The 288,358-nt window shown below is 34.8% G+C and overlaps 23 protein-coding genes and 1 long non-coding RNA gene across 38 annotated transcripts; 12 read left to right on the top strand and 12 right to left on the bottom strand.

The window, feature by feature from the left end:
• Positions 1-85,079: 85,079 nt before the first annotated feature.
• On the bottom strand, positions 85,080-86,898 carry LOC105215074 (juvenile hormone acid O-methyltransferase). The gene is made up of 3 exons (XM_011188824.3): positions 86,453-86,898; positions 86,099-86,382; positions 85,080-86,038 (listed from the first exon to the last, which is right to left on the bottom strand). The coding sequence occupies exons 1-3, from the start codon at positions 86,821-86,823 to the stop codon at positions 85,800-85,802; spliced, it is 894 nt and encodes a 297-aa protein (XP_011187126.1). The 5' UTR covers positions 86,824-86,898; the 3' UTR covers positions 85,080-85,799.
• Positions 86,899-116,145: 29,247 nt separating this feature from the next.
• LOC105215073 (protein disulfide-isomerase A6 homolog) lies at positions 116,146-118,630 on the top strand. Its single transcript, XM_011188823.3, has 3 exons — positions 116,146-116,456; positions 116,559-117,220; positions 117,372-118,630. The coding sequence occupies exons 1-3, from the start codon at positions 116,441-116,443 to the stop codon at positions 118,011-118,013; spliced, it is 1,320 nt and encodes a 439-aa protein (XP_011187125.1). The 5' UTR covers positions 116,146-116,440; the 3' UTR covers positions 118,014-118,630.
• Positions 118,631-119,952: 1,322 nt separating this feature from the next.
• LOC105215072 (fibrinogen-like protein A) lies at positions 119,953-121,257 on the top strand. The gene is made up of 3 exons (XM_011188822.3): positions 119,953-120,227; positions 120,294-120,824; positions 120,889-121,257. Exons 1-3 carry the CDS (start codon positions 119,953-119,955, stop codon positions 121,040-121,042), a joined length of 960 nt encoding a protein of 319 aa, XP_011187124.1. The 3' UTR covers positions 121,043-121,257.
• Positions 120,432-123,843, bottom strand: LOC105215071 (uncharacterized). The gene is made up of 2 exons (XM_011188820.3): positions 123,640-123,843; positions 120,432-123,575 (listed from the first exon to the last, which is right to left on the bottom strand). The coding sequence occupies exons 1-2, from the start codon at positions 123,677-123,679 to the stop codon at positions 123,229-123,231; spliced, it is 387 nt and encodes a 128-aa protein (XP_011187122.1). The 5' UTR covers positions 123,680-123,843; the 3' UTR covers positions 120,432-123,228.
• An 8,758-nt stretch (positions 123,844-132,601) lies between these two features.
• On the bottom strand, positions 132,602-133,655 carry LOC105215070 (nuclear protein 1). The gene has a single exon (XM_011188819.3). The coding sequence runs from the start codon at positions 133,398-133,400 to the stop codon at positions 133,194-133,196; it is 207 nt and encodes a 68-aa protein (XP_011187121.1). The 5' UTR covers positions 133,401-133,655; the 3' UTR covers positions 132,602-133,193.
• Positions 133,656-137,600: 3,945 nt separating this feature from the next.
• Positions 137,601-139,461, bottom strand: LOC105215069 (zinc finger and BTB domain-containing protein 24). The gene is made up of 2 exons (XM_011188818.3): positions 138,736-139,461; positions 137,601-138,676 (listed from the first exon to the last, which is right to left on the bottom strand). The coding sequence occupies exons 1-2, from the start codon at positions 139,324-139,326 to the stop codon at positions 137,681-137,683; spliced, it is 1,587 nt and encodes a 528-aa protein (XP_011187120.1). The 5' UTR covers positions 139,327-139,461; the 3' UTR covers positions 137,601-137,680.
• A 3,238-nt stretch (positions 139,462-142,699) lies between these two features.
• Positions 142,700-149,501, top strand: LOC105215067 (PI-PLC X domain-containing protein 1). Of its 8 annotated transcripts, none has more exons than XM_029042164.2 (4): positions 142,700-142,857; positions 146,745-148,199; positions 148,286-148,559; positions 149,004-149,501. In XM_029042164.2, the coding sequence occupies exons 2-4, from the start codon at positions 147,140-147,142 to the stop codon at positions 149,242-149,244; spliced, it is 1,575 nt and encodes a 524-aa protein (XP_028897997.1). In that variant the 5' UTR covers positions 142,700-142,857; positions 146,745-147,139; the 3' UTR covers positions 149,245-149,501. The 8 variants fall into 8 exon arrangements, with proteins under 8 accessions (XP_028897997.1, XP_011187119.1, XP_028897994.1 ...); XM_011188817.3 differs by having other exon boundaries at positions 142,702-142,916; XM_029042161.2 differs by having other exon boundaries at positions 142,702-142,916; positions 146,711-148,199.
• A 1,771-nt stretch (positions 149,502-151,272) lies between these two features.
• On the bottom strand, positions 151,273-186,196 carry LOC105215064 (protein peste). The gene is made up of 7 exons (XM_011188814.3): positions 185,598-186,196; positions 155,532-155,817; positions 153,537-153,842; positions 153,253-153,468; positions 152,883-153,186; positions 152,544-152,820; positions 151,273-152,479 (listed from the first exon to the last, which is right to left on the bottom strand). Exons 2-7 carry the CDS (start codon positions 155,673-155,675, stop codon positions 152,020-152,022), a joined length of 1,707 nt encoding a protein of 568 aa, XP_011187116.1. The 5' UTR covers positions 155,676-155,817; positions 185,598-186,196; the 3' UTR covers positions 151,273-152,019.
• Positions 186,197-192,735: 6,539 nt separating this feature from the next.
• Positions 192,736-193,763, top strand: LOC105215065 (WASH complex subunit 3). Its single transcript, XM_011188815.3, has 3 exons — positions 192,736-193,160; positions 193,215-193,519; positions 193,578-193,763. Exons 1-3 carry the CDS (start codon positions 192,954-192,956, stop codon positions 193,615-193,617), a joined length of 552 nt encoding a protein of 183 aa, XP_011187117.1. The 5' UTR covers positions 192,736-192,953; the 3' UTR covers positions 193,618-193,763.
• Positions 193,759-194,909, bottom strand: LOC105215066 (60S ribosomal protein L44). Its single transcript, XM_011188816.3, has 3 exons — positions 194,787-194,909; positions 194,353-194,526; positions 193,759-194,082 (listed from the first exon to the last, which is right to left on the bottom strand). Exons 1-3 carry the CDS (start codon positions 194,787-194,789, stop codon positions 193,945-193,947), a joined length of 315 nt encoding a protein of 104 aa, XP_011187118.1. The 5' UTR covers positions 194,790-194,909; the 3' UTR covers positions 193,759-193,944.
• A 1,543-nt stretch (positions 194,910-196,452) lies between these two features.
• On the bottom strand, positions 196,453-212,317 carry LOC105215063 (uncharacterized). 2 transcript variants are annotated; one of them, XR_008470262.1, is made up of 3 exons: positions 212,180-212,317; positions 211,876-212,105; positions 196,453-198,129 (listed from the first exon to the last, which is right to left on the bottom strand). It is a non-coding gene; the product is annotated as an uncharacterized LOC105215063 (long non-coding RNA). The 2 variants fall into 2 exon arrangements; XR_851869.3 differs by lacking the exon at positions 196,453-198,129 and adding an exon at positions 206,073-208,761.
• Positions 212,318-212,327: 10 nt separating this feature from the next.
• Positions 212,328-220,183, top strand: LOC105215062 (bacchus). The gene is made up of 3 exons (XM_054226682.1): positions 212,328-213,387; positions 219,529-219,691; positions 219,831-220,183. Exons 1-3 carry the CDS (start codon positions 213,157-213,159, stop codon positions 219,878-219,880), a joined length of 444 nt encoding a protein of 147 aa, XP_054082657.1. The 5' UTR covers positions 212,328-213,156; the 3' UTR covers positions 219,881-220,183.
• A 3,990-nt stretch (positions 220,184-224,173) lies between these two features.
• Positions 224,174-225,922, bottom strand: LOC105215061 (uncharacterized). Its single transcript, XM_011188810.3, has 3 exons — positions 225,696-225,922; positions 225,445-225,622; positions 224,174-225,388 (listed from the first exon to the last, which is right to left on the bottom strand). Coding segments are annotated over exons 1-3 (1,068 nt in total). The 5' UTR covers positions 225,698-225,922; the 3' UTR covers positions 224,174-224,500.
• A 389-nt stretch (positions 225,923-226,311) lies between these two features.
• Positions 226,312-226,834, top strand: LOC105215058 (SNAPIN protein homolog). Its single transcript, XM_011188806.3, has one exon. It carries the CDS (start codon positions 226,413-226,415, stop codon positions 226,821-226,823), a length of 411 nt encoding a protein of 136 aa, XP_011187108.1. The 5' UTR covers positions 226,312-226,412; the 3' UTR covers positions 226,824-226,834.
• LOC105215059 (methyltransferase N6AMT1) lies at positions 226,834-227,525 on the top strand. The gene has a single exon (XM_011188807.3). It carries the CDS (start codon positions 226,834-226,836, stop codon positions 227,470-227,472), a length of 639 nt encoding a protein of 212 aa, XP_011187109.3. The 3' UTR covers positions 227,473-227,525.
• A 32-nt stretch (positions 227,526-227,557) lies between these two features.
• LOC105215060 (transcription initiation factor TFIID subunit 10) lies at positions 227,558-228,245 on the bottom strand. The gene is made up of 2 exons (XM_011188808.3): positions 227,815-228,245; positions 227,558-227,751 (listed from the first exon to the last, which is right to left on the bottom strand). Exons 1-2 carry the CDS (start codon positions 228,133-228,135, stop codon positions 227,644-227,646), a joined length of 429 nt encoding a protein of 142 aa, XP_011187110.1. The 5' UTR covers positions 228,136-228,245; the 3' UTR covers positions 227,558-227,643.
• Positions 228,246-228,683: 438 nt separating this feature from the next.
• Positions 228,684-229,493, top strand: LOC105215055 (transcription initiation factor TFIID subunit 10b). 4 transcript variants are annotated; one of them, XM_011188803.2, is made up of 3 exons: positions 228,684-228,822; positions 228,954-229,228; positions 229,299-229,493. In XM_011188803.2, exons 1-3 carry the CDS (start codon positions 228,795-228,797, stop codon positions 229,404-229,406), a joined length of 411 nt encoding a protein of 136 aa, XP_011187105.1. In that variant the 5' UTR covers positions 228,684-228,794; the 3' UTR covers positions 229,407-229,493. The 4 variants fall into 4 exon arrangements, with proteins under 4 accessions (XP_011187105.1, XP_011187104.1, XP_011187106.1 ...); XM_011188802.3 differs by having other exon boundaries at positions 228,711-228,837; XM_011188804.2 differs by having other exon boundaries at positions 228,760-228,813.
• LOC105215056 (gamma-secretase subunit Aph-1) lies at positions 229,421-230,650 on the bottom strand. The gene is made up of 2 exons (XM_011188805.3): positions 230,033-230,650; positions 229,421-229,972 (listed from the first exon to the last, which is right to left on the bottom strand). Exons 1-2 carry the CDS (start codon positions 230,426-230,428, stop codon positions 229,649-229,651), a joined length of 720 nt encoding a protein of 239 aa, XP_011187107.1. The 5' UTR covers positions 230,429-230,650; the 3' UTR covers positions 229,421-229,648.
• LOC105215054 (sorting nexin-20) lies at positions 230,515-233,033 on the top strand. Its single transcript, XM_029042171.2, has 6 exons — positions 230,515-230,553; positions 230,656-230,802; positions 231,095-231,157; positions 231,395-231,551; positions 231,611-232,307; positions 232,368-233,033. Exons 1-6 carry the CDS (start codon positions 230,515-230,517, stop codon positions 232,501-232,503), a joined length of 1,239 nt encoding a protein of 412 aa, XP_028898004.1. The 3' UTR covers positions 232,504-233,033.
• A 169-nt stretch (positions 233,034-233,202) lies between these two features.
• On the top strand, positions 233,203-233,978 carry LOC105215053 (probable DNA replication complex GINS protein PSF2). Its single transcript, XM_011188798.3, has 2 exons — positions 233,203-233,553; positions 233,614-233,978. Exons 1-2 carry the CDS (start codon positions 233,309-233,311, stop codon positions 233,960-233,962), a joined length of 594 nt encoding a protein of 197 aa, XP_011187100.1. The 5' UTR covers positions 233,203-233,308; the 3' UTR covers positions 233,963-233,978.
• A 94-nt stretch (positions 233,979-234,072) lies between these two features.
• On the top strand, positions 234,073-246,250 carry LOC105215051 (vacuolar protein sorting-associated protein 53 homolog). 2 transcript variants are annotated; one of them, XR_851868.3, is made up of 8 exons: positions 234,073-234,303; positions 234,466-234,972; positions 235,040-235,247; positions 235,313-235,871; positions 236,105-236,277; positions 237,393-237,648; positions 237,707-238,713; positions 246,113-246,250. XR_851868.3 is itself a non-coding variant. In XM_011188794.3 (7 exons), the coding sequence occupies exons 1-7, from the start codon at positions 234,196-234,198 to the stop codon at positions 238,656-238,658; spliced, it is 2,763 nt and encodes a 920-aa protein (XP_011187096.2). In that variant the 5' UTR covers positions 234,073-234,195; the 3' UTR covers positions 238,659-238,853. The 2 variants fall into 2 exon arrangements, 1 of the variants encoding a protein (XP_011187096.2); XM_011188794.3 differs by lacking the exon at positions 246,113-246,250 and having other exon boundaries at positions 237,707-238,853.
• Positions 241,626-245,796, bottom strand: LOC105215052 (transportin-3). Of its 2 annotated transcripts, none has more exons than XM_011188795.3 (6): positions 245,430-245,796; positions 244,260-245,348; positions 244,030-244,196; positions 243,150-243,970; positions 242,528-243,077; positions 241,626-242,459 (listed from the first exon to the last, which is right to left on the bottom strand). In XM_011188795.3, the coding sequence occupies exons 1-6, from the start codon at positions 245,544-245,546 to the stop codon at positions 242,396-242,398; spliced, it is 2,808 nt and encodes a 935-aa protein (XP_011187097.1). In that variant the 5' UTR covers positions 245,547-245,796; the 3' UTR covers positions 241,626-242,395. The 2 variants fall into 2 exon arrangements, with proteins under 2 accessions (XP_011187097.1, XP_011187098.1); XM_011188796.3 differs by having other exon boundaries at positions 241,626-242,456; positions 245,430-245,795.
• A 125-nt stretch (positions 246,251-246,375) lies between the features above and the next one.
• LOC105215049 (tubulin-specific chaperone D) lies at positions 246,376-250,627 on the top strand. The gene is made up of 7 exons (XM_011188793.2): positions 246,376-246,536; positions 246,608-248,559; positions 248,615-249,043; positions 249,118-249,240; positions 249,310-249,653; positions 249,707-249,866; positions 249,931-250,627. The coding sequence occupies exons 1-7, from the start codon at positions 246,376-246,378 to the stop codon at positions 250,410-250,412; spliced, it is 3,651 nt and encodes a 1,216-aa protein (XP_011187095.1). The 3' UTR covers positions 250,413-250,627.
• A 4,431-nt stretch (positions 250,628-255,058) lies between these two features.
• Positions 255,059-277,288, bottom strand: LOC105215048 (TNF receptor-associated factor 4). Of its 2 annotated transcripts, none has more exons than XM_011188792.3 (3): positions 276,540-277,288; positions 257,367-257,471; positions 255,059-256,564 (listed from the first exon to the last, which is right to left on the bottom strand). In XM_011188792.3, the coding sequence occupies exons 1-3, from the start codon at positions 276,864-276,866 to the stop codon at positions 255,473-255,475; spliced, it is 1,524 nt and encodes a 507-aa protein (XP_011187094.1). In that variant the 5' UTR covers positions 276,867-277,288; the 3' UTR covers positions 255,059-255,472. The 2 variants fall into 2 exon arrangements, with proteins under 2 accessions (XP_011187094.1, XP_054084125.1); XM_054228150.1 differs by lacking the exon at positions 276,540-277,288 and adding an exon at positions 257,742-258,112.
• Positions 277,289-288,358: the final 11,070 nt, after the last annotated feature.

The raw sequence follows: 288,358 nt of genomic DNA, 5'->3' as shown, positions 1-288,358 counted from the left end.
AAAATGAAGGAATCAGATGAAATTCAAAACTGGGTTATATGGAAAGTAGTCGTGGTTGTTAACCGATTTCGCCAATCAGGGTCATCAGGGTGTGAAGAAAATATTATATGATAATTTTATATACTAGAAAAATAGTTAACTATTTCCTATAGAGACAGCTGTAAAACCTTCTCTCAATGTAAAAAATGTGGACATTTACTTTTAGTATATGTACTTTGTCAAATCAATTCCCAAGGTCTAGATGGAAAGTGAAACCATCATATTGAGACAAACTTTTGATGACTGAATCTTATCACGAAACGAGCTTGTCAATTGGTCATCCTACAACCAATATTCATCGCGCTATAAGTCGGCTAAGTTGGAATAATTGGTGCAGAATCCGACGGGAGTCTCCAGGAAGTACAGACGGGTGGAAATGTGCCGGATATCCTATGTAAAAGTCATAAAATGTAAATTTTATTCAGAATATTGATGATTTTATACTTTTTTCAGTGTTTCGGTTAAAATACAATAATTTTTCTATATCCCTCTAAAAGACATTATCGTTCGTTTCTTCGTAACAAGAATGCATCCGGACCATTATCAAATTCAACAACAATCACTTTTATCTGTGAATGTGATTTCTCTTCCACCTCCTCACACATATTAATACCCACACCAGAAGGTGGTAATGACTCCTGAGCCAAACAATGTATTGCTTTCCACGACTTCACAATCCTTATCACAACTCAATGCAGAACCATCAAATGGTCATTGGCATATCAACATTGGATTGAATGGAATACAAATTTCTGATTGACAACTACAAAGCAATAGAACAGAACATATACACACATATCTATATGTCCATAACTAAAGGCAACATAATACCCCTAAATGAAGTAGCATGGCCTCCTGAAATTCCAAAATGCTGCTGCACTCCAGTAACTGTTTATTTTAATTACTGAAATTGCATTCGAGTGCGTTCAAATGCTATTTTTGTAACTCACTCTCTCTCTCTCTCTCCCTTTCAGTTTAACACAATTGCAATATAACTGCATATGGTCACACTCACATACGCCCACAAAAATATTGTGAAAGTGAATAACCATATGGACCTGCCTAAATATCCTGGTTAACTTGTGGTTGCATGTAATGCACGCCCCCACCTACACAAATCTGATATTTGGGGCCAGGGGTGTTCAGCAATCTGGTCAGTTGAATAGTCACAGTCACAACTTTGGCATGTCCATCAGCAATCACTCATTGCTTTGCATTTGCCCTCAACAATGTGCAGAGAGAGAGAGAGCAACTGACAAGCTGATTTTCATATCACAGTTGATTCAGCTGAATTTGTGTTAAGTGTCATCATTTGCGGTAAATGGTTATGTCACTACGCCATAGCAATAACAACAACTAGATTGGACATGTGTTTATAACAAACATTGCGTTACACATTGGCAAATGAAATGATAATATTGAAATCAAATGGAGATACTTGACTGGCAGGCAGTGGATGTGCTGTATAGGAAGAACGTTATACATAGATAGATATGTGCAACGTAAGTTTAAGTTAAAATCAAAGTTAAAAGTTTGAGTTACCGTTTATGCTTAACTCTGAGTTATGTTAAGTTAAGTCAAGTCAAAGTTATGTTAAGTTAAGTAAAGTTACTTTAAGTTAAGTTAAGTTAGATTAAGTTTAAGTTATGTTAAGTTAAGTTACCTTAAGTTAAGTTCAGTTAAGCTAAGTTAAGTTAAGTTACTTAAAGTGAAGTTAATTTTAAGTTACATTAAGTTGAATTTAAGTTAATTTAAGCAAAGTCGAGATTGTCTTACTAAATTAAGTTTAGTTAGGTTAAGTTCAGTTTAAGTTAATTTTAAGTTACGTTAAGTTAAGTTTAAGTTAAATTATGATAAGTTTAATTTACGTTAAGTTGAATTTAAGTTAAATTAAGTTAATTTTAAGTTACCTTAAGTTACGTTTAAGTTAAATTATGATAAGTTTAATTTACGTTAAGTTGAGTTTAAGTAAGGTTAAGTAGGAATTTAAGTCAAATTGAGTTAAGTTAAAGTTAAGTTAAGCAAAATAGAGATAATCTTACTGAATTAAATTACGTTAGGTTAAGTTGAGTTTAAGTTAAGTCAGGTTAAGTTGAGCTGCTTATATTAAATCAGGATAATTTTAAGTTACGTTAAGTTGAAAAGCAGTTTAGTTTAAAAAAAGATTCCGTATGAAATTAAATTAAGTTTAAGTTACTTTAAGTTGAGTTTAAGTCGTAATAAGTTATGTTTAAGTTACGTTAAGTTGAATTTACGTCAAATTGAGTTAATTTTAAGTTAAGCAAAATAGAGATAGTCTTATTAAATTAATTACGTTAAGTTAAGTTGAGTTTAAGTTAAATTATGATAATTTTAAGTTACATTAAGTTGAGTTTCAGTTAGGTTTAGTAAAATAAAGATTTCGTATTAAAATACGTTAAGTTTAAGTTACGTTAAGTTAAGTTTAAGACAAATTAAATTAAGTTTAAGTTAAGTTTAAGACAAATTAAGTTAAGTTTAAGTTACGCTAAGTTGAATTAAAGTTAAGCTCAATAAATATTATAAAAAATTAAGCTACGTTAAGTTTAAGTTACGTAAAGTTTGAGTTTAAGTTACATTAAGTTTAAGTTATGTTAAGTTAAAAAATATCCTCGTATTTTTTCTCACACCTTAAAGTATTACAATTTCCCTTTACGCCACCACAAAATTACGCCTTTTAATTTTAATGTGACATTTACCGTGATATTTGATTTCATTTGTAAATAGATTGTTCAATTACAAACACAACAACAACAACAGAAACAGAAACAAGGCCTATATGATTGCAATTGATAGTACTGCATGTGTTTTTGTTGTTTGGCTAGGAATTTTTGTTGCCGCCACATAATGTTTCTGATGCTGCCGGTGAGCAGTTAACGTTCCACACGCCCTTAATTAAATTCACTTTAACTACTCACAGTGCAATTAATGCGTGCATACATACATACACAGTCATACATAATAAGAGAGTGTTTATTTATGAATCAGCACAACCAATGCGAGCTATCACGCACTCACACCCACACATGCACACTTAACATAAAAGTGTATGTACATATCGCTGCACTGTTGGTTGCGCTTTTCATTGTGTCCTCTTAATGTTTGTGTAATTGCGTATCTCTGCTTATTTATGATTTAATTAAATGCGTTGCAATGGCAAACAGCATAAAGCACACACACACAGCTGCCTGCTTCTGGCATTGCTGCAAGGACACTAGCGAGGACACCAAATTAGCTCATTACAACACACACACGCATGCAAAATGCATTCATCTATGCGGGGGAGAAAAAACCTTGTGGAGGGGCATTGCTGTGCATAGATGGATGTGGTCACATAAAGTCATGTGTGTTTGCATGGCCTTAACTGGCTTCCTTTAATGTCCCCCCACCAACACACACACTTGCCACAAATGTTGCTGCAAATGTTTTTCCATGCATTCAATTGCCAATTGCCATGACTAAAGTGTGTTTATTTTGATTTTATGTACGTTGAGTACTCAATTGAAAGCATTAATTTCGCCCAAGTCATTACCATTCGGTCATAAAATCACATTAAAGTGTGGTAATGAGCAATTTAATTAGTTGCTTAAAAATTGCGAAAGTGAACTGGTCGATTTATTAAAATAAAAAAATTAATATCGAGAACTAAATTATAACCATATTCAGGCTTTATTCGACAGGCTTCATATTTCCCTTCAATTTATCTTCTTCAGTGCGCTAGTGGCCGGTAGAACTATGAACTGTCTTCGGTAGTCCCTAAAATAACAGATATTGTTGCCGAGTTCACAACTCCCGAAGCGATAAAAACCCTGGTTCTTTCCTTCCGGTGACGTAAACACGATTGTTTCAGGAACCCTTTTTTACTTCTGATCACTTCTTCAAGACTTCCAAGCACACAATAGTTATATAATCGAACCAATCGAACTAGGGTTTAATTATAGAACTATTGCTCCAATAAAGTTGATCGAGATATATCTAGAAGCAACAACTACTAATACTCGAACCAATTTCACTTGTACTTCATTCTTTCAGAATTGATTTGCGGATGGTTTTCTAATCAAGTCCTTAAAAGGGATTTTGTTCGAAGTTCAGTATCGACCTCTAGGTAAATTTCAACTACACATACTTAGTCGACCATTAGACGATATTTGATTCTCGATTTTTATACCCTCGCAACAAAGTTGCTAGAGAGTATTATAGTTTGTTCACATAACGGTTGTTTGTAACACACAAAACTAAACGAGTTATATATAGGGTTATATATATCAAAGTGATCAGGGTGAAGAGTGGAGTTCAAATCCGAATGTCTGTCGGTCCGTCCGTCCGTCCGTCTGTGCAAGCTGTAACTTGAGTAAAAATTAAGATATTTTGATGAAACTTGGCATACTTATTTCTTGGCACCATAGGAAGGTTGCTTTCGAAAATGCGCAAAATCGAACCACTGCTACGCCCACAAAATGGCGAAAACCGAAAACACATAAAGTGCCATAACTAAAGTTATGAAAATAAAATTTGGTATGAAGGATCACACTATGAAGGGTCATATTTGGATGTAATTTTTTTGGGGAGGTGGGCGTGACAATGCCCCCAAATAGGTTTTTTGTACATATCTCGGAGCTATATAAACCAAATTTTCTGCAGCCGTGAAATGATGCAGCAGCCCTAAAATGAAAGAAATCGGGTAATAACCACGCCCACCTCCCATACAAAGGTTAGGTTGAAAATTACTAAAAGTGGGTTAACTCACTAACGAAAAACGTCAGAAACACTAAATTTCACATAAGAAATGGCAGATGAAAGCTGCACTCAGATTTCTTTCCAAAATGGAAAATGGGCGTGGCGTCGCCCACTAATGGGTCAAAAACCATATCTCAGGAACTACTCGACCGATTTCAATGAAACTTGGTTTGTAATAGTTTCCTTACATCCCAATGATATATTGTGAAAATAGGCCAAATCGCTTTACAATCACGCCTACTTCCTATATACCAGAACTTTGAAGACGATCTGAATCGTTTACATTACAATATATAAAGTAAGCACTAGTGAAGATATCGGTGCAGAACTTTGCACAAATACTACGTTTATAGTGTGGCAGCCCCATTCTAAGAATCGCCGAAATCGGACGACCTCGGTGGTTCTAACCTAATATTAGGGTTTCCAACTTTGAATAGATTTTATACAATATATATGACGAATATGTGGGTCAAATTGTGTATTAAATAATATAAATAAAGTTAAATAAATAAATTGCGAGAGTATAAAATGTTCGGTTACACCCGAACTTAGCCCTTCCTTACTTGTTTAGATAATATTTCTTTCGTGCCATTCTTAAACGCTTAGATTCAATTCAATTAAATTATTTCTATCGCTCCAAAAAATTTCAAATTAAAGGTGGATACTCTGAAATAAATTTTAAGTTTATCAACAGACCATCACCAAACACACAACTATGTACAACAAAGGTTGACCCTGACTACTGTTATTAAACATTCAACTCTTATAAACTCTTAGTATAAGCAGCTATACCCTTACACCACATCCGCTAAGAGTCGAAGTGCTCTAGCTTTTGTACGCTAAACCGGAAATTAAGTTAAAACCACAAAAGCGTCCACGCGTATTTCCAATCGCTGACCACTACACTCACTTTCTACTTTTCCCGTATATCCCTCAGCAAGGCGTGCTATCGAATAAAGAGATACAAAAGGTTTGCGTGCTCCTCGCCATTTCCTTTTGCGCCTGACGTTCGGTACTTCTATTAAAACATAATTGAATTCTTCTGCTTGACGTATTTCGCCGATTGATCAATCAATTTGCCACTGTTGTAACAACAGCAACAAAGCTAATCGTCCACCTATCTCTATTTACGGATCTTTAACAGCAATGTCTATGAGAATTTATGTATTCACATATGTATGTATATGCACGCGCGTTTTTCAAACTCCTGAACCTCCGACAATGTGATGAAATAGGGTGGAGATAAATTAGGAACAACTGTTTTGTTTGAAGAATTTTACTCAATGGCATGACGTAAGATTGTTCAAATTTTGTAAAGGTTACAAGGGAGCACAAAATAGCAATAGATGGTAACCATTGCCAGAAACCAATACTGTTCATATCATAGCATAACTACTAGATTAACGATGTGGGATAAACTCGATAACTATTTTGGAAAATCGATCAAATATATAAATTTTTTCTGTAAAATGTATTATAATTTCTCCAAAACTCGAGCACAATGCACAATATTATTATTTAATTAATGAACATTACTCAATACCAATCAGTTAAGAGTATGGATCAACGGCTGGACCGAATACAAGAAATAATTTGAAGCGATCTCACAATAGATCTTGCCGAAAATACTTCGTTCGATGCTTTCGACTGTCTTCCCACCTACTATATAGTAACATGTTAACATCTTTACAAATTATATCTGCTATACTTGTAACTAAAAAAAAACAACTGTTGTGAAAGATTTTGACGAATTTTAAATCTCAACGTGGTAACACAAACCCGATTATTAATGATTCCAGACTCTTATCTAATCTGTGATTACTTTAAAATCTTATCGTCTTAAAGAATTTAGTTCTCATGTAGACTATGACAATATATAGGGTAACTTTAAAGTATTAATTACAATTATACGGATAATTCAATCCGATATATCCTACGTCTGACTTCATCGAACACAAGTTAATCTCTTTATTCACAACAAAATGAGTATATGGTTTTAAGTCGAACCAATCATAAGAACAACGTGCTCTACTCTTTAGTAATCATTAAAAAGCCCATGAGAGACTCAATCCGGTGTCGATGGAGCCTAAGTGGACTCTTTGTGTCCTACTTAGCTACTCAGTCATGCATTTTATAGAGTTAAGTCTTTCTCAAGTTGAGAGTAGCGGCTCAAAGTTTTAGAACAGATATAGATATACAAATACTGATTGCAATGCTCTTCATTTCAACTTTTGACAGCCGATTTTGAATTTATTTCTGGGAGATAATTATAGAAAAGTTCTAAGTCTGACCTCCTTAGCATTTTAAAAATTAATCATAAAGTTTAAAATTCGATTTAATTTTCTCTCCAAACTTCTGTTACTGATAAGTAACTTCCATCAAAATCCTTTTCCTTGCTTAGATGTCCTATAGATGACATTTGAAAATATCCTTCCATTAGTAGTAAGTTGTCTTACAGGCAATCACATCATTGAGTCTTAGACAGTATTCCAAGTAACATGCAACTGATCTAATAGCAATCTACAAAATCTAACAAGGTACTCTCTTCTCCTAAAGCGAAGGATTTGCTTCCAGGAAATATATGCAAAATTTCAAATCCACGTGCTCTACATAGGAAAATTTTGTTATTTGACTCCTCCAAATTTATCCATATATGAAATCAAGTATATTTAAAAGCTTTTGTTGGCACACAAAGAGAATTTCATATGCCACATATGGCATATTAGCATGACTTCGCTTTATTTCAGGCATTACGCACATAATAATAAAACACATAAATTTCATGATATTTTATTAAAATTAGTTAAATGAGCATAAGCGTTCGAGAGCGGGTGTGTATGCATTTGAAGCTGCAAAGCTCCGTGTAATTGCGACTCGTCGTTGTGCTCTCATATGCGTTCAAAGAATTTATTAAAAATTCAAGTGTTGCCATTTCGCTGACAACGACAAAATGTAATGAGATACACGCACTTCGGCATAAGGACACGTTAAATACCTTTCTCTCAGAATCTGTGTGTGCAATACAGTCAGCAACAATAGCAGACAGAGACCCAAACAATGGCAGTCACTCAAAAAGGCAAAGGAAAGCAAAGGCAACCTGAGCGCAACAACAACAATGTAAATGATTTTTGCATAATTTATTCGATGATTATTACAAACGATGCCAATGTGAAGAATTCGCTAGTCGCTCGGCGGCGGCTGCTTTTTGCTTTCACAAATGAATGTTGAACACATTGTTCGGCTGCTTTGTGGTTGTTAGCATTTAGTGTTGTTGTTGTGATCCTTTTACGAAATTATGTTGTTACACGGCAAGGCAGGTATGTGATGGGCTATAACAGGATGTCTATGTTAGTATGTGTGAGTCAAAGAAGCTCAGGCTCTTCTTTTATTACAATAACACGCGGCGCGGCGGTGTTGTGGTGTGGGGGGAAAGAATGTCTCCGAGGCCAAACAGCAACAGCTTCAAATGTGAATTGTGAAAATTACTTGGATTTAATTTTGTTTTTTGTCGTACCACTTATTTAACGCTAGATTTTTGTGGCAGCTGCTCACGCATACGCAAAATTATTATGGCGGCACAGCGGGCGAAGTACATACGAAGGATATTTTTATACCCATGTTCAGTAAGCAGAGTGGGTAGAATATATTTCTATTATTTCTAAAGATTATTGATGACAGCACACAGTGGAAATACAGTAACGGGCTCAATAAGGCATTATTATAACTATCGAATTTTTCATCAATACTTTCCTAAGAGGTTATTTAGAAAAAATATAATTTGAGAATTGCGATTTTACAATTTTAAACACTAAAATTGGTTGCTATCCTCCTCCATTATGTATGGAACTCCAGACGCTTAACCCAATTTTCGACGCTTTTTAAGCATAAATCGGCCGATACTGATGTAATTTCACGTTCGATATTCGTAAGAAGTAGACTAATCGTCGCTGCCTTGTTGGCATAGACCATAAACTTGACGTAGCCCCACAGGAAATAGTCCAACGGCGTCAAATAGCACGACCGAGACGGCCAAAGGACTGGGCCATTTCGTAAGATAACACGTTCACCAAACATGGCTTTCAATAAATCGATTGTGACATTCGCTGTGGGCTTGTGGTATCGTCCTGTTGGAATCACATATTGTACAAGTCCATATCATCCAGTTCGGGCCAAAAATATTCGGTTATGATTGAACGGTAGCGATTCCCATTCACAGTAACGTGTCGGTCTTGTTCATCACGAAAGAAGTACGACCCAATGATGCAGTCGGCCCATAAACCGCACCTAACCGTAATTTTTTCGGGATGCAATGGTGACTCATGGAGTACGTGTAGATTGCTGCCTGACCAATAACGCAGATTTTGCTTATTGACGAAGCCATTCAGCCAGAAATGAGCCTCATTGCTGAAGATGATTTTTCGGATCCGGATCATTCTCAAGTTGTTGCTCAGCCCAATTCCCGAACATACGAAGATTCTGGTGGTCAAACGGCTTCAGTTCTTGCGTCAATTTGATCATGTAAGAATGTTGTCCAAGATCTTTTCGCAAAAATCGCCACACCGACGTCACAGAGATGCCCAACGCTTGAGAACGACGTGTGAGAGACGGCTTTGGGTCTTCCTCAATTGATGCGCTAGCGGCAGCAATATTCTCAACACTACGGGCACTTCTTTGTCTCACTGGCACGAAAACATTTTGTACTGTGACTGTGGATTCAAATTTTTCTACTATACGCTCAATTGTTGATCTGACAGAACGATTACGACGATCATAAATAGGACGTAGCACCTTTAGAGTTGAGGCCACTGACTCGGAATTTCGGTAGTAAATTTTAATAATCTCGACTCGTTGTTGGATCGTATATCTTTCCAAGATGCAATGGCAAATCTTACTGAAGAGGAAAGAGAAGTCAAAAGAGCGGGAAAAATATGACAGCAAACCCCCATGGGTAGCGCCCTATTGAAAAACCCTTTATATGTCCTATAAACATAACTATAAATGAATTGGAAAAAGACCACGCCTACTTTTAAAATAACTTTATTTTGAAATCAAAGGTATCCCTTCATATTGAAATAAATAGTTCCTTCAATATAAAAGGTAATTTGAAAAGAATTCCATACAAATATTTCTCCAAATGCGTCAATGCATGAATATAAGGTATTCCGTTCCTTACGAATTCCAACCTCCCTTACTTGTAGTTGGTCCTTGTCTATCAACTACTTACAAGTGCTTTCCACCTTTCTTTGTTGCATTTGTGATTGCTCATTTACATATGTACACTTGCAGCACACACATTCACCTGCGTCCTTCGATTGTCTCGTCACATTGTTGTTAGGCCTTTGCACTCATCTATGCTTAGCATTGTGAGCATTCCTATTCTCTAGCGATTTGAGATTTCCAGAAGTAAACTGTCACCAAGCGCAGATGCTTGTAATAGTAATCACCTTGTATATACTTCGGTTGTACCCAATAGTAGATAGAAGCAGTAATAAATGAATACCTTACTAAGTCTTAATTGGAAAGAACTACCCCCTTGACATATTACACACACATCTGTGTATCCTGTAAGATATTTTCAAAGGAACACCGATTTATTCGAGAAATCAGTGACGAATTTAAAAGAGATAGTTTTAGGGTAGGGTTTCCGGACCCGTACGGAAAGCAATATCAGAAAATATCCTTCCATCTCACCTTAACCTTTAAGCTATCTAGTGTTCTTTCCATTTCTTCATTAACACCCAAATTCACTGCTGGGTACTCTCACTTACCCACAATAACATCTTTCCCATGTGAGTAGCGCCGTACTTAAAGTCAGTAAGACGACGTTCGTTCATTCATTCCTTCTGTTTTTGTTTTCATTAAGCCATTCAAACAGTCTCAGTCGCACTCAGTCAGTCACTCATTCGTTGGCTCATTGCGCACTTTATGCCACTTTGCATTATTACATAACTGAGTAGCTTAGCTAAGCTGCGCTTTGCTCAACTCAAATCTACACGATTTCATTTTAATCACATTTCCAAGGCACTTGTGGTCCTTATAGCCGCCCGTGTTCGTGATGGTACGCGTCGTCGCCTTGTCATCTTATATTTTACGATTATTACGTTGTACTTCTTGCACTTATTGTACTTTTGTTATATTATATTTTGTACTTATGTGTATGATTCTAGTGAGCACTTGTGTGCTTATTATTGTTGTTAATTTTGTTGTTGTTGACTTGTCATGTCACGATGCAGACGTAATCAAAAAGGTAATCAACATAAAGTTACACTTGTCACAATCATAAATGTGTTAAGTGTTTTAGGTGTAATCATGTGGGGGGTGCAGTTCCATAACCGGTATATCCCTGTATGTTATGGTTCATCTCTTAAGTGATATAACATCTGATGTTTTCAGAGTGATTTGTTCGTTTTAAGAATGATCTGAATTACTTTGTCTTTCAAATATCTCTCTAAGCCAACTATCCATAACTAACTCGAAGAATTTTCTGCTGTATTTCCCGTCAAAAAAGCTCCGATGACACTCTTTGAATATTAAAGCATTTTTCACAGAATTCCAAGGTCTTCTCTTTATATTTTTTGATCGATCTAAAGCTATCCTAAAATCCCCGAAGCTCTTTCGTATATATATTTAAAGTTTTATGTTAACCCCTTTGGGCATGACAAATGCGTTAAGGAACTCTAGAAGCTTTAAGCTTTACTGTCTTAGTCTTATCTCTTTACCACAATTTTACTTTGAGTTTATTGACTTTCTGCTCACCCTCTACTCTCTCTTCCCTCCTCTTCCTACATCTCTTATTTTAATTCTTCTTCCTGTCATCCTCTCTTCAGAGTTTCTTCTATCTCCCCTTCTTTGTGGTTTCATTCCATATAATTTTATTTTCAGTTTTTTCACTTTCTCCCTTCATCTTGCTCTCTCTCTCCCTCTTTTCCATCCTCCTTTCTGTCCGCTTCTTCTTGTTTTAATTTCCCTCGCTCTCTTTAATAGTTATTTAAACGTAATAATCATCTCGCGAGAGTAAGGTAAATAAGAAGTATGTATAAATTAAGGATCTTCTCTGATTTTTACTTCGAACTTCTGGATTTTACAAGAACATCAATTCAATAAAGCTTGTCGCCAGCATATCTCTCCCTCTGGTCGGAATTCTCGAAAATAGACGGTGAAGCAGAATTAATTCGGGTAGTCATAAAGCCTTTCAAGATTAATAGCCGTTCTTACGAGTGTCGGTTCTACATAACTGAAGCGAACCAAGCTTCATATTTGGCCAAGGACAGTTACACTCCTCAGTATTATTTGAGAAATACAAGAACAACAACCACATAAATCGGAAGCTGAGACAATTAATCGGAAGCTGAGGCAATTAATCGGAAGCTAAGACAATTGGAATTTGACCCGGCTATCACTAGACCAAAAGCAAATAGCTTCTAAAAAGTCAAGATTCGGGATACTTGGATAACCATACTTTGTGAGAATAAGTGGATATCCAAACAAAATCAGCGGAATTCTACCTGTGAAAGAGTGTCTATCCCAAGTAAATGTCTGAATACATAGGACTTTACACATTCAAGGATCTCCAAGCGATTAATGAATATATGAAAGGAAAAACAACCAAATATTAAACCCAATTATACAGCAAATTATATTTTTGAAAAAATTAATATTCTTAGCAAAGGAAATTTAAAGAAAAAAATCCTTAAATCAACCACTAAAATTTAAATTCACTGTATCAATGACTTTCAACTCCACAACACAAGACTGTCAACCAATAAACCGCACTATAATAAATCATCACTTTTCCACCTCAAAAATGTCAAAGGCAAGTCAAACAGCTGTGACCATAAAATCAACCTAAAAAGTCATTATATTTATTTTTTCCAACATATTTATATGAGAGTCTCTAAAATATTTTCTTTCCGCAAATGAAAAAAAAGAGAAAATAAACAAAATTTTTCACGCTTACAACGGAAAGAAATGCAAATACAAATACCCAAACACCAATACACACACACATTTTATGAATGCGAAAGTTTAATGTTTGTGAGAAATGAAAAAGCGTGCACTTGCGCCTAATAGTATGCAAAATATGACGCCGCGCCCACTGCACGCATTGTCTGCGGCCGCACGTACTCTCTCCCGCCGCTCATCAAATGTAATTTGAATCCATTTGTCTAACTTGTCTGCGCGTCCTTTGGCGGGGCAACTTGTTTCTTCCACAAAAAATACGTGAAAACCGAAAACAAAAAACTAAAAAAACCCCAAAACAAATGCTAAGTACCACATTTTGTAGCGGAAATCATAAATTGGCTGTTTTGTATGTCATTTATTATCATTATTTGTTCGAAATGACGTAAGAAAGAGGCGGCGGCATAAAAAATTGGGAATTTAAAGTGAAAAAGGAGTTTCATGTACAACGGTAAATAAAAATAATAACCAAAATGCGAAGAAAAAATAAATAAAGTGTACTTCGAGAAAGCTGTGTGTGGTAGATTAAAAGAGAGGAAAGGAAATATTGCGGTTAAATTAAAGCGAAAAAAGTACTAATTTCCTGCTAAATATAAAAAAAGTTCTTTTGGATATTTAAGAAACAACGAAGATCTAAAGAAAACTAATCAGAAATTCAAGGCCTTAGGAAAGAATATAGGGTAAATTTATCTTCTTATTCAGAAACTGAAAATTTTTACTTTATTGTGAAGGGGTTTTCAATAATACCATTATGTATGGAACTCGAGTTCTTTTGCATGGCCACCACGGGCATGCTTACCGAAGTCCAGACGCTGAACCCAACTTTCGACGGGTTCCAAACATAAATTGGGCGATACTGTTGCAATTTCACTTTCGATATTCGTACGAAGTTCAGCAATCGTCGGAGGTTTGTTGGCACAGACTATAGACTTGACGTAACCCCACAGGAAATAGTCCAATGGACTGGGCCATTTCGTGAGATAACATGTTCACAAAATTTCGTTTTGAAGAAATCGATTACGACATTCTCTGTGTGGCTTGTGGTGGAACCACTTGTCAAATATCTCCCTTCCGCTTTTTTGCTCTTTATTCAAAGCTTTGTAAAAAGTGCAATAGTGATCGGATTTAGTTCAAATATGCGCCGTTTCGTTCGATAATATGTTTCCATCTAGACAGCAACTTCATAATATCTCCTTGTATAAACCCCCCTCCTTATTTGCGAAAAACTCGGACAGCCACTTTTCACAATCCTCTTTTGAGTTAAACTTTACACCACCAAAGGCAAAGGCCTTGGACTGGAACAGCTGGCAATCAATTGGCGCTATGTCCAGGCTATATGGTGGATGCGATAAAACATCCCATCCGAGCTTCCGTAGCTTCTGACGAGTCATCAACGAAGTGTGTGGTTTGGCGTTGTCCTGGTTGAACCCTACACCCTTCCTGTTGGCCAATTCTGGACGCTTCTGGTCAATCGTCTGCTTCAAGTGGTCCAGTTGTTCGCAGTAGATGGTAGAATTAAACGTCTGGTCATATGGGAGCAGCTCATAGTGGATGATTCCCTTCCAATACCACCAAACACACAGCAAAACCTTCCTGGCCGTCAATCCCGGCTTGGCCACTGTTTGGGACGATTCACCGGTCTTCGATCACAACCGTTTTCGCTTGATATTGTCGTATGTGATCTATTTTTCGTCCCCAGTCACCATCCGCTTCAAAAATGAGTCGAGTTCGTTCCGTTTCAGCAGCATATCGCAGGCGTTGATTCGGTCCAGAAGGTTTTTTTCCCGTCAAATCATGCGGCACCCAAACATCAAGCTTTTTTGTGTATCCAGCCTTCAGCAGATGGTTCCAAATGGTTTGGTGACTAACTCCCATCTCCTGAGCGATGTCACGAGATGCCACATGCCGGTCTTACTCGATGTTTTCCATGATTTTATCGGTATTCGTCGTCACAGGTTTACCGCCGGCTGGCTTATCCATGGTGTCGTTTTCACCCGCTCTGAATCGTCGAAACCATTTCTCCGCAGTTCAAAATGATAGAGTACCATCCCCCAAAACAACATTAATCTCACGGAACGTTTCTCTAGCGGATTTTGCGAAGGAAAACTTTAAAACAGCGCGAATTTCGGAGTTAGTGAACTCCATGGTGACACGTCTATAACTGTTGAACGCAATATCCAAACTAATCATGCATAGCGTCGTTTTGTAGGTTATGTCAAGACCTTTCAAAGATATTTAGTATTGCCAGATACGAGCTCTGTAGAGCTTTATACATAGCCGCGAAATTCAGAAGACAAAAAAGCGGATATTTGACAACAACGGATGTTTAAGTCGATGACTTTAAGGAAATATTCTGCCTTGAATTTTGATGAGTAATAGCATCTTCAGAGGAATAAAGAAGAACTACTTCTTAAAAAAAGATACAGACATATTAACTTTTTCTTTAGTACGTAGAATATAACGACAAAAGGAGAGTTCCTAGAACCATTCATTTGCTAGATTACAAACATAGTAATTTTGAAATTCTTCATTAAAAGTCTCCTTATTCCCCTCAGCCGAAAAATATTTTAAAAATCTGCCACTTAAAGCTAGCTACAAATCAATGGATTACAATTACAATTTTTTTGTTGTTTGTGCGCGGAAAAAACAATAAGCAACCGAACATTTTATGCGCCCCGCCACCGGCCAAACACAGACGGTCATTTGCTTACGCGGCAGTGAAAGTGAAAAGATTTCTACGCTGGCGGCTGCACAGCGTGCATAGCAGAGGCAAATCAAAGGAAAACTCGCATTTTCACAACCACCCACCCATCGGCAGTTTAGTGGGTGTGACGCAACAGCATATAACTCCCCCACAAGCGGCGGCTTAGCGGGAGATTTTCGGCAACAACATTTGGTAATATTCTCATTTTACGCTACTTATGTCCGTTATGCGAGCATGAATTTTATTACGCAAGCAAAACGCCTGCAACGACTACATACAACAAAAACAATAAGCGATTAATAAGCTACATTTAGGCGGCGGCCCACTAGCTGGGGCGCAAAATAAAAAGCAACGGAAAAAATATATTAAGACACATTATTTTTATACGCGTCTAGGGATTTTTTTTCAGTTGTTCTTATGCATTTCGTTTCTTTTATTAGCTCGATATATATTTTTTATTTAGATATATATTTCTATATATAATATTTAGGTATGAGTTTATTGATTTCATTCATTTAGTGGAGGCGTTCGCTATATTTACACTAGTCATATTTTTATTTTCTCCCCAGTGATTATTTTGGGTGAAGAAGGTGTAGATATCACAGCGATTTCATACCGTTAGCACGCATGCAGTCGTGCAGATTTTTATCCATCTCTTTTCCACGTTAAATTTTGTTTTTTTATTGACTCTCTTCGACCGATTGGTGACGCTATTGATACAGCAGCTTAGCCGCTTATCTTGGGTACTTTTCATATGCTAGCGAATTGTGGGATTAATCCGGGAATACTCGTGCGCTTCATACCAGAGCTCTTCGTTCTCTAATAATTGCATCACTGTCGAAAGTAAGCCAAATCAAAGCAACTCTTAAATATGTGATATTGAAGCTACAGCCTTTGGGATTAATATTACGCAGCAAGCGCATGCTTTGCTATTTTTTAAGAAATCCCAAATGCCAACAGATTCGCTTTTGATTATTATTAGATTATTTGCGATATTCTGTACATAAATGTACGTTTTCTTGGAAGATACTGGCATTGTTAAGCATACTAATAGAGAGGAAGGACAGCACGTGTACTAAGTTCATGTTAGCATTTCGATTGCCCCGAACCCTACTACAATTGTCTATATCTATTCAACTGAAAGTGGAACTGGATGATATTTCGCGAAAGTGAATATCACTTCCTGGATATTCTATGGATTACCGGCCGAACTATTCAAATACGGCGGCGAAGAACTGATAAGGTGCTTTCATCAGCTGATTCGAATATGGTCGGACGAAATAACGAATAAAAAACGATTGGAATCTAGGTGTACTCTGCCCAATCCACAAAAATGTAGACCCCATAATCTGAGCCAATTACCGCAGGATAAGCCTTCTCAACATCAGTTATAAGGTTCTATCAAGCGTACTGTGTAAAAGACTAAAACCCACCGTCCACAAATTGATTATCAATGTAGCTTTAGACCTGGAAAATCTATAACTGACAAGACTTCACTATGCGCCAAATCTTGGAAAAGAGGATAGACACACCATCTTTTTGTCGACTTTAAAGCTGCTTTCCACAGCACGGAAAGGAATTGCCTCTGACGGTGAGCAACGGCCTCGCTTGCCACGTAATATTGTTCGAATGGACGAAAGTGCTCCAGTTCTAAAAATGTTCGAAGCAGTACCCGCTGGAGGAAGTTGAGAAAGAGGAAGACCTCCACTCCGCTGGTAGGACCAGGTGGAGAAGGACCTGGATTCCCTTGGCAATACCAATTGGCGCCAAACTGCCAAAAGGAGGAATGAGTGGCACGCTGTTGTGGACTCGGCTACGGCTCGATGCCTACGCCAGTCAAGATGAAGAACGGTATCACTTTTTAGAATAGGTTAACATTGGTTCAAAGGCTGACCCTCGGGACAGGTGTCGCGATGGATCCTACTTGGACTGCTGAAGGTGCCGGTCCATTGTGATGTCAAAAGACTCCTAAATATGGATCGCAAAGAAGACGTTTTCGCACTCCCAAAGCGCTATGATAGTTTGCGTCCGGCAGGATTCCTAGACTCATCGTATGTATGCCAATTCCAGTGAGTACTCCCACTGCGGCAAGGCGAATCTTTTTAAGGTTTTAGTTGCTAACCAGCGTTTCCCACGTTTCCACTTACTAAGATGTAAAGATCGTAGCCATCTTTGACCTCTGCCAAAATTTAAACAAACCACGGCTAAAGTTCTGGACCTTGGCCAAAATGTCAATAAACCCCGGCAAAAAATCATCAGACCTCGACCAAATTTAAACAAACTCTGAAAAAAGTCATTTACTTTGACCAAAATATAAACAAACTCTGGCGAAACAAACTCCGACGCAAACGGCTCCGAAATTGCAATGAGCCTTGCAGAGTAGAATGACAATATCGAACTTGGCTAGGAAAATTTTGAATTTGGCATGATCTGGCATCTCGACTGAAAAGAAAATACTTCGAATATCGGTCATAACAAAACAGTAAAGATGATGGAACAAGGTCTGCAATGCATCATTATGGATTCGATTACTTCTAACGGTAAGGCTTCCACATATATGTATAACTAAAAGTAAATCTCATAAAGCAGCAGGATAAAGCAGTAATAATGTTCAAATCTCCCACATATTATTTAACAAAGAATCATGCTTCAAAATCATAACCTCAAAAAACAAATGTATTGTGAAATCTATTGTACAATCTCAACTAAGCCAAGCAATAAAATTAAAAATCGCTTTAATATCTCCCTACTGACAAATTTACCAGCAATTTCTTATCTCAGCATAATTCGGCTGGAAAACGGAAACACTGCCTAAAACGGAAATATGGAAAATTTTATTAACTGCAAAATCTTATTTGCATGTTTATTTTACATAATTTTCCAAAAGCACTTGCGTTAAGCCATTAACCTCACAACAGAGCCCACTCAATGTGACAATCACTCCTACCACCGGAGCAAGGGGAACTACAGCGTCTTCGCTGTCATTTCGAATTCGCAAATAATTTCTGGCCGCTTTTCCACTTGTTAACCTCTGTGAGGGCTGCCAAGGCTGCGAGGGGATGATCAAAATTCGATTTGCGCGAAATGTTAATGCAACTGTCAATGCCAACACAAGTGAGAGAGCGCGAAAAGAAAAAACAACAACAATGGAAGTGCAAATAAAAATCAAGCCGTATGTAAATAAAAAAGCATAACAAAAATTAAAACAACACCCAAACGAAATAAAACGAAAACAAATTTCACGCTTCAACTCAGGAAGCTGCAACAAAAACAACAACAAAAAATTGGAATACGACAAATTTGCATACGTTAAAATGAAAATGGGAAATAACTGCGACACGGTGACATTAAATGCGCCGCTACAATTGCTAAGTGCCACTTGCCACATGCCACATTGTGCGATGTAGCAGGCAGGAAACGTCTTATAGCCGCAACGATTCGTCATATTTCGACGCGTGACAATAAAAAAAGCTATGGAAACAATGGGAAACGAAAAAACAATAGCAATAAATATGTAAGGTGGCACAAAATATTGATGCGACCCAAAGAATTGAGATATTTTGAGTTTTGAGATTTCCGGAATTAATTTTTGACAATTTATTAAAAGGAAAAGACGCCCGAAAGTCCAATGGACAATAGTATAATCTTCCATTGTTCCGGAACAATACCCGATAATGACTTCTGAAGGACAACCGACTTAAATTTTTGGGTCCAACGATCTCTTGACTAGTATTCAAGTACAAAATTTATTTGTAATCGATGAAATGGGTTTACCTAATCTAAATAAGAAATCATTCCTTCTGTATCTAATCGGACCCTTATAATTTTAAAGACATTTACAGTTACTTAAAGTATTTAAAATTGCTTATGGTCTGTTAGAGACATTTCTTACCAGTTATCAAGTGCCTCCGAAAGGAAGGAAGATTGGAAGTTCGACACTGGCTGTCGAAGAACGACTTAACTTTCGATATTTTATAAGGTTTACTCGTTCGGATAGGATAGAATCTATGACCTTCGGGCTGCAACTGCTACTTCGACGATTTCTTTTAGAAAAGTTGTCACTGCAATAAGATTGCCCATAAACGGACCTAATCCTGCCGTGAAGATTTGCGAACAAAACTCCAATACCTCTATGATCCACATCTTGTGTGGGTATAAAAATATTGAACCGAATCGTGACTTTAGTTTAAGAAAAATCAACAACAGAGAGCACGTCATTTGCCATTTGGCATTTTCCGATATCGACAGCTCATCCACCAGCATTCATCCGGAAGCGATTATATCGCCAAATCCGCCCTGTCGCAGCGGCTTTGCGGTTTGCTCGGCCCGGCAATACCGTCTAAGTTGTGACGCATTAAATTGTGCTTGCCTAATCAATACGCCATCGCTGACTCGGAATGACTGACACTTTCAAATCAACCACCCCTCATCACCACGCTCCACTTTTGTTTAAATTGTAAATTCATATTTTTACTCATTTCATATTCAAATTTTCCGTTTTCCTCCACTTAATGGCACAACAATAGCAACAATAGTTGTTGTGGTGTAGCGAATTTGTATTTGTTTTCCTTCGATTATTTTTCGACTTTTGCATTTTTACGAGCTAAAGCCCCGGCCCACTTTCACTTGCCGACTTTCGCCGCACAGCATCTGTTTCATTTGCATGCGTCCCCCTCGTCGTTCCACTGTATAGAGCAGCCTTGGCTTGCTTTATGTCCTGTAAGTGGATCTCGGTCTCATTTTTGTTGCTGGTTTAATTTTACGCTGATTGGTTTTATCCTGTTATTGTTGCTGTTATTTGGCTTGTGTTGTCGATACTTCATGCCTGTGCAAATACGCGTCGAGTGCGATAAGCCAATGTGCAACTTAAAATTTTAAATAAATACCAGTAAAGTGGAAAAAGAAAGACAATAGCTACTTAATGCAAGGCAACGTTGGTGGGATGAGGGTGAGAAATGTAAAAAATAAATATTAAACGAGGCGTATAAATCGATCAGAATAGGCCAGATTGTCAACTATTTGTTGAAATTTTTATACAAAGGAGACAGACCGGATATTAAATAGATCAATATACTCTTCATTTATTGATAAACCTCAGAGATCAGTTTACAACCGAAATCGCTTTTTGTGAATATTTATAATTCATAATATCTGTAAGAAGTCCAGTTCTCCACTACAAAGATCTTGACAGTCAAGCTTCAGAAGGTGACCTTTTTTTTTTTTAAATCATGTTTTAGAAGTGTCTGCTGTTGTGCTTGGAAGAATTCTTGCAGTTTCCTTTAGTTCTAATCTTCTTTATATATTTCCATGTCTTAAGTGCGCTGTATATGTATTCTAGCCTTCAAATTAAATTTTTATTATCCAATACCTTGAGGAATACCTCATAAACAGAGGTTCTATTCGAGAGGCCGTCAGATATGGAATGTTTACCCTGCCTTTCATCAAGATTATGAGAGAATTAAGTTCGTTGGAAAGGTTATAAAGACACACAAAACAAACATTTTGTCACGACCTGGGGATCTTACTCTGGGTGCTATATGTTTTTGGAGTCGCTGAATTCGAATACGACGTCCACTTATCTGGCGGACAGCGTTTTTTTTAATTCAACGGTATTCGGTGGTTTTCAGCGTCGCTGATTACAAATCCGCGGTTGGTTTTTCAAAATTCAAATTGGCGGATCCAATATGGCGGACTGTTTTTTGAAAAATGCATCGGAATCTCTTCAATCTCGTTATTCAGGTGTCGCTGATTACGAACCCAGTGTCGGTTTTTCAAAATTCAAAATGATGGATGATGGTAATAACTAAAATACTTTTTTTTGTGTGGCTCTATTATCAACTTTATCACTACTTATGGAGATAACACCGTTTACTAATGAAATAAAAAGGTTTGATGCTGAGTGTACCCCAACCGGAAATGCAATACATAAAATATTATCCTAGTAATATTCACTAGAGGGCGTCGAAGGACGTTGTGTGGTAATGGAGCGCGTTCTATAAGATCAAGAGATGAGTGGAGGACGGTGTTTAAGAACGGTAATTCATAGTTAAACCAAATATTTCACAAGTCTCAACGCAATAACTGTTGGAATTGTTACCTACCAATCAGGGATAAAGATAGACCACAAATCATAGAGAGCTTGTACGGTGATGGGTTTGTCATGGGATCAGAAGCAATTGTGGCTTCAAATCCTGCACCGATCTTAAGTTGGGTAAGAAATTATATGAATGAAATTCACAAATACCAAAGACCGACATAGCCAAAGCTTCCGGTAGATTCCTCAAAGCTATTAATTCAGCTACACATCGGCTAGAGCTTTCGTATTTCTCAAAGGGTTTAATAAGATAGTCTTACTATTGATACAACTAACTAATGATTTACACTATAATTCAGCTTCCCTTTCTCTAATTCCCGCTGTGCCACTTTCATATGGAAACATGCAACCATGTTACTTTTGCCTTCACTTATTCCGAAATAATCCGTTCAAATCAATTTTCAACTCATTTTGCAACCTCCTTTATTCTGCTAAATTTCACCGCTTAATTGCTTTTCTACTATTTAAGCTCACACATTAAGCAAATCTCAACAAACTCGATCGTACGCTAGACATGTTTGTATGTAATAGAATTTTGAAATAAAAAAATATATTTAAACTCGTGCTCAATTATGCTGCTAAATCGGCAGAAAAATCATATCCGCTCGACAAATATAGAATACACACACACACGCAGCACAAAGCACTTATAACGGCTCATCAAAGCATCAATGTAATCATCATCATCATTGCCATCAAGTGCTGCTGCAACAACTCGAGAGTAACTCGTTTGCGTAGATACCAGCCAAAAATCGACTAGTGAATATAAAAATTTTAAGCCTCAAATTGAAATCTCGGAAATTAATCATTTAGCGCACGCAATTAATCCAACTCAAATGACTGCCAACATATCGACGGTGACGTGTGTAGCCTGGCGTGCTTACACAGTTAGCTAGTTGAGTAGTATATGTATGCGAATGTGTTTGGTTTTGCCTGGCAGGCAAAAGCGTATCCTTGCAATAAATTAGCACATCGTGTTAATTTGCAATTCCGATTTCAATTTCACAATTTTACTAATGTACGGGATGTAGATTTGTGTGTAGTACAGGGTCGTTCATATGATGGTTTATACTAAAAACATGAATAATGCGGTACTAATTCATTCGAATGAGGATGTTATCTCTTAATTTATCGACTGTGGAATATACCATGATCCGAGCCACAGTAACACATCCTTTGGACCCAGTTTTCCACGGCTTCGGAAACGGTTACTGGCTCTGTCTCGAAAATTTCTTGTTGTATTTTCACTTTGAAGATATCAACAGCTCAAAAGCTCATTATTCCTTCCCAAACTGATCAGTTCCGAGAACGGTACACAGACAACTTAGCGCACAAATATTCGACTGTGAAACTTACTCAGAAGTCTCGAAGAACAACTCCCAAAAAGTGGACATCATCGGACTCGAGTTCTTTAGTTTCCGCCAACAAGGAATGGTCAATGATCCTTTTTGTAGCTTACATAGTACTCCAAAAATGAGATTCCTGAATCATTTCAAGTAAAAATACTCCAGTACCTGACTAAAATACAGACCCTAGTTATAGTAGTTTGGGTGGCAAATAACCAGCGAGATGAAAATTCCAAATATAAGTAAGTAACTTTCTTCATTCCGGACCACCTTGTCCAATTACACACTAGTAACGCCACACAGCAGGCGACCTAATGAATCCTCTGATCAGTAGCGGCGACGCAAGGCAATATGAAATGGACTTATGGACTGTCGACCACAAAAATACCGGTAACCGCAATTGCAATCCACACACGACGTGACGGCGTAAAGCTCCCACTCAATCATTTCCACGCCTATTCAACACTACGCTCACACTCAATTTTGGCAGTCACTCAAATAGCAATTGATGCCACTGAGCGAGCGATTTGGTCTGCAGCATTTGCATTGCATAAGCTTATGTACAAAATATTGACTTAGATGGTTCTGGGCTCAAATGGCTGGCTGCCTCCATGATATAAAACTCCAACCCCAACCGCTAAACGAATGGCAGCAGCAGCCAGCTGTCTGTCTGTCGTACTCGTTAAATGTCTGCCTTGTTCATTCAATTGTGTGTCCATCCATTTGTCCAATCATTCAACCGGAAGGTATTCCGGATGACACACATACGACTGGTCATCAATCGGTAGCGGAGATATGTTGGCTATCGAAGGGGTGAGACTGTGGGAAGTTGACTTCCGTTGCAGAGGGGCGAGGCACGAGCTGAGCGCTGTGTGTTTATATGTACGTTTCGAAATAGCTGGCGGGTCAGCCACATGTGGCGGCAATAAAACACCCGCATGGACACTTCCGTGACACATGCAAATTTTCCGACACTCACACACAAGCTCTCACGAAAATATATATACAACCACACTTCCACAACCACAAATTGTCTCACACAGCACAGATTTTTCTTTTTTCTCTCCAACTCGTTCGCATCACTCCTCCACTCCTCGACGCGCAATCCCCAACCACTAAATGTCGCTGTTATGCGATACTCCCTCATATCGCTTACATCGCCCCCGGGGACTTAATTCATCTGCCTTAATTTGGCAATTTCTCGCAATGCGGAACCGACATTCGGATTTGATCAATTAATTTGGATAACACCGGTCATTTATCACCGGCGAGGAGCGTCGGCATAGCGTGCTGCGTATATGATGTTGTTCGTTTGGCGTGACCCGAAAGGGTTCGCGCTTGTCCGCGTCGACACGCGCTCGCAGGTGTAGCTTCTGCCGTGACACGTTTGCAGTGTAAAGGGTTCACTCGTTGTTATGATTTGTTTGGATTTCATGGCGGCGCTTAATCATACTCATTTATGTGGGTTAAATTTAGTAAATTTTTCCATCAAAGGGGTTAGTTAGAATTATTTGCGGGATTTTTCAGTGCAATTGATTCATATATGGCTTATTTAAAGTGAATTACATAAAATGATGGTGATGCAGTTTAATATTCAGCATCTTGTATTTTAAAGAAAATCTACATTAAAGTTTCCTTGGCAACAGAGCTCTTTTTCCAATGGTAAGTACTAAAGGAAAAGTATTTATCCTACCATATGGAAAGCCTTGGTAGGAAACCATTTATAGAGGAAACCATTCATAGAGGAAACCCAAAGTAAATCGTAAGAGGTCAGGAGACTCTTCGCTCTCAGCAAGGTCAATCTTTCCCTAGTCTTAGGGGTTCCAACTGACTATGATGAAGTAGAATCTTCCCAACATTTCCTTTTGGAATGCCCCTCCTTTGCGAGATCTAGGTAAAAGTTCCTCGGATTTCACTTTTTTGGGCATCTACATGAATTAGTGGACATAGGAGTAAAAAACCTCTGCAGATTTGTGGTGGGTTCTAAGCGCTTTGTAGATTCTTAAATTGAAGTGAAGGGTTTGAATTTTCTGGCATAACAAAGGACTGTTCTTAATAATCTAAGTGTGCTTCCTTTTTAAGGGAACAGCCTTCGTATATAACCTAAGCTAATAGAGGAGTTCTCTAAACAAAAAGAAGGTTAGGGTAATATTTTATTTTCATAATAAACAATGACTATGATACTCTTCGAAAACTAGACCACAGAAAGGTTTCTAGTTCACAAAAAGAGATAAGAATGAAAGCATAAACAACGCAGTATATCTTTGACTTGACTCAGGATGTGCAGGCGGTCGCGGGAACAAGTTATCCTTCAACAATCAAAAAAAACTTAAAAAGCTCTTCTAAAATTCTCAGAAGCCTTAGTGGCTTCTCTTAAGATAATCGAGAAGTATTCTAGAAAATATTTAAGGTATAAAAAGCCGGAAATGGGAAGTGCGGGATACAAAAATAGCTCAGCAAATCAGCTCAATCAAACAGACAACTAATCTACTCACTTTAATTCAACCGAGTTCAAATACAAAGTATGCAAGCTGCTGCAGTACCGAAGGTAGATATCCTCTACTGAATTGGAAATATCAGAAAGGTCCTTAGATTGGTCCCTAAGCAAAATAAAGCTCAAATTACGCTGAAGGCCAATTGTCTTCTAACCTCACTTTTTGCTAATTCGATTTCAATGAAGCTTTATGATAATCTCTGGTTATAAAACAACATATTCTAATAAAGGATCTAGATTAGTTTTAGGATATTATAATAGAAAACAAATATCCAATTGCCCTGTAGACACATACATACACATGTTACCCTTTCATAAGAGGGAAAAAAATACACCTCCCCACAAAACCACAACAAAGCGATCAAAACTTTAAAAACGAACCAAAAAAAAAAGCGACAACAAATACTTTGCCAAATAATACCAATTGAGGATAAGGCAGTGAAAACAGCAAAGTTTATGCTTAAAAGCCCGTATAAACACCACACAAATGTTATCCGCCTGGGAAAGTGTCAAAGCCACTTAACACCTTCACACCGAGCAGTCAACCTCACACACACCACACATAAATCCTCTTAACTCGACAATAATTCAAACAAAAACTGCCGAAACCGGAAAAAAAACGTAGGGCAATTGAAAAGCACAAACGCTTCCAACAACACTAACAACAAACACATTGTGTGAACGTTTCTTCTGCAAAATTTAACAAAAACAACAGAAAACCAGCGGCAGCCCAAGGAGTGGAAGGACATTTGTGCAAAAAGAAAAGTGAAAAAAATCGTATGAGCTGTGGATGAGGAAAAGGGAGGAAGTGCGACACAAATGTGAGCAATAACAGCAAACTAAATACAATAAAAACAACCACAATTTAAGGACCTTTTTACTCGACACAGCAGCAGCAACACTATCAACAGCAGTCTCACACGCATATATGAGTTTTTCGAATCCACCCACCAACCATCTTCACCCACTATACAGAACACAAGGCCACCCCACTCAATGCTGCTGTAGGCAAGTGCCCGGTTCCATGTCTAACCGGGTGCCGCACAAGTGCTTAAAGGATATTCAACAAGTATTGCGACAACCAAAATGGGATTTCAATTTCATTCCAAGCAGAAGAATAACAGTGTAAAAACCGAGAAAAAAAACGTGGCATAATCTACCCCTTAAATGGGTGAAAGAAACCTGCTGTTCTGGGATAACAAGAAGGAATTGTGTGAGAAAATTGCAAGAAAAACAAATGCGAAAAATTACCAACATCAAAAAGCTAAATGCTTGTCACAGCATCAACAACAACTATAGTAACAACAACAACAAATATAGTATCAAAAGCAACAACAACATCACCAATGTTATAAAAACAATAAGAACAACAATTGTTACCCACAACACTCCTTGGCATTTAAAGGACAAACAACAAACAACGAATCGGAAGTCCTAACGGAAGTTGGCATTTGTAGCGGTATATTGGCTTGTTAGTTAAAGGCGGGAGTTGTGCCTTTTTGTTGTCGCTTTGGTTGTGCAAAAATTTTGCGGTTCTTTTGTCTTTTAGTTGGCGTGTAAACATGCAACCCTGTGCAGCAGAGCAGTTGGCATTTAAATTGTCACCCTCAAGTGTATATGCCGTTGCTGTTGACAGGTGAAGGAGTTGTAAGGTGTAAGAAACAATTGAACAGATTGTTGGACTCTTTTTGTTTCAGCATCTCTAGGTAGTGAAGACATTGATGTTTTTGTGGAAGAAATCTGCATATTGTATGGAATGTGATTAGTTATATGAAAGGTTAGAAGTCAATGTAGATTCACATTCTCAACAAGTGTCAATCCCATAGATCCAACTGTTACACTGAGCTCAGCTGAATAGACGAATTTTGAGTTCTTTAGCTGAGTTGACTTTTAGAACCTTCAGCGAATTTAGGTTAGCCTCATTCGAGACTTTCCAAAATATTAATTTTAGATTCAGGAACATGAGAAGAAGTCCTGGTAAAAACTTTTCTTCATGAAAGAAGGAAGTCCTAATAAAAACTCCGAACTACATTATTATTTCTTAAACAAAATCAGAACGTCCTCACCAGGTTCATTAATTGAAATACAGTACATCAATAATATATTTATTTCCTCTCGATGTTATCACATAGAACGTGCACTATCAACTATAATCTCAGGACTTTCACTGAACCCTTTAGGGTACTTGATAAGTGTTTTCAAAGTTAAAAAAAGACGTGTATCTCAAAAGAATCCACTGAAAAATATTTCAAAGCCGAACAGTTATTTTGGTAAAGAATCCCAAAAACCATCAGAAACCCCTCGACATAAATCGAGTTTATGATTCGTTTAGGTTAGGTAAGATTAATATGATCGATTCTACACAGAATGAGCGGAAAAGATACACGAAATCAAACGAGTCGGAGTTAAGGAATCTGCAATGCTCTATACGGCCGTTTAAAAAGACCGAGAGCTATTTATGAAGTCCATCAGTTGGTTGCCTGCGAGAATTTCCAAAATGTTTTAATCCTTAAATGCTCACAACCAGATTTTATACAACAGTCCTAGTGAGGAACAGGCGGTCGGTGGACCTAGCTTGATTTAGCCTTCAACAAAGATCTTCAAAATGCTGGAAAGTCTGTTATAGTAATCGATTGAGAGTTAAAAGTAGTTCCGCTCACTGCCATTTCCAATGTTCCCAAACAACTTCGTACCGTTTCTAGAATAATTGACCTTAAATCTGATTCCACATATAACAGGAAATCAACTAAGGAGCATACGAAGTCATATTCTATGGTTCTACTGATAAGAAGACACAAAGTATTTGTCTAGAATTATATCACTTATAAATCTGGTCCACTTCCATGGAGCACCAAAAAATCGGTTCATCATTTTCGAAAAGCTTCTTCAAGAGCGATACATAACCTCAAAATAACAACAAATAGGACTTAAAAGTCCATAAAACACACACCGTCACCACATCCACCAACAACAGCATTAGCATAAGCATTTCATAAGTACCTGACTACAGTCACCAACTGCACCCACCCTCGGTGTCTATGTTCCAACTGACTCTCACGTCCGACGAGTCCATTCGCACATCATTGTTTACTTAAGCATCAATTTCAATTTGCATTTGAGCATATTTTTCTTGCGAACGATTCTTTTTTTTACACAATTCCACATTACAACCTTTGTATGCGTGAGCACATAAAAATGTTTATCCACGGTACATACTTTTGCTTATATGTGTGTGTTGCTTTTGTGAAATTCAAATTTAAAACTGTTTATGGCAGCGAAATGTAAATTTTTATTTATTTTGCCAACATTTTTCAGTTATTCATTTTTTGTGTTGTTGTTGTTACTTTTTGCAATCAACATTTCACGCATATTCGCCTCTTACAGGGAGTGCCGCGGAGCGCTGATGTGGCGTGTAAGTGCAAAAATGGACAAAGGTCCTTCAAAAGCTCATATATTACATGCAAGTTACTTTGCGGTATTTTTTATGAATGTGTGGAAGCATGCGTACATTGGTTTCAAGTCATGTAGGGGTGCTTTTTTCCATTTCAACTCCTTTTGTGCGTTTTTTTGTCGGTTCAATACTCCTTTTAGTGTCACAACAAAAAGTAACAAAAGTTGACAAAACAAAATAAAAAAGAAAAACAAAAAAGTGTACGCTCTCACGCACTCATTCACTTATCGTCAAGTGCATATCGACCACTTGAGAGCCACTTTCAGTAAATTGTGGCAGCGTATGCAAAAAGTAGAATGTTTCAAAGTGCTGTTCTTCAAAAGAGCAGGGTAAAGGTAAGTGGGTGGCTTCATTTTACTGAATATTTTTACAAACAAAATATTTCGAAATTTTAATAATTGATTAATAATTTAGGGATTTCAATATTTAACTGAGTTAGACCGGCATGTGGCATCTCGTGACATCGCCCAGGAGATAATCATTTTAAACCCTCTGCAGAAGGCTGGACATGATTTGACGCAAAAAACCTTCTGAACAGAATTAAGGCCTGCGATATGCTGCTGAAACGAAACGAACTCGACCCATTTTTGAAGCGGATGGTGACTGGGGACGAAAAATTGATCACATACGACAATATCAAGCGAAAACGGTCGTGGTCGAAGACCAGTGAATCGTCCCAAACAGTGGCCAAGCCAGGATTGACGGCCAGGAAGGTTCTGCTGTGTATTTGGTGGGATTGGAAGAGAATCATCCACTATGAGCTGCTCCCACAGGGCCAGATGCTTAATTCTACCATCTACTAGGAAATTTTATCGCATCCACCATATAGCCCGGACATAACGCCAAGTGATTATCACCTGTTCCTGTCCTTGGTGGTGTAAAATTTAAATCAAAAGAGGCTTGTGAAAAGTGGCTGTCCGAGATCTTCGCAAATAAGGATTTTTCAAAATTGCTGACATTATAACTCAACGAAAAACTGACCATTCTTGAATATATTTATTATACAATGACTTATCTTTTTGATTGGTTGGAAATTTAAATTTTGTATTAAAAAACGACATTTTTTCTACCTAAAATACACTTTTTCCAGACCTACGTCATTTTGTTAATTTTTGATATTTTTCAAAAACCGTAGGTATATATATATATATATTATATAGGAAATACCATCAACTTTGTTAACGTTTTTGTATTTTTTTGCAGCACAGCACATAACTTTCATTATTCTTCAATATTTTTGTTAAAACATATATTTTAAGATTTATTATGTCGAAAAAACTTCGAAACATTCGATCGAGTACTTTATTTAAAAAAAGTTCACGAAAATCGCATAACTTTTCATGGCTTACACTGGGGATAAAGCCTGAGGTAAATTGGTTATTGGTAATGATTTTTTTTCTGCCCAAAGGATACTGGTGAGGCTTTCAGAAAACAATTTTCCGAACTTGAAAATGAAATACCTCTTCAAGAATTAAGAATGAAGCATTCAAAGCTATAAACTCGAATAAAATTGATATCTTTTGCTGATCTTTGAATTTGCTAAGTTCAATAAAAAGTGTCTGTCTAAGGTTTATTAAGAGCATAACTTAAGGAAAAGTGTATTGAAACACTGTTTAGATAGTAGTCCCTCAATGGAGGTTCCCCTCGCTAAACGGAACAGAACTATCACCAAAGGACCGCAATAAGTACCTAGGAGTCGTCTTGGACAGTAAGTTACTGTGGAAGCACAATGTGGAAGAAAGGGTAAGAAAGGCTAGTAATGCTCTATATGCATGAAAAGAAAAATCCTAGCACGTTGGACAAATATACCGGGGTGTAAAACCGCTAAAGCCATGTGTAAAACCGTAGACCAGAAGTACACCAAACTCATTCTGTCACTCGATAGAAGGGACTGTAGGAGTTTGGTGGGAATACTCACGGGTCACTGTCTGGTGGTGGCACATGCCTACAAAATGGGACTTACAGATCGAGATAACTGCAGGAAATGTCAAGAGCAAGGTGCAATAGAAACAATGAAGTATCTTCTGTGTACCTGCTCTGCATTGTCAAGGCAGAGACTTCGCTACTTGAGGGCCTCACAATATGAGAATCTGGAAGAGGTATCGAAAGTGAAGCCACAAATGCTTTAAAAATTCGCGTCAAGCGCAGGCATCCTGAGGGATGACTACTCCTCGTGGACAACGTGACGGCACTCCATCTGGTATCGCAAAGGACCTAAATAGGTCTATGTGTGGCGTATTGGCATACCAGTTTAACCTAACCTAACCTAGTAGTCCTAGCCAAAATACATATTTCTAAAGAGTGAAAAAAGAATCCGGAATCACCCAATGCCCTCATTGGCTTTCCAATTGACTAGACGGCGTTTCGAAGTGATATTCAAAAGCAATTCATGAAATCAAAGGGCGTATCGTAAGATTCAAATTAGTTTCAATACTTTATTCATGACCGCTGAATGTAAAAATTTAGAACTTAATCCCGCCTAGTGATATATGTTTATAGAACTCATCTATGTTTATAGAACTCATCATGGGAAGATACACTTTGCGGGTGTTCACTTATTATGCGAACTTCCAACTTTTCGTGGGTTCACTTCAAATCCTATCAAATAGTCAAATTCATTCGAACAATAATACGCATTTAAACAAATAATCCAAAGCTTCCGTTCTAAAAAAAGTCGTCAGTAATACCGATAACAGCCCCATAAAAACCTATTGCAAACAATTCGCGTCACATAACCTCCAAATCAAAATTGTCTATAGATTATGAAATACTTACGTTTACAACACAAAATTACCGTTACAACGCATGCAATCACAATTAACTGTTAACATAAACGATTCAATGCAACGCAAGAGCACACCACCATCCAAGAACAATACGACAAAATGCAAATTTGTTGCAATTGCAATTTAATTGAGTGCATCCTGCTGCAGCAACATATTGGCAGAATGCACACACAGCGTTGAAAGTGTGGAGGGGTACATAAATAGAGCAACAGTGAATAAATGGAACAGCTGTTGAAAGCTTGTCGGAGAGGGGGTAGGAGGCACAGCACAAGGGCAGCTACCAAAAATCACCACACAGTGGCAATTAACAACTGCATACGCTGCGAACAGGGCAGAGGAGCGTACCCATACGATACGATTACATATGACTACATGCATAAACGCCTAAAAGCCTACTAAGGGCTTTCAATAAAAATATGAACAATTTGGTTGGGAGTGCCGTCGGTGTTGTGTGCTCCTTGTGGCACAGAGTCGTTTGTCCTTTTTGTGGTATTTTAATTTCAACATAAACATGCATATGAACAGGAACATGAATATTTTTGATACAGTTCAAAAAACAATTGCATACACATAGGAGCCGCACGTGTGCGTTGCATACTTTTCGGCTGTCTAGCTGGCTGGCTGCTTGCATTGTATGAAAATGCAATTTACACAGTCATCATATTCATATTCTCCGGCTCCCAAAAAGCAACTCAACCTTTGGTACTCTCCGCTACTCAGGCTATTTGGCTGACTGCATGGTCTCTGATGGAGTTGTCTGTTTTTATGGCACTCAAAAGCACACATAAAGCGTGTACGGGTATTTGTTGAGTACCAGAGTGCAGTTGTATTTTACGGTTGCAACACATTTGCCGCATTTAATTAATTGTTCAATAAAATTAATAAACATTTACAAGCGCATTGGAAAAATGGCAAGGGTTTATGGGAGAAAAGCAGAGAACCGAAGCAGAAATATATGCATAAATGACATTAACGAAATGACAGAGAGAAAAAGAGAGAGGGCAAGAGGATGAAAGATGAAGAGCAAGTGGCCCTTGCAACAAGGCTCGCTCCTCTACACTCACTGCCAAAGCGGTTTGCTATAAAATGTAACGACATTTTTAGTGCATAAAATTTAAATATGTTTGAAAATCGAAAAAAGGGAATTGGTTATATTTAGTGGCTTTTGGAAATGCATTTTAGTTGCATATAAAATTTTGTTGCAACAGTTGCTACAAGCGCCCAGCCACATCGGACATTTGGTAAAATTGCATTTCAATGCAATTACCGTTATATTTGCTGTAGGTTTTTTGTTGACCAACTCTTTATTGCCCGTGCCACAAGTCAGTTTGGAAAACATTCATAGCAAATGGCACCCATTAAGTTTTACAACATCGATTGCAGTCATTTTTGTAATACAAATAATTTTATTGCATACTTTAAGGCGGTTAACATTTAGTTAACTCAAAATGTGTATAAGCAATATTTATTTAGACCAGATATTACCAGACTGATGACTGTTTCCCTGACATATCGGCTAATAATCATAGATTATTATATAATAACTGTTAATAAATCGATCCTTATTCAGCCATACACTGCAGGATCTCGCAGAAGGAAATTTTCTTAATCATAAAGACTTCCTCGCGTTCGGACAACGAAGTTAAAGAGAAGTATTTAGATATGTTAATTCCAATCTCAGATTAAGTCAGAGCGAATAGAACCCACAAAGAATCCACTAGGGCTCGTTAGCGGAGTAGTATAGGTTTTGCTTTTAGTATTGACATTTTGTGAGAAGAATTAACATGAAAAAGATCTGAATGGAGCAGATAAAGACATATTAATCGAGATAGTCTCAGTTTTGAAAATAGTTCGTCATAGGCCAAGAGAAGATGTAGAAAGAGATATGGGATCACTAAGATCTGCTTTCTATCGTTGAGAGGAAAATTGAGACTGGCTTTAACTGGCGATTAATTGTAAAACCACAAAACATTCCCTGAGGCAATAATAAAAGCTGGTAATACTTTTCGATTGGAATCAAAATGTACTCTGCCCAATCCTCGAAAAGGCAGACCTCACAATCTATGCTAATTACCGTGGGATAAGCCTTCTCAATATCGTTTATAAGGTTCTATAGAGTACTGTATGAAAGACAGAACTAAAAGGAGCTTCCTCTATGCCGCGTTGTCTGAATATGGTATTCATGCAAAACTAATACGGCTGTGTAAGCCGACGTTGAGCAACACCAAAAGCTCCAACAGGATCGGGAATGACCTCTCGGAGCCGTTCGATACCAAACGAGGTTTCAGACAAGGTGATTCACTATCGTGGGACTTCTTTAACCTGATGCTGGAGAAAATAATACAACCCGCAGAGCTAAATAGAGAAAATACAATCTTCTATAAGAGTGTACAGCTGCTGGCGTATGCCGATGATATCGATATAATTGGAAACAAAACCTGCGCCTTTACTTCTGCTTTTTCCAGACTGTATAAGGAAGCGATGCGTATGGTTCAGGAGGTGAATGAAGCAAAGACAAACTCTAGAAGTCGCTGATTATTCTCGTCCTGATGTATGGTGCATAAGCGTGAACGATGGTAAATCCGAAGAGACGACTCTTGGAGTTTTCGATAGAAATTAAGAAGAATAATACTTTTCTTATGAAAAGAAAGAAGAGAGCACGAAAATAAATTGACTTCTTCAAAATCTACTCCCAGAGCGGCCTTCACTTCTAACTATATTGACATGAGCAATCGCTTCTCAAGGAAATAATTCTTAGTTGTTGACTTGCTAGAAGGTTTTCTCTATCTCTTCTTAAGTACTACTGACCGAAATGTATCGTATTTCTTACGTAAGAGATATAAATTTGCTAACTAAGACCTGTTCATCCATTAAAATCAAAAATCAGATTTAATAAGTTAGTTTCTCAATACTATATCAAAGATAAATATTAGAGCTAAATTAAAAATTTTCGACTAGAAAAGTCCAATAGTACGTTGGAATAAAAAAATAACTCGAGTCAGTTCCAAAAATCTAACTTCACTTTCAATGAAAATTCATCAACATAATAAGCCTTGGCAAACACATTCCTTTTATTCCAGAGATAAACGCTTCAGAGAACTAAATTACCATGAGAAGCAACAATAAGAGAACACGAATGAAAATAAAAAATTTATTACAAATTTAATTTGTGCTCAAGTACTCGAAAAGTGTTTTTGAACTTTATTCATGCAACGTTTACCAGCTTTCCGGCAAAGCGAAAGTTTTATAAACGAAAAACGGAGAAAACAAATTAGAAGCCCTTGAAGGCGAACGCACATACACGGCTCATGCATTCAATCATACACTCATTTGACTAACTCATTTCATTCCGTTGTTTATTCACTGCCTCACTTCATGCAGTTATAGATGGGTCGCATCCCCAAAAACCTGGTGAACAGAGAAATATGATTAGCAGCAATGGCAGATAATCGAGAAAGAGCCAAGATAAAAGGGAGCGAACATTTGCAGCTCAAAAAAGCGGGTCATATGAAACGAAATTGAATTCAAATTCAATTTGAACTTTTCAATTTGTTGGACCAACTGGCGTACAGCGAGAGCTAAATGCTCAACGAAGCGAAAGCTAAAAAATATTAAAATGAAAATTGGCAAAAAAATTACAAATTTTATTAGAAATGAATTTAAAGGCATAAAAATATATAACCAGTCAAAATAAAATTCAAAAACATTAATAAACACAGCTGAAAATGAAATAAAACTAAATTTAAATGTCAAACGCCTAAAAGCAGACTACACAAGCGCTACACCGTTACACAGGCAGCCAACCAACCAGTTGAAGTGCTCCAAGCAATGAACACTCGACTCGTGTGCAAATTGCATTGAGTCTGTCTGTCAAAAAAATATGAATATTGACATGCTTGACAAGTTTCAACGCCTCAGGGTAGGCAACAGTGGAGTGAAGTGCAGTTAGAAATTATTATTATTATTATTGCTGTTGTTGTTAATTCAAGCCTGTGTCACTTGTGTAACCAACCTATGTAGTGCCAGTTTCGACACAATGCAATAATTTACTCACCCTCTCACGCCGCCCTTGTCACTAATAATCTACAACGACTTATTGACAGTCGTCAAAATGTTTAGCTCTTGCTGTTGTTGCATTTGTTAAATGTTCGTTGTTTTTGTCACACAAATGTCAAGTGATTTTGTTCAACTGTCATCACCCCTCAAAATCAGATTAAAATTAGCCCGAGAGGCATATTTCCCGTTTCCTATTTGCTCGGGTCGTTCGTTTGTTGTTTCCAAGTGTGAAATTGAATTGTCGCCAAATGTATTTAAAATTTGAATTTCAAGTGTTAGATTTTATTTCACAAACAGTTTATTAATTGTATGAGTTTGCTTGCAGGCGCGAGTGTGAGTTTGAGCGGTGTTTTAATTACGTGTGGGTGCGAAGAATGCATCTGCTTGTAGCATACTTTTGGGGGCGCGCATATTATATATTGGTTCTCAAAACTAACTCTGAACCTCGGTTATGCTGTATTTACTTCGACAAGTAGGTCATTGATTATATATAACTCATATTCGGTCCTATCTCGATTATATTATTAACACTGTACAACACTCGGCTGTGTATTGGACCAAGCTAATTTTTCCGGGAAATAGAGTTATAAGGAGTATAAAAGATCGAAATGTTTAGATTTGGATTCGGAAGTTTGAAAAAAAAACACTTTTAAAAATAAAACATTATTAATTACAGGATATAGCTACTAAAAAATCCAAAATATAGATATAATCTAAATTTATAAAGTTAATGCCAATAAATCAGATTACATTATCCCAGAGTTAGATTTCAATAGTGAATTCCATGTGACGATACTCTCTAGACGAGAGTGGAGAAGTGGCCTAATAAGGGAGGAAAATGCCATATAAGTCTATACCGATGGGTCCAAAGTGAACTGCGGAGTAGGCACAGGTGTATACTCCGATGATCATAACATTTCTCGCTCCTTCCGTCTACCGAACTTGGCTAGCATCTTCTGGGCATAGAGAAGGCCTGTGAAGATCTATTGGCTAACTACCAGTGGATACAAAAGAATTATATAGTATTATATATAGTCAGACGGCGCTCCTGGCCTTGTCGTCGCCAATACTGCAAGAAGGCCATAACTGCAAGAAGGCATTGAGCACTCTGAAAGACAAAGTACAATTAGACTTGGTCTGGGTTTCCGGCCACAGAAACATTTTCGATAACGAAAGTGCAGACGAGTTGGCAAAGGCAGGAGCCGTTCTAGACGATAGACGAATCCGATGCTGAGCAATACCATTTATGGCTGAACTCCTACCTACCTACTATATCCAGTAATTAATAATTATTTTTTAAAAAGTCCTTTTTTCGAACTTCAATCCTAATATTTCGAATTTGGGAGCTAACTTCGGAAATCGGATTATACAATTTTTTTACTTAAGACTCAATCTCCTGGAAAAAAATAGTTTGGCTCAATATCGAGATAAAAAGTCTGTTTTGTCAATTTTTGAAAAAATAATAAAAAGCTTCGATCAGACCACGGCAATGATTTTTTTTTTTTTTTTTGGAACTGGGTCAACACAAACAGCTCCACCTTTGGAAATTAAATATATATATTTTTTTCATTTTCGTAAATTCAAGTCAAATCATTGTGTAATAATTCAATATTATTACTTTTGTAAAATAACAGGATTTAATAGCACAAAAAAAAAAAATTACTGAAAATTCTAATATTTCGTGTCTCTGACTACCTCTAACCCTTTAATGTTTTTAAAATATCCCCGAACTAAAGGATTTATATACATTTGAGTACGTATCTGTTTATAGTACAGTATTAATGCTTTGAAAAGGATTTATATTTAAATATATTTTGAGTGTATATAAATTACAACTTTTCACTTACCTTACCATAGATATTAATCTGAAGTCATTCCATCTGCAACAAAAAAAATATAGCTGATTAGTAAATAATTCTTATAAGATTTGTGTTAGGGTAAATCTATAAAATATTAGAAACATAATATATTATCTAAAGACTTTGTAATTAAACTATGCTATTTTTCTTACTAAGCTGCTCTACAATATCATCAGCATATCATTATTAATATATTGTTTTAAATTCTAAAACTGATTTCTATAAATTTTTCTTGTAGCTTATAGCATCAGAAATGGACGAATATGATCTATCGGTATACCCGAACAAACATTGTTATTGCGGTATGTCAATAGCTAGGCGAAGGTTACTTTCCAGCTATACTGTAATTTCAGGAACTTTACTCATAACGATTTTGAATGTAGAACATTTTACTGAATGCCGATGACAGCAATTCGCGCTGTTGGCTTAAAATTGTGGTAATCAAAAATTTTGATGATGAGAATAGTGTAAAACGAAAATGTTGAACGCATCACATGTAAGTTTCAATTGGAGAGTATCGAAATATTTACAGAATATGCTGTTGGTCACATTTCGCCGTTTCAAGTGATGTGCCACGAGTCCCCAACCACACCACAAACGAAAACATAAAGGGTGATTTTTTAAGAGCTTGATAACTTTTTAAAAAAAAAAAACGCATAAAATTTAAAAAAAATCTCATCGGTTCTTTATTTGAAACGTTAGATTGGTTCATGACATTTACTTTTTGAAGATAATTTCATTTAAATGTTGACCGCGGCTGCGTCTTAGGTGGTCCATTCGGAAAGTCCAATTTTGGGCAACTTTTTCGAGCATTTCGGCCGGAATAGCCCGAATTTCTTCGGAAATGTTGTCTTCCAAAGCTGGAATAGTTGCTGGCTTATTTCTGTAGACTTTAGACTTGACGTAGCCCCACAAAAAATAGTCTAAAGGCGTTAAATCGCATGATCTTGGTGGCCAACTTACGGGTCCATTTCTTGAGATGAATTGTTCTCCGAAGTTTTCCCTCAAAATGGCCATAGAATCGCGAGCTGTGTGGCATGTAGCGCCATCTTGTTGAAACCACATGTCAACCAAGTTCAGTTCTTCCATTTTTGGCAACAAAAAGTTTGTTAGCATCGAACGATAGCGATCGCCATTCACCGTAACGTTGCGTCCAACAGCATCTTTGAAAAAATACGGTCCAATGATTCCACCAGCGTACAAACCACACCAAACAGTGCATTTTTCGGGATGCATGGGCAGTTCTTGAACGGCTTCTGGTTGCTCTTCACCCCAAATGCGGCAATTTTGCTTATTTACGTAGCCATTCAACCAGAAATGAGCCTCATCGCTGAACAAAATTTGTCGATAAAAAAGCGGATTTCACATTTCGAACCGAACACTGATTTTGGTAATAAAATTCAATGATTTGCAAGCGTTGCTCGTTAGTAAGTCTATTCATGATGAAATGTCAAAGCATACTGAGCATCTTTCTCTTTGACACCATGTCTGAAATCCCACGTGATCTGTCAAATACTAATGCATGAAAATCCTAACCTCAAAAAAATCACCCGTTATAAACAAAGCATTGCTGTTGCTGCCAATATTAACAAAGTTGCAACCCACTCAAGCACACACATGGCAACTACACCAGCACCAGGTAAAACAAAAAGCGCACAGATATTGAGTAGGTGGACAACAATAGTAAAGAGAACAGACTCTTAATGTTGCTGATATAGCGCTGGAATGATAACAACAACAACCAACTTTGCTTAAACAACAACATCGGAAGAGGAGTGGATAGCTATTGCATTCCGCGTTGTCGAGCGTATATGATAGAGAAAAGAAAAATAAACAACAACAAGAAATTGTTGCCATCATAAATGAAAATTACGACAGCACCGTTACTAGAGTAGAGGATGCATGCAACACATCAAAAGTGGACATCAATAAACAAGCGACGCACTTGACAGCCGCGTGCAACACAAACTGTTATCGATGATATGTGTGTTTGCGGTAGAGTTCCCATGAGGAATAAATGAAAGATATTATGATTAACATAACATAGAACTCCTACTAAACGTTCAATGTCCAAAAACTCCAAATATTCTTCTTTTTACTGATCAAAAGCTCGGGAAGATATGAAGCTTTTCAAATTTTGGAACAATTGATATCAAAATCTCAAATAGAAATATTATTTCCATATATGTAATTATAAGTTCAATTTCTAATAGCTGTGGATTCAATAGGGCAGATATTATGGTTTAGGTTGAGATCAAACCCCTACTAATCGTTCAATGTCCAAAAACTCCAAATATTCTTCTTTTTACTGATCAAAAGCTCGGGAAGATATGAAGCTTTTCAAATTTTGGAACAATTGATATCAAAATCTCAAATAGAAATATTATTTCCATATATGTAATTATAAGTTCAATTTCTAATAGCTGTGGATTCAATAGGGCAGATATTATGGTTTAGGTTGAGATCAAACCCCTACTAATCGTTCAATGTCCAAAAACTCCAAATATTCTTCTTTTTACTGTTGAAAAGCTCGAGAAGGTATGAAGTTTTCAAATTTTGGAGCAACTGGTATCAGAACCTCAAATAGAAATACTCTTTCAACTTATTTTCCAATAAAAATAGTGTTTCTTTTCCTACCAGACTCCTATATTAATAAAATCCACCTCGACCAACTGTCCAGCCTCAACTCAAACAGGTAACTGTCGCTGATTGAAAATTACAAAATATGCTTGCGAACAACAGCACTTCAATCACACAAACACACTTCAATATTTCTACACTCATATGCTCCGTTGCTAAAACAATGGTGCTTCTAAATTCGCAAACCCATCGACGATAAAAGCGAACGGCCACGAAAATTACAGAAAATAATATAGACCACACACACATACAGAGATGATGAGAGTCCCTACGTTCACACCGTGTATACTTAACGGTAAATAGAAAATGAGCAAACGCGCTGCATCAAAGTTATGTCATCTCCTGGTGCTGATGTTGTTCTTCGAGCGAACACGTCGTGCTTGGCTTGCGAAACAACGAACATACATAACTCGTTCGCTTGATGTTTTTCAATCATCATGAAAATGTCGCAATGAGTTGTTTGACAAGGTAATTTCGTGTTTTCATTTGTTGTAACAGTGATGAGTATGCTATACTTAACAACAACAATGTAATTGGTGGGATGTGAGTCAGTTGGAGTAAGGTACCGCGAATAGAAGTAGGGGAGTCTGATTCTACTGGGACTATCTATAGTTTAATGATTAGATTCTAATTTTACAGAAACTATGTGTAGTTCAATGAAGGAATTCTCCAGGTACAGTTGTTATTAGCAAATCTAGAACAACTAGAAATTGCCTACTCAGTCCAAAGTAGCACCTGTTGGCAAGAGTTATTCTGCGCTGGATTTCGAGGCTGACATTGTTCGTGTTGTTGATGCTGGTTCCCAGGTATACGAAATTATCTACGACCTCGAAGTTATGACTGTCAACAGTGACGTGGGAGCCAAGACGCGAATGCGCCGACTGTTTGTTTGATGACAGGAGATATTTCGTCTTGTCCTCATTCACCTCCAGACCCATTCGCTTCGCCTCCTTATCCATGCGGGAAAAAGCAGAACAAACGGCGCGGTTGTTGCTTCCGATGATATCAATATCATCGGCGTACGCCAGGAGCTGTACACTCTTGTAGAAGATTGTACCTTCTCGGTTTAGCTCTGCAGCTCTTATAATTTTCCTCTCTCGACGAACCAAAATCAAGCTCTACAAGTCGCTTATCATTCCCGTCCTGCTTTACGGTGCAGAAGCTTGGACGATGTCAACATCAGATGAGACGACACTAGGAGTTTTCGAGAGGAAAATTTTGCGCAAGATTTATGGTCCTCAGAACATTGGCAACGGCGAATACCGCAGACGATGGAACGATGAGCTGTACGAGTTATACGACGACATTGACATAGTTCAGCGAATAAAAAGACAGCGGCTACGCTGGCTAGGTCATGTTGTCCGAATGGACGAAAACACTCCAGCCCTGAAAGTGTTCGATGCAGTACCCGCCGGAGGAAGCCGAGGAAGGGGAAGGCCTCCACTCCGTTGGAGGGACCAGGTGGAGAGCGACCTGGTTACACTTGGGATCTCCAACTGGCGCCGAACTGCGAAGGAGAGAGACAGGTGGCGCACTATCGTCGATTCGGCTATAACCGGCTAAACGGTTGCAACGCCAATCACATACAGAACAACTAGAAAATGTGGATTGTAATTATCAAAGGCAAGAAGGAAATTTGGACTCCAACCCAGGATCATATGTTAGAGCCTAACACTCATAAACAGAAACAAAAGCTTTAGCAATTTAATTGTTAACTTGGGAAGTTGTTTTGACAGTGTCATACTTAGGAAAGTCTATTCTTCTACAAAGCAACCCTATATTAATCTATACTACTATTATAAAGAGGAAAGATTTGTATGTATGTTTGTAATGAATATACTCCAAAACTACTGTGGCGATTTCAAAAAATTCTAGTTCCCAGGTGAGGGTATCAAAAAAACTCCGTGATGGAGAATCTTAATCTGAAACTGAAAATCGTCTTGCAAGTCATTCTCTTCGCATCACAATCGCGTGCCAGAGAGTCGAGTAAAGAGCGCTCGTAGCCGGTTGCTCAACAAAATTTCAAAACCACCCAAGTAGGCGCTTGAGAGTCGGGTACGGAGCGGCTTGAAGAGCAAAATATTAGAAATATGCAACCTCGCGCTAGGGCGTTGAACTCTGAGCGTTCCCAACGCCTTCATAATCAGAGCGAAAGACATCGGACACCAAAGACTAGAGCTCGTAATCAAGTTTTAGCTCATTGCAAATAAAATATAATTTCAAAAGTTTAAACCCGTGCGAAGTCGGAGCGGTCTGCTAGTAGTATATATTTTTCACGAATGTAAGCGTCGTCTACTTGTATCCTGTAGAAATGTCATTAGCTTTAATTCTCCAATTTTAAAGCCCTCATAACTTCTTAAAAATTTATCAATTGTAGCTTAGAAGATCTCCAGAAAGTCATTATACTCCAAGGAATAATTTTGTAAGACAGCAATTACCTTCACACTTGACCACAAGCCAATTAAAATATTCAAAACATATTGCGAAGGAAAAAAGTTTCACAAACTTTTTGACAGCTAACTACGGAAGTGACACTAGGAAAGCACTTAACATATTTAAAAGAGCAACAAAAGGAAATTAAAATTGTGCTTGAAAATCAAATAAAACAACAACACGACAAGCACAAGAGAGCAACACCTGTGGGCAATACAAAAGCTAAACAAGGACACTTAGTGCCAAAGTTACTGCCTCGGAAATTATACTCGAGGAAAGCAGAAGAAAATATAAAAGACAAAAACAACAATGAGCACACGCAAAACAATTATTCTTAAGGTATCTCAGCGGAAACATTAAAAACCAATTCCAGCTGATGACAAAAGTATGAAGTGGTGGAGAAAATATGATAAAGCTTTTCGGAGGAGGGTGGGGGGTTGTGAGCAGCGCAAGTAAACAAAAAAGAAGGCAGGCAACCAGTATATATTTCAATGCCACTGGCTGTAGGCAAATGAAAAAAAAAGAGAATTACCCAAAAAGGTGGCACTCACGTGGAAACACCTTAAGACAGAAAGCCCCAGCTACCCCGAAGGTAGGTTACAAACAAACAAGCTTCGTATTTGTATAGGCCACTGAGGGAGATGACAATGGTACACGCGACAAGCCGAAGACAATCAACAGAATAAACAATTGTGTGTGAGATAACTGTGGGCGCCACATCCGCCTTCGCAGCTCCAGCTAACGCCAGTTCACGACCCAAGCTGTAAGCAACAAGCCACCAGCGCCGACACCGCTTTGTAACTGCCGCCGTCGACGAGTTGACATGAAAAATAATGTCACCCCTTGGAGCAACAAGACCTCTGGCAGCGGGTGCCTTTCTACTCTGTGGCTGGTGGGCATGTTTGCTGGTTTGGTCTTGGCGGCTGCTTGTGTCTCCTGCTTTCTTGGGAGTGCGTCAGCAAAGTTTGTCGCGGAAATGTACATAAAATGTGACATAATTTTTTCTCTTCTTTTGGCTAATTCTTTTTCTACTCGCAATCGCTGCTATTTTGCATACATTTTTCTTGTCGCCAGCTCAGCGTGTTGCGCTTTTTCGGGAGACATTACTTTCTTCTTACGCTGTCGTGTTGTACAAATGATGTTGTTGTTAGGCGGTTAATCACTCTTCCTCTCTTTTGTTTTTGTTTTTGCATGAAATTTGCATTAGTTTTTATCGTTGTACTAACAACAACACTTATTTTATTTCAGTGATTCAGAAAACTGTGATATAAGTTAACAATTGTTTTGAGAATTCCTCGATGCTAGATTGAATGTCTCCTTAGAGGGATGTCGCTAACCCGATGAACTGTCTGCGCCGCGCAATTAAATGGTCGAATTGCTGTGGGACCAGAATCTATATTGACCAATTTGATGCCTTATAAAATTGGCTGGATTGTCTCCGGGTCCCAGCGAATTCGATCAGCCTCAGCCCATTTGGCGATGTTTCGTCAAGGAGGCTGAATTTTCCGACTGTTGTGCCAAAGACACGTTCTTTACCCACCCACGTGGGGGGCAGCACTCGTAGGTACGTTCTAAGCGCTCGTAAAAGATATCCTAGCCAAATCGTCCTTCTCTTCCATCGGAGCGTGGGCACAAATAAGCGATATGTTAAAGAATCTTGCTTTGATGCGAATTATGGCTAGACGTTCATCCATCGGATTGAATGCCAGGACTCAAGGACGCAGTCCCTCTCACACCACGAATCCAACACCGAATTTGCGCTCCTTTATATGTCCGCATATGCTATAAATCCCAATATAATAAGTAAATACAAGTAATATTTGAGTATCCAGTTTTCTGAGGAAATAAACTAAATCTCAAGATAAAACATACTAATAAAGGTATAACTTCTATAATAATTTTTCAGGAAAGGATAGAATTATATGACCCGAGATTAAAATCCATAGAATGATACTACAACAAACTCTAGAATCTAATTATTCAGGGATTATTTAGTATATGTTGACTTGGTTGATAATACCAATAAAGACCCTCGAACTACTTCTATTCACATTAAATATACAACTTTTGTGATCTTAGCTTTTATTTTAACCGCCCGAAGCTCTTCGTTCTTTGGAAGACTTTTAAAGTGATAGATCTTTCCTCTTTACCTAACGATTATGCCATAACTCACTACTTTCTAAAAACAATAACCTCAAAAACCGTATAATCAGAAAGCTAAACGGATTAGACCCTACTTTAATAGTATAGCTTCGGGTATTTTGCTATTCCCACAATTTCCCTAATATATCAACGAAGACTCTTGAGCTGCCTAATCCATAGATTCTCATCAACTACTGTTTGTAAAGTATTTCTATGGCATCTCAATGGATTATTTTCTATCAAAACAGTAAATCTTCCAAGAATTGAAATTATGCGACCATTTTGACCAAACAAATCCCAGCAGAGGACTATGAAAACAAGCATATTAACTTAGAAGAGCGGCAGGAGTATATTTTCCGGACTTTATGGCGCCATTATTAAAGACAACTAGGTCATTTCTTAACACAAAGATGGTGAGTGAGTGTATTTACCCCGCAGCGAGGCTGGACATAAGAAGATTTTCAAAATTTAATTGCGGCAAGATATTAAGTAAAAGTGAAGGCAAAATTAAACAAACAAATGTGAAAAAGCAACAACAAAAGTAACCAAACAACTAAATTCGTTAAGCGTCTGGTGTATGCTTTCAACTGACAATGAGCGCATAAATTGTGAAATATGCGAGTGTGTGTAACCCTTTGCTTGGGGTTGTGGATTCCGAAATGGGTTAAGCCGCAAATATGAGCTACATAACCGATACACTTAGGCATATTTACAGATATGTGATTACATATACATACATGAGGATATGAGTTGCGTACACCTTTTGGGTAGGCTTATGCGATTTGGGTGTAAAAAACCGGTTTTTAATTAAGATTAAATGTGGAAAAGTAGCACAAGCACATACATATGTAATTGCTACGCTTGTGTGTGTGTGTTGGCAACATATTTCACATGTGTACAATTGTTGTAATGCCGATTTGTGCAGTTAACTGTAAAAGGATATGAATATGAATTAAAATTTATAAATCTAAGCAAGCGGCATGCCACCGTTTTCCACGTGGCAAGCATACAACCAAACACATTAAAGGTATGAAGGCAGAGAACGAGAAGCCTAGCTCATTAAAATTTCATAGGTGTTGAAATATTAATATGTATTTAAAATGAAAATGAAACGAAAAGTTGTAAATGCGACTGAAAATTATATTTTCGTGTAATGAGAAATATGGGTCGAGGACGAGACGTCTTTTGGCAGCACACACCCATATAAACAACTCATGTAAATACAACTCTGTTGTGGTCGCCCGCACTGTCAGCCAGCGAGTTTTAAATCCCCAAATATGTGTCTTCATAATTTTAATTTTAATTTAAATTCAAATATAAATATAAATTCAAATTCGTATGACAGTTGAGCTCACGCTCTTATTTAACCCTTCCTCACTCAACTCTCCTAATTCACAACATCTCCTTAGTAGTTTTCTGCTTCGCCACTCAAAGCTTTGATATTCAAATTTGTTTTTACTCTCGAAATTTATTGAGGCTTGAAATGCTTTTCAGCGTCCGATACAAGTTTCGGCGCCCAATTTTATGCTGCTGTCAATACAAATTGCTGTATTTTATTTAAATACAAATGAGCGTCCTAGAGAATATTGTAGCAAAAGTTTTATTTTTGAAATGTTGAATTTTAAAAACTTATATAGGTATGTATGTGAAAGGGTTGTTGCAACAAGTTATTATTGCTTTGAAATGCATAGTTCGAAAATTTCACACATTTGCATATAAATTGGTTTCGTTGTAAATAAATGTGCCATATTTGCAAGCTGTAATTTGGAGTAATTTATGGCACATAATTGACAGTATCGGATCAGCGCTAAAAAGTATGCTACAACAATTTTACTACTCTTTGAGGGTATTAATGGAGTACTCACCATTTCAACAGAATGATTTTTCTGAAGATTAGAACAAAATTATTTTTGTAAGATAACTATGACTCATATTTTATAGTCCTTTGGAGCTCTTCCTTGTTATAAAATTAAGAAAACTCAACACTGCAGGTTGTATGCTGTAGAATAGGCTAAGCTAGTTCCTTAGAAGGTAACAGAAGACTGGAACTGTATTATATACTACAGCAGTAGATTTCACTATTTTACGTACTATAAAGAACTAACAGAACATATGAAATGGTTCTACCATTTTCTTTATCCCAGCCTGAAGTATATCACAAGCATAAAGTGTCATAAACCAAGCAAATCAATAACTTTTTCCAACAACAATCTTCGTTGTCGACTACCAAACATAAACAAAGAAGTTCCTTAGGCCGTAAATACCCTATCAGGCCCTTGTTAAGATTCACTTAACTCATAAATCCCAGAGCTGCATACATTTTTAAAAGGAGGAAGACTGTTGCAATAACTTAACTCTTCCACAGATTTTCAGTAATAGTTGCTCTTTACGCTTCTCTATCTTTCATAAACCCAATGAGCATCACAAATAATGGAAAAAAACAAGTAAGGAAGGGCTAAGTTCGGGTGTAACCGAACATTTTATACTCTCGCAATTTATTTATTTAACTTAATTAAAATTATCTAATACACAATTTGACCCACATATTCGTCATATATATTGTATAAAGTCCATTGAAAGTTGGAAACCCTAATATTAGGTTAGAAGCACCGAGGTCCTCATATTCGATATATGGGGCCTCTGACAACCGATTTCGGCGATTTTTAGAATGGGGCTGCCACACTATAAACGTAGTATTTGTGCAAAGTTCAGCATCGATATTTTCACTAGTGCTTACTTTATATATTGTAAAGTAACCGATTCAGATCGTCTTCAAGCGATTTGGCCTATTTTCACAACATATCATTGGGATGTAAGGAAACTATTACAAACCAAGTTTCATTGAAAACGGTCGAGTAGTTCCTGAGATATGGTTTTTGACCCATAAGTGAGCGACGCCACGCCCATTTTCCATTTTGTAAAAAAATCTGAGTGCAGCTTCCATCTACCATTTCTTATGTGAAATTTAGTGTTTCTGACGTTTTTCGTTAGTGAGTTAACCCACTTTTAGTAGTTTTCAACATAACCTTTGTATGGGTGGTGGGCGTGGTTACAAACCGATTTCCTCCATTTTTGGACTGTATAAGGTAGTACTTAAAAGAAACGACTCTAGAAAGTTTCCTTGACATACCTTTAGTAGTTTGCGAGATATGTACAAAAACTTATTAGGGGGCGGGGCCACGCCCACTTCCTCAAAAAAATTACATCCACATATGCCCCTTCATAGTGCGATCCTTCATACCAAATTTTACTTCCATAGCTTTATTTATGGCTTAGTTATGGCATTTTAAGTGTTTTCGGTATTCGCCCTTTTGTGGGCGTGGCAGTGGTCCGATTACGCCCATTTTCGAACTTAACCTTCTTATGGTGTCAAGAAATACGTCTTCCAAGTTTCATCAAGATATCTCAATTTTTACTCAAGTTACAGCTTGCACGGACGGACGGACAGACAGACATTCAAATAATCCCATAGGGCCCAGTATGGAATCGCCTTATGACTTTCCATACTGTCTTCGATAATGTATCAGGTATCCGGTAAATCGGCATATATTCGAGAGAAACATTGTGGAGAATGTGGAATACATAAAAACTTATTGGTATGTTGTAAGAGTATGTTTATGAAGACATTTGGCTGACTAGATTATGTGATGCGAAGGAATTCATTCCAGCTTTAAATGAATGCAAATTCGATACCAATTGGAAGAAACAGAAGAATAGGAAATTCGGTCAAAACGTTTAGCCGGCGATCCTCCATTACGTAGAAAATCTGCATACGACAGCAAGTAATTCTGCTTTATTCTTCTGGAGGTGACAATTTTGAATTAAATATATACAAAAGGTGCTAATGAACCGGATTTACATGAAACTGATTTCTATGAATCTGAATTTACATATATGGCTAAACTTATTTGGTCCAGTTAATATATCCAAGAGATAACTTCGCACTGCGAATAGATTAGGAGAAATTGCCGACCTATCTCTCGCAATCTATGAATAATATCTACTAGGTGTAGAGAAGTGATAAAACAGCCAGAAATCAATTATAGAATTTATATTTGTTCAATTTACATTACGGAAGAATTGGAACCCCATACAAAGCAAATCTTCTGTTACATAAAGTTAAAAAAATGTGAAATCCAATTGCCAATCCAAAAAAATATGCAATCGGCATACAACAATTTCTAAATTCCTTTAATTTCATGCTAAATTAAAATTTCAAACAAATAAAACGGAAAAGAAAAGTGCTCCCAAGCAAAAAAGGGCGCTAATAAAAAGAGGAGAGTGAAGAAAAAACAGAAAAAAATAAAATATTGTAAAAATAAGTATTTGTAATATGCGCACATCAACGACTTTGAAATGAAATCGAAAAATAAAAAATAAAAAAAAGATGAAAAGCAAACATATGAACCGTTATTCCCCCGGTGCAGTGAAAAGCGCAAACCATTGGATAAACACAAATTTTTCCAACTCATTGATTGCCATATTTTTAAGCGCCGCCTGCCTGATTCCAACGGCAAATCTACTGTTAGCTGTCTACTGCTGATTATAGGCCTAGAAAAATGGAAGAATGCAAACAACAAATAGCTGGAGCGTGGAGTTCAGTGCAAAAAAAACGCTTAGTAGAAATATAAAAATAATAGCAATAACAAAAAACAACTTTATACGAGTATTAGAGAAATAAACTCTGGTGCCGTATGAAATAACGAACGCATGAATGATTACCAAACGTTTTGCGTTGTTGTTGTTTTTATGTGTTTTATGTGTGCAGTGGCATAAATACAATTCAAAAGCGCACACAGCTATTTATATATACTGGAATAAGCCGACGGCAAGTCTTACATGTACCCCACACAACCCTCACTTCCTCACACTTCATACTCAGATACGACGATTTGCTGCTCAGTTTCGATTTCATGCGCAACTTGTTGGATTCACTGGGGTTTATACATATGTATGTATGTATGTATGTAACGCCCTCCAGCTTGCCTTATACACCACGTGCCACCCTCAACCTGCTTTTTATCCATTTTTGAGCTGTTTCCCTTCACGCTTCTCCCCCATCAGCCAAGTATTTACTGATAAATACTTTTCTTCACACTCGCTTACAACAGGCTTCACTTTTATATAGTCTTTTTTTTTGTGATCAATTTTTTATGATTGGCTTTATGAAAAATACCAACGAAATCGGTTAATGTTTATTGAAAAAGCATAAAATTCGTTCTACCAGAATGGAAATATGCTTTTGATACGAAATAATTGTCTGTATCACAATACACATATAACGCATGCAGTGACGGTGGGACACCTCCTCGTTGCCAACCCCTTGTGGCACTTTTTTATTTTGTCCTTCGAGCTACTTTCTATGTTATGCCTGCTCAACCACACATGCACACGTCTGTGGTTGTACTCCCTCTTCTGTGCTGTGTTGTTGTACTTGCTTTTACCGTTAGCCGGAATATTTCTTTCGCTTGCATACGAGTTCATCGTTCATCGCCAAATCAAGGCAACCTGTGATTTGCCTTTTTCACTTCTTCACGGATTCTTGCTTTCTACTAAGACTACTTTACTTGCCAGTCGGTGAACAAAAGGCCGCCTTAGCCCATATATGCAAACAGAAAAGCACACACACATACATACATACATAAATATTTAAACCGGAAGTCAGTCAGGAAAGCAATTTCTCGTGGCTATGAAGTGGAAAAATAAGCGAAATATTTAACTTTGTTATTAGCATACGAGATATTAGAGTGAACCTTATCCCTCCGTTGGCTTTCTTTCTTTCTTCATAGTGCGTGAAATGCCTCAGTGTGTGTAAGTTTGTATGATTGTAAGATTTGCATATCCTTTTTTCTTTATGCACACACTTGCTTGCTCTAGATAAAAGTTTAATTTTTGGTTAAGCATTAGCATATCTCTCTCTATTAAGATATTCTATTAAGAATGTGCGCTGCTGCTAGTATGTTAGCTATGAATACACCCTTAGTTCGTAGCATATCTTAAGGCGCTTAGCGTTTGTTTTCAATTCGATAAGACATTAATTGGAAAATAAGTTGACTTAGTGGCTGGGTTAGTAGAGTCTCATTCAGAGATGGTTTCCACCCATTTTAATATCTTTCGAACATTATTTGTAATATTTAAGCCAAAATGCAAAAATAGTTTGTAATAGCCTTTTCGCCCAGACAAATTAATTGATCAATTAAAATTTTAATTACTCGATAAACTATCAGCTGTTATATATTTTTTTACATTTCATAAGAAGTTGGTAAGTCTCAACAGCTGATTGCTATTTTATATACGTTTATGTAATTACAAATATTTTCTTGGATGCAGAGTTGCATTTCATTTTCAACTCAATTAGAAATTCAAGAAAAATTAGATTTTTATTTTGTATGGTAAATCGATCTAAATCAGCGCTTTAATCGAGCAAGGGCCGTTTAATTGATCAATTAGCTCCTGTGCGAAAAGGCTATAAGACTAGTTTTATTCGATTTAAGAGAGATAATCACATAAACATAATATCAATTGAAAATCGGGTACTCAAAGTCATTGAGGTTTGAAAAATCCAGCCTCTCTTATACATAATAGACTAAAGGATATGAGGAATATTGACCATGTGTGAGTTCATTGTAGTCTTATCAAATCGAGTAAATATAATACAGTTATTTAGAACCTTACTGGATCACTGTATTTGTTTCAATCCCCAATATCTTAAGATACTATGAATGACAACAAAAGTAGACAGCCAATATACCTATATCCACGCAGCTCAAATGTATTAAACCAATAAATTGGATGCTGTAACCTTTTCTCAAACAATATTTCACCTTTCTCTCATCCTCATCCTTACATCAAGCAACCATTTCTATACACAATCACCAGACTATACTGGAAACTGGAAGAAGATGGCTCATAAAGGTCGCTCTACTTTTATAATAAACAGATACTTCGCTGGTTTATGGACTTCGTCTTGCTAGACACATTATACATGTATTTCGAAGAAGTTCCACATCTCCAGTATCTCTAAAAAGATTAACTTATCGATGAAACAGCGAATCAAAACAGAATTTCAAACAGATGCCCACATTGTAGATTATGGATCTATATATAACAACATCATTCAGTAGAATTTTGATACCCACATTTCAGGTTATGGGTCCATACATGACAACATCATCCTTTATTCGATAGAATTTGGAAGTTATCAGTTAAAGTAAAAACGTTTCACCTCCGACGTAATCCCTTTGGAACAGGGTTACTTAAAATCCCTTTTTAATTTGTTTTGATAAATAAACAAAACCTGGTCTTCAATACAAAGAAGTAAGGATTACTGTCTTTAAGCATAAATTCCATATATAAAAGTGTCAATCTCGTAAATTTTGAGTATGGTGTTAGGTCCTTGTCTTCATCAGCAATAAGAACTAAAAATTTTCCGGAAGTTTTAAGAGGTTTAGAGGTAGAACGCTGTGGTGTCTAAATTTTCTTTTCTTCCGCCGTTTTTTGTAAATTTTAGTTTTTTTTATAAAAACGGTTACAAATGTTGATGTAAAAAAGGCGATGAGCCTCAGCCGCACTTTTCTTGGAATTAAAAAAGAAAAGCAAATGTCGAGAATTCAGCTCAAAAAGTGACATTTTCAGTTGAGAATATGTTTGGGATGCAAACAGATCTTTAAAATATTTTGTTGGGTTAATGTTGACACAAATGTCCAAGATCGATATAAAAAAAAAATCGGCCAGTGCTTGACCCTAGAGACACCTATTGGAAAACGGCGGAAGCAAAGTTGTAGACCAATATAATTCAATGTTAGATCAGTTAAACCGTAAAACCATAAGTTATCCTGACACCCCATTAAAAGCAAACACTCCCCCGTTCTTCGAATAATATCAAGAAGCTTACGAAAAATTCAATAAGCGGCCTGGCACCATTCTGCAATTAGTATTCTTTACTTTTCCATTCCTTCAATACAAAATAAAGAATGTGGTCCTATCATCAAAGCAAAATTAGCACAAGTACTTGTTGCGCACTCAATTACATTCATTACATTCATTAGTGGAAATTACCTAAATGCCAAGTGCCAATCTAACTTTGTCCATCAACACCTTGCAAACTAACCAACTGACCGGTGACAGCAAAAAAGTGACAACTAGGAAGTGAAGCAAGCAGTGTATGTAGCTAAAAAGAAAGCACCAAGAAAAGTTCATGAAGTCCAAATAAGGCACTTCCTCTTCCGTTGGGTCACAGGTCAAAGGAAATAATAAATGACGCACATATTAACTTGATGATTATTACAGAACGCAGAAGAGAAGTGCAAAACAAACGCACACACATGGGCCATTTGCAGTAATCAACGCGTCGCAAGCAAATAAAAATGGCAAATTTATTTTATTTCTTTTGTAGTAGTTAGTTGACAAGCATGCGACACGCTTAGTGCAAAGTACTCATAACATAAGTGTAAATGTGCAAATAAATATGAAGTTATCTAATGTGCCTAAAGAACATGCTTGAATGGCACATACGATCGCACTCGTATAAAGAAAGTGTGCGCCTAGTATAAATGTAACGAGTATTTCTTTCATCGACGAAAATAAAAATTATCATTGCTCGTAAAGTCGCTTGAGGGAAATGAGGAAAAATTATGATTACGCATGAAATTACAGAAATTGACGAAATTTTTCTCATTGACTTTTATTCATTATTTAGATAAGAATTTTGCTAAATTCTCACAGATAATACTTTTATTGCTCGAGAGTGTGAGTTGTTGCACTTGATTACTGTGTTTATTGCAACGAATTCTTTGGTTTACTTGGTATTGAATTTTGTCTCGACTGGTTATTGAGGAAAATAAATATCTGAGATATACCCTATAGGACAATGAAAATGGGAGTAATTCATGAACTCAAACCTATTGACGCATAATATTCAAGAAAAAGACCCAGAGCAATTCGTGTGTTGATTTCTTGAAAAAAAAAAAATTTTATAAACCTTAAAAAAATTTTCAAAATAACGAATCGAACAAGCAACTGGTATAAATAAAGTGAACTGGTATAACCAGATATATGAGCAAGCGATTATACCAATTTCATGAAGTACTGTATTGTATCGAACAAGCAATTAATATATATAATGAAGTAAACCGGTATAATAAGATAGAAGAGCAAGCGATTATGCCAATTTCATGAAGTACTGTCTTATATCGTACAAGCAAATGTACAAGCAAATGTAGTAAACTGGTATAATAAGATAGAAGAGCAAGTGATTATACCAATTTCATGAAGTACTGTCTTGTATCGAACAAGCAAATGAAGTATACTTCTCTTCTTGACTGGCGTAGACACCGCTTACGCGGTTATAGCCGAGATTTTCTTCGATTTCACTGGTAAAAACTTGTATTGTATAGGGTATACTTTCCAAAATATATCGAATCCAAAAACATGTTGACAAATATTGTATTTTCTTCAAATTTTTATAGAGTTAATAAAGCCCAGTGCACATCGTCCAACTTTATTGAGTGTCAAACGTGACAGACACAGAAATACGCTAGATTTATGACTATGCTATCAGAACAGTGCAGTGTAATATAATAAAAAAAATTTTGCGCCATAACGGAAAATCCTAATAAAACACTTACACGCTTATATATTTATGCAACAACATATTAGAGTAGCGTGTACGTTATTCTGCGCTTGGTTGACCAGAGCATTGATTTACGGCCAAGCTATTGATTTTCCGAGACAACCCCAAACCAGTAAATTGCGCGGCATTACAGTTATACGATGTATGTATGTAAGTACGCGTAGCAATGAAAGAAGATACTGTTACAATTTCGCCTCGTGTTTCCACACAGATAAAAGCGCAACCCCTACCCCTACCACCATCATTCTTACAAGCAAACATACACAATATGTTATATTTCCAACTTCCCTCACTCCAATTTTGGCGCTTTTGTTTCGTGCTGCGTGCGCCAGCAAATAAAAGCAATAATTAAAATAATAATTTTCACAACTTAAGTCTTTGTAATTATATTTGACGTTCATTCAAGCGCTAGCGCAGGCTAGCTAGTTGGCGTTGTGCGTGCCGCGTACCGGAGGTGACGCCATTATGCATTTCCGCTTTTGTTTGACTCGCCGCAGTCGAAGAACTTGTAAGGTTGGTGAAAAGCAGTGCGCCCAGTACCAGTATATTGTCTCATTAAGTAATATTTTTGGAAATTTGAAACCACAAATGCTCACCAAAGTAATATAATATAATATTGTGCTTAGACTTAAATATTAAAAGCCCACACCACCAACAACACTGCTAGCACCACCACCACCACCATCACCATCAGTGTCTTCATCATTACCACTACCAGGAAATATGCATAAATTAAGCTTTGTTCAGTGTAGTGCTGGGCACCAGCTTCTTTTCATGCCTTTGCGAGTTTGTGTAGGTATGAGTGAGCTCGTAAGTGGGTCTTTGAAAATTTTAAGAAAATCTAATTACAACGCAAATGTTTCAGCAGAAACGTATTGAATGTAATTTTATTATTGAGGCAAAGATTATAAAACTCAATATCTCATGCTACTTTTATTCTGAACTTTCTTATAGAAATGAACCGATTTTGTTATTCACATGAAACATACTTTAGTGGGGTTAAGCAGTTTTGGAAATCAGAAAGTAAAGCCTTGAGCGATTTAGATGCTTGAGTCGAACAGCGAATAGTAACAGTAAATACTGTCACCAAAATCTTGAAAACACTACCGCGAACCTATCCCAACCATACTGGAAATATGTAAGATTAAGACAGAGTGTAGCCTAGCTAAGAAAATTTTTTTTTTTGCAAACTCACGAGATTCTCTCATGCTAAAATCATGCAGAAATCAAGCAATCAAACTCAACGAAACTACAATTAGAAAATGAATTTCCAGTTCGATAATAAAACTAAAAAACGGTTCGGCCTTAGTTTTCAGAGCATATGTATGTTTAATTAATAACTTAAGGGAGTCGGCTTTAGTATAGTATCCCCCGATTTCAGAGTTAAAATGGGTATGGTTGGAAAGAGGACGATCTCCAGATTACGAATATATACAATATCCGTCAACCTGGTTAATGTGCATATAAACAAAATTGTGCAAAAATTAAAATGCTTATTTAAAGCAAATATTAAACCAATTGATATAAAATAAGTATGTGGAAACAATTTAGTGAAGTGTTAGTGTGTAATAAGCGCATTTTATAAATTAAAAGTTAACTAATAATCGAAATATCGCCACATAAAATTTGTGAAATTTTCAACTTTGAATGCGAATATCTCGAAAACTATAAGTCTCCTGCGGCAACTATTCGTAATCTGGAGATCGTCCTCTTTCCAACCATACCCATTTTAACCCTGAAATCGGGGGATACTATACTAAAGTTTCCCCACTTAAGGGGTTAGGGGTAGTCAGAATTTTCAAAAAATCAATTATTTGTTATTTTCATTTTCATTAAGTATTATATTATATAATGTTATTTTAAAAATATTCTCTGAAAATTTGAAGCTGATCCGATAATTACTTTTCGAGTTATACGACAAATAATAATGAGTACTCGAGCAGTCCAACACGCTAGTGTGAAACTTTATATGCGTTTTTCTAAAAACTATGTTTTTCGAACTGCTTACCGCTTAATAGATTAGAATACATAATAATCCAACGCGGGATCGAAGCTTTTTTACTTTTTAAAAATTTCGATTTTTTAACTGTCGATTTTTTCCCGAAAATCTAGATTAACATTTCTTGGGGCCGCCATTTTGTTAATTAAAAAAAAAAGAAAAAAAGCTTCGCTCAGGCCCAGAATTATCTGTTTATAAAACTAATTTTTTTATCCGATTGAGTTTAGATGACTTTGCAAGGACTTTGGTTGTCACCGCAAGGACCCCTTTTGGAACTGGGTCAACACAAGCAGCTATAACTTTGGAAATTAATTTTTTTTTTCAAATTTTCGTGACTTCAAGTCAAAACATTGTATACTAACGCCATATTATTACTTTTCTAAAATAACATGATTTAATAGCACAAAAAAAAAATCACTGAAAATTCGAGTTTCTTCATGTCTCTGACTACCCCTAACGCCTTAATAAAATATTAACTAAAATTTTTTTGAAAATTTCACTCACCAAATTCGATTATTCAGCTTAAAACTTCACCCTCTCTCACTAATATACAGATTTTATATTTTTACACAAATTACATAGATTTATAAACAACTTATATTTTGCATTACGAAACAACTTTTCTTACATTTGCGATTTTTAACACTTTTTTACAACACCCACCAATAACAAACAAAAATAAACACGAATCGAACTGAAATAAACTTGCAAAAACATGATTGATAGCACCGCTATGAACACAGCAATTGCACGCACTTTTGCTAAAAACAACTTTTCTTTGCTCATTTCAATTTACTTTTATTGCATTTTCACACTTTTCTAATTATAAAGCAATATTTTGAATTAAAAACCAATTTTATCACTTTTAATTTACTTTTTCACAATTATTAATAGTAATTAATTGTATTTATTTATGTCCTCTACATTTCAATAAGCTTCGCGAAATACTACACGTCACAGCAAATTTCGGCACGAACTGATCGATCACTCTCCTTCTTTTGTTTGCTCACCCACGTGAAAAGTAACAAGTGCATCGTTGTGCATTGTGCATCGGTAATAGCGATCGTAGTGCAGCATACCCAAAGTAGTGACTATGTGTGTGTACATGTGGACATGTTTATGCAAGTTTATTGTGGAATAGGCAAATAGTGAATGAAGGAATACAAATAGTGTTATTAATTAAGCAAGGTGTTGTTGCTTGTTGACAAAATTTTGTCATTGCAAAAACAAAATGTACCTATGGGTAAAAATTCGTGTTTGGTGTCAATTGTTTTACATTAACGTAAAATAAAAGATACGTTATCGACTTATTATTATTATTACATGTATATTAGAATTATTGTTTTTGATTTTACATAAATCTATTATTATTAACCATTTCAATTATTTTTATAAATAATTATGATTACACAGCCATCAAAAAAAAAATTGTTATGACATTGGGGTCATACTATGTATGCTATATGTTTTTTGGATAAAAATCGGTACTCAGGGGTTTTTAGGGTCACGGATTACGAATCCGGGGTTAGTTTTTTTAATTCAAAATGGTGAATCCAATATGGCGGACGGTTTTTTAAAAAATTCATCGGATTTGCTTGAAAATCGTTACTCGGAGATTCTTGGAATCGCTGATTTTGTATGGATGTGTTATTAACCCTAGAAGGTCATCGCTATTTTTATAAGGTAGAGGTCATCCCTCGTCCATTCGACGACGGCATTACTCAAAGTCCTTAATATATTATCCTACCTATCAAAACCTACTAAAATCAATATATTAACATTACCTGGTTTATATATCTTCTAAATAAAACAATATCAAACAGTTTTTCTTAAATCTTTTATGAAATAAATAAAATTTTCACAGCTCTGATTCATTCGGCTTTTGTACAAAATAAACACTCGCGTCGTCGAAACGACGAGGCATGACTTTCCAGGGTTAATGCTTAGTAAAGCTAGTCGGTTAGTTTACACCTCTAACCTATGTATATGTAAATTTCGCCGGTTTCTTGTTCGTAGTATGTATTTCCTTTTATATTCTGACAGCACTCACTGCAAGGGGACTTCTTATTTACAGCAAGCAGAAAAAAGCCCGTGACACAGCCAGCATACTTCAAGAGTGTTCTACTACAGGACCTTCATTTGAATACGGAGCAGTTGGACATGAAACTCAATTGATTTAACAGATATTCAAGATGAAAATATTCTAATTGCTCAGCTCGGCCACATAAGAAAAACTTCTAAGAGGATTCCAGGTTATTAATAGTAACGATTGATTTTAGATGAATCTACGAGAACTTATTATTGTCACCGCAAGGGTTTTTTTTTGGAACTGGGTCAACACAAACAGCAGGTTATTAATCGAAACAGAAGAACCTTGGGATCAAGCAAATGCTGGCTATTGGCCCAGAGTCCACTGATCTTATGTGAGATCCAACCTTATCAAGGCCGAAATGAAAATAGAACTTCCCCTCCAACTTTCTCATTCTTCTTGGTTTTTAAACCATCAATAAAGCTGCTCACTTATACTATCCTCAAGCAGCTTTACATTCCTTCGGTGTTTTGTGGACTGAGAAGAAGCCGCCTGAAACTATCTAAAATGTTTAATTCAAGAAACTTGTACTTTAAATTCATTTACATAATGTAAATAAACATAACGTCTCAGTGGCTCATGTAACTCAATTCAATTGCCAACTGTCCGGCGGTCATCAGTCATTGGTAATCAGTCAAAACGAAGGACCCAATAAAAATGCAATTTCAAATCAATCAATTTTCGTACAAAATTTCACTTTTCAATATTTTGCCAATTTCATTTCAATTTCTGTAAAAGCAAAAGCAAAAAAAAAACCTGTTGGGCCGCGGGCGAAAGCCAAAACCACACGATGGACTGACGGATTGACCGGCTGACTGTTTTTCGTAGCTAACTGAAAGCAATGAAGCTAAATGTTTACATGTATTGGACCGACGTGGCGCCCCAAATTGTCAAGCGATAAAAAATCAATAACAACAAATGCAAAAACAACAACAACAATTGTAGCTTAACATTCGATATGTGTATTTTTGCGGTCAATTGCGCACAGCTGAATTGAATTATCGGTTTCGCAGCAGTGGCGTAGGGCAAAATATACACGCAGAACGAGCGAGAAAAAAAACCGCAAAATAGCTTGGCCCAGCAAAATGCGGTGCGCAACCCCAAATACTCGTGTAAAGCGCCTGCGGAATAATGGTGTGAGTATTAAATTAAATGTGTTCGCTGGCTCATATGTATGTAATTTTCATAATTTCTAAACTCAACTTCCACTGCTGACTGTGCAAAAAAAATGCAAGTCGTTGATGTTATTGTTGTTTTGGTTGAAAAAAGCAACATTTCAATTAAAAGCCTTAACTGACATATCAATTCCAACGTCAGCATTAAAACTCAACCAACTGTAATTTTTCAAAAAGTTCAATTTTAAATGTCGGCTATGGGCTGCTGGTGCTTTGCTTCTTCTTCTTCTTTTTTTCCGAAAATAAATAATATATGATGGCATAGTGATGCATCACTTTTTGACAGCCGTCACCACCATCATGACAGTTTACTACTACCAATCTACAGCACACATATCCATCACATCCCCTCACAACGTTGCCTTCCTTTCATTAAACTCATTTTTTTTTACAGTTTCCTTCTGGCTCGTGCTTTCGTCGTTGTAACTATAAATTATTTAATTTATACACTTACCACTTCTTTTCAATGCATCCCTGTTTTTTTATTTTTATTGTTTTTGTTTTAATTTCTTTCGTAGTTTTGCAAAATTTGTCTTGTCATTGCATCAAATCCCATAATTATCCCATCAGTTAGCTTGGCAACATTTGCATGCATTGCGTTTAACAAGGCAATTGTCTCGTTAGCTCGAGTGAAATTAGCAGTATTGCTGGCTTAAGTTTGACAGCTGGGGTTCTCAGCACTCTCTCAGTGTTGAAAAGTGTAGAAATTGACTCATCAATTGGCAAGTCATGATGACAATTTTTAAGCATTTACTGCTAATACATATAGTATGTAAATGAGTACGTGGTAAAAAAGAACGTTTAAAAAAGTAATTAAATCTGTATATAAAGTCTTAACGGTAGTTTGACAAGTCAATTGAAGTCATTAGTTAGTCTTTGTTCAGACTCGTAGTATATATAGCATAGTGTAACAGTGCCTTTAGGAAAGCTAACCAAGTTCTATATTTTCTACAAGATTCTGATAAAAACTTTGCAATTTTTGTCTAATCGAGGTTTCAAACTGACATGATTTCTGACAAAGAAGGATCCATGGAAAGGACCTCTGGAGAAGGTTTTTGCTTTCGAATCTTCTGCTGTATACTTCAAATTGACCATTGCTGTGGGAACTTACAATAGGTTTCTATTCTCTAATTGAAATCGAAAGGCAAATGTCTCTCAGTTAAAACATAGAGGATAATTAGAGCTCACGGTAGGAGTGCCATCGTTCCAAAAGTAGGTCGTTTAATTATCGATGCCAACATCCGACTAGGAGTTTCCGAAAGTAAGGTTTTACGGAAGATGTGTAGTCCTTTGAACATTGGCAACAGCGAATAGCGTAGACAGTTGGAATGATGAGCTGTATGTGTTATACGACCACATAGACATAGTTCAGCGAATAAAAAGACAGCGGCTACGATGGCTAGGTCATGTTGGCCGAATGGACGAAAACACTCCAGCTCTGAAAGTGTTCGATGCAGTACCCGCTGGTGGAAAACGAGAAAAAGGAAGACCTCCATTACGTTGGAAGGGCCAACCAGGTGGAGAAGGACCTAGCTGCACTTGGAATTTCCAACTGGCGCCAAACAGCCAAAAGGAAATATGAATGGCACGCTGTTGTAAACTCCGTTATAATGGCATAAGCGGTGTCTACGCCAAATAAAGAAGAAGATATCAATTAACAATATTATGGATTACTACGGCTTTTAATGGACCCCACTTCTAACTTGTGAAATACTTAGCCATATTCAAATATAATTTCTGTCTTTAGATCAAACAAATGTTTTTATTAGGATTATCTGCATCATAAAGATGGGTCTTATTTCACACCCATGGACTTGTCGAACTGAATGGGTTCCTTAGAGTAGATCATGTCTATTTACAAATTTATAACAGGAAAGGGTATGAATGGTCTCAGTAGAAGATAGTTCTTGGTCATTTGTACCCTCTCGTTGATTACTTAGAAAGCTTCATCACTCATCCGGCAATGTTCATCTTTAGAGAGAGAAAACTTATGATGACGGAGGAAGAGGAAGGATCCGTTCCCATCAAGGTCAGGTCTATGTAACGGAACGAGGTCGGATTTTTATCTGACCAAGCAAGGACTATCAAGTCGGCACCATTTTCTCAAAATTATTTGGTTTTCTGCCCCTACAACAACAACAACAAAAAGTCTTTCAAAGAGTCACAATGCACCAGAACTTCAGGACTGAACTCGAATTAGTGTCAAAGAAAAGAACTCAAGCCAAAAAGAAAAACAAAGAGAGATAGTTCTATTTTATATTTCAGAAAGCGACCCCAAGAACCATCGAACCACGAGTTTCAAGCGAATCCGATGATGTTTAAAAAACGCTGTTCACCATATTGGTTTTCTGGGGTTATGTCAAAACCCCGATCTGATCGGGTTAAAACCTCGGATTCGGATTCAGCGACCCCAAAAACATAAAGCACACATAGTAAAACCCCCAGGTTATGACAAAAAAAAAAAATTTTATTTGGCTATGTTATCAAATTTTTGATGTAACTCGCAGCTAGAAATAATGTAAAATTCATTACGTTTCTTAAGACCAACCAAACCAACTACACGAAACTGAAATGGAAATTATTTATTAAAATTCTTCACCGACAATGGGAGAGTACACGAAAGGACCTTCTTGCAGCGCTAAATTGGACGACAGATGAACTAAACATACCAACACACATACCTGGATATATACCTGGGTAAACATATAAAAAGTATGCTTTTATATAGCCAGAAGGTGTTAAACGCTTTGCTGACAGTACGAGCCGCTGAGCAAAAACAATAGCAAAGTAATAGTGTGCACAAAAACGAAACTCGTTAGTGGTGAATTTTTAATAAAACATGAAATTATTTGTCATTATTGTCTGTGGTAATAAGTATGTGCACACCGGTAGGTATGTTTGTATGTCTGTGTGGTAACTAGGCAGCAATAGTTATGAAGTCAACGTGAAAAGTTGTCATGTCCTTATGTAATACTTATGTACATATTTGTGTGTATATAACTATGAGTCTTTGTCTCTGTGTGTGTTTTGGTTAGTTTCATAATTAAGTTGTGCGCTGGTCATCCTAGCTCAGTGGTTGCACAAAAAGTGCCAGCCAGGTTGGCTGAAAAGTCTATTAAAAGCGTATGTTCTCTTTCGACATCTCTGCAACACAAATGTGTGTAGGACACTGTGCTGTTAACGAACATAACCGCAAAAAGTGAAATATAGTATATGATGATATTAGTACGTGGTGAAGATTCATTACATGAATTATGCATATTTCATAAAGCAAACTTAATTTGATTAATTTATATTTTTGTAATTTAAGTTTCAATTAACTTTTTACTTAAATTCATGTATTTAAAGTATTAAATATTTTCCTTCGAATGAAGTCGCTGAAACTTGATCAGTATCGCTTGAACAATCCTCATATGAATCAATAATTGCTTTGACTTGAAAATTGCACTGAACAATTGAATTTCTACTGAATGCGAGAGCTTTTAGAGAGTCTCTCTAGGGTTCTTCTCAGTCTATATACAGTAAATTTATTTTTATTTAATTCTATATTTGAAATAGATTCATAAAATTAAACTAATGGAAATGATTCATGTAATTAAAATATCGCACGTAGTAACACTACCCTGATATCTGTAAATGATTTTCGTCAACTGGGGAACACCTCCTCATTTGCATATTGATATAAAATGGCTAAATAATTGCAGAAACGTATATACATACATATGTACATGTATGTCCAGGAAGGTGTTTATATGCCAAACCTTTGGAATATTGCTTTTGGCTAGATGAATTTGTATGTTAGCAACTAATTTCGCTAAAGTAAATAAAACACCCATGAAATAGATGTAACAAAATTACAAAGATAGGTGTATTCAGAAATGGACTTTTGAGCTTACATATGTGAGAACTTTCCAACAGAGTGAACCAAATACAAAATACTTTGAGAATTTTATTATTTTATTACAGGTACATAAATAATGATTATCGTTCCGATTTTTTAATTAAAAAATCAATTACTGGTTAATCCATTTTTATCCATCTATCCTTTTCCACTATAATTTTTAAAATTATGATTTTTATGATTTTTATGATTTTCTTCAATTTTGAGTAATTTTGTAAAAAATCATAAAATCAATTAATTTTTAAGCAAAAAACAAAAATTATAAATAATCATTAATTTTGAGTAAAAAAAATATAAATCGTAAATAATCGTAATTCAGTTGCATTCAATTTTATTTTATTCGTTTCTGTTTCATTAGATGAAGTTAATTTTTGATTTAGAAAATTTTTTAGTTTATTTTATTTTATTTTATTTTATTCTATTTTATTTTATTTTATTTTATTTTATTTAATTTAAATAAATTTTATTTTATTTTATTTTATTTTATTTTATTTTATTTTATTTTATTTTATTTTATTTTATTTTATTTTATTTTATTTTATTTTATTTCATTTTATTTTATTTTATTTTATTTAGTTTTATTTAACTTTATTTAATTTAATTTAATTTCATTTCATTTCATTTCATTTCATTTCATTTCATTTCATTTCATTTCATTTCATTTCATTTCATTTCATTTCATTTCATTTCATTTCATTTCATTTCATTTCATTTCATTTCATTTCATTTCATTTCATTTAATTTAATTTAATTTAATTTAATTTAATTTAATTTAATTTAATTTAATTTAATTTAATTTAATTTAATTTAATTTAATTTAATTTAATTTAATTTAATTTAATTTAATTTAATTTAATTTAATTTAATTTAATTTAATTTAATTTAATTTAATTTAATTTCATTTCATTTCATTTCATTTAATTTCATTTCATTTTATTTTGTATTATGAACCACCCATTACATTTCGGAACTAAACCAAAGCTCTACAACAAGCGCTCACAACAAAGCGCACCAACTAAACACGCCCGCACCTTCACTCTCCCCACCCTCACCCAACATTTCATCATCTCACCGCAGTGCCGCGCCCGCACCACTGGACGTGCCCGACCAATGGTCAGCCGGCATTTGCATACGCAATCAAATCGGAAACAGCGCGGCGAATACAAACATCAACTCCAACTAAAAGCAAACACGCTCGCAAACACAAATACAAACAAATAAGTGGCGCGCAAGTCAAAGGCGTGATTGTGTGATATTGATTGAGGCAGCAAAGACTGGCAGGACGCGCGACTCATATGTGTGCGGTAGTTAATAAAGTGACCTCGATATATGCATGTGGGCGGTCGGTTGTATGTAAATGTATGTGTATGCGTGCGTGTGGTCATATTGCGCTCACACTTTGGATGCCATTTAAATATTTGCGTATTTACTGATGACGCGGCCGCGCGGCATCAAAAGGCTTCAGCTGATGGAGCACCGCGCGCTCACGCTGATCTCCAAATGCACCTGAAAAAGCGCGGCGGTGGCCACTGTGTGTAGGTGTGAGTGTGTATGGGTGTGTGTGCGCATCGAAATGAATTTTCGCTGACTTTGAGCCGCTTCAATTTAAAATTGCGCAGCATCAGCGCAAACTTTGACGCAGAGTTGGCATATGAGTTGGATGTGGTGGCGATGCCGCGTTTAATAGTAATTGCTGTTGTTCGGAGGAGTTACCCTGGAAAATGCGAGATTTTTCGTGGAAATTTTTTACAAAATATTATTTTTTTGTGAATTTATTTGTATAAACCATATCTGTATATTCCTGTTTTTGTTTTTGTTATTTTTCCCTTTATTTTTGTTAATTTCTTTGCTTTGGCTTCCTGCGGAAATAGCCACCATTTGCATAAGCATATGCCCATCAGCATTTCTGGCGTTTAAATAAACACTCTCTTTGATTGACTTGACACTTTGGTCACGTGGTCATCGTCAGTGGTTGGTTGGTTGGTTGACCAAATGGCCACGCATGGCGCTGCGTGATTTGATTGCTTCGATGTAATATACCTTATGTGGTCTACTTATTTACATACTGCGAAAATTTATTATTTCGATTTTCGTTGACACCTCTGGTACAGCACGATTGAAAATGAAAATCATCTGAGCATATCTATGTCCTTTGATCTCTTTGCAATGCTGTAGAATTGAATTACAAAATAAATGAACCCCTGCCATTAGAATCTGTACCCTCTAAAGAAGGAGTTCTCACTCGTATATTAGGAATACCAAAATCGCAAACATTGTTAACCGATAGAACCAAGGACTGATTATGAACCACTTTATCTAGTATTTATATGACACATTCAGGTGTGTCAAGCCTTTCGGTCAATTGAAACTGGTTTTCGAAAAGTGAAAACAAATTATTCAAGCAATAATCTTACAGTTACAAGTAGTTTTATACAAAATGATAAAAATATATTATATGTATTTATGGTACCTGAGAAACTAATATCTATACGGATGGTTCAAAAATGGAGGATGGGGTAGGTGCGAGAATATACTGTCCGGAGTTAGGTGTAAGGCAGCCTTTAAAACTTCCGAACCACTGCAGTACTTTTCAAGCGGAGGACTTTGCTATTGGGAAAGCCGCAGAGCTAGCTCTCAAGACAGCAGCCGGCTACTTCAAAGTCAATATCTACATAGACAGTCAAGCAGCAATCAAGGCAACAACCTCGGTTTCCACTTCGGCCAAAAGTGTTTTGGATACCAGGATGGCAATGGAGAGAGTTGCTAAGAACACGTGTCTTCACTTCTACTGGGTGCCAGGACATAAAGGCATTGAAGGCAATGAGATTGTGGACGAAATTGTCAAGAACGATGTACGAAACTGTCTTCCAGAAACGCGACCGACATTGGCAAACCCATGCACTGTCTATACAATGATCTGGACAGGGGCATGACAAGAAAAATCCTAACACGTTGGACAAATATACCGTGGTGTAAAACCGCTAAAGCCATGTGTAAAGCGGTAGACGAGAAGTACACCAAACTCCTACTGTCACTCGATAGAAGGGACTGTAGGAGTTTGGTGGTAATACTCACTGGCCACTGTCTGGTGGCGGCACATGCCTACAAAATGGGACTTACGGATCGAGATGACTGCAGGAAATGTCAGGAGCAAGGTGCAATAAAAACAATGAAGCATCTCCTTTGCACTTGGCCTGCATTGTCAAGGCAACAACTTCGCTACTTGGGGGCCTCACAATATGATAATCTGGAAGAGGTATGGAAAGTGAAGCCACAAAAACTTTTAAAATTCGCGACAAGCGCAAGCATCCTAAAGGATGACTATTCTCGTGGACAACGTGACGGCACAATGACCAAAAAATGGTCTATGTGTGGCGTATTGGCCTACCAGTATAATCTAACCTAACCTACCTGAGGAACTCTCTTTTTCTCTTCAAATTGTTTTATATTGTCCACACAAATTTTGGAGGGGACCACAATTTTAGGTGGATTCTGAAAGATTTGGCGATTTTTAAGAAGTAATCGGGAAGTGGCCGCTACTAGAATGAACTGTTGGTCAAGACTGAACTCCCCAACTATTTTCGATATGTTTAGAAGCATATTTTTACAAAAACACATTACTTGAAACCGTTAGTCTAAGCATTCGGACCTAAAACTCATAGTTTGAATATAAATATATTTATATAATAGATTTTAAATACTTTGGGGCTCTTCTAGTTCTACATAAAAGAACACATCTGCGAATCTCTGCTGAATCCACAAAAGCGATCAGTTTCTGAAAGGGATAATTACTGGTGATTAAAAGTGGGTCACTCACGACAACGTCAAGTGAAAACGGAAGCGGTCAAATTGCCTACGCAAAAGACTTGGCTGTTTCTAGAATTGCTAAGTGTTTGTTGGAATCAATAGGTAATAAACTGTCATCTACTGTCCACAAATGGTTTGTCTGAAGGAAGCAATCATTCACAAGTGACTAGCTTTGACCAATAGGAAAGAAATTTGATTCCATCAGGGCAACGCCAGGCAACGATTATCGAGAATGACTCGCCAAAAGCTCGAGAAGCTTGATTGAGAGGTTCTTTTGCATCTACCTGTTCAGGTTAGTCCAGTCCTGTCACCAAGTTACTAGCTGTCTATAGAGACGCTTAGAAAAGCTTGGTTTGCTCTAATAGCGGCAACACTGACCACTACTCTTTCTTTAATCATGTTTTCTTCCCTTGTTTTTTCTTATTGAAGAAAATAATTGAGACACCAGGTTGAATTATATTCTCTTGAAGATGTCTTAAACGTTTCTTATTGTGAAAAAAATTAAAACAATATATTTCCTTTTACTCTTAGTAATAAACATTTACAAAGTCAGCAACTACTTTGTAATGGACTTGACTTGCTACAGTTACATATTTATGTATTTCCTCCACAACCCACTCATTATGTTGCTGCGAGAGTTGTGTTTGGAAAAATATTTATTTGTCCATTTAATGTCTAGACAAAGCCTCCAATTACCTTATCCGATTACACGAAGATTTGGGTTTGAAGTGCAAAGAACACAAACACACAGACACACACTCAATTCTGAAATAACTGCAAAACAAAGCCACCAACTTTGAATCTAACAAAAACAATTTGGAAAATCTGCGGAAGTAACAAGCGAAAAGGACATGGACATGCTGCCAAGTCACAAGGAATTACCGAAATATGACCGAGAAAACGGCCAAACTCAGCTCAACAGCTGCGCCGCGCTCACACTCAGTCAACGCACTTCACACAGGTGTATTTGTTTCCTTGCCCAAGTGGCACTTAAGTGCGTCAAAAGGCTGCAAAAGGATTTAATTGAACTCGAGTCAGTCACTTTGGCTTGCAGTTAGTCCTTTTTGTGTGCCGCCCGTCACTCAAAGGCAGGTGTAAAGTTAAATCATAAAATGAAATTAAGGCAAAGGCAGCAGTCGTAATGAGCGCTGTAGAATTATAAAAACAAAAAAATAATAAAATAACTGTTTTTTTCTGTTTTGATGGAAGAGCTTGCTATCCATTTTCTACTCTCAGCTATTCATAGCAAATCTGTTTCATCCTTTTTGTAACTGTGATATAATTCGCCACTCGCATATGCCTTTTGATTTTCCATGCCGCTCAAGTCCTCAGAGACTTCTTCATTTTCACTTTTTTCCCCCTTTTTGTTGCTTTTTGTTGTGATTTTGGCGGTCGAATTAAAAAATGTTGTATTCACTTGTTAATGAAATGCTATATATTTGTTGTTGTTTTTAAGTTAATTAGCGCGTGTGCCATAAAAATGTCGCTGCTTTTGCTTTTAGGCTGAAAGTTACCAGCAAAATAATTGAAGAAATATTATTAAAAATTAATGTAATTAAATGAGTTTTGTGTTTGAAAGAGTACTTAGCAAATAAAATGGCTTGAAATTGAGCTGATTTTTTGTGGTAAAGAAGTGGAAAATGTGCTGCGAATAATGCTTTTTAGAGGAGGGTTGAAAGCCTGTTTTTGTTGTTGGAAGTTTGTTGAAAGTTGCCTTTTCGAGTTACTTTCATTAAATTACTCAATTGACATACGACTGGGCAGATATAATGACTACGACTTATGGATTTTCATTTTTTTTCTGGTCAAACTCTCAAAGTCTTAAGTAAAAAATGTTATGGAATTTGCACTTTTTATATGGAAGAAACTCATATCTATCATAGAAATAACCTCCCGAACTTTCCTTGTATGAGTAAGTCTAAGACGAATGCAGACCAGTCACCAAATAGGCGTCCTCATCTACAACTTTGAAGTTATCATTTCCAACATGGAAAAAACGATGTAGCTTTTATAGTGGGGGCTAACTCACGGCTATCTCAATTTTAGAAACGTATGATATTGAAGAACAACTATTAGTGAAATATGTATAGAACCACTTATCAAAAAGAGATCGTATATTTTGCGGAACCATATATATTTATACCCTGAACAGGGTATATTAAGTTTGTCACGAAGTTTGTAACACCCAGAAGGAGGCCCTATAAAGTGTATATATAAATGATCAGTATGTTGAACTGATTTAGCCATGTCCGTCTGTCTGTCTGTCTGTATATATACGAACTAGTCCTTCAGTTTTTAAGATATCGTTTTGAAATGTTATTTTCTCTTCAAGAAGCTGCTCATTTGTTGGAGCTCCAGAGTCCAGAAGTTCAGGAGTTTACTGCCTTAACTACTCTCATATTGAGACAATTGTTCTGACAAGGACTGTGCTTACAACAAGAAACAAATTTATTTTGTTATTAGAACTTTTACGATAAATCTGCAATGGGTTCCAGAACATAGCCATATCTTAGTTAACTGTGAAAAAGACGAATTTGCCAGATTAGACACCATGTTACAATTAGAACCCGATAAAGAGGGGAATGACATGTATATTGGCCACTTGTAAACAACTAATCGACAAGCAATCCCTGAATTGCTAAAGAAGCAGGCAAACGTGGACTGAATGGAATATGGGTAGAACATTTCTATGCGGATGCAAAGCATTATATAAACAAGTAAGGAAGGGCGTAACCGAACATTTTATATTCTCGCAATTTATTTATTTAACTTTATTTATATTATATAATACACAATTTGACCCACATATTCGTCATATATATTGTATAAAGTCCATTGAAAGTTGGAAACCCTAATATTAGGTTAGAAGCACCGAGGTCCTCATGTACGATATATAGGGACCTTGAAAACCTATGTTCCGATTTCGGCGATTTTTAGAAACGGGCTGCCACACTATAAATGCCGTATTTATCCTAGGAAAATATCACAAACCAAAATTAATTGATATTGGTCGAGTAGTATCGTAGATAGGCTTTTTGACCCATAAGTGGGCGGAGCCATACCCATTTAAAATTTTTTACACCAATTTGTGTGGAGTCCTTCTGCACCTTCTTTATAGTGATATTTAAGGTTCCTGGTATTTTCCCTTACTGAATTAAAACATTTTTAGATTTCCTCCATTTTTGGACTGTATAAGGAAATGCCTGGAAAAACGACTCCTGAAAGTTTCATTAGTATAGCTTTAGTAGATTACGAGATATGTACAAAACAACCTAATATATGCCTAACCTTTGTATGGGAGGTGAGCGTGGTTATTATCCGATTTCAACTATTTTCATGGTGTGTGGTGGTGTATGTAAGAGAACCGACTGCAGAAAGTTTGGTTTATATAGCTTTATTAGTTTGCGAGTTAAATACAAATAACCGATTTGTGGGCGGTGCCACGCCCACTTCTCCAAAAAAATGCATCCAAATATGCCCCTTCATAGTGCGATTCTTCATACCAAATTTTATTTCCATAGCTTTATTCATGGCTTAGTTATGGCACTTTATGTGTTTTCGGTTTTCGCCATTTTGTGGGCTTGGCAGTGGTCCGATTTTGCCCATTTTCGAAAGCAATGCGAAAAGCAAAATTCCTATGGTGCCAAAAAACGAGTGTGCCAAGTTTCATGAAGATATCTTAATTTTTACTCAAGTTACAGCTTGCACAGACGGACGGACAGACATCCGGATTTGAACTCCACTCTCCACCCTGATCACTTTGGTATATATAACCCTATATCTAACTCGTTAAATTTTGGGTGTTACAAACAACCGTTATGTGAACAAAACTATAATACTCTCCAGCAACTTTGTTGCGAGAGTATAAAAATCTAGAATCAAATATCGTCTAATGGTCGACTAAGTATGTATAGTTGAAACTTACTTAGAGGTCGATACTGAACGTCGAACAAAATCCCTTTAAAGGACTTGATTTAAAAACCAACCGCAGAGATATTCCAAAAACTAAAGTTTAATCGAAAGTTGTTCGAGTATTGGTGATTGTTGCTTCTGGATAGGTCTGAATCAACTTTATTGGAGCAATAGTTCTGTAATTAAACCTTAATTCAATTGGTTTGATTATAGAACTATTGTGTGTTTGGAAGTCTTGGAGAAGTGATCAGAAGGAAGCACAAAACAAGGGTTCACGAAACAATCGGGGCTATGTCACCGGAAGGAAAGAACACGCGTTTTTATCGCGACAGAAGTTGTGTACTTGGCGGCAATATTCGTTATTTTAGGGATATATATAATATATATAATATTAATACTATAATACTCTCTTAGCAACTTTGGAAGTTGAACGGTTAAATATCTCGGAAGTTGAACGGTTAAAATGTCGTATCTTGGCAAAAAGTGAAGACCGTGAAAAACTGTATAGGCGTAAGACCCTCAATTCGTTGGAAAATACCAAAAGGTTCTCCACAAAAGCTTGCGGTAGTTTACCTCAATATCTATTTCTAGTATTATTATAACCTTACTCCACATTTACAGGCTCAACCTTAGTTATAACAACCTGCCCGCACTGCGCAAGAGAATTCTGCAAGATTTTTGGCAAATATACTTGCGGTCGACTTTGAGGTCGTTCGAAACCAACCGCAGGTGTTGCATTCATTTGGGGCTTTGCATTAATTATGATATTGCAGCAGTGGCAGTCTGCATATATACATCCGTATATACGATGTATTTCCTGCATTGAGTGGGTAGCAATAACTGTGGCGCTGTGCTTAGCCTGTTTGCATAAGAAAACTATTCGACACACTTGTGACCAACAGCTAGCAAATGTAGCGGTACGGAATTACTTGCATATATATATATTTACATATATAGGTATGGACATATTTGTATAATCGAGGTGTAAGTCCACTGCAATGCTGCCTGAGAAATACCTTTAGTTTGCAGTACATTCTGGGTCGCTCCTTCGCTTGATTGCATTCTACCTTTCCTTTTGGCTATGTGCTACAGTTATGATATATATATACAAGCATATATATGTATGTGTGAGCTTAGCAATTTCGAGCTCCAACTCAAATAGCTGCGCTTCCGTGTAACTGCAACGAAATTTGCTGCATACTTGCAGGCGTTCAAGTAATGTTAGACCAAATATTTATACCGTCGTGTATGTATGCTGTTGAAACTTTAGAGTTTTCTTTATTGGACTTTGCATGCCACACTCGGATGTGGCTAATTTTGTGCTGTTAACATTCCACCGGCATACGGAGGCGTATTCCGGCCAACACAAATATAAATATTCAAAAATTCATTTATGACTACGAGAACAATATAATATGCACATATGTATGTACATATGTATCTACATATATATATTCCGGTAATAGTTATTTTATTCCCGTTGGGGAATTTCATTAGCCACTCAAATAACGGAAAATAAAATTTCAAAACTATTAAATTTCTCCAGAGATATTAATACAAACACCCTCTACATATGTACCTATATAGAAATATAAAATTGATTTATTAAAGCCTGTGCCGTCGTTAGCCCTTGTGAGAAAGTGGTACTTCAAGGGTTCCACAGGGGTAATGGCACAGCATGTGCTTTTCGCCAAAGATAAGCAAATTTCGGCTCACAAGTTGGGTTGCTTTGGTGTGAGGCGTTGTATTCGTTTTAGGTACGAGTAATCAATCAATTTGTGTATGGTATGTGGAGTCTAACGAAATTAGTACTCTGTGTCAGCACGATTGAAAAGCAATTTGTATTTCATAAACTTACAGTATATTTAGTGAAGTAGCAAGCTATTTATTTTATTATTTTTATTCCACGGAGAGTCGAATAAGAGTTGTTATTGATGTTTCTATATAAATAGAGAACAAGAAAATACAAGGAATATTTCTGATTGGAAACTGAAATGAGGATTTATTAAAAGACACACCATGGAAAGATAAAAAAATTTAAATTTCTTCAATCAGGATGGTAAAATCGAATGACTGCAGTATTCAGAAAGCCACCATAATAGATGTAGGAAATATTTTTGTGATTGTGCGGAAATGTAACCGACTTCGAAGGCTGCCACCAGCTAATTAAAAAAAAAAATCAAAATTAAAGATATTTGACAGAGCTTAAAGCGAATCAATTATTTGATGAGTGTTGCCATCCGTTTCAAAACTGAATCATATTTAAAACTGCATCGTAACAAAATAAACAGTTTTAAGGGGTTAGAGGTAGTCAGGATTGTCAAAAATCCATTTTTATATTATCTGAAAATTTGAAGTTGATCCGATAATCACTTTTCGAGTGATTCGTCAAATAACAAAGAGTGCTCGGGCACTCCAAAACGCTCGGGTGAAACTTTAAATGTGTTTTTCTCAAAACTATGTTTTTTCAACTGTTGACAACTGTAACTCAAAAATCGCTCAGTAGATTTTAATACAATTTCTACAGCTTTTAGAATACATAATAATCCTAGGCCGGATCGAAGTTTTTTTTTTTTGTTTCATAAATTTCGATTTTTTAAGACCAATTAACTTACTGTCGATTTTTTTCCGAAAATCTAGAAAAAAAATTTCCTGAGGACGCCATTTTGTTAATTTTTGAAAAAAAAAACTTCGATCAGCCCCAGGATTATCTACTTATAAAATTAATTTTTCTTATCCAGTCGATTTTAGATGAATCTACAAGGAGTTATGATTGTCACCGCAAGGACCTTTTTTGGAACTGGGTCAACACAAACAGCTGTTACTTTGGAAATTACAATTTTTTTTCCAATTTTCGTAACTTCAAGTCAAAACATTGTGTAATAATCCCATATTATTACTTTTCTAAAATAACATGATTTAATAGCAAAAAAATACTGAGAATTCTTATCTTTTCGTGTCTCTGACTACCCCTAATTCCTAAGGGAAGTTTAAGATTAAATATATTTTTGTGAAGTGTTGCCACATATTTTAATTTTTTAATTAACCAAAATAGTTAATTTATATTTCGTTAAAAATAAGAAATTCAATATAATAAAAAATTATTTCTTTGACTAAAAGAAAAATGTTTTTTGGTAGCTCTAAGGATTCATAAGATCTGTAGCAGATTATTTGGTCAACAAATATAATTTACTTCCTAGTGATCGAGTGCCCGAAATTTTGAAATATCTCTGTAACTAGGACCGAACATGAAAGCAAGATGCGCCATTTTGATGGACTGTTGTGAAACCAAACATATATTGTTATCACGTTTCATCGTCAAACCATTTCGTACTTTCAATGAAACTACTCATCTCCGTAATACTTTTCGTGGACATCCATTCGAGGTTTGGTGCTTAATGGATCCCAAGAGTTTTATGTCTGCTTAGTGACAAGGCTGGGCATTCGCAGAGAAACTGGAAACCCGTTTCCATACTCCCTTCTAATTTGCTGGAATGACAGATATCGTTTTATTGCATAACCATTTTACGCGCATGTTCCCCGATAGGCCAATGATCCATTATGGTAGCTGTAAGTTTATATATACTTTTTCTAGATCTATTTAATAGATTCTTGGTTCTTTTCCCGTCATATATAGGCCAAATCTGCTTAGCTATTTTCCATTTGATTATTGATTTCCATCGTTCCTGAGCAATCTTCTCGTACTGTGTTTGAAGATCTCGTTTGATAGTGCCGGATGGGCATGGTATTTGCGCCGCTTCGGATACATCCTGAAAAGTCCCTAGATTTGTCAATTTGTCTGCTTTTTTGTTTCTGAAAATGTTCATGTGACCGGGAACCCATATTATGAACGACTTTGATCTAAAAAACTTATTTTTTTTTTTAATCTTAAAAAGTAATTTTTCTTCCCACATTTCCTTGAAAGAACGCGAAATAGATGTTTAAAATATCTAATTGTAGAATCAAATTAAAAATGGTCACCTTATAGGACAATTTTCTCTTAAGGTCTTAGTTGTTGTAAGCATAATAAAAGAAAATGATTGAAAATATTCAGAGACTCTTAAATCATAATATGTATGTATGTGATTGGCGTTGCAACCGTTTAGCCGGTTATAGCCGAATCGACGATAGTGAGCCACCTCTCTCTCTCCTTCGCAGTTCGGCGCCAGTTGGAGATCACAAGTGTAACCAGGTCGCTCTCCACCTGGTCGCTCCAACGGAGTGGAGGCCTTCCCCTTCCTCGGCTTCCTCCGGCGGGTACTGCATCGAACACTTTCAGGGCTGGAGTGTTTTCGTCCATTCGGACAACATGACCTAGCCAGCGTAGCCGCTGTCTTTTTATTCGCTGAACTATGTAAATGTCGTCGTATAACTCGTACAGCTCATCGTTCCATCGTCTGCGGTATTCGCCGTTGCCAATGTTCTGAGGACCATAAATCTTGCGCAAAATTTTCCTCTCGAAAACTCCTAGTGTCGTCTCATCTGATGTTGACATCGTCCAAGCTTCTGCACCATATAGCAGGACGGGAATGATAAGCGACTTGTAGAGCTTGATTTTGGTTCGTCGAGAGAGGACTTTACTGTTCAATTGCCTACTCAGTCCAAAGTAGCACCTGTTGGCAAGAGTTATTCTGCGCTGGATTTCGAGGCTGACATTGTTCGTGTTGTTGATGCTGGTTCCCAGGTATACGAAATTATCTACGACCTCGAAGTTATGACTGTCAACAGTGACGTGGGAGCCAAGACGCGAATGCGCCGACTGTTTGTTTGATGACAGGAGATATTTCGTCTTGTCCTCATTCACCTCCAGACCCATTCGCTTCGCCTCCTTATCCATGCGGCAAAAAGCAGAACAAACGGCGCGGTTGTTGCTTCCGATGATATCAATATCATCGGCGTACGCCAGGAGCTGTACACTCTTGTAGAAGATTGTACCTTCTCGGTTTAGCTCTGCAGCTCTTATAATTTTTTCCAGCATCAGGTTAAAGAAGTCGCACGATAGTGAGTCACCTTGTCTGAAACCTCGTTTGGTATCGAACGGCTCGGAGAGGTCCTTCCCAATCATGACGGAGCTTTTGGTGTTGCTCAACGTCAATTTACACAGCCGTATTAGTTTTGCGGGGATACCAAATTCAGACATCGCGGCGTAAAGGCAACTCCTTTTCGTGCTGTCGAAAGCAGCTTTAAAATCGACAAAAAGGTGGTGTGTGTCGATCCTCTTTTCTCGGGTCTTTTCCAAGATTTGGCGCATGGTGAATAACTGGTCAGTTGTCGATTTTCCAGGTCTAAAGCCACACTGATAAGGTCCAATCAGTTTGTTGACGGTGGGCTTTAGTCTTTCACACAATACGCTCGATAGAACCTTGTATGCGATATTTAGGAGGCTGATCCTACGGTAATTGGCGCAGATTGTGGGATCTCCCTTTTTATGGATTGGGCAGAGCACACTGAGATTCCAATCGTCAGGCATGCTTTCTTCCGACCATATTCTGCAAAGAAGCTGATGCATGCACCTTATCAGATCTTCGCCGCCGTATTTGAATAGTTCTGCCGGTAATCTATCGGCCCCCGCTGCTTTGTTGTTCTTCAAGCGGGTAATTGCTATTCGAATTTCTTCATGGTCGGGTAATGGAACATCTGTTACATCGTCATCGATTGGGGGATCGGGTTCGCCATCTCCTGGTGTTGTACTCTCACTGCCATTCAGCAGGTCGGAGAAGTGTTCCCTCCATAATCCCAGTATGCCCTGGACATCGGTTACCAGATTACCACCTTGGTCTCTACATGAGGATGCTCCGGTCTTGAAACCTTCGTTAAGTCGCTTCATTTTTTCATAAAATTTTCGAGCATTGATATAATATAGAATAATTAAAAGACTTTAATTGAATTATAGCATAGTAAAATAAAATAATATAATATTTACATACATACTTTTTCATCAGACCAGGTTGTAAGACCTTATCGAAGAGCTCAAAATTAAAAAAAATATCATAATTTGTATGAAAGTGTCATTTCACGCATATGAATTCCAGTATAGGCTACATTCACGATTCAGAAACTCATTGAGGAACCCCAAACTCTTCTCAAATCAGTTGAATTTATATAGGTTCCACTTTACTTTTACTCCCTTCAGTACCTTTTTCTCCAATCAGCTGATAAAATTACAAGTATTTTACTATGAGTTTTTCTGAGCGGATCTTTGATGTCATATCAAGGATTAGGCTTAGAGTTCAGACATATAGTATAATAGAAAACTAAGAGCTGAATAAGAATAGTTAAAATTTCTCTAAGATCAAGTTGATTCTTGGAGAAAGAAGTTAAAATATTAACACTGTTTCACATGGGACTCCAAGAACACAAAGTAAAGTCTTAAAGCAAACAACTAAACCACACTTTTGAATGAACTTAAAGCTCACCTTTATTAAATATTATTAATTTCCTAGTAAATTCATTTCATGACACCCTCATCTACACACTTCAATAAAAATACAATATTTCAACAAATCCGTCAAACCAGTTTCAACTCATTGCTTGCCGGCATTAATAGGTCCTTATTGAATGCCCGCTGCAAAGCACTTTAAAGTGAGTGTAAGTGTAGTTGTGCTGTTAATATTTTGCATTTGCCCCGTTTTTGCCCTCGTTGAATTATTGCTGATTTTGACATAACTAATTATTGAAAAACGACAGCAAAATGGCGCTCGAAACGACAGCAAAATCATCAAACCCAAAAATTTGAAGCGCCAAAATCTCGCGAAATAATATACATTTTAATATGAAGCATGAACTCGACGACGCCAACGCAATAACCGACATCACAACTCTCCGCTGGCCGCACACCCCTCCATCTATAGACCGCACCTCATGCAACCAGGACGCGCCACTCCAAATACACTCGTTTTCTCGACAAATTTTTAAGTGCACATGAAAGTCACAAGCATTTGGTAGCTGCTGGCCTTTCGCAGATGGGATGAGGGTATGAGAGACTGAGCGGCGTGCGATGAGATGAAAATTATGATTTCCCAATACATAATAACTTTGACAGACTAGTGAAAAAACGTCGCAAAGCACAAAACTGGAAATTCATTAAAAGCGAAATTCTATGAAGTTGGCAGGCGTATTGAACGCGGACGGAGCGTGAGCCAGCGGCGAAGGACTCAAAGGTGGTCGCGCATATTTTTGGAAACTGTTTTCTTTTATGCGAGCGCGCGAGTTGGCGGTCGTTGGCAGTCTTTGAAAAGGGTTGAAGGCCTGTAAGCAGCGACTATGGTGGGGGGAAATATTGAGAAAATATGTATTTAACATGGTTAGAAGCGCGCGAATTATGGATGCGAGTATGTATGAGTATATGTGAGGCATGTACACATCTATATGGTGGTTATGAAAATGAAAATGTTGCCTCAGCGGCATTGTTGTTCGAAATTGCCACAGCGATGGTAACATGCAGATAAAGTAATAATTTCGGCTGTAGAGTTCGCGGAATTATTGTAATTATTTGTCAGCCGTTGGGAGAAATTTTTTCCCGAAATTAAGTGTACACTGTAAAAGAATATATATTGAGAAAACTAAAAACAAAACTTTAAAAAATACAAATAAATACAAAGAAATGTAAAATATTCAGAGCGGTTTATCTCAGATCTTCAATATCCTGAATATTTATTTCTCAAAACTATTTTCTATGATTTTCGCCGAAAATAACCTTATCGAATCAAACCTATACATTGGCAACTGATTAGGTGGATTCACAAAGACTTCCAAGCAAGATCACGACTCTCTTGGACAGAGTTCTGATCTGTGATGAAAGATGTTTTTGGATGCAATGATCGTAAGATAACCGTTTTGCATTAATTCTACAAATTGATGACGAAGATACCGATAATGACTATTTACCGGAATTCCCGGAATTTGGAGATACAAAATGTCAATTTATCAACTAAGAAAAGTATATTTTTACCCTGAAGCCTTTAGCCAACATAAACTTATGGAAAGTAAAAAAAATATAGACCATCGTCAAAGAGAACTCAGAAAATCGGAAGAGTAGTCCCACTACTGATACCTGGGAGTCTTATCGCCCGATAACTCTCCTTTCCCCAGTAGTGAAGACACTTAAGGCCTTGCTATTCCCGACATTCACGTACCATCTGAGCCTAGGATAATCTCAACACGGAGATTTCATGGTCTTAATCAGAAACCACACTGTAAGAAAGCCGTCCAAGTGGCGTTTGATCTCTCAAAAGCTTTTGACACGGTCAACATAACACCGATTCTAGAAGACATAGAGCAAACGACTCTTTCTCCGGGTATGAAGAGATGTATCATGAGCGATACCTGAGCGATCGGCAAACATCGGTAAAACGACAAAACTTAGTTTCGAACGTCTAAAATTAAACAGGGGTTTTGATTAAACTTCAAACTTCCTCAACCACCAGAGGGAATTTCAATTACCTCCCACGTAGATGATTGCACGATAATGACGCCGGAGCCTGGCACTCGCACTCATTAACTGGATGAAGGAGTACACTAACATTCACATTGATGACATACAAATACCGATCGTGAATAACCCCAAGATTTCGGGTGTTACCTTTGACAAGTCTGCACCCCTTCACTCAACACACGACTACGATAATTACCAAAGATCCTCAAGTCGCTAGCCGGTCACTTATACATTACGTCGACGACTTAACGCGGACTGCTTCAGACATGTTTTAAACGCCAACGCTGACACCTTCCTTGTCTCCCCCTAGTGAATGGCGCCCTTGAAGTCAAACCACCACCACCCATAGCAGACGAAGAGCTCAAGTTGGCACGTGAAACCTGTAGTGAGGAAGGAAATCAGTAACAATCGATCCTTAGGTACCTTCCCTCTGAAAAAGGAGTTGAAATATGTTGTTTTAACCGCATTAAACTTGCTAAAATAGTATGGAAGAATGCTGTCGAAGTATTGTTACTGTATCGTCATGATGCCGAGTAACCAGTTCTTGACCGGATCAGAGTCGGTGTCCGTTGAGGTTCCAAATGTTGTGGAAAAGGCTTCTCAATGCTCTTGAAGTCAAAGCCGTAGATTTCAGTGTGAATTTTGGCCAGCGTGCTATTTTGATTTTGGAAAACAACGCCAAAGACCAGCTTGCTTTTAGTCGGATTATTCAAATCAGAAGCAATATAAACGAAGTCGGTTACGGCTGCTGCATCACCAATGAGAAAACACACAACAGCCAAAATACTAAAATAATTACGGTAATCTAGAGTACAGCTTCATAGCCAATATCCATCTCCCTGGGATACTTTTCTCATAAAATTCTAGAATCGCGCTTGTTCGCTTTTTGAGACTGCCATTTGTTAAGATCTACTCTATCATTTCGCGCAGTGTTCACGGCAAGGAAATATGCTTTCCTCTACCAGTGTGTGCAAGTAACAATTTTAATTGTTTTTTTTTTCTCCTCCAAAAGCATTGCGGTGGAATTTCAAAATGAGTTATTATCGCTAAGCGATATGTAAATTTTCGACAATTCCGTTTTGACGGCAGGAAAGCAAGGGTTGCAGCGCACACAGATGTACATATGTGTGTACCAGTAAGGGAACGCAGCCTCAAGGCTTGCCTACAAGTCGAACGAATGGTTTAGCACAAACTGCTGTCAAACAAACATACTGATATTTATGTAGAGACAGCCGCTTGACAGCAAAACTTCCATGTTGATAGAAATCTTTGACGAAATCTTCGTGGAAATCTGCACATCGGCAGCAAGAGTTCATCTTCAGAAACTTCAGTTGTGTGAGCATATCATTTATTATACGCTTGCTGTATTTAATTTGAGCCGCAACTCACGCCCAGACCAAAAACAAAAGCAAAACTGCAGGAGGGAGGAGTGAAAGTAGAGAAGTCGCAGTGACAGCTAACGGCATGTGGTTGTGCATATTTGGGTCGCGCGTGAGCGGTGAGGAATGTTTAAAACTAATGTTTGTCTTAATCTTTGATTTGTTCTTCAAATGTAAACGACAGGAATTAATTTAGATAAATGATTCTCGAAGCAGAAGATGAAGCGCCAGCCATGCTAGTAGAGTATGCCAGTTCAGTGGAAGTCACTCTACTGCCTCTACTGGGGGTGTTGTTTATTGCAAACAAAATAGTGTCAATGGCAATGGCAATGGCAAGTGTAGCGCCTCCAGCTCATCACCGCTTGCCACTCCAGTGTAGAGCTGTCAAAATGTATAGACATGAGTCAATCAACGAACACAGTGTAGCAACAGCAGCCAGCTGATGTTAGAATTAATTGCTGCCGCCACTCAACAACTCGCGCTGGAATGCCAACTCCGCTCAGCCAGTCAGTCAGTCAGACAGCCGTTGAGTTGCGCACAGCCCTTTAAAATTTGTAAAATTGTTTACGCAAACAATTTTCGTATTGAAATTTGATTTATTTGCTAATTTGTTTGTAATGAATTTCGACCCGGCCATCCTCTCCACAGTCGCCCACTACCGACAAGAAGTTTCTTCAAGTATTTACAAATGCTTTATCGCTTTCTTAAGCATTTAATTGGTTAGATAAACACAGTCGGCTGCATTATCCGGAAGTTGGAATTTGTTATTCGTTTGTTTCATTTCCGCTTCATTGCTCACAATTTGGCTAATTTCTTAAGCCAGATACCACCACTCTTATTGATGACTTTTGCCCATTGCTGTTGTTGTGCCCTTGAGCCAATTACTTTATTTGTTTTTGCTTTCTGTACTTTCGATTTTCTCTATCATTTGCTCATTTCAATTACACATCGTCGGAATTGAAAAATTGTTTCGGCAACTATGGCGAATCGGTTGGCGTCTGTTGGCGACGACTGGTAGCTGTCGCTTAGGCGCTTTGAAGTGTGACGAAGTCATTGAAAAATAGCTTTGAAGGATACTTTGAAGTTTCAGGAAATTTTAATTTCACAACTGTTGTTGAACTTTATTGTAATTATCTCTTGAATTAGTAAACTTTACATTGAGTATTTAAATTTTAATGAATGTGTTTTGAATATAGTTGGAAATGGTCAACATCGGATCACCGACGAGGACTAAAGTAGCCATATATTATATAAAAATTTATGAATAATGTGGTCTACAGATGTTCTCAATACATTTTACAGACTATTTCGCTTTAAAATAAGTCATCCAGGTTGTTCAGAATTAGATAAACTACAATTATTGATTCTTTTAAGTTTCCGATCGTGCAGATTGTGGCTGATTCTTTATAACTTCAGTATTTTTCTCGCATTTTCACATCAATATTCCATTAAACCTTCTTAATCGAAGAAACGATGGTTTCCTCAACTTAAAAAGCATTCAAAAGGAGTAGTTTTAGTCGAATCTCGTGAAAAATTAACGGCTCCTACAAGTAAAGAATCTCGAAACAACCAAATCTTGAGATAATATAACCATTTAACTGGAAATGTTCCTTGTTTAAATTAGACTTAAACTTGATTAAATAAATAAAAAAACTTAAGTCATAACCTCCAAATCCTTTGAAGTTTACCATTGGTACTTATGACCCTTGCAAGTAAAGTAAAACGGAATCATCGCTAAGGTCCATCCGCTAAGTTTTTCTCCTAACAGCGTAAATCCCGATGGGACAATAGCCGGTTGGAACCACTATGACTAAGGAGAGCTCTGTAGACCTGTTGCAATTCACTTTAGACCAGAGAGATCTGGCGACTGTGCAAGTGCTCAACCGAGGGCCAACTGTCAAGTAGTCAAACACAATTGGGTAACGCTGCTCCTACATGTTCCCATACTACTTTTGGTGAGACAAATGTACCTAACCATTCAAGCTCATGACCCTTACAAATTCCCGCGATACCACTGTGGTCAGACACCAAGGCAAGTCTAATCGTAAAGTAGCCCAAGTAGGTAAGTATCAATGGCTGTTTCATTTACTACTTCAGTTGTGGACGTGCTGAGTCGTAGAGAGATTCACTGTATGCCTCCACTAATACTTTAAGGCTTTAGGTTAGGTGGGTTTCAAAATTTGAAAATGTTTTTTTTTTTGTAGTACAATAGCACAAATTTAAAATATTCTCCCAAAATTTCAAACCAATCCGAGTAAAATCCTTAGGGATAGACCCTTTGGAAGTTCCGTCCACCAGACCACGTCTGTTTCAATTGAAAAAAATAATTGTTTATACTTGAACTCTCTAAAAATAATTTTTCAAACCGGTGGACACAATTTCTCGAAAAGTTATGAAGCGATTTTGTTCAAATTTTGCACATATCTTGAAATAATATATTTTTCTAACTATTTTTATCGATCCAATATATGACTAAAAATTGCCCATAAAAGTGAATTTTTTGGTTAAAATTTTGTAAAAAATTCAAATTTCAATATTTTCTTCTTTCCGTCGTTCATTAACTAGATTTATCCATGTGCTATCGAAATATTTTTGGTTTATTGATTTTAGATGAACCAATAAGTAAGTATAACTCATTTACTGTCCACGGCAAGTACTTTTTTGGACACGTCATGGGAGATGGGATACCAACGGCAGAGTTTTCGGAATTTTAAAAAAAAATTTTACACTATTTGATATACTGAATTGTTGAAATAAAATATATGATTTTATATATAAAAAATGTAAAAATACTCTTGTATTCAACCTTTGAAATCCACGTAACACTTTAAACGAAATAAACCTAGACCCATTGGGAATTAAATAAAAATTACTCCGTGGGCTTAAAATCGTTTGAATTTTGCCAAAAATAATCAGCAAAAAATTTATTAAAAACATGGATATATTTATATTTATGAGGCCTACGTTTCACAATTCAGGAAGTTTCCTTCGTATCAACTTCACATTATATATTTTATCTATTACTGTTATTTTAATATTGGTTTTGACGTCTAACTACAAACACAGGAACCGTTGCCCTTGCAAATCAAACAGAAACGTACACTAACAAAAACTTCTCGGCGTCTTTCGTCGAATCTCCAAGGTTGTTTCATTCACTACTTCAACGTTTTTATCAGTTGTGGGTGTGCTAAAGCGTCCAAGGCGGCGTTCGTAGACTAACTATATGTCTCCGCTAATACTTTAAGTGTGTGTGATAAGAAACTAAAAAAGTCACCTTACTTTTTTAATTTAACTTAAATCATATTTGTGTTTAAATATAAGTATATAAACTAATGCAGTAATTCTGATATTATTATCTTACAAGGAATCTTCTCATACTCCACTGAGTATTATATAATATTGAATCTTGAATCTCAAACTAAAATTGTATTGCTTATTGGGTTTACAACCGAGTTTTCAAGTGCAAATTTCAATGACAGCTGTAAGAATATCTCTTCTCACGACGATAAGCTGTGCAAATAAATTCAATATATTACAGAAATTATCATTAACTACTTAGAAGAGCACGCGTCAATGATGATTAGAGAATTCGCTCATGGCTCCAGACAAGAAAGAGAGCAATAAGATAGAAATAAATGTTGTGACTTTTGAGTGTTTGACATTGTTGGTTGAAGATTAGTAATATTTTGTATATTTTTACCGGCTGTTTTGTGATAACCTCACAAATTTTTATTTACAATTGCTATAGAAAATATTATTATGATATTGTTATTCTGACTGACTGTCTAGTCGATTTCAGTTCTGTCTAGTCGAAAAGAATCCGAAGCCGGTTAACAGAGTATATTCGCTTTAAAAAACGTTACTGATTTAGAATAGAGTTTGGAAATTTCTTTCATATTAGGTTAAGGGTTGTGATAATTAAAACAAAAGGAAATTATTGACTTCCTTACGAATCACATTTAAAATTTTTAGTTTATTTATTATTACATGTAAATCGGTTTAAGGATTGAAATATTTTAAGTTAACTATGTAGGTATTGCCTCTGTTGGATCTCAAATAAGCCTAACTGTAGATTCCATGAAATGTTAAAAGGTCATCATTAATTAATTTGTCGGTATTTGAGATGGATTTCTGTTTATAAGACACCTAATAGAGTTGTAGAAGAATCGGCTTGATTGTCATATTGTAATTTTTCCGTTGTTACTCCAATCTTTCGAACACAGCAGTGCTTTTACTATAATTTTAAGAATTTTTGAAAACTCTTGGTCCAATCCGGTTGAGATGATTTAGTTCTACAATGTGTGCTTATATGTTGATCCATATCGAAAATTATGAAAAATTATCACAAAAACAAATACACAACCTAATTCCACTTTATAACGCAGTATATTTTGGAAGCCACTGTAAGAAAGCTTTAATAAAGCTCATACGTCTATATTTTCTGAGAGCTTTTGTAGTAAAATATACCTCACGAAGGGCATAATAACACATCAGTTGGCATATAAAAAAGAATTTCTCACTGCAACAAAGTGCAACTTAAGACTTAATAGCATTGTTGAAAAGAACACATAAATTTGAGGTTACAACTACTTTCGAACACACTAAACTACCAATAAAATTAAATTGAAAACACTTTTACTAACTAGATTAATATCACTAAGCTATTAAACTACAAATTTCCCTACAACTTTGGCTACTTTGTGGAATGCCACACTTAAATCAAGCGCTTTGCCGCACGTTCCGTCTCTTCGAACATACTACTCAAAAACTCGTTCGGCTTTCGCGCATAGACTACCACTAATTTATACGGCGCAATAAATTTGAAATCTTTTGTATTGATATCGGCTTCACGCAAATTCATATTAGCCACACACTGTATAATATCATCCAGAAAGTCTTCCTGCAACGCAGCGGACATACGTTCCAAGAAGGGACAGATCGCCTTGACGTTGTCTGTGGGTATAGATTAAATTTAGTTAGTTTTAAGGTGTTCAGAGTTAAATATACACCGACCTTTCACATTCTGTGTGCCATCATAAACGTATATCTCATTGCGTATCTCCACAGTGAAGTCCACAAAGCCAGTCTCCTCTAACAGTTTGCTGAATTCCGCACCCGGATCACTGCTGTGATGCAGTGGTGAGATGAACTCCTGCACATCTTGCATATAATCACGCCATTTCTGCGACTTCGCCAATTCCAGGTACACATCATATATGGGATTATTGGCGAGAAACACGAGCAAACAGTCGCCACCCGACACACGCAACAGCTGATGGATATTCTGTAAAGCGCGTCTGCAAAAATCATACATAATACTTAACTAGTAAGACGCTTATTGAGCTTAAAGCCACTGGAAACACTCACTTTTGATTTTGCACCCAATGCAGACAGTAGAACGAGGTCACATGATCGAAACGATTGCAAAATTGCTGTGGCAACTCGGCACAAGCTATATCGAGCACTTCGAATTGTACGCGCCGAATGGCACCATAATTATGGCGCGCGAATTCCACCATACGCGCCGAGATGTCTGTCGACAGTACGGTATTGAATGTCGGCGGCAATAATGGATATATATATTCCATAAGCACATTACCCGAACCGGAACCGATATCGATGAGCGTATCATGACCGTCTGAGCGCCATTTCATCACTTTAATGTATTCTTGAAAGATTTGCTTAGAATCGCGACGCTGTACGGCGCTGGCGCGATGATAGAGCGAAGCGAGATTCATGTTGGAGGTGGAGATTTTTTTTTTGATATTTATTTTGAAAATATTTTTTTGAAAATATTTTTTTTCAATATTTTTGAAAATCTTTTTTTAATGTTTTTTGAAAAAAAAAATTTAATAATTTTAAAAATTTTTTTTTTTTATTTAAAAACAATATTTTTGAAATAAAAAAAATATTTTTGAAATATTTTTTGTTTAAATTTTTTATTTTGTTCTCATTTCTTTTTAGTTTTTGCTTATCAAACCACAAGTAGTACACAAAACACCAGCGTTCGTTACACACAACAAATAAAACAACAAAACTGTGAAAAAAAACACCTTGCAACACACTACACTTCCTCTAAACACACTTGTCGTTGAACTTTTGAAGTGATACTGTTCGAAGAACGCCGCTTTTTATACTGATCTCAAAATCGTAAGCAACAGATCATAACAAATGCTCCGCAAACTCGCCGTGGGATCACCAAAAACACACACACAGGCCGCTCTCTGGAACGCACACATATACAAACGTACTCCGGAGCACACACACTCACAGGCACATACATTGCCACCCACTCCAACGCACGGAACTTAAATGATTCAAAATTTGTATTTACATATTTTTTTCTCTTCTTCAAACGCCAAGTGTTTGATAAAAATCTTTCGAAAAAAAACAAAAAAAAAATATATACAAAAGAGCGAAAAAAAGCATGAGCGCTTTGCACTGCAACAAAAGTAAATTCAAATGAGCGGAAAATGAAATGCTGGCGCAAACACCAAATGTTGTAAAGTTATGACGAGTGCACACACAAGCACACACACGCACGAGTGTAAATTTGAGTTTGAATACCAAAAATAACAGTATAAATATATGTATGTATATGTGGATCTATATGTCCGCTAGCATTAGTTATCGGCGCGTTAGAATATTTACATATTCAAAATTTTGGAAATGACCTTAACAGATACATACATGCATACAGATGTACGCTTATTTGAGCGTATATGTGTGCCTCTGTACGTGGTATAGTGCATTGTATAAGTTGTGTTACCACCTGATTGTTTGAAGTTCAATGCGGCACCGAAGCGCATACAATGCGTGTCAGCAGAAAGTTTCCAACTGCTTTGAATAGAAAGTCGAACTCTCAGCTAAAAGTTACCCACAAACTTCTGAAGAAACTTTTATAATATTTTTTTTTTGGACATATAATACTAGAGATCTATTTGGGACCCATTCTTTTGAATAGTGAACTGAAGGTTTCCGAGGCAATAGCGAAAATATTAGTTATAACCTCAAATCCAACTCATATCAATATTAAGTCGAACTGTCAGCCGAAAAGTTTCTCACAAATTTCTGAAGAAACTTTATTATTTATTTTAATTTTGGAAATATAATACTAGAGATCAATTTGGAACCCACTCTTATGTATAGTAATCTGAAGGTTTCCGAGACAAAAGAGAAAAAATAAGTAATAACCCTGCTAGATGCTTGCCCAATTTTTTTCATTAATAGAGATTAAAAGAACCTTGAGTATCCTACGAGTTTTTCCCAACATACTTCTGAATAAACTTTATTATTATTTTATTCTTGGATATATAATACTAGAGATCAGTTTAAGACTCATTCTTACATATAGTATAATTAAGGTTTCCTAGACAATGGAGCAAAAATTAGTTATAACCTTAAACTCTCCCCATAAAAGTTCAATAAAAATTAAAGTAATCTTAATTTTATTTTTATTTTTGAAAATATAATACTTGAGATCTATTTGGCACCCATTCTTATGTATTGTCAACTGAAGGTTTCCGAGACAAAAGTGAAAAAAATATGTTATAACCCTGCTAGTTACTTGACCAAGCTTCCATTTTGCTAGTTTTCAAAAACAAGTGTAGTGTTCAACTAGTTTGATACAGTCTCGTAAGACACATATACTCTATTAAAACCTTTTTCGTATAAGAAATATGTTCAGAGTATTATTATTTTACCATCCAAAAGAAATTTCTATGAGCAGAAGGGTCTACAAGAATTCATACACATAATTCACTGGGCCTTATACGAGTACATACATACATTGAACTAGAAACGACATATTTTATTCCAGTTTTACTTCTAATTAGGTTTGGAATATATTCTAAAGAACCAAACACGAGGACCATATAACAAATAGATGGAAGAAAAGCCAAAAAGTGATGTTTTTTTTAAGTTAAGGAGCTAAACAATTAGAGGATCCTAAAATTTTCTCGAGAGAACACTCGATACTTTTTATCGACGGTTAGTACATATTAGAGATAAAAAAGTCAATTACTTTTCTTGAAATATAAATATATAACAACAAAAATTAAAGAAAGGTGTAAAAAAGAATATAACCATCAGAATATGTGACTCTTAACTAGTCGGAGATTACCGTATATATCAAGTCTTGGAGAAACCGCCAATAAGTCGGTGCTTATCTAAGACAATAGAAAAAAGACAAAAAGTGATGGTATTTAATGATAAAGAAGCTGACTAAACAAGAAAATCTTAAATTTTCTCGAGAGAACATTGTCAAAAGTTAGGTTATGTGGAGTATTTTATCGATAAGAGGTATTGAAATTATTGAAAAGGTGGGAAAAAGAATATAACCATAAGAATATGTTTGCTAGTAAAGCTTCTCAACTGATTCCAGTCGACAATTTCAACAAACCTTAAAAAATATAAGTTAATGCCTAAAGAACTTGAAGCACCTTACCAAATTTTCCTAATTAACCTAAATGAGATTGAAACTTAAGTAGTTATTGCTTATAAGCCCCTAATTAATTTCTTTCATAGGTTATATACTGCAGTAACGAAGTTTCTCTCAGTTCTTCAGAGAGCAATTTTGTACGAATATAATCGATTCCGATGATTTTTTCAAAATACCGTTGCCATATTGGATCCGCAATTTCGAATTTTGAAGAACCGACACCGGAATCGTAACCAGCGACCCCGAAAACCCACAAGTAGCGAGTTTTAAGTGAGTGCGAAGAAATTTTAAAAACGCTGTCCGCCTTATTGGTTTTCTGAGGTTATGTCCAAACTCTGATCTGATGTGGTTAAATGGACTAGCCTCATATAAGCCGAAAATGAAGAACAATTTAAGTAGTTTTGTCTTCTTATTAAATAAGTAATTATTTTTGAAACCCCTATATTAATATTAAGCTCAAGCTCAAGCTGTCAAGCTTATGATAATTATTATTCTAGAAATTGAAAATAATTTTTTTAAATATAATCCTCCATTCCAACTTTAAGCCTTAAAAAATTGTAGTATGACAAATTAAAATCACAACTATCCACACACCTTTGACGCACACTGTATGTACAAACATTACATATTTACATGGTACGTGTAACGATCTACGAAAAAAATCTTTGACAGCCGAAATCTAATGTATTCGTGTTAAGCACGAAGTGTACTATGTACATATATAGAATATATTTTAGAGAAAGTTTAAATGTCAGCGTCTCTGTATAGATGTCTGTTTATCGCAACTTCCTACGTCGAGCTTTGACGCAATCCATCACTACCGACGACCAGCGGTCGGTTGCTCATTACGAAATATCAGCTGGCATCAACTTTACAATAATCTAATAAACTTAATGATCCATTCATTAGTCACTCACACAAAACGCATTCATGAGGCGTCGTCGTAGTCTCAAGTTACTTACGCTCTGTGTTATATGTAGTAGAACTTGTTTGAGACTAAGCTTTGAGAAATGTTTGAAAAAACGTCATCATCATACCATTACGAATGCGTATTGCATTACGATAACCAGAAAAACTTGTTGTAACTGTGATGCACTTCTTCTGTGTTTGTTTGTAGTAGTCGCTTGCGTGCTATCGTCAAGCCGTTGGCTATATATTACTAAGTACTACATAAAATGCTTAATGGTATCAAATCAACAGTGTTCTCCGAGATTTTCTTAAATGCTTTTGTTACGCACATATAAACAAAGGTCAAGTTGCTTGATAAAGAGCACTAGTATGACGCTGGTGTGCTTATTTACGGATGTGGTTGAGAATTTATCGATAAATTTTTCTTTTTCTTTTAAATGTGGGAAAATATTCAAGTTTTTAAGCGGAATAGGCTTTTAACCTCGGCTTCTTATTAAAATGTTAGTCATAGAGCTTCAAAAGAATTAGTTAATAACCTCCAAAAACTACTTCTATATTATCGCTTCAAGAACTATATTTATAATTGAAGTAATTATTAAGTAAGTCTCACTCGGTTCCTTACATTTAAATGAAAAGCAAGAACAAGTAACTAAAAACCGAATAAGTGCATAAGAACCAATTTAAAGACCCGACTTATGTAGGTTATGAAAGATAATTTGATTTCCCGACAAATAACAAGTAAGGAAGGGCTAGGTACGGGTCCAAGCGAACATTTTATACTCTCGCAATTTATTTATATAGTTTTATTAAGATAACACAGTATTTGACCCATATATTCGGCATAAAGTACAATAGAATAACGAAAATCTTCATATATATGGTTATGAGGGCTGGGGTAATTCCTGAACTGATTGCACTTATTTTTACCACCAAGGTACACTATATCCAAGACGATATGCTCACTTAATTTTGCTTAGATATTTCACATATTAACCGATATATGCGGTATAAGGCCCATCGGAAGTTTGATAATCCGAATATAAGTTTATGGGACTATACTCTTCTTCTTCTTGACTGACGTAGACTCCGCTTACGCGGTTATAGCCGAGTCCACGACAGCGCGCCACACATCTCTCCTTTTGGCAGTTTGGCACCAATTGGTAATAGCAAGTGAAGCCAGGTCTTTCCATCAAAGTGGAGGACTCCCTATTCCTCGGCTTCCACCAGCGGGTACTGTATCGAAAACTTTCAGAGCTGGAGCACTTTCGTCCATTCATACATTACCTAGCCATCGTAGCCGTTGTCTTTTTATTCGCTGAACTATGTCTATGTCGTTGGTTTTTATTCGTCGAGAGAGGACTATACTTTTCAATTGCCTACTCAGTCCAAAGTAGTATCTGTTAGAAAGAGAGATTCTGCGCTGAATTTCGAGGCTGATATTGTTGATGTTGTTGATGCTGGTTCCCAAGTAGACGAAATTATCTACGACTTCAAAGTTATGACTGTCAACAGTGATGTGGAAGCCAAGACGCGATTGCGCTGACTGTTTGTTTGATGACAGACCCATGCGCTTCGCTTCCCTATCCAGTCTGGAAAAAGCAGAACTAACGGCGCGGGTGTTGTTTCCAATGATATCGATATCTTCGGCGTACGCCAGCAGCTGTACACTCTTATAGAAGACTGTATCTTCTCTATTCAGCTCTGCAGCTCGTAATATTTTGCATGACAATGGTCCGATTTCGCCCATTTCCAATAGCAAACCTTCCAAGAAACATGTGAACCAAGCTTCGTCAAGATATCTTAATTTTTAGTCAAGTTATCCGTTGCACGGTCAGACGGACGGACAGATAGAATTCGGATTTTAATTCGCCTCGTTATCCTAATCATTTTAATATATTTTATGACTTACTAATAACCATTATGTGAACAAAACAATAATACTCTCTTAGCAAATTTATTGATCTCTTACTAAAAATACACTAGTGAAAGCCAAAGTTATACAACATAATATATAGTCATCTAATTCAAGTGGTGTAAACGATATCTTTATATCTGGCTATATCGATATATTTAAGTTATACCAGTTGATTGTTCGAGTAGAGTAGTTGTATGTAGCGGGAGTCACTACTCTAAGGTTTAAGGTTCAGTAACAATGAGTATAATTGGTACGTATTGGGAATTTTTTCTACAATGGCTTGGATTTAGTCTATCGATCCAATCTTCGACGACTATCGTGGATCTTTTTCAGACAGATCTCTTCTAGACCTTGCCTTGGGCAGACTCCATCGCCAGGGAAGAACAAATTTGTGATTTAAAATGCAAATCTTGGATCTCAATGATATTTTAACCAGTCAGAGATTAGAGATTTAACATGGATATCACCATATGTCGACCTACAATTTATTTTTTTTTACAGTGTAGATTTGATTTGAATGCTTTGTGTTTTTTGAATAAAATAAATAAATAAATTTACATGCACTTTTTGACTTTAAACTTTTGCCAAAATCTTTAAAATAATTATGCCATTTTAGTACGAAAACAATAAAAATTTACAACGATAAAAACACCGAAGCGATAACCCTTTCAACTCTTTTGTTTCGAAAATGTCTGTGAATGAATTTAAAGTACACAAAAAAATCATGACAAGGCAGTTTTACATATATTTTACTTTCATAAATTGTTATAAATTATTTGTGTTTTAACAGAAACCCAACGCCTGACAAAATCAATAAGTGACAACACTTTCATGTTTTCTTATAAAATATTGTCTTCTGACCTATCTCAATTCCGCGAAATCTCGTGTATATACAAACTACTGTGTATCTCGTTGGTTGGGAGAATTCATTAATCTTCTTCCACTCATACTGAAATTTCTGAAGAAAACTACATTTTGTTACATTGTTTTAGGGGACAGTGTCTAAAAATAATTTCCAAAATTCTAAATTGAAATTAGAGCATTTGTTTGTGTTGAAATGATTGCTAGAGAACTATAAAAAAAAAATTGTGTTTATGTTTATGTATTTATATGAACGGGTAATGGGTTTTCTAATAGGGCCGAACAGGTATTGAAATGCAAGAAAAGGGAAGCACGGATGTTTCAATTTCGAAAGATTTCATATAAAACCGATTGGGTCTAATCAAAAAGAAATAACTATTTACAAATGTTCCACAAGTTCAGTCTGAGAACAATAACCTTTATATTCTTAAATTAGGGTCCCGGATTATTTAGAATCAAAGTTTGGATCCTGACGCTCATTATTTCCCAAACGCAAACACAATCCCATCTCCCCATCTCAACTGAAAACCCCTTTAAAAGTGTTACAATACTTTGTTGGAAATACATATTTAGAACCATAACAAATGCCCAAAACACTGCAGCAATAGCATTCTATATATTAAGGTCAAACTAAAAACAGAAAATTCAAATTTATATATACTCATACATACAGATTTATGTAAAGCGTACACATATTTGAACTTTGTTGCTCTCCCACAGTTTTTGTTGATCATTTGCTTAACAAAGCACATACAAGGGAGCAGATCTGATATTTTACATGTTCTGTATGTGTAGACATTTCTTCGAAGGCTTTTATGAGAGTCGCAGGTTTTTTCATATCATGTACAAAAAATGTATATTTAGTTGCATTAGCAGGTTCAGTTATAAAGGTGCTTTGTGAACCACTGACCGGATGGAAAGATAACTGCAGAAAGTATTAATCTTATTACTGAGACTTTAAAGCTCTCTCCCAAGTGTCTTCAAAAATTCACTAGCGAGTATTTTCAAATCAGAAAGATCTTAGTGTAATAGAAACGACCCTTATTACACCATACCACAAATTAAACCGTAACTAACTGCTGTGGTATGAAATTGCTAAACGAAAACAAGTAAGGAAAAGCTAAGTTCGGTCCCAACCGAACATTCTAATTTATTGCTATATTTTTATTAAGAAAGCACACAATTTGACCCATATATTCGGCATAATCTCCAATAGAATAACGAAAATCATTATATATGGTATATGAGGGCTGTGGTAATTCCTGAACCGATTTCACTACACTATATCCAATACGATATGCTCACTTAATTTTGCTAAGATATCTCCCATATTAACCGATATATTAGGTATAAAGCCCACCGGAAGTTTGATAATCCAAATATAAGGTATTTGGGAGCTACGAGAACTTATTACCCGATTTTAACCATTTTGGTACAGAAGAAAAAGATTCCCTCTGAATTGAATTAAAAGAGATTTACCAATATTTTCGGAGAAAAATTGCTCTTAGGCTTAGTTTTTGATGTTAGATATCCGGGGCATTAAGAAGTTATAGTCCGATTTCGACAATTTTTCCACAAGTAATGCCACAGCGTAGAGTATTTGTGTAAAGTTTTATTCCGATATCTTCATTGGTTCCTTATGTATATATTATAAAGTGAAGAAACCAGATAGAATTCAAAATTGAGTTATATGGGAAGTTGTCGTGGTTGTGAACCAATTTCATCCATTTTCCACACGTGTCATCAGAGTATCAAGAAAATATTATATACCGAATTCCATTGAAATCTGTCGAATAGTTCCTGAGATATGGTTTTTGACCCATAAGTGGTAGATTTAGCCATGTCCGTCTGTCTGTCTGTCTGTATATATACGAACTAGCCCTTTAGTTTTTAAGATATCGTTTTGAAATTTTGCAGATGTTATTTTCTCTTCAATAAGCTGCTCATTTGTCGGAACTGCCGATATCGGACCACTATATCATATAGCTGCCATACAAACTGAACGATCGGAAGCAAGGGTTTGTATGGAAAACTTCCGCATTTTACTACATATCTTCACGAAATTTGGTGTGAGTTATTGTTCATAGAAATAATTTAATCTCCGAAAAAATTGTTCAGATCGGTTCACTATAGCATATAGCTGCCATACAAACTGAACGATCGGAACCAAGGGCTTGTATGGAAATCTTCCGCATTTTACTACATATCTTCACGAATTTTGACATGGATTACTATATATATATATATTTGGCGCAGGAACCGCTTTAAGCGATTATAGCCGAATCCACCAGAGCGCGCCACTCATTCCTCCTTTTTGCTTTTTGGCGCCAACTGGAAACACCAAGTGAAGCCAGGTCACTTTGCACTTGGTCTTTCCACCGGAGTGGAGGTCGTCCTCTTCCGCGGCTTCCTCCAGCGGGTACTGCATCAAATACTTTCAGAGCTGGAGTGTTTTCTTCCATCCGTACAACATGACCTAGCCAGCGTAGCCGCTGTCTTTTTATTCGCTGAACTATGTCAATGTCGTCGTATAAATCGTACAGCTCATCGTTCCATCGTCTGCGGTATTCGCCGTTGCCAATGTTTAGAGGACCATAAATCTTGCGCAAAACCTTTCTCTCGAAAACCCCAAGAGTCGTCTCATCGGATGTTGTCATCGTCCACGCTTCAGCGCCATACATCAGGACGGGAATAATGAGCGACTTATAGAGTTTGATTTTGGTTCGTCGAGAGAGGACTTTACTTTTCAATTGCCTACTCAGTCCAAAGTAGCACCTGTTGGCAAGAGTGATTCTGCGTTGGATTTCAAGGCTGACATTGTTGGTGTTGTTAATGCTGGTTCCCAGATAAACGAAATTATCTACAACTTCAAAGTTATGACTGTCAACAGTGACGTGGGAGCCAAGACGCGAGTGCGCTGACTGTTTGTTTGATGACAGGAGATATTTCGTCTTGTCCTCATTCACCACCAGACCCATACGCTTCGCTTCTTTATCTAGTCTGGAAAACGCAGAACAAACGGCGCGGCTGTTGCTTCCGATGATATCAATATCATCGGCATACGCCAGGAGCTGCACACTCTTGTAGAAGATTGTACCCTCTCTATTTAGTTCTGCAGCTCGTATTATTTTTTCCAGCAATAGATTGAAGAAGTCGCACGATAGTGAGTCACCCTGTCTGAAGCCTCGTTTGGTATCGAACGGCTCGGAGAGGTCCTTCCCGATCCTGACGGAGCTTTTGGTGTTGCTCAACGTCAGCTTACATAGCCGTATTAGTTTTGCAGGGATACCAAATTCAGACATCGCGGCATAAAGGCAGCTCCTTTTCGTGCTATCGAAGGCAGCTTTAAAATCGATAAAAAGATGGTGGGTATCGATTCTTCTCTCTCGGGTCTTTATCAAAAGGGGGGTTTCTCATCCGAGGCCTGTGTTTCTTATTCACTGGTTATTCGTTTTTATGTGGTGGGTCCCAAGCCCTACGCACAACCGCACAAGCGGGCTTCGCCTTCTCACTTTAGCTCGCCTCCAAACGGATGTCTGTTAGCTACCCAGGGGATACTTGGTCTAAAACCGGAAGTCGTGAGCTGCTTGAGTCATATGCAAAAGAATCGTTCCTGGCCACTCCCAAGTGAATGGCAATCAGAAACTTTCCTCACTTGCGTGAACTTCTACATATGACCCCATCCCCCAATGGATTACTGCTTAAGGTAATAATATAATCTCCAAAGAAATTGTTCAGATCGGTTAATTATATAACCTTAATGTTTCTAGCAAACAACCCGTCTAAAAAGAATTAGTAAAATGTTTTCTTTTTTTTTTACTTACTTTTTCTAACGTCTTTAGATTTGCTTAAACACATAGTTACTAAAAGAAATGTACCTGTGAAGGGTATATTAGCTTCGGTACAGCCGAAGTTAACGTTTTTTTTCTTGTTTTAATCTGAGTGCAGCTTCTTTCTTCATCGTCTCGTCATTCTGATCATAATTCTTCAAGGAAGTCAACTTAACTGTCTCGGCTTGGCTTGAAATTAATTAAATAAATAAAGAAAGAGCCCAAAAACATAACTCAAAACAGCACCACTCTTGCCAACATCTATGATATTGATTATAGTCCTGAGATATAACAGAAATAAACACAGAAATCACAATAGTAACTCCCCCAGCTGTGCCTAACAAACATCGATACTTGTTCAGGATTGTTCAGAGATATTTTTGAAGGGCAATTCCAAGATAAAGTAGTATATGCAGACAGTCTCTGCCACAGATGCAACCATGGGTAATGGTACTCACTTACTTACACAAATTACAACTTGCACAACCGAACTTCCTTTCAAAAAAACGATCGGAAATCACTTCATCATCACTTAACTAAGGTGGGGTCTACTATAGCATCCTTCGATAGAGGATAATATACTTTGTAGAAAGTCATAAAAATTGTATCTGAAGAGATTAGAGAGAGGCAACCTCAGACTACCGTAACCAGATTTAATTGGCAAACAATACAGCTATTGAATTCGTAGAACATAATCACGCCCACCACTTACAAACTTTTCTAACAACCATACATGGAATTCTTGCAAGTTCGATGTGATTTCTAGTTGAACCATAAAACACACATACATACATATATACATCATTACATGAGTACATACACACTGTCTAATAAATAAATTTACGATTTAAATGAATAAAGAAAAGTTTCTAATATTTCAAGTTTATCTTTACCTCTAGCCATTGTTTACACAATATAGCATATAAACTATAAGGCATTATGTGTGTAAAATCACTAGCTATACTCATTGTTGTTGTAATTGTATAGTGAGTGAAAACTTTGCATATGTTAAATTGAAATTGAAGTTGGCAAACAAGACAACGAGAACGGACGGACGGGCAAAAGCATATGTGTTTACACACACAGACAAACACATGAATATAATACTTGTAAGTATCAAGGCAGCTCATAGCGCACCCCAAAAGTAGGCAACGACAAAGCACTTCACTAAGAAATCACACACATAAACACATTGAGACTGGTTATATGAGGGTGTATGCGTTCAAATGGGATTTTAATGTCCCAAAGGGGAATACACAAGTGTCTCAAAAGTAGCTGACGAAACGTGTTATCAACGACAAGAGAGAGAGAGAGCGGAAGGGTTGTAGGTGTGGAAAGCGTGTGGAGACCGGCGCACACAAAGATGTTGAACGGATTGAAAATACAAAATATAAACGGTGATTTGTTGTTATTGATTAAAACGGACATATGAATTTCATGCGTGTGTGGAGCTGCTAAGGCGGCTTCAGCACTCAACTAAGCGTAAGAAATGCCAAACATTTTCTTCAGTCTCCCCACCTACAAATCTACTCACATGTGTGTATTTAATGCAAATGAGCAATGAGAAAAAGGTTGAAAGTTTACCCATATGCGCGCTGTGAAGCTTATGTTTATGTGCGTGTGTGTAGACACGTAAGCGTGTCCGTAACGGCTAAAGTAAACAAAAAAGCAAAACAATGCCAGTCAACGCAAATAATTATGGTGTTGAAAAATCGTAAAGGTTCATGCGTCTTCCACTGTGTGTTTGGTTTGATAGATGAAGTGGTAGTAGTGCTATTGACTACTCGGCAGGCTGTTATGTTGTTGGTGTGGGGTGTTGATGAGAATTTAAAAGTTTTCATTTGTCTTCCCTTTTGTTTGATGAATATTTAATTAAGCATAAAAACAAAGGAAGTGGTGAAGAATGAAAAGGAAATTGTAAAAAAAGACATATATAGTTGGTAGTAAGGTGGTTACGAAAATTCATATAAAATAGAGAAAAAGGAGAAATGCGTTAGAAACTGAGTTGAGGAGCGAAAGTAGGGATATTTATTTTTTATCGAGTGGTAATGAATTTTGATCCAAAAAATTATACTTTTCTTTGATTTAAGATCTCAATAGCCTAATAGAAATTTTAAAACTAAGCGAACTTCCAAAAGAAAATACTTCCATAGACATTATTTCTCTCTCTTCTATATTAAAGATATTACATTAAAGAAAATACGGTTATAAATCTCATAGGTGATGGAGGATAACTCACAATATTCTTCGCTTCGCTTTGACTGGCTGCACTATTTCCTGATATTCTATCAAGATAGATGATGGGTAATTCTATTTGGAGCCTAAATTTGTATTAGACTTTATTTTCAAATTAAATGGTTAACTCGCTGGAAATTAAATAAGAAAAGTTTGAAAATTGTAATTTCTTCAAACTACCCAACCTCGTATTTAGTTCACAGATCAAACTCAATTATAAATTTTTCCGCAAATTTATCCTTTTGTTCCGAATTTGTTTCTTTTTATGGCAAAGCATTTCCAAAGCAAAAAATTATTAATTAAATGTCCATAAATATGGCTGCCATTTGCCATTGGCTAGCAATTGCTTTAGCATTTTGAGACAAAATTTATTATATAAGTAAAAACTGCACAGCCATTTCGATTGGCGGAACTTTGTAAGGTTCAATATATCCCCGAGCGCCGCTGGAATGTTGTTGGCAGTATTTCATTTTAATTTTTTTCTAGCTTATTGTTAGGTGCTGAACAGGGTTGCCAAGTGACAATGAAAAAAACCTCAACGAAATAATTTTATAATTCACAAACTAAACTTAATCACTGCAAATAATGGTACTTGGAAGTATTCTATGAAAAACGACATATTAAATTTTATCATTACTACTTTTCTATAATATTAGACATATAAATATTAGTATCATGATGATTACAATATCATGATTATTACCAATGCACTCGTTATATGATCTTACATTAATCAAAATTTCCAATTACCATAACCGTAATTATTACAAATAGTCATTACCATTACTAATTACCAATTACTTAACCCACTAACAGCGCTAAGTATTTGTAATAGCTCCTACCTTGTTTAACATTATCATCACAATAACCAGTTGAATCAGCACCCTCTGTAAATTTTTTTAACTTAACCTTATTTATAATATTCCTTATGGTTATCATTACTTTTTCTTCCCTATTACAATTACAATAAATAATAATAATAATAACTTTAAAAATTACAATTACCATCGTCGTCATAACGAACATGAACCACGAATTACTATTTATTATTGTTTTTTTTTCTACTACCATTATCTAATCATTACCAAGTACCAATACCACGATTTTATAATAAAAGTTTCAGATATTGGTTTTGAAAATATTTTACTTTGTTGGCAATCCTATCAATTGTATTTTACCTTCTACTAAGTTTATTTAATCTCAGTGGTAATCATTACCAATTACCAAAACAATATTTTTGTAATATATTTTTATTATAATAATCAATTTCAGATATTTGTTTGACAGTTTTTCTAAGTGCTGACAACCCTACAATTTCTCGCACAAAAATTATCATTATATTATTGGTAATCATTACCAATTACCAATTACCAATACAATATTTTTGAATTAGCCATCTCCAATAATATTTTTGTGTAATTTTTATTCTATTGGCAACCCTATCAATAGTATGTTAGCTTCTATTAACCTACTTTAATCTAAGTAGTAATCGTTATCATTACCAATACCATATTTTTAAAATAACCATCGCGAATAATATTTTTTTTAATTATTTATACTATTGGCAATCCTATCGATAATATTTTTTACTCCAGCGCATAACTTTTAATTTTATTTTCTACTCTAACATTTTTTTCTTACTTTCGCACCATTTTTCATCAAAGCGCAACGAAGAAAGGGTGCTCTCAACACTTTTTTATTTCCTTGCTGGCAGCATATTTACAGTTTTTTCACAGGTTTTTCTTTTAACCAAACTTTTTTCGCTATTTACTTGCACATTTCCCAATTTTCTTTTAAACTTATTTCTTTTTCACATAATTTTTTTCTTTTACCTTTATTTTTCCTTTTATTATTTTCCGACGTTGGTGTTATTATTATTTTGTTGTTATTGTAAGGTGGTTGAAAATTAATTAAAAATTAAATGAATAACGTGGATAATGAGCCCCTAAGCTGATTTGCGCTCTTAACACAAAATTTTTCACATGACACAAAAATAAAGAAATTATAAAATGGCAACAACAACAACAGGCAGCGGTAATGGTACAGTGGGAGTATTTGTAAAAACAGGAGAGCGCAGTGTGGCGGTGGGGTGGCGGGTAGTTGAAATTGTTATTTTATCTTTTGGTATTTTGCTCGATACATTTTTTTGCTATTTTTGTTTTTGTTGTTTAAAGTATGCAGTGAGGGAAATTAAAATTGAAATGCCATACCAAAAGCAGCATCCATCAGCTGCTGGTGCTTTATTTATTTCATTTTTTTTTTCGTAGCATACAGTTCTCTTAGCTGGAAAAAAGACTGCCGTAACTGATACTCTTTATCATACAAAATTTTTTTTAGAAATTACTTTTCAATTATTCCGCCATAGAAATGACGTATAGAGATATTGTGTAAAAATGGCGTCAATTACAATTAAAAATTTTCCTTTTCAGTGTTATTTTTTGTTCTAAGAAATTTAATTTTGATAGAAACCACTAAGCAGCTTTCATGTCGTTTTCTTCCACTTCCTGTTTGCTGATAAAATTTTAATTTTTTCATTCACAATGCTTTGAGGTACTCTTTTAATTAGAGGCGGCAGCTCAATAAGTAACTGAAACTGACTGACAAGTGACTTGCCTGAGAGTGAGCGAGAAACGCACAACTACAACTAAGACTTAGGTAGTTCCGAAATTCAAAAGTTATTTAACTTAATTCCAAGCTATAAAATTCTTTACCTCAGCTAGTATTATTCCACTGAGAACTTCCCTTACTTCTCTACCATACTTGACTAATTCAGTGCCAATACACCGCCAGTTAATAAAAAGCTAATAACCTTAAGAAATATTTGCCCAAAACTCACGGCTCCCTTGCCTGGTCCTTTTGGAGCTTCAAAACTATTTTCTTAGAGCTCATTAATGACAAATTTCTACTATGGCAAATGGCAGACGCACAATAAAGTAGACAAACCAACCAAATAAGTTGAATGGATACATAAAATAAGCTAAGACACATGAGTTCCTTAAGCGAAAAGAGCGGAGCAGGAGTATATGAAGGAGTAATTGTAGCTTGCCGAACGTGATCACACATAATCAAAAAGGTATTCATTATACAAAAGCTTAAGTATTTTATTATAGTATCAATTATACGCTGTCTTATACCCAAATAATTTTACAGCAACAAGAAAACATATATAGATGCATACATAGGATGGACAACTGAGAAGGCGCACTAACAATATAAAGGTATAAAATGTTGAATAAGCATATACATATGTACATATGTAGTGAAATTATGTGTAGATATATGAATATATAAGAATGTTGTGCTTTTATGTTCCTAATAATTAAAAAGTTTTGAACTCGAATCCCATGAAGAACATTCTTACATATATGAAGTTGATGTCTCGAGAGACTGTAAATGCTTCAAACTATAATTTTTACACAACAATTTACCAAATTCTGTAAACAAATAATAAATATTTTAAAATAGTGTTAATTTGTGTAAATATTTTAAGAAATATCATAAATAAAATTTGAGTACACTCTAGAGTAATTAAAAGCATGCAGGAAGGCACCCAGTAGGAACAACTTATATTATGGTTAACGATGGATATTTTATTTATATTGAATAGTGAAAGCCCTTGAGAGTCTTTCACCGTTTTTTATTATTGATTATTTGATGTGAAATTGTTATGTTAAAGAACATTCAACTTCACTTTGACAATCGTAAGAGGTAAAAAGTACAAGTTTAATATATAGACTAACCGAATATAACGGGTGATTTTTTTGAGGTTAGGATTTTCATGCATTAGTATTTGACAGATCACGTGGGATTTCAGACATGGTGTCAAAGAGAAAGATGCTCAGTATGCTTTGACATTTCATCATGAATAGACTTACTAACGAGCAACGCTTGCAAATCATTGAATTTTATTACCAAAATCAGTGTTCGGTTCGAAATGTGTTTCGCGCTTTACGTCCGATTTATGGTCTACATAATCGACCAAGTGAGCAAACAATTAATGCGATTGTGACCAAGTTTCGCACTCAGTTTACTTTATTGGACATTAAACCAACCACACGAATGCGTACAGTGCGTACAGAAGAGAATATTGCGTCTGTTTCTGAGAGTGTGGCTGAAGACCGTGAAATGTCGATTCGTCGCCGTTCGCAGCAATTGGGTTTGTGTTATTCGACCACATGGAAGATTTTACGCAAAGATCTTGGTGTAAAACCGTATAAAATACAGCTCGTGCAAGAACTGAAGCCGAACGATCTGCCACAACGTCGAATTTTCAGTGAATGGGCCCTAGAAAAGTTGGCAGAAAATCCGCTTTTTTATCGACAAATTTTGTTCAGCGATGAGGCTCATTTCTGGTTGAATGGCTACGTAAATAAGCAAAATTGCCGCATTTGGGGTGAAGAGCAACCAGAAGCCGTTCAAGAACTGCCCATGCATCCCGAAAAATGCACTGTTTGGTGTGGTTTGTACGCTGGTGGAATCATTGGACCGTATTTTTTCAAAGATGCTGTTGGACGCAACGTTACGGTGAATGGCGATCGCTATCGTTCGATGCTAACAAACTTTTTGTTGCCAAAAATGGAAGAACTGAACTTGGTTGACATGTGGTTTCAACAAGATGGCGCTACATGCCACACAGCTCGCGATTCTATGGCCATTTTGAGGGAAAACTTCGGAGAACAATTCATCTCAAGAAATGGACCCGTAAGTTGGCCACCAAGATCATGCGATTTAACGCCTTTAGACTATTTTTTGTGGGGCTACGTCAAGTCTAAAGTCTACAGAAATAAGCCAGCAACTATTCCAGCTTTGGAAGACAACATTTCCGAAGAAATTCGGGCTATTCCGGCCGAAATGCTCGAAAAAGTTGCCCAAAATTGGACTTTCCGAATGGACCACCTAAGACGCAGCCGCGGTCAACATTTAAATGAAATTATCTTCAAAAAGTAAATGTCATGAACCAATCTAACGTTTCAAATAAAGAACCGATGAGATTTTGCAAATTTTATGCGTTTTTTTTTTTAAAAAGTTATCAAGCTCTTAAAAAATCACCAAAAAATAAAGATACTATTATCTTCTGCATTACCTTGGTAGAAAAGTAATGCTTTGTTACCGGATGGAAAAATATTTTCAACAGCTCGCGATCAGCATTATGTATTCAAGTTTCAAAACCCGACAACTGAAATTTAGATAGTAAAAAAACAAAATAGACAAAGATCTTATTTCCAAACGCCGAGTGGCCTAGTCGAAGTGATGTCCAGTATACATATTGAGGATCTTACTTTTACCTATCAGGCTCAGAGAGGCTGAGTATATAAGATAGTGCGTGGGCACTCAAGTATCCGAGGCTACAGGACTACCACCAAGTCGACGAGCCCTGCCATGGCGGTATCTTCTCTGCGCTTATACCTTCAAGAGAGGGTTGGGTGGGTAGGAGTCGCTGGAGGCTTCTTAACGGACGGGTTTAAGGTAAGGTTGGGGGAGGAGTTTATTTATAGTAAGGAACTTCTCATCACCCTCAGCTTCAGGCTTCGGGACTATTGCAGCGTTTTTCAAACGGAATTGGTTGCCATAAAGGTTGCAGCAGATTCACTGCTACAGAGTGCAGCAGCTTTCTGATAGTAGGGCGGCGATATTAGCTTTAAGCTCAATGTCTGTGCGCTCCAGGCTGATAAATGATTGCTAGTCCACGCTAACAGTTACATCGGAACACTTTGCAATCATACTAGTTTGGGTGCCTGGTCACAGCAGAAACGCAGGAAACTGCAAGGCTGATGAGCTTGCTAGGTTAGGCACATCGGTCTCACTTACAGTGGAATGGGAACAAGTAGGAGCGCTGCCGTCCTCTTGCAACATGCTTCTGAATGAACGGGTCTCAGCTGAACTGAGCAGGCGATGAACTAGCATCTGTTCTGTCGCAAGATCGTTCTGGTTCAAAGTAAATCGCAAGAGGTCAAGGGGGCTCTTCGTCCTAAACAAGGTCAATCTTTCCCAAGTTATTGAAGTTCTAGCTGACCATTGTCCCATCAGGATTCACGCGGTCAAACTAAAAATTTTACCGGATGCCAGCTGCAGAAGCTGCTTAGAAGAGGATGAGGTAGAATCATCCAAGAATTTCCTCTTGGAATGCCCCGCCTTTGCGAGATCTAGGCAAAAAAATCCTTGGATTTCACTTTTTTGGGCACCCCGCGGATACAGAAGTTAAAACCAGAAAGGACTGTTCCTAATAGTCTAAGTGGGTTTCCTTTTTAAAGAAACAGCCTTCGATCCCAATCTAAACTACTTAAGGAACACATATAGGACGAGGAACTTTTAATTATAATGAAAGGTGACTTCATAAACATCAGAAATAATATTTTAGATTAAAATAGTATATTAGCGATGTCAAGACACAACATTGATAATACAAGGAAGTGGTATTACAAACTTATGAACTAAAACTTATAATATATAGCGGGCTCTACATTAGACTTTAAACACCATAACCCAAAAACAAACTTCGAGTTCGAGAGACTTCGAGTTATGGCAGGTAATTTGAATTGACGTGAAATTTGACTTCTGTTGCCAATTCAAAAACTCGAGTTATGGTGAAGTTCGAGTTATAGACGTTCAAGTTAAGGAAGTTCAACTGTATCTGTGGAGGAGTGGCTTCTCTTCTATACCCTTCTAACGCACCATCTTCTGGACGAAAGTAGAATGTTAAACCTAATAAGTATGCATTGCAGTATGAAATTTTAAGAGAAAGAGAAAAAAATCCAACAAACACATAGGAAGTTTCTGTTCCAGAGGCATTTCCGAATTAGTTCGTTAGGAAGTTATCGAGAAATTTAAAAATATCCACCCCAGGTTACGAGGATCTAGCTAAATGGTCTGGTTTACGAATAAAACCCGTGAACCCGGATCAGTTAGAAACAAACAAAGCCTCTGTCTACTTTCGGCTTAATTACTAACAATTTCCTACAGGGTATTTATCTAGCAAGTAGAACTTTCATATAAAAAGTGTCTAATTTACGAGAAAACTAATGAAATTTCGGCAAGAAAATATATTTAATTGCTGTGCAACCAAGAAATCATAACACGACAAGCACATTACAGACGAGCAAACACATCAAAACATACATTTACAGCTACATATGTATAGGCTTGGTAACCAATAACTTGGCAGCAAGACGAGGCCACTTTGGCCCAACAAATGTGTCGTCCGCTTTGAAATGCCGCTGCAAACGCCAGTGTGTGGGCTGCCACAAAAAGATAATGACTATAAAATATATACATAAAACACTTGATAAACATGGTGTAGTGAAGCATTAAACCGCGCAACGCCCCAACAACTAGCCTCCAGCCCACAGTGACGTCCAAAAATCTACGCGACCTTAAGACTTCACACGTCCTGCACATCCTTAGACATAGTTGATTAAATGTTTGGTGGGGGCAGGGGTGTTGATGAGGACAAGAAAGGAAGGAATAGTGTGCGTGGCATAATTGTGCAAGTTGAAGGGGGAGTGGGTGGTAGTTGTCTCTCTGTCACTATTTTAATACTAGTTTGTGTTTGCGTTTGTTGTTGTTGTTGCTTTTATTACCATCAACAGCGTCAACCGTTTTGCCCACAAATGAACGCAACATTTTGTTGGGAGTTTTTATTGCATAAAAACAATAACATTTACTGCCTACTTTGCTGCGGCAATCGGTCCAAACCGACCCCTTCGTTCCTTTGAGCGTGTGTGTGTTTGTATATGACGGAAGACTTCTCGCAGCGTTCCAAAGACGCTATCATTTCATTTGAACTTTCCTTACAAGTTGTTGCTTAGATTTGGTGTGTTGTTGTTGTTGTTTTTGTATGCTTGCTCGCACTATGTCCTCGTATATCCTTGCTGTTGTCATGTTGTCACTAAAGTAGCTTATTTCTACAAGTAATGCTGCTTGTGCGCTTGTTTTTGTTGTCGCTTCTAATGTCGGCAATATTGTTTTCGGCCTGAACACACACACACACACACACATACTCTCACACTGTCTCAGCCAACATAGCATCAGTGTCGTGTAAGTTTCCTTGTTCATATTATATTTTTCTTGCTTTATTGTTGTTGTAACTTCCCACTTCGTGTATTTTATTTATTTCGTGTGTCTAGGCGTGTTGTTGTTTTTGTTATTGTTGTACTTTACTGCTGACGTTAACTCGAAAATAATTTCATCCATTCAATTAAGTTTTTTTTTCTAGACTTCGACTCATTCCTGCTCAGCAAAGCTCTCCAGTAACGCCCTGGACTATTGAATGTCTTTTACTTCAGCATCTTAGTCTTTTTCTTCGGCTGTTGTTTGTAATTGCAGAGTAATGGATTTTATAATAGATTTAGTTGGTCTTAGTTGGTTTTTGTTTTGGTAGACTTCACTATTTTTTATGCGGCAAATAAGTTTGCCATTGAACCATGAAAATAATTAAAACTTTCAAATTATTTAAGTGAATTATTGTTAGTGAAGGTGTTTGTGTAGAAAGTGTCTCATCATCTTAAACTAATCAAAGATTTTCTTTGAGTAGTGAGGTTATATCCTCAGCATCTACAAAGCTGGTTTATAAAAAAAAAATTGTTTCCAGAATATAGTATCCTATAATGTGCTTCTGAATTTGGTATCCCCGCAAAACTAATGCGGCTTGGGAAGGACTTCTCCGAGCTGCAGAGCAAAATAGAGAAGGTACAATCTTCTACAAGTGTATACAGCTACTGGCGTACGCCATTGATATCATCGGAAGCAACAACCGCACCGTTCGTTCTGCTCTTTCCCGCATGGATAAGGAGGCGAAGCGAATGGGTCTGGAGGTGAATGAGGACCAGACGAAATATCTCCTGTCATCAAGCAAACAGTCGGCGCACTCGCGTCTTGGCTCCCACGTCACTGTTGACAGTCATAACTTTGAAGTTGTAGATAATTTCGTTTATCTGGGAACCAGCATTAACAACACCAACAATGTCAGCCTTGAAATCCAACGCAGAATCACTCTTGCCAACAGGTGCTACTTTGGACTGAGTAGGCAATTGAAAAGTAAAGTCCTCTCTCGACGAACCAAAATCAAACTCTATAAGTCGCTCATTATTCCCGTCCTGATGTATGGCGCTGAAGCGTGGACGATGACAACATCCGATGAGACGACTGTTGGGGTTTTCGAGAGAAAGGTTTTGCGCAAGATTTATGGTCCTCTAAACATTGGCAACGGCGAATACCACAGACGATGGAACGATGAGCTGTACGATTTATACGACGACATTGACATAGATCAGCGAATAAAAAGACAGCGGCTACGCTGGCTAGGTCATGTTGTACGGATGGAAGAAAACACTCAAGCTCTGAAAGTATTCGATGCAGTACCCGCTGGAGGAAGCCGCGGAAGAGGACGACCTCCACTCCGGTGGAAAGACCAAGTGCAAAGTGACCTGGCTTCACTTGGTGTTTCCAGTTGGCGCCAAAAAGCAAAAAGGAGGAATGAGTGGCGCGCTCAGGTGGATTCGGCTATAATCGCTTAAAGCGGTTCCTACGCCAAATATATATATATATATATTAAAGCATTTGACTCTTCAAAAAAAATCAAAAATCTTTCTGAAATAAAATATAAATAGTAAAATAACATTGAAAGCAATATATAAAGGACCTATGAGAAACAGTTTCATAAGAAGTATGGATAAAACAGTGATAGAAACTACATATCGATTGTAGAAATTGTCCCAATCCCTTTTCTTAATACTCACTCTTCACTCGTTTCCTGTTCCTGAGATAGCCTTCTTGGCTGTTAAGATAAGCAATCAGTTTCAGCTATAGCTTAACAGATTTTGAAAGAATCGCCGTTCAGATAATTCCGGGATCAGCTTTTGGTCTTTCGCAACTGATTCATCAAATATTAATGTTTTAATTGGCATCTAGTGGATACTTAATCTGAATCAATAGATTATAAACTCCAGAATTTATACATAATAAAGTTTCTATTGACTGATTTGAGGTAAAAGGCAATGAAAAAGGCTTCAGAAAGTTAAAATGTTTATTATTCCCCAGATACCTGTATGCTTCGATAAAAAAAGAAATGTCTATACTAAATTACTAATCACATTTAATCACATAAGCCGCAAAGTCAAATATCAGTTACAATAGAAAAACAAACATCAAAAAACCCTAAAATATATGAGTAAAAACTCCAACTCCAAACACTCCCTAAACAAAGCGACGTGAAACAGTAAAAAGGATAATGCATGCCTGAGAGCTCACACGAAGTGTTGCATAAATATAAAACCAAAAGCTTAAAAATAAATATTTTTATTTTATTATTATTGAATTATAATGCGTATCGAATGTCACACATAAATATTCAATGAGTAAACCGCATAAGCTGAAGCAAATAAAAAAGTGTGACTGTAAAGAGAAAGGGTAGAGCATAAAAAAATCGCATGAGTCGCACTGTGAGTAAAAAACAAAAAAACAAAAAGGGTTAAAGTTCGCAATGCGAAAGGTCACACTACAAACGAACGTTCCTTCCATTCCGCCGTCATTATTATCAACATGAGTATGATCCAGGCGAGTAAATGGTTTTGAAAAGTGCAAAAAGTCATTATTTGAACGTATTTGTTTACTTTACGTTTGCATTGCAAATATTTACTGCTATCACTCAAACGAGACATACATGTATGCATGTGATATGAGTGTATGAGTGTGTGTGCGCATAAAGAATCCTTTCACCATAAAAATTGGCACGTAAAAATGCCGCCTTTTAGCATAAAATGTTGTCACGCAAATCAAGAAGAGTCAAAAGCACACCTACGCAGACACTCGTCCGCATGTGGGTATGCCTGAGGGGGTGGCGCTGAATATCAACACCCAAAGGAGTATTTTTCCACCACAGTGATATCATATCATATCGAGGGCACAGTAGCACCAGCAGAGAGGGTGTGTGGTGATGACGGTGTTTGATTTGTCAAGTGAAAAATGTTCGATTTCCGAGTGTGTGGTTTTGACTTTTTCAATTTTTTTGTCATACAAAAATTTGAGTGTTTCTACAATTACCGTCAGATAAAAGTGAACACTCACATTTTAATGTTACCTTAGTTATAATATTTTTGGTGTTTCGAGTACACTCATCGAAGACTTATTATATATGTATGTAGCTTCAGTTTGGTAGAAAATCCAAATTTGAGTTCAATACAATTCATTATACTACTAGAATTACATGTAAATGATGAATAATAATCTCAAACGTCTCCCTTCTGCCTTTTTGTCTTTTGAATTTCGCGGCTATGTATAAAGCGCTACAGAGCTCGTATCTGACAATACTATACATCTTTGAAAGGTCTTGACATAACCTAAAAATTTCCTTCGTTAAAGTCAAATCCGCTAGAGAAACGTTCCGTGAGATTAATGTTATTTTGGGGGATGGTACTCTATCACTTCGAACTGTAGAGGAATGGTTTCGACGGTACAGAGCGGGTGAAAACGAACAACATGGATAAGCCAGCCGGCGGAAGACCTGTGACGACGAATACCGATCAAATCATGGAAAACATCGAGTTAGACCGGCATGTGGCATCTCGTGACATCGCCCAAGAGATGGAAGTTAGTCACCAAACGATTTTAAACCATATGCAAAAGGCTATATACACAAAAAAGCTTGATGTTTGGGTGCCGCATGATTTGACGCAAAAAGACGTCCTGGACCGAATCAACGTCTGCGATATGCTGCTGAAACGGAACGAACTCGACCCATTTTTGAAGCGGATTGTGACTGACGACGAAAAGTGGATCACATACGACAATATCAAGCGAAAACGGTCGTGGTCGAAGGCCGGTGAATCGTCTCAAGCAGTGGCCAAGCCGGTATTACGACCAGGAAGGTTTTGCTGTGTGTTTGGTGGGATTGGCAGAGAATTATCCACTTGAAACAAGCGATCGACCAGATACTTCCAGAATTGGCCAACAGGAAGGGTGTAGTGTTCCACCAGGACAACGTCAGACCACACAGTTCGTTGATGACTCGTCAGAAGCTACGGGAGCACGGGTGAGAGGTTTTATCGCATCCACCATATAGCCCGGACATAGTGCCAAGTGATTACCACCTGTACCTGCCCGTGGCGAACTGCCTTGGTGGTGTAAAGTTGAACTCAAAAGAGGCTTGTGAAAAGTGGCTGTCCGAAATATGTTCTTCGCAAATAAGGACGGGACTTCTACGAGGTGGGTATTATGAAGTTGCCGTCTAGATGGAAACAGATTATCGAACGAAACGGCGCATATTTGAACTAAATCCGATCAGATTGAGAAGTATAGATCAACCTAGATACTGAAATTTATTACAATGTTATCTGACAGAACAAATTCTTAACTAGTTTGAGTTTATTCGAAATATGTAGGATTTAAAACGCCGTGCGTCTTTCCGATAAGCCACTCAAACAAAATTGTAGAAAACGTTATAGACTTTCTATAGAAAGAAGGTATGGTATAAGGACCATAAATTACCTAAACAGCTACTTCAATTTGGATATCACATACAATACTTTCTAGAACCTTTTTCGAAAATTATTTTCAAAGAAATTAAAACATCTCTCATAGTTAAAAATAGAATATTCGGAAAATATATACTACCTAAGAAAATATATACTACTTTAGATATTTTTAATAGAAAATATACCTCTGTATACTCTTATTTGACGCACAAAGTAATGTAAAGGATACAGATTCAATAATTTACATACATATTTAGATATATGATCATATTCACACACTTCTTTCCCACATCATATAATAATTTTGGTGCGAAGATGCTCATTGATGTGATTATAGCGATAAAAATCCTTGCAGCAGGCAACACCTTATGTCAAAAGATATGTTTTTCTTCGATTTTTTTTTATAAAAAACAAACACAAAAAAAACACATGAACTCACACGGCTACATTTCGCAATATTCGCGTGTAATAACTGCTGATTTGTTGTTATTTTCGAACTTTACCACCATTTGGCCCTCCTCACGTGTGTCATTTCTTACACTTCTATTTCCGTTATCCATATTTCTATTTCATTGAACTGTGCGCTTTTGTTTGCCAATCGCATGCTACTTTATCTGCCGTAGCTCTGGGGTTGAACATACATATTTTCGTCGATATAACTGTAAAGTGGATTTACTCTTATCGAAGCGTTATTTGTTATGACACATGACTTTTTTATTATCAGCGGTTTCACTGACTTTTCTTCTTTTACTCCTACGATTTTTATTCGGCAGTGTCATTTATTGTGACACTTTTATGAGCTTTCGGGGATTTTCTAACCTTAGAATATTGAATACATGATTACCTTGACGGCTTTTAGAGAGGCTCAACCATATGAGGATGACAACACGAGTTGATTTAGACTTTCTATAGAAAGTCTATCGATAAATAAGTTACTATACGGTGTAACAGTAGTTCATAATGCAATGGAATTTCGCTGAATTCGAGTAGTGACTTCATCCAGTTCCAATCTTTGGTAATTATGACGCAAGATTCTTCAAAAATCTAAATAAAATATATTGATTACTCAATCGGAAGGAGTAATACTAAATAGTTTTAATCTATACTTAGCGGTGCGATATGTAGGGGTCTGGATCTTAAGTTAAGACGAGAATATTGATAACAGAGCCACACATAAAAAAAATATGTGTCATGACCTGGCGCTCTTACTATGTGTGCTTTATGTTTTTAGGGTCGCTGAATCCGAATCCGTGGTCCATTTAACACCATCAGAACACGGTTTTGAGATAACCCCAGAAAACCAATATGGCGGACAGTGATTTTTAAAATTCATCGGATTCGCTTGAACCTCGTTATTCGGGGGTTTTCGGTGTCGCTGATTACGAATCTGGTGTCGGTTTTTCAAAATTGAAAATGGCGGATCCAATATGGCGAACGCACACAAAAAAATATTGTCATGTCCTGGGGCTCTTAATATGTGTGTCATATGTTTTTAGGGTCGCTGAATCCGAATCCGAGGTCCATTTCGCCCCATCAGACCAGAGTTTTGAGATAACCCCAGAAAACCAATATGGCGGACAGAGATTTTCGCTGTTTACTAATGTGGTGTCGGTTTTTCAAAATTGAAAATGGCAGATCCAATATGGCGGACGCTTTTTTGAACAAATCATCGGATTCGCTTCAAACTCGTTATTCGGGTGTTTTCGGGGTCGCTGAGATCATGACAACATTTTTTTTGTGTGGCTGTGTAACTAATCGACAAAGACCCTACAGATTGAGTATGTTACGGACCATTTAGCGTGTCTATTTATCAAAAGGGCACCGTGTGCTAACTTAAACCTTTATAAGAAGACACTGCAAAAATTCGGCAATGAAGAATAGAATCAAAAGACAATAATGTAAGATTTAAGCTCAATGGCCGCCTTTGTCTTCAAGCATTCAAGAGTTTTATTTGAACTTAAGCTTTAATTCTTAAAAATTAATAATGCAACAAAAGATGATAAAACTAGGAAAAAACAACAACAACAAACAAATTGGACTCTCTTATTAATTTAACCGTAAAATCCAACTGTTGCATTTCTACCCACAATGAGCCAGTAATACACCGCTTATACTAAAGCAAAACACTTTCTCAGCTACAAATCCTGTTTAACTCGCCAACGAAGTACTGTTACGTGGGTTTCCATTTACTTAGATCAGTTTATATATATATATATTATATATTTGTTTGTATGTATGTGTGAAGCGCCCAAACGAATTTATGCATCTCTAAATTGCGGCTAACAACTGACCGAACGTATGCTCTCCGGTTTTAATTTTGATTTATGTTTTCTCATCGACTTAACGGTGTAAATAAATTGCGAAACAAGGAAACCGTAGTAATCGTGTGCAGAAATGGGAATCTTTTATTCACCTGATAGATGTATGCTTTACTGTGGGTATCTGAAGATGTGTGTGTATGAGTAGATTATATGTATGTGTCTGTAAGTGTTCTAGTGTTTACTTTTTTTCATTATATTGCCAAAAAAAAGTGTGTAAATGACGATTTGTGGTCAATTGGCAGGCTTGCTGGACGAATTTAGTAATGAAGGATTTGTAGGTAATTAAGTTTTTAAGTGTTTTAAATGAATTTTTGGGCAAAGAAATTATAAGTCGGGATTTAATTAAATCGTTATGTTTGCTAAACAGCAAAAACCAGTAAAAAAAGTAGTGCCCGTAGTGTCGAGAATATTGCTGCCGCTAGCGCATCAATTGAGGAAGACCCAAATCAGTCTCTCACACGTCGTTCTTAAGCGTTGGGCATCTCTGCGATGTTCGTTGTGGCGAATTTTGCGAAAAGATTTTCGCCTACATCCTTACAAGATCAAATTGACGCAAGAACTGAAGCCGCTTGACCACCAAAATCGTCGTGTGTTCGTGAATTGGGCTAAGCAACAACTTGAAAATTATTCGGATTTTCATCGTAAAATCATCGGCTCATTTCTGGTTGAATGGCTTCGTCAATAAGTAAAATATGCCTTATTGGTGAGGCAGAAATCCACACGTACTCCATGGTTCAACATAGCATCCTGAAAAAATTACGCTTTAGTGCGGTTTATGGCCCGACGTCTTCATTGGGCCGTAGTTCTTCCGTGATGAACAAGACCGGCACCTCACTGTAAATGGGAATGGCTACCGCTCAATGATAACCGAATATTTTTGACCCGAATTGGATGGTATGGACTTGGACCAGATGTGGTTCCAAGAGAAAGACACAAGGCACATAGCATAGGTCATAATTGATTTATAGAAAACCAAGTTTGATGGACGTGTTATCTCACGAAATGTCCCGGTCAATTGGCCGCCTCGGGCTACGTCAAGTCTATGGTCTATGCCAACAAACCAGCGTTGATTGACGAACTTCGTACGAATATCGAACGTGAAATTGCAGCAGTGTCGGTCGATTTATGCTCGAAAACCGTCGAAAATTGGGTTCTGCGTCTGGAAAACTTTATTGAAAAACCTTTATTATAACCTCTTTCGGTTATTATTTTTGTATTAACACAATGAAACGTCAATAAAAAGTTTCTTTGAAGGCTGTCTTAATCTTATAAAAAGAATTATATTATAGATTTTTGTGAAGACTACTAATTAATAAATATTAAAAATTCCGTTGGGATGGGTGGGATTAGGACTGATATAGTCACTTAATGGACGGCGTAGGGATATTCAATTGAATTGCTTCCTCTAGGCAATGTCTATAAAAACATTTATTTTTTATTTTACTATTATTAAATGTTGGTGCTTTGGTAGAATTATGTATTTCGAAGTCGTAAGATTTTATCTGTAACTGTATTGTATAAATCAAAATCAGTGAATTTAAAACTTTTTTTGTAAGCAGTTCGGTTGCCACTGGACGTATTGAGCCAAAACACACACCATTCTTCAGATTTCTTCGCATAATTGCTAAAATTTAGCTGTGTTACAAACCATAAACACAAACGGAGTTCTAAAATGCGATTCCAAACGGTTAAGATTTATCATATGCTGTTTTCATTTGGAAGACTCGATTCGGATGTTTCAAAAATTAAGTAATTTTATATATACATATCACCAAAGCCAATAAACACTTAATTCTTTAAAAGTTTACTGAGTTAGAAGCATAAAACTATATACACAATTTTTTTAGTGTCTTTCAAGCTTGAAATCCAGAGTTTTTCCTGTTTCCAAAATTGACGCATTAATACAAAATTAAATAGGAAAAATATTTTTAAAATAAAAATTTTCCTTTCATACATAAATAAATAAAAATAAAAAGTGTGGTAAAAACACATAAATTTAGCCATAATTACAAAATACGGCAACACTGCCTATCAGCAAGTACTAAAACCCAACCAATCAGAAACGAACAGATATTAAAGAAGAGAAACATTAAGAGCAGCAGTAGTATTTAAGAAAATTCCTGGCATTAGCGATTATAAAAATCAGAAAGTAATAAGTAGTGAAAAAGAAACGGTGTCGTGTGGTAATTTTAGTGAAAATCATAAAATAATTGTGTTTTTACACAAGAAAAATAAAACTGTGGGCGGCTAAATAGAAGTCTTCCTCATAAATCGAGCTAAACACAGCACTTTTGATAAAAGAAAAATATTTTCATTTTCCGGCTTCCGCTTAAGCGGTCTAGAAGAATCGGCACACAACAAAAAATATACAGATAAGATGAAATTAATACTATGTAAGTATGAACAACTAGTTGTTAATTAGTATCGAAATTTCAAATAGTTTCCCTTATATTAATTAATGTGCTTTCAATACACACATGCTCTTATCTTTGCAGCTACACTATTATTAATCGGTTTAGTAACAATACCGCTGCCGGCAACCGCTTTGTATTCACCAAGCGATGACGTGGTGGAATTAACACCCTCTAACTTCGAACGTCTCGTCATCGATGATGATGCCGTCTGGGTTGTTGAGTTCTTTGCGCCATGGTGTGGTCACTGCAAATCTCTGGTACCAGAATATAAGAAAGCAGCCAAGGCATTGAAGGGTGTAGTGAAAGTGGGTTCAGTGAATGCTGATGAACATCGTTCACTAGGTGGTCAATATGGTGTTAAAGGTTTCCCCACGATTAAAATCTTCGGCGCTAATAAACGTTCGCCCACAAGCTACAGCGGCCAACGCACAGCTAAAGCCATTGCGGAGGCGGCACTAGCTGAAGCCAAAAAGAAGGTACAAGATGTTTTAGGCGGTGGCAGTAGCAGCAGCGGCGGCAGCAGCAGCAGCAGCGGTGGTTCAGATGGCGTCATTGAGTTGACCGATGACAACTTCGACAAACTGGTTTTGCAATCCGATGATGTGTGGTTGGTTGAGTTCTTTGCACCATGGTGTGGACATTGCCAGAAACTGGCACCTGAATGGGCTAAAGCGGCTAAAGAGCTTAAAGGCAAAGTTAAACTGGGCGCTTTGGATGCGACAGTGCATCAGAGCAAGGCTTCGGTGAGTAAACAATAAAATATATCGAAAATAAAATACATAAATTCTCATAGCGCTATAGATTATTATATATGTACATATATAGCATATAGAAATTGCTAAAAAATATTTCTTCAACACTTTTTACTAATTTTTAACCAACTGCCTTTCACAGGAATATGGCATTCGCGGTTATCCCACAATCAAATTCTTCCCAGCCGGCAAGAAGAGCAGCAGTGATGCTGCCGAATATGATGGCGGTCGCTCTGCTTCTGATATTGTCAGCTGGGCACTTGAAAAACACGTGGACAGCGTGCCTGCACCAGAATTGTTAGAAGTCTATGATGAAAGCACTTTCGATAAGGCATGTGAGGGTAAACCACTGTGCGTCGTCTCAGTGCTGCCACACATTCTGGACTGTGATGCCAAGTGTCGTAACAAATTCCTCGATACATTACGTCAATTGGGTGAAAAATACAAGCAAAAATTGTGGGGATGGGCCTGGGCTGAGGGTGGTGCACAAAGCAGTTTGGAAGAATCATTGGAACTTGGCGGTTTCGGTTACCCAGCAATGGCTGTTGTGAATTTCAAAAAAATGAAGTTCTCCGTATTGAAGGGTTCCTTCTCCAAGGATGGCATCAATGAATTCCTGCGTGACATTTCCTATGGACGTGGACATACTGCACCAGTGCGTGGCGCTAAGAAACCTGCAATCGTCACTGTACAACCATGGGACGGCAAAGATGGTCAATTGCCAGCCGAGGAAGAAATCGATTTGTCTGATGTTGATTTGGATGACGTCAAGGATGAGCTTTAAAGTGTGCTATAGTTAAAATATACCAACCAACTGCATATTCATGTCAATATACACTCAAGACTTACCTAAGAAATTGCTATGTTCTACTAAAAAAAGAGGAAATAATGCGCATGTAATATGAAATTGGAACGAAGCAAATATGAAACCACCAAAAAAAATCAAGGAAAACAAACGTTTCAGTTCAAGTTCAAACCTTTTTATACACTACCTACTTAATTAAAAATTTATGTGTGACAGTGTTTTTAATTGTCACATATAAATATTTGCTTAAAATATGCAATTGCATTTACCTATTTACATGTATAGTTACAACCATACATATACATATATGTATAACAAATGAGTTGTAATACTCAAGTGTTATGTGTATTACCTAGCATTCTTTGAAATGACACACTTTTATAGGGTTCCACACAGTCTAATTTAGTTTTATAGTATGTATTTAAGAGACCCCCCAATAATATAGTGGTAAACCAACTTTACTTAAATATATATTTTAGAGCCAACATAAATAATCCAAAAAGTATATCAAATTGTAAATTATTTTTTCTATAACGAATTTTTGTGCTCAACTTATGGAAATGTATAAATGAATAAAGAAAACCAACAATTTAAAACGCCTGAGTCTTTGAAATATTAAAGTTATAAGCTAGGTCGCGGAAAGGTCGAAATATGCCATTTTTATACCCTCGCAAAAAAGTTGCTAAGAGAGTATAATAGTTTTCTTCACATAACGGTTGTTTATAAGTCATAAAACTGAGAGATATAGGGTTAGGTTATATTATATATATTGGGTTATTATATCAAAATGCTCAGGGTGACGAGACGACTTGATGTGTGTCTGTCTGTCCGTCCGTCTGTCCGTGCAGCAAATGACTTGAGTAACTTTGTCTTGATGAAACTTCGTTCCTTGGCGCCATAAGAAGGTTGCTTTCGTAGATGAGCGAAATCAGAACACTGCCACGCCCACGCAATGGCGAAAACTGCAAACATATAAAGTGTCATAACTGAGCCATAAATTAAAGATAAAATTTGGTACAAATGATCACACTAGAAAATATATGAATGAAGATTTTTTTTGAAAAATGGTTGTGCACTACTACTTAAGCTATATAAACCCAACTTACTAGTCACATTTCTTTTTAGTATCCCATCACAAACACCATGGTTGACAGGAGAAATCGGATAACAACCACTATCAACATCAGAAACCATAAATTTTACAGAAGAAATGGCAGTTGGAAGCTGCACTCAGATTTTTTTTAATGTAAAATGGGTGTTGCGTCGCCCATTTAAGGGTCAAAAACCATATCTAAGAACTACGCAAAATACTATATGTTTAGTGAGTAACATATACACATGTTATGTAGGTTCTATGAGAGCATCTAGTAGGTAAACGGTATATAAATATATGGTATAAGAGTTTAAGCGGCTGCTTTCTAGTTAGAACTCTATTCCATTTATACCAATTGTTTGTTTGGCATGTCACAGACTAAGCTTTGGTCAGTCGAAGAGAGCTTTAATAATTAATTAAAAATAAATATATTATATTAATTTGTATAGCAAGTCATTAGTTCTATAGAAATTATTAAATTAGCAACTTGAGAGGAAGTATAGAGCGAAAAACACAGTTCCATTATGACCAATTCAAACTTTATTATTAACATTTTTCCAACATATTGCAAATGATACATACGTACATATGTATATAGGTCTATTTTTGTCTACATACATGTGTATTGAAATATACATGCAATAAATCAAATAAATTAATATAACCGAAAGTACTGTCAACATTGCCAAAAACCAACTCTACTGATAATAATTATTATTAATAATGATTTTAAACATGCTTATCGCAAAATTCTAAGATTTATGAGTTTTTTGATCTAAAAATCGAATTGTTCGTAACATTTTATACACTTTACATCTCTTCAGAATGCATCAGTTTAAAAGCTGCGCTCAAACAGTTAATGCATCTCAGAGCATAATGTTTCCCAACTTTTTGAAGATTTTGCTGTATTTAATCTTAATTTTTCGAATCCGATACTGTTTAAGTGAGAATAATGAACAAAATGCAACGGACGCTTGCACTTGTGATGTGGAAATAGATGTTGTTCGGGAATTTATGGACGACTTAGACGTTGTACAAAAGAGCGGAACCAAATTGGAGAGTAAAATGTCGAACATCGAAAAGCTATTAATTGCAAATCGGTAAAATTGACTAACTTACTTAAATAGTTATCGCAAGTACTCACAGTTATTAACTGCTCATTACAGTGTACCAAAATTACCAACGAATTGTATGGAAGCGACTGGTAACAGCACAAAAAATGGCGTATACCATATTCAGTTACAAAAAGTGGATATCGACGACTTGAAGGTGTTTTGTGTAGAAGACGTGGATTTCGGTGGATGGTTAGTTATACAGCGGCGTCAAAGCGACTCCGTAGATTTTTATAGAAATTGGACGGACTATAAGAAGGGATTTGGCGACCTAACGGGTAACTATTGGATCGGTTTGGAGAAACTACATGCGCTCACTAGCGACTGTGAACAGGAGTTATATATTCAAATGAGAAGACGTAATGGCAAGGAATACTATGCAAAATATACACAGTTTGTTATTGCTGGGGAGTCAGAGAACTACGCTTTGAAGAAATTGGGAAATTATAGCGGCAATGCTGGCGATTCCTTCCGCAGACAATTGGGAATGAAATTTTCAACTTATGATCGTGATAATGATATACATACAAGGAATTGTGCAGAGATGTTTAAAGGCGGTTGGTGGTTTGAAAAATGCTATTTATGGTAAGGAAAAACACAGTTTGCTATAAATGATGATAAATATTTACATATGTATATATTTTTATAGCCACCTAAATGGACGCTATAGTGACGATGAATATGGCGTGAACTGGGTGCAAATAGAAAGACTTGAATCGCTGGCGTTTGCGCAAATGATGATACGACCAACTCGAAATTGCCTCAAACAATTGTTGTTGCGCAATTTAAATGCAAGTGCCTAAATATTTATTGGAACTGAATCGGTTGAATACTGTTGTTAAATAATTATGTATATGCTCGTTTATTCAATTATGAAAATTTATTTTCAAATATCCTCAGATGTGTATCTATAATTTCGAATTTGTACTTGTTTGTGTCTCTAAACATGTATAATTGAACATATTAATTTATATTAATCACTGTATGCGACATCTCAATAAAAATAAATATAAATGTATTTATTTATCAGTTTCTTTCACTAGCCGACAGATGATGTACATATACAGTTGAACCTCCATAACTCGAACTCTTGAATTGACAATAGAAATCGAATTTCATACAAATTACCTTCTGTAACGCGGAAGTCTCTCTAACACGTAGTTTTTTTGTGGATTATAGTGATTCGAGTTAGGGAAGTTCAACTGTATTACGATTTCCATCGTTCCGCTTCATACTTCATATTGTAAGTTTTGAAAGACTTTTGCGAATGTATTTTCAATTACTTTAACGCACCTTATAAATCGGTTAATATGTGAAATATTAAGTGAACATATAGCATTGGATAAAACTATATCAATAAATTGTAATGATGCCTCTTTGCATGCCCAACGAACCCTACTCATCTAACACCCCTTTCCCTTTGGTCCAACCCTGTCGAAACAGCACGTTCCCTAGGCCTCCCGTTAGATGGTTTCGACGACAACTATATGTTCCTTGTTTATCAGCATAGTCGAATTTCTATTGTGTATCTAACAATTTATTAGAAAAAGGCAAACTAAGCGCAGATGAAGAGTTTATATCCAAGATCACTAAGCTATACAACTCATATATAACTACGTATATACACATTCATTAGTCCAAAAGCTGATTCAACGGCTTTTAACTGTAAATAATTAAAATATTCTATTATATCTTGTTTTGAAAAAAAAAAACCATCGCCTACAAAACGTGCGATTGATCTGTGCTTGAGATTTGCGCCGCCACGTCATATCTTGCAGAACACATACGTTCTTAAAGTGACAGAAAATTAGCAAAAAAAAAATTGTAGAAAAACATATGTTTATTATAAAAAGTTGGATAGTATGACAAAATGTATATTTATTTATATAAAAAAGTTGATGTAAAAAATGCTATAAAAATACGTATTCGCACACGTCTTTATAAACAAAACTACATGCTATACTATAACTAGGCTAGATTTTGTATATATATCAAGATTTGTATATAAGTATTTCAAGTATAAAAAATGCAAATGTATAAAAAGTGTTAAACAAATTGGCATGTCATTTGAGCTTTAAGTCTTGCCCCGTTAAATGTTTACTTGCTTATATGTATATGTATGTATGTATGCTAAGAACTTACAACAAAAAGGGTGTGAAGGCTGTATATTTTACTTTGTTAGTACTGCTACTTATGTCTATAAACTTATGTATATGTATATTACGCGCGATACCGATATTGTATGCTTAAAATATTTGAGTTTGTAAGGAGTTAGTTTTTGTGTTGATGCGAGAATGGGTGTATGAACAACAACTTGTAATATATTGTTAACTTTTTATTCGAGTGTGTAGGTTTTTTTGTTTAAAAAAAAGTTATTGTGTATACATATGTATAACTTAGAAATATTTTTTGAATATTTTCTTATTAATGTTTAATATAATTAAGTACGGCATATTGCTTCACACAACCTGGAGTGTTTAAATATTACTTCAAATACTTATTTTCAATTGCTTGAGCATGTGTTGTTAGCATCAATATAAGAAGGCAAGAATATTCTATTTTTAAAAATACTTAAATGAAATCAGCTGCTGTGTATACGTGAACTCTAGCACGCTTCGAAACTGGCAGTTTATAGTGTACCACAAAGGATTTCAACTGAATTAAAACTACCCCGTTGAAGTGGGGTACAACTCATTGTAAATGTTGCAATATAGTGTAAATTATGACGGATGACGCATTGCATCATTAGTTGTTAACAAAGCACTTTCTTGGAAATATTACTTAAACACTCATCTAGTTAAATTAATTTCACTTTACCAAACCTTAACCACATTTTGTTGTAAAAAATATTGTAACTTCATAAATGCTAAAATAGTAGAAAAAATTTTGTGTATAGTCTTTTAAGTTGCCAAAATTTCTTTGAAACACTTTCTCAACAGTGTTCCACACATACACACAGAGTACGACCTCCCACTATGTTGACGCTGACTCAGTGCTTTTGGTCTACCGGAAAGTTCTCTATAGACTGTATTGAACGTGAAGTGGCCGAAGTGATGGTCGACGATGCATCCATATAACTATATTTTTTCTCTTCGCGACACAAAAACGGATAGCACATAATGCCATAGTAGAATATCAAACAAGCCATAATAATTAAAAATATTATCGAGATTACACCAAAAGTGGAATAACCTGACTGTTTGTCCAAATATTCTTTAGGTGTTTGTGGTGGTTCTGTGGTCGGTGCTGGCGTTGGCTGATAGCCACCATAATAACCACGGCGTCCTGCCGTTTTAATTGTGCGACCCGCATGTAACGTTGAAAATTGACAGGTAGCTGCGGGTAATTATACGTGTATTAAGTTAAAAGAGAAAATGGCAAAATATTTCCTCGTACTCACCAATTATGAGTAAAGCAATAACGAAAGCGTTTCTACACATTTTGTTAATTTTGTTTTTAATTGATTGCTAAGCTACTGCACTTGTTGATACTTGCCGATGGGACAAATTGGTAATTTTACAAATCTGCTTGTCTACTTATTTGTTACTATTGCTTGCTATTGCTGATGGTGCTGCTTCTTTGCTCAAGGCAAACGCGTTTGTGACGACGTTGCCAATTGGAAAGATTCTAATAAACTATATTTAGTGTTACCAAGTCAGTGGGAATTTGCGGACATTTTTATTAGATAATTTTATTAAAGTTTAACTTTTTACTTTAAAATATAGTCGTTAATATATTTAATAAGAAAAATAATAATATGGAATAGGGTAATTCGTTAGGATTATACAAAACGAGTTACTTATCGGAATTTTGGTTTATGAAGGAATAATTTCTTAATACTTTTCACTTATATTTACTTCTTATTTCGCAATTTCTTTACTTATTATTATATTGTATTTTAAATATAACACTTATATATATATTTATATATATACCTTCCCATATATTAATTAGGTACCGAACTACTTCTAATTTACAACCCAATAGTGTGAGCTATTGTGAATAGTCGTTAATCGCGAACCCCGTAGGAATTATCTTACTTTTAAACTTATTGTAACCTGTATATATGCAATAAAGCTTTACTGAATGTGGGTATAGAATAAGAAATAAGTATTAAATGCAAAGCAAAATATACAAAAATGTACGATTGCATATATATATATGTATTTGTAATGTATTGTAATATCTATATACATACTAACAACCGAGTAATTTTCCACTGTAACAAAACCTTAGCTGTTATCAGTAGCAATTTTGAGGTGCCAATCATTTACATATAGTATATAGAATGTAGAATGTAGTATAACCTACAGATATGAGTAACAACAGCAAATAGTTGCTCATAAATATCATTTTACCTCGACTAAAGTCGGCAGCCATAAACAGTGATAATAAATAACATATTGCGCATTGAAATTAATTGATTTTCGATATTTCGAAAACAATGTATGAACATATGTATAAGTATTTTGTATGACTTACCTGTTCGACGATACATTAAGGTACATATATTTTGTGTAAAACGCCATTACATGCGCGAAAATTTAGTTTCCAAAAGTGTTTGGCGACCGGCAAATTGATGGAGGTTGTTGATAATGATTGATGATTATACATGCGTATGTGGGTATATGATGTAATGAAATGAGAAAACAAAAACAAAACATAACACTTAAATAGGAAATAAAAATAGTTGAATATAAGTAGAGAAAATAGAATTAAAAACTAGAATACAAAATAAAAGTGAACGACATCATAATTGCTATCGAAGGCAATGAACGGCTAGATATGAGGGAAATATATAAAGTCTAAAATCTTTAAGCCGCAGTAGATATGCCTAGTAGTCTTAAGTACTTTTCCTACCTGACTTCCGAGCAATATATGTAAGTATATATTTATATAGCTACCCAATTGGAAATTATTTGTAATTATTACTGAATTCCTGTATATTCTAAGGCATTATAACCATATAATTTTTGCAAAAACATCTTACAAACTATTGCATCTGATATTCTTATTGTCTAAATGAACTGAAACTGAAAGGCATTTTTTCACAAATAAATTGTTTGCCAGAATTATAAGGCAGTATAAATCGAATGAAAGTGACTCAATGAGAAAATGAGCGAAGGAATGTGTTGCCTTTGGTGGATGTTATATATATATGTGTATATATATTTGGCCTAGGCGATTATAGCCGGATCCACAAGGGCGCGTCATTCATCTCTCCATTTTGCAATTTGGAAATTCCAAGTGCTGTCAGGTCTTTCTCTTTCGCGACTTCCACCAGCGGGTACTGCATCGAACACTTTCAAAGCTGGAGTGTTTTCGTCCATTCGAGCAACATGACCTAGTCAGCATAACCGCTGAACGACGTCTATGTCGTCGTATAACACGTACAGCTCATGGTTCCATCGTCTGCGGTATTCGCCGTTGCCAATCTACCTAGGACCATAAATCTTGCGCAAAACCTTTCTCCCGAAAACTCCAAAAGCCGTCGATGTGAACGCCTTTGATGGACGTTTTATCTCCAAAACCTGTCGACGTGGACGTTTTAGAGGGACTGCTCTCAATAAGAGTCGTGAATTGGTTTATATTGGTCTTAGTTGCCACTTTTCTCATGTTTTATGTAGAGAATTCTTATACGGTATATAAAAAAATATTAGTAAACGAGATATTTCTATATTTACATCAATTCTAGTTGGTTTTTGTATGTGATTATTATTCATCATTCCTATCCGTAGCTGTTTGAGTGTTATCAAAATTATTAAAAAATCAATTTGCATCGGCATAATTTCCTATTGGGTAGCTGTGCACGTCTAACATATGTATGAATATTTATATATGTAGATATATATATATGGTAATAAAATATTCTGAATATTTAGAAATTATATTCACGTAGCGCTTATATATATGAATGTATATATATATATTTTATATAGAAGAGTATAGAACTTGTTGAGCAAAGCAAAAAACGCAATAAACAAAGCAGTATAGGTATGTGAAAAGCTGTTTGTATTGGAGCTCTTGGTATTCGACTAATCGACTAACCGAATTAACCGAATAGGGCATTATTCGAATAATAGTATTCGGTTTGCACTATTCGGATAGTCGTCAACCATCGACTATTCGATTAACCGCTCATTTTCGACTATTCGGTTAACCGTTCGTTGTCGACTATTCGAATAGTGCAAGTTCATTAATTTTCTTATTTTTATTGAAAAAGTGAAATATTAAAACTAACAAAAAACTCGCTATTTTTTATGACTGTCATACCAAAACTGTTGTTGTTTTACATGCAAAATTAAAATATGACTGATACAACACTGCGTGGTATGTTTCTTGAGTTCGCTATTCTATACCCCTACCCACTTGCTGCCGAATTTTTTCGGTTTTTTGCGGCATATGCCTAGTACTGCAGTAACCGATTACTTTTTGGAACCGGTTTTTTGGGACACACTCGTGGCAGTGTGGGCGGTCGGTGGGTGGGGCTTTGGGGCAAAACTTCGACGAGTGGGTAGTCGGTTTTCTGTGAAGAACCGGTTTTTTTGGGTTGGTCAGTGGTCGGTTTTGCTCGTGCCCTTCTGCCCGAACACTTCTCAACCGATTTATACCGCACATTGTATATATCTGGAAAATACGGACATATATCTGGAAAATCAAAGGCTTTTAGACTGCAAACAATTTTCATTTATTCGAATAGTGACAGTATAACTATTCGAATAAACGCAGTAGAACGACTATTCGAATAGTCGGAACATTGCGACTAACCGAATAGTGCTAACCGGTTAATATTCGTACGAACGGTTACAAACCGGATATTCGAATAATCGGTTTTCAGGTTAATCGAATAATTTTAAGAGCCCTAGTTTGTATGTATGGTAGTCAGCAGTTTTGTAGAGAAATAAACAAAATAAGGTGGTTAGTCAACCAAAATAAGAAGCCGGCTCGCATTATTATGTATTTATGGTTTGTTAGACCCATATACATATGTATGTACATATATGTATGAATATATATTAAATGTTTTTATTTTGCTTCAATATTCTCAATATACAAACATATGTTCATAACAACAAAGCGATAAGTGGTTGTAAACAATTTTCAAGATATTCTTTGGATTGCATAAGCTTTTGTAGAATCTTACATATAAATATACTACTACTTACATACATATTTATGATCAGTTGAGTTAACTATCGTACATATGTATGTATGTATGTATATACTTACATAAATAATTATAAAATTAATACAGCAGCCCTCTTAATTATAATCAAAAATACGAAATATTTTATGAACTACTGCGCATATTCTTCATTTACTTTCGCTTGATTAAATCAGCTGTGCAAATTGTATTTTATTAAAACAACGACAGATAACCGTATTTTTTATTTCGAAAAAATTAATGCAAGTCCCATGTCAAGTGTTTCAAAAGCCTTAAATGTCAATATGTATTGCGTGGGAATTGTGTTCAAAAGTATTGGTTCGTTATCGCAAATCTGTTAAGTGAATAAACTGATAAGTATTTAAGCGAAAGGTCAGTGAGTCATAGACCTGCAGATTTTTTTGATGATGACGCAGCTTTACAAAAAGTAAGATACTAAAAAAATTAAGAAAATGTGAATAATTAAAGAAAAAGATGATAAGAAAATAAAACAGCAAGCTTTATTGAAAACATGTAGTATTCTCAAAAAAATATGTAGATTTGAGCGAAAGTGTAGTACAAAGAAAGATTTTTGTATTCTGTTAAATAAATTAAAATTAAAATAACAATTAAATTTGATATTAATTTAATATTAATATTAAACACTTTTCAAGATATTCTATAATTAAAATTAAAATTGAAAATTAAAATTGAAAATTCAAATTAAAATTAAAATTAAAATTAAAATTAAAATTAAAATTAAAATTAAAATTAAAATTAAAATTAAAATTAAAGTTAAAATTAAAATAAAAATTAAAATAAAAATAAAAATTAAAATTAAAATTAAAATGAAATTTTAACTAAAATTGAAGAATCTACTTTAAATATAAATAATATAAAATAATTGATTTTAAAAATTTTTCTAAATATTTGCTAAAATTTTTATACTTCTACCTTCAACTAAAGAAAAACAAAACTCTTTTGCATTAAAATTTCAACCTCCAAAATAAGATTTTTTGACGCTTTTCGAACATGTGTTTTGCAAGTTCGCCTTCATTTGTATGAAACTGGTTTGAAGTTCATTTCTAAATTATTTTCGCAATCACACATTAACCTCAATTATTTACTTATTTATTAAATTCACAAAAAGAGTTAAGTAAAGTAATTTTAATTTTATGGCGAATGTTCTCTAAGTGATTTTAAGATAAACAGTTTATTTACAAAAATATTCTAGAAACTTTGACATTATTAGAAAAAGATTCGGATTTTGCTAACCGTCGAGACCTTTAAAAGATACATATTTATTTAAACATTTTTTTTTATAATCATAAATAAGATCAGTTCATTACACTATATGGCAAACTCGACTTGTGTTCTGAATACTGAACCAAACTAATTGTTTTTCTGGAGGTTGAGTCATACATAAGTAAAAAAATTGTATGCTCCGATTTTTGAAGTTAGCCTCCAAAATAGAAATATAATATTTGGATTTGAAGTTCGAAAAATGGGCCAATTAAAAAAAATATTATTAATTACTGGATGTAGCAACTGAAAAATCCAAAATGTAGAGCAAATCTAAATTTTTTTCATTATTGAGTGGAGTATGAATCATTTCGACCAAGCTTATATGACAGCTGATATGAAGGGTCAAAGTTTGATCTTCGAAAAAAAAAATATAGTACAGTATACTCTCGAAAAGTAAATTCTCAAAAAGTAAATAATCGCGGAAAAGTTAATCACCTTTAAGATTACATATGCACCTCGAAAAAGTAATTTTTTTAATTTACTTTTCAGAGAGTGTGATAAAAAATTCGAAACGAAGCAAGCAGCGTTTTTTACGATGTTGCAAAAACACTTACTCTCCTGTTTATCGCGTCTTTTTAGTAAATAAACTCTCCTACTTGATCCACTGGTTTAGAAATGAAAACGATGCAAATCAGGTGTCAGACTTTTTGAATTGTCGTAAATTACCCAAAATGCCAATCGATTTACTTTTCGAGAGTATACTGTATATGGAAACATATTGAATAATATAAAATTAAGTAAGTTAATAATAAGATTAAACAAAGTGTGACGTATTCTTTGCTCTAGTTTACTATGCTTAGCGTCCTACTAAACACTCAATCTAAACAGTTTTAACTAACGGTATACACTCTTTAATTGTCCAAATGTCGAACTGAGAACACTTATGCCATATCTATCTACCGCTATTTGACTTTAAATATTGTTTGCCAACAAATTACCTCACTGCTCCACTTTGGTAAAAGAAAACATAGAAGCTTTTATAGGGCTTGCTACTAACATTTCTATATTCTTTTGTGCTTAATTTGTACTTAGTAGATATAACTGTTATTTTCACCTTTATTTAATTTGTCGTTCCATATTTAGTAGTATGAACGTACATTGTATATATATACATACATGTACATATATACATATATACATTGAAATCATATTTTACATTTATTATATTTTGCATGCCATTTTTCCGCGTTACAATTCGTGAAACTATAAACAAAAGTGCACGAATGTATTTTGAAATATTTGCATACATACATGTATGTATGTACATTTGTAGATTTGTATGTAAATATGTATGTATGTATGTACATATGCATACAGAATTGCAATTTCCAAACAAAGGCGCACGGAAACGTCATTTTTTATGAATACTTTGACGATGACCTTGGTAAATATCATACATTACACATGAAAATATAAATATAATTTGTATGTATGTATGTGTGTTTTTTTATATATTCACAATATGCACATTATTCAATTAATTAATAGAATAAATATTTCATGATATGGGATGTAAGCAGTTCCTTCCGATTGAAAGGTCAAATATATAAATATTTATATATGTATATTATTATTTATGCATTTTTAAGTATGTATGTATGTATGTGTATATGTTTGGAGTGATTTTTTGTTGCCAGAGTATTATAATATATTACATAATATGTATGTTAAAACACACAAAATATTAAAATTTAGTAGAAATGCATAAATACATCTTTTATATACATATTTAAATCAATATACGTAAATACATACATATGTACATACTTATATGCACGCGATAACTAAAAAATCTGTATTTACAACAACGTCAAGAATATAGTGGAGCGAGTGCAATTGAGTTCATACAACAAACACACACACACATACATGAAATGTTGCATACTTGCATACATACATACATACATACATATTTACAATTAAAACAAATCAAAGCGCTCGGTTAGTTATTTATAACAACGTTGAATGCTATATAGAAGTCAAACAAAAACCACAACAACAACAACAACAAAAAGACAGCGAAGAAATACTAAATTTGTCAGGCGGAAAGGCGAAATGTACCGTTAAACGTGTTATACTTACAACACTTTGTATATGATATATATGTATGTACATATGTATGTATATGAATATATATATATATATATAATATACATATATGTACATTGCAGCAAAATTAAGAATAAAGTCACGGTATATTTACAAACAAGTTGAAATTTACGGAGGAGTATATGTACATATTTATTTATATATGTACCTTTTTAGAATAAATCTCATAAATAATCCCCAGTGTCAATAATAAAATATTTATTACTCTTTTTTTCAAATATGTATATATTTTTCTAAAAATTGTATCCAAAAGTCAAAAAACTGGTTATATAGTAGTACATATGTATCTATAGCTAACAGTATTAAAAAAAAAATTTAAAAATGTCGAAATCTCCTTACAAAAATTTATTTCAAAATATTATATTGCAGAAAGGTGGTTAATAAGACATTCATTTGCCACGATTGCATAATTTATCGTAAAAATATATGTATGTATGACGTCATGAAGTAAAAAATATATACATATGTAGATATTTTTGTCAATTCATTGATTTCAAAAATATGACTCTGACGGTATTTTTAGTTTCAAAAACAGCAATTTGACAGTTATCACTCAGAAATTACGGCAATTCAAGAATTTATATTCAAACTGGATATGCTACTACTACACAGGAAATATGAATTAATTTCCAAAACTTAACGTCAGAATAATTTTTTATCAATTTCCGTAAAGTTTCAAGCAAGAACAAACCGATGTTTTCATTTCAAACGGTTTCTGTACGTTTGGCGTAGTACGTGTTAGGCGAAGTTAGACATACGATAAAATTACAATTTCCAGTATTTTTTTTTGCTATTAAATCAAGTTATTTTACATAATTAATAATATGGCATTACAATGTTTCGACTTGAAGTCACGAAAATTTGAAAAAAAAAATGTAATTTTCAAAGTTATAGCTGTTTGTGTTGACCCAGTTTTAGAAAAAAAGATCCTTGCGGTGACAATCCTTGTAGATTCATCTAAAATCAATCGGCTAAGACAAATCAGTTTTATACATAGATAGATCCTGACATGAATCGAAGCTTTTTTCCTTTTTTCAAAAATTAATAAAATCGCAACCTTAGTAAATTTTTTCTAGATTTTCGGAAAAAAATCGACCGTTAATTGGTCTTAAAAAATCGAAACTAAAAAAAAGCTTCGATCCGGCCCAGTATAACTATGTAAGCTAAAAGCTGTAGAAATTTCATTAAAATCTATTGAGCGGTTTTCGAGTTACAGTTGTCAACAGTTCAAAAAACATAGTTTTGAAAAAAAAAACATATTTAAAGTTTCACTCGAGCGTTTTGGAGTGCCAGAGCGCTCTTTGTTATTTGTTGAATAACTCGAAAAATAATTATCGTATCAACTTCAAAATTTCAGCGAATATTTTTAAGATATTACACTTAACGAAAATGCAAAAAGAAACAAAAAATGATTTTTTTTTGAAAATGCTGACTACCCCTAACCGCTTAAAGAGCATTTCTAAAAATAAAAATGCAAGCTTTTGTTTATATTTCATTTTATTTCTATATTTTATTAAATATTTATTCAATGCGTTATAATTTAACTGCATACTCCTCACAGTCTCAATATTTTTTTTGTGTTTGTTTAATGCTAATTACAATATAATAATGTGAATATTAGATGAAAAAAAAATTAATACAAATGTTAAAATTATAAATTATAAACAAAGTGAGATTAGTGCATTACATATAATGCATATACAGATGCACGTTTTTGTGAGTTTTTCTAAAAAAAAATTATTTTACTAGTATTAAAAGAAAATTAATTTAAAAACTTTGCAGAAAAAGAATATTAATAACTTACTTATATACTATATAGTATGTTACGAAGTAATGTTAGCGCTAACAATAGTACGAAATATTAGTGTTTCAAAATTTTCACACATCTAATAATATACGCAATGCAAATTTTTTCTTTTATTTTTTTTTGCTTGAGATGTATGTGACTAACCGCCCCAACTTGCATACGCTGCACAATTATACTACGTGTGTATGTGAAATGGCAGTTTCTGCAAGTTGTTGGCCGTCAGCACAGGCCGTTAATAATACACCGACACTTTTTTTCAGCTTTCGCTTAGCGCACCACCAAAACGACGAAAAACTCGTTATCCTGTTTCAGCTGCTAAACACAGATCCTCCTCCTTACTCCTGCTCCTCGCTAAACCCTAACGCCCAAAAATTTGTTTTTTTTTTATTTATTGTGTATACTGTGCTTTATTACGACGCCACGTAGTTCCAATTAAGTCCGCTTTCTTCTTTTTCTGCTTCGGTTTCTGCTTTAACTCCTTTTCAATTTTTATAAATTTTTTAACTTTTTTCTGCTCACTAACGCTTTTGTACTTCGGCTTCTGCTTCTGCTGTTGCTGCACTACTTCTACCTCACTTTGGACCAACACTCAATTCTTGGCGGCACACGTCTTTCGATTGTTATTGGTATTCATAAATTTTGTAACTAATTTGCGTGAATGTCCGTTAGGATCAAAGTGATTTGTATGCTCGCTGGCCTCCTTCTTGCTACGCTGCTTGCCACTGCGGCCCGAAAAGATATGCTTGTCGTGGTCGAAGTTGTAGTGCTCGTATTCATCAAAATAAGCCTCAGACATTTTGTGTAGACTTTGGTTTTGCAGTTTTGTTAAATTACAAATGAGATATTGCGGTTGCTTTTCCTTTGAGTTCAACACTTTCTTTTAGCCTCTATGTACTTCTCTTTGTCTCTTTGTTTTTTTGCTTTAGGATAATACTTTGAAATGGTATTTTACTTTGTATTAAAAGCTTTTTGTTTTGCTTTCTGTCAAATAAGTTCACCGTATATGTCTTCACTACACGAATTGTGTTATTCAATTAAACTGGATTTTTGCTGCGCACTTTCCTTTATATACCCGACGGAGAGCCGGTGCAAAAAGCGCCGTTTTCTGATTTGACTCTGCTTGTAGTTTTGTTTTCGTTGCCATTGCCAGTGACGGTACTGTGTTATACGTATTGTTGTTGGTTTTGTATATTTGCTTGGGGCTCGCTCTCGTGAGATACACACGGTCGCAACACAAAATGGGAGACCGGTTGGGAGGCTTTATCAGACGTCTTACCGTCTGTTATAATATGTAGTATTCCTTTGTTTTTGAGTTGTTGTTGGTTTTTTTTTGGAATACTGCGCAGTTTATTTTTATTTTAAATATAATATTTTGCCGATTAGCTTACATTGCTGCCACTTGCTCTGCAGGCACACATATGTACATACATACAGATGTAGAGTATATCTCAATTGTATATGTATTGACGTTGGCCTCAACAGCTGAAAGCATGCGATAGCTAAAATCATAAATAAATACATACATATATGTGTAGTTATATGTAAAACCAAAACAAAAACAAAAACACATTCAAACTTACCTACATAAAACTATTCCATACTCACCACCACTCAATTCCAGCTGGTTGTCGCTCAGATGTAATTTACTTTCCAAGCACACAGGGTGCGCGCTTCCGAGCTTCTAGAAAGTTTGATGCTCCAACTGAAGTTGTTGAAGTGCCATGCCGACACCGAAGTTAGATAAACAATCGCGCTGCATAACTTTGTAGCAACGTGTCTTTTGAATCTTCTAGAAGAATTGTGTATACTCAGGTGCTATTGAGTTTGGAGTTGTAGGTATGTTGTATTTAAAAACACTTGTATATTTTTACACTGATTAGCTGATGCAATTTTTTAGAAAATATTACAATTTGCAAATTTGCAAACACTTAATCACTTTAAAAACACTTTAGATAAACGCGAATATATATCATAGAATATGATTTATAGCTTAAAACACACTCGAAAAAAACAAACAACAAAATCAGCAGAATAAAGTAAAAAATAATATAATTTAGCAGCCAAACGTTAGAAAAATTATAAAAAAATAAAAATTATATTTTATTAAAAATCAAATAAAATTAATAAAAACAAGAAAAATTTCAAGCAATTAAAACAGTGTAAAAAATTAATACTTGTAAGGCTAGTTTAAATAATTATATATGTACATATGTTTGTATAGAAATAAATAATAAATTCTATAAAACGCAAAATGTGAGTTAGAAGATTACAATATAAGTGATATATATTAAAAAAGCAACAAAATAATAAATTTTTAAAAATAAAATAAAAAAATAATTTAATTAATATATAAACATACACAAAATAAATATATTTTCAAAGAAAATTGAGCTGGTAAGTACTAGTTCGTTCGTATTAACAAAGAAATTCTAGCATTTCCGCTTCCTATTGGTGATAAAACAACAACAAAGAAGCATCCACATACAAATTACAACATACATACATACATACAACAACTAGCTTGAAAGTTCTAGACAACGCTAACTATCTAAAAAATACACTTAGTCCTTGTTAAGTGTTAATGCCATCGCATATTTTGTGTTAAGCATTTAATAAACAATTGAGTAAACAAATGCATGTTTAATGAAATAAAATTCAGGCTGAAAAGTAAATAGATTTTGAATTCTACTAAGACAATCCACGAGCAACTTGGTACATGTATGTATGTATGCACTTAAAAAAACAATAAATTAATGAAAACAATAAACTAGAATTCTTCTATTAATAAGCACACGCACCAATAGGCGTTTGGTCAACAGCCAACGTGATTATGTGCACACACAGATGCCAAGAGTAGCCACGCCATAAAGCGCCGTGACCGATTTTTGCTTTTATCTATCTTTGTTTTATTAACATATTCGCCGGTTTGTTTATTTTCATTTGAAAAACAATAAATAAATGTTTGTTGTTGTACAAATAAACAGCAGTCTTGTTAACAAACAATCTAGCAAGTTGTAGAAGTTTACCTTGTAGCGCTGCTGCTGCGACTCCGTACCGCTGCCCGTAAACACATTCTGGTCTCTGGAATTTTCTTATCACAAAACACTTGTAACAACTTTCTTTTTTGGAATATTCAATGATTCATTGGACAAAACGCTATTTCATATGGAGTATTTCACAAAACAGTGTCAATATACATTGATGCGCACAACGCAATTGGCTAATTGGCCGGCCGGCTTTTTGCACACTTTTCTTTTAACAATAACATGGGTAACTTCATGGCCCGCACATTGCACTTAATTTAATTATGCGCATATTAGGTTCATGTATTGTTTTACAACGAAAAAGTACCAAAAATATGTATATAAACACATCAAATTTATTAAAATACAGCACGAACGCGGAATTCTTTTACACGAAACTTTAAAATGGCGGAAGAACTGACCGGAGCTTGCTAAAACGGTAAATATACGTTTGGCAGGTCCGTGACGTCAAATAAAGAAAAGTACATGGTGTTTCAAAGTTGTAAATATTTTATTATAAGAAATTCTTATTGGAATGTTTTTTACGGATATCTAGTAATATCGAAAGAAAATAGCGCACAAATTAATGCTAAAAAGTAAGCTGCATTTTCTAAAACATTTTCTACATATTTACATGATTACAAATAATTGAAATTCCCCATATATTCAAGTTTTTGAAGCAAATTTAAAGTCACTTTATACACATGTAATCATTTTTATTACACTGCCATACATACATATATATGTATATGGAAGGCAAATTTCTTATTAGAACCAAAATAATCTTATAAGTACGTTATTTTAAATGATTTGTAAATTATAATCATTGCAATCACCCTGTGCCAATTTCATAAGCTCTGCCTTTGACAACTGTCATTCCAGTTGCTATCAAAGTGTTGAGCTACGCGCGCGGAAATCGTGATTGTGCATGAAATTTGTAGTGTGGTGAAAATCTAAGAGTTTCCGATTTGTGCAGATTTAAATTACTTAAAATAAGTAAAACTCTTAAGCAATAAGTGCAGGTACATTATAATTAGCACCCTTACGTGTAAAAGTTTAAGGAAAATGTGAAATATTATACAAATCTGTTCTTATAGCTTATATTGGTAATGTCCAATTGCCTGTGCCAGGCTACCAAGTGCAAATGAAAGTAAAAATGTGTGATCAAAGTAAAAATAATTCATAATAGTTAGAAAAATGTTGTTTATCCATGTCCCTGTGAGTAGTGTCCCATATCTGCACGCTTGTCTTTGCAAATATGCATAAGCGCTTATAATAGCTAAGCCCTATTGCCTGTGCCAGGCTAGCAAGTGCAAGTGAAAATCAAAGTGTATGATCGAAGTGAAAATAATTCATAATAGTAAGAAAAGTCTTGTTTATCCGTGTCCCTGTCCCATATATCCACCGTGTTCTCTACTGAAATATGCATATGCGCTAATAATGGCTAATCCTGTTGCCTGCGCCTGTCTTCCATGTACAAATGAAAGTGAAAATTTGTTATCAAAGTGAAAAGCTGCATATATTTGTAATGCGCAATTTATCCCTGTCAAAAAGAATAAAGTCCCATCATATTTCCTTGTCTTCAAATGTGCCTAAGCACCTATTAGTCATTTCGCTTCTGGTAGGGTTCTAAATGCAAAATAAAGTGTGTGATAAAAGTGGAAAAAGCTATAATTGATAAAAAAATTTAGTTTATCCTTGTTAAAGCGAGCAAAGTTTAATCTCTACTCAGCTATCTCAGTTTATATTAGCTATATCCTATGGTCTGCCATAGGCTTCCAAATGCAAATCAATAGTGAGAGTATGTGATCGAAGTGAAAAAAGCTATAATTATTAGAAAAGTGTTTTTATGAGTAAAATCCTGTCCCAACACGTGCATAAGCAGCTAATATTCACTAAGTGTTTTTGTACGTCCAGATTCTCAATTGAAAATGAAACTATGTCATCCACGTCTAAGCAAACATAGTCGCAGCCAGAAAACAACCAAGCACATTAAAAGGTAAGTGTCATTACAATCAGACACTAATTATTGCATTTAAATCGTGTAATTTATTTAACTATTATTAATATTGCTTAATACATTAGTAAATGACGCAACAACTGCATCATGTTTTGGTGCAATGTGTATTGGCCGCTTCTTTTGTGTCAGAATATTGGTTTTGTTTCTCGTTCGACCCTTTTTTGTTACATCTTTCGTGCTAGCCTTATCAATATTCACACCCAATACTTCACTTTTATCGATTGCAGTCAGCGGTGGTAAATCGAATTCGTCACACACATTATTTTCAAAAGCATTCTCAACTATCTCGGGCAATTCCAATTGTACTTCCTTCTCTGTATGCACTCTTTGTACATGCTCCTTTACTTTATCCGAACGATGGCTACTGAACGAACATAACTGACATTTATATTTATGTATTTCGTCGGTGGTATGTTTGAGTGCATGCCGTTTCAAATTCTTACTTTGACTAAATTTACAACCACAAACTTCACATACGAAGGGACGTTCTTGTTTGTGCGTTTCCATGTGGATACGTAGGTTTTCTTTGCGATTTGTATGGTGTTTACAGTCAGGATAGGGACATTTAAAGTATTCGCCGGTGTGTTGTAATTTATGTGATTTCAAAGCTTTCATATGCGTTGTGCTATAACCGCAAACATCACAAAGCATTTGTTTCTCTTTATTATGCACTAACATATGACTGTTCAAGCCTTGCTTCCACTTGAAACCTTTGCCACAGTGTTGACATTGATGCGGTGTTTCAGTTGTATGTTTGGGTAAATGTATGGTTAGCGCCGCACGATTGACAAAACGTGCACCACACTCCAGACAAAAGAACGGTTTTTTCATATTGCTCAGATGGTGTTGGATGTGTGCTTCGTACTCACGCCATGCCAGAAAGCCAACTTCACATAGCGAACAGGTTAGGTGAGAAGGTTCGCAGCTGCTCATATGTGTAATCATTTCTTGCACGCGATAACATTTAAAATCACAACCGATGCAATAATTGATTTTACTGCTGGAGCTGGTGGCGCGCGGATTCTTAAGCTTTAAATGCAGAAATAAATATATTTAGTTATTCTTAAAAAGGTGTTTACACTACTTACCTTGAAAAGATTGCGCTGTTCATTAAAGATATCCTTATTACTTAAATCGACATCGCGTTTCTCCTCCGTCACTGATTGCATGGGCTCTTTATTTACTTCAACCTCATTGTCGTTATGGTCATCACATACTTGTTTAATTACCGCCATATTATTCCCCCCCACAGTGGGCACTAATTCATCTGGCAATTCAAATAAATTCATTAACTCAGTCACTGCTAATATCTTTGCCAACTGCTTGAAATGCGGTTCATGTTCCTTTGATATGGAGACTATATCTTCATAAAAGAAGTCCATCATGGTGTGTAGACACTGTGTACAACTGAAATTATTTATGGTCACTTTTAATGGATTGTGTATGGAAAATTGTAATGATTTTTGTATGAATTGTGGTCCACCAATGAAGCGACTTTGTGCGCCAACTACACAAAAGTGTCCGAATTCAGCGTTTGCATCATCACCAGCCGCATCCAATTCCAATTCGATTATTAAATCACAATACTGGCCAGAACGACGTTGATTGTTGAGATAGTTGGCTACTTTGGAATGCAAAGGTTTATGTAGTGTAGGCACCAATTCCAATGCTCCATTCATTATCCACCAATTTGTTTACTTCTGCACATACGCGTTTTTCCACTTCGTTTGTTTACGTTGATTTGTAGCAGATAAGCTATGAAATGCAATCAGCTGTTTTACCGCAGGGTTGTATTAGATATTATAAAATTTTTAGTAGATTATATTAGGGTTGTCTTAAAAAGAAAATAATGTTTAGACTGGGGCATTAAATATTTTTATATTAAATAAAATGTGATGTTACGCAATTAAAAAACAATTGTAAATCAAAAAAGTGTTTTTGTATATTTATTATTTTTATTATTAATACTTATTTTAAGCCAACAATTAAAGATTCTTATTCATTCATATATTTCTGTGATATATTTGTTGGGGTTATTGAACAAAAATCATTTAAAGATGTATGAGAGATACATTTCTCTCGTGTACTCTACGGAATTTGTCTTTTTCAGAGTTGATATTATTAACTGTTATTGACGTCGATGAACTTATTTCAAGTGTATAAAATTTATAGCAATTGAAGCAAGAAAAGAAGGGCTAAAGGGTTCGAGTATAACCGAACTTTTTATACTTTCGCAATATATTTATTTAATTTTATCAAGAGAACACGCAATTTGAACCACGTATTCGGCATTTATATAGTATAAAGTCCATTGAGAGTTGGAAGCCCTAATATTAGATATATGGGAGCTAGGGGAAGTTATGACCCGATTTCACTAAATTTTGGCACGAAAACATATTGTTAGAAGAAAAGTATTCCCTCCGATTTTTATTCAAAATATCTGAGAGACTTACTTATATTTTCGGTAAAAGAATTATTCGAAGCTCTGAGGTCCTCATGTTCGATATATGGGGCCTTGAATACTTATGGTCCGATTTCGACGATTTTTAGAAGGGGGATACCACATTATAAATGCAGTATTATGTACAAAATGTTTGTTCCGTACAAAATTCTGTTCTTCACTAGTGCTTACTTTATACATATATTGTAAAGTAAACGATTCAGATCGACCTCAAAGTTCTGGTATATGGGAAGTAGGCGTGATTGTGAACCGATTATACCTATTTTCTAAACATATCTTTATATCGCATTGTGTGTTCTCATAGTAAAAGTACATATGTACATATATAAATTGCAAGAGTCTAAAATATTCGGTTACATCCGAACTTAGCCCTTCCTTACTTATTTTAGACAGCTTCCCTATATTGAATATAGATTCGGATATTGAGAAGGCTATATTAAAACCTTATCCACAAACACAAGGACTGAATCAAAGCGATGATGTTGAAATAATTTGAAGTCGAATATTACATTGTGAAGAGCTGTTATTTTTCTGGTCGAGACTGCATATCTACTAACACTATCTAATACAAATATACCTACATATGTTTATTTTATGAATTCATTTGTTAAAGTCTTCAAAAACTTACCACATAAAGTAAGCAATTTCAGCTGCTAATCCATTTTAAAATCCAGCGGAACAATGGAAATCGAATCACAATAATCCACAAAAAAAAAATTCGTGTTAGAGACTTCCGAGTTACAGAAGGTAATTTGTATGAAATTTGATTTCTATTGTCAATTCAAGAGTTCGAGTTATGGAGGTTCAACTGTATATGTACATATGAACCCACTTCACACCGGCTTTATCGTCGCCATAGCGTCCATTTAGGTGGCTAAAAAGATATATATATGTAAATATGTATCATCATTTATAGCAAACTGTATTTATCCTTACCACTGATAGCATTCTTCAAACCACCAACCGCCTTTATAGAATTCTGCACAGTTTTCTTCATATATATCAAAAAACTATCTGTTGTATGTATGTATGTATATAGTTAAAGTCCTGTGATATATTAGTAGAAAACATTCTAAGAATTATGAAGAAGACGTGGATATCGGCGGATGGTGACTGCACTTACTGATAACGAAAAAAAATTTTTTTTTGTTTGTGTATTTGTTGAGATTTATATAGATTTTTATACATTCACCTAAATGGACGCTATAGCGAAAGCGTTCAGATGCGTGCGAAAAATTTCCAATTTCTACTTGCTAAAAATATGAAGTGTGTAGTTTACCTACTAGATGCTCTCCTAGGACCTATATAACATATTTATATGCTACTCACTATATGTGCTATTATATTTGAAGGGATAACTTGGCCCACAAAAGATAGATTTTCTATTGTCTTATTAAATCTAGAACATCTCTATAATTTTTATTCTATAAAATTTCGATTGATATACTCTCGCAATTTACTTTTGATTAAAATAACACATAATTTGATCCATATATTCGGCATAAAGTCCATAAGAAAGTTATGACCCGATTTTAACCATTTTTGGTACAGAGACAGAAGAAAAGAAGAAGAAAAAGTTTTCCTCTGAATTAAATTACAATACATATGTATTTATGTTTTATTATTTGTGTAATATTTTATTCTCCATATTCACTGGTTCCTAATGTATATAATATAAATTAAAGGAATCAGATGGAATTCAAAATTGAGTTACATGAAAAGTAAGCATGGCGATCTCGGCCATTTATCATCCGTGTCATCAGATTGTCAAGAAAAAATTATGGTTTTTGACTCATAAGTGGGCAGAGCCATGCCCATGTAAAATTGTATATACCAAATTGCAATCTCTCTGTGCCATCTTTATAATGAAATTTAAGGTTTCTGGTGAGGTGGGCGTGGTTATATTCCGATTTCCTCCATTTTTGGACTGTATAAGGTAGTACCTAAAAGAAACGACTGTAGAAAGTTTGGTTGATATAGCTTAATTAGTTTACGAGATATGTACACGCCCACTTCTCCAAAAAAATTACTTATGGCACTTTATGTGTTTTCAGTTTTCGCCATTTCGTGGGTGTGGCAGTGGTCTGATTTTGACCATCTTCAAAAGCATGGTGCCAAGAAATACGTGTACCAAGTTTCATCAAGATTTCTTAATTTTTACTCAAGTTAAAGATTGCACAGACGGACAGACATCCGGATTTGAACTCCACTCTTCATCCTGATCACTTTGGTACATACCTTATATCTAACTCGTTTAGTTTTGGGTGTTACTATTATTACTCTCTAAACTATTAAACTCTCTGAAAAAATGATACCTTTAAAGACTACCCATAAAGTGGATATTCAATTATGATGTCTTAGTCTTTGACCGAACTACATGTGGTGTCGTGTAAAGACATTCAGTATGTCCATGTGTCCCACTACTGACTACATACTCAACCTGGGATGTGGCACAAGCTTTCTTTAAAGAAATTAGGTCAGCTTTCTCAAATTTACGGAAATCCACTCTGATCCTATACAAAAACAAAATTACTTATAATCTTTTAAACATGTTTGTGTGGAGCAACTATCGCTCTGAGGGTCGCTGGAATGCTGAGCTTCAGTCGGGGCTTGCCACAGCACGTGAACGGTGGTACATTAGGAACGATAGTTACGCATGCTGGTGACTGCCAGTAGTTGGACTTTTATCGTGGCATATTATTATTTTATTGTTTGTTTACTGAAAGCTACGGTAGCGTTAAAGAGCGGGGTTCGTTAAGTGTAAATATACGGCATCGAGATTTGCCTTAAGAGAGAACAGTAGTGCAGGTGTTATTATTGTTTATTGAGAGTGAAAATTAAAAAAATAAAAATAATTTAATAAATAAACAAGTAATAATATTACATCAGCTCAGTAAACAAATCAAATGAGTTGTGAACAAAAAAGTGCGCGAGAACACCTAGTGGAAGCGTGAATTATTTAGCGCCGTCTTTAATGAGATTTAAATCAAAAACGGAAATGGTTGAACAGTGACTAAAAGAGTGTGCATATAGTAAACTGCGAAATTCTTCGAATGATACAAAATGTTAGGCAATAGTTGGACAATAGGTGTTTACATACATACATACATATGTGTCTTGAATGTCTGTATCTACATATGTATTATGCACAAATAATCAAAATATTTTGTTCATAACAACCGTTTTGTTGAAATTTCTTGGAATTTCTCTTGCCGTATGAAAGAATTATAATCTTTTATACTTTCAAAAGCGGTACTGAGCATGAAATTTAGGGAATTGCGCTGATTATTCCTCTTTCTAGGAAAGCTCGATTTCATGTCTCAAAAGCTGGAAATTATTATTTTTTAATAATATTAGGTTGCCAAATATCTCTCTTCTGCCTTTATGTCTTTTGAATTTCGCAACTATGTATAAAGCGCTACAGAGCCCGTATCTGGCAATACTATACATCTTTGAAAGGTCTTGACATAACCTAAAATATGACGCTTTGCATGATTAGTTTTGGATATTGCGTACAACAGTTATATACGAGTTCACTAACGCGGAAATTCGCTCTATTTTAAAGTTTTCCTACGTTAAAGGCAAATCCGCTAGAGAAACGTTACGTGAGATTATTGCTGTTTTCGGGAATGGTATACTATCACTCCGAACTGCGAAAGAATTGTTTCGACGATTCAGAGCGGATGAAAACGACACCACGGATAAGCCAGACGGCGGAAGTCCTGTGACGACGAATACCGATCAAATCATGGAAAACATCGGCCGGCATGTGGCATCTCGTGACAGTGGAATGGATCACATACGACAATATCAAGCGAAAACGGTCGTGGTCGAATGCCGGTAAATCATCTCAAACATTGGCCAAGCCGGGATTGACGGCCAGGAGGGTTTTGCTGTGTATTTGGTGGGATTGAAAGCGAATTATCCACTATGAGTTGCTCCCATGTGGAAAGACGCTTAATTCTACCATTTACTGCGAACAAATGGATCGCTTGAAGCAAGCGATCGACCAGAAGCGTCCAGAAATGGCCAACAGGATTGGTGTAGTGTTCCACCAGGACAACGCCAGACCATCGTTAATGACTCGTCAGAAGCTACGGGAGCTAAGCTTTAATGTAGTTAGCATTGTTAATTAAAAAGGTCTATAGAGATTTTCTTATAGTTTTTCTTGCGATTAGTCCATGAAAAGCTTTTTCCTTTATATTCCTCATCCAGACTCCTGGCTTGGCTATTCATTTGGTTTAATTTCTCTGAGACTTCGAAGATCTTTCCTTTTATGCTAGGGAAAATAATTTTAAATATATTTTTTTATTACTTTTCTGATAAAATTTTGATTCCTGACAATATGCGCTTAATTTGCATTTAATTTTATGTTAGTACTGCATTTAGAAATTAGTCATTGCTATAATTACATTCTATGAAATTAATTTAATTGGTTTGTAGAGAACAATTCTGCAATATCAAAACGCATGCATCGATAGTTGTGATAATTACCGTATATAATATATATGTAAGTAAGGAACCCTAAGCTCGAACAAAACTCAAGTTTTATCCACCTAAGTTTCATGACTCTAAATTTTCATTGTTCTTTAATTGGCCTGTAATTTTTGTAGATATATCAATTCCGAGTTCTCCCCAGTTTTCCGCTTTATTAAGGTTCTGTTATGTTATTGAAGAAAAACTTTAATTTATTCATTACACCAGCTTCTGTTATTTACTCTTCTACAATCTAATCTAATCTTTTAAAACAATCTACTAATCGTCTTAATTTGCAAATATGTGGTAATACCGCTTGCATTCATGTACTGTGTAAAAAATTGTAAAAATATCCCGATTTGCCATTTTATTCACGCTCACACTTCTAAAATTCACTCTCGAGTGTAAATTAGTATTCAAACTGCTACATATGTAGCTCCCCTATAAGGCAGGTGTTATTTATATTACATTGACTATGATGCTCCACTGCTTCAACTTGCTCGCTTACAATTGCATTTATGAAGCTCAGCTTAAATTTACTTCTGTCAAGCCGATGCTTGCTTTTGCGGCATCTAGCCAATTGGGGTTTGTCAACAGTATACGCTTCAAGGTCTTCCGCGATCAGGTCATGTACTCAATTTGGCGCAGTGTCACTGTTATCTAGAACGAGAGATCATGTTTGCATATACGGTATATGAGTCACAATTATCAAGATCGAAAGATTATGCTTGTATTTAAATGAGTATGTAGATTTAGATATTTTCATGAATGAAGTACCTTAGGGAATGAGAGTAGGTAAATGGTTTAAAGAAATGAGTTATTTAGTACCATAAACCTAGTCAGTTCTAAAAACAACTTGGTGGAGAAAGCTATAAAGGCTAAAGGGAAATTTTGAATACTCACTTTTTTCGTTGCTTTGTCTTCACCGTTTAGGAATCTTAGGATCGTTTAAGAAAACTTCATAGGGCTACAGGACTGATGGACGCAATCGCCATGCAGTCAAGGAGTAGATGCTCAGGTATCTCCGCTGCTAAATCACAGTACGTGCACTGATCCGACGAGCAGATTCCGAGTTTGTTCAGATGACACCTTAGTCTGCAGTGTAAAGTGCCACTAATTGTCACATTTTGTTTCTTGGCATCGAAATTATTTGCTTAAATCTATTCCGGTTGTACCCCCCGAGGAACCGTTTTGAGTGGCGAAGTCCCTGCCAGTGCAGCCAGTAGCCGGATCCTAATTGTCCTTCTAGTAATCGATTTCTGAGAACAGCCGACCAACAGCAGTGAAGAGCTCCGGCCCTACAGATCTAACAACCGCGGCTAGTTGTTCCGCAAGTTTGTTGCCTTGTAAACCCTTGTGTATGGTAGCTAGAACAAGGTTATATTGTTGTTGCTGCAGACCCTGTTAAATTTTCCGATGCAGTCCAGAACCATCCCCGAATTTATTTCAAAGGATGATAATGCCTGGAGAGCCGGCTATCACTGATAATGGCTATCCGTTCACCGTGGTAGTTCCTGTCCAATAGGACCACAGTACATTTGCTAATATCATAGACCTGAGCTTGAAAGATACTGGGGAATTGTCCCATGGGCACCGACAGCTTGTGGCGTGGTCACGTTAGTCCGTTAGTCACCTATTTCATCTGCTGTCTCAGACCCATTCGTGTACCATTGTTGGGTAGTTCTGCCTATAACTTCCTGAAGGGAGGAATCCTCCCACTCCCTCTTATTGCTCAGAGCTATTTTGAATCGTTTTTTAAAGTACACTCTTTTGGTAATATCGTCCCTTGGAAGGAGAGCCATTGGAAGTTTTCTCCCGATGATTCCCAATTGTCGGGAGTTTACCATCCTGATGTTTCCTAGTCCTGATCTCGCCTACCAACATGTGAAGTGGTTTCAGGTTTCGGATTGTCTCAATATTTGTATTTATTTAAAATATTTAATTTTTTCCAATGGTGGAAACGGAAAAGATTCTGTGTTATGCTCAAAAAAATGAATCTCCCTCATTTCCGTGTTTCTCAATTTGGTGTCTAATTTTCAAACTCGGATTTCCTAGACACTTCCTATGTACCTCATTGCTGTTTACTCACATTGTTTTTGTATAATTTTTCCAACTATTGTCTTAAGTTGTAAGCATCAAATTGATTGTAAACAAATCTAGAACGAGTCAAACACTCAGCGCGGACGGTTCGAATTGCACGCGAAATAGTTGCCAGTCGCCAGTCAGTCACTTTGTATGCGATTTGTACGAGAGCAAAGTGCAAGCGGACGCGTTGTCATTTAAGTGAATAACGAGCGTGTAAACTAAAATAATTTTCACACACACACACAACGACAAGTGTTGCAGTAGAAAAATTAAGTGAAAAGATAAACATACTGAACAAACAAAAAAAAATACGTGAAAAGTGTTTTAAATTAATAAAATAATTTAATACAAGTGAGCGCGTCAGCAGTGAGTGAAAGTGATAAAGACAAATAAGTGAAAAACACACATACATATTTGCATAACATACACATAGGCGCTATACCCTATACTGCAGCAGTTAAGTTTCGAAAATGTCAGCGTTGCAAGTGTTTACCGCGCTCGTTACGCTTTACGTGTACGCGCAGCACGAGCTACAAGCAGTCTCCGCGCTACCCTACAATTATGACGACATACACGATTTGAGCGCCATGCGTCCCGACGCGCAACCCAAACAGTTGCGGCTCTGGCTGACAATAAGCGCGCGCCATCGTTTTGTCGAGGTCTCCTGGACGAATGCGCCGGCGCATAAGGATGATCACATATTTATTACCATGCAGGCGCCGCATAAGTTCGAGCGCGTCGAGTTCACTACCGGCACGCCACTGGCCGCATTCGATGGCAGTGAAGGTAGCGGTTATGTACCAAACATTGGCGTTACCGAGCGCAGCACTTCGTCGCCGACGCGCTATAGACTCGAACATGAACACAAAACCAATTACGTGGCGCGCTTGAATGCGAGCAACAGCATGGAAGGTAGCGGCTTTGTTGACACCCCCACCCCAGCACCGCGCACCGCGTCAATATCAACGCGCCACTATTGGATTTCGAATAATGGCAGTGACGATATTGTCGCTGCGCTGCAGCCAAGCGCCGCCACGCAATGGTTCACCACGGGCGTCTATTTTGATTACGCGCTCTCGCGCAATGTCACCGCCAAAACGGGCTGCTATGGCTTTTGGGCGAGTTATGTGAACGCCAGTGGCGCTATATTGACCACCAGCTGTTTGCGCGCTTATCCGCGTTGGATGCGCGAAATGCACGCAGTGGTGGGCGGTATGCGTATGCGCGATCTCTTCATACCCGGTACACATGACTCCGGTTCGTATAGACCGAATTTTGATCCGTTACTACGCGAAACAATCGTCACGAAGTATGCGCTGACGCAAGATGATGATATACGCGGTCAGTTGTTGCATGGCGTGCGTTATTTGGATATACGCGTCGGTTATTACCGCAATACGCCCGAGCGCTTCTACATCAATCATGGCGTTACGCGACAGCGTCCTCTAGCGGAAATAATCGAGCAAGTGAAGGAGTTTGTCTTGGAGACAAATGAGATTGTGATATTCGGTTTGAAGGAGTTTCCGGTTGGTGAGTGTATTATGGAACGGACGGAAGCGTTCAATGAATTTTAAGTCTAGAAATCTTCTAACGTATATAAATATACTTAACTGCAGGTTTCGGTAAGGGACTTGGCGTTCATCGTCTGCTGGTCTCTTACTTACAGCAACAATTTGGCGATGTTATCGTACATCCTTCAGCGTCGTGGCGTGCCACTTTGAATGATATTTGGTCAAGACAACAAAACGTCATTTTAGCTTACGATAAGGGTCCAGTAGTGGCTGAGTTTCCACATACACTCTTCGGTTCGGTGGAGCAACGTTGGGGCAATATGCAAACGTGGACAAAGTTGGAGAAGTACTTACGTTCCATTAACAACTTTGATGTTTCGTAAGTAGAACTTCTATTTGGTATGAGCGTAAGGTAACTTAAGTGCTTAAGTAAAGAAATTAGTTTAATATGAGTAAATTAATAAAAAAGTATTAATATTTTTACTTAAGTCCAAGAAAAATTAAAAAAAAAAACTTAAGTACTTTAGAAAAAATATCATTGATTTTGAACTAAATTAAACATATAAATTATTTCCCTTATAGACTTAAGAAAAACTTTAGTATTTAAGAAAAAAAATTCGATTTTAAAAAGTCTAAATTGGAAATTTAGTTTAAATTTATGTTTGGTTTAGTAATTTAAAGACTATGCGAAATATTTTGCCTAAAACTAACTTACTTTAGCGATTACTTAAGCAAATCAAATCATTTTTCATAATTTACATTCGCACTTTCGTACATATAATTTATCGAAACCCTTTTAATTAAACTCCCCCATTCCTTACAGTCGCCTATCAAGTCGTCCTATTGCCGATATGGCTGAGCTTACACCCGACACGTGGGGTGTTATACTCGATAAGTATGGTGGACTGCGAAAAATGGCCGATCAAGTGAATTGGCGCATTTCACAATTGTATCGCGATGAATTGGGTGCAAATGCGAATATTGTAGCGGTGGATTTCATACGTGGCACCAGCCTGATGGACAACGCACTCGAATGGAATAAACGGAAAGTGGTGTACTATTAGGCGTAGATGGGGGATTTCAATAAAATTATTGGTGCATTTTCTTAGAATAAATATAATAAAAAAACGTAAATCACGCATATGTATACGTATTCTTGAGATAAAATCTACAAACGATTTTCTTGGATTCTACCAAGATCTTGCCTAATTGAATAAAATATATTGTGAATTTCCTCAAAATAAAATTAAACCAAAGTATTATATATAAGAGGAGGAATTAATTAATTAATTATAAATTAATAAATTAATTTTTTTACAATTTTTATTCTTAATAAAAAATGTAAAAATTTATTCAGAACTTTTTTTTTAATTTAGTAGACAATGCCAACTTTTATATTAATATACAAAATTTCTACATTGTAAATTTATTAAATAAATTAAATTATGTAAAACTACAATGAAAGTGAAAAAAATTAATATAAACGGAAGTTTATGTAATTTTTGCTTTCTTAATTTGCATCTTAATTTTCTTTATATTATTTTATTTTCGTTTAATTACTTTTATAATTAAATGTCATCTTGGTCTTAACTTGAAATATACTTCTTCGCTTAACAGTTTAAAAATGTATAACGATATAAAATATCTTGAACTCGGTAAACATTTGTCAGTCAAAAGCTAAGAAGAGTATAAAAAATGCCCAGAATAAAATTATAATGAATGAATATATAATATATATTATTGATTGGGCTAGAAATGTGACAGAGCCATGGAGGCCATGTAGCTTTCTCTGTCAGCCCATAGAACATCCTACATACAAGTTTTATGGTTTAATGAGCTTTAACCAGTGTGACACTTTCAAAAAATCGAATTTTTATATTTTTAAAAGTATCGGCAAGGTCGTATCTTCAACAGTTTTTGAATGGCAGCGTTCTAAAGAGCGACCGCTCGCTTGTATAAACCTATAACCTATAAATTACTGACTCAATCAGAAATTGACCGATCGGTTTCAAATTGAAACTGAGTATTCTTGAATATATGACCTTTTTGGTTGGTTGAAAATTTTCAGTTTGGTATTAAAAAAACTACCATTTTTTACCTAAAAAAGGTGACTTTTTTCAAAATTATGCCATTTTGTTAATTTTTGAAATTTTTCAAAAATCATAGGCCATTGTATGGGAAACCTTCAACTTTAATAATCTTTTTGAATTTTTTTGTTTCGGCTACTCATTCGGCCGGAATCATGTCAGCAGTTAGGAAATTTGTTTTCGAAGACAGCGCATAACTCCGTTATTTTACAAATATATTGGTAAAAAAAAATCTTAAAATTTAGCTAAAAATATACATTATTATGTCCAAAAAACTACAAAACATTCGATCGTGTACTTTCTTTTAAAAAAATTCACGATAATCGCCTAATTTTTCATGGGTTACCACCTATAGCTCCTTAAAGAAAGGCAGAATGGTCAATTTTTATATATAAGCAGAATTCTGATAGTTTCGGCTTAACAGTGTATTTGTCCTTGTCTCTATATTCAATCAGCTGTAATGTTAAGGTCTTGATTTATATATTGGGTTAAACTATTTATTGCCGTAAGAAAAAAATACAAGATCATCAAGCATCTAGATTGATTGTGGCGAGTACAAAATTGATCGAAATAAAGTACAAATAAATCAGTTAAACATAAGAAAAACAAGTAATAAGTTTTATTTTTTCAATTTTTATTTCAAATAAATTTTAAATAATCTATATTATACAAGCAAATAACAGAATAATTCAAAGAAATACCGCGAATAAAAGATAATTTCATAAAATCAACTCCTTCAAACATAACACAAATAGGATTTTATTTTATTTTTGAGATTTTATAGACCCGACTTAACTAATTTATTTGAGTTTAGGAAAACTATAATATTACAAAAACACAATTTCATATATTTAAAAAGCTTATAAGTCCAAACTAGATAGGGAATGTTAAATTAAAATATTTTATTTCTTTACAATGTCTTTAACGCTTTTATGATTTCTTCTATTAGGATTACTCATCACTTACTTATTTATGATTTTTATTATTTCATTTTTTGTTGCAACAATTTTTATAAAAATATTATTTCATCATTTATAAAAATACAAAATTACGTAGTTAGATTTTTTCCAAAGCTTTTTTTTTTACTGTCATATTATATGCTAATAAACTTATGATAAGTAATATCTTGGTTTTGATTGAGGCCACTTTTACTGCTGGACATTTGGTATATCACATCTTGTTTTTACGCTAAGCTGTGTATAAAAAACTAACTACTAGCTACTATAACTATAACTAATGCCGATCGATGCCCATTGACAATGCAATAAAAACCCTCTTACATTATTATATCTATTTCATATAATGCCGTGATTTAACTTAAACCTATATTAGTACTTAAATTCTTTATTGTTCATGTTCTTTAAGTGTTAAGTTTACGATATAATCATATAGTGAACGTTTCTCTTAAGGCTTTTTGGGGGCAAACATAGCACTGCAGAGCGTGTTAGGCAGAGGTACTACACTAGCACCGTTCGGTTATGCTCTGCAGTGCTATGTCCCAATAACTAACTTCTCTGGTGTATACCATTTCTAGCTTGTAAATAGTAAGTTGTATAACTGTACTTAATATTCTAACGGCATTTTTAAAAATACAAATTCGTATAGAGTTTAAACTGTTAGGCCACATATTGCGCTTACAACACTAAATCGAATTTACAAAACACTTAACTATGTTCTATATAAAAAAAGGCATACAGTAGGACGAAATTTTGGCCACTTCCAAAAATATATAGTATCTATAACTTATCAATACTATTCCTTTACATTCTCACTAACGCCACTAACATTTGTAGCTGTTGTTGTAGTGGCAACACTCTCATTTGTCTCTGATTTCGGCACTATCGTCGCCAACTTGCCATTCGTACGATCCAATAAAGGTGAACTATCGAGCGTTTTGTTGTTTACAACAACATTAGGTAATGGACGATTTTTCAATTCTTCAACACTGGAGAATTTCGTTGTCTTCTTGCCATTTTCACATGTTGTTGGCGTAGATTTGAGATCGACAGAACGCTGACGCGTACAAAGCATCTCGATTGGGTACCAACAGAGCAATATTAAACCGATGCCAAAGCAAACGCAAGCGAATATTTGTCCACCCATAAGTACTTGTGGCAACAACTGTAAATCGGCCGCAAGTTCGGGTGTTATGCGCACCTTTTGCTCGAACCAGATGAGTGGGAAGAAGACGCGTGGCACTTTCTCATACAAACTGGAAGGTAGCGAAGTAATGAATATAAAAAATGTAATTTATAAGTGTAAAAGAGTATACTGACCTTACGCCAGTAATCGGCTCAACAAGCATATTCACTTGAAAACGCGCAGCTACCTCCAGCGCAACACCGGTGCGTGGTTCCAGTATCATGTAGAATTCATGCTTCTCCTTTTCCGGCATCATACCATCGATTTGCTCCGTATAATATGGATCAGCATTGTAGAAATGCGGATAGGACATGAAGACAGGCGAACCAAAACGACAAGAAGAAATATTCATAACACCAGAAGGTACACATTCGCCACCACAGAAACAACTATTCTCGGGATAAAGTGTGCCTGTAAAATAAGTATTTGCTTATAGTTAAACTCAGAAATACAGTTAAATTGCATGTCTATACCGTTATCAATCGAACGTGCGCCACCACTATATTTGAAGCCACGTAAGCCCTCAATCTCTGCGGTTTCTACATAATCCAACGGCACTGTACGACACATATCGGGTGTGAAAAGCGACACGCTACCATTCTCCTTCAAATATGGTGGATGGAATTCACCTGCCGAGCCATTAATTAAACCGCAAGTCGATTGAAAGAAGCCGGTGTGGTGTTTGAAGTTCCATGTATGCATTTTACCGATTTTCGAAATGTCATCAGCGCCAGTGTAAACATTGAAGACTCCAGTCAGATCGGCGCTGCCATTACGCTGTGTTGTAAAGAAACAAAATATTAATAAAATGTTTGCAAAAGTTAAACATGATTTTCAACTCACCGTATAAAACCAACCAAATTTATCGAACGGCACCTCAACGTCCTTACCGAATAGTGGCATGGCACGCGCCATATCCAACATATCATCACTGTAGCCCGTGAAGAGCATCTCATCCACAGTGCGTGTTATAGACATCTCCTGACCATATAACTTCAAGCCCACATCGACCAAATTGCGACGCATGCTGTTCCAACGTTTCGCCTTGCCGGCAGCGGACTGAAGAAAAATATTTTTTTAAATAAAAATATAAAAAAAAGCTATGAAAAAGTAGTATATGCACTCACCAAAGCCACCGCATTCAATGTGACTATCGTATCATCCAAACTACCATTGCTGCCCTCTTGATCAAAATAGAAATCACTCTTTTTGCGATAGGTCACTGAGGCATTTTCCGGATTCCATCTTATATCGACTTTATCTTGTTTCTCTGTGAACCGATAAGGGCCCAACTGCACAAAATTCGGTTTCGTTGTGAGATTTTTGAAATCTTCCGGATTCGTCCAATTAAAGAAGTAAACGTCTAAACTTAAAGCCAATGGTGGATTTTTCCATTTGTCATAGACCTGTGAGTTGGGTCGTAGGGTCATTTCCTAAGAGAGGTGGAGTAGATCAAAAAATTAGAAATTATATTTTGAGGGTTTAGTTCAGTATCAAATAGCTTTATTGTAAATAATAAATGATTCATAGGAAATAAAATCTGTTGACTAATTTAGTACAAAATCTTTCGCCAAGTGTTTCAAAAATGTTTCTGTTTACAAAAACAGCTGTTATAAAAGCTGCTTTGGTCGTCAGTACATTTGTATAAGTTATGAATCATTTCGATGGCATAATTAATAAAAATAATCTCAAGGCACATTTGTTTTGAGAGTAATTGCTTAGTTCACAAGCTTTTCAAAACGTGCACACGTGTCTCAAAGTCTCGTGCGGCATGCTTTATATGGGTTAATAATATCAATTGCTTCGATTGAGAGGTCAATCAAAGATTAAGCGACGAATATTAACGAAAATGCCATTTTTAATCAACGGTCAATGAAGGAAATAGTTTGTCAACAAATTATGAGTTTCTATGGAATTTTTTCTTCAGATATTTGCTTTATAACTATTATATAACAAGTAAGGAAAGGCTATGTTCGGGTGCAACCGAACATTTTATACTCTCGCAACTTATTTAGAGATTTACCTATATTTTCGGTGAAAAATTACCCTTAGGCACTGAGTTCTTCATGTTTGATATCAGAGGCCTTGAAACGTCATGGTTCGATTTTGACAATTTTTCCACAAGAGATGTCACAGCTCAAATATAGTATTTGTGTAAAGTTTTATTTCGCTATCTTTATCGGTTCCTTATGTATACATTATAAAGTGAACGAATCAGAAGGATTCAAAATTGAGTTATATGGTAGGCGTAGTTGTGAACCGATTTCGCCCATTTCCATCAGTGTCATCAGGGTGTCAAGAAAATATTATATACCAAATTTCATTGAAATCGGTCGAGTAGTTCCTGAGATATGGTTTTTGACCCATAAGTGGGCGACGCCACGCCCATTTTCCATTTTGTAAAAAATTCTGAGTGTAGCTTTCATCCGCCATTTCTTATGTGAAATTTAGTGTTTCTGACGTTTTTCGTTAGAGAGTTAACGCACTTTTAGTCATTTTCAACCTAACCTTTGTATGGGAGGTGGGCGTGGTTATTATCCGATTTCTTTCATTTTTGGACTGTATAAGGAAACGGCTAAAAGAAACGACTGCAGAAAGTTTGGTTTATATAGCTTTATTGGTTTGCAAGATATATACAAAAAATCTATTTGGGGGCGGGGTCACGCCCACTTTTCCAAAAAAATTACATTCAAATATGCCTCTCCCTAATGTGATCCTATGTTCCAAATTTTATTTTCATAACTTTATGGCTTAGTTATAGCTCTTTATGTGTTTTTGGTTATCGCCATTTTGTGGGCGTGGCAGTTGTCCGATTCTGCCCATCTTCGAACTTAACCTTCTTATGGTGCCAAGGAACACGAGTTCCAAGTTTCATTAAGATATCTCAATTTTTACTCAAGTTACAGCTTGCACGGACGGACAGACGGACGGACGGACGGACAGACAGACATCCGGATTTGAACTTTACTCGTCACCCTGATCACTTTGGTATTTATAACCCTATATCTAACTCGTTTAGTTTTATGACTTACAAGCAACCGTTATGTGGACAAAACTATAATACTCTCTTAGCAACTTTTGTTGCGAGAGTATAAAAATCAGTTGCATCAAAGATATCTCACCTTTTCCATTATGCTGTTGAAGATTTGCTCCCAAAACATGCCACATAACACGCCGAAGAAGGCCAAACAGAAACCGCAAATGCCAATGATAACTTTGCGATTACTTTGACGCCATCTTTTTAAACTATTTGCTTTTTTGGGCATTTTGAAATATTTTATTTAGCTAATGTTTATTAGATGATATGGAAAAATTAAAAAAAAAAATAAATAAATTTAGTAAACTACTTCGAATTTATTTATTTTTTTATTCCAATCGTTTCGAGATTATGTTGATTTGTAGAAAAATCTGCAAGAAGAAGAAGAAGAACATATTATCAGTAATGTAACAATATAAATGAGCTATATAGAAACTTAAACCTAACCATGCTATTTGGTCAGATGTATACATATGTACAGTTGTGTTCAAAATAATAATAGTGCGTGATATGACTCTATCATTGAAATTGGAAATAAATATATTATGGACAGAGGGATGTGAAGTCGTTCTTTCTGGAGGCACAGGTACACGGCAGTATGTGCATCGTCCACCGAATACCACACTACTATAACAGTAACACATGGATGGTCAAAAATATTGTTTTGGGATTGTCTTTTATTTTTTTATGATGCTGAGCCGAAATATATCATATCTACACTGTTATGCATAAACATGTCTACGTTGATATTGTAAATAGCACAATATTACCTTTTACTGAAAACGAAATTCCTCTGAAATAGGACTTTCAGCAGGAAAATGACCTGAAACATACAAGTCGACCAGCCAAGGATTGATTTCGCATCAAATGGAATAAGGTCATGCCTTGGACTGCGCAATGGTCAAACCTCAATTCCATAGTTAACCTATGGGGTGATATTCAGAAAAGAAATAATTGCGAACTTTGAGTAATAGTGAAGGATTCTTGGGAAGAAATACCTAAAACCCGTTATGAAGGCCTATGCAACTCTATGCCGCGTCCCTGTAAGGCAGTTTTATATAATAGGGACTTTTCGACAAAGTACAAAGTGCGGTTTTATATTAATAAAAGCCATATAATATGTAAAATTATTGTTTCTGTTATGTTCGTACTTAATGTCAACACAGTAAACAAATAGATAAACTTTTTTTTAAGAAATTGAAATATTGACTTCTTAGCACTATTATTATTTTGAACACAGCTGTATGTATGTATATTGATCATAACTGAAAGATTACAAATATGTACCGCTATTCGTATCGTACAGACATTTTCTTTAAATGATTTCAAAGTACTATTTTTTTTTTAGTCACGCCATAAGCTTACAAATATTTTTCTCAGAAGCTCAAATGAACTCCCGGTCTTCTATCTCCGCCCTACTCAAATGTATTTTGGAAGTTTGAAAGACTTTTTTATTAACCTATACAAATGTGAGAGAAGTCTTGTGAGTAACTCAATATGTACATGGGATGCTAATATATTTAATAATATTGCAGTCGAAAATGAAGCAAATTGAAAAAGCTCACGAAACTAGGTCACTTAGCACTTTGACCGCTGATTTCTCTGATTAATTTGACCTAATGCACTGAACTTCTTTAAACACGCAAGCTGGAGCAATCGCATGTCTTTCATCTAGTTCGTGCAATTATCGGTAAACTTAGATCAATTTTAGAGAAATGACAGCTTCTTTTTTCACAAAATTGAGCTTGTTAAGTTAAATAAATATTGTATGAACGTAGATTGCATGCATTAATGAGAGTTTTGGAAGGGATCTAAGAGTGGGGTGATTAAAGCTTATGACTTTATTAATTCTATTAATACTGATTTTTATACTCTCGCAACAAAGTTGCTACGAGAGTATTATAGTTTTGTCCACATAACGGTTGGTTGTAAGTCCTAAAACTAAACGAGTTAGATATAGGGTTATATATATCAAAATGATCAGGGTGACGAGAAAAGTTCAAATCCGGATGTCTGTCTGTCCGTCCGTCCGTGTAAGCTGTAACTTGAGTAAAAATTTAGATATCTTAATGAAACTTGGAAGACGTATTTCTGGGCACCATAAGAAGGTTGCTTTCGAAAATGGGCTAAATCGATCCACTGCCACGCCCACAAAATGGCGAAAACCGAAAACACATAAAGTGCCATAACTAAGCCATAAATAAAGCTATGGAAATAAAATTTGGTATGAAGGATCGCACTATGAAGGGGCATATTTGGATGTAATTTTTTTGTATATATCTCGCAAACCAATTATGCTATATAAACCAAACTTTCTGCAGTCGGTTCTCCTACGTACCCCACCATACACCATGAAAATAGTTGAAATCGGATAATAACCACGCCCACCTCCCATACAAAGGTTAGGTTGAAAATTACTAAAAGTGGGTTATCTCACTAATGAAAAACGTCAGAAACACTAAATTTAACATAAGAAATGGCAGATGGAAGCTGCACTCAAATTTTTTTACAAAATGGAAAATGGGCGTGGCGTCGTCCACTTATGGGTCAAAAACCATATCTCAGGAACTACTCGACCGATTTCAATAAAACTTGGTTTGTAATAGTTTCCTTACATTCCAATGATATGTTGTGAAAATAGGCCAAATCGCTTCACAACCACGCCTACTTCCTATATACCAGAACTTTGAAGACGATCTGAATCGTTTACTTTACAATATATAAAGTAAGCACTAGTGAAGTTATCGGTGCAGAACTTTGCACAAATACTACGTTTATAGTGTGGCAACCCCAAAAAATCGCCAAAATCGGACCATAGGTTTTCAATGCCCCATTTATCGAAGATGAGGACCTCGGTGCTTCTAACCTAATATTAGGGTTTCCAACTTTCTATGGATTTTATACCATATATATTAATATGTTTGTCAAATTGTGTGTTATATTAATAATATTAAATAAATAAATTGCGAGAGTATAAAATGTTCGGTTACACCCTATTATGTACTATTTATATACGAACATTTCATGATTTCTCTCTAGTCTTTTAAACGACCACTAACTGCCAACAAATATGAAAAAATGCAAATATCAAGGGCAGCTCTTCGAAGAGATTTCATTATCCCCAGATATGTTATTTGAAAACCTTGTTTTTTTCTTTCAAAAACCTTTCTTTTTAACTCCCAGTATTCAGGGTTAGATAGCTGTCCTCCTTATAGCATTTATATCTCTAACGTAATCGAATCTAGTCTGGTTCGTAACCATGTCATGTGTATAGCTATGGGGGTTCCCTTACTGCCTTGCTTATCTGAAGATCAAATTAGTAACTTTTGCAAGACTTATTATAGATTATCTTTAACTAAGGATATATATATTCTAAATTATTCAATTTCTATTTTATGACGTTTTCTATTTCAATAATTGATTGAAAGGAGGCTTAGTGTGTACATATAAAACTCATAGGAGACTGCATTATATAGATGATAGACATACCCTTTTCTGAAGCAAGTAAATGTTCTATATATTATTGTTAATACTACCGACTAAACCCCACCCATTAAATTTCTCTTTCGTTCTTCCTTTTCTTATTATACTTAAGTTCATAAATATTGGTATTTTGATATATAGAATATAGTCATATATTTTATTCGATTTGTTTACAATTTCCACGATTTTGCCATAAAATTGCGATTAAAATGCATACATGCGATTTTCAGAGATTATCGCTAGGCACTTGATAAGCTGATAGGTTTTGGGTGCAAATTAATTAAGGCCGATTTAAACAAAAAAAAAAAAAAGAAAACGCAACAAAGTAAGTAAAGTCTATATAAACACACTTTTTTCTTTTTGCATGTTTTATGACAACAACTACAACTAAAACTGCAAACACTCGTTTTAATGCCGATAAGCTAAATTTGATAAAAAATAAGCACCGAATATGACACCTGATACCATAAAATGATAACGGTTTGTTGAACCAAATAAACATGAATGACGAGACAAGCAAATATATAAATAAATATGTAGAGTAAGAGTACTTATATACATACACATATACATATATCTAAATATATATATATATAAATCATTGCAAAAATATGCTCAGCGCCATATCTTATCTAACCCTTCGCATATCCGCATATTATTGATTTGATTGAGACATTCAGCACTACTATCTACTACACTCACCTACAAATATACATACATACATACATACAGACACAAATACATATGTATATATGTATGTATGATAATTATCACCATTTAACGCGTTAAATGACAAATATTTCGTGTAATTGCTGTATTATTGGCATATTTATGCCGTTTACTCGTATCATACATATTTGCTATTGTTGTATCATTTAATTTCTTTCAAATGCAAGTAAAATTTAAATATTTAATGTCTCACGATTGCAACATCATTGGTGGCGCGTCATAAGCGCAACGTAGTGGACGCATATGAGAATCGTAGCCGATACGACACAGCTGCTCGTTTGACATGACGTGATATGTAGATACTATACATACTATATACATATTTACATATCATGTATATATTTGAATGAGCAAGTACATAAGTTCCGTCAATTCGGTTACTTTTTCATATGTTGAAAGATGTGTGAATGCACAGTGGTGGACAATTATGTAGAACCACTTATGGTTTCAAATCCAAGAAAGAGCACCGAAAATAGCTCAAAAGTCTTTATTCTCCGTTAACTATAATTTAAAGATTAAGTTAAAGATTTCGTACGACAAAGCATTCTCTTTATACTTATGTAAAACCGCGGACCTAACCTAAGAATCTAGAAATTATGCAATAGAATTCGTTGAACTTCGATACATTAGGTTAGGTTAAGTTGGGTACGAAGGCTGTTTCCTTAAAAAGAAAACCCATTTAGATTACTAAGAGCAGTCCTTTGTGATACCATGAAATTCAAGCCCCCTCACTAAAATTTAAGAATCGCAAATCGCCCAGAAGCTACCACAAATTTGCAGAGGTTTTTACATCTATATGTTAGATCCAAGGATTTTTTGCCTAGATTTCGCAAAGGCGGGACATTCTAAATGGAAATGTTGGGAAGATTCTATGTTTTTCACTTCCAAGCAGCTTCGGCAGCTAGCATCCGGTAAAATGTTTAGTTTGACTGCGTGAATCACGATGGAACAATGGCCAGTTAGAACTCCTATGACTTGGGAAAGATTGACACTATTTAGGGCGAAGAGTTCCCTCAACCTCTTGCGATTTACTTTGGGGCCAGAATGATAGATACATTAGGTATCTAATGATTTTCTGATATGTCCAACTCTGAAACCGTTATTGATTGTCTCTACTTATAGCCTTTTCACACAGCCAAGTTAATTGATCAATTATAATTTTGATTGAGAAACCAGTTTTTGCGCTTCACACTGCCGACTACTCGATAACCGATCAGCTGTTATACATTTTTATTTTTTGCTTTTCATAAGAAGTTGGTAAGTTTCATCAGCTGATTGCTATTTTTAGCTGCGACATCTACCTTCATGTAGCGTGTAAAACAGCTCGCATACAAAGAACGTATATATTATTACAAATACGATCTTTGTTGCAGAGTTGCATTTCATTTTCAAGTCGATAAAAATTCTAAATCGATCTTAATCAGCGTTTTAATCGAGCAGAGGCCGGCTAATTGATCAATTAGCCGCTTTGTGAAAAGGCTATTACACAATTTTTTCTAAGCTAGTTCACCTCATTCAATCTAACCTAACCTAAAAGTGACCAAACCGTTTCCTATCTTGTGTTCCTAAATGCATGACGACCACTGTAGTTGTATACGCATGTTGCATACATACTTTCAGCGCACTCATATATCATTTATTATTTGATTCAGCACGAAATTGAATATATCAATTGACCCCATGAGCTTCTTTTACACTCCGTGCCACTGCAGGGTCTTTGACATTTTTTCACATCTTATTTGATTCGCACGTTATGATCGCTTGTATGTAAGTGTGTAGCTCATTTTATGCGCTCGACGCACTCGTTTATTGGGCAGAGTGTGTAGTTGACATTTAATAAATGTTTTAATTAAATACTGAACTTTGACTCTTCGACTTTTTGGCATTTATGCCGGCAGATGTATGTAGTTGGACGAATTTGTGTGAAAGTTGTGTAATTTTTAAGGGATATATGCAAAAATGTATGTATGTATATATTTTAAGAATTTTGGAAAATTAAAAAATAGTTTTGAATCATAAAAATTCTGGTGATTGATTTTGAGCGATTATATTATAATTCTAATTTTTTTTTTATTTTTTTAAACTGTACTAAATAAAAAATAAAACATAAAATTAAGAATTTGGCTCTCTATAAACGAGCTTTTCTGTTTTGTAATAGCAATTCAAAATCAAATTGTTTTCACCCAAGAACTCCAGCCCCAGGAAAACTCCAATTTCACTTACTTCTCATATTCATTCACCCACAACACAATATATCGCCCACATAAAATATAGTAATTACCGATGTGATAACTGTCAATGTACATTTACAAATGGTATAATAGTATACTATGTATTCATACGTAATCCTATACATGCTACGTGTGGCGATTGCATCTTGCTGTGAATTTGCATGAGAGTATGAAGTATGAGTATAAAGTAAAAAAAAAAGAAAATACAAACAGAATCAGCACCACCTACATTTTACTATTACCTCTACAATTTACTATCATTTGTATGTTAATAAAAGCCCATGTAATTCACGCGAAGAGTATTATGGAAGGAGGGGAGCAGAGGAGATCAGCTTACTTAAAGTAAACAATTCTTTTAGTCTTCGTCGGCATGTTTAAAAACTTTGTGCTCTCATATTTGATTGGTTCCTTCTATTTTTTAGAATTTTCGGGAATACCCCACGTTTGGATCATATGTACAAATATAATATAATAAGCTTGTTTAATTATGTTCTTTAACCTTTAATCTGTGGCTCTTTACGTTGTGGGATATTTTATGCAAATTACATAAATTCATATATGTGGGTACTCGGATGAATGAGATTGACATTTACTCACTAATTGAGCAACAAAAGTGACCTTTGGCAAACGAGATTGTTCGAATAAAGGGTGTTTAAATATAAATGTACCCATCATATAGCCTTAAGTTAAAAACAAGTAAGGAAGGGCTAAGTTCGGGTGTAACCGAACATTTTATACTCTCGCAATTTATTTATTTAACTTAATTATATTATATAATACACAATTTGACACATATATTCGTCATATATATTTTATAAAGTCCATTGAAAGTTGGAAACCATAATATTAGGTTAGAAGCACCGAGGTCCTCGTGTTCGATATATGGGACCTTAAAAACTTATGGTCCGATTTCGTCGATTTTTAGAATGGGGCTGCCACACTATTAACATAGTATTTGTGCAAAGTGCTGCACCGATATCTTCACTAGTGCTTACTTTATATATTGTAAAGTAAACGATTCAGATCGTCTTCAAAGTTCTGGTATATAGGAAGTAGGCGTGGTTGTGAAGCGATTTGACCTATTTTCACAACATATCATTGGGATGTAAGGAAACTATTACAAACCAAGTTTCATTGAAATCGGTCGAGTAGTTCGTTTTTCGTTAGTGAGTTAACTCACTTTTAGTAATTTTCAACCTAACCTTTGTATGGGAGGTGGGCGTGGTTATTATCCGATTTCAACTATTTTCATGGTGGGTGGTAGGGTACGTAAGAGAATCGACTGCAGAAAGTTTGGTTTATATAGCTCTATTGGTTTGCGAGTGCCACGCCCACTTCCTCAAAAAAATTACATCCAAATATGTCCCTTCATAGTGCGATCCTTCATACCAAATTTTATTTCCATAGCTTTATTTATGGCACTTTATGTGTTTTCGATATTCGCCATTTTGTGGGCGTGGCTGTGGTCCGATTTTGCTCATTTTCGAAAGCAACCTTCCTATGGTGCCAAAAAATAAGTGTGCCAAGTTTCATCAAGATATCTTAATTTTTACACAAGTTACAGCTTGCACAGAGGGACGGACGGACGGACCGACAGACATTCGGATTTGAACTCCACTCTTCATCCTGATCACTTTGGTATATATAACCCTATATCTAACTCGTTTAGTTTTGGGTGTTACAAACAACCGTTATGTGAACAAAACTATAATAAATTAATCTTACTCTCCCATCAACATTTCAACAAAGGCCACCGGTTTTGACACTTGTAGATTTCACATTTAGTGGTAAAGCTTTTCTCCCAAAGCTGAGGCTCAAGCATATAAAACCCTAATTTTGTACTTCGCGTAGAATCTATAGAACTATTTTTCAGATTGTCTGTATTCTAATATATTTCTTTAGCTCTCACCAATAATTTTTTTTTTAAGTAAAGTTTTGGGTAACTCAGCTAACACATCAACCTGTCCCAATCGAATCTCCCTATGTAAGCTTAATATGCTGACAACACAAAGATCATTTTGCGCTCGCCCACATAGTTTGTGACAATATTTAATTAGTCGCATCATTGGGCAACAACACGCATGTGCCGTTGAGTGCGATATAGCAACTAGTTAGTTCTGGAAGCTCATAAATCTACAATTGCTTATTAAATTTGTACGAGTTATGTGATCTTAGCAGATAATAATTGATCGTTAAAGTAATGTGATATTTCAAACACATTAATTTGTGTTTACTATATTTTTTTATAATTTCCCCACATACATACACCTATACCGAACTGTACATATGTATGTAAAACAATAAAATTCAATTGACCATGCGAAGAGAGTGTGTCAAACTATATATTTGCATGTTGTCTTGCTGGGGAAGATTTCGAAAGCAATAGTCGATAATTTCAATAGTTAATAATAAGTGACAATCTGTCAATTTATTATAATTTTATCTACCAACTGGAATTGAAGATATGTATGTATTTCGAATGCAAATATATCATTAAGCTTGAAGGCATTAATTATGGTTTGCAATTTATTTAAATATATATTAGCTGTATTATATAATAAACAAAATAGCGCCAAAATGACTTCATCTAATGAATATTCATTTTTTATTTTAGCTAGTTTAATAACTAGTATAATTGGCAGGGAGCGCCAACCACATTTAATTTGAAAAAAACATTATATTATATAGTTAACTTTTAAATTTAATTTTTTTGGGAGGTTTGGCCAATTCACTGTATTTGTTATTATACTTAAAAAAATGGTAATAATATTAAAAGTTATGGGTGGTTGGGGCGTATAAGTGATATTGATTGCGAGAATTGTTGATCGGCATTTAAAAACTGGACTTAAAATACTCAATAATATATATACATACTCTTTATCATATTTACCGATATATACGGTATAAAGCCCACTGGAAGTTTGATAATCCGAATATAAGGAATATAATGTGTATGGGAACAAGGAAAAGTTCTGCCCATATTTTAACCATTTTTGGCACAGATACACACTATTATGTTCGATATTCGGGGCATTGTAAAGTTATAGTCCGATTTCAACAATTCTTCCACAAATAAAGCCACAGATGATATACAGAACTTGTGTAAAAATTTATTTTGCTATCTTCATCGGTATGTTTTATTATAAAGTGAAGGAATCTGATGGAATTCAATATTGGAAAGTAGTATTGGTTGTAAACTGATTCCATCCGTGTTATCAGGGTGTCGAGAAAGTATTATGTACCGAATTTCATTGAAATCGGTTGAGTAGTTTTTGAGATATGCGTTTTGACCCATAAGTATGCGATGCCACGCCCATTTTCCTTTTTTTTAATCTGAGTGCAGCTCTCCTCTGTAATTTCTTCTGTAAAATTTAGCACGTTTAGTAATTTTCAACATAACCTTTGTATGGGAGGTGGGCGTGGTTATTATCCGATTATATAAGTTTTTATGGTGTGTAATGGCGTACGTAAGGGAAATGATTGCGGAATGTTTGGTTTATATAGTATTATTGGTTTGCGAGATATTCACAAAAAACTTATTTAGGGGCGGGGCTACGCCCACTTAAAAAAATTACAACCAGATAGGCCTCCTCCTTTTAGGATCCTTTGTACCAAATTTTTTTAGGTTTTCTCCTTTCTGTGGGCGTGGCAATGGTCCGATTTCGCCCATTTTCAACAGCAACCCTACGTTACCAAGGAACATATGTACCGTCCAGATATCTTAATTTTTACTTAAGTTATCCGTTGCACGGACGGTCGGACGGACTGGTGTTAACTCTTCTCGTCATCCTGCAAATATTTTGACTACAACAAGCTATCGGTTTTAAGTCAATTTCTCACAAGGTTTGCAATTAATTTAAAAATTACACACTGACCATTGGTCAGCTGAAGACTGTCACTGAGTTTGATGTAACGAAAATCCCTTATGAAGCTGAAATGTGTTGCCAAAACAAAGCTCAAGTTGAATATACTTTTTATGAGTTTCGGGCCATTTCGGATTGATTTATACAAATATTTAAAGAAAGATTAATTCAACATAAATCTATAAAAGATTACATACGTTATCCCTCGTCTACTTTTCCATGTTGCAGATTCCAATGTGATTTTACGCATTATTTTTTGTGGTTCAAGGGTAGTTTTTTCATATTTTCACTGTTCAATTCATCTAAGACATACACTGTGATATCTTACAACTACAACGCAAAAGCCGAAACAAAGGCGACCTACTTTCTTTGCAGATTTGTAGATTTCTAGTAAGCGTTATCTACCCCTAAAAATGCCAATGACTCAGTGACTCGGTGGTGAAATAAAGAATGCCTGAAGCGAGATATGTACATAGATACATTGAGAAAAACCCCAATGCATTCCATACAATTTCAAAAATATATAAATAATCATACATAAAAGTATGTCAGCTGTAAGCTTATAGGTACCATTCGTGTAAATATATATTAATAGATATATATATGTAGATATGCAACTACTTGCGTCGCACTCAGATTTAGCTCAAACTAATTTCAGCCAATTCACTTGAAATTCGACATTTTTCAGCAATTCACCGATGAGGGCACACACTACAACAATGTATCCATAATATTGATATATAAGTATATGTATGTATGTACATAAGTTCGAAAAATATATATATGTACATTTTTGTGGTTTGTTGCTTATTACTATAAATGCACATACAAATAAGTGTTTACATATTTATGTATGAATTTTTGTAGATTTGTGTTTTCTACAAACTCGCACGTGAATAAAAACAATTAGTGCCGGCAAATAGTTGCATCATTTTTGCCAATGACATTTAGTGCAAGTTTTTCATGTGTAAAAACCCTGTAGGAAAAATATGGATTTTTATAAATGAAAAACTTAAGCTTTTAATTAATATTGAATTATGATTTTTTTATTGAAATTTTTTATTTTACTTAAAAATTACAATAAAAAATTATTAGAAAAAATAAAACAAAATTTAAATTTAAAAAATAATAATTTTTTTAAAATAATTTTTCTTCAATTTTACAAATTACTTTTCGCATTTTTCTAGGTCAGTCCTGCAAATATTGACGTATCAATTTCAATATAATCATCGAAATAAATACTCAGCTATATACCAAATTATTTAAGGGGCTATTCCAGTATAACCCATGAAAAATTAGGCGATTTTCGTGAATTTTTTTTAAATAAAGTACTCGATCGAATGTTTTGAAGTTTTTTGGACATATGTAATAAGATAAGATTTTCAGCTATGTATATTTTAAGATAGAAAAAAAATATTGTAAACTAACGAAGTTACATGCTGTCGTCGGAGGTTCCAAAAAAAAAACAAGATGCCTAACTGCTGGCATGATTCCGGCCGAATAAATTGAAACAAAAAAATTCAAAACGGTTGGTTATTAAAGTTGAATTTATTTCCTATACAATGATCTACGATTTTTGAAAAATATCAAAAATTAACAAAATGGTGTGGTTCTGAAAAATATGTCGTTTTTTAGATAAAAAAATGGTCCATTTTTAAATGCCAAATTGACAATTTTCAACAAATGAAAAATATCACCAATGATCGCAGGTCATTCAAGAATACTCAGTTTAAATTTAAAGTCGATCGGCCAAAATCTCATTGAGTTATGATGTCAGCAAATTTGAAAAATGCGGTTTCGAGAAAAACGCGTTTAACGCGGCTTGTACGTGCGAGCGGTCGCTCTTTCGCCACTCAAAAACTATTCAAGATAACCCCTTACCGCTTTCACAGCATATTTTTGAAAGTATAAACTATCGAATAAGCAAAAATCGAATAAGAAAAATCGATTTTTTTAAATATCACACTGGTATAGTCACTTTATGAGTTCACTTGTACTGTTATTTTTCTTTGACTAACCTATAATTTTATTATATTTTCCAGGTTTGAAATTATTGCATATAGAATATTCAAACTATCAACTGGTAAGTAAAAATTTCTATTATAATATATTGTGATTTAAAAATCCCAAAGTTATATTTGCAACATACTTTTCTTTTACACTATACTATTTTTGAAATTCGAAGCTCCCGCTTATAAACTCAAATTTTGGAGAAACAGTTATAATTCTTACTGTAAAATTATTAAAAACATTCCAAAATTGGTTTAGAAGAATTTATAGTCGAGCATATATCCGAATTTGATCGGTTCAGTAGATCAGTCAATATAACTGATATTATTATAAATAATTTTTTTCTCTGGTAATACTTATCTTCCAAAATTAATGATTTTTATTGCTGACAGTGTAAAATTTCTCTATAATGCCGTTAAAACACATCTGCCTTTTCACACAGCCAACATAATTGATCAATTATAATTTTGATTGAGAAACCAGTTTTTGCGCTTCACACTGCCGACTACTCGATAACCGATCAGCTGTTATATATTTTTGTTTTTGCTTTTCATAAGAAGTTGGTAAGTTTCATCAGCTTGTAGCGTGAACTACAACTCGCAGACAAAGAACGTATATATGATTACAAATACGGTCTTTGTCGCCGAGTTGCATTTAAATTTCAAATCGAATAAAATACAATTAAAAAATAATGTATATTTTTTTTTATGGTTAATCGATCTTAATCAGCGTTTTAATCGAGTAGAGTCCGGTTAATTGATCAATTAGCTCCTGTGTGAAAATGCTATTACATTTGCCCTAACCTATGCTGTGTATCTACTTCGGACTTCCATTTTATGAACAGTATTTCCTCGCGGGGTCTCACTGCTGGCGGCGCTCGCTTGCTAGCTTGCCGCCAATTTGAAGGTCAATGCTTTGGCGCATAGCGTCAAACAATCAACGGCGCTGTGGCGATGACAGTGTATGAAGGCGTTGCAACTTAATTGCTTTTATTTTTAATTTTTTGCATAAATTCGTGGAAAACTATTAGATTAGTTGAATGCATTTCACTTATGGTAGTCGATGCTATGCAAGCAGTACTATTGTAAACATACATACATGTATTATGTATGGATATGTGTGACGCATAACAGTCTTTCGCTGTAAATTGTGAAATTGTGAATAATGTGAAAAACCAATTTACAAAATAATTAGCAAATTTACAATGTTTTCACAATAAAATATAAAATACTCGGATTTTGATAGACTCCCAATGACTATTTGTTATTGAAAGATATTTCATTTGAAAAGCTGCACTGCATCACACAATGACTGACATATGCATTGGCATATAGACTGGCATATTTCATAGAAAATTTAATGAAAATTTGAAAGACCTTAGAGTGACTATTTTTATCGAATATTTCTGTGATATTTTCTTAACTGAAGAAAAAATATTTGCACATATTGTGGGAAGGGCTAAGAGATTAAAGATCAACTTTGTATATACTTTGTTAATTACATATAAACTATTTTTAAGACCTCGTCATTAATAAATACATTATCCTTAATATACTTTTGATAATCAATATTGCTAAACTGTAGTCATAAAAAATAGAATATTACTTAAAAAATTGTTAACACCCCATTGCTAAAATACGCTCTCAGAGACCAACAACAATACAATAAATGCGCTCAGTTAAACTTTTTGCGTTATCTCTCTTTCAGCATATTCCGTTAGGTCATTGACCTAGTCGCTAAAATATAGTATTGCCGAAGTAGACGTTTGTTTGTTAGACGCTTTTTGGCTAAACAATTTGGTTTGTAATATTGTTTACAGTCGTCGAATTAGTTTTGAAGTCAATATAAGAGTATTTTAAATATTCTGCTAATTATTGTTGCGAATTATAAACATCAAACTCATAGTAATGTGTCTCGAACTAATTGCAGTAACTCCAAAAAAAATCTACATATTTTCTCTATTAATTTATATAATTATTATACATTTTTTATAAAAAGAAAACAATTTAATAAACTATTGTTGCTATTCAATAACTAAATATGTATCTATTTCATAACACTTCTCCTCCTACTAAGCATTTAAATGTATTTCATTGCATCAAACAACTATGAGTCGCTTCCTTATTTTAGTTAGAAAATTAGCAATTTAAACATGTTTGTCTACTCATTTAGCCATTCGCGATTCTTAATTTATGGCAAAAATAAAAAAAAAATTGCTAAAGTTTTTAAACGTTGAGTCTAGACCGTAGACCAATTAATCAAGCAAAAAAAAGTTTTTGTTAAAATCTTTGCCGGTTTTGCTGCTACATCTGCCAACTTTCAATATCTGTGCATACAAAGGATAGTAGTAGTAGATAGTAGTGATTAGGTATATGTATAATTTTTCTTTATTTTTTTATTTAATTAATTGAATATATATTATAAAATAGCACGAACTGCTAAAAAACTCTTTTGTGATAAATTTGTTTAATATTTTATAAAATGGTTCTTGAAGTTTGCAATTCCTAAAGTTGTCGAAAAAAACCTAAAAATTAAAAGATTAATTGTCAGCTAAGAGAAAAGTATATGAAACTATGAAACTTACTGTTTAGTCGTTAGATAGAAATTGATATTGAGGAAAGCACCACGACCAGTGCTCTATTGTGCCCTCTCCAAGTCTGCAGCGACTCGGTCTTATGGACCAGTACCCTGAAAAATTCCAGAATAGTATTAGGACTAAGGGAGACGATGTGCCCCTCTCCTCTCCTGCTTCTGTGAAGCGCTGCACATTCCAGTAGTAAGTGCAGGTGAGTTTCATCCTCCATGTCACAGAAGCGAAAGGTCCGCGACGAGACCAAGCCCATATTATTAAGGTGTTTCCTGAGCTTACCGTGGCCCGCCATATATACCCTCCAATACGCTTAGTTTACATCTTGAGAGCTTTATTAAGCACTTGAATCTTTTGGCGTTATAACCTCCCAATAGGCCTTTTGACTGACGCAATCCAGCTGACTGGCGCCAATGCTCCTTCCTAACTCTTTTTTCCTCTGCCCGGAACCTATGCCGGATAGTGTGGGGACCCACTGACAGAAAGGGTTCTGTCCCAGTCGGTATAGTTGCAGCAGCTGTACGAGCAAGCTCGTCTACAATTTCGTTCCCTTCTATCCCTTTATGTCCCGGCACCCAGATGAGGTGAACTTTATCGCACGTTGATAGATAATTAAGCCTATCCATGCACTCTCTAACCAAGCGGGACTTCGTTTGGTTTCGTATGAGGAAAGCGCTTTTAGAGCCGCTTGGCTATCGCTCATGATGGCAATTCTCTCGTTGGATTTTTATTTCAGCGCACCGGTATATTGCATAAACTTCAGCCTGGAAGATGCTAGGAAAAGCACCCAGTGGCACAGAAAGTTTAGTGGGAGGGCCTGTTATTCCCGCACCTATGCCTTCAGACGTCTTGGAACCGTCAGTGTACCAATGCAGCGAGTTGCTTTTCCATAAAGCCTCAAAGGCCTGACTGTTCCAGTTGTCTATTTTGCCTAGGGTGAACGTGAATCTCCTTGTAAAATTTGTTTCTCTGATGGTATCATCTCTAGGAAGGAGTGATATCTACTGTTTAGTCAATAGGTCAATGGCCAAGTATAATTGACTCCTCTTATTTCAAGAAGTTGCGCTGTTGCGTTGTACATAGATCCACCTTTTCTAACAAACAAGATAAAGTTTTTTTTCTAAAATTATTCTGGTCAAAATCGACTATAAGTAAGCTCACACCATTCCCCCATTCCCATTCACATTCCAAAGCCACAAACTCAGACACCCTTAACACGTTGCCTGTCATGTCGTACGTTTTCGTGCGACACATGAAAATTCACGGAGTGTTCGACAGGGGTTGTTCGGCATTATACTTTGTCTAGCATCTTAATAAAGTAAAATAATAGAATAAAATACAAACATAAAATAAAAGAGATAACAATAAAGAACCGTGAAGCACATTTTCGTACCATTTGCTCAGTGCCACGTCGGAAAAAATCGCTAAAATAAAAAACCTTTAAAACTCGTAATAAGCGGCAAATCCTTTCGGAAACATTCAAAAATTAAATATATTCCCGATTTACAATAGTTTATAACATAAAACGTGCTTGGCACCCGGAGAAGGTTTTCGTCAAAACCGCTTGGAGGGCAATGTGTTAATAGAGAGCAATGCGCGGCATAAGGTTTTAACCTGGACGTTACACATTCAAGAAATCCTCACACTTTTTTACTTCCACACTCGAACTTAAAAGGCGTCTTGCTTCAAGCAGCCTACATCATGGCTTTCAATTTATGTCAATTTTGACAATTAGTGTGATCAACTTGAAAGCAAGTTCTTGCTCGTGTAACGGCAGCGTAAGATAGAGTCTTCACTGATTTTTTCTCAAATAACCAATAGCTAGAGTATCAGGAGTATTATGTTATAGTTGCTGATGCGTCATCAGAAAAAAATATTTTTTTGAGAATGTTCCTGTGTTGAAAGTGCTTAGAAAGTTATAAATAAGAGTACGCTAAAGTTAAGTGAAGTCGACTGTACTATTCTCAAACAATTCTATATCATTTTATGGCATTAATTGAAAAATGTCCACAAACTTTTTAGAAAACAACTTGAAAACTATGAATTTTTATGAAGAGGAAGCTAGGGAGAAAATATTTTTCATTGAAATATTTGCACGTTACGTTATATTATTTCAAAATAATACCGTTACTTGATAGCTTAAATATCGTATTCCTACGAAATATCTTCTCGATCCTTATTACGAAGTAACGAAAAGGAATGAGATGAGATTACTATATATTTTTCTCCTTTCAGAACCAACAATTAGTTGAAATAAATTAATTAAACATTCACTTTCATCTGATTTTTCAACAAAAAATGCAAAATTCTAATATACATAAAGGGTGATTTTTTAAGAGCTTGATAACTTTTAAAAAAAAAAAAACGCATAAAATTTGCAAAATCTCATCGGTTCTTTATTTGAAACGTTAGATTGGTTCATGACATTTACTTTTTGAAGATAATTTCATTTAAATGTTGACCGCGGCTGCGTCTTAGGTGGTCCATTCGGAAAGTCCAATTTTGGGCAACTTTTTCGAGCATTTCGGCCGGAATAGCCCGAATTTCTTCGGAAATGTTGTCTTCCAAAGCTGGAATAGTTGCTGGCTTATTTCTGTAGACTTTAGACTTGACGTAGCCCCACAAAAAATAGTCTAAAGGCGTTAAATCGCATGATCTTGGTGGCCAACTTACGGGTCCATTTCTTGAGATGAATTGTTCTCCGAAGTTTTCCCTCAAAATGGCCATAGAATCGCGAGCTGTGTGGCATGTAGCGCCATCTTGTTGAAACCACATGTCAACCAAGTTCAGTTCTTCCATTTTTGGCAACAAAAAGTTTGTTAGCATCGAACGATAGCGATCGCCATTCACCGTAACGTTGCGTCCAACAGCATCTTTGAAAAAATACGGTCCAATGATTCCACCAGCGTACAAACCACACCAAACAGTGCATTTTTCGGGATGCATGGGCAGTTCTTGAACGGCTTCTGGTTGCTCTTCACCCCAAATGCGGCAATTTTGCTTATTTACGTAGCCATTCAACCAGAAATGAGCCTCATCGCTGAACAAAATTTGTCGATAAAAAAGCGGATTTTCTGCCAACTTTTCTAGGGCCCATTCACTGAAAATTCGACGTTGTGGCAGATCGTTCGGCTTCAGTTCTTGCACGAGCTGTATTTTATACGGTTTTACACCAAGATCTTTGCGTAAAATCTTCCATGTGGTCGAATAACACAAACCCAATTGCTGCGAACGGCGACGAATCGACATTTCACGGTCTTCAGCCACACTCTCAGAAACAGACGCAATATTCTCTTCTGTACGCACTGTACGCATTCGTGTGGTTGGTTTAATGTCCAATAAAGTAAACTGAGTGCGAAACTTGGTCACAATCGCATTAATTGTTTGCTCACTTGGTCGATTATGTAGACCATAAATCGGACGTAAAGCGCGAAACACATTTCGAACCGAACACTGATTTTGGTAATAAAATTCAATGATTTGCAAGCGTTGCTCGTTAGTAAGTCTATTCATGATGAAATGTCAAAGCATACTGAGCATCTTTCTCTTTGACACCATGTCTGAAATCCCACGTGATCTGTCAAATACTAATGCATGAAAATCCTAACCTCAAAAAAATCACCCGTTATTTCATAATAATCCTTCATGTTACTCATACGCCCAGCCGTCCTCATATTAACTAAACACATGTATAACTTATTACGCATTAGAATTCCGAAAAAAAAAAAATTGTTCTGGAAAATAATTTATTATTATGTCTGTGATAAACAAGTATTATTTTCATAGAAATAATTTTCCGCTTAAAAGTTTATTTTGAAAAGCAATTAAAATAAACCATATGTGCACATGGTCAATTTAACTTGCTCCGAATGCGGTGAATAATGCAGATAAACGTCGATAAACTGCAAGTTTGTAATATTCTAACTGCACATATTACTATTTGATAGTATATGTAGGCAAACCAAATGCTCAATCAGTATTAATTACATTGCGCACAACATATGTCTGTACATATGTTTTCCTGTTGATTTTCATATCAAATGTCCATGTAATGTGAGGACTGTAAGCGATACGTTGATTAATGTATTCGTACATTGACATATGGAGTATGCAAAAAAATGTAGGCAAGTAGAAAAAAGCAAATAAAGGAAACAATAACTCATAAACCGCATGATAAAGACACCTATATACAGTACATGTATGTATGTATTTATTTTTATAAAGCGCTTTGTGCAAATTGTAGTCTGTTTTCTAATGCTCATAATTATTTTATTGTATTTGTAATCAGTAGCACTTGTAGAACAAACCGATGTATCAGAAATATGCATTTACGTTGCAACTGCTACTGGAAGATTTGTGTTTTCTGAAGCTTTAAAATTTGATTGATCGTTTGAATCGCTTTAATGTAATTGCAAATTAGTGTTATGCTAAATAAAAGCGTTGAATAATATAATGACAAATCTGACAGGCGTGTCTTTGGACTGTAACCAGTTTTATTGTGCATATTTTACTAAATTTTTTTATTGTTAGTACTTATGTATAAACAAATGAAGTACTTGCCGTCATAAATAACGCGGTACTTACATTGTGTTTCAAGTGGTTTTGTGCTTGTTGCACGATGCAAAGCAATTATTTGTTATTATTTGCATTAATTAAAATTCAAAATTATATAAATATAGACATATTGTATGAAATGAGTAATATGCCTACAATGGCGAGAAAAAAAATGCACTTTAATTAAGGAGGTATTATAACAGATATGAGATATATGGAGAATGTAATTTTTATTTATTTTTTTTAACCACTTTCAACTTTGTTACACTGTTGAGTAAAAAAATAGCAGTGTTAAAAAAATAATTTAAATTCTTTAAAATAACAGAACATTCTAATTATTCAATACAGAAGTAATAAATGTTGTCTATGCAATCTGAATTAAATCATGGAACTTGACAACTATTTATTTGCCTATACTAAATACTAGCTATATTTTTCTAGATTGAAAATAATTTCAAATAATTAAACAAGAATTAATATTTTTCCAAAATTTTAAGTTATTTTGTTATAAAAACACAAATAATTTTTTAGGTTGTCTAAAGCTAATTTTTTATTATTTCATTCGAAAATATGGTTGCCAAAAATCTCCGCTAAAACCTCCCTGAGGACTCGAAATAGATATCACAGAGTTTCGGCTGGTGCATGAATAGGCTGGAAACAGTTCGCCCATGTTGCATTCGGGAGGTTTCTAGCTAAGGTTAGACTCTAGCGTTGAGTGTGCCTTGCTACTCAATAGCACAACATTCAAAGTTGTAGTCTTACTATGGCAGTGGGTATAAAAAGGGCTATATCGAGGTGTCATGCGACCCGTGCCGATGATCTGCCTGGCTGTGGACCCTCAAATAGCCCAGTCGCTAGGACTAGGGGCCTCTTTCGACATACACTATAACTACCTAACTAATTCGAAAATAGAAACTGATGTTTGCATCAAAACAATTACAACTAAAGTTTTAATTTTTACTAGATGAAGTAAAATAATTTATTTCTCAATAAACAAACTACTGTTAGTTTTATAAAAAAATAAGTTTTATAATAATGAAAATCGAGTATTTTGCCCAAAAATATTTTAAATTCTCGAGAAATCCGAAATTTTTTCTCTTCATTTTAATTTCTAGCCAATAATGCTTTTATTTTGAGCGCCACTGTGCAGGCATATGCAACTAAAATGAATGAATAGTGAATCTTCCTGCTTCCATAACACTTTTGAAGCAGAAAAATATTCAACAACATGAATTTAATTGTGGAATGCCGATAGAATTCGGTTTTATTTTTGAGGGATTAACTATCAATATGAATGTTAGTGGAATATATAGCTAAATATATGTACATTTTTGTATACAAATACACTTTCAGTACTTAACACTTGTTTATTGCACTCACAATTGATTATGATGTCGATAGTAAAATTATTGCTGATTATTTTTATTACGCGTTGATTTAGTATTGTTTATAGTTATATGTACATAAGTGAGTACAAATGTACTCAACTCAACTCAACTGCGTGTGACATGCATTAACCGATTACCTCAATGAAAACTTATGTATATATTTTACTAATATGCAAACAAACATTAAAGATAAGGATTAACACACCACTGATAATCACCGAGTTTTCACAAGTTTGATTACTGCTTATTAGCGATTGTGCACAAAAAGCAATAATATTTTCAAGTGTTATCAAAATGTAGGGCACATGCAGGTTTTTTTTTGTTATAAGTGTTGATGTATTCGAAGCAGAGCGTATATGTAACTGTTGTCTGTTGTTGTTGAATAAAATAGCAATTTGAGAGCCCCAAGACATCTTATATTAGAGAATATGTACAAGTATATCAGTAATTTTTTAAGTTTCAAAAATTCGAACTTTGAAAGAGGTTCTTTTGTTGACTCTATACCGACTCTGACTCTTAAATCAACTGTTTCCAATATTTGTTTATAACAAGCTAATCAGTTCGTTCCATTGTATTACACTCTAATAATCAATTCTAGATTATGACAGTTTATTTGATTTATGCCAGTTGCTTGTTCGATTCACCACTCTCCACTAAGTAGTGAGGAATCGATCTTTTTCGAATCTTTTTCGAAATATGAATATAAAGCACATATATACATTCTTTTAAGGCACAAATATTCCTTTAAGAAACCGGAAACCTCCGCATTATTGGATTACCACAATATTGCCCGGCAACAAATGCAAAAATTGCTATTTATATCCACTTTCAGTTGATCCAATTAGAGGACAAGTCTCAAAAAATATTCGAATTTCCTATGCACTGTTGTTAAATTTGAAAACGTAATCAAATTAATAGTTATTTTGTATTACTTTGTACATTTAACACTTGTTGTTCGCGCTCAACCACAAAAGACACTAACTTTTGTTTATTCCCGAAACTATAAAATTACACACTTAAATTGAAATTTGAAAGTAAGCGAAATTACAATTGTTTTAATTAGATATAGCTCCCTTTTAGTAAACTAATTACATTGTATTTGTATTGTATGTGTGTGTGTGTGTGAGAATTCCAGAATAATAGTTCACATCATATTTTTGGTAATAGTGAAATTTATGGTAGATTTGGCGCAATTAAATAGCAATTAAATCTGAACTTTAGCGCTAATTATGAACATTTTTATAATTGCACAGATGACAATACGGAAAATGCATGAATGATGTAATCTACTGTATGTATATATGTGTGCTTTTACAAATAGATATAGTAGCTAAATTTAATTGTAGGCCTAAATTTAACCCTTGACTTTTTTGGTTTTTTTTTGTTTTTGAAGCTTCATTTGAAGTTCCCATTTGATGTATGTATATGATCTCATTATGATTTTTATTGCTGGATAGCCTATATATATTCAGTGTTGCCAAATATCATACTTTCACTAAATCTTACTAGGGTACCTAAAGATTTTCGCTTACAGCTTGAAGTTGGCTGCGGATAAAAGTTTCGAAAATAAAAACGGGAAAATATTGATTCTTATTTGATAGCTTCACTATTTGAAATATTTCGAAATTAAATTCGAAAACAAAATCACTGTATTTTTACTTAGAATACGAACTCAAATATTATTATTTCAGTTAAACAAGTAAAGAACTCATAATGCACATATAAGTACTAACTTTAATGGTTGATGATATATATACCCTAATTTTATTATCAACAACATTTAAATGCAGTTTTTTCTAATTCCAAATAAAAATTAGATTTACTGAGATAGCAATTACATTAAAATATGGACTCTGTTTTTGAGTACACCAGTTTAAACTGGTTGAATTACTATACTACTTGGTAACACCACAGTAAATGTTGAAAGCTTAACCGAGTCAAAGGCTACAAAAGTGTAAATGTAATTAAAAGATGCGGAAAAAATAAAAAAAAAACATCATTTATTCCTAATGTTAAAACTGAAAAAAATAACACACGGCATTAAAGCGCGGTTTTTGTTTTTTTGAAATTGCACTAAAACTAGTTAAGTAATTAAAAGAATAATGTATATAGATTAATTATAATTGAAGTACTTTTGAAATACTAACTGGTTAGAGAGTGTAGAAATGATATAAAGCTTCCAAATATTAAAATTGCAATGGAAAGAATGATATATAAGATGATAGGACCAGATTTATGGAATTATTTAAATATTTTAAAAGAAAAAAAAATATTTTTGTTAATATTTTTTATAAAAATTTTGAAATAAACAGTTTTAAGATAATACTTAATTATGATTACATTAAAATTTTAGATTTTTTCTATAAAAAAATTACTTAAATAATATATATATTTAATAATATACAAAAACACTCGTATTCGATTAGTTTGAAAATCAATCGATCTGATATTAAAAACAAAAAAATGTGTTACGAAATATAGTGCCAAAGTTATTTATAAACAGTATATCTCTGCTCATGTATTCTCATACACAATCAACACAGTCAGGCGACCTAGAAATCCGCACACGATTTTTACTTGCTTTAATTTAGATTCATTTTTTGCCATTTAGTGAATTGACTTGAGCGTTTTTGAGCAAGTCGTCCAATTGTACTACATTTGTATATATTTATGTGTGTTTATGTATCGAACTAAGATGCGAAAAAAGTCTAAATTAATTTCAATTAAACAAAAATAGAAGTTCTGCATTCACTTAATTGCCACTTAAATAGATTTAGTGATTTAGCAATAGTTGATTGAGTTGAGTTATTTGTAAATCATAGAAAATTGTTAAAGGATACTATAGTGAGTAAGTTAGCGTTATGTAACTTCAGAAACGGCACGACTAACTGTGAAAATTTGTTATGAAACAATACACTATAATATAACAATAACTTCGAGAGCAATTAGAAATGTATTATTATAGCGATTAAATCGATACGATAACCTATTCAATGCTCATTCAAATTCATCAATAATTTTGGAGCGAAGCCTATAGCCCTATAACTAGATATTCGCTATCTGCAAATGTCTCCGAATAAAACTTCATAGATCTCAACCCGGTACTGCCCAGAACTTTTTACGTTTCAGATTTTTCTGAAATGAAATACTCCCATGTATTTTGGCCCCCTGAGCACGAAAATTAAATTTGTTTTACGATTAATATCAATATTTAACTTTTCCAGAAAATGCAAAAAACCAACGTATTTTGTAGTTTTATAGTGTAATTTTCAAGTTATTTATGAAGATATAGGGATAAATTTTGCGTTACCATATGGTAATCGTGGGTTAATTCGGGTTAAGTCAGTTACGAATTTTCAATTCATACAAGTCTTTGTTTCGCAAGTTCTCTACTTGTCGTATTTGAGCTCTGCTCTCCCACAAAAATATTTAAATTTGAAAGCATCAGTAAAGTTATCCAGTCAAACTGAACTCGAGAGAGTATAATTTACATCCTTTTAAGGGGCTACGTGGGTTCAAATCGATTTTTTTGGCTTATTAATTTCTGCAAGAATGGTATCCTAAGTTTTCAAGTCGATCCGAATAATAGTTTCGGAGATACAGCCTTTGAAAGGTGTGCGCTCCCAGTCAAGTAGAACTTTAAACGCGTTTTCCTCGGAACCGTGTTTTCAAAGCTGGTTGTCAAATGTTCTCGAAAACTACTCAACCGATCTTGATGAAATTTCGCACAGGTGTTCGAGATACAATTTACTCGTATTTCGGCGAAGAATTTTTATTTTTTTTCAATAATTAACTATTTAAAAAAAAAAGATATCAAGCAAATTTGACCGACATTTGTATTTTTTTGGAAAAATGTCTTCCAAAATTCCAATTTTTTACTCTTTTTGTCTTTTCTTTGTTCAAGCACGAGTTTATGGTCTTAACTAAAACACTTATTTTAATTTTTTCATAATAGATGATCCTATCAGGAGTTATGCTGACAACGCGGACGCACCTTTTTTCCGAGGGTTTTTTATGAAACTTTCAGAAATTATTCTTTAAATATGTATCTATAAGACATAGTAAACATACCATATAATATGCCTTTTTACATGACAAAACCCATGTAATCCCTTAAGGGATATAAAAGCTAGATATTTTCTGTCCTTTAGATTGTACCAGTCTTTGTGTTTTATATCAGTTGTTTGTTCGATTCACCACATCTAGAAGGTTTTTGAGCACTCAGAGAGGAAGACTTATATTGTAACTATCCCGTAAATTTATCTGGAATAATATTATTTATTTAGAATTAACTATTTATTTGCAAATCTTCTCATTATTGTTAAGCATTACATTGTATTTTCCAGGTGTGATTTCCTGACATTAAATATATCACACTTTAACAACATTTAAACGATTGCAAATTGAATTATATCTAATGCAAATTGCGCAGAAGATTAATTAATTAAATTCTAAGCAAAACAGCTTAATGAGACAATGTCAATCGAGCATCGTTTCAATTGTGCGTCGTTTGAATATCTATAAAGCCGACATCAGATTACTGTGAATTTTTCATTAGGCACTTAAGTGAGGAATTGTCAACAGAGCATATATTATATTTATAAATATATACGTATGCAAAACCTGTTTTATTATTTTATTAGTTCATAATTTATCGAATAAAAATAGTAAATATTGTGTGAGTTAGTAATTTAATTTATTCTAATTGATTTTAATAGTTGAAAGGAGTCATAATAATATGGAAAATAATATAAATAGTAATTAAACATTTTATTTTATGGGCCTCCCTAGACAAATTGTGACTTTTTGAAATAATTTTTAGAAATAAAGGCACTCTTATAACTCGTCAAATGCCAAGATAACTGTTAAAAATCTTCATACCGATACAATTAATATAAATCATTCCTCAATAAACTCAATTTTGACAGTTCGCTATGACTTGAAGTTGGCTGCTGAATATTGTGTGGAGAAGAAAGATGATACAAATTCTAATAATTAATATTTTTCATTGAAATACTATATATTTTAATTTTCATAGCTTCAATATTTCACATTCATTGAGTTATAAAAAATAGATAAATATTGGAAAGTGTTAGAAAATGTCAACATTTCACCGCACTCTCTCGTGCGTTTGTATTACAAAATCTGACGTTTGACGCTCAAATTTATAGCTGACTGTTACTATTTATTTTAATTTCCCACTAATTACTGATAAATTATAACAACTTTAATCGTTAGGTAAACTAGAGGCACGCTTCTTAAAAGTGCATTACACATTTGCTCTTCATATATTTGTTTACATTAGTATTTATTATACAGTTATTGAAGCCGTTTATTGCTAAATATATTGTGTACATATTGACTGTAAGTTCGAAAAATGAGTATATTCATATTTAGTACTGTCAATATTAGGCTATTAAACGTCATATTTGTAGTATGACTGATAATTGACAGCTACTGGTGAGCATGTCGATAAAATGACAAGCCTTTCCGATAGTACAGTATATTTATAAATGTTTATGAGTTGGTATATATGTTGGAAAAATGTGTATTACAGAGACTGGTTACAAAGATTGAGAGAAATATATTAAATTAATTATATCATTCTCATACGGATACCTTACAAGGTATTTACTAATACCTACTTGACGATTTGACGTTAATTGGAGCTTGTCAGAACTTCGTTAGGTGGTAAACTGAACTTAAAGATTATGAAAAAAGGGGTTTAATTCGAAATAATGTCAGTTGGAAAGCACTTAGTTTCGTTTCATTTGGTTGACGTTTCTTTGGCGCAATTCTAAATATCATTGGGTGAGAAACTTGACTAAACTGATAACAAAAAATTTAAAAAAAATTATGAATATATTACTAAGTCAAGTCTAAAAATATTCTCCCTAAATATCCATCAAAACCAAAAAAAAATTTTCCCAACTCTCTACAGCTTTTCTCACTGGGTCGCTATTGTGCATCATCGGCTTAAGCTGGCCGTTCATTACTACAACTTACTGAGAAAACTAATTGCATTCCAAATAAACAGACGCGCAAGATTAACTGAATGACTGTAGTTGCCGTACGCAAATAATACACATGTGTGTTTTACAATTGTATAAATTTATTTACATTTTACCGATTTATTTGCGAAAGTGCTGCTGCTTTTCTCACATTATTGTCAACCGGTGTCAGTGTGTCGAATAGCAGACTGGTATCAAGTTAAGCGGGTGTTTCTTTTATTGAATTTTTCCTTTTGTGAATCACACAAAACTATCGAAGTAAACACATTCTGATTAAATGCCTCATCATATTTAATGCGATACAAGTGTGTACTTAAGTGACTACATATGTATGTAGCTCTTTGAGTGCGTTTCGAAAAAGTGTCTACACTTTTGTTGTATTATTGTTAATATTATTTATTTATTCACTTTGTATTTGTGTCTCATATTAAAGGGCTGTAATTATTGTTCTAAGTAATGAAAACTGTAGCGGTTTCCATTTACTTTAAGAGAAATTAGATGCTTGTTAAAACAGATTTTCTATACTTATTGGTTATTTACGATTTATAGCCACTTTACTTATACATATGTATGTACTTGAAATGATTGGTTCACAGTTAGCACCGTACTCAGTTGACCAGTATGTTCTCATGGAAACCATATTTCCATATCGCTAAGTGAAAGTCTGAAGAGATTTGTCGAATAAAATTATCGGAAGTAAGATTCATTAAAGTAATTAATTATTACACAATAATTCAATCGCCTTTATTTTATACAATTTGCGAATCTAATGTTAGACTCCCCTAACTTAATCCTTTCCTTCATGCATCCACATTTATTTAATTGCACACATTCAATCTTTAATAAAGCAAAATGTTTCATTTCTAGTGGCTGGTGTGCCGTTATGTAAATATTATTCATTATCGACATAAGTTTTTTACAAATACATATACATATGAGTATAAAATCAAGTATGCGGAAGTACGCGCATAGTAAAGTGTGGGTGCAAAAGTTAGGAAAAACAAGGCGTATATCGAGAACTGTTAATGATAACAGACTAAATATTTATTATATTCTAATTGAATTAATAAATTACTATAACAAACAGATATATGTAAGCGCTTTCTGAGGAATCATTGTAGAATAAAATAGTCAGCAAATCGGATAATAGATTGAGAACAACTTGACTTAATTAACAGTACCTACCTTATAACAAATACATAAACAAGACAATTGTAATATTCTCTTCATTCAACACAATTCAACTTAAAATTGAGGAGCGACTTTTCAAATGGGGATATTTACATTTTTTTTTTTTTTTTTAATAAGTAGCAGTCTTGTTCTAATATATGTAATTTCGTCATTTGGATTCTGATCTGAACGAGGTAGTTTCCAAGTATAGAAGCTTTAAATGTGGGCGTCCATTTCAAAAGGGCTAATTTCGTGAGGATTTTAACGACTCTTATTGATTTTACCACATCATCAATGAGAAAACCGCAGAAGATCAAAATAGTGGCGGAAGAAAGGGTAGTAATGCGAAAAACCACGAGAACGGAAATTGTAAGGGTATAAATTCTGGTTTTAATTGGAGTATCTACGTTTCGACAACGTTTTGTAACACCATTCAATATTAACACACAGTTATGCAGAGAAGGATCCTCTGTGTATGAGTTTTAAGTACCGTGCTCACATACATTTTCAAAAGTTTTATACAAGTGCAAGTCCATTCCGTAGACTCAATATTCCGTTACGCAATAGAAAAACCTTGTATAACCGAAAGACGAAAATTGAAGAAGAAATATTTTTATCACGGCTGATAACTCCACATGAAGCACAACGGAAAGGTAACTCTAGGCACTGAGTTCTTCATGTTCGATATACAGGGACTTGAAAAGTTAAAGTCCGATTGCGACAATTTTTCCACAAGTGATGCCACAGTTCAAATACAGTATTTGTGTAAAATTTTATTCTGCTATCTTCATTGGTTCCTAATGTACATGTTATAAAGTTAACCAATCAGATGGAATTCAAAATTGAGTTAAATGGGAAGTAGGCGTAGTTGGGAATCGATTTCACTTATTTTTCATCCGTGTCATCAGGGTGTTAAGAGAGTATTATGTGCCAAATTTCATTCAAATCGGTCGAGTAGTTCCAGGGGATATTTACATATGAGTACACAACAAAAGTGGATATTATTAAAATTCCGTATCAAAAAGGGATATTCTGTTTTTTTTTTAATTGTATAGCTCTATATGGCAAGGACCTATTTTTACCAAATTGTTTACATAGTTTCTAAACACAAAAATTATTTTTCATTAGGTCTACAAATATTTGCATCAGAACCTTTTTTTATTTTGTGAAAAAAACTGTCAAGATGTAGATATCCCCTTTTGAAAAGTCACTCTTCAATTGTTCTCGATTTAGCTTTTCAATGTTATTATACATTTTATTCACAAATAATTTTCCATAAACAAATCAAATGTTTCTCTGAGGTATCAAATATTAATTTGCTTGAGCTTAATCAAAATCTAACGATGAAGCAATTTATGTCTTAATTACCACCGTTAATTGAACTATTTGTATATTAGGACTATTTAGTGATGCCAAAATAATTTTACATATTCTATTCAACAGTAGATGGTTTAATATTCCATTTGTTGTTGCTAGGTACGGATGATATTAGCGATTTGTATTTGTTTTCGTTCAAATATGAGTTTACGTTCTGACAATTCTAATTACTGATAGATTAGAATAATGTATAAAAACTTGTTCCAAAAATGTTCGCCATGTCTATGCCATGAATTCGAATATAGGCCAAAAATATCTCAAAAAGGTTGAATAGTTTGTTGGTTATTTCAAATTCAAAGAGACATTGTCTTTTCGAATAATTTATGATTATAGTGAGAGGTTATTTCGCTTCAGATACTGAAGTTACTGCCTGCCAATAAGCAGAAACTGTCCATAAACAAAGTCTATAATTTTTTTACTTTTTCTCAGTCGAGTTTCAAACTCCCAACACCTAAATAACCGAATAATCAGAAAAAAATTGTATTTGATCTCAGATAAATTTTAAAGCAATCATTCAACAATTTGTAGACCCCAACATCTTGAATTATTTTATAAAAAATCACAGTGCTATGCAACTGCTAAATCATTTCCTTTGAGGCATTTTCCTTTGATTACTGTGAATATTTAATTTGTTTGTAATCTCAAAAATCATTAATAAATACTGTAATTGCATTACAAACAGTTTCGGTCATGATTTAACTATGGAAAATTACATACAGATGTATTCACATAGCCTCTATGTACTCACGGAAATTTTCAATTCTACGAAATTGTTGAAAGGCAATCCAAAACAGCGGCGTATTGTAAAACGAGATTTTATTTATTGAGGTGTGCAAATATGGGGCAGGCGTAGAAACAGATGTTTTGTTATTGAGTTTCATAAACACTTTTCATTCAAAACACTTTTTTTCCAAAGTATTTCATACACTTATTTATTTATAAAATACTAGAACTGAACAACAGTGAATTTCGTTATTTCGAAAATTCGTAATCAAACAGTTTTCTGAACAACGAACTTTGGCTTTCTTATCAATGGCAATTGATTGCGGGAATGTCTTTCAGGCGCGTTCGTCACGATTAATACGCCTCTAAAGACAAAGCAAATACACAAAAGTGTTGTAAGACACAATATGCACGCGAACTCCGAAACTCGTCCTGTTTTTCGAAAATTTCAAAATAATTTTCCAAAATTGTAAACTATTGTTTCACGAACGATTTTTCACCTCGGTAACTTAACTCTGACTTTGTTATTCGCACTATTTCGTAAATCTTCACCGTATTAACGAAACATGTGTTCTTTACGCGTTAAACGCTTGATAACGACTGTCACGGCGGCTGCCTGTTGCTTTGCCTTTGTGTTTACTTTGGCCACTATAGCGTTCGGGAGCGTTTCTGTGACTTTGTCATCGTCGTTGTCGTAGCCGCGTCGTCGTTGTCGTTCCTATAGTCATTGTTGCTGTCGCCACTATCATCATTACTGCGGCATTCGGAATCGGATTCTGAATTATTGTACTATGAATTGGAAATACTCATATTTATTTGTTTGTTTGTCTGTGTCTACAAGGGAATGCGTGTGTATTAATACTTGTAGTTGCATAGTGTAACCGCACAGAAATGATTCTTAGCGGTGGCGCTTTTTGAATTGACTTTTGGCAGTGTGTATAACCCAGTGAACAATTCACTCAATTTGTTGGATTCTCAAGTGTAGATTTCATTCATATTAATATTCAACAACATTTTTAATCTATTAGATCCAAAAATCCCGAGGTCCCGAAACACAGAAATAGTAATCTCTCAGTAATATTTTAATCCCGAAATTCTGGAATTCCGGTAGTTATTTCGGGATTAGTTGCAGGCTTTTACGAAAACTATTTGCTAGTTACTCAGGTGACAGAGTCCTATGAACGAATTTGACTTTACCAGACTAATATTTAGAGTGTAATAAAACTTCCAAACGGTACTAATGGTACCGAAGTTGTTTGAGGTATCAGGAAAGCATTTCGGATCTTTAATATTCGAAAAACGTTCCTATCAATTTGTGACCTTTGACCCTAACGTGTACAGTCAAATTTCCTATTCAGTAGAGTGTGCTGAACGGTACTCATGGTTCCGAAGTTGTTTGAAGTATCAGGAAAGCATTTCATATCATTTATAAACGAAAAACGTTTCTATGAAATTCTGACCTTTGACCCTAACGTGTACATTTAAAATTTCCTATTCAGTAGAGTATGCTGAACGGTGCTCATGGTTCCGAAGTAGTTTGAGGTATCAGGGAAGCATTTCGGATCATTAATAAACGAAAAACGTTCCTATCAGTTTGTGACCTTTGACCGTAACGTGCACATTTCAAATTTCCTATTCAGTAGAGTGTGCTGAACGGAAGCTGTTCGATGTATCAGGGAACGAAAAACGTTCCTATCGATTTGTGACCTTTGACCCTAACGTGTACGTTTAAAATTTCCTAATCAGTACAGCGAGCCGAACTCTCTTGTTTTTGAGTCATATTTTATCGAGATTGAGAGCTACATATGTGAATATTACTAAAAAATGTTATAAAGAATCACGTACATCAATGAAATGCTTTTCTCCGATCTAACATTGAAGGTATAATTTTCGCGAACGTGTTTTTCAGCATGCAAGAATCGTGTATTTTCAGAATTCCTCCCTCTTTCTGAGTTCTACGCTTTGTAATTATCTAAGAAGCAAACAGAACTAAAGTTTTTTAAGCCTCCTAAAAGCTGATATTTTGTTATAAGAAACTTTTTCATGACAGAAATACCCTCCAAGGTTTGTGGTCGACTGCCTAAGGTAACATTCTTAATTATTACTAAAAATCTGATTTAAAGCTGTACGTCGGGGTACAAGGATATAACGCATTCTATGTTTATCAGTAGTTGTGGTACAGTGAGAACTTTAGAATCGACTGTTGTAGTAACGGACAATGCTTCAGGCCCTTACTGTGCTAACTATTAGGTCTACAACTTTGCTTTCCGCCGTAGGGTCAAGCACTGGTCGATTAAATCGTTTTATATCGATCTTGGACATTTGTGTAAACATTAACCCAACAAAATATTTGTAGAGATCTGCTTGCATCCAAAACTTATTCTCAACTGAAAATGTCACTTTTTGAGCCGAATTCTCGACATTTGCGGGAAATTTTGCTTTTCTTTTTTAATTCCAAGAAAAGTGCGGCTGAGACTCATCGAATGCTTTCGGATACGTACGGTGAGGCTGTCCTAAGTGAACGAACATGTCGCGAATGGTTTCAACGTTTTAAGAATGGTGATTATGAAGTCGAAGACCGGCATGGTGGTCGAAGGAATTGGAAGCATTACTCGACCAAGATGCGTTTCAAACTCAAGAGGAATTGGACGATATTCGATACCGAACGCAATTGATGCAATTGAGCCGAGCACTAAAAGAAAAACGGCCACAGTACGAGGAAAGACACGATAAATTCATTCTCCAGGATAACAATGCTCGGCCTCACGTGGCAAAGGTGGTCAAAAAATATTTGGAGACGCTGAAATGGGAGATCTTACCCCACTCGCCGTATTCTCCAGACGTTGCTCCATCTGACTACCACTTGTTCCGATCGATGGCATACGGTCTAGCTAACGAGCACTTCAGTTCTTATGAAGAAGTCAAAAATTGGATTGATACTTGGATCGAGCCCAATACCAAGGGACTCTTTTTAGCGACTTGAATGTTATGACGATATTGAACCGAATAAAACACGTAATAAAACCGGTAACTTATGGAAAATAGTTCTTCAATTACATTTAACAGCGCTTCGCTGTTTTAATTTCAATACATAAAATTTTGATTGTTTTTGGTTACCACGTCCAATTAGACGGTCTACAAAGCTTTTTCTCCGACTATTTTTATTTTATTTTTTTTTATTTTTTTTGTTACAGATATAAATACATACATTTTTTAACAAATTTAATAGAAATTTTGTAAATTTTTTTTCTGAGATAACCAAAAAATTTATAAAATATAATAATTTAAATAAAATTTTATAAACAAATGTAAAGTGTAAGGTTACCAGAAAGTAAAAATTGCGTAAAAAGTGGAAATTTATTTATTTAAAACAATAATTTAATTAAATAAGAGAAAATGATTTTTAAAAAGAGAAAAATAATAATAATAAAGCAAGGTATCTGTTTCAGTATTTAATATTATTATTGTTATTTTTTTTATTGAAAAATTTCATAAATAAATAATGCCAGATATAGTTTTATTATTACAACCAAATTAGACAACGCACAATCTTAAGATATTGTTTTCACTCAAGTCACTGGTTTGTTTATTTAATGTATGTATGTTTGTATGTATATCTGTGTCTGTCTTTGTGCTCTTGTCATGCTTTGCAGTAGTCGTACACATTTATAAATTTTATATAAACATTTTATAAGTCAAATAAACGTCACTTCTTGAAAAGCGAAGCTCCTCTCCTCTCGTATACTTGCCTATATTTATATATGTTACAGAATATATACAAACATATATTTGTTAGACTCGTCTGCATCAAAATGATAAGCGCTAATGTTTTTGTTGTGCACTAGCATTAAAAGTGAATGTTATAAGCAAGCACATACATACATACATATACTATATCGATAAGGACGAACGATACAACCGGACGTGCTCGATTAACGCACTCCTTGATTCATTTTATAGAAACAAAATCAAAAATTTGTTCAAAAAATTTCAAAATTTGGAAATTGCATTTATTTATGGAACTTAGTTATGCAATTTATTTATTAGTCAGCTTTAGAAGTTGAAGCTAAAAAGCGTTTTTTTAGCAATTTTTTTGAAAGGGAAGGAAATGATTGCGGTAAACGGTGTTTTAAGACGATTGTGTACTATATTTAAGGTTTCAAAAACAATATTTATTATTAAAAGTTTTGAATTTTTTTCAAAGTTGTAAGTATTTTTCTGGAGCGCCTGGAGTCTGCACTTGTAAATCGGTGCCGGTGATGGAGGTCGTGTGATGCATCTGAAACAGTCGAACCAATTTTTTTTTTTTAATTTTTATAAGTTTCTTATCTTTATGAACTAAAAAAATACCCAAGAAGTTATAAAATTCCAAATTTTTTCGAAGTTTGAAAAAAAATTCACTTTTTTAAGAAAAACAAGTAAGGAAGGGCAAAGTTCGGGTGTAACCGAACATTTTATACTCTCGCAATTTATATATTTAACTTTATTTATATTATATAATACACAATTTGACCCACATATTCGTCATATATATTGTATAAAGTCCATTGAAAGTTGGAAACCATAATATTAGGTTAGAAGCACCGAGGTCCTCGTGTTCGATATATGGGGCCTTAAAAACCTATGGTCCGATTTCGGCGATTTTTAGAATGTTGCTGCCACACTATTAACATAGTATTTGTGCAAAGTGCTGCACCGATATCTTCACTAGTACTTACTTTATATATTGTAAAGTAAACGAATCAGATTGTCTTCAAAGTTCTGGTATATAGGAAGTAGGCGTGGTTGTAAAGTGATTTGGCCAATTTTCACAACATATTATTGGGAGGTAAGGAAACTACTACAAACCAAGTTTCATTGAAATCGGTCGAGTAGTTCCTGAGATATGGTTTTTGACTCATAAGTGGGCGACGCCACGCCCATTGTCCATTTTGTAAAAAAATCTGAGTGCAGCTTCCATCTGCCATGTCTTATGTGAAATTTAGTGTTTCTGACATTTTTCGTTAGTGAGCTAACCCACTTTTAGTAATTTTCAACGTGGCAGTGCACCGATTTTGCGCATTTTCGAAAGCAACCCTCTCATGGTCCCAAGGAACATGTGCTCCAAGAGTCATTAAGATATCTCAATTTTTACTCAAGCTACAGCTTGCACGGACGGACGGACAGACGGACGGACAGACATCCGGATTTCAACTCCACTCGTCATCCTGATCATTTATATATATATAACCCCATATCTAACTCTTTTATTTCTTGGTGACACAAACAACCGTTATGTAAACAAAACTATTATACTCTGTGTAACAGGTTGCGAGAGTATAAAAATCGATTTTTTGAAGCCTGTAAAGCAGACTAATGCCTGAATTATAAGTTTCTTAGAGGGAAAAATTCTTTAACCTAATCAAAATATTTATGTATATTCATACATACTTACATACTTACACACAATTAAAGTTCATAGTGAGTGCATGAGTACTTAGAATACACTTAGCATAATCTATTTTTGATTAGTTGCTTATGCTCGTGATGTTTGCTAGTAGAAGGCGATTGCCACCCAAATACTTGCTCAAATACATATACAGAGAAGCCTTGCTTAAAGATGACTTAATTTTTTTTATTATATTTCGATTTTTTCGTCATTAATCAGTTTATCAACGTATGTAGGTATGTCTGTAGCACTCTTTTGCTGGTCACATGCACGTGTTTATTTGTATGTAAGCACTTACTTATCAGTGATATGAAATGAGTGCAGCTTCTTGGGGCAAAGGTGTTTATTTTTTTATTTGTATGTATGTATGTCTAATTTGCCTTACATATTTTTTATAAATAATCAATAATCCAAATAATAATCAAGGGAATGCAAGATTTTTCAAATATTTTGCTAAATTTTTCATATATTCGCTTGCGAACGGGTATTCTTTTACCTACCCACTCCATCAATTAAACAAACAAATGAACTTTTTATTTAAAAATAAGCTGAACTTCTTTTATAAACTCAAGTCTGGCAAAATAAAATTTTATTTATGAATACAATTGATTTTTTTTCTTTTTGCTATCAAGAATATCCATAGAAGTCTATTACTAGTTCTAATAAGTCCACTACATAAAGTAGTTTAGAGATTTTGTTAATGCCTTTTTAACATTTTATGCTGAAATTTCATTTTCCCAGCGTAAAATCAACACTGAGTGATCGAACACCTTAATAAAACAACAATTCTTCCACATCAGTGCCATAACATAACAAATTTCTCCTCAATAAAATCTTGTATTCCACCAAATAAATTACAAAAAGTGGCTTGTCATCAAATCTAAAACTAAAAACAATCGCTACAACGTATTTGTTTACTCTTGCGTTAGTAAGTAACTTTAAAAATTAGTGTTAAGCTGCGTTGTTATTGGATTATTTGCAGATTAGCGGTGACAAGCTGTCATTAGTTGAAGTTCTTTTATCAACTGTCAAGGGAAGAAAACAACTAAGTTGACGTGTGATTTTAAATTTAACAGGGGTTGTATATTTATATGCACATATATTATACATGTGTGTGTGTAAATAATTGGGTGAATTGAAATTTTCAGTTCCTATTGCACCATTCTCATATCGTATTGCAAAGCCACGTCAAGTTATAACGTGGCAATGTTTACAGAAGCAGGTTAAGGGTTCTATTTAATTTAATTTAATTTATAAAAAGTGAAGATATTTTGTTGTTGTTGCCTCGATGATGCGTACTGACAAAAAAGTGTATAAAAACTACTTAAAAATTATCAGGGTAACAATTTGTGAGCAACTTAAGTTTTATTTTAGTACTATTCTTGCTTTTATATTTATGAACTATAACAGAAAAGCTTTATAAAAACTAATACCGTTATTAAGAAATCATAGTTCTTAAACTTTGTTTCCGCTTCAACAAATTTTTGCTCAAACTTGCCTTCCATATTATGGCAACAGATGGCGCGGTTTGACCGAAAAGTGGCAGCGCTGCAATGGCTTAGTGCAATTCTCATTTTGAAATAACTCAATATAAGCGATCATATATACATATATAGTTATTTTGTTTACTACTTATTATATTTTTAATCAAATACTTCGCTAAATAAAGCTTAAATGTAAAAATAAAATATTTTTGCAATCATTGTTCTATTCAAACCTGCATTACATTAACCTAATCGTATAAAATGGCAACGTCACAAACAGCTGTTTTCAATAAATGCATTTCCAAATGCAAATTAAACTAAATAAAATAAATTACAAACTATTTATTTTATATTGTTAAAAATAAAATAGAAATAAATGTGTTAAAAAGTGATAAACTACCAAGGCCAATTCTAAATAAATTAGCAACATACAATTTTAAAATAAATTTCACATAAAAGCCTAACTACAATGGATACCGAAATCCTAGCACAAGCTGTGGATAAATCGCAAATGCCACCATTGCATCAGAAACGCGTTTTGGCATTTATCAATCATTTTATAATAAATTCATGCAATTTCCTCAATGACTTTGCGTTGAAATGTGAAAGTAAATTTGTGGATTTGGAAAGAAAAATGCAAAAGGTTGAAGCAGCACTAACAATAATAGAGGCCAAGGTATGTAAATACAATAAGGAAATTAAAAAAAAAACTAATAATATCGCAATGCAGTTAGCATCAGTGCCAGATGTAATGGACACCACAACAACTACCACTGCCAGTAATATTGCAACAGAAGAGGTTGCAAACGATACCGCGGAAAAGACTGAAAACAAACCAACCGGTGGAGAGACTGTTACTGATAGTTCTACAGATGTTGCTGCACCAACGAATGTTGCAACTCCGGAGCCGACAGGTGTGCGCGCCTGTGAAGATATGCGTTTTAAGAAGTTTTTCAAAATGGTGCAGTTCGGTGTGCCTACTGGCGCTGTTAAAATTAAAATGCAAGCAGAAGGTGTTGAGCCTAGCATACTGGAGTGAGTGATATCCGACAAAGCTAAATATATTTGATGAATATTTTTTAATATTTTGCAGCAATCCGAATATGTTGCTAACCGATGGCGTTACGGATTGAGAGCCATAAACAAATACGGACTTTTAATACAATAGAACAAAACAAACTTGGGCTGAACTGCACCCATCCAACTATTAATGTGATATTATGAAAAATATGTAAGAATTCATATAAATAACTAGTGTAAAATAAAAGATGAAATTAAATTTTGTTTGAATTTTCTTTTAATTCAATGTTTAAATATAAAACACTGTTTTAAACCATATTTTTCACAAATAACTCGTTAACAAATGCTTTTCCACAAAGCATTACGTTTCCAAGTTTCATATTGATAAGAAACAGCGAAACAAAAAAGTAGATGGTGGCTTGGAATTGGGGGCGAGTGATTTAGAACTGAATCATCTGTCCCTTCCTCTTTTTGTCACCTCCCAACTCGAAATGTTTGCAACGCTTCAATGGTGTCTGCTTGCGGTATTTGCATTCTGTGCACTCCATACGCAACACAATCTTTTTGGTGGTCTTAGCCTGTAATATGAAATTGAAAATAGTTTAATACTTGTCGGCGTAAAAACGTATATACAGAATTGTAGTAATATATAGTTTTGTATGAATGTTCCCAATTAGCAATTGACAGTGCTGTTGTGCAATTGCAGTTTATAAAGTTTTCAGCACTCAACAATAATATTGCATACATCTATCCCACCAAAGAGCCTTATAGATCACTTCTGCGATGCAACGGCAATTTAGTTCTACAAATATGCAAATAAATAACAGTAAACCGCTTTCATTACGTACCTTCTTTCTGAAGATAGGCTTGGTTTGACCACCGAAACCTTGTTGTTTTCTGTCGTAACGACGTCTGCCCTGAGCACCTTTGCGCTCCTTGGACTTCTTGTATTGTGTCACCTTGTGTGGCTTGTGGCACTTGCACTTTTTGCAAAAGGTGCGACGCTGTTTCGGCACATTCACCTAAAATTCGTACAAAATTTTACAATTAGCACAATTTAACACGATTCCAATAAGGATTATTAGAACGAGAAATCTCAAACACTAACGCAGTATCGCAAATATAATCATGCAAACATTATTCAATAAACATAAATATACCAAAATATTGGTATTTATTCATCGAGTCGTTTGAATCACTAATTTACACATTTTGTCTGAATATTTTTGCGATGCAGCACGATTTCTTTAAAGAATTTTATTTAGATTTTCCGCAAACGTACCATCTTGACGATTCTTGGTTGTCAAAGAAAGAAGAAAAGAAAGGGAGAGAACATAAACGGAAACGACACAGCTGTCAGTTGTCAAAATTCATAAACAAAATAGGTAAATGTCAAAGCAAAGATACTGAAACACAGCTACAGGGTTGCATTGTATAACTCTTGTTTGAAAACATATGAAATATTTCTTTCTATACAAATAATGAAAAAAATAAATTTTGATTTTTTTTTTAATATTTTACCATTCTTTAACTTTAAAAGTCTTTTAATACAATTGATACACTTGATACAATGATATTTACACTGAAATAAATTTTAATATTATAAGAAAATTTTAATTTTTTTTTAAATTTTTTTTTTTCATTTTCTTTGAAATTAATTTTGAATATAAAACTTAAATTTAAGAATAAACCTATAAAATTAAGTTTAAAATTCTATATTAAATAATCCTTTGAAAAAGTCATAATTTAGGGTTTTTTTTACTCTTTTAACCTCAAAAAAATATTTTTTGCCGCCGAAATATTTTAAATTTTTTATTAACCCTTCCGATATTAATAATAATAAAACGCTCGATAAAGTTCAAACAAATCGGTGAATAACTTTTTGAGTTACAACACAATCAGTTTTTCAAACTACAGCTTCGAGGTAATTTCATTTCATTTCATTTTAACTATAACTTTGTTAATATTAATATTAGAGATTTCATTTGTTCTCTATATAAATACATACTATATTTTAAATTGATCGAAAAAATAGATTTTTTTTAAATTTTACATGGACTTCCCCTTACAGTGGGATGACCCTTTATGGAGGCCTATTTTTATACCCTGAACAGGGTATATTAAGTATGTCACGAAGTTTGTAACACCCAGAAGAAAGCGTCGGATGCCCTATAAAGTATATATGTATATAAATGATCAGTATGTTGAACTGAGTCGATTTAGCCATGTCCGTCTGTCTGTATATATACGAACTAGTCCTTCAGTTTTTAAGATATCGTTTTGAAATTCTGCAGATGTTATTTTCTCTTCAAGAAGCTGCTCATATAGCTGCCTTACAAACTGAACGATCGAAATCAAGGGCTTGTATGGAAGACTTTCGCATTTTACTACATATCTTCACGAAATTTGGTGCGAGTTATTGCCCTTAGAAATAATTTAATCTCCGAAAAAATTGTTCAGATCGGTTCACTATAGCATATAGCTGCCTTACAAATTGAACGATCGGAATCAAGGGCTTGTTTTCTACTTACTTTTTCTTACGTCTTTAGATTTGCTTAAACACATAGTTACTAAAAGAAATGCACCTGTGAAGGGTATATTAGCTTCGGTACAGCAGAAGCTAACGTTTTTTCTTGTTTAGTGATTTTTTAGAATTTTTTTCTACGATCAGTACATATATTTCGACAGTTCCTATACTAATATTAAGCTAAAAATATTGTGTAGAAAATTATTTACAGCGTTCTGAAAATCCCCTTCTCGAAAAAATGAGTTCGCACTTCCTCCACGATTCCGGATGATTGGCTTATCGGAAACAAAAAAAAAATTGCGAATTTTAATATTTTTTTTTGGTTTTTTGCTTTAAAAAATCCAAGTTTTTTGAAGTTTTTATTAATAATAGAGCATTCCATGCAAGTGCAGAGTGCACCCAGTCATTCGGTCAAGCCATTTTTGAGATACGATGGAGGAAAGTTTGAAACTCACTGTTTTAAGAAACAACCAGCTACCCACTGAGCGATTCGGACAGCTCCTTCTTCCAACTGCTGTATCTTTAAAACGATTTCCAATTTCTAAAAATCACTTTACTAACGTATTCTAGACATATTGAGAAACCAATTTACATATGATTAAAAAAATGTTTGGACCCATCACATGGGACGACCACCTTAACCGCTTATCTGTAGGATAAAGGATCTCTTAATGTATGTATTGGTTTCCAGTTTATATGATTGTTGGACTTATATCCTTTGGTATTAAGAAACGAAATTAATTTCATATAGAAATATGGGAATTTTTCTTCGAGTTCCTCAATTGCTTTATGAGGTACTTATATTTAATGAGTACTGGACTTCTTCATTCTTGTTATGACCTCATACTAATTTGTATCTGAATTTTTTTACTCGAATTTCAAAATATTTTAAAAGAAAAAATCTTTGTAAGGATAAGAGAGACTATCCCACTCTTTCTTGATCAAATGTCTCCAGTTTTAGTCAAAAAAAATTAAACAAAGTCAATTTATATGCATTATCGAATAATTTTAAAAAGCTTTTACCAGTTCAAAGGCTTAGAGCTTGCAGAACCAACATTTTCTCAAATCATAACAAGTTAATTTCACAAATTAGAGACAAGTCCTAGCCAGGTATTCTGTACATAAGTTGAAAAGTCCTTGCTATTAAATATTTATTTATTTGAAGTATTTTCAAAATTGCTTTTCTACAGTTCCATTTAAAGCACGCTTCATTGAAAAATATCAATTTTTGGAATTTTATATAAGAACAGAAAACTAACAAAAAATTAAAAGTAATATTTACACCTGTATAGGTACACTAATTATAATTCTCTACATTTTTCCTGTCTTTAGAATCTCGAGAAACTTCCTTTTAAATGCTTCAATATTAGTTTTCTCGAAATATTATTTTCCCTGTAATAATACATACATACATATTTTACTAAACGACCTTCAGCAGCTGCACCTAATCTGCTCGCCGCTCTTGTCAAGTCCTTCCCTCATAAATGCAAACTAAATTGCTTTGCAAACATCCTTAAGGTACATCTATGTATTTGTGGAAGTATCTGTGTATGCAAATATAACATAAAAATGCATTCCTCACACAGGTAACGATAGTCAAAAGCATTTTTGCTTTAAGATGATTTTCTTTTGAAACAATAATTACATAGTACTATTGGAATGGTGTAGTACATACCTACACATTACCTATATACTTACACATGAGGGTGATCCTAAATTATTGACTTGAAAAAATGCACGATAACCAGAATATTCAATTGAAATAAACTTATATTAATGTTCTTCTATTCATTCAAGGGACCGAATAGTACAAACATCTAACATAAACTAAATTATATTCACAATAACTCTTACCCCTTTAAAGCAGTAGTCTGTTTTAGAAGCCGAAAAAAGCGTTTTTTAGCAATTTTTTTTAAAGGGAAGGAAATGATTGCGTTTAACAGAATTTTAAGACGATTGTGTACTATATTTAAGGCTTAAAAAACAATATTTATTATTAAAAAATATTGAAATTTTTTCAAAGTTGTAAGTATTTTTCTGGATCGCCTGGAGTCTGCACTTGTAAATCGGTGCCGGTGATGGAGATCGTGTGATGCATCTGAAACAGTCGAACCAAATTTTTTTTTTAATTTTTATAAGTTTCTAAAAATACCGAAAAAGTTATAAAATTCCAAATTTTTTCGAAGTTTGAAAAAAAATCACTTAAAAAAAATTTACTTTAAGTTGCAAAACAAGTAGTATAAATAATACTTTTGTCCAACTTTTTTAGTTGAAATAGATTTTTTTCGATCGGACATATATTCTTTTTGCTATCGCCCGCACCGTTTTCTAACACTTGTGACTTAAAGGTCTGCCTGAGCATTCGCACCTGCTCGACGCTCGGCCACTAAAACTGCTCTAGATTCGAAAATATGTCGAATTGGCCTATGGAATTTTAAAGACATATTCTTGGATAGTTTAGATTTAAAACAAAACAAAAAAGTCGATTTTTTGAAGCCTGTTTACAGGCCTTAATCAAGTATCCATAAACCCGAATAATTCAAATATTCTGTTCTTAAATCGAGTACATGTAATATAGTATATAGTCAACCCCCCTCTGACCCTCTCGACAATTGCTGTGGAGGTTCTCACTTGAATAGCCTAAGTATAGATCGTAAAAAGCTTTCTTCTGATGTATGTAAGGACCAAAAATCGGAAAAAACGCCAGATATAAAAATACCTTTTCAAACGTTGCTTATAAAATAAGCAGTATTGACCGATACGTTGTTCCATTTTACTATAACTGCTTAGAGATTTTATAATAATAAATGTGTTTTTGAGTCTTCAACTTATAAGGGACTCTTCTCCATTTTGTGCTCCAATTGATTTCTTCAAAATTATCAAAGAGTGATCAATAGCTCACATCATAGTTGGGGTGATCATGGCATTAAATTGCCTTTATTCCGTAGATATCAAGTTCAATAATTATATTTATCCATTTATTTATCATATCCTGTATCCAATAAATGAACCCAACATCATTCGTTGAAGAACAGCCCTATGTATGTGTATGTAATTGGCGTTGAACAGTTTAGCCGGTAATAGCCGAATCGATGGGAGCGCGCCACTCCTCTATTTCCTTCGCAGTTCGGCGCCAGTTGGAGATTCCAAGTGTAACCAGGTCGCTCTCCACCTGGTCCCTCCAACGGAGTGGAGGCCTTCCCCTTCCTCGGCTTCCTCCGGCGGGTACTGCATCGAACAATTTCAGAGTTGGAGTGTTATCGTCCATTCGGACAACATGACCTAGCCAGCGTAGCCGCTGTCTTTTTATTCGCTGAGTTCCATGGTTCCATCGTTTGCGGTATTCGCCGTTGCCAACGTTCTGAGGACCATAAATCTTGCGCAAAATTTTCCTCTCGAAAACTCCTAGTGTCGTCTCATCTGATGTTGACATCGTCCAAGCTTCTGCACTATAAAGCAGGACGAGAATGATAAGCGACTTGTCGAGTTTGATTTTGGTTCGCCGAGAGAGGACTTTACTGTTCAATTGCCTACTCAGTCCAAAGTAGCACCTGTTGGCAAGAGTGATTCTGCGCTGGATTTCAAGGCTGATAGCCCTATACTCTTAATTTTTGCGTTTGCATTATTAATATATTTCGAGTTTTATACTAGATTTTGTCAAGATCTTTTTCGAAGATTATTAGAATACTTTCAAAATTTCTCTAATGAATTCATTTAAGTAATTCCTGAAGTAATTACTAATTATTACAAAGTAATTTAATAAGCCAAATAAGTACTCGATCCAATATGTAAACTCGACAGTTCAACCGTATCTTCATTGTCTCTTATTTATATAAAATCCACATACATAAGCAGATCATTCATATAGTACTACACAAAGACACACACATTTTGGGTTTGTAAAAACTGTGCAAATTTTAATTTGTTTATTGCACATTAATTATTTAAAAGTAAGCAACGCTCTAAATGCAATTATAATCCATTTTTGGGCAGCCGCCCATTCTTGTGCGCCTGCATGAAGCTACTACCAGAAAGCAAATGTGCTCGCAAGGCTTGCACGTGAATGCTTTGGCAGCAGAGAGCGCCACATGCAGGTCGCCTGACTTTGTATTTGTGTTTGTATGGCCACAGACGGTATATGTACATATATTGACCACAACAAAAGCGAATGGGGTAGCCTTGTGCAACAATTTGTATTCATACCAAAGTATGTAATATAAAAAGTATTAATAACCAGAGAAAGAGCGGGTATACAGTAGGAAAGTGCTGAGAAATAGAAAATAATTTTTGTAGTCAACTTAGCGTATTTTGCATGGTGAATGGCGCTTTTTTGCTACAATCTCTCAACAAATTTACATATAGATAAGGGTTGCCATTTAACTCAGAGGAGAGGATAATGATAGAGAAGATAAAGCATTTTTTGGTTAACGGAAACGAATAATAGCTTCAAGGAAAAGCTTTCACTGAACTTTTTATTGAACTTCAGTCATAACGCAGCGCTAGCGACGAGTAAATGAAAGTTTCAGTCCATCAATGCATTAACATCTTGAAGTTCGCTGCTGAAGACAGAAATGAGAAATAAAGTGAATAAAAATGCGAAAAATTGTAAGATTGTTAAGATTATTTGATTGAAAAAAATTTCAAATTTTCAAATATTCACAATTTCTAATCCATTGGACCATTAAATTAAAAAAATCCTAAAATGAGGTTCCATTCATCTCCTTGTTCAGTTGAGAGTAGATATCATGAAGCTCCTGGAGAATGCTCAAAAAAGGCAGAAAATAACTAAAAAATTATAATTCACTGATTGTATTTCTGCCAACAAAAAATATCCTAAAATCCACCAATACTTGGCAACCCTGCATATTTGAGAATTTCTCTAATAATTCCAAAAGTGGCTTTCTCTGTTCATGTTCTCCTATGACACCAATAAAACAATGTGAATGAGCTCTTGTACAGATATACTGTACTACATACCATACATAGATTACATATTATGCATTGTGAGTGCTTCTTATTTTCTTTTAAGTTGCACAAGAATAGCTGAAGAAGATGATGGACAGAACTCATTCATTATTTGTGTTTTAAAAATAAATGTTCTTCATACATACATACAGATGTAAATATATAATTAAATACTTGCATAAATACACATAACATGAAGTACGATTTGCCCTGCCACCACCGCACCATAAGCACCCTGCAGTCTTTCAAGTGAAATATGCCGGAGATTCTTGCAAACAATTAATTTATTTATGTATTTTAGTTGATACATATTTTTACCTTATAATAACAATTCTAAATAGATCAAGCACTGTAGAGGTCATTTTGGTGAAACTTAAAAAGAGTACGATAAATTAACTAAAAGAATCGATATGTATGTAATCAACATAATATTTACCTCCCTCTGTATGGGTAGGGGCTTACAACAAACGGAAGCGGAAAGTAAATTTTAAGTATCTGAATTCATATCTACATACATATGTATGTACTCGCATGTGTGTGTAGTTTGTGTATGTATGTATGAGTATAAAGCAGATGAACTCTTTTAAGTAGTCGGTGGAGAATAACTCTTTTTAACGTTAGTTTAGCTAATGAACGAACAATCAAAATGGTCTTGAAGTTTTTATAGCTCAGAGAGTTGTATATTCATATACAGATGATAATAATTGTATATTTGTTCAAAATAAGGCCACACCAAGTTTTCTGGTATATTATAGAGGAGGTTATAGAAAAAATGTGGGAGGTATAGAAAAAATGTTTTCCAGAATACTGATAGACCGATCAGAAAGCTTAGTGAGTTCGAAGCCAAAAACATAAAATCAGCTAAAGAAGTACTTGGTTTTCGTTTAAGGCAGTAGTCTGCTGTACAGGCTTCAAAAAATCGATTTATTTGTTTTGTTTTAAATCTCTTCCAGAACTATTCAAGAATATGTCTTTAAAATTCCAGAGGACAATTCGACATATTTTCGAATCTAGAGCAGTTTTAGTGGCCGAGCGTCGAGCAGGTGCTCAGGCAGATCTTTAAGTCACAAGTGTTAGAAAACGGTGCCGGCGATAGCAAAAAGAATATATGTCCGATCTAAAAAAACCAAAATTATCTTCTATTTGAACTAAAATCAAAAGTAGTGGAAAAAGTATTATTTAAACTACTTGTTTTGCAACTTAAAGTCAATTTTTTTTCTTAAAAAAGTGATTTTTTTTCAAACTTTGAAAAAATTTCGAATTTTATAACTTCTTCGGTACTTTTTTAGGTCATAAAGAAAAGAAACTTATAAAAATTAAAAATGATTGGTTCGACTGTTTCAGATGCATCGCACGACCTTCATCACCGGCACCGATTTACAAGTGCAGACTCCAGGCGCTTCAGAAAAATACTTACAACTTTGAAAAAATTTCAATATTTTTTAATAATAAATATTGTTTTTTAAGCCTTAAATATAGTACACAATCGTCTTAAAATTCCGTTTACCCCAATCATTTCCTTCCCTTTCAAAAAAAAATGCTAAAAAAAAGGCTTTTTTTCGGCTTCTAAAGCAGACTACTGCTTTAAATGGTGAAAAATTACAGAACGAAATTGCCAAATGTAATGAAATATATATGTAGCTCCTGATGAATTCAATATATTCTCAAGTGTTCATAAGCTATTATATAGTTTTCGAAAGTTTAAAGAGCTAACTATCTACCGACAAGTTGAGCCTATTTGTTTATCACTATTATTGCAAAAAGACTCGTCTTCTAAAAAGTAAAATTATAGATTATATAAATAATAGAACTCTAGATAAGACACATCGAATTTGCTCCTTAAAAACTGGTTTGATTTGAATTAGAAAACATCTCAGCGATATTGGAACCCTCTCTTTACATAAATTGCATTTAAAGTCCATTTACATTTGTGTTAGTAGTGGAGTCAACCAATCCCTTGAGAGTTTAACGGATTAATCTGAAAAATGGATCATCCGGAATACTGTTCTATTTTTTGATCTATGCTTTAAAGATATTTGGTAAATGAAGTGACCTACAACTCTTTTATGACAATTGCTATAAAAAATAAAAATAATTTCTTATTGTTATACCGAATAGAGATTGAACCAAGTTCCTATACGTTCCTCTTAACATTACAATAGTTTTTAATTTATCGATCTGTATATTCAGTGGATGGAGTACTTGCCAAAAAATATTCTACACCTACACTCAGTTTCAAAAGTATAAATACAAACTGCAGAATAATATCATAACCATCGATTCGGAGCTGCAGGCTATACTTTTATAAGTCAAATATCAGACGAAGCAAGGTGTGAGAATCACAAAGAGGGGAAAAAGTTCGGTCATACAATGTAGATTTGTTCCATTTCGTCTCAAAGCCTTCCGTTTTCTCCTTTGTATTTTTACTTCAATAACGTTAGAGCTTATATGAAAGAGTTAGGACTTACACACAAAGAGACAAGGGAGAAATTAGGAGTTGGAACTTCTATGAGCTCAACTGGCTACGGTGTTTTGAACAAATTATTATATTCTCGTTTACATTTCGCTTTTGCATGTTATCTGTATCCCAACTTTTGTTACTCAGTGTACTACCTTACACTTTCAGATACAGGGTACGTTTTCCAAAATACTCGAATATTGTCATAAGTTTCAGAAAGCGTATACTAACATACCTTTATAAATAATTACATTTACATGTCGTTTAATGTCACCCCTCACACCCTGCTGTTGTTGATGATGGCAATTTGAGGCTTACAATAATTATTGAATTCCATTTTGTATCTAACTACGATCATTTCTATATATACACATATTTTGTATATTTGAATATGTAAATAGTATACACATGTACACAGTTTTAATCCACATATTTGTCATACATAAGCTACATATCGATGCTTCTGTCACCGCATGGTAATTAACATAATAAAGAAAGCCGTAGGCACAAGACAAGGGCAGTAAAGGTGTACATTTAATATATTTTTCGTCTGTATGTTTTGTATACGCACTTAAAATGGCAGCAGCTGTCCTTTCCCTACTTACCTAGCCACCACTACATTCGGTACTTGTACACCACCTTTTATGAGGAAACAACCTTTAACTATACATAAAAATGTGAAATAAAATAGCGTATACTGGTGGTATAGTCACAGGGTTGCCATTTTTTTTTTTTTTCAAGTGGTTTGTTATAGTTCGTATGTGCGATTTTTTTTATTATAAAAGTATAATTATTTAGAGGGCATATTATAGTTTTTATGAGGGGCCTCTAGATAAAAATAAATAAATTTTTCAAAAACTCGACGAAAATTGTCAACTTTCTTGAAATCTACGGATCTATTCTAAAATCATATTTTTTTAATATATTCGAAGAAGCCCTAAATATGTATAGAAAAACAAGTTTAATAGTTAAAATTTGACTTTTCTCACAAAAATAAATTAAAAGTAATTTTTAACCAACTTTATTAAAATTTAAGGGGTTAAAAGGGTTTTAGAGGCTGAAAATAAGAGTATTTTTTAAATTTTTTATATATGTATATACAATCATTACTCATTTAAACATTTCAGCATAGGAATGATACATGTTTAAACAGTATTGTGTGAAATTTTTATTTACAAATTCCGAAAACTCACCCGTTGGCACCACATATCCCATAACGTGTAAAAAAAGTCTCCCGGTGGACATCATAACTCATGATATGTTCATCGAAAATCAAAAAATGAACAATTTATATAATACTAGTTAATGAACGAAGGAAAAAAGAAAATATTGAAATTTCAATTTTGAATTTTTGAGAAAATTTCAAACAAAAAACTCACTTTTTTGTTAAAAATGTTGTAATAACTAGATTCATTCATTAATTATTCCAAACATGTGTGCAAAATGTGAACCAAATCGCTGTAATTTCGAGAAATCATGTCCACCGACTCGAAAAATATAGTTTTGAGATAAAAGCGTTTAAAGTTTTACATTCATACTGACGTGGCTCGATGGGCGAAACTTTCAAAGGGTATATCTCTCAAAATATAACTCGGATTTGATATTTTTGAATAATATTTTAAACATATTGCACTATTTAGACCAAAAAATATATTTTCAATTTTGAAAGCCATCCCTTAACCCCTTAATTTATATAAGCACTAACTGTTCCGACGAATTTTGTACAATCTGTCGGAGGTATGATTCATACTAACGTGGCGGAACTCTCAATGATATTTTTGGATAATATTTTAAATATATTATCATTTTACCACATCTTGTATTTTAAGTTTCATTGTTCAACGGCAACTCTACTGCTGATATTTCTTTCATATTTTACCTGAGCACAAAATATATACATACATATTTGTTTGCATGTAGTTGGCATCTCTGCCGCAAGATCAAACTGTACATTCAGCCACATTGTACCACACACAGGCGTTGTTGTACAGCACGCGTGCTTCCCTCGGCTATCCGGCGTCTTTTGACGTACGCTGTAACACCTAGCTTGAATACAAAGCAAGTGAAGTCAAAATGCTGTGTTGCATTCCACTTTTGATAGGATACTGATAATCAACTTTATGGAAGAAGGTCAAAATATGATTTAGAATGGGGAAATGCGTACTAAAAAATATTTATTATAAAATATGTATATTATATTAGCTTTCTTTAGTATTTTTATTTACTTATAGGTGAACATTCGAACATAAAGCACTATTTATCGAAGAAGGGCCAATTAAAGCACTTTTATTTACTATTGATTATCTATAAAAAATACTAAAAAAAAGCTACAGTGGAACTTCTCTAACTCGATTCACCATAATTCCCAAAAAAAAAAAATCGAGTTAGAGAGGCTTCGAGTTATAGCAATTTTCATTAAAACATGCGCTTTTCAAAAAGCTGTAAAATATATGTAGATTTACCCACAGTTTTAATTATTTACTACGCAAAAAGTTTTATTTAAATACATTAACACATGTTTTCTATAATTTTGTTTGTTGCACTTTGCTATTGTTTGGCTCTTGACGTCTGTATCTCCTGCCTTTGTTACACGATTTATGAAATCTATAAGTGTTCACCTCCATACGAATATAGTGACTCCTTTAAAATTTTCCCTTGATAGTCAAATTTTAAATTTTGTATTATGTCCTGGTTGAAGAGTACGATTTATGGGAGGAGATGTGTACGAAATTTGACTTCTACTGCCAATTCAAGAGTGCGAGTTATGGAGAAGTTTGAGTTATTGAAGGGAATTTTTATGAAATTTGATTACTAAACGCTATTGCCAATATAAAAGTTCGAGTTATGGAGATATTCGAGTTATATAAGTTCGAGTTATGGAAAGTTCCACTGTATTATAATTTACATATTTCAAAATAAATATTTTAGAGTATAGTACCTTACATTACCTCATCAAAAGAGCGAAAAGGACGTTCAGATATAGTTCTATTTAGCACAGTTAGCCATACAAAAGTTAAGTTTCATGTCATTGAATTTGTTCGTTAAATATTCACAAAAGAAAAATATTAGTTAAAATTTGTATATACTTGTTTATTGATAACATCGCTTTCACGATTTTATTTTTGACCTTAAAAATCGTCCCGTAAAAACTAATCATCGAAAGGTACCCTCGTTAAAAAAAAAAACTAAGAAACACTATAGACACTGATAATGATCTCCACTCATAGGACAGAAAGCTCATATAGGTAGCTTATTCCGTGAGTTTATTCCATATTAACTTTTTAGCTTTGCTATTCGTTCTATATTTTAATTTTTCTTTATTTTGTTGGCTCTGAATTAAATAATACAAATTATCTTCAAATCACTCATGTTTCACAACACTCAAAACGTGCGCGGTTTTTAGATAATTCAATATGTTTTATTAAGTTTTATATATTATATGTATGAAAGCAAGTTTGTGCTTTTAGTAAATGTGACTTATTTAACAATCAAATTCAAGTAGCACTAAATAAATATTTAAAATCAAATAAACAAACATTTGTACATTACATACTCATTTATATTAAAAAAAAAATATAAATATAAACGTATTAAAGCTTTCATAGCTTTTTGTGCACATAGCCTTATCAAATGGCTAGGGGTTAGCAGTAAAAAGTCTGAAATCAACAAAATGACTTGAGTCAACCAACATACTGTGATAACACAGCATTTTGACTTGCCCAATGCGGCCCGGCACAAATACACAAACACAAATGCTTGTTTACATGCGAATACACACCATTTTGCTGTGTTGTTTTACGACAGCCGAAAGCAGAAGAAAAACCGAACTGCCAACTAAAGCAACCAACAACAGCACACATACATGGATGTATGCATGTATGTATGTATATAAATTGGTGTGTGTGTGTGTGTGTTGTTTGCCGGTGCCTGTTCACAGATTTGCAAAATTGTTTGTGTTTGCAACAACAGCAATACACGCACATACAGCTGTAGAGCAATTTATTGTTATTCCCAGCAGTTCGCATACACCACTCCGTCCCCCTCTCACACATTAATGTGCTCCAAATGTAGATTTTTCAACTTATGACTTATCAAAAAGCTTTCAGTTATGAAGAAATTAATTTAGAAAAAAATACATACATGAGTATTTGTAAAAACAATAACAAAATTACACGATGCTTATGAATCGTCGTTAAAGTCTTTAATGTTCGAGCGTTGAGACGACAAATAACGATCACGACGAGCGCATGGCAAAGATGAATATAAAACGACAATAATAATTACTTTAGGTGAACGTTTCTAGACTAGACTACAACAGGTGTAATGTACATACTTACTTATGTGAGAAATATTTAGTTAAGCGCTACTGAAATGGCAGCCAGCCGTACAGAAAAGCTGTAGAAAACTACATACACCGAAAAAAAGCTTGCGAGCTGCGCGCTGTATGCTAAGTATGTAGTGAGAATTTGTTTTTGTGCACTATTTAATAAAATAAAATATTTAAATTAAATATTAATGAGTAATACTAAAAGTATTTATGGATAAAAATAACATTTTTTTGTAAATATTTCCATAATATATAAGAAATTATTTTGTATGTTTCGGAAAATTACCAGAAACATACAAGAAGTGAGAACGATTTTTGAAATAGGCGGGAAAATCGACTCGTCTACGAAACGAAGGTGCATACCTTTAATTATGTAGGTATGTAGTTACACTAATACATATACAAACAATTAAACGTGTGTATGTAACCAAACTGGACACAATTTCAAACAAGAAACTGTACAGGACATTTTGAGTACCCAGATACGAGCATAAGTAGGTACGTGTTTGTATGTACTCTAGAGTAGAGTAGAGTAGAGTAGCTACTCATACGACACCCATACTGTTTAAAATTTCTATACTTGATAACGCTATGCTTTTTTTGTAAATTTATTTTCAACAAAAATTTGTACTTGTTATCAGTTCATTATTTATATTTGTGTATTTTGTTCAAGTATACTTTGGCTATTTACTCATTCAAATGAACGTTAAATATATATATGTATGTATGTACATATGTATGTTCATTTATGAAGTATGTTTGTGAGGTGTCTACACTTCAAAGACCGCCAAAAAATATACATATACAGATAATTTACAAAGCGGATACCTTCACACGTTGAAAAACAACTTCGTTTGAATGGCTGGCTGGCTGTCCAACTGTCGCAAACACAACGGCGAAAAACGTTCTAGATAAGCAACAATGCAGGCGTTATTTTGCACCACAACAGCTGCAATATGCCTTATTTGTACAGTAGACACCTGATAAAATGTGTAAATAGATAGAAGTTGAAAGTTAGAAGAAGGTAGACAATTGAATGGGTGCATAGCGAAGAATATGGGTTTTCTAAAAAATTTTATAAAATATATTTTTGATGCGTTTTATCAAAAAAATTTAGAAAATAAAAATAAAAATTTTTGATTAAATATAGAACTTTTTTCGCAGAAAATTAAAAAAAGAAAAATTAAAAAAAAATTTATAAAAATAGTAAAAAATTTAAAAATAATTTATGAAAAATATTTCAAAATTAGTAATTGTGTGTAGATATATAGAGTAATCTGATCATACATTAATGAATGAAAGTCGAATAAAACATTAATTTCATCACAAAACCTTAGAAAATTATGTTTCCTTTGAAGGGTAAACACCATCGATAGTTTCACAATGTACCTCCCAACTGTCTAACTGCGTCGACAGACAACTACTAAACATAGCTTTGGGTTAATATTACGCCATGAACGTCTTTATCTTATAAGCTTATAATACGATTTCGAATGGGTCCTTGAAATAAAAAAAACTGTTACTCTGCCAATAACATAATATTAGGCTTTGAGCCTTTTACAATATACATACATATTTAACATTCAGAGTTTTGACAGCACTTAATCGGCAGTAATCGGTATTTCAAATCGAATTCCATATTTTACGCTATAATTATACCCTAAACAGGGTATATTAAGTTTGTCACGAAGTTTGTAACACCCAGAAGGAAGCGTCGGAGGTCCTATAAAGTATATATATAAATGATCAGTATGTTGAACTGAGTCGATTTAGCCATGTCCGTCTGTCTGTCTGTCTGTCTGTATATATGCAAATTAGTCCTTCAGTTTATAAGATCTCGTTTTGAAATTTTGCAGATTTTATTTTCTCTTCAAGAAGCTGCTCATTTGTCGGAAATGCACTATATCACATAGCTGCCATACATACTGAACGATCGGAATCAAGGGCTTGTATGGAAAACTTCCGCATTTTACTACATATCTTCACGAAATTTGGTGTGAGTTATTGTCATAGAAATAATTTAATCTAATCCATATCCCCATCCATAACGACCTTTTCCACCAAGAGCACGCTTGCAGAAGTCAAGACGCTGAACCCAATTTTCATGAGACACGTTCTCCAAACTTGGTTTTCAACAGGCGCCATCCTGTTGGAACCACATATTGTCCAAGTCCATAACATCCAATTCGGACCAAAAATCTTCGGTTATTATTGAACGTTCAGACAAGACGATTATGACGACCATAAATTGGGCGTAGCGCTCCACTGACTCCGAATTTCAATAGTTATTTTTAATAATTTCAACTCGTTGTTGGATCGTATATCTTTCCATGATGAAATGGCAAACCTTACTGAAGAGAAATGTCAAAAGAGCTCTCTCTATCGGTCTACTTTTGTAGCGTCCCTATTGAAATTTATAAAGCACCAACATGCTAGTGTGGTGTATGCTTCAAACTTGTTGGCACCATCAGTTGATTACGCCAGCCCAGGATGCTATGGTAGTATATTGGCCTTTAAGTAAGTTCAACTGTGGAAATATTTCCTTTTAGAAGTTGTAATCCAAATGAGACATCCTGGAAAAACATTTATCTACATATTCTCTCGATCATTTCGAAGTCTTTTCATGGAAATCTACACCCTTCTTCATACTATGTCTATAAACTAATTTTACATCCCCAGCGTCTTTGACTTTTCCAACCGGATTTACCGGAAGTAGTTGCTCATCCGTTTGCCCCTTATGTTATGCTATCTTGTTGTTGTCTAATATGACTAAAAAGTGAATGAATTATGTATAAAAAAAATAAATTTTCAAATTGTGTTCATTTTAACAAAGGCTCCACTGTAACGCGTTATTTTGCTTAATGAACATCAATATCCTTTCCCAAGCAATAACCTCACTACTACGAAGCAGAGAATTTCACCAATTCACCTTAATGCTCACTTGAATTCGATTGATGCCAAAGCTTTGTGCAAAATTTCGATTTATTCAATATTTGTAAATGTGGATATGCAATCTTATTTAACGCCTGCCGAAACGCGCTACTAAATACATTTTTACAAAAGAAAAATACTTACAAACGCATATATTATTATCCATAGAGTACATATTTTAACATTGGATCACAGTTAAATGACTTTTCTGGCAGGCGTACAAGTGAATGTAGCACTCCTCCTACATTTTTGTGCTCATATGTACATATATTTACATGCATGTTAACTACATACATATTTACAAACATAAGTGTGTATATGTATGTAAGCAAGTATCTAGCGTCGTTTGCAGTGCATTCGTTTCACTTACGTGTATAAACGGCGTAAAGTCGTTTTAGTTAAATGTGGCAGGTCATATCATTCTACATCATTCTAAGCAGCGCTTCCCAAACTACATACATGTATGTGCCTCAGCGGGCATTTGCTTTACTTATAATATCGAAATTTAAAATTTTGTTCCGCACAACTGATTTTGCTAAATTTTTGAATATTTTAACTGCTTTTATGCATTTATTATGTGCTCCCCACTTTCAAGCTACTATCACTCCCTTTATCGTTATTGTCAAATGCCGTCCAATAAACTTAAAAAGCGACCCAATGTTGCAAACCACTGGCATGTGCCGCCAATATGGCAAGCAAACAACTTCATATCTACATATCTACCCATAAAGTGCCATCACAACGAATCTCCAACAACGCTACAGCCACCGTTTAGCCAAAGGTAGAACAGTGGGCTGTAAATATCGGTGCTTGAATTAATTGTATGCTTTTTGTAGAGCACACAACAAATAGTCATACCAACGCCAAAGAACAGCAAGCAAGCAAGCAAGCCAATCTGCCCACCAAACACACCGCACCGCATCACCCCCCTCCTAGCATGCTACATACATTTATATGTTTGTATGTACACATACTACTGATTCATATACCGGCTCATGGCCACAACGGCCCACTAATCGTCATGGCGTCAGTTCCACCGGCGCACTGTGCGCGCAACTGACGGTGTGAACAGCGAAATAACCAATTGTGACATGTGTACTCACATACATACATAAATACAATACTATATGTACATATAATGGCATCTGTCTGTATGTACATACCTATCGCCAGCGCTAGGCGTATGGACGCACACCAAAAGCAACCAAAACCCCGCACCGCACCCGTCACTCTTGCTACCCTTCGGAATGCTAGCGCAACGATAGAAGCAATTTTCAAATTTACCGCCAAACAACACCGCATTGAACTGTGCGGCGACTGTACTCATGAAACCCAAGCAGCATTTGTATGGAATTACTCAAGAAACCCTCTAAACGCGTCACCTACGGTTGCCCTGTTGTTCATAGAATTTTTTAATTAATTTCAAAAAATAGCTGAATTTTTCTACTTTCGTCTGATATAACTTACAAATCGGTTGGAATAAGCATTTAGGCGTAAATTGGTGTTAAAGTTATTAGGTGCATTGGGGCACGCATTATGCGGACCCATCAATGGGGAACACAACAGCTTTGCTGTGGAGCAGACGCTTTCAGTCGCAAACTGACGCTCAACGAGTACACATCTCGGTGGTTGAAATTATACCTAGAAAACCAAAAACGCTTACAATAAATACTATATAGTATACCATAAATACATATAGCAAGCAATAGCAATATACAAGCAGCACAACAGCTAAAAGCCACAGCTAACTACCTAAGCGCTTTTTCTGTTGAAAACTGCCAGCCAGTCAGCCTGCCCGATTGATTGTATAGTCGTCAGCCGCCACAGCGTGCACATTGCCGAAGCAAGCAAGCAAGCAAGCAAACAATAAAATAATAAAGTATCTATCATCTGCGCCTACCTATAGCCACACAGCTAGCTTTTAGTGCCCTGCTTGCTGCTTAAAAACGCATTAGAGCGATAGAGAAGACAAGCGTCAAGAGCGTGTGTACTGTCTTCGTCCTCGCTGTTGCAACGCAACGATACGCCTTCGGCTGTATACTACACGAACATTCGTATTCCTTGTTGGTGTTGTTCTCATTGTTGTTGTAGTTGTGTAGCACTGTAGATACAGATACATTTACGTATAAAGTATCTACGTATCGCACAGAACACAGAACGCAGAACAGAGCTCAGCAGCAAATAACATTTCAGAAGTTAAATACACATCGCAAACGACAGTCTCGAACAGTGTGTCTGTGTGCTTCGTACTGAGTGGATCGTCAACGCAAAAAAAGATTTGTACGCGTCTTGTGTTTCAAAAGCAAATCAAATAAAATTTGTAAAAATACAAACTACATAATTAAAAAATAAAAAAAATAATAATAACCGCGCACGCAGTTATATAAGTTAACTATAAATTAATATAAAATATTATAAAACTACACAGAACAAATCAAAGAAAAATGTCAGCCGCCACAGAACAACAGAATAACGGTGATGTCGCTGTTGAGAAAGTTGCCGCCGATGCCGTTGATGCGGCAGCAGCCGTTAAGGAAGATCTCAAAAAGCCTGCCGTCGACGAAACAGTAGCGGCCGCCGACAATGGTACAGCGTCAAAAGGTGACGATGAGGAAGCCAACGATGCCGCCGCACCCGTCAAAGGGCAAGTGAAAGGAACAAAACGGCCCGCCGATGTAAGTACAGTGCAATAATATTGAAAAAACAAAATTTTATTATTTTTTATTTAAAATAATTAGTTCACAAACAGGATACGAAAAAGGATATAATTTTTTTTTGTATAGCTGAAGTGTGCGCCAAAAAAAAATATCAATTAGTGCTACTCTACGTAAACTAGGCTAATTTTTTGTGTATGCTTGTGCAGCGTCAAGTGTGCCGTTATACTCGCTATATACTATATCTATATACATACATAGTTATGTATGTATTTACTATATATAAAATGTGTTCAAAATGTTGTCTAGATAACGCCAAAACAGTGGGGGGAAAAAGCTAACTCGTGAAAGTTACAGAGAGCATAAGCATTTTTGACAGGCCACATTTGACAGTAGCGCCATCAATTTTTTCGCGCCCGTTTATTTTGTGTACAACTCCGTTTTTTTTTTGTAGCGATTGCAACATAAACAAAACGTTATCGAAAAGTTTATAATCAATTCTTTTTCCGCTCGAGAATTGTTGAGCAATTCAGTTACAGTACAGTCACACAGAGTATAGCGCATGGACGCCGTTGAGTTATACAGAATTTTGTTCTTTTATTGTTTTACTTTGTTGGCGCATTTAGCGTTCGTTTATTTTTAAATATAAAACATTTACTGTTTTAGTATAATTTCGCAGCTCATAGCATTTATTACATTGTGCTCACATACATACATATAGAGGCATTTCATTAAGTCTATGCGCGTCATAGCGCTTAATTTACACACCTTAATGACTTTATTGTTGGCTGATTCATACAAGAAATGTTTTTATATTTAACTTTGTGGCTCATATTTGTCATAAAAAGCAAAAATATGCAAAACATGGCAACTCTACATAGTCATATATTATATATGCGTGATAACCTCCCACAAAGTTTGATAAAACATAAATATATTCCACTCGATATGTTCTATATCATTCATTGTGAAAAAATCGTTAGAAATTTCTAGAAATATTTACGAGCGTGTGTAGGAGCAGTAGCGCATATTGGCATATTCGCTTATAAGTTGACTTTCGAAAAAGCCATTACAATGGCGGAAAGTAGACAGAGGCAGGAAATTGCATGTAATCCTGGAGCTATACATTTCCATATGTGTGTGTGTATGTTTGAATTCAAGCGCGCGCATTTTATCTGACATCAGTGTTATACTCACTCACATGTTTTCGTTTTATGCGCTCCAACACAAACTAGCAGTCGATGATTACGCTCAAAATGCTACATATACTCCCATGTATGTATGTATTGCTTAGTGCTCTTGTCAAAAGCATGTTTTGTATATTTACGCAATGACTCCTGCCACTGCATATCCTACTTGGTGACCTTTGTTGTTGTTGCTTTGCTTACTTCTTCCTGCCTTTTTGAACAAACAACAGTGGATTTTGTATGTGCTACAGTTTTTAGCGGTCGAATGATGGTCGTTTGGGTGTTATTTGAACACCCACAATTTTTTCGATTTTTTTTTTTTTTCATTAAGGCTTAGTATATAGCATATAGACTTGTTGTTGTGACATTTAATCATTTATTATTAAACTAATATTGCTTATTAACCACAAATATCCAAATATAATTTTATTTTTCTGCTTTATTTACCACAAAAAAACAAAAATTATTATCGATAAGCAGTGATAATAGCGCGTCCACACTTATTGCTGTGTGTGTGTGGAGGCGTGCGTGCGAAAATCAATAATTTCTCCAACGTTCATACACCTACTAATGTCTCCAGCTACAATATTCAAGCGCGCAATTGCAATACTGCTATGGTGAACCTTTTCTCCTGATTGTGACTCCTTTTTTTTTGTTGGTGGCTTGTTGCTTAAATATTGTTTTAGCTTGTTTGCTGCTTACTTATAGAGGTATATAGAGTAAGTAGCAGCTAAATATACATATTATATATAGCAATTAATATAGTATGGCTTTCTCTTTATTACAGTGCGTGCTAGTAGACGCTTGTGAGCCACATTTTTCGTTGAACGATTGCGTGTGAAACTCTTTACTGTGGGGGTTTTGAGTGGCCACTTAATGCACATTTTGTTGACGAGTTTCGTGTAGCGCTGCATATCGTAATCAATCGATTAGCATTATAGGCTGTTAAGTAAAAGACTTTTTACACTTTGTTGAAAAGCATATTTTCAAACTAAAAGTCTTCAGTTTAGAGTTTGGGCGCCCAAAAGTCATCGCATGCAAGCAACTTTCATAGAAGAGCATAGTTAACTCGCTCTCTTTACTTTCCCATAGACTTTCATTATCGTAATGCAACTACATGCCGAAGAAAGTTCATTCATTAATTCAAAAAGTAACCGCTTGTATTAGTTTTTTTCGACGTTTCTGTACCTTTACCACAACCCCTGTGCTAATCAAACAAGCATTGTGTGGCATTGTAGCATTTATTGCAGCTACCTCCGTGCCGTGTTTCCCAAGCGGTTGTGTTAAAAATATGTGTTTGTATGCGAGTTTGCCGGCCGGCGTATCGGGTGTGCGGAGAGATATGAACGATAATGTCGCTTTCAAACACAAGCATAGCGTTTATAATTTTTGAGGTTAAATATTATTTTTTTTTATTTCATTTAATAATTGCTTAGCGTGTTCCATTAAGTATAATATATATTAAAAAAATTTCGAAATTCTTGACAAACATGATTTATGCAATCATTTCCATATACAATTTTTATAACCGCAAAATTATAATGAAAACTAAAAAAAATCAATATAAATTTGTGATAATTACGCTGCCACCTTTCATGACATCTCTCACATGCTGTTTTTTTTTCAACTCAACTAGATTTATATACTTGATAAGCCTATTAGTTAGCGCTCTAATCTTATATTTTAGTGTTTTTTTTTCTATTTTATGCTTACCTGTAATGTCTTTCAGCATGAGTATTATATTTATACACTCTTCAATGCGCTCTCGCACACACTTTGCTTCGTATTTATCTAAAAGATACACTTGTTTACTTCATTAATGTACATATAAATAATATGCATATATGCAAGTATGTAGCGAGCGCAAAGCATTGTAAATGCTTAAGCAGCTCAAGCGAGCACGCGGTGTGTTGAGAGATAGCAACTTGGAAAAAAATGCTAAAGATACAAACAAAAGCGTACAAGAAGATACATAAATGGCATACCATACAAAATAAAAACAAACCTGTATATAACCAAGTTGACTTTATATACCTACATATATGCGCACGCATTCTCACCACTACTGCAGTTGTCTCTTTCGCACACTTGTTTATGTGTTTGTGTATTGTGCGGCTAGCGGTGATAAGTGACAGCTCTCCTTTGATTATATAGCACGCCGGTTTTTTTCTTTTTATTTCTTTTATTTTCATTTTATTTCATTTTTCCAACTGCTTGTGGGTTAGTTTGTTATTAACGCTTTGTGAACCTTTTGATTTGATTGTTGCCTGCCTCGTTTAAGCTTTTGCAGTTTTTCCTTTGCCTTACATTTCCAATACTTGTATGCGTTTCAATTGCAAAAATATTTCCCACATGCTGCTTTTGCTGTTAGCGAAGACACAGAAGAAAAATGTGACAGCATGTTTGCAATCGACTAATGAATCATTAATAGCACGACAGCAATCAACTGTAATTAGTTGAAATGTTAGAGAAAATAGAAAAAATATTATAAAAAGGCATTAATTTGTATGTAGTAATTGATTTTATAAACTAAAGCTTAGTACTAGAAAATTATTTTAGATTTAAATTGCAATATTTAAATGTATTAAACGCTTAATACATTTCAAAATCATTATTTTTCTGAAATCACAATTATATTTTCCAATCGATTACGTCAAACAGTAATCAATATGTATTTATATTGTAGTAATTGCGCGCATTCTCAATAAAAAAATTGAAAAAAATAGAATAAATTGTGTTAAATTGAGCGCATTTTTTTTTAATCAGATGACCGCATTTTTATATATAGTTCTAATATTTCGAAACTAGCTTGTGACTTCTAACAAACTCCCAACACTTCATTGATGAAACAGGTTTACGCTCTTTCAAGGTCATATATATTTTCGTACTCTCTAAATTTCCATAGCACGCTAACAGCAAATTTTAGTACTAAAAAAAATGTTGCCAAATACTTTCAAATACTGTAAGCAAACCTATACGTGCCGCCAAAATCTGGTAATGGAAATATAAAATTCCTAATGCGCTCTAAAATATGTGTAGTGGATGCTCTCCAGTTTTTTTCTCTCACGCTCACCATATTTCGTTATACTTTGTTGTAATGGATCTACTAGCGCTAAGTAATGAATTGTATTCCTAAGTAAACAGCCTAGCATTTGTACAGTTGGGAATCAGCGTGATCAACTTTCATACATATGTATGTATATATATATTTTTCTCACTATCATTAACCTATACACGTTTTTTGCCGCCACCACCGTCGTCGTCGTCGACGTCGCACAATGGAAATGACGTTTGAAAGCTGTTTCATGTAAAAATGCTTCCAAGTATGTTTGTATGTGTCGCTTCCAATTGTGTTTTGTAATTGTGCCATTTTGCGCTATGCTTTGTTTTTGTTTTTTACTGAAAAACATACAATTATCACGCTTCCATATGCATATACGCACGTTCGGAAAACATCGATTATGTGTACCGGCCCGGCGCACAAGGCGGTGCGCGTACGCTATAGTCATTCTGCTCATTCATGTTACGTTACGTGCCTAACGTATTACATATTTGTCGCCCCTTTTTTGTCTACGTCCGGCTACCTTGCGACAATTTGCGTTCATTGTACTCATCTCAGTTGTTGTCGTTCTTTCTCTTTTTGTGGGTTATTCTACCTTTCATTATTATTATTGTTTTTTTTTTCTTCCATTGCGTCGTCTACTATATAACTGACAATCACTTCGTACTGCTACACGCTGTGAGAGCAGTGACTTTGTAACGTTAAAGAATGTGCACAGCAATTCACTAGCATCCGTGAAATGTACCGGCCGCCAACCGCCGACCGCCTTCTGCTTCTCTCACAGCCACATCGTTAGCGCTGCTTTAGCCGAAGTGAAGCGAATTCGTTTGTATTGTGTTTGTTTTGTCGGTAGGTCGGCCATTTCGCCGCCATTGCTATTGCGCGTACCCACGCTTCCCGGTGCGCTGTACTAAAAACGTTGGTTGGTTTTTTCGAACACATGTCGCTGTGTTGTGGCTCCCATGAGTGAGATTCAAGTGATAGTTATACAAAATGCGCTCAATATATATCTCTCTCTCTCTTGTGGTCTACAAATACACTGGAATAAATTTCGTGAAACTAAACTAAAAAAATATGGCAGCAGCGCTTGTTGGCGGCCGGCGGCAGCTGTATATTGAGCAAGCGGCTTTTGAAATGACAGATTACACGGCGTTCGGTATATGCTTACGTTTACGTCTGTTCACTTCGGCATTTCCGTCGTTAGATTGTTATAGGCGACGACGCGCTACTTACAACAGTTGTTGGCCGCTGACAGCGCTGCCGTTATTAATTCGCTTTGCGTCAAGTACAGTTTACTTTGGCTGGCAGCTGGTCGTTTGTTGTGTCGCACGGCAGCGTCATTCGATTTGCTGACTTACTTACATACATATTTATGTATATGGCGGCTATGTTTGCTTTTAATTGCCATTCTACCACGTACATATTTATGGAGGGTTGACGGCGCTGCTGCTTGTGAACGCCTGCATGCAGCTGCTAAAATGGGAACAGTTTGTCAGCGCGCTGATGACGGTTCTGTTTGGCGTTTGAAATGATTCAACTGTTAGCACATGGGTTTTAATGCGATGACTAAATTCTGAAATAAACGCGTGACTTTTAGGGGGCGCATAACGGCTTTTTCTATATCTTATATATGTATATATATATTTGAGCTTTTGGGCATAAATCAATCACATTGGTGGGCCTCTAAATTGAATATGAAAAAATTTGAAAATAGAAATTTTAGTATGAGTCTCGAGGTCGCTATTTGCTTTTGACAATCCATAGAGTTTTCTATGATTTTTTAAAGATTTTTAGCCGTTTTCCAACACTGTTTGTGAACTAAAAATTTGTTTAATTTGTTTACAATTTAATGAAGGTATTTTATGCATTTAATTAAACGTTTTTATACTTACATATCTTTATTTTATTTTACAGGCGAAATCCGCTGAATCAAAGAAGGCCAAAAAAGAAAAGGCCGCCGATGTCGATTCAGATGATGAGGAGGTTTTAGAAGAGATCACCGAGGGTGATAGTGAAATTGAAAGTGACGAATATGATATCCCCTACGATGGTGAGGAGGAAGACCTCGAATGTGACGGTAGGTGTCTGCAGAATATAGTAATTTAAAAAAATAACACGAAATTCGTTTTCACATAAAATTTTCCATGTTTTGAATAAAATTGTATTAATTATTTGCTCTGCATTCCACTAATTGCATATTTTTCAAACCATTACAGATGATGACGACGATAACGACGACGGCTCCGGTTCCGATGATCAGGCGTAATAATAATATAGTAGTCAAAACACATTTAAATTAAATATTAAACAAACAAACAAACAAAAAAAAATATATAAAAAATGCAAGAAAACTTAAAAAACTGCAAAACAAAAAAATGTAATAACACAAACAAAGAAACAAAAACAAAAATGATGAAGTAAAAGAGCAAGAAGTATATAATTATTATGTTAAGAAATACTTTTTAATTTCTTATTTTATTTTAATTGTATTATGTGTAATTTTTTTTATAAAAAAATAAGAGAATGATGATGAACAACAAAATGAAAAAAAGGCGAAAAAACCCACAAACTGCATAATTTTTTCCTTTACACTTAAGTCTTACGTATATTATCATTTTAATATATAATATATATAAATATATATATATATATATATACAAAATATATATAAATATAAACAACTTAAGCGTAATGATGAAAAGATGAGTTAAACAAAAAATTAAATAATAATAATAAACAAAAATGAGATGAAAATGATGAACACAAATTACAACAATAGCAATTAGAAACGTTACAATTGAGTAAAAAAAATACAAAAAACATGAAAAGTATTTAAATAAAAGAAAATTATGTGAAAAAAATTAAAACACTGGCGAGAAATTATTATTTACACACAGAAAATCAAAAAAAAAAATATTTCAAAATTTTTAGCATTGAAGGGCGGTGCAAAGGGTGTTGTTGGTGGTGCATTTGACAGCGTTTCTATTTAAAAGAAAAAAGAAAACTTCGCTAAAAATATATTTGTTAATAATCCGTACAATAAACTGAAACTGGGTAAGTGTTTAAATAGCGTGTGGTTACATTTGACTTTATGCTATTTACCTCTATGGAAGAATGTTATACAAGCTAACAGCGGAAACACTGCTATGTGTGTTCTACTGGAAAATTGAGTTTGATTATACTTTAAAATTATTCATAATATTTTTACAAAACAACGTATGAATGTGGTTTCATTTCCTACATATGGATATTTGTGAAACTCGTATGTATGTTTTTTTGCTGCATGTAAACCTAACCTCAATCAAATATGTATACGAAATGGTCGTGTGGTTAAATAAGCTAATTACGGTTTTAATAAATAGCGGCTATCATTAACAATAAAAAATATTTATTATTTGATAAAATATTAATACTATTTTATATAATATTAAATTTTATGTAATATAATATTAAATATTATATAATATTATTTTTAATAATTTGACATAATTATTATTAACAATTTTACAATAACCAAATAAAATTTCGGTTCAAAATTAAAAATTTAAAAATTTTTTTCAATATAAAATAAATAAGAATAATCAAAAAAAATTATTTTATAAAAAAAAATAATTTTATTTAAAAAAAAAATTAATTTTATTTTTTTTTATATAAAATAAATAAGACAATTTAAATTTTGATTAACAATTTATTATTAACAATTTTACAATAACAAAAAAGTGTCAGTTAAAAACTAATAAATTTTAATATTTTTAAATAAACAATAAATAATTATAATAAATAATAAATTTTTATTTTTTTTTTAATATAAAATAAATAATAATAAATTTTAATTTTTTTTAATATGAAATTTAAGTAATGTAGTATTGCATACCTTATAGAACTGCATGCATGTGCATATATTGTAAAGAATAAAAATCAAAAATCGAAACATCTCCCTATATAGTATTATTTAAATTCTGTCATGCATTAACAACCAAAAGTATGTATACCAATAAAAATAAAAATGTTAAAACATCTGATCTAATAAAATCATACAAAACCAAAGACCTCATTTATTTATACAAACATTTATAACATACGTTTAAATAAACGCAGTTACTAACTACTAAAACTATACAAAAAAGTGAGAAATGTGTTATAAGAAAAATAAAAAAATAAAAAAAAAATTACAAAATATATAAAAAAATATATAAAAAATAAATAAAAATAAAAAATTAATAAATAAAATTAATTATACCAGAAGTATATATGTACATACTATGTATATGCATATGTACTTGGTAATACAATGAGAAACTTGCCAAGTTGTAGTTTTATTGCTAACACGTATTGAGTTACATGCATGGTTAGATATGTTAATATATATGTATGTACATCTACATATGTATATATATATATAATGCATATTTAAATACGAAAAACCATATTAGAATGAGCATGCATGTGTTTAATTCCATATGCGCTTAAGTGTAATGTGAAAATAATTAGTAGCACCATATAGAAGCAGACATTTTTAATAATTGTGCAAATGCATATTGATTTATTATTACTATGTGCTACGTAGTCGCTGAACGTGGAAATTTGCTTTATTTGAGCTCTAACGAAGTAAGACGAACCATTAACGGCAGAATTATTGATTAAAACCACTTGCAAAATGGAGTTAATGACAAGATTTGGTATCATAATTTGAAAATTACTTACAAACTTTCTACTTTTTGAATAAAGTTTCGAAAAATGCTTTGAACGGTTCTATTGCACAAATAAAGCGTTTTTCAAAAGGACGCTACAAAATTATAGACCGTTAGGGACAGCAAACAACGCCATATTTTTCCCACTCTTTTGACATTACTCTTCAGTGAGGTTTGCCATTTTATCATGATCAACAATTGAGCGTCTAGTGGAAAAAATTGAATCCACAGGCCCTGTACAAAATGTTCCCGTCCCAGTGAGCCAAAGAAGTGCCAGTAGTATCAAGAATATGTCTGCCGCTAGCGTATCAATAAAGGAAGACCCAAATCAGTCTTTCACACGTCGTTCTCAAGGGTTGGGCATCTCTGTGACGTCGTTTTGGCGAATTTTGCGAAAAGATCTTGGCCTTCATTTTTACAAGATCAAATTGACGGAAGAACTGAGGCCGCTTGACCACCAGAATCGTCGTATGTTCGGGCTTATGAATGAATTGGGCTGATCCCCAACTTGAAAATGATCCGGATTTTAATTATTTTTAATATCGTTATTGGTAAGTCAGCAATCGAGCTATCCAATCCAATCGAGTCACCATTGCATTTCGAAAAAATTACGGTTTGGTGCAATTTATGGGACGGCGGCGTTATTGTGCCGTACTTCTTCCGTGATGACCAAGACCGACACGTTACTGTGATTTTGAATCGCTACCGCTAAATGATAACCGAATATTTTTGGCCCGAAATGGATGATATGGACTTGGAGAATATGTGGTTCCAACAGCGAATGTCCCAAACGATTTATTGGAAACCAAGTTTGGTGAACGTGTTATCTCTCGAATTGTCCCAATTCATTGGCTGCCTCGATCGTGTGATTTGACGCCGTTAGATTATTTCCTGTGGGGCTATGGTCTATGCCAACAAGCCAGCGACATTTGATGAACATCGTACGAATATCGTACGTGAAATTGAAGCAGTATCGGCCGATTTATGCTTGAAACCCGTCGAAAATTGGGTTTAGCGTCCGTCTGGACTTCTGCAAGCGTGCTCTTCTAAATGGCTGGAAAAAGAAAAATTGCTATTATTCACATATAGATTGTTAGATAGTGATAAATAAATACATATCTGCATCTAAGTGAAAATATACCCACTCAAATATATAGAAAAGGTTTAACATAGTAATATACTAATTTACGCAAGCATACTTACAAATAATACCCACCCAACTCGATAGTTAATACCTCTGTTGTATACAATAAGCTATGCGTGGCAGATTATATACAATGTGCTTTGCTATAAATTCGTTTTCAAACAATGTTGAATATCGCATGCTATGGAAAGTTCAATAATAGCAACAACAAACAAATAAATCAAATAAAACCACTAACCAATGAAACAATAAACCACCCTCTGGTGATGGAGTTACATATATGTGAATGCATACATACATACATACATGTGTACATAGTAAGTATGAAGTCCAAATCTCAATACACCCACTCTTCCAACGCCCGTTCAAAAGCAGAGAACAACAAAATGGGTAGCACACCTAACCAATTAATGTCGGTATACGTGACAAAAGCACTTCGAGTGTTTTCGTTAATAATCAATAATCAAATGAAAAGTATTTGCTTACTTATGGTAATATGAAAATGGAAATATATTGTATATAAATACATTTATTACATTACATAAATGATATTTCATATATAACTTTTCAAGTAAAAAATTATAAATTTTTTATGGAATGATAAACTTAAATAAAGGTTTTCGAATTCTAATTTTGTGATAAAGCTATATGTTTAGGATGTTTAAGATGTTTATATGTACATATATGTACATAATAATAAGAGTTTCAGAAACAACTGCAAAAATTACTATCAGTCAGGCAGCTGCACGCTTTAAAATTCTTTTTTATTTGCATTTGTATTTATTTAATACATCGTCTATACTTCATAAACTTCATTTTTGAACTTAACGTAATTATTTTTACACAATAAGATTTCACAATTTTAAACAATGATCTTTAATAAAATTAATGCTATTTATTTTACAAGGCATAACTAATTAATAGCTTAATAACTAAATGCGTTTTTTGGAATATTTTTGAATATCTACATTATAAAAATTAAGGTTTCGTTTGTAATGTAAAAAGGAAATTTGGATTTGAAAATTCCATTCACAGCACATACTTGTCTATTTTAGGCCTTTTTAAACATCTCCAACTCATTTAATTCAAGCTGTTGCTTCTTTAATAGCATTTCTTCTCTGCGTAATTTTTCTATCTCATAATTATGTCGACGCTGTTCTTTTAGCTGTTCAGCTGTTGCTTCATTGAGTTTTTTTATTGATTCACTCATATCCTTCAGGCCATGCCTTATATCTTTCATGACACGTAAACTTTCAGTTTGCCCTTTCGCGTTTTCTTTAATCAACTCAGTAACAGTTTGCATCAATATGGTTTGCTGTGTAATAAGACTAACTAAACCTTCATCACTTTCTACCTTAAATCTTTTCACTTTTTCTGTTGAATTTGTGCTACGACGATCTTTTAACTGACGTTCAACGTCACTGTCTTCTATTTCATGTTTTATCTCCTTCGGCGTTATGTCGCATATGGCAAAGTGCTCCACAGTTAAACATTCTGTTTCAGAGTTATTTCTCTCTGTCAAATCACAATTTGTACTACCAGCATCTGAGTCCATTGGCATTTCATTATCTGTGTCATCGAGTATCAATTCCTCTTTGATTACAGCTATGCCAGTACTATAATGTTTAGTAAAATCTTCTTTTTTGCTAGTTGCATGGACATCAGCATCGCTATCCAAATATGTATTCATTTGTGATATAGACTCGTTTGCAGTTTCAACATCACCAATTGAAGCCACTGAACCATCATAATATGTATCGTCATTGAGATATTGGACATAACCGTCTTCGTCTTTTTCTAAAAATCCACAAATATGTGCTAATTCATACTCAGTAGGCGATAGAAATGTTTTTCTACTATGTAGTTGATCTGAAGCGGCTGCTTCATTTTTCTCTTGTATAATTTTCCTCTTAATTGAAGAACGCCAGTCGACCCAAACCTACACGTAATGGTAATAGTAATAATTTTGACACACATATTTGTGCATTAACTAACCTTTTTCCAACGTTCTGGTGATTTTCTTGGTGGTCCGCGAGTGTTTAGTCTATTAGTAAGCAACGTCCACAGGTTATTTCTGTGTCTTTTGTCCGAAATCATACCAGAGGCAAGATCAGTGTGTTTCTGCATAAAATTAACCATAATGGCTTCTTGTGCTCTACTTTTATGTCGACCCCTGTTTTGTTGAATATTTAAAGTGTATAGTACATTATGATTTTATTAAAAATATAAACATTAACATTGCTTACATTTTGTAGACACGTATTTTGCTGACAAATGATTTTACTGCCAACACAACAGAGTGGTTTAAAAACGTACACGATTTGTTCGATTTGATTTCACATTTCACTTACAATTTCGATATCGAAAATATAAGCATGAAATAAGTTCGAAGTGAAATATTTCTTTTAATACCAATGTACGTTGCTTTCATTGTAAGTTATCAATATGAAAATTATTTTAAGTATATAATTTTAAGTATATAATATTTATTTAAAAGTAAATATATTACGAAAATTTGAAATTTAACTTTTTATCTGCAAATAAATGAAATTTATTTCAACACCATCCTGTAACTCTGTTATCAATTGCATTGCCAAACATGGTTGCCGTTACTCAACTTTTTCAAGTTGCCAAAAAAGTGTGGTATTTTAAGTGAAATGATATCCAAGGGAGCGCAACAGAACATATAGTTTTTATAAATCAATAGTTATTAATGAATTATTTTTTATGTATTTATAAGCATACAAGTTGTGTATAAATTATCAATTTTTTTATTAACCAAAGGGTAACAAAAGGCAACATTTCCTGCCCTTGTTGCGAATGGAAAAATGTACAATGTTGCATACAATTTGCGAAGCGGCAACCATATATTTGGAATGTTTTTGTTTTGCACATTCATACATTATGGTAAATGAAAAAGTTTGTGAAAACTTAATTATTTGCTAAGAATTTAAAGTTCAGCAATGGATAAAGATTCCGATAGCACGGTAACATCATTGGATGAGAATACGGAAAATTTTTGCACAAATCCGACCCGTGATATATTGGCGGAAGGTATCGTAAACTTATTTAAACCATCGGTGGAGAAATTGGACGAACACATACAAGCCACTCGTGCTTCACAAGTAGAATTAAAGAAGCAATTGGACTCTCTGTCGGTGCAACTGGTAGAAATAGAAAAGGCGCAGCATAATATACCTGAGTTTTCCAGCAAAGTCAAAGAATTGATAAACGTAAAGCACAAGGTGACAGTTATAACAAATATACTCAGTACAAGCCAGGAACGTTTAGCTGGACTGTATAGGCTTATCGAAAAAGAGCAGCGTCGTAGACAAGCACTACTGGACTCGGCTATAAGCACAAACATATCTTAAAACGATGAAAATGGAAACTCCTTACACAGATCACTTAACAACGATAGATTACGAACAAGTATATGAACCAGCAGAAGATTCCTTTTTATTGTTGGATGCACTAGAAGCTGATCTTTCGTATATTGAAAACTTACAACCGAAAGTGTGCTTGGAAGTTGGACCGGGTAGTGGTATAATTGTAACAGCATTGGCAAAAAAACTGAAAGCAACGCTTTGCTTAGCTACTGATATAAATCCGTATGCGTGCAAGGCAACAAAGAGAACAGCACAACATAACGGTACATTTGTGGAAAGCATAAACTGCAACTTGGTAGACCTTTTGCGTGAAAAGTCGATTGATTTACTTGTATTCAATCCGCCTTACGTGGTAACGTCGGACGAAGAATTGAAGAATCAATCGTCCACCAACTCACAAATTACATTTTCTTGGGCTGGTGGTATACATGGCAGACGTGTAATCGATGAGCTACTCAAGCGCTTAGATGGCATTTTATCTGATAAAGGAGTATTCTATTTGTTGGCACTACGTGAAAATAAACCAGACGAATTAATAAACAATTTAAATACACTGGGTTTTAAGGCAATTAAGTTTATGGAAAGACGAATTCCTGGTGAATACCTATACATTCTAAAGATAACGCGTAAATAATTTGTTAAGTATTTTACTGTAAAAAAGTAAATACATATATTTTCCCCAAAATACTCTGCATTTTTAACACAAACATTTAATAATATTCAATCTAATGTTTTTCAGTGATTTATTTAAGTTGTTGATCATTGAATGAAATGTATATATATATATATGGATGAGAATCGTAATTTAAACAAAATATTGTGGTTTTCGCATAGTTATACCATGATCAGCTAATGCTGGTGTCAGATCTTCAATAGCCAAAGTGTAACGACGATCCTTATTTGGTTTTTTGTCCTGAAATAATATGTAAGTTTCATTTCAATGTATATGATTTGCATATCTAATTCGGTTGTATACCTTATTTGAACCGTGGCCACCAGAATGTTGGCTACTTGTGCGCGTCTTGCAATGCTGCAAAGCGTCGTTGGCAATATCAGATATAAATTTTTGTGCAGCAACCGATATTATGCGTACGATACGTGGATCCATAGTCTCGAAACCAGCTTGATTAAGATAACGTGTAGTCAGCGCATCTGGTACGGTCGGTATATAATCCTCCATTTGTTCCAGCAATTCACCCAATGCCTCGCTTGGTGGAGGTGGTAGCGGTGGTGAATCCTCCTCATCCAATGGTGGTGAAGCAGCCGATGGCGAGTTTTCTTCGTTGCCAATAACCATTTTTATATTAAAATTGTAGACAATTACAGATTGTAGTTCAGTTTTTCGTTTTTTCACAGTTTCACTTTGTTTATACTGTTGTTTGTCAACTTAAGCTAGGGATGTGTGTCATCTTGACATATGTTTCTGAGATTATGAAAATGTAGATTTATCGAAATATATCGATTAAAATAAATTTACATATTAAGTATTTCTAGAATTAATTTTTAAGATATGGCCTAAGATGTCGAAATGTATTTATTTTTTCTTGTTAATTATAAGAAACGACTATAGACCATCCAAAATGATAAATTACCCAAGTTGTGTTGATGTATATGTTTTTTGTTTTGATAACACTATTCGCTTGCATTTCCAAACAATCCACATAGATTCCACATGGAATAAATGTAAAGGAATGACAGAAATGTTGCCACTGTTTGAAAATGAAATGAAAGCATTTTTAAAGTAATTTAAATTGTATTGTTACTAAATAGTTTTTTTATTTTAATTAACATATTTTTTAAAATGTCTACTTCTTATAAATATTACTAACATTTTTTTGCATTTTGCAATGTGTAACATAATTTTTAAATTTTGGATACCGCAACACTAAATGGAATGGCAACACTACAATGTTGTATGACAAAAGTTTTTTTTTTCTTGTTTCATGACGTTTAGAAATGCGAAAGAGAGAACTGGGTATAAGAAGTAAAAACAATCATAGTAATTTTTTTAAAACATAATTTCAATTATAAAAAGACATATACATAATATATTAATAACAATGATTGGAACTAATTTTGGTATTTATCGCCCAAACTCATCTAACTCAAATGCAGCGAATTCAGTTGGCTCCATTGCACCTGAGGAAAGAGCCGCTGTTCAGCAGTTGAGCGATTTTATGCTGCAACTGGAGGATTACGTACCCACCGTGCCAGATGCCGTAACTGCTTGCTACCTAAATTCGGCCGGATTCGAATCAAATGATCCGCGTATAGTGCGTCTTATATCCGTGGCCACACAAAAATTCATTTCCGATGTCGCCAATGACGCATTGCAGCAATGCAAAACTCGTTGCAATAGTCAAAGTAACGTGCCTGGTACACACACACCGGTAAGAATATAACCTTTCATATACGCCATTATTTATATATACAATACAATATTTATTTGCTATTTAAAAGGGTCAAAAACCAGTAAAAGATCGTAAATACACTTTAACCATGGACGATTTGGCACCCGCACTTGCCGACTATGGCATTACAGTGCGAAAGGCACAGTACTTCCCTTGAGTAAAATACATAACTATTATTGTAATGGCTTTTTATTGTACGTTGTATCATGATTATTCGCATGAAATAAATTCAAAATATAAATGAGTTGACTTATGTTATTATTATTATTAATATATTAGTTGCTTGGTTTTAACTAGTATTACATTGTTGTATTATAAATTAATTGATTGATTTTATTTAGTCAGTGCCAAACAGGTTTAATATTTAAGTGTTATCAGTATATCTACATTAGTTTCGTCTCATTGGCACTTTATAAAACGTACAAGTGAAGTTTTGCTGCCTCCAGCCACTTTAAATGCCAATGCCGCTGTCGCTAAGAGTATAATGTAATTGGGTAATAACGTGGCTGTATACAATCCATGTGCATTAAGTAATGTGATCAGTGAGACGAACATATGTGTACCAACTACATAAGCTATGTGCATATAATTATTCACATCAAAGGCATTAAAGAATATAACACTCCAAAATGTGTGTAATAATATAATAGCCAGCGCTTGTGTCGCGGAAATAATTAAGAAAATATCTGAGCCGCCTTTAAGTCCTATGGTAGCTGGACCAGACTGCAAGATAAAGAAATATATATAAATATAAAAACTTCACAAATTTAAAGTTGTACTCACTATATCTGCCAGTAGATTAACCATTGAAAACAAGCCTGATATTATACCAAAACCAAGTCCTGATACATATGCCAGTATATGCTTGTTTTCTATTATGCTCGGGTTTTCAGATACGACCTGTAGTCCTTGCTCCGTGAAACGCAATATACGATAAATAATGTAACGAAAGCCCTCTTGAAACAACACCGAGAAAATTACACCAAACCATAGGTATTCGCGTAATGGCACAATAGCGAACCAGAGCAAGGCTGATGACAAGAGCGATAACAACCAAAAGAAAGCTGCTGCAACAAGAATAATTATGCGTATCGAATCATTCGCTATTGTGAAAACGAACATCGCAAAGGGAGTTCCAAATGCAATAAAGGAACAACCAAAAAACTCCGGAAGCGTCATTTTCTTTATGAATGTGTTAAATTTAGAGTCAAGTAAAATAATGCACCAAAGCACTTTAATCTGCAAATGGAATTGTTGTTGTGCAAATGGGTGTTGCCGAATACGAAGAAAAATATTTGTTTATAGTATATCGATAACACTAAATGCGAATATATAGCAGAAGTGGGTGATTTCAGTACGAACTGTGCAATAAAGTTGGATTTTTTCATTGTTCGATCGCTTAAAAGGCACATCTGGCAACACTGATAGGATTAATATCGTACGTAGTATTGCACTTTCATTCACAACTATCGGCATTAAATTTTAGCAAGAGATTAGTTAAAACTAACAAATACATATTAATTAATAAACAAATTGTACTTTCTTCCAAAAAGGTATACTACAAAATTATTAGTTGTAATTTTGCTTGCAATTAGTGAATTAAACACTCCCCTAAAAGCAAGCTGTTACAGCTGTTAATTATTAAGTAACAATAAAAAATATATAAAAATATGGTGGAATGCATTTATTACAGAAAACCAGCTTGAATATGTCTCTCCATTTCGGAAGGAATGGCTTATTAGTCATGTGTGCATAAGTGATAAAAACAAAAAAAAAAAAATAATAATGAATGAATGTGTATTTATATATTTTATTGGTGATGAATAATCTTTTGTTTTGTTTCAGACAGTATTTGCTGAAACCAAATATCATATTAAGCGTTTACAGGGGAGTGGCAACAAGCAGTTAGTAAGTTGCATACGCTAAATTGATATTGTATAGTTTGCATTTTACTTTTGTAAGCGTACACGTAAAGATAAAGAATACTATTGTTATAAGCAAACATAATTTTTCGGTTAGTTTAAATACAATGGTTTTATTGTCAGCTAAAAATATTAGTTTTAGCGATACAAGTATTTGAACAACTGATTTTAAATTTTGGTTTATCATCTACACTTTTGAAATCACTTACTCGTAACTAAAAAGTGTTTACTGATTTTCAAAGTGCGCGCCGCAATGGCTAGAAGAACACAAGTACACTCAGTGGACATGCCTGATAATACCGAGGAACTTGAAAGTCCCATAACTATAGAGTCCGGTACATTAGCTATAAAAGATGACTCTACAAAAGAGCCACAAAAAGGTGAGTGAGTTCATATGATTGAGTTTATACTTATAATTTATTGTATTGTTTCGCCTAAGATTTGTGGGAACGTCCCGCGTCTTTGGAAGCACCCATTTTACCCGATGATGGCTCGACTATATTACGTTTTGAAATTCAACTTGCACGCATTATGCCTCCCGATGGCGAGGATCTCAAAGTTAAACGTTACGTCGTCTACGAATTATCCGTACGTCAAGATTCCTCAATAATCGATCCACAACCAGCTAGTATTCAACGTCGTTATACGGACTTCCGCAATTTGTACAACATACTCAAAAAGGAGTTTCCAAACAAAATGTGTTCTTTGTATTTCCCAAATAAGGTGCTGGTAGGCAATTTTTCAGCCGATTTAATTGCAGAACGTAGCGCTGCCTTTGAGACGTTTCTAACGCATGTAACCAGCTGTAGTACATTGCGCGAAACAACTGCCTTTTTACACTTTCTGCAAGATAACGAATTGTCCAAGGCCTGTCAACTGCTGGACGAGCGTCGCAATGAATTGGCGATACCGTTGTTGGAAAATTGCTTTCGTTTATTAAATAAAATATTTATGGATCGTTCACGGCCAGTGCTACTTATATTATGTCGTCTAGTGGCTGCCTGTACTATGTCTCCAGTGCCTCATCATTCCGCTGAACGTTGGGCAACTTTGGCCTTAAGTCGTTACGATACGCTATGTGACATTGATCTTCTACAATTGTATATTCCATTGTTACATACATGTACACATCTGTGGTGCGTATAATTCATATCAAATAACATTTAATATTTATATATAACAAATTACATTTGCAGGTGGCAGCGTGGTTTGGATCAAAAGCCAATAACTGATCGTCTCGAAGAAATGTCTAAAAAAGGCATTAACACGAAAAGTAACATTACTCTGATACAAGCTATACATAAGTTGGATCCGCGTACAGAAACAATATAAACTAAATACGTTGAAAGGTTACGCACATATTACAAGTCATATAAAAGGTAGCAATTATTGGTTAAGGATCCAATACATGGTGTAAACGTCGTATTTTTACTAGCAATTAAGACGAAAAGTGCAATTGTCTTTAAACTACCAACATTACATTTTAATTTTGAATAATTCTCGATAATTTATTCAAAGGCTTATATTTATTTATTTATGGGTTTATTTAAAAAAAGAATTGTGCGTACTGTCGTGTGAATTTTGTTAATCTCGTAATTATTTATTTATACTTTTTATAACGTCGAATCATGTCAATTGTTTATATACGAATTTATCTTATCATATATTGTATACACTTTTAATGTTAGCAAATATTATATATGTTTTAATGTTTTTAACACTAAACATTTATTTTTATTACATGGACATATCGTATTTTGTGTATTCACTGTAAAAACAAAACAGCATTTATAATGTAAAGGTCTCCTTATAAAAAAATACATAGCAACAAATATAAATTTTATATGAAATTTAAACGAAAAGCATTAAATGTATATTTTAAACTGTTTTAAACGAAAATTCAAATTTTTTAAATTTAATTATAGTTATCTTTATTTATAGATAACGTTTTTTTTTTGTTATTTATTTATGCATTTCCGAACACTTCCGTAAACCTTTGTTTTGATATTTTCTATAGAACGTAGGCACGCTATATAAACAGTTTCACTTTGTTTACAAATTTGGCGGCTAAACATTCTTACGATCAGCTGCAGACTGTGTGTTGTGTGTGTGTTTTTATTCTAGTATTCTAGCAACAATGGAGCCTTGTATTATTGAATTTATTGGCGAGAAATCTACAATTGGTATAGTGCCGAATTTTTCATTTGATCCACTACATTTAATATCGGGCAGTGTGGGACCATTCCGTGCTGGACTGCCCGTACACGTGCCATTATGGCTTGGTATACACCTGCGCAAGCAACAAAAATGCCGCATAGTGCCACCCGAATGGATGGAAATAGAGCTGTTGGAGGAAATCAAAGAAGCGGAAAAGAAATCCAAGTAAAGTTAAAATATTTTATTGTGTAAATATCAGCACTAATATGTTGTTTTTATTAATAGATTTTTCACAAAGATGCCCAGTGAGCATTACATGGTCGAGGCACAACTGATCATGAGCACTGCGCCGGACGATGTACCACGTTGCGAAGAGCTGCGTACCATTATCAAGGATATTTTTGATATACGTGAGGCAAAATTGAGAACATCCATTGACGCATTCATCAAGGGCGAGGGCACGTATGCAAAATTGGATAATTTGACGCTATTGGAGATGCACACTGTACGTCCGATACTGCCCCATTCACTGGATCATATTGCACGTTATCAACGCACAGCTATGGCCACGCAACGTGATACATCTACCTTGGGATTGAGTAATTCAATGAATACGAGTCATTTCTCTCAATAAAGTAATTAAAAAATTATATTAAATTAGTTTTAATCAATTGTTATAAACAATAACAAAATTTGCTATTTTGTTGACATTATAAATACTAGACGGTCTGGCAACTACACAGAAGTGTTAAACAGCTGTTATAGCTTTGATGACGTTTTGCTTCAATGCATTTTTCAATTTTCGCTTTTACAAACATCAGTGAGATAAATTTTTAACAAATTTATAGAAAATTAAGCATTTTAAAAATGAGCGAAAAAGTCTTGGAAGTGGTTGATGATGTGGGCGATACTACTACGCCTACTGGTGCCAATCGCATCCATTTTACAAAAGATGTTAAGAATGCAATCGATAAGGTATGTAGCTTACAATTTGGATATACAAATTAGAAGTTTTTGTTGATTGAGAGCTTTGATTTTTATTCTGAGGTTTAGTCGCAACGATCTGCAAGTGTGCTGTCTGCATCCACACAACTTTGACAAAAATGTTTGCTATTAACTAAACATCTTCGTTTGCAGGTGCTGAAAACTGAGGACCCAATGGACTCACCTGACTTCAATACGGTCGATTACATTAATCAGCTCTTTCCAAATGAGCAGTCTTTGGTGACCATTGATGAGACCATACAACGTATGCAATGTGAAGTATCTTTAATTGATGATAATATACGCGCGGTTGTGCGTGGACAAACGAATACTGGACAGGATGGCCAAATGGCTCTAACCGAAGCACAAAAAGTCATAACAACATTGTATGCACACATTATCGATGTGAAAACGCGTGCTGAAAAAACAGAGGAAATGGTCAAAGAGATTACGCGTGACATCAAGCAGTTGGATTGTGCTAAACGAAATTTAACTTCTGCAATAACGACACTAAATCACTTACATATGCTTGTGGGTGGTATTGAAAGTTTAAATAAGTTAATCGAAAAGCGTTTGTATGGCGAGATACTCAATCCATTGCAAGCAATTACTGAAGTTAATCAACATTTCAAACAGTATTCTGATATAGATGAAATAAAGGTAAATAAACTGTTATTTTGTTTCAAATACACAGCAGTGCAACAACTAATTATATTTGCTACATTAGAATTTATCGCAAAATGTGGACAAAATACAAGTAACTTTGGCTAAACAAATAACAGAAGATTTTAAAGATGCATTCTCGCATAAATCGGCTGCAAGTGGTAATGCTGGCGGCAAGCAGCGTTTGGGTTTGAATCAATTGGCAGATGCTTGTAAAGTGATTTCAGTTTTGGATCCAAAAGTGAAAAAGGAACTGCTAAAATGGTTTATAGGTGTGTTGTTGTGAATATTAAAAAAAAATTTAATTACAAAAAATACTTAATTTCCAAAAACGCAGCACAACAACTTGAAGAATACGTACAACTGTTTCACGAGAACCAAGATATCGCCTGGTTGGATAAAATCGATAAACGTTATGCTTGGCTAAAACGCCATCTACTTGATTTCGAGGATAAATTTGGTGTTGTTTTCCCACACGACTGGGAAGTATCTGAACGCATTACTGTCGAATTCTGTCGTCTAACACGTGAACAACTAACACAGATCATGTCGAAACGCAGCAATGAAATCGATGTGCGTCTATTGCTATTTGCCATCAATAAAACACAAGCTTTTGAACAGCTGCTCTCCAAACGCTTCACCGGTGTAACTTTGGGCGCTGAAAGACGCTTGTCAACAACAGCGATGAAAGTGCTACCCGATAGTGGCGTAGTTGATCCGAATGCGCCACCGACCATCGGCTTATTTCAAGATCAAATTGGCAGTTGCTTTAAGGCACATCTAGGTATTTATATTAAGAGCATCGATCGTAATCTAGCAGAGCTAATGGAGAAATTTGTGGAAATGGCTAAGGAGCCCTTCAAAGTGGCCGAATCGAAAACCACTGTGTATCCAAGGTGGGTGAATTGATATATATAGCTGAACTTCTCTAACTCGAATCCCTATAATCCACAAAAAATTTCGAGTTTGAGAGACTTCGAGATACGGAATACCTTTTATGAAATTTGAGTTCTATTGCCATATCAAGAATTCGAGTTATGGAGACCTTAGAGTTTTTGAAGTTTGAGTTATGGAAGTTTTACTGTATAAATAAGTGTGTGTTTTTTATAATAATTTCGTCTTTTTACAGTTCTGCTGACTTATTTGTTTTCTACAAGAAGTGTATGGTGCAGTGCAATCAGCTGAGCAATGAACAGCCCATGTATGAATTAGCGCTCGTATTTAAAAAATATCTACGCGAATATGCCAGCAAAGTATTAGAGTTTAGTACACCGAAATTACTAACAACAACAGCGTCAATTGGTAAGTTTGAGATTTTTACTTTTTGTGCTCTCACAGTAAAGTTGCTAAGAGAGTAATATAGTTTTGTTCACATAACGGTTGTATGTAACATCCAAAATTAAACGAGTTAGATGTAGAGTTCTATATACCAAAGTGAGTTCAAATCCGGATGTCCGTCCGTCCATAAATAAAGTTATGAAATTAAAATTTGGTACAAAGAATCGCACTAGGAAAGGGCATATTCGGAAGTAATTTTTTTTGGGGAAGTGAGCGTGGTCCCGCCCCAAATTGGTTGTTTGTATATATCTCGCAAACCAATGATGCTATATAAACCAAACTTTCTGCAGTAACTTCCTTTACATACCCCATTAACCACCATAAAAATAGGTGAAATCGGATAATAACCACGCCCACTTTCCATACAAAGGTTATGTTGAAAATAACTAAAAGTGCGTTAACTCACTAATGAAAAACATCAGAATCACTAAATTGGGGAAAGGAAGATGCACTCAGACTTTTTAAAAATGGACTTATGGGCCAAAAACCATATCTCAGGAACTACTCGACCGATTTCAATGAAATTCGGTATATAATATTTTCTTGAGACCCTGATGACACCAATGAAAAATTGGCGAAATTGGTTCACAACTACTTCCCATATAACTCAATTTTGTATTCCATCTGATCACTTTATAATGTATACATAAGAAACCGATGAATATAGCGGAATAAAACTTTACACAAATACTGTATATGATCTGTGCCTTCACTTGTGGAAAAATTGTCGAAATCGGACTATAACTTTTCAAGGCCCCGTTTATCGAACATGAAGCACTCAGTGCCTAAGGGTAATTTTTCACCGAAAATATCGGTAAATCTCTCAGATATTTTAACTTAATTCAGAGAGAATCTTTTTCTTCGAATAATGTGTGGCTGTACCAAAAATGGTAAAAATCGGGTCATAACTTCCCCTAGCACTCATATACCTAATTATAGGATTTTCAAATTGGGTCAAATTGTATGTTATCTGAATAAAATTATATCAATAAATTGCGAGAGTATAAAATTTTCGGTGACACCTGCACTTAGCCTTTCCTTACTTGTTTATGCTAAACTTAATTTTATTAATTTTTCAGGCAAAAGCATGTCCTTACTCACACGCGATATGCAGAATCTCTCCACAGCTGCGGGACAAGTTTTCCATAATTTTTTAAAAGAGGGCGATACGCAACGTTTTTCACGCGAAGATTTGATACAAATCTGCTGTGTGCTAACCACAGCTGAGTACTGTTTGGAGACAGTGCAACAATTGGAGGATAAACTTAAAGAGAAAATAGCTACAGCATTTGCCAACAAGATAGATATGTCAGAGGAGAAGGACGTCTTTCATCGGTTGGTAGCAAATATTTTTTTCTTGTTTGAGACCTAATTGTTTATACACTTCCCCTAGCATAATTTCGAATTGCATACAATTGCTGGTGCAGGACTTGGAGGCGGGCTGTGAAGCGCCACTACAGTCTATGTCCAAAGTACAGTGGCAGAGCATTAGTAATGTTGGCGATCAGAGCGCCTTCATTAGCAGCATTTGTGCGAATTTCAAGCAGACCATACCGGTGATACGCGACAACTTGGCCACATCACGCAAATATTTCACACAATTCTGTCATAAGTTTGTCAAAGCTTTCATACCGAAATTCATAAATGTGCTCTACAAATGCAAGCTGACACACTCGGATGGCACCAATAATGTTTTGGGTTGCGAGCAACTCTTGCTCGACACACACAGTCTGAAGACCGCATTGCTCGATTTGCCTTCAATTGGTTCGAGCGTAAATCGTAAGGCGCCCACCAGTTACACCAAAGTAGTGGTGAAGGATATGACACGCGCCGAAATGATTATTAAGGTGGTTATGACACCCGTGCAGCCGCCAGCGCATTTCACACAACAAGTGTTGAAACTTTTGCCCGACATTACCATTGCGGAATATCAGAAGATTCTAGATATGAAGGCTGTGAAACGTGTAGACCAGCTGCAATTGATTGATCTGTTCAAACACACGGCCTCACATGTGGCAGTAGTCGATGGACTGCCTGAAATATCCGCAACATCTGCTGAGGATGAAAGCGCCAGCGCGCAGGCGCAGCCAGATTTGAATGTTAGCGACAATACGGATGCGAGTTCAACGTCAGCGAAAGCCAATAATGGCGCTGAAGAAACTGCGGCACAGTCGGCGGCTGCGCCAACTGGCGGCGCCACTTCCACTCCAAAACGTGCATTTATTTTCAGTGTCGGCAGTTTTACGGGCAGCGCCGATAAAAATGCCGATGGCGCATCGAATAGCGGCAGCGATCGTGGTCGCATACGCAAGCTGGAGAGTTTGTTGAAGAAGCGTTTGCCATAAGTTCCGTCTGCTGTTTAGTTGTAAAATTTTTGTTTCTCACTTTTGTTTATTTTTGGTGAGTACTTTACATTCCATTTTGTTTTCTTCTCTTAATTTATTTATAATATACATATGTTTGATTTAGTATATATATGTATATGTCGTTGCGAATAATTAATAATAAATTTATGGTAGTTTGTCTATATGTTTTCAGTAGTTTAGCGGAACTTAAATCTAAAAGATATATACAGAGAAAACTCTCTTAACCAACACTTCCTTTGAGCGGATATTTTTTCATGCACCAAGTTACACTCTTAGAACGAATGAGTCTCTCTTAGGGCACCTCTCTATTTGGCGGACAAAAATCGCTCGAGGGTGAGTGTTCCTCCAAGAGAGGTTTCACTGTATATATATATATTTGAAATATGAATCCATATCCTTTGCGAAGTTCCTCTTCTTCCTCTTTCATATCCAAGTTAGGTCCTTTGGAACTAAAGGAAAGTTGCTGGGTCTTTATTGAGTCTCCATTTGTCGAATAATGTGTGTTAGAAGTGTTGATGTTGTTGTTGTTGTAACGGATACCCATCGCAAGTCATCTAACCTGAGGCCCAGGAAACGAACTGTTTCTATAGGGTCGGACCAGAGGGAAAGGGGTGTTAGATGAGTGGGGTTTAGGGGCATGCCAAGAGGTGGTTAGTGTCATTCGGGGTCTCTTTGCATGCAGGACATATGTTGAGTATGTCAGGGTCTAGCCTGGATAAGCAGGAGTTTAACATGCTACAGTATCCAGTACGAAGTTGCACGAGGGTCACTCTAGTTTCGCAAGCAACTCGGGCACTGTGTCCGCGATGGGGGTGTTGTATCTCCAAGTACGCTATTCACGGGATGGAAGTCGATGAAGGTGTTAATGGCTTCTCTGTGAATGGCGTCCAGTGCTTGTCGAAAGTCTTTCGCATCCGAAGTCCGGTCGGTATAGTTCTGTATGTCGTCGACGTATTTCAGGATAGTACTCTTGATGGCTGCCGGAGGCGGTTCGGATTCCAGTAGGTGACTGCAGGGATGATTTCTACGAAAACACAAAACTGTCTGGAGAGCATTTCGTTATGCTCTTACACAGCTAGCATACGGGCCTCCTTGTGTAGGTGCTCAACCGAAGACATCAAGAGGCAACCGGTGGCTGTTAGGAGAGCGAAGTTCTGACAAGTTTGAAGCTTATCCAGCTGCTTCCTACTGCATCCAGACGACCATATAGAGGCTGCGTAGTTTATGACCGTAATATTAACACATCTCCATACATTATTGTTGTTTCGATGCGCCAATGAAATTATCTGTGGACCCAACATAAAGAAATCCCGATCATTCCGGTACATAGAATTGCCTTTTAACAGAAAAAATGACTCAAGAGAGTGCTTTCTTTTGTTTTGACCCCGCAGCTATAGTTCGTTTTTTTTTTTTTTAGTTTTCCATTAGATGACTTTGGTCTAAATAATTTGCCGAATATTGCCAAATAGAGAGTCTAAAAATAAAAATTTTCCACATACAATTGAACTACTATAACTCGAACTCTTGAATTGGCAATAGAAGTCAAATTTCATACAAATTACCTTCAATAACTCCAAGTTTCTTTACTGGATTTTTTTTATGTATTACGGTGATTCGTTTTAGGGAAATTCAACTGTATAATGGTTTGAATCTAAAATATAAGTCACTACTGGAATTAACTTTGTCGCGCATGCAGGGTAATTTTTTTTTTTATACTCTCGCAACAAAGTTGCTAAAGAGAGTATTATAGTTTTGTTCACATAACGGTTGTTTGTAACACCCAAAACTAAACGAGTTAGATATAGGGTTATATATACCAAAGTGATCAGGGTGAAGAGTGGAGTTCAAATTCGAATGTCTGTCTGTCCGTCCGTCCGTCCGTCCGTCTGTGCAAGCTGTAACTTGAGTAAAAATTAAGATATCTTAATGAAACTTGGCACAAATATTCCTTGGCACCATAAGAAGGTTGCTTTCGAAAATGAGCAAAATCGGACCACTGCCACTCCCACAAAATGGCGAAAACCGAAAACACATAAAGTGCCATAACTAAGCCATAAATAAAGCTATGGAAATAAAATTTGGTATGAAGGATCGCACTATGAAGGGGCATATTTGGATGTAATTTTTTTGGGTAAGTGGGCGTAGCCCCGCCCCCAAATAGGTTTTTTGTACATATCTCGCAAACCAATAGAGCTATACAAACTTTCTGCAGTCGTTTTTTAGCCACTTCTTAATACAGTCCAAAAATGAAAGAAGTTGGATAATAACCACGCCCACCTCCCATACAAAGGTTAGGTTGAAAATTACTAAAAGTGGGTTAACTCTCTAAGGAAAAACGTCAGAAACACTAAATTTCACATAAGAAATGGCAGATGGAAGCTGCACTCAGATTTTTTTACAAAATGGAAAATGGGCGTGGCGTCGCCCACTTATGGGTCAAAAACCATATCTCAGGAACTACTCGACCGATTTCAATGAAACTTGGTTTGTAATAGTTTCCTTACATCCCAATGATATGTTGTGAAAATGGGCCAAATCGCTTCACAACCACGCCTACTTCCTATATACCAGAACTTTGAAGACGATCTGAATCGTTTACATTACAATATATAAAGTAAGTACTAGTAAAGATATCGGTGCAGCACTTTGCACAAATACTATGTTTATAGTGGGGCAGCCCCATTCTAAAAATCGCCGAAATCGGACCATAGGTTTTAAGGCCCCATATATCGAACACGAGAACCTCGGTGCTTCTAACCTAATATTATGGTTTCCAACTTTGAATGGACTTTATACAATATATATGACGAATATGTGGGTCAAATTGTGTATTATGTAATATAAATAATGTTAAATAAATAAATTGCGAGAGTATAAAATGTTCGGTTACACTTAGCCCTTCCTTACTTGTTTTGTAATAAAAGTAAAGTAAAAAGTAAACTCACATCCTGTTCGGTCATTTTTTATTGAACACAAAATTTCAATGCATTAATTTGAATGACTACATTTGAAATTATTATAATTCGTACAATTGTTGAAATATAGGTTTTTTGTTTTTGATTTTGCATTCTACTAAAATATAAACTATACGCCATTACTTGCTAAACCTGCTGTTCACTATAAACACACGCTAACATTATTATTATTTATTTTTATTTTTTCACTCAAATCTATATTATAAACCGTACTAATTAAACGGTTTTTTGCATTTCCAATTTGCTATGCAAAACATAAATATACCATATACTATATATGTATGTATGTATATTATTAATTTTTTTTTTCGTTTTTCTTGCTTTTGCGTGTTTAATGTAGTATTATTCAACTTGATTACATTGAATTACAATTGCTTTGTACATATATATTGGGAGTGATTTTATAAAATAAAATCCATTGTTAGTTAAATGAACTAATTAAATATAAGATATTACATACATACATACTACAGCTTGTTGTTGTATGGTCAGTCGTCTAAAATTGACTTTACCAAAAATTCCCGCAATGGAATCCTTAACATTTACAAATGTTGGGAGTTTAACAAATTCTAAAAATTTCGTTAAATACATTGAAGTATGCAATGCAAAAAATATACATACATATATAAATACATTATATTTGCTGATCTATATATATATATTTCTATGTAGTTAGAGTATATTGTATTATATGCTTTGAATTTAAGCTGTGGTGTGTGTGGGTTGTGCGCCACGCCAAATTCAGCGGTACAAGCGTGTGAAGTTCTTCAGCGCTACAGTTATTGTCTTCGGCGTGCTGGCGCTGCTGAAAGTTAGAAAGAAAATATTTTAGTTTAATATTACAAGCCTTCAAACAAGCGCCAAACTGCATACCTCAACAAAGCGGCAGTGAACTCGTCCAATTGCTGCTGCGTTGCCGTCACATAGCCACCACTATTGCGCTTTGGTAAAGCATCTAACGCTGTCTTAATGTACGACTGCATGTGCTCCTGCGTCTCAACCAATTTCAATTCGAATATCACATCGGCGACATCGGACAACATGTACGAGTGCAAACAATACACCGACGCGTGTATTAGATTTATAATTAGCGCCGCGCCATTTTGCTCGGCGATCTCTTTTACCAACGGACGACATTCGGGATGACGTTGATTGGAGTTTCGTCCCCATTTCAAGAGATTGCAAAAGAATTTCATCACAGATGAGTTGGCCTCCCGATGGTCGAGTGTGCAGGCCAGTAGAGCGCATTGGAAAATCGGTGTGACGAGTGTGCTCTGCAGAAATGGTACCGGACAGCATTCGATGAAGCGCGAACAGAGTCGGAAAAAGTCATCAACCGTGTCGGGATTATTTTTTAGACCATTCTCCACGCGTAACATACTAAAGGTGGGTTCGATAAAGGCTTTCAGCATTTCTAGGAGACCTAATTCAGAGGATAAAATTGCAATTTTACATTATAATGAAATAATGTGACTCTTGAAAAAACTCCACTCACCTGGTATACATTCACCCGCCTTGGCGAATTCGTCGACTAGCACCGAGCCGAGGTACAAAAAGCAACTGTGATGATGTAATGCATATATGCAAATCATTTGCTTGACCAGTGGCTCCACCAAAACCGATGCCTGTTTGCGTACCATACGTACACCATAGCGTATGAGTCGGCATGTACGCTCCATAATGCGTACATCGGTTTGATATTTCACCATAACTTGCGATAACAATGGCCATGCATCGGTGAGTATCTGCACCGTGGGATGCAGTTCACCATCGGCAATGTCTGGATTCGTGTGCCGTATAACGGCACAAGCGCGATCAATCCAGTAAGCGGGATCGGTGCGTTCACCCTTTTGTACGCTTGCCAATGTGGCAGTTGTGCTCTCCACCATGACGGCTAATGGTTGCAATTGAAATGAAATAATCTCGCGCATTGAGGACTCCAGTTGTGTGCGTTGCAGACGCGATAGTATTAATGAAATGCCTTTGAGTAGGCCAATGGCTAAATCATTATTGATTTCAAAACTATCCAGACTACGTGCAATCTCGACCAAGCCATTAATGTGGCACACCATTTTCTGTCGGCACGCTGCACAAATGGATGTGAGCGCTATCGCTGCGGCCGCCGCGAGGCCATTCTTCTGTTGCAGTGAGTAGAGCAGAAAATTGAGTACGGCCTGCAGTGATTCCGCATGATTTTCAATCCAGTCGCAGAGCTCGCCAAGCAGCATTATTGAGGTGTAACGTACAGCCATATGAGTATTGTCGGGCAGATTGAGTATGGCCTCTACGACTTTGGGTATAACTTCGTTCTCATCACTAAAACAAAAGAAGACAATATTTGATTCCAATAATTAAAAAAAAATGTTTTTACTTACGGTATAATGTTTTTGGCAACATTTTGCATAATAAATAAAGCGGATTCTGTCGATTCCCATGTTGTATTGGGCGCTTGTAATATAAGGAACATTTGTTTAAAGCACGCACCCGAACCCACAATGAAAGCGACATCTTTGATTAAATCTGAAACTTTGCGTCGAAAGTCCTATTTGGATAAACGTTTTGAATATTAATATTTTTCACAAATCCACAACACTTGCATACATACATTAAAACTATCGTGTTCATCGATGAGACCATCATGATCCGCGTCCATTTGCGCATGCCGGTAAAGCGCACCCAATAACCGTTCAATGTGTGGCTTAAAATGTGATGTTAACTTATCATTATAACTTTGAAAGAGATCCTCACTCAGGCGATACCACAAATTGAAGGTAATCTCTGCTACCTCGTAATCAAAGTGCCCGACGCACATTAGCACCAAATCAAGTCCCTTAATTGAATAATGTGGCACTTGTTCGTTGGAGAGCATTTCGTAGAAGAAAGCTTCACATAAAACGGTAAATATGCGACAATAGTTCATCGTCTTATCGATATCTTCATGTGCCACACTAATGTGATAAGCCGTCTCTAGTGAACAAACTGCATTGAAAATTTGCGCTTCAACCGTCGGTTCCAGTTTATAACGATTGGTGCTAGCTTCAAGACAGCTCAGCAGCGCGCACAAACACTCGGTGCATGTATCGTGTAATTTTCTAGATGTTTCTCCACTACTTAACAGTTGGAAAACTTTTTGTCCCACTGGATTCTCTGTGAAGTGATGTATCGGTATTGCTTGTATTGCCACCCATGCGCTGAAACAGCGTATGGTACTGTTTAAAAGACGTTCCTGTTGCACGTCACTACGTTGTAAACAAATACATAGAAATTCTAGTACTTTGGGCGCAGCAGCATCTAATTGCTTGTGTATCTCCTCGCGTCGATTGGAACCCAAACGCAAATAACGCGAATCTATCTCTTCTGGTATTAACGTGAGTATCTCCAGCAGTGGCCACACAGATTGTGCTTGTGATGATAGCAATTCTAGTAAATCGATTATAGGCTGTTTCCAGGCGGCCATTAGCAATGCCAGGTCAGCAACAGCCAGACTAAGTTGTGTTATAATTACAGTATCGGTATCATTTGTGATCTGTCCGATGTGTGCTATTAATGAATCGCGTAAAGATTCATGTGATGATGGTGGGAGTTCATTGAACGAATTTTGAATTTTGTTACGCATCGTCTGTGCTGCAAAATAACACGAATGCAAATCGCGTTTTTGCTGCAACAGTTCGTCCGCAATTGTCCATGAATAGATCTGTAATTATGTTATTTGTGTTAAGGCACATTCCCACATGTATTGTATAATATTTTGCTTTGAATTTAATAGATAACTCACCGACTTCTGAAAATCCTCCAGCCATTTGTTGGCCTTTTCCTTTTCTTTGGGATTACTATTGTGAAAAAGGGTACAAATACCCTGATAAACTAGTTCAGCGGTTGGCGCTGCTTCCATCTTCACTACAACACTTACACGTACTCACTAAATAATTTATTTCGATTGATAAATTTTGTTGAGAAGTTGTAAAAATAACTCTGAAATTTATTGCTTTCACACTTTTCGTTCACAACTCCTGTAATAGCAATAATTAAATAGTTGACGATTCTTTTGTACAGCCAAATGCATTGGCAACGAACACAGGGTGCACGAAAGCAGGGTGTAACGAAATTTTAAATTTAAATATGTGAAATGGAACACTACTGAAATTTAATTTTGATTATTTTAAGAAATAATTAAGTTTGATTTATATTGAATTATGAATTAGCAAGACAATAATTTAGTAGCAATGTTTATGTGTTTTCAAGTATTTATTCCTATCAAGTGTTATTTTCTCAGTTTCAAGTATTATAGTGGCATTAAGTATGTAGCTAATAAATAATATTATATTTGGCACATTTGTTAATTTTATTTACATTGTAAAACAATATTTATTGTTTGTAAATAAAAGAGTTAAGCAATACTATTAAATTACAACTGAATTTCAATATTGTTCTACCAATGTCATTTCCACTGCTTTTCAGTTGTAAATAGCTTCAATAAATATGTTTGCTGGTATATATCGATGTGTCATCTGGTCGTATAACGTTTGGGAATGGAATGTAGTCAACAAAACTCCAACAAAAACAATAGAAATAAACACATGCAGCGCAACAACAAAGCAAGTCTATAAATTTACGTAGATCGGAAAAAACATAAGCAACGCACTCAGCAACCGGCTGTTGAAAAAATATCGAAAAATTGCCAAAAATTTTCAGTAAAAGAGTCGAATAACAACTGTCTAAAAATGCTACAATGCGAAGAACTGAAGGACGATGAAGGTCCCTCAAATACGCTGGAGCAGTTTACGGAATTGGAGCAAGTACTCGAAATGATCGATACTATGAAAGACTGTGATGCGCCAGGTTTCGAGAAAGACTATGAGCAGTACACGGAAATTTTATCGAGGTATAAAATTACATTCAATATATAATTAGCGTCGCAGAAATACAATAAAATACATATCTCCATCTCTTTAGATATCAAGAACAGCCACATTTACTCGATCCCCACTTGAATGTTTTATTGGAGCGTTTGTTGGCGAAAGTGCATAACAGGGCGTTGTCAGAAGGCGAAATGCATGCCGCCTTCAAATATATGTATATTATTACTAAAGTACGCACGTACAAAGTGTTAGTTAAGTTTTTGCCACACGAATTGACTGATCTGGAATTTGCTTTGGAATTGCTGGAGCGACAAAATCCCAATGAATATAATCAATGGGAGACACGTTATATATTGTTGCTATGGATGTCTATATTGGTTTTGAACCCGTTCCATATGTCACGTTTAGATGCCTATGCCACGACGAGTAGCGCACCAGCAACGTCTGGTAACTGCGTTGACACTACGCAATTGTTGAATCATACACATAGCAAATCGAAAATGGAGCGTATTTTTGATCTCTGTCAACTATATTCAGCCACAAATGATACTTGCAGTAATATTGCCGCATATTTGGCTGCCAAATATTTAGTGCGCGCTGATATTAAGGATATTTACTTGGAACGTTACTTGGATTGGGTAATGAGTGAACATCAGTCGGAAACTAGCGATGCTAAATTTGGTGAATTAGCCGCTATTTCTGCTATTTTGAAGCATGGCAAACGTGAAGATCTGCTGCCATACGCAGATAAATTACTCAAATGGATTGTTGGCTTGCAATATAAAGAGAGTAATGATTTTTTGAAATACAAGTGCTACATAAAGATTGTGCAGCGCATAGGTTTGGTCTACTTGAAGCCGCGTTTAGCAGGTTGGCGCTACAAGCGTGGTACACGTTCGTTGGCAACGAATTTGAATAAGACCACTAATGCAACGGCTAATGAAAGTGCTGGTGGCAATGAAACAGATACCGACAATGCAGATGCTGATGGCGAAGAAATCATAGTGCCAGATGCCATCGAAGAGGTAATAGAGGAATTGTTGCAAGCATTGCGCAGTGGTGGCAGTGATATACGTTGGAGCGCAGCCAAGGGTATTGGACGTGTCACCAATAGGCTCTCGAAAGAGTTGGCTGATGAAGTAATTGGTTCCGTTATTGACATACTAAATCCTCTCGAGCCGCATGAGGCTTGGCATGGTGCATGCTTAGCGCTAGCTGAGTTGGCGAAGCGTGGCCTGCTGTTGCCACACCGTCTGCGCACGCTGGTGCCACTACTGATGCAGGCTTTGTTTTACGACGAAATGAAGGGCTACATGTCTGTGGGTCAGCATATACGCGACGCTGCTTGTTACATGTGCTGGGCATTTGCGCGTGCCTACAATCCAGAGGACTTTCAACCATTCGTAGAGCAAATATCATCAGGTCTGCTGACGGTAGCTGTTTTCGATCGTGAAATAAATTGTCGACGCGCAGCAGCGGCCGCTTTCCAAGAGAGTGTTGGTCGTCTAGGAAATTTCCCACATGGCATAGAAATTTCAACCGCCACCGACTTCTTTTCTGTTGGCTTGCGACAAAATTCATATTTGAATGTTGGTGATTACATTGCGCAATTTGAGGAGTATCAGAAACCGTTAATTGATCACTTGGTTGAGCGTAAGGTGAATCACTGGGATACGATGATACGCGAATTGACTGCAAAGGCTTTGTATAAGCTTACTTTCCGTGCGCCAGAATATATGTCGACTGTGGTGTTGGCACAGCTTTTGGGCAAAACCGAATCCATTGATATCAATATGCGTCACGGTACTGTGCTGGCTATTGGTGAAGTCACATTGGCTTTGAGTGAGATAGAGCGTCGAGATGAAGGCAACGCTTGCAAAAAGCTGTTGTCTAATCAATTGTTGACCGACTTAAATGAGCTGATGGCGAAATATGTACATCGCGATATGTTCCGTGGTATGAGCGGTGAAATTATGAAACATTGTTGCACTGATTTCATAAGGAACTGCAGTTTGGCACGCATTGAGGCATCTATCACGTGTATCGGTATGTAAATAGGTGTTTGGTTGAAGTATATATTTTTTAATTTTATAAATTCCAGAATCTTGGCAATACATCATCGATAAATGCCTGTTGAATAAAGCTTCTGCAATACGTGAGGGCGCCTCAGCAGCTTTTGCAGAACTTTGTCGTTCATACTATAAGGGTGATGAGCGCGCTGCAGTAAATGCCGATATTATAAGAAGCTATCTAAAGGGCGCCACAAACATTATGGAGGAGCACACACGCATGGGTTATATAAGTGCTTTAGGTGCATTGCCCGATTTTATGATCAAAGCGAATCTAGATGATGTGCTAGAAAGTCTGATTAGGCATTCGCTTACACCGACACAAGCTGTTATAACAACTGGTGAAGCGATGAATCAGCATGAGAACCTGGCAACGGGCACATGGAGCGAAGCAAGACGTGATAGTGTTAAAGCGCTCAGCAATGTGGTGCACACATTGGGCTTTAGTAGAGAGAGCAAAAGTAGGTTACTTTTGGAAACTGTTGGTATTAAATATCTATATAAATAATTCTAAAATATTTTACTATTTATTTAGTCTCATTTGGCAATCCAAAGTACTTCAACAAAGTTGTAGACTGCTTTATAAAAGCCATGGATGAATACACATTAGATAATCGTGGTGATATTGGCGCATGGGTGCGCGAAGCAGCAATGAATGGTAAGTCAATGAAAATACAAATAATACAAATAATAAGTGTAAATTTTATTGCTTCATCCCTTCTTCTAGCCATCCAACAACTTGTCACCACCTGTCCGAAGGACCTATTACAGCCAGAGCAAGTACATAAAATTATGCTGGGCTTTATGCAGCAGGCTGTTGAGAAAATAGACCGCACACGCGGTCTAGCCGGTCGTCTCTTCTGTCAAATAATCACTACTACACCGCCTATACCGCATATACGACACCATGAACGCCTGCTGGAGATATTCCCCGCTGATGTTAACAGCGTTTTGTGGCTGTTTGCCGACCAGACATTCCCGCTATTCTGTTCCTTGCTCGAATTGCCCGATTACTCACAGCGAGTATTGCTCGGGTTGAGCGCAAGCATTGGACAGTTGACTGAGTCATTGGTAAATATATAATACATTTGTGTTACTTCAGATTTAAATTTGATTTTTTTTAGATAAAATACTCGTCGGCAGCATTCTTCGAATTCTTACGCACGCATCCTGCAGAAGTGCCACGTTTATGTAAAGAGATAGTTGCAAATTTCCAAGAGAATGTCATGAATGAACGTGTGACATATCCGATGTTGAATTTCTTGGATATATTGATAAGTTCAGGTTAGTCTTCATGATAAACTTATTATTTTCACATTCATTCATTATGCACTATTTGTATTAATAGGCACCATAAACGTGGTATTATTGGATGAGTCGAACTCTTTTGGTGATGACATTTACCGCCTGCTGAATCTTGAGATTAAAGGACACAAAAAACTCTACAAACTAGTATCGAGCATAAGTGTCTATTGTCAGCTGGTGCAAGTACCACATCTTTGTAAACGCATACTCTCCAAAATGGCAATATTCCTCGGTCTTACCCATGTACATGTGCGCAAAACGAGCGCCACTAAATTGTATGAAGCGCTAGCTTTGCATGGTGACAGTTGTGACATTCCGGAAGAGAATATGGATGAGATTTTGAATATATTGTCTGAAACAGATTGGGGATCGCCGCTAATTACGGTGCGTCCCGTACGCAATCAATTATGCGAACTAATGGGTATTAAACCGCCAGTTAGTGGTGTGGCGGGCACAAGTTTTGAAACGGCCGGTGTTGCAGGTGCGGCTGCGGGTGTGAGTGCGGCGGTGCGCATTAGAAATTAAATTTTATAAAACAAATATGCACATTAATAGCACGTTGCATATTTGTCATGGCGGCTGGGGTATTAACACACCTTGCGTTAAATATTTCAATATTTTATATTATTTTAGCATAACTACATAAAATTGTAATTGAAAACCGCAATTATTGCTTATTATTGATTATAATGCGTCGCCTTCGAAACAATAAATGTTGCCGCAAATATTCCTAACACAAATGTTCTTTTTTTAATACTAATTAATTACAAATCTTACAACTTTAAACAATTCTCTGCAATATGTTAATATAACCTTGGTTCCGATGTTAATGTGCAGTATTTAATTCCAACCGATTTTTACTATACATATATTTCCGCAATTTCATTTAAACACATTTTTTCATTTCCTTTATTACTCTTCCTTTCTCAATCCAGTTAGTTTCGCTTTATTCCATTTCGTTCCAATTGGATTATGCATGCGAATGACAGTTCGTTCGCGGCTTCAGTTCAGTTAACTTCGCAAATTCGGTTGAGTGCTATACTTTCGTGAAATAAACGCGTTTGCGCCGGTTAAAAATAGTAAAATTTGTTAAAAAGTGTTGCTTAAGGCTTAAATTAAACATTAAAAATTATATATGTGATGAAAGTGAAGTGTATTTGCATTGATTTACGCATAAAATACAATGGCGTTCGTTTTGTGTTCACCCGGCGGTGAAGTAAGTGCTAATTTCAATGCAATTCGTTTGTATTAGTGTTTTTGGCTATGAAATATGTAAAATGCAATATAAAATGTGTGTTAATGTGTAAAATATGTGAATATTAAAACTATTTGCGATCTTCGCTTTTCGCTATTGCATGCATGTTTGTGCATGCAAGTTTTCCGCTACAACAGGGTGACAACGTTCGTTTATTAAAAAGTAAGTGTATTTAAGTATTTAGAGAGTGTGTTATATTTTCAATTTTAATACTTTTGAAAAATATATTCTTAAACTATGTTATCCTACAATATATTTATTATAATGTGTTGGAGTCTAATAAATAATATATAAATACAAATACACATATACCCATTAGAGCTGTAGGAAATAAGTACATGCAAATGTGTACGCCTTCAATATTCGTTTCCGTTATTCCTTTTTCACATGTTTTCATTTCCTTCTGTCTTTTCTTTTCGTTCCAGCTGACTCTTATTGGACCAATTGACATTTCGTGCGCGGGTTTTCTTCGGTTGGTTTATTCTGTTGTAATGTTTCCGTAAAATAAATGCGAGTACTCTTTATAAAAAAGTTAATTGCCTTAAAAAGTATTAACAAAATGTGCAATTTAAATTTTTGTTTGCGGGTTGTGCAGTGAAAGTAGTTTTAGTAAAAAAAAAACATATACGAAGCATATAAAAACTCTCTAATAGTGTTTCTTCAAAGCTCAAGTCGTGTGGTCAATTTGATCAATTAACTTATAAATGCAAATGTACTAATTCTTTTAGTTATTAAATATGTAAAATGCAATTTAAAATATGTGTTATGAGCAAAAGTGGTTAATTTGTAATTTTAGTTATTCGTTAATTCATGTATGGTCACGCATAAACTCATGCCTCAGCTCCTCCGTATTGCTGTTGTAACAGCATACATACATACATACATTTCCGCAATTTCATTTAAACAAATTTTTCATTTCCTTTATTACTCTTCCTTTCTCAATTCAGTTAGTTTCGCTTTATTCTATTTCGTTCCAATTGGATTATGCATGCGAATGACAGTTCGTTCGCGGCCTCAGTTCAGTTATCTTCGCAAATTCGGTTGAGTGCTATATTTTCGTGAAATAAACGCGTTTGCGCCGGTTAAAATAAGTAAAACTTGTTAAAAAGTGTTGCTAAAAGCTTAATTTAAGCCTTAAATATTCTTTATGCAATGCAAGTCAAGTGTAATTGCATTTATTGCCTCATATAATACAATGGCGTCGTTTTGCCAAACATGTTCACCCGGCGACGACGTAAGTGCTAATTTCAATGCAATTCGTTTGTATTAGTGTTTTTAACCATGAAATATGTAAAAAGCAATATAAAATGTGTGTTAATGGGTAAAATATGTGAATGAAAGTCCAACATTAATGCTATTTGTGATCTACGCTTTCGCTTTTGCTTGCATGTTTGTACATGCAAGTTTTGCGGCATATTGCATATATCCGCTACAACAGGGTGACAACGATTAATCGTTTATTAAAAGGTACGTGTATTTAAGTATTTATAGAGTGTGTTATATTACCAATTTTAATATATTTAAAAAATATGTTCTTAAATTATGTTATACAAAATATTTATTATAATGTATTGGTTTCTAATAAATAATATATATGTAAATACAAAAATACATATATACATTAGAGGTGAAGGAAATAATATATGTAGGTACATGCAAATGTGTAATCATTTAATTTTCGTTTCCGTTATTCCGTTTTTCATTTCCTTCTGTCTTTCTTTTCATTCCAGCTGACTCTTATTGGACCTTCTCCGTTTTTATATGCTGCTACAACAGGGTGTCACCATCAGAATTTAAAAGGTAAGTTTGTTATAATTGAATAAAAATATTAATATTAATTTCACATATGTATATTATTAAAAAATAAATGCATTATTTAATATGAACTTGTAATTTATTACATTTAATTTTTTACCTATAAATAAATTATTACCAAATTTTATTTAGATATTTTGGAACAGGATGTAAATACGTATGTGCTTTCATTTTCCCTTTCCGTTTACTCGTCTCAATATCTTTCTCATTTCCTTCGATGTCGCTTGCTCTTTTCATTCGTTCCAATTGGATTGTTTGACTGTTGCGATTTTCAAATTTCCTCGTAATTTTAGTTGGTTATAATGCTTCCGTTAAAATTTCCGGAGCTCCTATTTTAAATAGTAAAATGTGTTTAAAGTTAATGTGACTGTTATTTTATTAAGGATTTGAAAATTAGTACGAAAATTTTTATAAAAAATTTGTTTGATGTTTAAATTTCTCAAGAATGTAGCAAAATAGATTTTTCAACTTTTAGTCGTTCTTGAACTTGCTCAATTCGTACTGTATTATTCAAAATTATTCGTTTACTCTGAATGGATATGTAGGCAACATTTCTGACTGCTTTATGGTAAACTACCACTACAGGGTGATTGAGTTAATTGAAAAAACGACATTTCAAATACATAGCCAGAGTCATACATAAAATAATTCTTCGAGTGGTTGCCAAAGCCAAAGTTTGGTTACAAAAGTTACTACTTTTTTCTTAGAAATGATAAGCTTTCGTTTGAAAGGTGACAGTTCTGCTGGATTTCAAAAGTGCCGTGCATTTCTTTCGAACTAATTTTTATTATACAATTGAACTTCCCTAACTCCAATCACCATAGTCCACAAAATTAAAACTTCGAATTAGAGAGACTTCGAGTTATATAAGGTAATATGTATGAAATTTGACATTTATTGTCAATCAATAATCAAGTTCGAGTTGTGCAGAACTTCGAGTTATGGTAGTTCAACTTTTTTGTGTTATAAGAATTATAAATATTTCATTATAATTCTCTATTATTAACATAATTTACCCTATTAACCTTGACCTTGAATATTTTTCAAAGATAAATAAATTGTTAATTACATTTTTATTATTTCAGGAAAATATATTATATATTTGTTTAAAAATATGCCCCTAAGTGTATGGTACTTAGGAGTATCTTTTGTTTTTGCTCCATTATGATCAAATTCTTGGAAAATAAAATTGTAAATGTTTGTTAATATGTGCTAAATTCGTCCCGAAATTTTCCAAGTCCATCTGTGGTGCTATACTTTACCCTGTTTGTTGTTCATTAACAATTTTCCAGTAAAATAAAACAAACAATTAATTTTTGTTTAAGTTTTTGGCCTTTTAGAGCGTTTAATTTTTAAATAATGCTTTTTATGATATTTTCAGAAGTAATTATAAAAGTTTCTCCATTATTCATACTTATTACATAGTAGAAATGAAAGAAATGCATAAGCATCTATATGTATATATGTTTTCTGACGTGTAGGTATAAATTTATGCTTAAAAACTACTCAGACACAACTGTACTTATAAACTAATGACTAATGCTGTTTTTGCAAATGTATGCATTTGCTATTGTTGTCATTTCGAACACTTTATTAAAAAGTTGAATGATTTGTTTGCTTAAATGTCATTGCTGGTTAGAACATTGACTCTCTACTAACGTTTATTTACATAAGTGGCACCCGCTTAGGAGTTGCAACACAAAAATAAAAATTGATAATTCAAAAAATTATAATAATGAATTCAAGAATACAAATTTCCATACACATTTCGTTTGCATACTTAAAACTAAACTAAAAAAATGTTTGTATTTAAACCAATGAAGATCTTTTGAAAGTGTTTGCTTTAAATCAATGATTTTCACGAATCGAAAATTAAGTTTCTTAGTCATCAACAAAAGACTGTAGACATGAACTCTGCTGAGTGTTCCGCTGTGTCACAATTCACCTTATACTAAACAGGTATACATTATGTTTTTTTTTATTTTGCTTACAATACTAATTATTAATAATAATTTTTTTCTTGCTCCTTTTTTCGTTTGCATTAACTTTGGTCTGATTTCGTTGTTTTTGAAAACTGCGCGTTTTTTCGCAATAATATAAAATTACTTAAATATGTTTTAAATTATGTTTGTAAAAGAAAACTGACTTGTGCTTGTCCACTTTAAGAAATTAAAATCTTCACCGCACCGTAAGATTTTTTCCTTTCACTTTTGTTATTGTTTTCACAAATTTGCTTTTGCATTTTGTCATTGTTGTTGCTTTTGCTTGCGCGTAGTGTAGCTACATGGTCTACGCACGCGAAGCTGCAGTGACTGTCAATTTGTTTTCATGGTGTCTTGGGATTACTTGAGACGACACACTTTGTTGCTTGTCTTTTACACTCACTTACATAACTACTCTAACTATTATTAAATACACAGTATTCATTTAAATGTTAATTAAAAAACACATAAAAACGTATTCCACTAAGCGTTAGTGTGTGTAACCGAGACACACCAGCAAGTTTCAAGGGACTTTAGACCGACACAATTTTACTGGGGTCCACCTTTACACGTAAAAATACCGTATCCTCCTTAATGAAAGGACGTCTGTGTAGCATTTCATGCGAGATGAAACGTGGAAATCCGAAACCCAATTGATCTGGTTCATTTGATGGCCGCTGGAAATTCTCCCATGTTGGATCCGGCACGAAAGACTCGGCGACACCACCCTGTCCTGTTTGCGCGCCCTGTTCGAAGAGTGTGAATGTGATCGAGTGCGCGAATGGCCACTTCAACAATGCATCATACTCGCCCGGCAGCACTTTAATATAAACGGAAACATGTGTATTCTCACCGGGACCATTGCCATTGAGAAACATTGAAGCTTGCAATTTGTAACCATACTGTGATGTGTAGAATGGTGGCGATACCAATTCCAGTCCATCTTTACTGCGCGCCTCTGTCATTTTCGACGACCAATCGGTGATCTTCCACAACAACGTACCGGTATAATTAATGGACAACTTGGAGACGGCCGTCTTTAACATTTGTATCTGTTGGCCCTGACGTGACGACAGCGCCACCATTAATGACAAATGTGACGCGGCATTTGCTTCCAAATGCGCTTCAAGCATATGTCGTGGTCCTTTGAAGCGACAGCCGGCCTCCTTGAAACTGCAAGCGATCGCCAGCGCTTTGCATTCGTCGCGCAAATGCGTCTCCATATCGCCGCGTGCAATGGCACCGGCATCGCAGCGTTGCGGACAGGTCATCGGTGCGCGTGGGCATTGTGCCACATGCAGTGGCAGTGTGTCGCACGAGAATTCACGCGTACAATGTGCGCAACGACGCAGACGTTTGGCACAATCCTTTGACTTGTGTAGTGTCATGCGTCCGCGTAGCACACGTTGACCGCACTTAGCTTCGCAGTAAATCGGCTCCTGACCGCAGGTGCCGGCATGCTCCTCAAGACCAGCGCCAGAGAATTCGCTCTGACAGAATTCGCATTTGGTGCGTCGCATGTTGCAGGTGAACTGCAGGTGATCGGTCATCATGATGCGTGGTATTTGTGCGCCGCACTTGTTCGGACACTGTGTGGCATCGTGTTTGCAAACGTTCAAGTGACCCTGGAAGAGAGAGAGAGCATGAGGTTAGTGTTTGTGGATATGTAATGGGAGTATGTGAGTAGGTTAAATCAAGTTAAAATATGTCTAAAATTACACGGAGTGAAGAAATAAGAATCTAAACTTATGTCTGGACCGAACTCGATAATACTAATGATCTGCAAAGTATGAAAAATCTTTAAATAAAGCCTCTTCCTGACATAAAATATTTTTTTTTACAATGGTGTCCAAATTATTGAGACCCAGAAATCTTGTCCTTCAATTAAGCGAACGACTAAGATATTTTAATATAATTCAACTAAAACTATTTCCATGTATTATGTATATGATATTTATGTACCTAACTCCTCATTTTTTCACCACATCACCCCAACTGACCTAAGTTTCTTACACTACACACAACATTTTTTTAATTCACTAGAATTCCAGTTACGGCTTCTTATGAATGAACATGAATTTCAAAAACATAAAAATGACTACTAGTTTTTTATGAGCACATTAGAAGTCTATTAACAATAACAAAAAAAGCGACAAAAGTCAGTCTCAGGTAGTATATGTTTGTATGTATGTAAGAGGTGCGTTCAAAACATGCTTATTAAAAAGTGTTAACTTAATGAATGAAATTATTTAAGAAGCCATAATAATGTATATCTGTATGTTTTTTTGTCTGGTGCTATGAACTTGTTAGTTGAGGTGACTTTAAATAATTAATTCTTTTTTTTTTTTTTTTTGATACTGAGAAATGAACTATAATTGTGCGCGTTTGGGTTTACATAATATTTTTTACACGTGCTTTTATACACACCTTTAGTTTTCTCAGCTCATCGGACCATTTACAGCCCTGTTTGTGATGTATACAGAAGACGAGTGAGCCCATGATGGCTTGTTTGGGATCGGGACCGGGGTAAATCTGGAAGAAGAAGAAATAATATGAGATTTAGTTGATTGTTAAACACAAATTATTTAAAGTGAACACTACACTTAATTTTAGTTTTAGAGATATTGAAAATTATGTTTTTTTTTCTATTTTTTTATTAATTTTTTAAAATTATTTTTCTATTTTTTTTTCAATCATTTTTCACTCTAACCTGATATTCGCCTTTTAATATATTTTATGTTTTTTCTATTTAAATTTTTTTTTTATTTTTTCTAATTTTTATCAAGTGAAAAATGCTCTAACCTGATATTCGCCTTTTTTACCAAAAATATTTCTAAAACACTTCATCTGGTATTATTTTGAGTATTATTTATAGTATGCACTATCACTGCACTTTGCAGACACGTTTCGAGAGACTGTCATAAATTTACTATATGCTTTGATATTTATACTCGGTCGGTCGGCTGACTGTTGATTTAGGCGCGTCACTAACTGTCAGTTGTATGCATGTAGTTAGGCTGGCGACCTGTTCTTCAGTCAAAACATACATTTGTTTGTTCTATTGATGACAAAAGCTGATAATTGCGGATAAGCCCTGGCTGCCCGCAGCAGGCAGCATGAACGCACTTATCAGTTTGGCTGTTCAAATGAATTTTTGGGAAATTCACTTTTTTGACAATGCAATACAAATATTCGATATGATATCTAAATGCAAGGAAAATCAAAGGTATTGATGGAACAGAATGAAAACAGAGTTGATAAACCGATCTTGTTATCTTCTTGAAATAATATTTTTTAATTCTCTCATTCACACAGTTTTAAGGAGTTTCCTATGTTATGTTATGTTTTCTTAATAGTTGATTTGGTGTGAAAATTATTTTCAAGGATTTTTGGAATTTTTTTTATTTTGGTAGTTATTTTTCTTTTTTCTTTGCTACATGATTTTATTTACTTTTTATATGTTTATTTACACATTCGTTGACTTTCTCAGCTGATTTCCTCATCTGTTTTGACTTAGGATATTGTTGGTTTCACTTATTATCAAAACATTTTATTGTTAGAACGTGTGAAAACAAAGCTAGAAATCGGCTTCTTAACATATTTGTTTGTATATAAATATTTTTTGGAATATTAATAATATCCATTGTTGAAAGTGTCTTAATTCACGTCTATTTTCTACTATAAATTTTTGCTTTAAATCGCTTAAATAAAATATTAATTCATATACATCGGGATTGGATATTAATATTTTTATTTAAATTTTTATATTTATTTTATTTTAATTTTAATAATTTTTTTTCCCAAAATATTTAAATTTTTATTTTCTTTAATTTATTGTTTTATATAATTTATTTTTCTATTGTTTATCATTTTATTTTATATTTTCTTTTAGTTTGTTTTATTATTATATATTAAATAATCCCGTTTTATTTTTTTATTTAAATTAATTTTATTTTTTATTTAATTTAATTTTTTAATTGATTATTTTTCTTAAATCATTTCTATTTATATAAATAATTTTTTTATTTAAATTTTTTAGTTTTCTTTTTGTTAATATTTTTATTATTTAATTTTAGTTTTTAGATAAATATTTTTATTTATTTTTTTAATTTATAAATTTTATTTTCTACTATTTCAATTTAATATGATATATATGTATTCACATACATATGTACATTTCACTTAATTTTTTTTTGCTTTCATTATTTAATTTTATTTCCATTTTCATTAACCTTTCGATCTGTAACTCTCCTAATGTCTTTACGTTTCTGTATATTTAATTACATATTTATGTATAATATGTAAATTACATACGCGCCGTTGTAAATGAAATGCCGGCAATTGGTGTACAAGAAGCCACTTACAACAACAGCCAGCCACTAACCAGCTACTGAGTGTGAGGGCCCCTGCTGTAGTACGTATAACAACAGAGCACCGGGCAACATAATTGTATGTTGCTGTAACATTTCAGTTAAATTTATTAATGAATATGCAAGCAGCAGGCCGCAACGAGTAATATGCAAAATGCAACAACAACAAATATAAAAAAAAAATTACAACAAAAATAACAAAAAAATATTTACAACAAAAAATAACAAATGAAATATAATCAAAGTAAATTGCAAGCTCATGCTTTTAAGTGCCATTTCGCGAGGGGGGGGGAGAGTGCATTGTACATGTGCATGTGAGACCGGTTGGCTGTGTTCTGCAGTAGTGCAATGTAAATGGGGAGTTGCGGTGTATAATGTAAGTCAGTGCAACCACCACATCCGGTTGATTATATATGAGTATGAAGATATGAAGTTAAAATTGGAAAAAATGCGCAAAAACTACAAAAGCGCCGTAATGAGCACGCGAATCAAGCGAATTTGCTATCATAAAGCATTGTCGGGCTGGCCGGTCGTACGGACCAGCTGTTAAATGAGTAAATGCGCAGAAAAAAATGCGGGTGTTCGCTGAATGCGATGCAGTTGTAACTTTATGTCCGCTGATAATAAGAAATGCGTTGCAATTTTTCTGCTGGCGGCATCAAGTGATATGAGAGGGAAGAAAAAATGCACAAAATGATAAAAAAAAGTCGGTGGGGAAGGGTAAAATTGTTATTATAAACATATTCATCTTAAAAAATGTATAAGTACAGTCGTATTAATTTTGCTATGAATTAATATGATTGAAAATTTGTGAAAGTTTTTAATACTCAAAGAGTAAAAATTATTATTATCCAACTGCAACAACAACACATAACAAGAAAGCGAAATCTTAACCACTTTTTTTGATGTTAAAAAGGTCAACTAGCCAGCAACAATTAATTTGCCCTCTCACTCAATGATTGCTGTTGTTGTTGTTGCTTTTGTTGTCACACGCATTTTGTCGTGAGTCGTCTTGTCGCCGTCTTGTGGTCTTTGTCGCCAGCAAAGAGAGTGACAAACATTTCCGGTTGCCTTTTTTAATTGACCTTATCTGTGGTGGCGCAGCTCAAGCTCAAGCTTATAGGCGAGGCGCTCAATGTAGTTGTAGTCCGTAAAGCAGTTCCTGCAGGCAAAAAACAGTAGCTAAGACGACTGGAAGTGGAATTGGCAGACACACAGCGTGTTTTGATAAATTGCGCCGCCACTTGACAACAGCAGAACTAAATATTTATACGCGCGTAAAAAATGGAGTCAAACAAACATTTTTCACTAGAAGTATGCTTTTCTTGTGCTTGATCTTAAATCTTGCATTGCGTCTTTAATTAACACATTGGGACTTGGCAGGGAAGCGTGTGGTATAAGTGAAATAAATGATGAGAAGCGCGTAAATGCAGTTAAAAAAACGTGTTTAATTTATGATTTGTCATTGTTGTTGTTGTAAGAGCACCCAGGCTGCAAGGCTTTTGTTCAACGTCGGGATTAATGTCAATGGTGGGTTTAATTTTTTAACTTGGTAGGGAAATTTATAAAGAAATACACTTCCTGTCGCTAAGAAACGGAGTAGGAAAAAAAATAAAGCATAAAGAGCGGTATTTACAGGGTCTTATATGTAGCTTGGAGATATTTATCTAAGTTTCACACCTTTTAATGACTGTGGTGTGGGTCTGAATAAGTTTTCAAATGTCACAAATTTGGCATTTTTCAAAATTTTTGTTGGAATTGATGACTTTAACCGCTGAAATATTAGTGTTCTAACATATTTGGTATCTTCTTTGGTATCTGCGGCCTTTCACAGTACTTTCCACTCATATTTCTTGACGAAGAGCAGCTGCATAGTCGACTTATTGACATTCCACCGCATTAAACAAATTTATTTTATTTGACTTTTAATTTACAAAAACACAAATCAAAGCCGGCGGATGATGTATATGTAACACGTGTGCCTAACTTTGTTATACATTTTTTTCTGCACTTCCGTTGAAATTTTTCGAAAAAAAAATCGAGTGGAAGGCAACCACATGCCAAGCTTACAAAAAGTCAAGCAATTATTTATACAAACGACAAATTTGTTTGCATACTTTATTAGTGTTATCTTCAAAAGCACACACGATCACAAACAAACAAACATACATATACAAATCAAGAGGGATTGCATTAAAATTGTCTCGCAGGAATTTCAATTTATGTTAATTTGTTTGATCAAAGTTTCTTAGGCTCTTTGAGTGGGGGGTGCACAACTCACAGCGGAAATCGAAACAATGAAATGCCATTGACTTTCGATTTCAACAAAAAAAAAATGAAGAAAAGAATCTCAGAATAAATAAGCACATAAATTCTGAAATCAAAGCATAAATACCACAACAAGCAACAACAAAAAATCTATAGCTATAGGCATTTATGTCTAAATTTAGTTGGAATGCGTTCACGTCCACATAATTTGCATATAAAATTTATATTTCTAACATATCATATCTCCTACGGCTTCACCTACTAAAATTGCTCTGCCACTCGAAGTGGCACTTAAAATGTTGCACCCTTTTAATAGCATGACAGCCACTCGATTTTTATGCTTTCAGCTGCAACAATAACAACAGCAACAACAACAATTACATGATCAATGTCTTGAGAATGCGCTTTTGTGTTCGCGTTTGATTAGTCGCATACGGACATATATCAGCGTCTCAAATTATGCCCCGGAGACCCATGCAAAGCTGATTGACTTGACTCGCTGCCTCTACAATTGTTGTCTCAATTCTTTGAGTGGGTAATTTTTAGCATTCTTAGCTAAATATGTTTGTGGAGCTTGCCTTTATATGTGGACAACATTAAATTTCCCAAGAAATTTTTTCCATTTTTTTCTTTTTTCAACTTTAATGTATTTTATTTTAGAAGCATATTAATATTTTTTTGTTGTCATTTGAAGCCATAAATGCGCTTGCCACTAATTAATGTGAAAAATGTGCACTTGAGTCGGAGTGGCAATAAAATGCATAATAAAACAAAAAACAAAGTGGGAGATCACTCAACAGCATGAGATTGTAATAGAAAAGGGCTTAATTGGTAGTCAGTAGTGAAATTTTATGTGCTTTATTTTAGTGTGACATGCCGTTATATTAGCTTAATAAAACATAAAATGTGATTTTTTTGAATTTCAATTTTATATTTTTAAAATTTTCAATCTCTTTCTCTGTTTTTATAATAGATGACTAAATTACCAGCTTCTTATTAATAATTAAAGATTTTTATGGGGTTTACAAGATTTTATTTACAAAAATTGTCATGGTTTTTTCTCTACCTTCGTTGTATTTTGTGAAGCTGTGCCGAGTATTTTGGAGAATTTTTTGATGGGAATTGCTTTTATACATACTTTTTAATTTTATGCGTAATTAAGAATAAATATTGTTATGATATTCTTTAAGAAAATTCAAGTCCAGGCTTGTCTCACAAAACATAAGTTCGATGAAGTCATAAAAAACCAGACAGAAATTTAATTATTGTTAGAAATCGGACTTATATAAATGCTTATATTTAATTTAAATATTTGTTTTGGCAGTTTTTAGTTTCGGAAATCTTTTGATTTGTCATATTTTTTCTACAACTCTTCACATTTCTATATACCACGTCCTTCGACCTCCTCTTTTGTTAATTACTATGAAAATTGACAAAAAAATAATATATTAATACTTTTTGGCACTCAAGAGGCGTATATAAGGCGGTGTTGGGCGTGTCAGCTCACCAAACAGCCCAAACTCCGCTAATAATAGTCACAGCCACCGTTAAGGTTAATAGCACGTGCGTCTAGCGTCATTTCATCAATACAACTATGCTCTTTTGGCTGGGCGGATTTAATAAATTCATGCCTTGGCAGCCTTTTATTAAGCCAAACCTTTTGGGCAACTGGCGCATGGTTTTTTCCCTCCCATTTGTTTGCCAGTTAACAAGTGCAGTAGACTGATTTCTATATGCTTAACTAGTTTACAACTCGCTGTGGCTTGAGCTATGAAGCGAGCTAAACTTTTGCTAGCTTTTATTATCAAGTTTACATTTCCTCTTAGCATATTTCTAATTTTTCACTTATCGCTGGTTTTGTTTTGTTCCACAATTTCCGCTTTTTTTGTTCGAGCCATGGTAATTACCGCCACAGGCGTCCTAACTTGACGCACAGTGTTGGAACACTTAGTGGTAATTTAATTTAACTAAGCATGTTCAAAGCAATAACTTTGCTGTTCTTGTTGTTGTTTGTTAAATTGTAACTTGTTTTGTTTGCTGTGTCGAAAATCTTCCCACACTCGATGGTTCCATGAAATCTCGTTAAAATGCTGTGGCTCAAGTGCTCGCGTCGCCAGTTGTTAAGCTTCAGCAGCGGGCGTTGGACAAATAAACAGGTACAAAGATTGTTGTTGGAAAAGCCTTGCGGCTTCATACTAATATTTATATTTATAATTTTTTTTTGGTTTGCTATGAAATTTGAATAAATTCTGAAAGCTTTAAGTGATGCTAATTAAGTTGAATATTGTTTCCGGCGGAAGTGACAGATGCCAATTGGTTAATTTTCGTTTTAATATCATTTAAGGGGTAAATAAATATAAAAATGATAGAAATATGGCGCGTGTTAAATACATTTTCGAAATTAGCTGAAACTAAATAAATTTGTTTCCATTAAAACTAAATAATTGTCTCAAGATAATCAATCTATGAGTGTTCCAATCAAAAGTTTTCAGTATATTATATGCTAGATGACGCCAATATTTAAACGACCAGTAAAATCTGTTTCATATCTCTTACGTTTGTCGAATGGAACATAGCTATTAGACATTTTACATGCACCTTGCTGAGCCAAGCGATTTTATGCAAAATTAAATTATATAATATGTTTACGCATTAATTTCATGGAAATCTTCACGGACTTTATAAAAATTCACACTTTAAACACTAATTGCTTTTCTGTAAACATTTTATTTTTTATGCAATTTTTCATTAAAACCACGTCATTGAAATGTTTAGTTTTTGCCAATTTTTTGTAATTTTTTTAATGCTATTTTGTTTGTTTTTTATCTCTGATTTTGCCAACACTAACCTGCCACATTGTGGCATGTATTTTTAACGCTTTTTCTACCAGCTCAATTATGGCTTACAAGCTCAAAAGTATGTCAGTAAGCAATTGTTTTTGCGTAGCTGGTAGTTAGCCTTGGGAAATGAACAGCAAAAGCTTTTTTATATGCGGTTTAAACTAGGCGCCAATGAAAAAAAATGTTGCAGAATTGCATTATAGCATGAGATATAAAAAGCAGTGAAAAATTATTGTTTACAAAAGTTTTGTACATGAAAAATTCTGAAAATAAAACAATAAACAGAATTTTCAAAGAATAAACTTTTCAAAAATAAAAATAAAAAATTAATAAATTTAATTTTTAAGTATAATTACTTTCATTTAGAAATTAAATTAATATTATTTTTGAAATTAATTTTAATTTGTATTAAAATATCGATAAGCATCTATATAATTGTTGTAAACCACTTCGCAACAACAAATTCACACATTGCAATCGATGGCGAAATTCTCATTTAACAACCATTTTTTTAACTCCAATCAGCAAACAACAACATTTTATTTTTTTTTTTGCACTACAGCGCACTACCTGTTTTTAGATTTTTCTCATATGTTCATTTCTGCCGAGTCAGCATAATTGCGATTGAGCAGCACAAACGGCAAGGCAAGAACGACAAGAAAAAGGAAGTACGACGATGACGACAATGTGCAGCTGGCAATTACATGTTAAATATTCCCATTAACATTCGTTGATACTGTTATTATGCATTCTGCCACTGTTGCAGTGTTGTTCTGTTACTGTGCAGTCGACAGTTTACATTTAACCTGTTTGACAATTTCATTTTCTTGCGTTTTACTGCGATATGCTTGTTGTTCTTATTATTGTTGTTAATAAGCAGGTGAGCGCAGTCAGAGCAGCTGCTGCATTCAGTGTTACTCAATTGCCGCATGTATATTTTTCGCAACAACACACATTGCACATTGCAGTATTTATTCGCTCAATGCGCTCACAGCATGCAGTCAACATGTTTCGACATGCTATAGCAATGCCGTTTTAACTATGAAAATGAAAAGCACAAATTAAAAACAAATAAATCTACGATTGTAAAGGTGAGGCAGTGGTGTTGTAGCAGCTGGATTGTGAGAAAAATGTGCGCAGAGGTAGCTTTAACATTTGTAAAAAAAAAGAAAAATAAAAAAAAAAAAAATAATAAAAATAGAAAATACTTTTCGCAATTGATATCTACTAAAAATATAAAGTGATTTTGCAATAACAACAATAAAAATATTGTAAACGATGGCGCACTTGTCTCTATTGCTGTTTTGGCGCTGTCGTCGCCCTCTGCTACTGCTACAGCTACTGCTCTGCTACTGCGTAAACTAAACAGCTTGATCACTCTGCACTGTTTGATAGCAATACATGTTTGTTTGTATGTTTATATGCTTGTAATTTCTCGCTTGTTTTCGTATTTTAACTTTTATTTTATTTTATTTCGTTTTTATTGCAATACAAACATGTGTCGCTTGCTTTAATTTCAACTGCAGCAAATCGCAATCGTTTGCTCGTTTCAGCTGTTTGCTGTTTACCTGCTCTTTGGCGCTGCAAAGTGTGCAGTTACGAATCAGCTGCTTCTTGTTTCTGGTTCAGTCACTAGTAGAGTATGGGAGTTTAATGTCTCAGCTGCTACCATTTTTTTATTGTTGTTGTTGTTGCTTTGCATTGGCTTTGTGTTTGTACCAGTTTCGGCTGCATTGATGAAATGTTGATTTGTTTGTTGTTTTTTCCCTCTGATATTCGTTTTTATTTTGTTGTTTTCTGTGCATTTGAGTAGCTCCAAAACTTGTTTATGCCGCTATTTTTATTTTGCTTTAACTTTATATTGGTCGATACTTCCACTGCTAAATTTTAATTCGTTCACTTCTCTTTGTTGTTTTATTGCTCTTCTTCTTTGCTACTTTAATTTTATTATTATTTTTTTTTTTAATTTTTGTTATGTTGTCTTTAATGCGATTTCGTTGTAGTTCGCTTATTTCTGGTCTGATGTGAATATTTTTCTGCTTCATCAGGGCTTTTGTGTGTTTAAATGTGTATTCAAGGGATTATTGTAGTCGAGTAATAAGATATTGAAAGTTGAAGCGTTACACACTTTCTGGTCGATCAGCTGTTCGTTTTTGAGCGGATGTTGTTTTTTTGTTTACATTTTGCATTTGGATCGATTTTTAGATCGATTGAGCAGTAAAAATATTGAAAATTGTTTTAGAAGAGGAGAGACGGGTAGAACTAAAGAGGGTCTGTTCTCTCTGTTATATAATTATATAATATATTTCTTGATATGAGAGCAGAGAACCAACATTAGCGAGTAGAGAAGTGGCGAATCGAACACTAGTATTTTCTTATTTTAAAACATCTGGATGATCTATTGCAATTTTTGAATTCTTTTGGAAGCAAGTCATGAAATTTTCGCATAATCTCTTCTTTCAGAACACTCAAAAATAATTTTAATATACGTAGAGGTAATTAGTGGCGCCAGCATTAGTGCTAAAGTCACTGCAACAGCCCTATATCATAATATTGAGAGTTTGAGTTTCAGAAATTACACACCAAAAATAGGCAGACAAATTAACCAATAATACTTAACAAAGTAGACACGACTAACTACACCACATAAAGACAAGAATAGACAAAAGTTGATAAATAAGTGGCTTTAAGACAAAAGGAAAAGGCAAATGACACGAATGACATGACGAGTAGGCGCTTGGAATGCCACAAGCACAGGTAACCAAAGTGCATGTGGTAACTAAAATCATAAAATATGATTGAGCATTGAATGCAGGTTAGTATAGGTTTGATCGACACAGACAATCGAGGAAGTGCAAACGGTTTTTGTTGTAGTTGTACTCGTACATACTTATGTAAATATGAAACGGAAATGACGATAGTGCGTGTTCTAAACACATTGTGCGCTGCGTTTTGCCAAACAAAACTTTCTTTCTTTCGTCTACTAAGTATGATAGTCGGCGAACGTCAGGCAATGCAAGGCACATGTAACTGCAGACAGACTTATATTCATATAAATATAGCGAGAAAAATGTGTAAAGAAAAAAATGATGACTACATTCGTACATGCGCCATGTAGTATAGGAAATAAAGCATGTAGGCAAGCAAGCTGCAAACAATGTAATTGAAAATTCTTCGAAGGTGCGTTGGCTGCAGCTGCCCTTTTGCAGTTATTTTCCAAATGCTTGAGTTGCTTAGCTGCTGGTTTTCTTTTTTTTTGTTTTTTTTTTTTTGTTTTTCCCCCACATACTTTGTTATTATAACTGCAACAACAACTACAACAATGCGCATACAAGATATGCATACAAAATGCATTCTTTTACAGTTCATTCACTGCAGTAACAGCAGCGTCAGCGGTGGCAGCAGCATATAATCAGCTGAAGTTAATGGCCTAGTGCCTCATGCGTGTACGTCCATAGTACTACTCTTTCAGAAATATTTTTTGTACCTTTTTTTCAGAGGATTTGGTTGATTGGTTTGCTGGGGCATGCACTTTTCTCTAAACAGCAGTTGTCTTTTTTTTGTCTTTTAGTGATGGCAAATCTATTGCAATTTTTTTTTGCTTTTTTTATTGAAATGTTGAATTGACTGTTTGTTCGTCTATTCTTCTTGTTTTGTAATTTGGTATGATGTCTGGGTCATTATTAGCATTCTGGTTGGGTTTAGTCATATAGATTATAGTCTAGATTCTAGACTATACATATGTATATATTACTAGTCTTGAAAAACGTATTGTTTTATTTTCAAGATTCAACATAAGCTCATTTATTATGTATTATTAAGGGTAGAATGTTCTATTTTTTTGTTTTTAGGCTCCAATTATGATATTTAAAAATTTATTTGCAGATTTTTTCGTCTTAAAATTTGTTCCAATATTTTTTTTTTTAATAATCAGAAATCATGTAATTTTAATTTTTTTATTAATGTCTTCTATAACATAAAACACTGTTTCTAAGCGGTTAGAGAACTTTGAAAATTGTATTTTTCATAAATAGCCGTTAATTAAGTATATACATATCTCGAAACAGGCCTGAGAATATTATTTTCCAATTAAATTATAGTTTTTAAATTTCAATTTCCACTTTGTAAGTAAGAGAAAAAGAAAACGTTCACATTGGAATGCGAAAATCAAAGTTGCACCCAACCGGCGGTGAAAAAAGAAAAAGTGGAACTTGTTTGCCTTTGCAAGGATGTACGACTACCAACAACAAGCACACATTTGTAATGCATAAAATGCAACTCTGCTTTGTGTTGTAGTTTTTCGCACAATTTTCCATTTTATTTGTTATTTTTTTTTTTCAACTGGCCTACAGCTGTTCATGGTATTGTGGTTCAACAGCTTTTCTCTTTGTAAACGCTTTGTTGTTGTCGTTGTTGCACTTGTTGTTATTGTGTTACTCGCACCTACTGTCGGCATTTGAATGTTGTTTGACTCTGATTGGCTTGCAACAGTCGCTTAAGAATGCGCCATGCGCGGCAAACTTGTTTCCCAAGCGAGCGATACAACATTAGCAACAACAACAAGACCATTTGGTAGTTAGCAGTCAGCAGGTTGGCGTAGTGCAACGTGCAACATTACATTATTCATGGACTTGCATATAATATGCATTTATCTACGTTGGTTTGTACATATATTCCATGCTTGTGTTGCTGAGTCGCCGCCACTAACTAACTGACGCCATAAGTTGCTTAGAGTGCTTGCCACATATACTCTTAACTGTGGCTGCTAACTGACGTTTATAGTTTAGCATTTTAGCGTTTTGCCGTTCAACAATGCGAGTTGTTGGTTGTATTGCTGATGGAGATGTTGTTGTTGCTGTTGTTGTTTGCTGGTGCCTGATGGTTTGTGGCTGCTGGCTGCAGGCCAGTGTGCTAACATTCCATAATGTCTATAAACTTTGGCATTTGCGGTGCATCGTGTGTGCGAACGACCGACCTACACTAATCTGTGCGCATACGTACAGTGTTTGTTAATGCGTTGAAAGGGTCTGTAGGAAATTTTAGCTGAGAAAAAATAAAGTCAGATTTTTTTTTGAGATTGAAATTAATGAAAATTAGAGGAAGAGAGGTATATTACCCTCTCTTATATTATATCTTATATTTAGATCTATCTTATCTTTAGATCTTTAGATTTGTTGAATTCGAAAATTTTTCGAAATTATTTTTGAAACAAAAGTGAGAACTATCAATCATAATGGTTTATAACATATAAAATATTTACCAAGAGCTTTCTTTAGAGTAAATTTAATTTAACTATATCTCATGTTGCAAGCTGTTAGGACTTCGATAGAATATTTTTCAAAATTAAAAGTTTTTAAAACAACTTTGGGGCAAAAATTGACTTTAGAAAAGTAAACAAAACATTTTGTTATTGTAATAAGAACTTAAAACGTTCAATAAGAGCATCTCTTGAAAAATTGAAATCTCAAAACATAACCTCTCTTTTGCTCCCTAAAATTTTTCCCACAGGGTACATCATTTTTGCATGCATTGTCTGTGCATTTGAATGTTAATAATTTATGTTATGGCGACAGCATCGCTATGTAGTATTCTTGCGAAATCGACACCTTGATTAAGTATTTTAGAATGTCTTGTGGGTTGGGCACTTGACACTAGTTGGTTGGTTGGGGAGATAATACTTTTTTGTATAGTATCTGCCAAATATGCATTCCTTTTGATATTCGTACACCTTTATGCCTTTTTACGCTTAATTGATGCCTTAAGATAGTAAACCTAAACTGAATTGTCTATTCGCTACGCTGAATGTCTTTATGCTGAATGACTTTAAGCAATTCATTATTATTGATGTCAAGTACAAATAATCAAGCACTGTCGTCGCCGACAATGAAGAGGATAAAAACAACCAGTAAACTCGCACAGTCATTAAATGAAGAAAATAAATGCCAACTAACTGTAAACAGCATAACTTCCGCTGACATAAACACATATACATTCATACTTGATTTTATGCATTCTTCAGCTTGTGAGTTGTTGTGTCTCTGTAGTGATGCGTAGATGAAGAAAGAAAAAAAGGAGCTGCAGCCTATAAAGCATTGCTCTTCCAATAGAATTCAAAGAAAGTATCCGCCACTGTATGAGGATGCTACAACCCATATGTTCTGCTCCACACCGGAAACTTGAAAGACTGTCTGCACACATGTGCAATCAAATCTATGTAGACACAACGATTTGATTTTTTTTTTTCAAAATTTTATAAATACTCCAAAAGAATTCAATATCAATGACAATGCGCCGCACATGTTTCCTCACACCACCGCGCACTTGTCTGCAGCAGCGCGATGACATCCTGCAGCACCAGATTTTATGTTTACTCCTCCGTGCTGTGTTGACAAACAGATACCTTTCAGAGTATATTCATACAGCTCCCGTACTTTCATTCCACTCTTCATAAATCGATTCAATATGCTTGTGTGTTCTGTGCGGTGTGCGGCAGTGCAAACGACAGGCTATGAAAGAGGGACTGCAGAAGGGTCTTTTGGGTATAATCTTCACATCTCATATGAGTAGAAGATTGAAACATGTGTCGCCAAGATGGTGTGAAAAACGTGGCACAAGTGTGTGAATAGTGACAGGTTAACGGTATTCATGTTATTTGATTCTTAGGAAAGACTGCGTGAGACTTCATACAACAATGTTGGTCTATTTTTATTCCAAAAAAATTGTGTTTCAGTATAAAAAGAGGAAATGAATTTTTTCAGAGTAAATTATATATATTTTTTAAATATTAAAAAAAAATTATTTTATTATTTTCGAATTATTAAAAAAAAAAAAAATTTAATAATAATTTATTTTAAATTCAAGAAAAATATATATGCTCGCCAAAAAAAATGTTTATATCAAATATTTTTATTTTATTTTATTATTAAAATTTATTATTTTCGAAAGATTTTTTTATATTATTTTTTTTCAATTAAAAATTTGTTTATTTATTTTGCAATGCAGAGAAAATTTATAATCGCCATTTTGATAAAAATTTAATTTTATAATGAGTAAAAAATATATTGATACAAAATTTAAATTTTTATACATTTTTTAATGCATTTTAATTTTTAAATATTTTGTGGTCTTATCTTTATTCTTATTCTATAATAATTTTTTTTTTAAGAATTTGGAATAGATTCATAAAAAAAATATATTATTAAGTATTTGTTTTGATGTTTCTTTAATTTTTCTTTTTCAGACAGTATAAAAAAAGAAAATGAATTTTTTCAGCGTAAATTATATACATTTTTTCAATATTTAAAAATAATTTTAATAATAATTTATTTTAAATTAAAGAAAAATATATATGCTCGCCAAAAAAAAAATGTTTATATCAAATATTTTTTTTATTTTATTATTAAAATTTATTATTTTCGAAAGATTTTTTTAAATTATTTTTGTTTGTTTTTTTTTTTCAATTAAAAATTTGTTTATTTATTTTGCAATGCAGAAAAAAATTTATAATCGACATTTTGATAAAAATTTAATTTTATAATGAGTAAAAAATATATTGATACAAATTATTATTTTTTATTTTTTTTTTTATTTTGTGGTTTTAATTTTAATCTTATGCTATAATTATTCAATTTTTTTTAACGAATTTGGAATAGATTTATAAAAAAATATTATATTAATTATTTGTTTTGATTTTTCTTTAATGTTTCTTTTTATTAGGTAATGCCTTTAAGCTTTTATTACATTTTAATTGCAACACTTAGTGGGACATTTAAATTTGCTATAAGCTATTTTAATTCAATTTTTGTACTTGAAAAAGAAGAAAAATTAAATCAAATGCTTGACATTGTCATACATACATATCTACCTAATCACTTGTCATTTTCCTGCACTTTACACCTTGCCATTTGTCACAATGAATGGAGTAATATCATTCACAAACATAAAAAAATTGTATACAAAAAAATGGAGTATATACATACAATTATATATGCATATGTATATAGTGTATTATGTGTATCAAATGGTATAATATAGTGTATGTTTGTATGCCTTTGGAGTATATTAATTTGCTCGTTTATGAAGTTTTACTTCAAGGCGAAATCGTTTAAGTGTAATTTCATATATAATCTTGTGCATTATTTAAATTGTTTCTGCTATTAATTTGCCAGTAAGCAAAGGTCAGCGCGGGAAGTGTGAGAAGTAGTGCTTAAGACAAACAAATTATACAAATATACCTAAAATAATAATAAATGCAATTTATAAACTTAATAGTCGCAGTGAGCACATCAGTTAATGAATTTGGGAAAAAGAAGATTAAAATTTTTTTTTTAGTCTCTTTTATCACTAACACTAATCTGTGGGCTAATAAAAAATAAACAAACAAATTTTGAAAATTAAATATTTTGTGTATATACATTTTTGTATATATATATATAATTGTGTTACATTTCACACTCACAAAAAAATTTTAATTATTTTCCATAAAATTGCTTTATCTTTTCGCTCGCGCCGCCATCAAAGCGCTAACTAATCAAATATTTAAACAAATTTCGGTGCTTCATATCACAAACGCGTTGTTTGCATTTCATACGAATTCCTTTACATTCGAATATAAATATTGAATATCCAAAATTAACTGCATACGGTAGCGCAGACACGGAAATGCTGCCACTTTATTTACACAAATTTTATTTAATTTTTTTCTTTTTGTTTGGCATTAAATTAAAGAAAGCAATAAATTTAGGCATTTCCGATAACTTTGACTGAAATGCAGGTTTTTTGTTTAGATAAAATGCATTTGTTTAGTTGTTGTTGCTTGTCTTACACTAACAATTTCATTTAGAGCATAAACTGCCAAGGAGATAAAGTGAAAATAATAATAAAAATTTAGTTTTTTTGTTGCTTTAAACTATTTGCTTGTGTCACACATGTTACAATTTGTTCAGATGTCTGTATGTATGTGCATTTGTGCAACTAAATACTTGACGCTTTATTTATGGATTGCATTTTTTAGGCTTTAAATGTGCACAGTAGCGGCGTATTAACAGCCATACAATGTAAACACAGCACTTTTCTTTACAAATATGGCTTACATGTGTACATATATACATACATATGTATATGTAATATAAATACATATGTACATTTGTCTGCATAAACTTTATTGACTCTGGTTTGAAGGCATAGGAATTCCGTAAGCGATAAAACTTGTACAAATAGCAATCGATTGCATTTGACGTTGGAAAATTTATGAAATTTGTGACAGGAGAGTGGGGAGTGTGTTTGTATACAATGTAAATATAGTGCGTTTGATCGATAATGTTCATAAATAATATTTCACTTCAAAAAAACTCTAACTGTACAGAAAATTTTCTATTTTCCCAAGATTGATAAGGATCATAAATATTCAGTAACTTGAGAAATAAAGAAAATGTTGTGTTTTCTATTTTCCCACGATTTTATAATAATTTAATTTTTTTCATGAAAATTTAACCTTAAAAAGCATGTCATATTAAAAGAAATAATAGCATAAACCGGTGGAGAATTGCAAGCGAACGAATATTACGCAAAAATTATTTTTTTTTTAATTTCAAGCTTCAACTTTCTTCATCAATACCTTGGTATTACATCATTTTACAAATATTCTTTTAGCTATTCCTTGATTACAACAACAACATGTGTTATTTCAAATATTAATTTAATTAAATTAGTTGCTTCTCCTACCATTCCAAACACACCCAGAAAAAACTATATTTTTTTATCGTCGAATTTCTAGGTCATACGCATTAACTATCTCCCCCAACTTTCAGATCCTGCTAGTAGTGTGACATACTTCTATGCTTTTATGCGCGCACACAAATCTTCTCCCCCTCTGCCATTAGCATTTCTTATTTAGGCCATAAGAAGTAGTACCGTTCGTTGCTGTTTACCTTTGCTTATCTTTTGGCATTTATTATGCTTTTGCCCGGCAAAATCAAGTCAAGCACACAAACAAATTTTACTGTAAAACATATGTATGTATAAATGTAGATATGTAACGCTTGTGCATATATTTTATCGTTAATTGACAGCTGCCCTCAATTTGCATAGGCGCTTGCTTGCTGAGTAATTTGATATACATTTTGGTTATATCAAACTCGCTATCAACAGCTGTTTTGCGTTTGTAGTTAGTGTTATTGTAGTTGTTGTTGGTGTTGGTGTTGGCGGTGTTGTATTCCGCATAAAGTGAAATGGCACCATTCATATATATAAATGCTTAAATACACACACACTTGTGTTTATTTTAAATAAATTTACCACATGTGTTGCGGCTTAAAAACAAACCACATCCGGTTTTGTGCATAAATTATTATTGTTTTATTTGCATTTCTTGCAGTTAGTTTGTTTTTAATTTGTTTGATTTTATATTTTTTTTAGTTTTTATTTGTTTTTAATTTTGCGCAATTTTGTTTGTTTTGTTTTAAATTTTTGTTTATTATTATTATTTTAATATTTAATTTAAATTTTTAAATTATTTTTTTAAGTGGTTAATATATTTTTTAATTTTAATTTAATTTTAATCAGGATTTTAATATTTTATTTCAATTAAACTTTCATAATTCATAGTTATTGAATTTGTATTACTATTTCTTTTTAATTTTATATTATTATTTATATTATATTTTCATTAAGATTACTTATTTTTTATAATTTATTAATTTTTTTAGTGAACAAATTATTATTTTATATTATTTTAAATATTTTTTTTTATTATGTTGTTATAATATTTTTTTATTTATTATATTTTCTCATTTAAAATATTTTTTTTTATTTTTAAATTTTTATAAACATTTAAATTTTTTTTTGCATTTGAAATATATCATTTTATTTTGGTTTAAAATTATTCAAAAAATATTATATTTTTTTATTAATATTTATATTTTTTTTTCATTTATTTAACATTTTATTTTTTTATTAAAATGTATAATATTTTTAAATGTATTTTATTTAATAATATTTTATAATTATCGGTTTCGATTATTTATAAAATTGTTGCATTTCTTTTATAATAAAATTATGTAAAAGTCCAAAAGCAGTTTAAAAGGTGTTATTTGCTGTAGTGTCTCCTTTCGAATGAAGAAAAAATTAAATTTTTATTTTCATAAATTTTACCTAATGAATATTTCACTTTTTTATTTTGATTATAATATCTTTGTTCATATTTATTTAATTTCTTTATTAATATTTATAATTTTATTTTTGATCATTAATTTACAGTAAAAAAAATATATTTAAAAGCTTTTAAAACACTAAAACTGTATCTCAATATTTTTTTGTTTTTGTTTAATTTTTTTTATTTTATTTTATATAATTTTATTTTATTTTGTTTTATTTATTTATTTTTTTTTTTAATTTTTACCGTGTTTTATTAAAATTATATTTCTATTTTACCCAATTTCACTTTCAAATATTTTTTTTTTATTTCTTTACTATAGATTTAATAATTTCCCATATCAATTTCTCCTACCAAAAACCTATCGAACTCCATTAAAGCGAACACCCACCAGTGGTTGACTCAAATAAACGTGTTCGCTTTGGCACACATTAAAGTCCCAAGAAGGCCTGTGAGTCAACGCGCATGAATGCGGTGAAATTCTTTTTACACCAGCTTTTGTTTTTGTTTTTATTTTTAATAATAAAACTACTACACACTTGATTTCATAAAATTGCGAACGCTTTTTCTACTGACAACTCATGCACGAGATGGGATAGATAGGAGGCTGATAGGCAGCACAGATTTACAGCAAAAATCACATTGAAAAGCTGGTGGAACTAATTGGCAACGGTTGTGGTTGAGCATGAGCTTGCAAGTGCGCGTTGCATTCCTGCGCTTCAAACAAAAACAAAAAGCGAATAATAATTGAATGCATTTTGCTTGGCACAGCCAAAGCATTCCCAGCTGAAGCCACACAGTACACAGGGAATGCATGAGAATTCGACTATTCAGAATACTTGACCCGCTATATAACATTCTTATTGCTAGTTTTTTCTGAGCTGCTACCTTGCGTGGAAATACAGAAAATACTATTGTTGTTGTTGTTGTGATTTTTTTTCTATTACTACTATATTCTCTTAATACTCACAATCTGCTCTAATTCCGTGATGGGCAAATTATGTTTGTTGTTATTATTGCCATTGTAATTGCTGTTGGCACTGTTGTTGCCCATGGTTGTGGGTGATGGTGCTGCTGTAGAATTTGAGTGTGATGATGACACTGTTGACGTTGAGGAACGTGATGTTGAACAATTATTATTGTTGTTGTTGTTGTTTGTGGTTTTATTCCTGGGCGGTGTGGGTGGTGGTGCTGGACTAGTGGCGTTCAAGTTGCTACAATCTTTCGAATTGCGATTGGGTGAGAGGCGTGAAGGAAAACTTAGGGTTTTCGTCCACTGTGCCAGACTGCGGACCATTTTCGGGTGTTGCAAGAGGATTTTGTTTTTTAGAAGTTTTTCAAACAAGTTTTTTTCGAACTTTCAAAGTTAGTGATTGCACTAAATTTCACACAAAGTTTCACAAGTTTTGAGATTTTAATTTTTTTATAAAATTTTTATTTTTCTCAGTCGTTTCAACATTAAAGTACACAATTTCTTTCACACACAAGCTTAGAATTTTGGCTTCAGTATTTTCTATTGGCTTCTCTATTGTGATAGAATTTTTGTTGTTTTCTTGCCAAATATTTTACACACTTCACTTCGTCACACGCACTCACGTCAAGTCAATTTCATGTTTGCACGAAATTACTGCTTAACATTTTCGAATTGCGAGCGCTACTAGTATTTCGTATCAACCGTACGCGTCGTTGGTTAAAAACGTAATGAAGTGAAATGCTGCACAGAAATACCAGCCAAGTCGTCAGCAACGGTGCAGAAATATTAATGGCAGATGGCAGCAACCGCAGCGCAATAACAACAATACAGTAACAGCGTATGTTAACAGTGCTGTTAACAGGCAGCAAAGCAGCGATAAACAACCACCAACACCGCCGCCTCTACGCGCTGCCACTCGTGTTGTCGATCGCCACATACTTCATTAGAGGCGTGCGAGAGAGTACGCTATATTCTGCCGTATGGTACTGCGCGAGCGTATGCTCGTTGTTGTGAGTCAACGGTTCATGTTGGTTCAGAGAGAAAATGTGTGAAAAATGTTGGTATTCAAGTTGTGTTGTATGGATCAGCTGAGCTGAGCCGTGCTGTTGAGGCTTCAGGCTTCAATGTAGGCTACTACAGGCTTAAAAAGTATTGACAAGAAATTCCTCTTTTGCAGCTGTTTTTGTTTGCCGCATAGTTTTTGGTGTGGTTTTGACCGGCTTTTTGTTTGTTCTCTCGACTTTTTGTTTTTGAGGTGTGTTTGCGTTGAGGGGTTGCTTGGTTCTTCTGTCTAGTAATTGGTTTTAATATTTAACCAACACATTTTTGTAGAATTACACATAAGTGGATTAAGAAAGGGTATATGCTATTTGCTATGCGATTTGTTAATGATAAAAGGATTTCTAAGTATATTAGATATATACTAGTATATTATTTTTGAAGTAAGCAGTTGCTTAACCCATTGTACTCGCTTGGGTACAGAAAATATAGTACAGAAAACTCGTTTCAATCATCTTGATGGTGTATAGAAATTAATATCTTGACTTGTGCAAAGGGTACATGAAATTTGAAACAAAGAGCTTAATTTCTTCATCTATTTCGATACTGCCCCTAAATATTTGCCCTTGAATATATTGACTTACAGCGAATCAATTGTGTTTACGAGGTTCCTTATAATGTTAACCTACAAAAAATTAGATTTTAGTATAGGGTCTATGATGAGTGCTTGCTTCAGTAAAGAATAAGAAAGTGTCATTCGAAACTATTTTTTTCTAACAAAACAGTTGAAATTATTTCATTTATGAAGTATAGTTGAACTTCTATCACTCGAAGTTCTCTATAACTCGAATTCTTGAATTGGCAATAGCAGTAAAATTTGATACAAATAACCTTCCGTAACTCGGAAGTCTCTCCTTCGCGAATTTTTTGTGGATTATGGCGATTCGAGTTAGGGAATTTTAACTGTATATCTCTAGAAACCAAGAATAATATATATATATATATATTTGGCGTAGGAACCGCTTTAAGCGATTATAGCCGAATCCACCAGAGAGCGCCACTCATTCCTCCTTTTTGCTTTTTGGCGCCAACTGGAAACACCAAGTGAAGCCAGGTCACTTTGCACTTGGTCTTTCCACCGGAGTGGAGGTCGTCCTCTTCCGCGGCTTCCTCCAGCGGGTACTGCATCGAATACTTTCAGAGCTGGAGTATTTTCTTCCATCCGTACAACATGACCTAGCCAGCGTAGCCGCTGTCTTTTTATTCGCTGAACTATGTCAATGTCGTCTTATAAATCGTACAGCTCATCGTTTCATCGTCTGCGGTATTCGCCGTTGCCAATGTTTAGAGGACCATAAATCTTGCGCAAAATCTTTCTCTCGAAAACCCCAAGAGTCGTCTCATCGGATGTTGTCATCGTCCACGCTTCAGCGCCATACATCAGGACGGGAATAATGAGCGACTTATAGAGTTTGATTTTGGTTCGTCGAGAGAGGACTTTACTTTTCAATTGCCTACTCAGTCCAAAGTAGCACCTGTTGGCAAGAGTGATTCTTCAAGATTCAAGGCTGACATTGTTGGTGTTGTTAATGCTGGTTCCCAGATAAACGAAATTATCTACAACTTCAAAGTTATGACTGTCAACAGTGACGTGGGAGCCAAGATGCGAGTGCGCTGACTGTTTGTTTGATGACAGGAGACATTTCGTCTTGTCCTCATTCACCACCAGACCCATACGCTTCGCTTCTTTATCTAGTCTAGAAAAAGCAGAACAAACGGCGCGGTTATTGCTTCCGACGATATCAATATCATCGGCATACGCCAGGAGCTGTACACTCTTGTAGAAGATTGTACCCTCTCTATTTAGCTCTGCAGCTCGTATTATTTTTTCCAGCAATAGATTGAAGAAGTCGCACGATAGTGAGTCACCCTGTCTGAAGCCTCGTTTGGTATCGAACGGCTCGGAGAGGTCCTTCCCGATCCTGACGGAGCTTTTGATATTGCTCAACGTCAGCTTACATAGCCGTATTAGTTTTGCAGGGAATAATAAAAACCCTTTAATAATAAAAGTGTATTTTAACCATAAAAGATAGAAAGAGGAGGTTTAATCTTAAAAACTCTATATCGTCGAATAAAAGCAAGTGAACGCTTTAAATAAAGGATCAAAGCACTAAGAAAATAGTGACCTGACCTCTTTGTCATTAAGAAAGCATTTGAGATTTTGCAAAACTTGTACTTTTAAAATTTTGTACTGAAAATATTTTATAATCGTTACACCGAATGTAATGAATCATATTTTTTTATAAATATTTCAACAGACAAATGTTGTTGACCTATTGAATTGAAAATCTGATAGTACTTCTTCAGGCTGGTCTGTAAGGTTTGGAACGAATGGATCTCATTATACCAACTCTATATCGGGCTAAAAAGTTTTCTGCTAATGAAGAATAATCTATTAAACATGGACTTATTTTGAGTATTTTTCAAGACTAAAATTTATTATTTATACCTAAAAGTCCTGACGGTCTTTGTAGATTTAGATTCAGTGAATTTCCTCAGAATGCGGTCAAAAGTTTGAGATAAAAAAAGGTATTGCGATTGGGAAAGAATTGCACTAATTTTATAGGAATATTGTATGGAGTTAACGGTAGATGTTTTGACTTTATTATAGCTTAGAAGACTCCAAAGAAAAGTTATTGCGCGTCATTCAGTTTAATTAAAAGTAAAAATTGCAATACTTTCTTCCAAATCAAAGAATGAAACTTTAATTAATCATTATCAAACCTTCGGTCTTTCGATTAACCGAGGGCCCTGATTAAAATTTTGCGCTTCCATTAACAACAGAGGAAATTAAAATTTGCGACGTTATATAACTTTCGCTCATTTGCACTGCTCCACTTATCAACGGATTCAGTAAACACACACTTTTACATTTTTGAAAGTATTATGAACCGACAGACTTACAATCAGACTTACATACTTATCTGCTTAAGCAAAATGAAATATGTGCGCTTGTGACTTTGTATGCAAATATGAAAATATAATATTGTATAAAATATAATCTAAAATGAATGAGTGACAGCTTAAGATTGGCTTAAATGACCAAAGCTTTTGTTTGTGGCGGAGTGGAGGCAAAGGAGAGGGGGCTCACTTCCGTTCAGACACATTCCAAGATAAACTCAACAGCAACTGTAGTGAGAAAGAAACAAACTGGTTGGATGGGATGTACGTTTGTATGTATTTACATACATTTCTCTACTTTACAGCGTTCCATTTTGTTTACTTAGTTTTTTTCTTCTCAATTATTTTTTTTTATTTCTGTATGCCAACTGCCCAAATACCCGGCACTCACAAGCCCAACCCGATAATCAATCCGGCAGCTGTCTACCACATTTATTTATACATATGTACATACATACATACAGTTAAGATGTTCTCAAGCCATCGCTGCTGCTGTTGCTTTGGCCGCGTGTTGAAAGTCGAAATCGAAAAGTTTGAGAATGAAAAATAACTGCTTAACACAGACCGCCTTAAATATTTCAACAAAAAAAGGCATAAAATGAAAACAACAACAAAAATAACAAAACAACCAATACAACATCTTGCTTATGCTAACCCGGCTAAAAGCGGCCACACCGAAAAAACCTAACTGGTCTCAACGGCCTTGCCAAGGTTGAGCGAGCAAGCGGCAAGGCAGCAAGCAGAAGAAGAAGAAGAAGCAGAGCAAAAGATGTTAAACCTCCACACACCTTTCATTTCAGGTAGACAACCGACGTAAGTAAGCGAGTAAGAGTACAAGCTGCTTTGATATAAGAAAATCAACAACAGCAGCAGCAACAACAACAACGCGAAAAACCAGCACATTTGGTTTGTGACTTTTCTCGGCGCAAGCGCAGCTGCTCAGCGTGCTGTGGCTGTTCGTTGCTCGTTACTTGGCGTGCTGCTGTTAAGTATTATTTGTTATTGTTGTTGTGACTGCTTTTACCGCGTTTTGATATGCTATGATGGCTGTTTGTTATTGTTGTTACTCTAGTTGTTGTTGTTATTATAGCATATGTGTAGGGTTTATTGTCGATTGTGTGTAGAGGTACGTGTTTGGCATGTCGAGTGCTGCCAATTACCGCACCAGCGATGACGGCGGCAGCGGCAGCGTTGACAATAGCCCTCCACGAACAACAACTAGCGCAGCGCAGTGTCAGCAAAGCAATTCATGGCTTAAATAATTAAAAGCGGCTTACCATACAGTGGACGTAACGTTTTTTGTTAACACATACACATTCTTTTTTTAAAAGTAAAGAAACAAATTGAAATGTTTGTATGTATATTTAGTTTAGAAGAATCGTAAAAATTCCCAAAATGAGATCATTAGCGGAAGTCGATATGTCAGCTGGAGCGTTTTTATATAAATAGATTCAAGAAAAGTGGAATAAGTATAGCAGGCTTTGGAAGAGTTGACTATATCTTGCTTTAATTTTGTTTAAGTAGTCTAAATTCTATTCCTATTAAATTGATATATGTTTATTATACCGTAAAGACGTAAAGGAATGTAATTTTAGTTCTGTATTCGAATTTGATACTTGAGACCCTGTGTATACCTCATAAAGAAATGCTATAATCGCTTGCTATTCTCACTCTCTCTCTTTAATTGATTATGCCAGTCTATTTTATTTATTTCAATTGGTTGTTCGATTCACTACTCTTTAGCCTTATTTCCGCTTTACCATTAAAACTTGAGCACCCAATATCCAATCTGCACGTCGAGCGCCTTGCCCAAAGCTAAGGCTTTGCCCCGTGAACTAATTCAAAAACCCAAATATTCCTAAAACTTAAAATATCTATTTGTATTTTTTTCTATTTATGTAAAAAAAAAAGTTCTGGTATTTCTAAAAACTCCGTTAAGTGCTCTTTGTCCGCTTCAGAGTGCATTATAGATCTTCACGTCTAGAATTTTGAAGTATGTCTGCTTCAGTTTCTTGATAATAGGACGGATTTTTTTATATTCTTCATCTTTTTGAGTGGCGTAGATACCGTTTACGCAGTTATAGCCGATTCCACAACATCAGTTTGGCGCCAATTGGTAATTCCAACCATGAAACCAGGTCCTTCTCCACCTGGTCCTTCCATCGGAGTGGAGGTCTCCCTCTTCCTCGGCTTCCACCAGCGGGTACTGCATCGAACACTTTCAGAGCTGTAGCACTTTCGTCCCTTCGAACAACATGACCGCTGTCTTTTTATTCGCTGAACTATGTCTATGTTGTTGAATAACACATATAGCTCATCATTCCATCGTCTGAGGTATTCGTCGTTGCCAATGTTTAAGGGACTGTTAATCTTTCGCAAAACCTTTCTCTCGAAACCTCCTAGTGCCGCCTCATTGGATGTTGACATCGTTCACTCTTCTGCACCATAAAGTAGGACGGGAATTATGAAGGGAGGGGAGGGTTCTGACAGTAATCTGTTAATATTCTGCAAACAGCTGATATAAAATCTTAATGGTTCTGATATGGATTCTGAAATAGTAGTTAAATATATGTAAATCTGAAATTCGGAACCGAGTTATTGGTTCGAACATCTGCAAACATTCAAACATTGTTGAAGGATCTTGTATTTGATCTTGAACAGTTTTGTAATCATATGTTGAATAAAAATTTTAAAAGTGATCTAGATCTTAAATAATCCTTGGAACAAATCTATAAAGATCAAAAAATCAACAAATCTACATAGGAAGTAAAATTGATCCAGTGAACCAGGAGAACCTGCTATCCTAGTATCAGTTTTATATAATCCTAAACTCAACAAATAAATTTCAATTAAAAGAAAAATACAATAAAAACAATTTTTTCACACTTCTTTGCAAAGTAAGTTAAATTTTCCAGGTTGCTGACCTTCTCTTACAATAACACCTAAATACATACATATGTACCTAGTAGATACAAATAAATATTCACACATATGTTTCTATCTGTGAATAAACGTAAATAATCCTCCAGCATTATTTTTTTGCTTTCTTCTTTTAATATGATTTTCCACCCCAACGGTGACATTGACTGCCACATTTATCCTGTTCAATTGTGTGTTCGTGTGTCGCATCTTTTGTAGCGTAAAATTCACTTTTTTGCAGCGTTCACTAGTTTCTTTGATTTTCTGCTTTTCTTTTTTTTCGGCTCATGAAAGACACGTTGTTGTAAAAAATCTCTGTTGCTTTTTGTGTCTTGTGACAAAGACAATTTTCAGCTTGCCATTAAAACGGAAGCAGCTGGAAATTTGGTACAATAGGTTTTATTTTTTTTGCCAAATTCTTTGATTTGGAAAATGTTTCGATTTACGGCGTATTGTGGACCACCAGATCGTACTTTTGATATTGAGATTTATGTTCAGTGAAATTTCGAGCCTTGCAAATGTTTGACAATTCGAAAAAAGAATATTAGATTTCAGACAATCTTTTATTTAGAACTGAGATCTATAGCTAATTAAAAAGTTTGGAAATATATATTTATGTATATTAGTTATACTAGAAGACGTTCTTCAACCAACCTTGATTTCTTCACACTTATTTATGCGCCATTAAATTTTACTTTAATTAGGCTGTATTTCTTGATCATTATATATCTTACTCTATTAATTTGCATTGGTGGGAAATAATGCAATCTACTTAAGAAATTAATGAATTTCGCAACTTCACAGCTCTTACTGACCTGATCTCTACACACACTCACAGTGTTTATATGTATAACATTATATCTACTTTACAGTATGTTTAACTCACGCTTGGCATTCATACAAGCACTGCATTGGAAACGCTCTTCAATGCAATGCTATTTTACAAAAAAAAAATCTAATTCGACTTTGGACTGGTTAGAAAAAATGTGCAAATCAGCTTCATTGGTCACTTTCTCAGACAAAGAAAGTATCTACTAATACAGTTATGTGTGTACCGCTTGCAGAAATTTTTCATTACTACTGTGGGAAAATCATGATTTGTATGGCTAACAGATAAAGTGGGTCATTTTGCGAATTGTATTTGGCATATAAAAATTATGAGAATTTTGCAAGAGGAGTTCTAAGGAAAGATTAATGTAAAAACTTTTTTTTTAATAAATATAATAGATTGTGTATATTTTAATGGTTATAAAAGTGAGTGTTTATTAGTGAAAATATTACACTTTTTAGGACAAAATTTGGGTAGTCAAATAAAATTCGCCACTAGTATGCTTCATAGTTCCAAGCGTTAGATAATAAGTCGATAATATTGTAAGGATCGACGAAGTGTATATGAAATCCGCGGTGGTCTCAAGAACTCTGACTGATTATAGAACTAAACGTCTACGTTTTGGGGTTTACAAGTCTGGTTTAGTTTATATAGTTGAGTTTTTCTTTAATTTGTAGTGAATGTTTCCTTGGTGGAAACTGGGATCAACTGGTCCAACATAGTTGTCTTGAAATTTTTTTCAAAGGATTATTATGAAGAGAATGGTGGGCTTCCTCGCTCTACACTTTAAATATTCTGCAAAAAAAATTTGAGAATATGGCACTATTTTGTAGAACAGCGAAAGCCACACAAAACCAATTCGGCGCGATCATTGGTATGTTTACTGGACATTGTCCAATATGCATGCTTGCGTTGAGACTTGGGATCCTGACAAATGCAAGTTATCAAAACTGTTTGGAGGAATCATCTCGGCAATTATCTAAGCATTTCCTCCTCCACTGTCCAGCTTTTGCCAGACTGAGATTGAAACAACTTGGAAGGGTCACCTTCGGCGAACCTATCGAATTGGCTAGAATTGATATTATGTTAGCCGAATAAAGAAGTTCGTAACGGATTCCAAGCGTTTTGCTGAATCTTAAGGGTCTTTGATCCATTAGGAATTTATTGGTATCTTGATATCTAGTAAGATCTTTCTGCATATGCAGAGATCTGCCTACTAACCTAACCGAAAGCCAAACAGCTTGACTTGCCTTAGATATATATTCACCATAAATTGAAAACTTTGGTATATCAGACGCGAAGCCATATACTTTGGTATAGAGCGACTTAAGTATACCAAAGAGGAAAGTGTTGAGTTTCTTCAGTCATGTGAAGGTCCAGCTCAGCGAAGCTTGGGTTTGCACGAGTATTTATAAAGTGTTATGTGCTGTCAAGGGCTGTCATTTCGAATTTTATTTCCTATAATTTCTTGACCAAAAAATATTCCAGAATGGGATGCATTTTATAAAAGATAACGGTTTTCATAATTGATATTACATTTTCTTTCATTTTGCCTATTTTATGGATTGTATTATAATGGACTTCTGGTTTCCATGGAAATATAAGGATAGAGAAAACAAAAGAATGTGAGAACAGTAGAATAGCAAATAAGCTGAATTCGAAATTAAATAAAAATATTTACATTTACAATTGGATTCTTGAATATTGATAAGATGTTTATCGTATGTTTAACACTCCCAGGCGTAGTTTGAACACAACAACGAAACACTGAAAATAAAATAAACATGAAATGTTTTCCTTGCATCGATTTTAAATATATACAGAAGCAAGTAGTCTGTAGCCACATTCGAATGTGTGTGTATATGTAAGCCCGTGTTTGATAATTGTAAATTGTCAAAGCGCATACAAAAGTCCAGGCTATCGGTCAATCGGGCACTCTGACACTCCGGTAATGTGTGGACATTGTGATAAATAAATGCAACGACCCTTAGACGGTGAACAGTCACACTTTTATTTTATTTAAGCATACATTCTTATTTATTTTGTGCATGAATTGATAGATTGGCTGAGAAGGAGAAGGTGATAAGGTCGCGCAAAGTAAATTACAGAGATTTGAGAATGATTTTTTTGGTTATAAATTCTCTTGAATTGATTTAAAATTCTGAAAAAGTCATTCTGAAAAGAAAGATCAGTTTCTGCAAGTTCCAGAGATGGTTCAAGGGATTTTAAATCTTGCTGACTAACTGGGATCCAGTAGAAAATTAATCTTAATTGGAAATTCTGTCCGATTTTATTCAAATAGCCGATTTTTTATTGTTGTTTTTCATTGAATCTCTTGAAATGTTATATATTATTATTCATCACAGAAATCCAAAATCATACGTCCAATTAAAATTAGAATTCATCCGTTAAATATAGCGTAAATACCAAACATCTGACCTCTAATTTGCCCAATCAAAAACGCATCAATAACTCTCTGAAAATCATGCAAATCATTACAATTATAAAATTATAGCAGTCTGACATGCGCACACACACACATACGATTCTACAAATAATGAAAGTGAATTACGCCCCTGCAGCAACGCACGCTGACATCTGGCATCTGGTGTTTGGTATTTGGTATCTGATATCAGTGAACTCGCATGTTGCCGATAAACGCGGTCATTGCGCCACAACGGCACCAACAATAAGCCACAAAAGACACCACGCGAGCCACACAGATGTACGAACGAGTGGAGCTCAACCACAGATTAGCACTCAAATTGATAGCAGCTGACAGCAGTAGACGTAGATACATGCACACATACAAATATATTTACATATATAGATATCTGTGGCTATATGCTGGCAGTTTGAAGCACGCAAAATCAGCTTCAGCTCTTGAACTGTAGCCATGGTGAAAACTATTGACGTGGTGCTGAGCTGAAGCTGTCAAGTTAGTTGGTTGCGGGTTTCGCTATCAATTTCGCGTTTTTATTTCTGTTCTACAATAAAAAGACACATTTTATGTGTTGGTCTAGTTGTTGTTCTCCTTTCTTCATTTTAATATGAAGAGAAAGTTTTTTGTTTTAGTAGAAGCTCAAAAAAATATAAATAGGTAAACTAGAAGGTCAAAGAATTAATGAGGAGAAAAAATTGAATGAGGTTTAAGATAGTTTTGTATCAAGAACAGGGGAGAGTAGGAAGGGTTTAGGTTAGGGTTTTCAAGTTTGATTTCATTTAGCCTATATAAGTATGTATTCTTCTATTAAATTGAATAATGCAGAGTCTCTCACACATTTAATTTAGTATATATTGAGAACGAAAAACTATAATTTGCTAGTGGAAACATCACATATACATATATAGATATTTTAACATATGATAACCTTTATGTAAAATATTATCATCTGCCCCACCCCTGACCACACGCTACCACTACTTACTTGACCTCCTAAGAGAATAACAATAAATACTTCACCCCACTTAAACCCTAGCGTGATCTCATAATCTCCTAAAAAGTGCAAAAAATCTAATCGACCTCACCAGAAATCAATATTTGGAGAAAACGCGAAAAAATCGAAACCAAGCTGGACCGACACCTTCCATACAAATTACAACAATATACTCAATATTTAGAAATTTTTGATGAAACTTTCAGTGTAGGAAAGCTTATCGCTTGTAGTTTTTAATACATTAAAGTCAATCTCTCCCCGGTCAAAAAAGTGGCCAAAAGTGCAATAATATGGAAATTAAAGAAATTCAATTCCAACATTTTATTGCCCGTAACTATGTAAATATTAAGGCTACGGGATTTGTAATTTGTGCTAATTATAGATGAGAGAATCCACTATAGATTTAATTTAAGTTTTAATTTTGATAAATTTTTGAGAAAATTTTCGTAGTTTTACGAAGTTCCTAAAATTTTAATTTTTCCATTACACTTGAGCTCAAATGACCTCTAACTTGGCTTCACCAGACCTCTTGTAAAACGTAAACAAACCTCGTATTACCCTTCGATATGTCAATGACCTCACCCCAAAATGTAAACAAACTCCCGCCAAAGGTCAGTGACCTCAGCCAAAATGTAAACAAACCTGACGTCTCGTGATCCCACAAAATGTAA

This window comes from Zeugodacus cucurbitae, chromosome 3, assembly GCF_028554725.1.
Source record: "Zeugodacus cucurbitae isolate PBARC_wt_2022May chromosome 3, idZeuCucr1.2, whole genome shotgun sequence".
Lineage (NCBI taxonomy): Eukaryota > Metazoa > Arthropoda > Insecta > Diptera > Tephritidae > Zeugodacus > Zeugodacus cucurbitae.
This window is presented reverse-complemented; position numbering and strand designations above follow the sequence as displayed.

What these genes read in the sequence shown, in the direction of transcription:
- LOC105215074 (XM_011188824.3), bottom strand. Translation starts at nt 86,823, where the DNA reads ATGAATCTCGCTTCGCTCTATCATCGCGCCAGCGCCGTACAGCGTCGC. An exon ending in CATTGGGTGCAAAATCAAAA is followed by an intron (nt 86,383 to 86,452) that starts GTGAGTGTTTCC and finishes TGATTTTTGCAG; the next exon opens with ACGCGCTTTACAGAATATCC. An exon ending in TGGCACACAGAATGTGAAAG is followed by an intron (nt 86,039 to 86,098) that starts GTCGGTGTATAT and finishes CTATACCCACAG; the next exon opens with ACAACGTCAAGGCGATCTGT.
- LOC105215073 (XM_011188823.3), top strand. An exon ending in TGCATCAGAGCAAGGCTTCG is followed by an intron (nt 117,221 to 117,371) that starts GTGAGTAAACAA and finishes TGCCTTTCACAG; the next exon opens with GAATATGGCATTCGCGGTTA.
- LOC105215072 (XM_011188822.3), top strand. Translation starts at nt 119,953, where the DNA reads ATGCATCAGTTTAAAAGCTGCGCTCAAACAGTTAATGCATCTCAGAGC. An exon ending in AAGCTATTAATTGCAAATCG is followed by an intron (nt 120,228 to 120,293) that starts GTAAAATTGACT and finishes TGCTCATTACAG; the next exon opens with TGTACCAAAATTACCAACGA. An exon ending in TTTGAAAAATGCTATTTATG is followed by an intron (nt 120,825 to 120,888) that starts GTAAGGAAAAAC and finishes ATATTTTTATAG; the next exon opens with CCACCTAAATGGACGCTATA.
- LOC105215071 (XM_011188820.3), bottom strand. Translation starts at nt 123,679, where the DNA reads ATGTGTAGAAACGCTTTCGTTATTGCTTTACTCATAATTG. An exon ending in TATTGCTTTACTCATAATTG is followed by an intron (nt 123,576 to 123,639) that starts GTGAGTACGAGG and finishes AATTACCCGCAG; the next exon opens with CTACCTGTCAATTTTCAACG.
- LOC105215070 (XM_011188819.3), bottom strand. Translation starts at nt 133,400, where the DNA reads ATGTCTGAGGCTTATTTTGATGAATACGAGCACTACAACTTCGACCAC.
- LOC105215069 (XM_011188818.3), bottom strand. Translation starts at nt 139,326, where the DNA reads ATGAATGGAGCATTGGAATTGGTGCCTACACTACATAAACCTTTGCAT. An exon ending in AACAGCGCAATCTTTTCAAG is followed by an intron (nt 138,677 to 138,735) that starts GTAAGTAGTGTA and finishes CTGCATTTAAAG; the next exon opens with CTTAAGAATCCGCGCGCCAC.
- LOC105215067 (XM_029042164.2), top strand. Translation starts at nt 147,140, where the DNA reads ATGTCAGCGTTGCAAGTGTTTACCGCGCTCGTTACGCTTTACGTGTAC. An exon ending in TTTGAAGGAGTTTCCGGTTG is followed by an intron (nt 148,200 to 148,285) that starts GTGAGTGTATTA and finishes ACTTAACTGCAG; the next exon opens with GTTTCGGTAAGGGACTTGGC. An exon ending in ATTAACAACTTTGATGTTTC is followed by an intron (nt 148,560 to 149,003) that starts GTAAGTAGAACT and finishes CATTCCTTACAG; the next exon opens with TCGCCTATCAAGTCGTCCTA.
- LOC105215064 (XM_011188814.3), bottom strand. Translation starts at nt 155,675, where the DNA reads ATGCCCAAAAAAGCAAATAGTTTAAAAAGATGGCGTCAAAGTAATCGC. An exon ending in CGCACGTTCGATTGATAACG is followed by an intron (nt 152,821 to 152,882) that starts GTATAGACATGC and finishes CTTATTTTACAG; the next exon opens with GCACACTTTATCCCGAGAAT. An exon ending in GAGCCGATTACTGGCGTAAG is followed by an intron (nt 152,480 to 152,543) that starts GTCAGTATACTC and finishes GCTACCTTCCAG; the next exon opens with TTTGTATGAGAAAGTGCCAC.
- LOC105215065 (XM_011188815.3), top strand. Translation starts at nt 192,954, where the DNA reads ATGGATACCGAAATCCTAGCACAAGCTGTGGATAAATCGCAAATGCCA. An exon ending in TAACAATAATAGAGGCCAAG is followed by an intron (nt 193,161 to 193,214) that starts GTATGTAAATAC and finishes ATCGCAATGCAG; the next exon opens with TTAGCATCAGTGCCAGATGT. An exon ending in GTTGAGCCTAGCATACTGGA is followed by an intron (nt 193,520 to 193,577) that starts GTGAGTGATATC and finishes AATATTTTGCAG; the next exon opens with CAATCCGAATATGTTGCTAA.
- LOC105215066 (XM_011188816.3), bottom strand. An exon ending in AGCCTATCTTCAGAAAGAAG is followed by an intron (nt 194,083 to 194,352) that starts GTACGTAATGAA and finishes TTCATATTACAG; the next exon opens with GCTAAGACCACCAAAAAGAT.
- LOC105215062 (XM_054226682.1), top strand. Translation starts at nt 213,157, where the DNA reads ATGTCAGCCGCCACAGAACAACAGAATAACGGTGATGTCGCTGTTGAG. An exon ending in GAACAAAACGGCCCGCCGAT is followed by an intron (nt 213,388 to 219,528) that starts GTAAGTACAGTG and finishes TTTATTTTACAG; the next exon opens with GCGAAATCCGCTGAATCAAA. An exon ending in GGAAGACCTCGAATGTGACG is followed by an intron (nt 219,692 to 219,830) that starts GTAGGTGTCTGC and finishes AAACCATTACAG; the next exon opens with ATGATGACGACGATAACGAC.
- LOC105215061 (XM_011188810.3), bottom strand. An exon ending in CACCAGAACGTTGGAAAAAG is followed by an intron (nt 225,389 to 225,444) that starts GTTAGTTAATGC and finishes CATTACGTGTAG; the next exon opens with GTTTGGGTCGACTGGCGTTC.
- LOC105215058 (XM_011188806.3), top strand. Translation starts at nt 226,413, where the DNA reads ATGGATAAAGATTCCGATAGCACGGTAACATCATTGGATGAGAATACG.
- LOC105215059 (XM_011188807.3), top strand. Translation starts at nt 226,834, where the DNA reads ATGGAAACTCCTTACACAGATCACTTAACAACGATAGATTACGAACAA.
- LOC105215060 (XM_011188808.3), bottom strand. Translation starts at nt 228,135, where the DNA reads ATGGTTATTGGCAACGAAGAAAACTCGCCATCGGCTGCTTCACCACCA. An exon ending in GTGGCCACGGTTCAAATAAG is followed by an intron (nt 227,752 to 227,814) that starts GTATACAACCGA and finishes ATATTATTTCAG; the next exon opens with GACAAAAAACCAAATAAGGA.
- LOC105215055 (XM_011188801.3), top strand. Translation starts at nt 228,899, where the DNA reads ATGATTGGAACTAATTTTGGTATTTATCGCCCAAACTCATCTAACTCA. An exon ending in TGCCTGGTACACACACACCG is followed by an intron (nt 229,229 to 229,298) that starts GTAAGAATATAA and finishes GCTATTTAAAAG; the next exon opens with GGTCAAAAACCAGTAAAAGA.
- LOC105215056 (XM_011188805.3), bottom strand. Translation starts at nt 230,428, where the DNA reads ATGACGCTTCCGGAGTTTTTTGGTTGTTCCTTTATTGCATTTGGAACT. An exon ending in TTAATCTACTGGCAGATATA is followed by an intron (nt 229,973 to 230,032) that starts GTGAGTACAACT and finishes TTTATCTTGCAG; the next exon opens with TCTGGTCCAGCTACCATAGG.
- LOC105215054 (XM_029042171.2), top strand. Translation starts at nt 230,515, where the DNA reads ATGGGTGTTGCCGAATACGAAGAAAAATATTTGTTTATA. An exon ending in GGAGTGGCAACAAGCAGTTA is followed by an intron (nt 231,158 to 231,394) that starts GTAAGTTGCATA and finishes GTAACTAAAAAG; the next exon opens with TGTTTACTGATTTTCAAAGT. An exon ending in TACAAAAGAGCCACAAAAAG is followed by an intron (nt 231,552 to 231,610) that starts GTGAGTGAGTTC and finishes GTTTCGCCTAAG; the next exon opens with ATTTGTGGGAACGTCCCGCG.
- LOC105215053 (XM_011188798.3), top strand. Translation starts at nt 233,309, where the DNA reads ATGGAGCCTTGTATTATTGAATTTATTGGCGAGAAATCTACAATTGGT. An exon ending in GAAGCGGAAAAGAAATCCAA is followed by an intron (nt 233,554 to 233,613) that starts GTAAAGTTAAAA and finishes TTTTATTAATAG; the next exon opens with ATTTTTCACAAAGATGCCCA.
- LOC105215051 (XM_011188794.3), top strand. Translation starts at nt 234,196, where the DNA reads ATGAGCGAAAAAGTCTTGGAAGTGGTTGATGATGTGGGCGATACTACT. An exon ending in CTGATATAGATGAAATAAAG is followed by an intron (nt 234,973 to 235,039) that starts GTAAATAAACTG and finishes TTGCTACATTAG; the next exon opens with AATTTATCGCAAAATGTGGA. An exon ending in ACTGCTAAAATGGTTTATAG is followed by an intron (nt 235,248 to 235,312) that starts GTGTGTTGTTGT and finishes CCAAAAACGCAG; the next exon opens with CACAACAACTTGAAGAATAC.
- LOC105215052 (XM_011188795.3), bottom strand. Translation starts at nt 245,546, where the DNA reads ATGGAAGCAGCGCCAACCGCTGAACTAGTTTATCAGGGTATTTGTACC. An exon ending in TGGAGGATTTTCAGAAGTCG is followed by an intron (nt 245,349 to 245,429) that starts GTGAGTTATCTA and finishes ACATAATTACAG; the next exon opens with ATCTATTCATGGACAATTGC. An exon ending in TTCACTGCCGCTTTGTTGAG is followed by an intron (nt 242,460 to 242,527) that starts GTATGCAGTTTG and finishes TCTAACTTTCAG; the next exon opens with CAGCGCCAGCACGCCGAAGA.
- LOC105215049 (XM_011188793.2), top strand. Translation starts at nt 246,376, where the DNA reads ATGCTACAATGCGAAGAACTGAAGGACGATGAAGGTCCCTCAAATACG. An exon ending in GGCATCTATCACGTGTATCG is followed by an intron (nt 248,560 to 248,614) that starts GTATGTAAATAG and finishes TATAAATTCCAG; the next exon opens with AATCTTGGCAATACATCATC. An exon ending in GCGCGAAGCAGCAATGAATG is followed by an intron (nt 249,241 to 249,309) that starts GTAAGTCAATGA and finishes CCCTTCTTCTAG; the next exon opens with CCATCCAACAACTTGTCACC.
- LOC105215048 (XM_011188792.3), bottom strand. Translation starts at nt 276,866, where the DNA reads ATGGTCCGCAGTCTGGCACAGTGGACGAAAACCCTAAGTTTTCCTTCA. An exon ending in TCACGGAATTAGAGCAGATT is followed by an intron (nt 257,472 to 276,539) that starts GTGAGTATTAAG and finishes TTCTTCTTCCAG; the next exon opens with ATTTACCCCGGTCCCGATCC. An exon ending in ATGAGCTGAGAAAACTAAAG is followed by an intron (nt 256,565 to 257,366) that starts GTGTGTATAAAA and finishes TCTCTCTTCCAG; the next exon opens with GGTCACTTGAACGTTTGCAA.